Source organism: Oratosquilla oratoria, chromosome 24 (assembly GCF_046742065.1).
Source record: "Oratosquilla oratoria isolate Oo_2021 chromosome 24, ASM4674206v1, whole genome shotgun sequence".
Taxonomy (NCBI): Eukaryota; Metazoa; Arthropoda; class Malacostraca; order Stomatopoda; family Squillidae; genus Oratosquilla; species Oratosquilla oratoria.
Window position 1 is genome coordinate 32,549,095 of NC_134800.1, and position 275,000 is coordinate 32,824,094.

At 40.1% G+C, this 275,000-nt stretch overlaps 2 protein-coding genes across 6 annotated transcripts; both read right to left on the reverse strand.

The window, feature by feature from the left end:
• Nucleotides 1-6,430: 6,430 nt before the first annotated feature.
• On the reverse strand, nt 6,431-238,685 carry LOC143038544 (dnaJ homolog subfamily C member 21). 5 transcript variants are annotated; one of them, XR_012967578.1, is made up of 14 exons: nt 238,614-238,685; nt 208,805-208,915; nt 208,471-208,602; nt 206,135-206,243; nt 205,691-205,790; nt 174,027-174,134; nt 118,740-118,856; nt 69,225-69,368; nt 68,401-68,558; nt 67,688-67,821; nt 64,420-64,680; nt 31,438-31,592; nt 26,391-26,511; nt 6,704-6,843 (listed from the first exon to the last, which is right to left on the reverse strand). XR_012967578.1 is itself a non-coding variant. In XM_076207872.1 (13 exons), exons 2-13 carry the CDS (start codon nt 208,905-208,907, stop codon nt 6,691-6,693), a joined length of 1,674 nt encoding a protein of 557 aa, XP_076063987.1. In that variant the 5' UTR covers nt 208,908-208,915; nt 238,614-238,685; the 3' UTR covers nt 6,431-6,690. The 5 variants fall into 5 exon arrangements, 4 of the variants coding, with proteins under 4 accessions (XP_076063987.1, XP_076063988.1, XP_076063989.1 ...); XM_076207872.1 differs by lacking the exon at nt 26,391-26,511 and having other exon boundaries at nt 6,431-6,843; XM_076207873.1 differs by lacking the exons at nt 26,391-26,511; nt 174,027-174,134 and having other exon boundaries at nt 6,431-6,843.
• A 17,391-nt stretch (nt 238,686-256,076) lies between these two features.
• Nucleotides 256,077-261,950, reverse strand: LOC143038314 (uncharacterized). The gene is made up of 6 exons (XM_076207337.1): nt 261,824-261,950; nt 259,079-260,988; nt 258,443-258,955; nt 257,450-258,007; nt 256,385-256,523; nt 256,077-256,303 (listed from the first exon to the last, which is right to left on the reverse strand). The coding sequence occupies exons 1-6, from the start codon at nt 261,948-261,950 to the stop codon at nt 256,077-256,079; spliced, it is 3,474 nt and encodes a 1,157-aa protein (XP_076063452.1).
• Nucleotides 261,951-275,000: the final 13,050 nt, after the last annotated feature.

Sequence of the window (275,000 nt, forward strand, 5' to 3'; positions counted from 1 at the left end):
TGTCAAGAAATTAGTAAGATATCAGGTAAAATGTAACCCAACGAATTGACCTAATGTCGCCCTATGTCATTAGTAGAAACTGTGACCTGATGTCGCCCCACCATCTTAAGATAATTGACAATGACCTTCCGCTCTCCAGGCGGTAATTGGTCGCTACGCTTATTCAAACTGTCCTTGTTCCTTTGTATCATGTATATATTTTCTATGTATTCCTATCACTATGTACTTGTTGCACTGAAGATGTAATATACGAAAGCGCTCTGCTTCGTTAGTTTCTTTTTTCCAAGTGGTCTACTTTGCATAAGTGAACACACGTACCCGTGTTCTTATTAGCATATATATATATATATATATATATATATATATATATATATAATACATATATATATATATAAAACATATATATATATATATATATACATATATATATATATATATATATATATATATATATTTATACATATATATATATATACACACACACACACACACATATATATATATAATACACACATATATATATATAATACATATATATATATACACACATATATATATATATATATATATATATATATATAATAAATATATACAGTGGCCGTGAAAAGTTTGGGCACAAAATTATAGGCGCCCCAACTTTCCCCTAAACTCAAAACATGCGAAAAATACAACTTTCGAGACGAAGGAAGTGACATCATTCGTACTCCAAAGCATTGCTCTGCTCGGCCAAGGAAGATATCAAATCGTACTTCTACGGTTCTAACTGCCTCCTACGGTTATTAGGAGGCAGTTAGAACCGTAGAAGTACGATTTGATATCTTCCTTGGCCGACCAGAGCGATGCTTTGGAGTACGAATGATGTCACTTCCTTCGTCTCGAAATTTCTTGGTCCACTTTTGCACTTGACGCACTCCAATTCCCACACGAGTAGCAATATCTTTACACTTATAACCCTCCTTATAGAGGGTTATGATTGTAACAACTGTGTCTCTTTCCAGCTCTTTACCACTTCCCACTACGGAGATATCAAGGCACAAAAACAGAGACCACCGCAAAAAAAAGACTACTCTCCGTGAGAGATGTTTAGAAACTGACTCCATGTGACATCGAGTGCGCCTAAACAGAGTTGCCAAATAGTGTGTATTGTCTCGGGTAAATACAGGTACAAATGCTAGCATTGAAAAATAGCGAAAAGTTTGGGTGGAAAGTTGTATTTTTCGCATGTTTTGAGCTCATTTAGGGGAAAGTTGGGACGCCTATAATTTTGCGCCCAAACTTTTTGCGGCTACTGTATATATGTATATATACACATATATATATATATATAATATATATACAGGTAAACGTCGACTTACGATGGCATTAGGTTTCGATAGAGCCATCGTAAGACGATATCATCGTAAGTCGACCCCCCCTCTGTTCCGTGGTCACTGTACCTAGCCTACCTGTATATTAACCACCAGAGATACTGAATATAGCCTATTAAACATGTACAGTAGTTTATTTAATTATTTTTATCCTTTTTACCATATTCAAACACTATAATATGTATTTTCAGTACGGAACTTAAATCTCGCGGGCAGCAGCCAATGCCAGCCGTACGACGTGACGTAATAATACTCGCATCATAAAATATAGTCACCGCTTTTATCGATCGTTCTCTCTTTCACCCGCGAATTTTGAAAACCACAGAGAATGGGATTTAGGGCACATTTGAGAGAATGTAAAAACACAGGGGCGACTACAATAAATATAATCAAGACGCCGATATGGCAGCGTCGCGAATCCACTTGCTCCTCATGACGCCTACGTGTGCGGCACCGTATGGAAGGGGTTAAATTATCATATCGTCGTCGTCGTCGTCGTCATCGTAAAGTCGAACAATCGTAAGTCGACGTTTACCTGTATATATATATGTGTATATATATATATAAGTATATATATATATATATATACATATATATATATATATATTATACATATATATATATATACACATATATATACATACATATACCAAGGCTTTTTTCCACCTTACCAGGGGGGTAGCCAAAAAGGACAAGGCGCAAAAACATTCCCACCCATTTCATCCCCGAAAACACTGCACACCCCTCCACCCTCCCTCCCATCTTAGCACCTCCTAGATGACGGGTCATCCCTGCACCCTGTCCACTGCCCTGGGTTAGAAGCAGTGTCGCAGGACACAGCACATCCACAGCAAGGCCGCTTCATTAAATCGGCGACCCCCCCTATAAAGGAGAGGACGGGGAGAAGTCCCTTCGGGCTGCGTCAAAAATATTTGCTCACACACACTACCTCACCCCCATTCCCCCCGTCCAATCCACCTCATGCATCACAACATTTTCCATATACAACCATTCTCCATTCACCCCTGTCTTCTGTCCTCTCCCGTCCTTCCTCAACCGACATTCCCCTCTTCCCCCTTCACCCCATCCATCCATCTCATCCTAGGACGTCCCCTCATGTTCACTCCCTCCACATCTGCCTTCCATACCTCTTTTACTAGTCTTTCTTCACTCATTCTTTCCATGTGTCCAAACCATCCTAATACTCTTTCATCAACCATATCTCCCAGCTCCCTTTCCACCCCTGTTCTCCTCCTCACTTCCTCATTTCTCACTCTATCTAGCCTAGTAACCCCCATCATACTTCTGAGACACCTCATCTCAAACACATTCAAGTTCCTTCTCTCTTCCTCTCTCATGTTCCATGTTTCTGCTCCATACAGTGCTGTTGGCACAATCACTCCTTCATACAGTCTCCTCTTAGCATCCATTCCCAGATTCCTATTCCTCATTACACTCTTTAAACCACCAAGGCATTTACTCGCTTCTCTCAATCTACATTCTACCTCCACCTTCACTCCACCCTTTCCTGCCACATTTGCACCCAAATATCTAAAACTATCCACTTCCTCCAGTTGCTCTCCCTTAATGCTCACTTCCAGATTACTGCCACTTTCACTCCTTGTACATCTCATCACCTTACTTTTACCCACATTTATCTTCAGCTTTCTTCTATCACACACTCTCCCAAACTCTGTCACCAGCTTCCTCAATCTCTCCTCCGATCCTGCCACAAGCGCAGTGTCGTCCGCAAACAACAGCTGGCTCACCTCCCACTTTTCTCCATTTTCCTTAACCATCTCCAATCCCTGACCCACTACCCTTGCATTCACCTCTCGCACCACCCCATCCATGTATAAGTTGAACAGCCAGGGTGACATAACGCATCCCTGACGAAGTCCCACCTTTACCTCAAACCACTCATTCTCTCCATTTCTAATCCTGACACAAGCTCTTCTACTCTCATAAAAACTCTTGACAGCTCCCAGAAGCTTTCCTCCTATCCCGTATATCCGCATAACCTCCCACAGTGCCATTCTGTCTACCCTGTCGTAAGCCTTTTCCAGATCCATAAAGGCCCAGAAAACATCCTTCCCCTTACCTATAGCTTTCTCACATATCTGTCTTACCACAAAAATCTGATCTACACCTCTACATGTCCTAAACCCACACTGTTCATCACCAATTACTCCCTCTGTTCCTCTCCTAATCCTCTCAATCAAGATCCTCCCATAAGCCTTCCCAACTACACTTAACAAGCTAATCCCTCTGAAACTACTACATTCACACTTGTCCTCCTTTCCCTTGTAAAATGGAACTATACAAGCACTCCTCCAGTCCTCTGGCACTCTACCTTCTCTCCAGCAAACATTAAATAACCTCACCAACCAGTCCACCATCACTATACCTCCTTTTTTAAGACATTCTGCATGGCATCCATCCAGACCAGATGCCTTACCTGCTTTCATCATCTTAACTGCTGCCTTCACTTCATCCTTCCTTATTTCTCCTCCATTCTCCTCACTCATCACGGTCATTTTCTTAGCATTTCCCACTGCAGCTATCTTTCCCTCCCTATCCTCCTTCACATTAAGCAACTCCCTAAAATATTCTGCCCATCTTCCCCTTACTGCCTTCTCCTCCATTATCATCTCTCCATCTGCACCTATTACCTTTTCTTCTCTACTTGATCCGCCTCCTCTTCCTCTCTTAATTTCTTTCCAAAACATGTTTTTATTACTTTCAAAATTTTCTGTCATACTCTTCCCCCATTTTACATCTGCTCTCCTCTTTGCCTCCTTTACCTTTTTCTTTACTTCTCTTTTCTTTTCTTTGTAAGTCTCATATGACTCCCTCGTCCTACATTGTAACCAATCTGTGAAAGCTCGCTTCTTCTCTTCTACAACCTTCTTCATTTCCTCATCCCACCATTCACTACCCTTCCTTCTATTTCTTCCTGACCTTCTTGTTCCACACACCATCCTTGCACACTTTGTGACTCCCTCCTTGAACCATCCCCATTCCTCCTCCACACCTACCTCCACTCTATCCTTCACTCCCTCCCACTCCTTCAGCTTCCTCTTGTACTCTTTCTCCTTTTCCTCTTCGTTTAGAGAGTTCACTCTAAGCACCTCCCTACCTTTTGTCCCTTTCCTCTTCCTCTATCTGTCCTCCACTCTCAACTTACCTTCCACCAGAAAATTATCTGATATTCCCCCCACCCTCTCCCCTTAGCACATGTACATCCCTAACTCTTCCTATCATAATCCTATTTACCACTACATAGTCCATTAAAGCTCTATCTACCACCTTTCCCTCCACCACCCTCTCCCATGTGTACTTATGCTTGACTTTCTTCCGAAACACTGTATTTGCTATCATCAACTCTCTAGACACATTTCCACCATCAACTCTCCACTACGATTCTTTCCTGGAACTCCACATTTCCCAACCACTCCATCAATTGGCTCCTTTCCTACCCTAGCATTAAGGTCTCCCAGTACTATTACATTTACACTTCTCCCTAAACCTTCTATGCACTCATTTAAATCTATCCAAAAGGCCTCCCTTTCTTCTACATTCTTCTCACTGCCAGGCCCATATGCACTTACAAAAACCCACATCTCCTTTCCCAGTTTCACCTTCATTCACATTATCCTTGAGGAAACCTCCTTCCACACCACTACACATTTACTTATCTCTTCACTTACTAGTATAGCCACCCCTTCCCTCCCTCGCCCTCTCTTCACTCCTGATAACCTCCCACTTACACTCCCAAACTTACAATCGCCTTTCCCTTTCAGCTTAGTTTCATTCAAAGCCAACACATCCATCTTTCTTCTCACAAACATACTACCTATCTCTTCCCTTTTACTCTCATCTGTACCACATCCACGCACATTAAAAGACCCAAACCTTAGGGTGCTGGACCGAGGCCCTCCAGCCCCTCTTATGCCTCTGCCTTTTTTTCTAGGAATGTGCCCTGTAGGGCTACAAGGAGAGGGATGCCTAGTCCCAATCCCCATCCCTTTCTTCTCGCCTCTTACGATCCAAGTGGGAATACTTGGTGGCAGTATTCTTTTCCCCCACCATAGAAAAAGAAATACTCAGAGAAATGGTACAGTATAGCAACAAGGGTTGGGGGACAGCATAACGGAGGGACAGTCGTAGTATGTGTATATACATATATATATATATATATATATATATATATATATATACATATGTATATATATATATATACACATATATAAATATGTATATATATATATATATATACATATATATATGTATATATATATTATATATATATATATTATATATACATATATATATATACACACACATACATATACCCTTACAAGGGAGGTAGCCAAAAGAGAAAAGGCATAAAATCATTCCCACCCATTCCATCCCTGAATACATTCCATACCCCACCTTGTCCACTGCCCAAATGGAGAGGTGGATGTCTGGAACAAATTAGACAAAACAATAATGTGTGCAAAAAACGATACACAACACAATAATGTGTGCAAAAAACTATACACAAATTTAAGAGCAAACTAGACACTGTGAGATGCAAAGACCATGAGCAGAACTCCCTTTTCCATAAGATACAACTAAGTAAATACAGTTGTCACCTCCCTTGCTGTCTCACCCCCCTTTCTACATTCCATCCTGGTTAGACCAGTGGCCTATGAACAGACCTTGTTGCTCCCATGATGACCAAGAATACCTACATCTTGGCTGGCTATGTCGGGATGGACAATTGTTCTTTGACAAACACAAATGCAATATCAGCCACACATATCATCCTAGTTAGATCAGCAGCTTGAGAACATATTGCATCTGTCTTCCTAGGCATTGACAATTAAGAGCATGGGTACTGACCTGGCCCGGGTATATATGCTGGATGGAATCACATTTCTACTTATTTTGAGTTTGAGTAACTCACAAAGCTGACAGCTTTGTGAGTTACTCAAACTCAAAATAAGTAGAAATGTAATAAATATATGGACCAGTAAAAATTTCATAAAGCACATGTAAAAAAAACACAAAAAAACTCAATGACAAATAAACTGACACTGTATTTGCTATAGCATTCCAAGACTGACAAAAATCCCCTTCACTTTAAACTACAATTTTACAAGATTAACAATAACCTTCCAATTTTAAGTATTATATAGTAATGATTTATTATTTAGCATATATTCAAGTCTACCAGTGAGGCAAATTCATATCACAATTTTAGTCATCCACAAGTTCTATCCAAAGAATAAAACAATAACCTTTCACACATTTTCAAATATAAAATACAGGCTGATTATTTTTTACCCCCTTTTTTTGCCTTCTTGCCACCTGTTACATCAGATGTGATGTTTGTCTTCAATGCTGCATGTCCTGAAGATTTTATGTGGTTAAACAACTTGTTCTTTGAAGGAAAGGCCTGGCTACATATCTTGCACGTCAAAACAGCCTGAAGAACAACAAATGATTACCCATAAACTTAATAGGGTAAAAAGAAATTCTACACTATAATGATATAGCAGGCTAAAATTTCTGTAAAAAAAATTAAACTAAAATTATTTCCATAGCTTGAAATGTTACACCTTATGAGGGATCAAGACTTTTGTATATATATATCAAGGGAGGTGGCCAAGTCAAAGGCATGCAACAACTCCCATCCACCACCCTTGTTTCCCTTTCATCATAGCTCCTTACGGATGAAGGGTCATCCCTGTTTCCTGCCCACTACCTGGGTAAGAGGCAATGTGGTAAGACAGAGTACATCCACAGCAGGGCCATGTCACTATGTCACTACATAACAACACCCCTCCCCATCCCCTCATTTGGGAATTAGAGATTAGGAGACATCACTTTGGGCTGCATTAAAATACATCCATACACAACCATCCTCTACTCACCCCTATCTCTTGCCTTCTCCCTTCTTTGCTCAACAGACATTCCTCTCTTTCTCAAAGCCCCTTTCACCCCATCCATCCATCTCATCCTCAGTACTATAAGTTCCCTCCAGGGTTGGGTCCAAGTACAGGCAACTGTACTTAACCTTTTCAGTACGGGCCAAAATCTCGCGGGCAGCATTAGCTGCCAGACGTACGATGTGTCGTAATAATACTCGCATCATAAAATATAGTCACCGCTTATATCAATCATTCTCTCTTTCACCCATGAATTTTGATAAACATAGAAAATGTGATGAAGACAGTTTAGAGAGTATGTCATTATGCAGGGGCAACTACAATAAATATAATCAAGATGCCGATATGGCAGCCTCGCGTATCCACTTGCTCCTCATGCTGCCTACGTATGTGGCACGGTATGGAAGGGGTTAAGTCCAAGTCAAGGTATTTGGATATTTTTCAAGTTCATTAATTTTGCTATGTACTTAACCTCTTCACTCCGGGGCACATTGCACATCTGGCAGCATTAGCTGCCAGACGTGCTATGTTGCGTCATAATAATCGCATTATAAAAAATAAAGTCAGTGCTCAATCGTTCGTTCTCTTTCACCCGTGAATTTTGATAACCATAGAAAATATGATGAAGCCAGTTTAGAGAGAATGGAGGTTACGTAGGTACGACTACAATAAATATAATCAAGACGCTGATGTCGGCATCATCGCGTACCCACTTGCTCCTCATGACGCCTACGTAGGCGTCACCGTATGGAAGTGGTTAAGTCCAAGTCATTGTAATTAAGTACAAGTGCTTTATGTGATCAAAATAATCCTGTCACAGATAAGGCACAAAAGTTGGTAGTATTTGTATATACACATTGATAAAATATCACACAAAAAACTAATAAGAAAAATAGAATCAATTGGTGACATCAAAGGAAAATTATTGGAATGAATGGAAGACTTCTTGACTGGGAGAAAAATGAGGGTAGTAATTAACCCCTTCCATACCGTGCCTACGTAGGTGTCATGAGGAGCAAGTGGGTATGCGAGGATGCCGACGTCGGCGTCTTGATTATATTTATTGTAGTCGTACCTGCGTGACCCCCATACTCTGTAAACTGGTTTCATCATATTTTCTATGGTTATCAAAATTCACGGGTGAAAGAGAACGACCAATAGAGCAGTGACTTTATTTTTTTTAATGCGAGTATTATGACGCAACATCGCACGTCTGGCAGCTAATGCTGCCAGACATGCGATGTGGCCCGTATTGAAGGGGTTAAAAGACAAATACTCAAATTGGGAAGAAATGATAAGTGGGGTCCCGCAAGGTTTGGTATTGGCTCCAATCATGTTTGCCATATATATAAATGACATGGATGAAGGAATGGATTGCTATATGAATTTCTTTGTAGATGACACAAAAATACTAAAGAAAGTAAGAGCAGAGGAGGATTGTGAATTATTACTATTAGATCCAGACAAATTCTTGAAATGGACTCAACAGTGGGAAGTAAACTTCAATACCAAGAAGTGTACTGTAGTATAATGGAATTTGGAAAAAGTAAAAATGGAATATCAAAAAATCATAAAATTGGCAAAGAAGAAGTAAAAAAAGTGAACTAGGAAAGAGACCTTGGAGTAATAATCAGCAAAGACATGACACCAGACAAACAGGAGTACTATATGAATTTCTTCGCAGATGACGCAAAAATACTAAAGACAGTAAGAGCGGAGGAGGATTTTGAATCATTACAGAGACCTAGACAAAATCTGGAAATGGACTCAAAAGTGGGAAGTAAACTTCAATATCAAGAAGTGTAGTATAATGGAGTTTGGAAAAATTAAAAAAGTGAACTCGGAAAGAGACCTTGGAGTAATAATCAACAAAGACATGACATCAGACAAACATATAAATAAAATAGTTGGAGAAACCTTCAACCTATCAAGGTCAATGAAAGTTGCATATGACTACTTGGATGAGGAAATTAATAAAAAAATATTAGTTACACTAATAAGACACTAGAGTACGCAGCAACACAATGGACACCCAGTACTAAAAAGAATATAAAGAAATTAGAAAGAATACAAAGTGCAATGACAAAGTTGGCACCAACTCTCTCCAAATCAACACACGAACAAAGATTGTCCAAATTGGAACTACCAACTCTGGAACAAAGAAGAGAAAGAGGAGATCTACTGACTATTTATAGAATCATGAAAGGAATGGAAAGCCTAGATAGAGATGGTCTTGAGGTGCTTATTTTATGATCTGCATGTGAACATGTTTTTGTATGAATGTGTTTTATGTGGTGAAGATGGTAGATTGTTGTTGTCATTCCTAAAACTGTCTAGCTGAGGAGTCCTGTTTCCCTGAGGAACACCCACAGCTGGTATGTAGCTTTCCCAATAATCCCTTATAGGGTGTATATAGTGTTGTTGGCATGTATGATTGTGTACAATGTAGTCTTCCATAATGTGTTGTATAGTATGAGGTAAAATGTTGCATCCTGGACAGTTATCTGCAATGTGGTCACCCAGCCTCCTCTGGGAGCTTAGAAAATCTGGATGGTGGCCACACTGCAGTCTGGCCAGGTGGACTCTGTCCTTTCAGGGGAGGGAGGATTCAGAGGGATGTATATTAGGGGGTCTGCATGCATGCAGCAATGTAGTCTTTCAGTTTGTTGATGAAGCAGTGAATTATATGATTTCTGGAGGCTGGTGTGTGGTGATTGTGGAGGAAGAAAAGAGAGTATGGGTGTGTGATATAGGTATTTGGGTATTTTTTATGTTTCTTGGCATGTGTGGGTGTTCTACTATGAAGTGTAGTGAGTGTGCTGTGCTTGTGGAGGCTGCGGCACATATTTATGTGCCTCTCATGTCAAGGTGATCCTTGACTTTGAGTGGTCTGTATATGTTGCATTTGTGCAGCCTGTAATTGTCTTTAGGGCTTTAAGTAGTATGCTGTCAGTGTATTATTACTACCCTCTCTGGGTATTGGCTACATGTTATTGTGGGGATAAAAGCTGCTTAATAGAATGTAGCTGATACTTTAGAATTTATATGAGGTGCCCCTATTGACCAAAGCCATACATAATTTTTGTCTGTGATTGAGGCAATCTTTATTCATATAAAAATTATGACACTTTATTATACTGCGACTGTCCCTTCACCCTTAATACTGTCCTGTACCACTTCTCTGAATGTTCATTTCCTTTTTATCACTGAACCCTGTGGTGGAGGAGAATACTGCCACCGAGTACTCCCATTTGAGCTGTAAAAGGCAACAATAAATGGTACTAGGCATCCTACTCTCTGTAGCCCCTAAAAAAAAGCAATGGCATAAGAGGGTCTGGGAGGAGCTTTACCTAAAAAAAAGCAATGGCATAAGAGGGTCTGGGAGGAGCTTTCCAACCAAAACCCTTAGGTTTGGGTCTTTAAATGTTTGTGGATGTGTTACAAATGAGAGTAAAAAGGAAGACATAGGCAGTATGTTTGTGAAAAGAAAGATGTGTTGGCATTAAGTAAAACTAAGTTGAGAGGGAGGGGCGAGTTTAAATTTGGGAGTTTAGTTGGAAGGTTCTCAGGAGTGAAGAGAAGATGAGGGGGATATTAGTAAGTAAAGAGATAGGTAAATGTGTGGAGTGAAAGATTTCTTCAAGGTTAATGTGGATGAAAGTGAAATTAGGAAGGGAGATGTGGGTTTTGTAAGTGCATGTAGGCCTTTACTTTACTTTTTTTAGGAATGTCCCCTGCGTGGATGTGGTACAGATGAGAGTAAAAGGGAAGAAATAGGTAGTATGTTTGTGAAAAGAAATATGGATGTGTTGGCTTTGTGTGAAACTAAGTTGAAAGGGAAGGGTGAGTGTAAGTTTGGGAGTGTAAGTGGGAGGTTATCAGGAGTGAAGAGAGGGGGAGGGAGGGAAGGGGTGGCTATACTAGTAAGTGAAGAGATAGGTAAACGTGTAGTGGAGTGGAAGGAGATTTCCTCAAGGATAATGTGGATGAAGGTGAAACTGGGAAAGGAGGTGTGGGTTTTTGTAAGTGCATATGGGACTGGCAGTGAGAAGAGTGTAGAAGAAAGGGAGGCTTTTTGGATAGATTTAAATGAGTGCATAGAGGATTTAGGGAGAAATGTCAATGAAATAGTAATGGGAGACCTTAATGCTAGGGTAGGAAATGATCCAAATGATGGAGTGGTTGGGAAATGTGGAGTTCCAGGAAAGAATCGTAGTGGAGAGTTGATGGTGGAAATGTGTCTAGAGAGTTGATGATAGCAAATACAGTGTTTCGGATGAAAGTCAAGCATAAGTACACATGGGAGAGGGTGGTGGAGGGAAGGGTGGTAGAGCATTGATGGATTATGTAGTGGTAAATAGGACTATGATAGGAAGAGTTAAGGATGTACATGTGCTAAGGGGAGAGGGTGGGGGAATATCAGATCATTTTTTGGTGGAAGGTAAGTTGAGAGTGGAGGACAGATGGAGAAAGAGGAAAGGGATAAAAGGTAGAGAGGTTCTTAGAGTGAACTCTTTAAATGAAAAGGAAAAGGAGAAGGAGTACAAGAAGAAGCTGAAGGAGGAGTGGGAGGGAGTGAAGGATAGAGTAGAGGTAGGTGTGGAGGAGGAATGGGGATGGTTCAAGGAGGGAGTCACAAAGTGTGCAAAGATGGTGTGTGGAACAAAAAGGACAGGAGGAAATAGAAGGAATGGTAGTGAATGGTGGGATGAGGAAACAAAGAAGGTTGTAGAAGAGAAGAAGTGAGCTTTCACAGATTGGTTACAAAATAGGACGAGGGAGTCATATGAGAGGTACAAAGAAAAGAAAAGAGAAGTAAAGCAAAAGGGGAGGAAAAATTAAACGAAAGGCCTGTAGATCAGATGTGGGAAATATTTCAAAATACGCTCACTAAGATGATTCAAACTTACATTCCTTTTAAGGACAGACGTCCCCCAAATCAGGCTCGCCCAAAGTGGCTCGACAAAGAAACTGAAAAAAGTATTGCTAAAAAGAGACAGGCTTATAAGAAATATAAGTGCTCGGGTGCATCTAATGACTATGAAAGTTATGTATCAATACAGAGAGATTTAAAAAAGACAATAAGAAAAAGAAAACGACAATACGAAATGAACATCGCTGAGAAATCCAAAGAGAATCCCAAAGAATTCTATAGTTACATTAGAGATAAAAAGGTTGTTAGGAATCACATTGGTCCACTATTATCTGCTGACGGTCAACTTGAATATTCAAATGAAGGAATGTGTAATCTCTTAAACAATTATTTTAGCTCGGTATTCGTAAACGAAACACCTCAAAGTGAATTCCAAACTGAAACCTGTGAAAAGTCTGGGGTAAACTTACTCACTACGGTAAATATAACAAAAGAAACAATTAAAAGGTGTATAGACAAACTCAAAGTTAATAAAACACCAGGGCCTGACGGTTGGCATCCAAGAATCTTAAAGGAAATGAAAAATGAGATTGTTGTTCCATTAGAAATTATTTTCAAGAAATCCATCATATCCGGAGATGTCCCAAGAGAATGGAAGCTAGCTAACGTTACTCCCATATTCAAAAAAGGTGACAAAAAGAAACCAAATAACTATAGGCCTATTAGTTTGACTTCGATCGTAGGAAAAATAATGGAAACTATCATCAGAGATGCTATCGAATATCATTTAGAAAGTAACCGTTTGATAAATGATAGCCAACATGGTTTCAGACGGAAACGTTCTTGCGTGACTAACTTACTCGAATTCTACAACACAGTTGTCTCGAATTATGACAAAAGAAACAATATAGATTTAATATATCTAGACTTTGCAAAAGCTTTTGATACCGTCCCACACGAAAGACTACTTACTAAATTAGCTTTGCATGGAATAAGTGGTAGCCTATTAGGTTGGACTAGTAATTGGTTGAAAGGTCGAAAACAGAGAGTTGTTTTAAATGGACAAACTTCTGGATGGAAAAGTGTTGCAAGTGGAGTTCCTCAGGGTTCCGTTCTTGGGCCACTTCTATTCATAGTATATATAAATGATATAGACCATGGACTAAAATCTACTGTTTCCAAATTTGCTGATGATACAAAACTGTGCGGAGTGGCAAATGATCACTCAAACCAATTAGATATTCAAGAAGATTTAGATCAATTACAGCAATGGTCTGAAAAGTGGCTAATGAAATTTAACACAAGTAAATGCAAGGTAATGCACATAGGTAAAAATAACAGCAAGTACGATTACAAGTTATTTGGAAATTCGCTAACAAAAGTGGATAGTGAAAAAGATCTCGGCGTAATTATCAGTAACAACCTCAAATCATCCAAGCAGTGTATTTCAGCCTCTGAGAAAGCAAATAAGATTCTGGGATTGATTGCGCGATCTTTTGATTTCAAAAGTCCATCACTCATTAACAAGCTATATAAATCGTTAGTTCGTCCACATTTGGAATATGCTGTTTCCGTATGGTCACCGAATCTCATTAAAGACATTGACAGACTGGAAAAAGTACAACGGAGAGCCACAAAACTGATTCCAAATATCAAAAATAAATCATACGAAAATCGACTTAAGCACATGAATCTGTTTTCCCTAAAAAAGCGTAGACTCAGAGGTGACTTGATACAGGTCTTTAAGATTTTAAAGGGAATTGACAACATCAAAAGTGACCAAATTTTCACATTGAATGAGAATCAGACAAGAAACAATGGTCTCAAACTGTCCGGAAATAGATTCAATTTGGAAGTAGGTAGAAACAACTTTGCCAACCGTGTAGTTAATGAATGGAATAAACTTCCTGCACAGGTAGTGCAATGTAGTTCAGTTCGAAGCTTTAAGAATCATTTAGATAAATACCTAAGTAAGATGCTGTAATTATTATAATTTGTTATATTATTTGTTTTTGTTTTGTTATAATTTGTCTGTCTGATTTTCATTTATTATTAGTTATATGTCAATTTATTATCATTTACTATTTACCTGTTTGTTTGTTATTCAACTATACCAATGCATTTATTTATGTATTTTAATTGTTATTTACATTGTTATAGTTTTAATTTATTATTAATTTTATTTTTTTTTTTTTTTTTTTTTTTTTTTTTTTTTTTTTTGCATCCGACCTAGATATGGATCAAAAGGTCTCCTGTTGGCATGCTTTGCCTTTGTAATCCTTTGTAAAAAGGTAAAGGAGGCAAAGAGGAGAGGAGATGTGAAATGGGGTAAGAGTATGACAGAAAATTTTGAAAGTAATAATAAGATATTTTGGAAAGAAATTAAGAGAGGAAGAGGAGGCAAATAAAGTAGAGAAGAAAAGGTAAAAGGTGCAGATGGAGAGATGATAATGGAGGAGAAGGCAGTAAGGGGAAGATGGGCAGAATATTTTAGGGAGTTGCTAAATGTGAAGGAGGATAGGGAGGGAAAGATAGCTGCAGTGGGAAATGCTAAGAAAATGACCGTGATGAGTGAGGAAAATGGAGGAGAAATAAGGAAGGATGAAGTGAAGGCAGTTGTTAAGATGATGAAAGCAGGTAAGGCACCTGGTCTGGATGGATGCCATGCAGAATGTCTAAAAAAGGAGGTACAGTGATGGTGGACTGGCTGGTGAGGTTATTTAATGTTTGCTGGAGAGAGGGTAGAGTGCCAGAGGACTGGAGGAGTGCCTGTATAGTTCCACTTTACAAGGGAAAAGGGAACAAGTGTGAATGTAGTAGTTTCAGAGGGATTAGCTTGTTAAGTGTAGTTGGGAAGGCTTATGGGAGGATCTTGATTGAGAGGATTAGGAGAGGAACAGAGGGAGTAATTGGTGAGGAACAGTGTGGATTTAGGATGGGTAGAGGTTGTGTAGATCAGATCTTTGTGGTAAGACAGATATGTGAGAAAGCTATAGGAAAGGGGAATGATGTTTTTTGGGCTTTTATGGATCTGGAAAAGGCTTACGATAGGGTAGACAGAAAGGCACTGTGGGAGGTTTTGCGGATATACGGGATAGGAGGAAAGCGGTCAAGTTTTTATGAGAGTAGTAGAGCTTGTGTTAGGATTAGAAATGGAGAGAGTGAGTGTCAAGAGGTAAAAGTGGAACTTCGTCAGGAATGCGTTATGTCGCCCTGGCTGTTCAACTTATACATGGATGGGTTAGTGCGAGAGGTAAATGCAAGGGTAGTGGGTCAGGGATTGGAGATGGTTAAGGAAAATGGAGAAAAGTGGGAGGTGAGCCAGCTGTTGTTTGCGGATGACACTGTGCTTGTGGCAGGATCGGAGGAGGGATTGAGGAAGTTGGTGACAGAGTTTGGGAGAGTGTGTGATAGAAGAAAGCTGAAGATAAATGTGGGTAAAAGTAAGGTGATGAGATGTACAAGGGGTGAAAGTGGCAGTAATCTGGAAGTGAGCATTAAGGGAGAGCAACTGAAGGAAGGGTGCAAATGTGGCAGGAAAAGGTGGAGTGAAGGTGGAGGTAGAATGTAGATTGAGAGAAGCGAGTAAATGCCTTGGTGGATTAAAAAGTGTAATGAGGAATAGACATTTGGGAATGGATGCTAAAAGGAGACTGTATGAAGGAGTGATTGTGCCAACAGCACTGTATGGGGCAGAAACATGGAACATAAGAGAGGAAGAGAGAAGGAGTTTGAATGTGTTTGAGATGAGGTGTCTGAGAAGTATGATGGGGGTTACTAGGCTAGATAGGGTGAGAAATGAGGAGGTGAGGAGGAGAACAGGGGTGGAAAGGGAGCTGGGAGATAGGGTTGATGAAAGAGTATTAGGATGGTTTGGACACATGGAAAGAATGAGTGAAGAAAGACTAGTAAAAGAGGAATGGAAGGCAGATGTGGAGGGAGTGAACATGAGGGGACGTCCTAGAATGAGGTGGATGGATGGGGTGAAGAGGGCTTTGGGGAAGAGGGGAATGTCTGTTGAGGAAGGACGGGAGAGGACAGAAGACAGGGGTGAATGGAGAATGGTTGTATATGGATGATGTTGTGATGCATGTGGAATGGGCGGGGGGATGGGGGGTGAGGTAGTATGTGTGAGCAAAATTTGACGCAGCCTGAAGGGATTTCTCCCAGTCTTCTCCTTTTATGCATGGGGGGACGGAGAGGGGGGGGTCCCTGTTTTAATGAAGCAGCCTTGCTGTGGATGTGCTGTGTCTGGCGACACTGCCTCTGACGCAGGGCAGTGGACAAGGTGCAGGGATGACCCGTCATCCAGGAGGTGCTAAGATAAGAGGGAGGGTGGAGGGGTGTGGAGTGTGTTCAGGGATGGAATGGGTGGGAATGATTTTATGCCTTTTCCTTTTTGGCTACCTCCCTTGTAAGGGAAAAAAAGCCTTGGTATATGTATCTATGTATGTATGTGGTAGTGAGAACAGTGTAGAGGAAAGGGAGGCTTTTTGGTTAGTGCATAGAGGGTTTAGGGAGAAATGTCAGTGTAGTGGTATTGGGAGATCTTAATGTTAGGGTAGCAATTGAACCAATAGACAGTGTGGTTGGGAAGTGTGGAGTTCCAGGAAAAAATTATAATAGAGAGTTGATGGTGGAGATGTGTCTAGAGAGTTGATGATGGTAAATACAGTGTTTGGGAAAAAAGTCAAGCATAAGTACACATGGAAGAGGAAGGTGGATGGAAGGATGGTACATAGGGCTTTAATGGACTATAATGGACTATATGGTGGTAACCAGAAGAGTAGGAACAGTTTTGGATGTACATGTTCTAAGGGGGGAGAATGGGGGAATATCAGATAATTTTTTGGTGGAAGGTAAGTTGAGAGTGGAGGATAGATGGAGAATAAGGAAAAATACAAAAGGTAGGGAGGTGTTTAGAGTAAACTGCTTATACGAGAAAGAAAAGTACAAGAAGCTGGGGAGTGGGAGAGAATGAAGGATACAGTAGAACTAGGAATGGAGGAATGGAGATGGTTCAAAGAAGGAGTCACAAGGTGTGCAAAGTTGGTGTGTAGAACAAGGAGGATGGGAAGAAATAGAAGGAAGGGTACTGAGTGGTGGGATGATGAAGCAGAATGTGTAGAAGAGAAGAAGCAAGCATTCACAGATTGGTTCCAAAATAGGCCAAGAGAATATGAGAGGTACAAAGAAAAGACATAGAGCATAAAATAAAGGAGGCAAAGAGGAGAGCAGATATGAAATGGTGTAAGAGTTAGAAAATTTTGAAAGTAAATGATGTTTTGGAAGTAAATTAAGAGAGGAAGAGGATGTGAATCAAGTTGAGAAGAAAAGGTAAAAGGTGCAGATGAAGAGATGATAATGGAAGAGACAGCAGTAAGAGGAAGATGGGAAGAGTACTTTAGGAAGTTGCTAAATGTGAAGGACAGGGAGGGAAAGGTAGTTGCAGTGGGAAGCACTAAGAAAATAGTGATTAATGAGGAAAATGGAGGAGAAATAAGGAAAGATGGGGTGAAAGCAGTTATCAAAATGATGAGAGCAGGTAAGGCAACTGGGTTGGATGGGTGTCATGTAGAACATCTTAAAAAGGGAGATACAGTGGTGGAATGGCTGATGAGGTTGTTCAACTTTTGTCTAAAAGAGGGTAGAGTGCTGGAGGACTGGAGGAGTGACTGTATAATTCTGTTTTACAAGGGAAAAGGGGACAAGTGTGAGTGTAGTAGTTTCAGAGGGATCTTTGTTGTGTAGTTGGGAAGGCTTACGGGATTGTTTTGATTGAGAGGATTAGGAGAGGAACAGAGGGAGTAATTGGTGAGGAACAGTGTGGGTTTAGGACAGGTAGGGGTTGTGAGGATCAGATTTTTGTGGTAAAGCAGATATATGAGAAAGCGTTAGGAAAAGGAAAGGATACTTTTTGGGCATTTATGGACTTGGAAAAGGTTGATGACAGAATCATCCATTTTTCTTCCACTTGTGTTTCATCTTTGTAGAATTTTTCCCAGTTTGCTTCGAGAAAAAATTTCTTAAGTTTCTCAAAGTCCACTTTGCCATACTTCAATCCGCCCTTTCTGTGCTTCTCATTTCTCTCTCTACATATTTCCTCTTTTAATTCTAACTCAAGTAGTATATGGTCACTCTTTGCAATTGGTGTCTTGTAATAAATTTTGTCAACTATTTCGGGTTCTGATGTAAATATTAGATCTAGTATTGATGGTTTTTCATTATTTCTAAATCTAGTGCTCTCCTTTACCCATTGGGTCATTGTATGTTCCATGGTCATGTTGAGTAATACTCCCCCACTGATCTTCTCCACCTTTCACTGTCATCTCTTCCCAACATATTTCTTTGCAGTTAAAGTCACCCATGAATACTGCATTACTTCCATCCAGTAGCATCTCATTTAATGAAGATTTAGTATCATTTAACATTTTGAAGTGATCTTTCTCTGCCCAAGACCCTGTTTTTGGGGGCACACAAATCACTGCAAATTTTCTGATGGTATATATGATTATGATCAAATTAAGAATGAAATATTAAAGGCATATGAGATTTCCCCAGAGTATTTCTGAAAGAAAGTCAGAGAAGTTAGGAAGGATATTGGTCATGGATATATGGACCTAGCCTGGAATGTGAGGAGTGACCTAGACAAATGGATACATGCAGAAAGTGACTGCTGAAAAATCCTGGAGGTGGTAGTGATTGAACAATTCCTTGATTTGTTGAACAATGAGGCTAGGCTACATGTAACCATGCAGAAATGTGAGACATTATTACAGGCAGTGAGCTTTGCGGAAAACTTTGCATTAAGGACAAGCGATAATAGAAGAAAAGGTATGACACAAGCTCAGAGGGGTGAGAACTGAGGTGCATATATGATTCTGAGTCAGAGATACTTGAGGTTACAAGTAGGGGAAAGCTGAAGGAGACCAATCCAATGTTTTAGCTGTGGGAGATTCGGACACAGAACTCAGGATTGTTATGTTACGCAGAGTGAACAAAGGTACAGGGAGGAAATGGGAAACAAGCAAACTAAGCAGGAAATAATGTGTGTAGAAGGAAACAAGAGGAATGTGAATCAGAGTAGATGTTACACCTGCAGAGCCAACAATCATGGGATGGAAAACTGCCCCAAGGGAAATGGAAACAAAGGGGACACACAAGACTGGAGACAAGGAAAGGATTATAAAAAGACAAAGGAGAGGGAAGCAGCAGGCAAGAAGGATGATAGCAATTGCTGTGTAGGTGAAAATAGGTTAGACAAAATGGAAAATACAGGAGTCAGCCAAGAGTGGTTACCTTATGTGAAAGATGCCAAGATAGGAATAGAGGGGAGTAAAAGGAAGTATGCGGTCAAGCCTTTGCAAGACACTGGGGCATCCCGCACCATTGTGAGGCCAGATGTGATACCAGGATAAGAAAAAAAAGTACATAGGTCAGTTCACCATGGGATTGGCCAGAGTTTTGACATTAGTACCCATAGTTAAGGTACTACTTGAAATAGATGGTCAAACAGCGAGCATTGAAGTAGCAGCAGAACTTCCAGTGAAAGGAATAGACATCCTCCTTGGGAATGATGTAGGTGAGATAGTCCAGGTTAGACTCAAGATGGTAGATGACCCCATGATCAGACAAACGATGAACCTGACATGGCAGACCCAGTGGCAATCATCACCAGGGCCCAGACCAAGAAAGCACGAGAGGAAGATGAACAAGATGATGAAAACCTGGGTCCCCTATTTGAAGCCAATATTGCAGATGAGGTCCTAAAGGGGTCATAAAATGAACTCAGCAAGGAAGAGAAGCAGTTAGGAGCAAAAGGTGTAGGTGAAGACCAAAGAGGCAATGTCTTGGCAGAGGTGATCTGTGAGAATGCCAAAGACAGGGAAAGACTCATCCAATTACAGTAGGAAGACCTGAATCTGGAGGTGTGCCAAGCAGCTGAGGAGGAGGAGCAGGAAGAAGAGAAACACAGCAAGACCAGGTTCGTCATGAAAGATGGTGTACAAAAGACAGAAAAAAAGATGGAGAAAGAAGAAAATTTAAAGTGGCCTATACCAACATTGACGGATTAATTTCAGGACTGAATGAACTTAATGATTACCTGCTAGAAGAAAAACCAGACATAATGGGAATTGTGGAGACTAAACTAAGGGGTGAAATACCATCCATCAATGTTGGACATGGACTATACAATTACTGAATTAAAATCAGAGACAAGAAACAGGGAGGAGGAATCATGTTCTTGGCCAAGAAAAACTTGAATGTGGCAAAAATTGCGGAGGGCAAAGGTAATGTAGAACTGATCATGATAAAAGTCGAAGACAAGAACATGAAAAGTAGAAAGTTTGTGGTGACTTATGTGCCCCCAAAAACAAACGCCTGGAAAGGGAACGAGCATACAAAAATGCTAGAAGGTACAAGGCAATCATTAAATGAGATACTAATGGGTGGGGGTAATCTGGTAATTATGGGGGACTTCAATTGCAAAGAAATTTGTTGGGAGAACATGGCAGTGTGAGGATACAACTTGTGAGGTAATGTATTACTGGATATGACCATGGAATATACAATGACTCAGTGGGTCAGTGAAAACACCAGATACAGAAATAATGAGCTGTCAAAACTAGATTTAATATTTACAACAGAACCTGAAATTGTGGATAAAATCCAATACAAGACACCAATTGGAAAGAGTGACCATATACTCACTGAGACTGAACTAAAGGAAGAAATATACATGGAGAGAAATGAAAAGCATAGGAAAGGAAGACTGATGTAAAACAAAACGAACTTTGCAAAATTAAAGAAATTCTACCAGAATGGAAACTGGGAAAAATTTTACATGGAAGAGACAAAAGTGGAAGAGAAATTGGATATCTTGATGGATAATTACAATGAAAGGGTGAATAGGTATGTACCAAGACAGAAGTTACAGAGAGTGTACATTAAATGCTGGTTCAACAAAAGATGCAGTGAGGCAAAAGACAGAAGGGACAGAGCTTGGAAAAGATGGAGAAAAGATAAAAAAAATTGAAAATGGCAAGTTTATATAAACTATAGAAATATGTTAAAGTGAGAAGAGAGGAAAAAAGGAACCATGAAAAGGATATTATAGACAAATGCAAAGAGCAACCCAAGCTATTCTATTGATATGTGAATGGGGAACTTAAAAACAAACAGGAAATGGTGAAACTATGCCAAGGGAATATAGAATACACAGAAGAATTAGAAATGGCCGAAGTCATGAATAATCACTTCAAATCTGTCTTCACTAGAAAGTACAATATTGGGACGAAAGTAATGAAAGGCAATCTCCCCCCATGAGCGAGATAACAATAACACAAAAAGAAATTTTACATCTATCAAATCTTGATGTCAGGAAATCACATGGCCTGGATGGAATTGCAAATTGGATTCTAAAAGAATACAAAGAAGAACTAACAGACACAATATATAAAAAGTTGCTCACTTAAAGAAGGAAAAATACCAAAAGACTGGAAAAATGCTAACATTGTACCAATACATAAAGGAAGAAACAAGGAAGAACCAACTAACTATAGGCTAGTCTCACTAACAAGCAATATAGCCAAAATTTGTGAGAAAATCATCAAGAATAGATGGAAGACAACAATATAATAAACCCAAGACAATTTGGGTTCAAACAAGGAAGATCATGTACCACAAACTTAATATTTTTCTACTCAAGATTAATAGACGTAGTGCAAGAAAGGAATAGATGGGTTGATTAAGCCTTCCTGGACTTACAAAAAGCTTTTGACAAAGTACCACACAAAAAATTATTAAAAAAACTGGAACAAACAGGAGGGATACAAAGGAACCTACTAAAATGGATGGAGGAATTCCTGATTGGTAGAAAGATGAGAGTAGTGCTCAGAGAAAATTATTCAGATAGGAAAGAGGTGATCAGTGGAGTACTGCAAGGATCTGTATTGGCTCCAATAATGTTTGCTATTTATGTGAATGATATGGATGATGATGTGAAATGTTACATGAGTTTTTTGCAGACGATGCCAAACTGATAAGGGGATTGTCCATTAGAAAATCGAACTTTTTTAGTTTGGGGTGAAAGTGGCTGAGATTTTTCCTAGAAACTGTCTTGTCTCAGAGAAGATACCACCGAATTTTCAAGTCATTTATGCTTATACTTTTTTTTTTTTTTTATTGTGATTTTTTTTTTTTTTTCGAGGGGTAATTTTTGAAAATTTTGAAATTGATTCAGAGGATAGATCTTTGACTGGATATTGATTATTTTTTGTCTTTATAATGGGCTAAGATAGATGAAGAAACAGAGGCAGAATTATGATGTTCTGATCAGTCTGTTACGAGAAAAAAAAATCCAAAGTTGATGAAAAAAGCAAAAAAAAACAAAACAAAATGTATATATGAAAAAATTCTACTAGTCCATGACAGGACATAAATCTGCCTCCAAATGTTCTCCCAATTATGCTGAATCTGAAAAGGATTTGCAGTTAAAAATCAGTGAAGGCGTTTTGGATATGAATCAAGTTAAATGCGCAAAAACCAAGTTTTTCAGGAATGAGTTTTTTTGTTCATAGTTACTGGTCCCCTTTCATCATTTAGGATGTTATGGTGTTGAAAGGGTATCATAGGTACAACCCTACTCTTTGTTGCCAGCTTTTGATTAATTACAGGTTTATATGATGAATCCAGTTAGTATCCACCAGGGTTATATTGTACTTTTCCTTTTCTTGGCGCGATGCATCTTTGGCAACAGACGATCTTTATCTGCCATCCTAAGCTGTTTTATGGTATCACTGGTTGTTGTCCCTCTTGCTGATGGCATATATGCAAGTTCATAACTAAAGATGTGGTTCAGAAGTGCAACTTGAGCACAGAATTGAACTCTAGCTGCTCATGCAAACTTCCTCTTTGAACTCAAAGCCCAGATCTTTGCATGGAAGCTTTCATTTTGGTTTTGTGTTCTTCCCTTGAGGCATTTCTCTAAAAGCTCTGTAGAGGTGGGAATCTTCGCCAAGAACGGCTTCTTGACTCTGTGAGACTCGGGTTCCTCTTGCCTGGCTAGTGCTCTCTGGAAAAAAAACACCACGAGTCTTCTCCCTTAGGACAGTAAGAATGCAATGGCTTCTCATCTGTGCTGACAGAATGCAGGTAGGAGGCCATGATAGCTTTACGCATTGTCTGAACATCAGTATTCACACAATCACGTATTGCCTTCCCATAATACTGTGTCAACTGTCACAGCATCTGTCAACATATTAGCTCGTATGCTATTATTTATCATACAAAAGCATAAATATTGTGCAAAATACACAGCTTCTTTTGTTAGCAAATATATGTAACAACAGAAAACGTAATATGCAGTACGCAGCGCACACGACCCAGCCACAGTAGGGTGGGGGGTACTGTATTATATTTTTTTAGATAGTAAAATCAAGATACAGCTTCCATACTCAGCCACGAGATAGCTTATGAGCAACACTTTTAGAGGAAATATTTTCAGATTTTTTTTTATTTTATTTTTTTTTTTCTGATGAACGATCCCCTTAAAGAAAGTAAAAACTGAAAAGGATTGCGAATCACTGCAGGAAGACCTGAATAAGGTATGGAACTGGAGTCAGAAATGGGAAGTAGACTTCAATATTAACAAGTGTACCATGATGGAGTTTGGAAAAAACAAAAACAGAATATCAGGACAATATAAAATTGGAACCAAGGAGGTAAAGAAGGAGAGATCCGAAAAAGATTTGGATGTAATTATCTCAAATGACTTGTCCTATGATAAACAGATAAACAAAATTGTTAGAGAATCCTACAACTTGCTAAGATCAATAAAAGTGACATTTATATATTTGGACGAAGAAACTGTTAAAAAAATATTGGTAACACTGATAAAGCCTAGACTTGAATATGAGGCGACATTGTGGTCACCCAGTACCAAAAAGAATATAAAGAAAATAGAAAGAATCCAGTGAGCAGCAACAAAAATGGCACCTGCAATTGGAAACTTGTCATATGAGGAGAGACTGGCTAAACTGGAATTACTGACTTTGGAGCAAAGGAGAGAGAGAGGTGACCTACTGACCATCTACAGAATCATGAAGGGCACAGGAATACTCGATAGAGAGGACTTAACTAGGACAAGAGAAGCACAAGAGGACATGGAAAGAAAATAAAAAAAACATAGCTACAGAAGAGATCTGAAGAAAAACAGTTTTCCACATAGAGAGGTGGACACTTGGAACAAACTGGACAATGAAATAGTGTGTGTAAAAACCATTCATCAGTTTAAGAGCAAACTAGACACTGCGAGATACAAAGGCGGGACACCATGAGCGTAGCTCCCCTTCCCACAAAATACAACTGGGTAAACATATGAGAAGTTATAAGGCACTAGAAAAAGTAGGATGTGATACTATATCCCAAATCGTGATTCCACGGAAAATTAGGAAGAAGATTGTGAGGCTAGCTCACTCAACTATGTGTGCCCACCTTGGAATCACCAAAACTACACAATTAATCTTGACGCATTTCTTCTGGCCTCAGTTGTCAGATGTCAAGAACTTCATCAAGAAGTGTGTCTTGTGTCAAGTGACTGGGAAGCCAAGTGACACACCCAATAAGGCATACATGTGCCAAGTTCCTGTCACTAAGGATCCTTTCATTAGAGTAGTAATTGATTGTGTAGGACCTCTCACAAAAACTAAGTCTGGGAGGTCATTTCTTCTCACTGTACTATGCAATTCCACACAGTATGCTGAAGCAATACCCCTCTCGAACATAAAGACCAGGACAATTACCAAGGCCTTAATATCATATTTTAGTAAGATGGGTATGCCTTGGGATGTACAAAGTGACAGAAGTACTAACTTTTTAAGTGGGATATTCAAAAGGGCCCTGGGAGCATGTGATCACATTAGCATATCACACCCAAAGTCAAGGGACCCTTGAAAAGTTCCAAAGAACTTTAAAACACATGATCAGAGCATTTGTGTTTGAATTTGAGAAGGATTGGGATGAACTGTACACAAGGGCCTAGGATTTTCTTCTTTTTACTTGATGTTCAGTAAAACTCCACAAGAACCCCTTGCATCCTTATAAGAATTGGTTATTGAAGAGTTCAGAAGGAAATACCCCTTACACAAAGGTAGTTGGTACTAACTTCGAGAAGTTGAAGAAGATTAGGCAGATATCAAAAAGAAATCTTGAAAAGTCGCAAAACTCCTAAAGGATTAATATGATAAGAAGGCAATTAGAAGGGAGCTAAATATTGGGGATTATGTTCTTGTTTTGTCTCATGAGAAAACTTCATTGCACCCAAAATATGAAGGACTGTTCAAAGTGCTGGAAAGAAAGGGTGGAAATAACTATTTGATCCAAAACCTGATGAGGAGATCAGGCATGCAACAAGCACATAAAAATCTCTTGAAGAACTTTGATGGGATTGTGGAGGAGAAGGCAGTTGGTATGATGGAACAGGACAAGCTGATGGGAACTTTGATTCAGATATTGGGGATCTAAACTTATTCTATGATTTGGACAGGTCACAGGGAGAGATGCATGAAGAAGTCCGAGCTCTCCTCTGCAAGAATGCCATGATTTTTTCCTGATGCCCCACCATTACTCAAGCAATATTACATGTCATCTTAGAAGATGGAGCCAAACCGGTGAGGCAAACTCCCTACAGATTGTTGCCCCAGAAGAAGAGTGTCATGGAGAAGGAAGTGAAGCAGCTTGTGGATCAAGGATTAGTGGAATCTAGTACTAGTCCTTGGGCTTCACCAGCTGTGCTGGTACCTAAGCCCGGAGGTGAGTGGAGACTATGTATTGATTACAGGAAGGTGAATGCAGTCACAAAAGCAAACCTTTACCCTCTCCCCAGAATAGATGATCTCATTGAAGAAGTTGCTGTTACAAAATTCTTGTCAAAACTTGACTTTATGAAGGGATATTATCAGGTCCCTCTTACAAGCAGAGCTACTGAGATATCTGCTTTTGTTACTCCACACATACACTTTCAATATAAAGTGACCCATTTGGTATAAAACATTAGTGAAGCATCCTTTCAGCAATTGTAAACTGGCTAGTTGATGGATTGCCAGGTGTTACAGCATACTTGGATGACATAGTTGTGTTCTCTGATACATGGAGTGATCACATGCACAGATTGAGGAGTTTACTTGACAGACTAGAACAAGCCCAGCTTACTGTGAACCTGAAGGAGAGTGCCGTTGGGAGGAGCACCAATGACTATCTAGGACATCAGGTCGGCCAGAATTGCATCACACTGTTAGAAGCCAGAGTGAAGGACATTGTGGAATTCCAGGTCCTGAAGACAAAGTGAGGTATCAGATGATTCATGGGCATGCTTGAATTCTATTGGAGGTACTGTCCAAATTTTGCAGAAGTAGCTGCTCCTTTAACCCACATGCTCTCTTATAGTCATTTTAGGTGGGATGAAGGTGCTGATGCAACCATTGAGGAATTAAAAAGTTCCTATCAGATCGTCCTGTCTTGATAGCTCCTTATTATAGTAAGTCTATATTTTTTGTGATGCCAGTCATGTAGCAGTAGGTACTATGTTTGCTCAGGAAAAGGATGGTGTCATGAGGCCCATCTCATTTATGTCTCAAATCCTCAAGGATTACCAAAGATGGTATTCTACCACTGAGAAGGAGGCCCTCTGTCTCATATTAGCTTTGTAGAAATTCCAAATTTTTCTCAACAAAAAAATTATCATCCTGAGTGAACATAACCCCTTGAAAAATATCATAGGTGGGGAAACACTGAATGACAGACTGGCCAGGTGGGCATTAGCACTCCAGGGATATGATTTAGGTGTTCAACACATCCTGGGAAAACAAAATATAGTAATCGACACCTTGTCATGTCCTGATACAAAATGTTTAAGCTTTGCTTCACAGGCTTAAACATTTTCATTTGAGGAAGGGGGATATGTCATGTTCCATGATGTGTCACTGACACAAGAAGACACAGATATGGTGCCATAAGCTGCAGCCTAGGAAGGGCCATAGCACTCGCCATCCTTAGTAAAATGCCTATAGATGTTAAATTCAACCAATTAGTAGGTTATCTTAAATTGGATAATAAGATGGAGGATTATAAACTTAGGTATAACATGAGTTTTGCTGCGCAGACAGTGGAGGAACACATAATTGAGGCCTTCTCCCCATGAGGTCAGAGGGCATATGAACACTATGACACGAAGTAGCATCCTCACATATATATTTATGTTCTCACATTAGTCTAGATAGGAAATGATTGTTGTAAGGCTTATTCACACAAAAATAAAGAAGTGGAAGGATTGTGTGAAGCCATATAGGGATAGACTAGGCTTATAGAGGCACACATTGGCACCAGTGTTGTGTGGCTCTGTTTAAGAGTAGAGGATGTGAGTGACCTTTCAGACTTCCCTTACTCACAATCTGTAAATAGCCCTGTCTAGAGTAAGATATTCCTTATATTTTTATATTATGTAAATTAAATTAATTTGTTTGCACCTCACCATTTTATTTACATCCTGTTGAAGTAAGAAAATCCTATAGTAAGGGCAAGCATGCTTAAGTTGTGACAGGAGTAAATGTGAATGATATTTTGACACAATCTGAAGATATTTCTCCCAGTCTTCTCTTTTTCTGCATGAGGGGACGGAGGGGGGGTCACCAATTAAATGAAGCAGACTTGCTGTGGATGTGCTGTGTCTTCCTACATTGCTTCTGACCTAGGGCAATGGGTGAGATGCAGGGATAACCCGTCATCCAGGAGGAGCCAATCTAAGAGGGGGGGATGGAGGTGAATGGGTGTGGAGTATGTGGGGATGGAATGGGTGGGAGTAGATTTTATGCCTTTTTCTTTTGGCTACCTCCCTTGTATGGGGGAAAAAGCCATTGGTATATGTATACATGTATCTATTTTATTTATTTAACCCCTTACCCGGCAAGGACAAGTAAATTCGTCTTCACTTCTTTTTTTTTTTCAGAGTGCAACAAGTAAATTTGTCTAAACAGAAGGTTTCAAAAACAGACACAGATGAGTATAATAACAGAATTAGGGCCCTTCTCAGCTGTCAATGAGCATACTCAGTGACTCGTACATCTGGTAGCTGTGTCTCTTCCGCCTCAGGATGCATTTGTTAGTAATATGGCATCAGTCAAATGAAGCAGACTCATTGCTTTAGAGCACATACACTTTATTTTTTCTTTTTTCTAAGTTATGACCAGATGTCGAGCTCAGAAGATGAGAATATGAAGCTTCAATTAGAAGCTTGGATACATCAGATGAGAGTGCAAGTTCATCTGATGGCTATTCTCTCTTATGTGAGGAGGTAGAGGAGGATTTACAACATTGGTGTCGACATGATGTCAGAAAAAAACATGCTTCCTCCACCACCACCCTTCCAATTCACTGGAAACCTGGATTATTAATTGTAAAATAAGATATAAAAGAGTAAAATAAGTGTGTAATTTCCCTTTACTTTTGATTCTAAAGTTGGGAAAAGGACAATAAAATAAAGGGATGACAAGTTATCTCTTTTTGCCAGAAATGGTACATACATACATATACCAAAGGCTTCATCACCCTTACAAGGGAGGTAGCCAAAAAACAAAGGCATAAAAACCATTCCCACCCATTCCATCCCTAATACACTCCACTCCCCTCTTATCTTGGCACTTCCTGGATGACAGGTCATCCCTGCATCTTATCCACTGCCCTGGGTCAGAAGCAGTGTCACAAGACAGCACATCCACAGCAAGACCACTTCATTAAATCGGCAACCTCCCCTCTCCGTCCCCTCATGCAGAAAAGGAGAAGATGGGGAGAAATCTCTTTGGGCTGCGTCAAATTTTTCTCACACATACTACCTCACCCCCCATCCCCCCACCCATTCCACCTCATGCATCACAACTTCATCCATATACAACATTTTCCATTCACCCATCTTTTGTCCTCTCCTGTCCTTCCTCAACAGATATTCCCCTCTTCCCCAAAGCCCCTTTCACCCCATCTATCCATCTCATCCTAGGTCGCCCCTCATGTTCACTTCCTCCACATCTACCTTCCATACCTCTTTTGTCTTCACTCATTTTTTCCATGTGTCCAAACCATCCCAATACTCTTTCATTAACTCTATCTTCCAACTCCCTTACCACCCGTTCTCCTCCTCACCTCATTTCTCACTTTATCTAGCCTAGTAGCCCCCATCATACTTTTCAGACACCTAATCTCAAACACATTCAAACTCCTCTCTTCCTTTCTTATATTCCATGTTTCTGCCCCATACAGTACTGTTGGCACAATCACTCCTTCATACAATCTCCTCTTAGCATCCATTCCCAAATGTGTATTTCTCATTACACTTTTCAATCCCTCAAGGCATTTACTTGCTTCTCTCAATCTACCATCTACCTCCACCTCCATTCCTCCCTTTCCTGCCACATTCGCACCCAAGTATCTAAAACTATACACTTCCTCCAGTCTCTCTCCCTTAATACTCACTTGTAGTCTGCTGCCACTTTCTCACCTTGTACATCTCATCACCTTACTTTTACCCATATTTATCTTCTTTATTTCACACACCTTCCTAAACTCTGTCACTAACTTCCTCAATCCCTCCTCTGATCCTTCTACAAGCACAGTGTCGTCAGCAAACAACAACTGACTCACCTCCCACTTTTCTCCATTTTATTTAACCATCTCCAATCCCTCACCCACTACCCTTGCATTTACCTCTTGAACCACCCCATCCAACTATAAGTTGAACAGTCAGGACGACATAACACATCCCTGATAAAGTCCCACCTTTATCTCAAACCACTTATTCTCTCCATTTCCAATCCTAACACAAGCTCTACTACTCTCGTTAAAAACTTGATTGCTCTTAACAGCTTTCCTCCTATCCCATATATTTGCAATACCTCCCATAGTGCCTTCAGGTCTACCCTGTCATAAGCCTTTTCCAGATCCATAAAAGCCCAAAATACATCCTTACCTTTTCCTATAGCTTTCTCACATATCTGTCTTACCACAAAAATCTGATTTACACAACTATCTGTCCTAAAGCCACACTGTTCCTAACCAATTACTCCCTCTCTTCCTCTCCTAATCCTCTCAATCAAAACCCTCCCATAAGCTTTCCCAACTACACTTAACAAGCTTTAAAACTACTACACTCACACTTGTCCCCTTTCCCCTTGTAAAGTGGAACTATATAGGCACTCCTCCAGTCGTCCAGCACTCTACCCTCTCTTAAACAAACATTAAATAACATCACCAGCCAGTCCACCATCATTATACCTCTTTTTTCAGACATTCTACATGGTATCCATCCAGACCAGGTGCCTTACCTGCTCTCATCATCTTAACAGCTGCTTTCACTTCATCTTTCCTTATTTCTCCTCCATTTTCCTCACTCATCATGGTCATTTTCTTGGCACTTCCCACTGCAACTATCTTTCCCTCCCTATCTTTCTTCACATTTAGCAACTCCCTAAAATAATCTCCCCACCTTCCTCCTACTGCCCTCTCCTCCATTATCATCTCTCCATCTGCACCTTTTACCTTTTCTTCTCTACTTGATTTGCCTCCTCTTCCTCTTTTAATTTCTTTCGAAAACATTTTTTCTATTACTTTCAAAATTTTCTGTCATACTCTTACCCCATTTCACATCTGCTCTCTTCTTTGTCTCCTTTATCTTATGCTTTACTTCTCTTCTCTTTACTTTGTACCTCTCATATGATTCCCTTGTCCTAATTTGTAATGAATCTATGAAAGCCTGCTTTTTCTCTTTTACACCCCTTTGCTTCCTCATCCCACCACTCACTACCCTTCCTTCTATTTCCTCCTGTCCTCCTTGTTCTATACACCATCTTTGCACAACTTATGATTCCTTCCTTGAATCATCCCCATTCCTCCTCCACTCCTAGTTCTACTCTATCCTTCACTCCCTCCCACTCCTCTCTCAGTTTCTTGTTATACTCCTTCTCCTTTTCTTTCTCATTTAAGCAGTTCACTCTAAGTACCTCCATACCTGTATTGCTTGTTTGACAATATTCCAACCTGTACAACCAATACCAAAAATTATAAGTTGGTTCTTGGATAAATTTTCACACAGCAACACCAAGGTCTCTTTACTCTTAACACAGAAAACAACACATTAGTTCTTCCTTAAAAACTATAGGCCCACCTGGAGACCATTTTATATTTATAGAGACTAAAAGAAGTGATAATCACAAACCTCTTGCTCTCCATTGTCTGCTGTATTTTTCCCATGCTTCTTCTTATTGCTCTTGTTGTTGTTAATATATTTTTTTTCTAAGTAATCCTGTGGTTTTAATTCTCCAGTAACAGCTGATGTGTCATCAACTTGTGACTCTGCTACTTGCTCTATATCTAGGAGCAATTAGTTGGAAAAGAAAATTGTGAGTGAATATATGATGATAGAGATGAGTAATGAAAGGGAAATAATGATAACACAGTATTTAAAATAAAAGATGAGCATAAACATACATGGGCCAGAGTGACTAGTGAGAGGATAGTCAAGAAGTAGTACATGGACAATGAAGTAGTTACCAAAAGGACTGGAAGAATTCTGGATGTAAAGGTGTTCAGGAGAGAGAGCAACAGATTGTCAGGCATATGTCTGGAGAGGAAATTGTGAAAGGAGGCTACAAGAAGATAAAACAGAGGGAGACAAGAGAGGTGCTGAAGGTGAGTAAATTGAATAAGGAAAAAGAGAAAGAATACCAGGTGAAGCACACCAGAAACTTTAGGTACAGAGTACCACAGGGTTCAGTTCTATTTCCCACACTCTTTAATCTATACATACACAATATACCCATACATCACACCATAAAAATAATATTTTCTTATGCATATGACATAACACAAAGCCCCAGTAATACAACCATACCTTGACACATTTAATATCTGGTTCACTACAGACTCAAAATAGCCCCTACCAAATCTACAGCCACATTTCTCACCAATTGGAGAGGAGACACAAAATACATACCCAAACCTCTTTACCAAAAACACATATACCCAAGATTCTTGGTGTAACATATGATACATCAATGTCATTCCAACAACACATCACATATGTATGGCCAAAATGCACACCTAGATTTAAAGTGTTAAATCAATTGCTGGAACAACATTTGGACAAAACAAAGAAACTAATACTACAGTATACAATGCATTTGCCCAGTGATGGATTATGCAAACCCCACATGGGCCCCTAATCTCACTAAGACACACCACAACACCCTTCAGACCATGCAAAACAAAACCCTAGACAATTACAGGCTGCACAAATGCAACACCTACAAAATATTTACACCATAAAACTAGTCCTCAAAGTCAAGGATCACCTTGACATGAGAGGCACACAAACACTTGCCACAGCCTCCACATAGCATACCAACTACATTACATAGCAGAACACCCACACACACAGCAGTCAGTCAGATATCTGGAAAGAGCTCCTCTGTGCTGAGCAGTGCTTCATTGCTAGGATATTTTGGAACAACACTAGTTGTATTTACATACAAAGGATTACAAAGGCGGAGCATGCCGACAGGAGACCTTTTGGTCCATATCTAGGTAGGATGCGAAAAAAAAAATCATAATAAAATAATAAATAAAAACTATAATAATGTAAATAACAAATAAAATACATAAATAAATGCATAGGTATAGTTAAATAATAAACAAACAGGTAAATAGTAAATAATAATAAATTGACATATAACTAATAATAAATCAGAATCAGACAAATGATAACAAAACAAAAACAAATAGTATGAAATAAATTATAATCATTACAGCATCTTCCGCAGGGTCAGAGCAGGGATTGAGGAAGCTGGTGGCAGAGTTTGGGAGAGTATGTGATAGAAGAAAGCTAAAGATAAATGTGGGTAAAAGTAAGGTGATGAGATGTACAAGGGGTGAAAGTGGCAGTAGACTGGAAGTGAACATTAAGGGAGAGCGACTGGAGGAATTGGATAGTTTTAGATACTTGGGTGCAAGTGTAGCAGGAAAAGGTGGAGTGAAGGTGGAGGTAGAATGTAGATTGAGAGAAGCGAGTAAATGCCTTGGTGGTTTAAAGAGTGTAATGAGAAATAGACATTTGGGAATGGATGCGAAGAGGAGACTGTATGAAGGAGTGATTGTGCCAACAGCACTGTATGGGGCAGAAACGTGGAACATAAGAGAAGAAGAGAGAAGGAGTTTGAATGTGTTTGAGATGAGGTGTCTGAGAAGTATGGTGGGGGTTACTAGGCTAGATAGAGTGAGAAATGAGGAGGTGAGGAGGAGAACAGGGGTGAAAAAGGATTTGGGAGAGAGGGTTGATGAAAGAATATTAGGATGGTTTGGACACATGGAAAGAATGAGTGAAGAAAGACTAGTAAAAGAGGTATGGAAGGCAGATGTGGAGGGAGTGAACATGAGGGGACGTCCTAGGATGAGGTGGATGGATGGGGTGAAGGGGGCTTTGGGGAAGAGGGGAATGTCTGTTGAGGAAGGAAGGGAGAGGACGGAAGAGAGAGGTGAGTGGAGAATGGTTGTATATGGATGATGTTGTGACTGCATGAGGAGGAATGGGCGGGGGGGTGGGGGGGTAGTATGTGTGAGTACATTTTGACGCAGCCCGAAGGGATTTCTCCCCGTCCTCCCTTTATATGCAAAGGGGGACGGAGAGGGGGGGTCGCCGATTAAATGAAGCGGCCTTGCTGTGGATGTACTGTGTCTTGCGACACTGCTTCTGACCCAGGGCGGTGGGCAGGGTTCAGGGATGACCCGTCATCCAGGAGGTGCTCAGATGAGAGGAAGGGTGGGAGGGGTGTGGAGTGTATTTAGGGATGAAATGGGTGGGAGTGTTTTTATGCCTTTCCCTTTGTGGCTACCTCCCTTGGAAGGGGGAAAAAGCCTTGGTATATGTATGTATGTATGTACAGCATCTTGCTTAGGTGTTCATCTAAATGATTTGTAAAGCTTCGAACTGAACTACATTGCACCACCTGTGCAGGAAGTTTATTCCATTGATTAACTACACGGTTGGCAAAGTTGTTTCTACCTACTTCCAAATTTAATCTATTTTCGGACAGTTTGAGACCATTGTTTCTTGTCTGATTCTCATTCAATGTGAAAATTTTGTCACTTTTGATGCTGTCAATTTCCTTTAGAATTTTAAAGACCTGTATCAAGTCACCTCTGAGTCTACGTTTTTTTAGGGAAAAAAGATTCATATGTTTTAGTCGATTTTTGTATGATTTATTTTTTATATTTGGAATCAGTTTTGTGGCTTGCCGTTGTACTTTTTCCAGTCTGTCAATGTCTTTAATGAGATTCGGTGATCATACGGAAACAGAATATTCCAAATGTGGACGAACTAACAATTTATATAGCTTGTTAATGGGTGATGGACTTTTGAAATCAAAAGATCGCGGAATCAGTCCTAGAATCTTATTTGGTTTCTCAGAGGCTGAAATACACTGCTTAGATGATTTGAGGTCATTACTTCATTACTGATAATTACGCCGAGATCTTTTTCACTATTCACTTTTGTTAACAACTTTCCAAATAACTTGTAATCGTACTTACTGTTATTTTTACCTATGTGCATTACCTTGCATTTACTTGTGTTAAATTTCATTAGCCACTTTTCAGACCATTGCTGTAATTCATCTAATTCTTCTTGAATATCTGATTGGTTTAAGTGATCATTTGCCATTCCGCACAGTTTTGTATCATCAGCAAATTTGGAAACAGTAGATTTTAGTCCATGGTCTATATCATTTATATATACTATGAATAGAAGTGGCCCAAGAACGGAACCCTGAAGAACTCCAATTGTAACATTTTTTCATCTAGAAGTTTTTCCATTTAAAACAACTCTCTATTTTTGACCATTCAACCAATTACAGTCGAACCTCGAAAGCCCGGATTAATTGGGGGGAAGGGTGGTCCGGTCATGCCAAAAGTCCGGTCATCGAAAATATTGCCCTAACACCCGGAGATTTTCGTAGCGGTATACGTATAGAAACGCCTAAGAATAATACTCTAACACTGTAATAATAACAACACTATAATGCTAATAATTCAGTAATGATAACTGTAATACAGGCATGTAATTGTACTGTATATACAGTGTACTATACTGTATTTTTTATTACGTACACTGTGAATATCGGAGGTATGCACGCGGGACAGTGGTAGCGTCCAGGGTTGCCACGTTTTCTACACTGCCTTGTAGAATGGGAGTGTTGCCATACCGGGGCATACATTTTCTCGGGCGTGTGCAGACTTTCATAGCAAAATATACTTGTCAAACTATGACAAAATGTTGGTTCTAGTTTTTTCTATTCTTGAATGTATACAAGGCCCCCATGCCCTAATATATTCAGTAAGATATATATATATATATATATATTTTTTTTTAATATTATCACTAAAAGAAAGCTGAAACTTTAGCGTAGAAATTTTTTTACACGGTAAAAACGTATCTTTTGGGGTATAATATCTTATAAGTAACACAATTACCAATAGTTATATTTTGATGTACCATTTATTACTTGATAACTAGTTCTATGATTTTTAAACAAAAGTTTGAGTTTTTGAATGTTTTTAACAGCCCGCTTATATGTAGAAAAAATTTCCTCACGTCCTTGTGCAGTTGCCACATGCCGCTATTTTACTACGTTTTGGTACAAAATTCTACAGAACGGCAGCCCTGGTGGGGGCTTGACTGGGCCGGTTTGAGTACACATGTACGGCCGTCGCTGCCACCTACCTGACAAATAGGGAACTTTGCTTGAAAAGTCCGCACTTTGTTCATTTCGACCGGTCATACGAGGGTCCGGGCATTCGGGGTCCGGGCTTTCGAGGTTCGACTGTACTAGTCCAACTTAATAGGCTACCACTTATTCCGTGTAAAGCTAATTTAGTAAGTAGTCTTTCGTGTGGGACGGTATCAAAAGCTTTTGCAAAGTCTAGATATATTAAATCTATATTGTTTCTTTTGTCATAATTCAAGATAACTGTGTTGTAGAATTCGAGTAAATTAGTCACACAAGAACGTTTCCATCTGAAACCATGCTGGCTATCATTTATCAAACGGTTACTTTTTAAATGATGTTCGATAGCATCTCTGATGATAGTTTCCATTATTTTTTCTACGATTGAAGTCAAACTTATAGGCCTATAGTTATTTGGATTCTTTATGTCACATTTTTTTAATATGGGAGTAATGTTAGCTAGCTTCCATTCTCTTGGGACATCTCCGGATATGATGGATTTCTTGAAAATAATTTCTAATGGAACAACAATCTCATTTTTCATTTCCTTTAAGATTCTTGGATGCCAACCGTCATATGCGAAGTAAGTTGTAGAAATTGAGTGACCAAAATGGAGTAATTAATATACAAATTAGTGATAAATACTTAAATCAAAGATAAAAGTGAAAAAAGGAAAAATTAACCAGCAAAGAGATGTCTGGACGTGAGCAGGGTGGAATCACCACTAGTAATCCCCAAACGATCATGTATGAATAAAAACCCCAAATCATACCAAAGGTTGGATAATTATGCTTTTCTGGGTTTGCAAGAGAAGGTGGAATTTTAGGTAGGGGAGTAGATTTGGATAGAGAACCTAGGTAGAAAAATATTTTAAGAAATAGGGATATTACTGATTTGTTGTATGAAATAATAGAATTGAAAAGTGAGCACAGGGAAATGTACAGAGAAATAGCTCAACTAACAGAGTTAATGAAGAGACCAATAAGGAGCTTGACGATCTGAAAAAAGAATTAAATATGATCAGAAATGAGAATCTTGGAAGACGCACCCTAATATTTGAAAGAAATTTCTAAGAAAAAAAAAAAAAAAAAGTCATTTTCATACAAGAACACATTCACCATATACCCAACCACTGAACACAAAAACATAAAAAGCAAGGACGACACGTATTGGACGTATTGTTTACATTACAAAATCAATTGTCCGATTTTGTTTGTATGGTGATGATACTGGTTGGTGATTAGTAAATATACTATACATTTTTCATTGTCCAAGGGTGGTTTTATTTTCATAAAAATAAGATAAAAATTTAAAAAATATGGATGTAGATATATAAAACTCCACTGCCGAATAATTTTTTCGGTAGGCGGTGGTCCAAAGTGTCTTTCTGCTGCTCTTTTACAGTGTTCTTTGGCGTATCGTACAACTTGTAGCTTGTATGCGATAGTATAACTAAACCGTTTTGATGAACTAGTCATGGGTGATAATTTCCAGGACAAAAAATCTTATGACACGTGTGATAGCCTAGTGGTAAATGATAAAGGCACCTGGCATTTGCGTGCGTTCGTGTGTATGTGTGTGTGTGTGCTATGAGATGAGGGAATGGCCCATTTACTCCACACGTAGAGTAGGCTCCAGGAAGGATTATGGTATTGGAAATACTTGTAACAGCTAAGTACTGAGTTTACATAATATAAAAGGTTGAATTAAATAGTACTTAAGCTAACATCATAGTGTAATGACTCAACATACAAATCCAGGTCGCTATCGGTCAAGTGTCCAAGCTTACATGAGCCTGGGTGTTGCCTTGCAATACAACATTCGTCTTGGAAGACGCATTAGCAATTTTCAGGGTATTTGTTTAGGAAAAAAAGTGTGTCTTGTAAGCCGTAAAATACGGTAAACAAAAACAAGGCCTTAAAAAAAGTGAAAGAACAAATACTGGCAGTGACCAAGAAAGTGGGAGAAACAATCAAGGAGACTGATCTCCAAGAAATAAAAAAACAATAAAAGTGGAACAGGAAAATCAAAAGTTAACTTCCAAAGAAATAGTACAAGTGGAAGAAAATGCCAAAGAAATAGTAATCAAAGTAATTAAGAAGAAAGAAAATTGGGTCAGGGACTGTGTATAAAAAAAAATGTACCTAAATATCAAAGAGAAAAAGATGAGAAAGAAATTGCTAGAGCAATTCTGAAGGAGATACAAGAAGGACAGGATATGGACAAAGAAATTGAGGATGTGCATAGAATGGGAAAATACTCTAAAGAAAAACAATATAGAGCAATAAAAACAAAAATGAGGTCCCAAAACTACAAAGATAGAAAATAGTGAAAATTACAAAAATGTATATATATATATATATATATATATGAGGCCCCGCATGGAGAAGTGTCCCATGCGACACAATGGCCGTTTTTGAGTTACGCACATATAACACTATTTTGCGCCGGTCGAGCGTGAGGTTTTACCACTGTGTTTTAGGAGCGTTTCAACCATATTGTAGGTCACATTTTGTCCTGGACAGAGAGAGAGAGAGAGTGCTGGACCTGAGGCTGAGAAAATGGTTTATCAAAATAAAAGGAAATGTAATAAGACAGAAAAGGATGAGAAAGGAAAAAATTTAAAATAGCTTATACCAACATAGATGGCATGATTTTAGGACTGAATGAATTAAATGACTATCCAGCATTAGAAAACCAGATATAAAGGGAATTGTGGAGACAAAATTAAAAAGTCCTCTACCACCAAACATTGTGGGACAAGGTCTATACAGCCACTGGATGAAAAACAGAAAAGAGAAACATGGAGTAATATTTTTGACTAAGGCTTAAATGTGACCAAGATAACAGAAAGAAAAAATAATGTGGTATTATGATGAAAGTAAAAAACAGTGACATAAAAAGTAGAAAATTTGACATAATGTACCCCCTAAAACACAGTCTTGGACAGAGAGTGATCATTCCAAAATGTTGGTAAACACAAAGAATGTACCAACTGATTTACAGAAAGGAAGAAATATGTTGAGAAGAAATGACAGTGAAAGGTGGAGAAGACCTCTGGGGAAACATGCTACTGGATATGACCACTGAATACACAATGACTCAATTGGTAAAGGAAAATACCAGATATAGAAACAATGAGGAACCCTCGAGACTAGATTTAATACTTACATCAGAACCTGAAATTGTGGACAGAATAGAATACAAAACACCAAATGGGAAGAGTGACTACTTACTAATAGAGTTTGAACTAAAAGAACAATTTGATTTGAGAAGAAATGAGAAACATAGAAAAGGAAGACAAATGTACAACAAAACAGATTTTGAGAAACTCAGAAAATTCTTTCAAAATGCAAATTAAGAAAACTTAAATGAAGAAACAAAGATGAAAGAGAAATGGAAAATATTAAAAGAAATTTACACTGAGGGAATAAACAAATGCATACCAAAACAGAAGCAAAAATGGGTATACAATAAGTGCTAGTACAACAAAAATATAGTGAGGCTAAAGATAGAAGAGACAAAACTTCGAAAAGGTGGAAAAAAAAAAAAAAGAGTAAGTGGCAAACATATATTGAACTAAGAAATGATTATGCAAAAATAGACAGAGATAAAAAGAGAAAGATACCCCCCCCCCCCAATGAAAGAAATAAATGTGACACTGAAGGAAATTAGAGACAAAATAAAAAAAATGTGATGTCAGAAAATGACACGGTCTGGATGGAATTGCAAACTGGATATCAAAAGAATGCATAGATGAGTTGACAGACAAAATATACAAGATAATGGACTACTCACTCAAAGAAGGAAAGGTACCACAGTACTGGAAAATTGCAAATATTGTACCAATATATAAAGGAGGGGACAAGGAAAATAGAAAGTTGATGGGTTAAACATCTGGAAGAAAAAAAATATACTGAATCCCACACAATTTGGATTCAGACAAGGAAGATCATGTGCCACAAACTTGATTTCCTTCTACTCAATATTTCTCACCTTCTCACTCATCTCCTTGGTAGGCCGTTAGGTCTGTCGATGACCAACCTCTTCCAGTTTTCTCAGTCAAGGAACACCTCCCGAGCACAGACGTTGTCGAGCAATGTTCTCCACTTTCTGAGGGCTTCATCAACGTTTTGGTCCCATCTCTTCCTTGGTCTTCTCTGGGGATGTCTTGTGTTGGGCACCCAGTGATACCACCTCCTCGGCATCCTATGTTCCTCCATCCTCCATACCACCGCAACTGGGTCCTTTCAATGTAATTGATTATGCTTTCCACATCCAGCTCTTTCCTGATGGTCTCATGTCTTAGTCTGTCCCTTTTTATGACTCCACAGATAAAACACAGGACTCACATCTCTGCTGCCTGCACTTGGGATGTCGTTTTCGTCGTCAAAGTCCATACCTCACAACCATAGGTCATTATGGGCTGAAGGATGGTCTTATATATTGCATGTTCTTAGTCCTTCAACAGGGGTACAAGAAGTTGACATTTGCTGTGAACTTCTGAATTCTGTCTTGTATTGCTCCTCCATGGGTTCCTTTGTCATCGTACATAACTCCCAAATATTTGTGTGCTGCGGTCTGCTTCAAGGTGATTCTGTCAACTTCCACCTGGAGGGGTTTGTTTTGTTGGGAGACTACCAATACTTCCGTCTTCTGTAGATTGAGTTTAGGTCCATGGTCTTGCAGAACTTTGTTCCTTAGTTCAACCATTACTGCAAGCAACTCCGAAGCAACCTCTATGATTCCAACATCATCTGCATAGGCAAACTTATCTGCCTCTCCCAGTCCCTTGGTGGGTTCCATATTCTCCACACTCTTGATAACATGGTCCTTCAGGAGTATGAAGAGAAGGGGAGAGATGACTGATCCTTGTTTCACTCCTGATCCAGCGTTGAACCAGACAGTTTTATCTCCAATGGGTAGTACAGTTGTCTTGTTCGATTCATATAGGCTGCAAATTGCTCTTCTCGGTGTTCGCAGAATCCTATGATCAATGTGTCTGAGTGCCTTCCACAGCTCTTTCCTTGGCACTCGGTCGAAGGCATTCTCCAGGTCTAAGAAGGCTAGATATCTTGGATAGTTGAATTCCCACAACTTTTCCAGCAAGATCTTCAAGGCAAAACTAAAGTCTGTCATTCCTTGATTGGGGCAGACACCATGTTGTGCTTTGTGAAGTGTCTCCTCTACAAATGTTCTCAGTCTCCTCTCGTATATCTTGCCGACATGTGGTAGCAGAAAGATTGCTTGGTAGTTGTTGCAATTTGTATATCCTTTTTTATGAACTGGATATATCACTGCAGATCCCCATTCCATGGGTACCTTCTTTGTTTTCCATGCCATGTTGCAAATCCATGTCAGGTAGTAGATGGTATGTTGTCCTCCATATTTGTATATCTCAGCAGGAATCTCGTCAGTCCCGGCTACCTTGTTGTTTCTCATGTGCTTGAGTACTACTATAACTTCCTCCTCTGTAATATCTTCATCTCCAACCTGATTTTCCTCGTCATCATTGTCATCACTTGTGTTCATATCGAAGTCCTCCTCGGGTGTGTTCAACAGGTTCTCAAAATACTCATTCCATTGTCTATCGACGTCTTCTGATTCCACTAGTAGGTTGCCCAGGTCATCTTTCAGTGAATAGCTCTTCTCTTTGTTAACCTCTTCACTCTGGGCACATCGCACGTCTGGCAGCATTAGCTGCCCGACGTGCGATGTTGCGTCATAATAATTGCATTATAGAAAATAAAGTCAGTGTTCAATCGTTCATTCTCTTTCACCCGTGTATTTTGATAACCATAGAAAATTGATGAAGCCAGTTTAGAGAGAATGGAAATTACGTAGGTACGACTACAATAAATATAATCAAGATGGCGACGTTGGCATCATTGAGTACCCACTTGCTCCTCATGCCGCCTACATAGGCGTCACCATATGGAAGTGGTTAACCTTTCTATATCCCTTAGTCATTGAGTACAAGAGCTTTTTCATTCCATGGAAGTCCTTTTCCAGATCTCTGACAATTCTTTCCCATGTCTCTCCCACGACTTTTCTCTTCGTCCTTTTTGCTGCATTCCTATGTCTCACATAATTTCTTCTACTGTTTTCCGTCCTCTCTTTAAGCCATTTCCTAAAAGCATCATTCTTATCCTTGACTGCCGCATTTCTTCATTACAAAAAGGTGTTCGTTTCTTCTTGTCTCCAATGTACTTAAACCCAACTGTTGCTTCTATGGACTCCAGTATCACCTTTTTACTTGACTCCCAGGCCCTCTCAATGTCCTCTTCCTCCTCGTTGATCTCTACCTTTGCACATAGGTTCTTAGCCATCCTTTCTTTCACTTTGGGTTCCTTCAGCTTTTCCACAGTTACTCTTCTCCTCTTCACCAGTGGTCTTGCTAGAGTGAAGTAGAGGTTCATCAGAGCAACAACAACATGGTGATCAGAGTCAAGAGACTAATAGAAATAATACAAGAAAGGGATGGATGGCGGATTGTGCTTTTCTAGATCTACAAAAAGTAATTGATAAAGTACCACACAAAAAACTATTAAGAAAAATAGAATCAATAGGTGGTATTAAAGGAAAATTATTGAAACGGATGGAACACTTCTTGACTGGGAGAAAAATGAGGGTGGTAATTAGACAAATACTCGACTTGGAAAGATATGATAAGTGGAGTCCTGCAAGGTTCAGTATTGGCTCCAATCATGTTTCCCATATATATAAATGACATGGATAAAGGTGTGGAATCTTATATGAGCTTCTTCATAGATGAAGCAAAAATTCTAAAGAGAGTAAGTACAGAGGAAGATTGTGAATCACTACAGAGGGACCTAGAAAAAATCTAGAAATGGAGTCAAAAGTGGGAAGTGAACTTTATCAAGAAATGTAGTATAATGGAGTTTGGAAAAAGTAAAAATATAATATTGAGGTAATATAAAATTGGTGCATAGGAAGTCACAAAAGTGAGCTCGGAAATGGACCTGGGAGTAATCATTAGCAAAGACATGTCACCAGACAAGCATATCAATAAAATAGTCGGAGAAACCTTCAATTCACTAAGGTCAACAAAAGTGACTTTTGACTATTTGGATGAGGAAATGGTAAAGAAAATATTATTTACACTGATAAGCCCAAGATTGGAGTATACTGTGACACTATGGACACCCAGTATTAAAAAGAATATAAAGAAATTAGAAAAAATACAAAGAGCAACGACAAAGATGGCACGAACACTTTCCAAATTGACATACCAAGACTGTCCAAACTGGAACTACCAACACTGGAACAAAGAAGAGAAAGAGGAGATCTACTGACTACAGAATTATGAAAGGAATAGAAGTCCTTGATAGAGATGATTTATTAAAGTGGGACAAGAGAAAAACAGGAGGACATGAAAAGAAACTCAAAAAGGATAGTTATATATGAAATTTCAAAAATAATACCTTCCCACACGGCAGTGGATATCTGGAAAAAATTGGATGAGGCAACAGTGTGTGCAAATACTATTCAAGAATTTAAGGACAAACTTGATGTTGAAAGATACAAAAACGGGTCAATACGAGCATAGCTCCCTTCCTGTATAAAACTAGGTAAGTGCATATTTACCTAGTTGTATTTGTGAGAAAATTATCAAGAATAGATGGGTAAAACACCTGGAAGACAATATAATAAACCCAGGACAATATGGGTTCAGACAAGGAAGATCATGTACCACAAACTTAATATGTTTCTACTCAAGATTAATAGACATAGCACAAGAAAGGAATGGATGGGCTGATTGTGCCTTCCTGGACTTACAAAAAGCATTTGACAAAGTACCACACAAAAAATTATTAAAAAAAAAACAATTACATCATCAGTTACATGTCGGTACATAAAAACATAAGATAAACATGGCGGCTGGCATTCAGCAGTAAATCGAAAATTGGTTTATGTTTCAGTGTAAAAAATGAGCTAAATAAATTCAGTGTATTGGCAACTGACCAAAATAAACGAAAACTACTAGTCTCGCGGATTGTTCTAATACCAAAATAAAGGCAGCGTGTTACGGAAGAGCTGAGAAATCGGTGGTACTAGTTTTTTTTTTTTTTTTTCTATCGGGTCGGATTATCGGATAACAGCATCAACGTCCATCCCGCCATCTTATCTATGATCACTGGTGGTATGAATCAAACTTCACTCTATTAAGTTTCTTACTATTATGTTATTAGTGTAATAGACTTATAGTTGAATTATTTAATCTATTTTCTTTAAAATGTGTGATTTTCATGTAATATGATCAAAGAGAAGTTACGTTTTTATCCTCCGTAATATTACGGACCACAGCTAAATTCGTCCTGCCCGCTATTCTATGATCATTGATGGTATGGATCAAGCTACACTATTAAGTTTGTTACTGCTGTGTTATTAGTGTAATAGATTGCATATAGTTGAATTATTCAAACTATTTTTTTTAAATTGTGTGATTTTCAAGTAATATGACGGTATTCGTAGCTGTAGTGGGTAATTTTACAGAGGATAAAAACGTAATTCTTTGATTAAATTACATGGAAATCACACATTCTAAAGAAAATAGGTCAAACAATGCAACCATATGCTAAATTCTTATATAAAATTGTGCCTGTCAGTAAAAACCGACTTTGTTTACGTTTGATCGGCGATTAGTCAGACCGCACGTTTCGGCCCGATTTTCCCTTCAAAATGCAATATCTAGAGAACTAGGACAGCTAGATGGATAATTCAAATTGCATTGTACTCATAGCAACTTTCTGCATACCATGAGAACTACTTCAGCTCAAATATCAGGAATTCCATTTTCATGTTGACCTAGCTAACCTGGTCTCGTCATCGGATAATCATGCAAATGTGAGTGCATTCAGAACTGAACATTTTCGTTGTTGAATGAGAAAAATCGGTTGGGATTTAGCAAAATTACAAAAATAAATTATATCTTATTTTATTTTGGTCAGTGAAATCAGACCACCTCCATGGATGGTCTGCCCTGCCAATACCCCTATAAAACAACAAACATGTTACGGGAATTGTGGGGAATAAAACCAACAGTAGCAGTTTATTCCCGGAATTCTCTATTCACTTAAAAACACAAGATTACAAATGAAGGTAAATTTTTAGTTTCGACCATGGGCGCAATATAGCAATAGAAAAATAATTATTAATTTTGTAAATTATAATGTATCAACGTAATATGCAATTTTGTGAGCGGAATTTTTTTTTTTGCTGAAACGGATATCATAAGTAACGAAGTCGTGTCGGACGAATGGTACGCCATGTTTGTTATGATAGATGCCGACGTCGAAGAAATGAAAGGGTGATAAATTCGTCTAACCTATAACCTGTGTTTAATAAATCATTACCTGTAAATTAAATGTCATCGATGTCGTCGTCGTGAGAGACGTTGGCGTCCCGATCCTATGCTACCGACTTCTTTCATTAGCATATTACGTTGATACATTTTAATTTACAAAATTAATAATTAATCTTATATTGCTATATTGCGCCCATGATTGAAACTAAAAAAAATACCCAAATGACTAGTCTGAGTGGAGCGAGACTAGACCAATGCAAAATGGCTGTCTGTGTTGTGGACGCTATCATATCATAGCCATGATAGCGTGAATGAATGCGGTGGCATGGACCCGAAAACTGTCGAAGTTTTCGCAATTTTCTTGTCAAGATACATGCATCTTGGTTATAACTTGGTTGTAACTTTTGTTAAGCCTATGCACTGTCGCCGTCGGCAGGCTAGCTACGAAACGTGTCAAAATAGTACGTCACTATCCGAGGCATTTTTTTTTTTTTTTGCACTGAAGCCACACATAAGGCGCACCGCACGATAAGGCGCACCACCCGATTTTGGCCGATTTTAAGGATTTTGCCCGCGCCTTATGGTCCGAAAAATACGGTACTTTTGATAATTCTTTCACAAATTTTTGCTATTATACTTGTTAGAGAGACTGGTCTATAGTTGGTAGGTTCTTCTTTATTTCCTCCTTTATATATAGGTACTATATTTGCTTTTTTCCAATCTTCTGGAACTTTTCCTTCTTTCAAGGAACTATTTAGTATGCTATGTATTTTGTCTGCCAGTTCATTCCTGCATTCTTTCAGTATCCAGTTAGCTATTTCATCTGGTCCATGCGATTTTCTGACATCAAGATTACTCAAGTGTGTCAATATTTCATTCTTTGTTACTTCTATTTCTTCCATAGGGGGGACTTTCTCTTTCCATTCGTTCTCTTCAGGTTGTATGTTCTCCCTTGTAAACACCGATTTAAAATGTTTGTTCATAATTTCTGCCATTTCCATTTCCTCATTGTATTCAACTCCCTCCTGTCTTAATTTCTCCAAGTCTTGTTTGTTTTTCAGTTTGTTTACAAATCTGTAGAATAGTTTTGGTTGATCTTTACACTTTTCTATGATATCTTTTTCATATTTTCTCTTTTCCTCTCTGCACATTTGTACATATTCATTTCTATAACAGGTATATATTTTCCATTTTTCAGGTCTTCTGTCTTTTTTCCATCTGGTCCAGGCTTTGTCTCTTTTGTCTTTTAACTTCCTACAGCTTTTGTTGTACCAGCATTTTACATATTCTTTTTCTTGTTTTTGTCTTGGGACATACTTTTCCACTCCTTTTTTGTAAAATTTTGTCAAAATATTCCATTTCTCTTCTACTGTTGTTTCTTCTTTGTATATTTCTTCCCAGTTTTCCTTTTGAAAGAATTCTCTTATTTTATCAAAGTTTGTTTTTTCATACATCATTCTTCCTTTTCTATATTGTTCATTTCTTTTCATATATTTTTCTTCATTAAGTTCCAGTTCAATCAATATGTGGTCACTTTTACTTATTGGTGTTTTATATTCAATTTTGTCCACTATTCTAGGTTCGGATGTAATTACTAGGTCTAGTTTCGATGGCTCTTCTTCATTTCTATACCTAGTGTTCTCCTGTATCCATTGTGTCATTGTATGGTCAGTAACCATCTCGAGTAGAGCGTTTCCCCATGAGCCGTCTCCACCCTTTACTGTCATTTCTTCCCAGTAGATTTCTTTGCAATTAAAGTCGCCCATCATAACTATTTTTCCTCCCTCTTCCATTATCTTGTTTAATGTTATCTTTGTGTCCTCTAACATACTTTTATGTTCACTCTCTTCCCATGAGGCTGTTTTCGGGGGCACATAATTTATCACAAACTTTCTGTTCTTCTTATCTCTGTCTTCTACTTCCATCATTATCATCTCTACTGTATTCTTTCCATATGTGACACACTTCACGTTTATATCCTTCTTAGTCAGGAACATAACTCCACCCCCTTCCTTTTTCACTCTGTTTCTAATCCAATAATTATATGCATCATGTCCTACACTGTTGGGTGGTAGTGGACCTTTTAATTTTGTTTCTACAATTCCCATTATGTCTGGTTCTTTTTCTTTCAAATAATCATTCAGCTCATTCAATCCTGTTATTAATCCATCTATATTTGTGTAAGACACTCTTAGTTTTCTGCCACTTCCATTGTGTTCTCTGTTTCCCTTTTGTTTTTCTCTTGTATGTCGACTTTCTTTAGTTTCATATTCACTACTCTCCAATAGAATCTCTCTTTTTCTGACTCCGTTCTTATCTCGTTTTTTTTCCTTTGCTTCAAGTCTTTTCTGTTTTTCTTCCTCTCTTTCCTCTTTATTCATTTCCCTTTTTATCCATACTTTTTTATATTGTTCACTTGTTGCTAGTTTCCCTGTTTTGGATAAGATATTCTCAGCTGTAGTTTGTGACCTGAATTTAATCTTAATTAGTCTGGTCTTGTCTGTACTATATTTCCCAAATCTGAAATTCTCTTCGATTTGTTTCATTATTTCTGGTTCATCTTCCTGAACTAATTCTAGTAAATTTCTTACTTTTTCATTTTCCTCTTTGATTCTTGTGGTTCTATCTGGGTTATGTTTCTCTTCCATTCCTAATATAATTATACATTTCTTTCTGTCTGCTAAGTCTCTTACTATATTCTCCTTCTGTCTCATCACTATAATAACTGAGTTTTCAGTTTGTTCATTCATTTGCTGTCTGATTATGTCAGTGAATGCAACTTTGCTATTTTCTTGAATTTTTTTCCAACCCTCCTTGTTCTCCTTATTATTCTCTTTTAAGACTTTATTCTCATCTTTTACTTCTTTTAACTGTTTTTTTAATTCTTCAATTTCCTTAGTTAAGTTTTTGTTCGCCTTCTCTAGTTCTTCCAATTTTTCAACCCTCCGTATAATGTTGTTAACATGACCGAACCTACGCTCCAAGTCCTCGATCATCTTATCGACCTTCTCTTCTAGTCTTGTCAGTCGGGGGGGGGTTTGTGTCCCCCCCCACCCTCTTTAAATCCCTGGAAAAATTCTCATCACTTTCTACTGTATTGCTCTTATCTATACTTCTAATCTTTACATTTTTATTAGACATTTCATCGTCGCTCAGCTGGTTGGGGGGTCGTTTGTTTACCTTTCGCCTGTCTGCCTGGGCCAAGTCCTCTCCTTCCTCATTTCCTTCCATTTCCCTCAGCAATCCCTCCCCTTCTCCTCTTTACCTACTTTCCCACTACCCCACAAGCAATTTCCCCCCACCCTGTAAATACAATAGGCACTTCTCTTTGCGTTGGGATCCATGAAACTTCAATTATCTTCAGAACGTCTTCTAAGCCGTCAGAACGTCTTCTAAGCCGTCCGTTCGTTGAAGTGTGTGTGTGTGTATTCACTTGGTCTTTTGGATCACGTGTTCGACTCGTGATCGACAGCTATTTCCCTCCTGGAAGAGAGCTCAGAGCTCGTAGGTCCGATCTGTGTGTGTGTATTTACCTAGTTGTATTTACCTAGTTGTATTTTACGGGAAGGGGAGCTATGCTCGTGGGGTCCCGTCTTCATATCTCATTATATCTAAACTATTTTTAAATTCATGTATTGTTTTTGCACACACCACTTTCTCATCTAACTTGTTCCAACTGTCTATTGCTCTGTGAGGAAAGCTGTTCTTTTTAAAATCTCTTCTATAGCTGTCTTTTTTTATTTTCTTTCCGTGTCCTCTTGTATTTCTGTCATCCCATTTTATCAGATTCTCTCTATCAGTAATTTCTATGCCTTTCATGATTCTGTAAATAGCTATCAAATCTCCTCTCTCTCTTCTTTGCTCTAGTGTCTGTAGTTTAAGTTTTTGTAGTCTCTCTTCATATGATAGTTTTGAGAGTGTTGGTGCCAGTTTTGTAATTGCTCTTTGTATTCTTTCAAGTTTTTTTATACATTTTTTTGTACTTGGTGACCATATCGTTGCTGCATATTCCAATCTTGGTCTTATCAGGGTGATTAGGATTTTCCTCACCATTTCTTCATCCAGGTATGTAAATGCCACTTTGATTGTTCTTATTAAATTATAAGTTTCTCCAAAAATCTTATTTATATGTTTCTCAGGTGACATATTATTCATAACAATGACTCCCAGGTCCTTCTCATTTTCTAATTTTTTTATTCCTTCTTCTCCCAAATTATATGATCCTGCTATTCTGTTTTTGCTTTTTCCAAATTCCATTATACTACACTTTTTTGTATTGAACTCCATCTCCCACTTCCTACTCCATTCTTGTACTTTATTTAGATCCCTCTGTAGTGATTCACAATCTTCTTCAGTTTTCACTCTTTTCAGTAGTTTTGCATCATCTGCAAAGAAGCTCATATAGCTTTCAATTCCTTCATCCATATCATTAATATATATAGCAAACATTATTGGGGCCAGAACTGTTCCCTGCGGGACACCGCTTATTACTTCATTCCATTTTGAGTGCTGATCTCTTATCACTACTCTCATTTTTCTTTCTTGCAAAAAGTCTTCCATCCAATTTAGCAATTTACCTTGTATTCCTCCTTCATATTCTAATTTCTTAAGCAACTTCTTATGTGGTACTTTGTCAAAAGCTTTTTTTAGGTCTAGAAATGCACAATCAGCCCATCCATCTCTTTCTTGTATTATATCTATTAGCCTTGAATAGAAACATATTAAATTGGTGACGCATGACCGTCCTTGTCTGAATCCAAATTGCCTTGGATTTAGTACGTTGTTTTTTTCCAAGTATTTTACCCATCTACTTTTGATAATTCTTTCACAAATTTTTGCTATTGTACTTGTTAGAGAGACTGGTCTATAATTGGTAGGTTCTTCTTTATTTCCTCCTTTATATATAGGTACTATATTTGCTTTTTTCCAATCTTCTGGAACTTTTCCTTCTTTTAAGGAACTGCTTATTATGCTATGTATTTTGTCTGCCAGTTCATTCCTGCATTCTTTCAGAATCCAGTTTGCTATTTCATCTGGCCCATGCGATTTTCTGACATCAAAATTACCCAAGTGTGTCAATATTTCATTCTTTGTTACTTCTATTTCTTCCATAGGGGGGACTTTTTCTTTCCACTCAATCTCTTCAGGTTGTATATTTTCCCTTGTAAACACTGATTTAAAATGTTTGTTCATAATTTCTGCCATTTCCATTTCCTCAGTGTATTCAACTCCTCCTTGTCTCAATTTCTCCAAGTCTTGTTTGTTTTTCAGTTTATTGTTTACAAATCTGTAGAATAGTTTTGGTTGATCTTTACACTTTTCTATAACATCTTTTTCATATTTTCTTTTTTTCTCTCTGCACTTTTGTACATATTCATTTCTATAACCAGTATATATTTTCCATTTTTCAGGTCTTCTGTCTTTTTTCCATCTGGTCCAGGCTTTGTCTCTTTTGTCTTTTAACTCCCTACAACTTTTGTTGTACCAGCATTTTACATATTCTTTTTCTTGTTTTTGTCTTGGGACATACTTTTCCACTCCTTTTTTGTAAATTTTTGTCAAAATATTCCATTTCTCTTCCACTGATGTTTCTTCTTTGTATATTTCTTCCCAGTTTTCTTGTTGGAAGAATTCTCTTATTTTATCAAAGTTTGTTTTTTCATACATCATTCTTCCTTTTCTATATTGTTCATTTCTTTTCATATATTTTTCTTCATTAAGTTCCAGTTCAATCAATATGTGGTCACTTTTACCTATTGGTGTTTTATATTCAATCTTGTCCACTATTCTAGGTTCAGATGTAATTATTAAGTCTAGCCTCGATGGTTCTTCTTCATTTCTATACCTAGTGTTCTCTTGTATCCATTGTGTCATTGAATGGTCAGTAATCATCTCAAGTAGAGCATTTCCCCATGAGTCATCACCACTCTTTACTGTCATTTCTTCCCAGCAGATTTCTTTGCAATTAAAGTCGCCCATCATAACTATTCTTCCTCCATCTTCCATTATTTTAGTTAATGCTATCTTTGTGTCCTCTAACATACTTTTATATTCACTCTCCTCCCATGAGGCTGTTTTCGGAGGCACATAATTGATCACAAATTTTCTGCTCTTCTTATCTCTGTCTTCCACTTCTATCATAATCATCTCTACTGTATTCTTTCCATATATGACTCCTTTCACGTTTATATCCTTCTTAGTCAGGAACATAACTCCACCCCCTTGCTTTTTCTCTCTGTTTCTAATCCAATAATTGTATGCATCATGTCCTACACTGTTGGGTGGTAGTGGGCCTTTTAATTTTGTTTCTACAATTCCCATTATGTCCGGTTCTTTTTCTTTCAAATAATCATTCAGCTCATTCACTCCTGTTATTAATCCATCTATATTTGTGTAAGACACTCTTAGTTTTCTGCCACTTCCATTGTGTTCTCTGTTTCCCTTATGTTTTTCTTTTGTATGTCGAACTTCCTTAGTTTCATGTTCACTACTCTCCAATAGAATCTCTCTTTCTCTGACTCCGTTCTGTTCTCGTTTTTTGTCTTAGCTTCCAGTCTTTTCTGCTTTTCTTCCTCTCTTTCCTCTTTATTCATTTCTCTTTTTATCCATATCTTTTTGTGTTGTTCACTTGTTGCTAGTTTCCCTGTTTTGGATAAGATATTCTCTGCCGTTGTTTGTGACTTGAATTTAATCTTAATTGGTCTGGTCTTGTCTGTGCTATACTTTCCGAGTCTAAATTTCTCTTCGATTTGTTTCATAATTCCTGGTTCATCTTCCTGAACTGATTCTAGTAATTGGCTTACTTTTTCATTTTCCTCTTTGATTCTTGTGGTTCTATCTGTGTTGTGTTTCTCTTCCATTCCTAATATAATTATACATTTCTTCTTGTCTGCTAAATCCCTTACTATATTCTCCTTTTGTCTCATCACTTTAATAACTGAGTCTTCAGTATGTTCTTTCAATTGCTGTTTGACTATGTCAGTGAATGAAATCTTATTTCCTTCTTGGGTTTGCTTCCAATTTTTACTTTCTTTAGCTATTGTTTCTCTGTTTTCTTTACTATTCTTCTTCAATTCCTCATTCTCCCCCTTTACCTCTCTTAACTGTCTTTTTAGTTCTTCTATTTCATCAGTTAAGTTTTTATTCGCCTTTTCCAGTTCTTCCAATCTTTCAACCCTTTTTAAAATGGTGTTCATATGACCTAACCTACTCTCCAAGTCCTCGATCACCTTATCAACCTTCTTCTCTAGTCTTGTCAGTCGGGGGGGGTTTGTGTCCCCCCCACTCTCTTTAAATCCCTTGAAAATATTCTCATCACTTTCTGCTATATTGCTCCTATCTATACCTCTAATCTTCACATTCCTATTAGACATGTTATCATCCAACTCGTCTTGGGGTCTTTTGTCTACCCGGCGGCCCGTCAGGGCCATTTCCTCCACCTCCTCATTACCTTCCATTTCCCCAGCAATCCCTCCCCCTCTCCTCTTTCCTTACTTTCCCACTACCTCACGAGCAATTTCCCCCCCCCCCCTGCAAATACAAAAAGGCACTTCTCTTTGCGTTGGTATCCACAATCTGCACTTTTCTTCAGAGCGTTCTTCAAGCCGTCCGTTCGTTGAAAGTGTGTGTGTGCGTGTGTGTATTTACCTAGTTGTAAATACACACACACAGTGTGTGTGTATTTAACTAGTTGTATTTACCTAGTTGTATTTTATGGGAAGGGGAGCTATGCTCGTGGTGTCTTGTATTTTATGGGAAGGGGAGCTATGCTCGTGGTGTCCCGTCTTCATATCTCGTTTTATCTAAACTATTTTTAAATTCATGTATTGTTTTTGCACACACCACTTTCTCATCTAACTTGTTCCAACTGTCTATTACTCTGTGAGGAAAGCTGTTCTTTTTCAGATCTCTTCTATAGCCGTCTTTTTTTATTTTCTTTCCGTGTCCTTTCCATGACATCCCATTTTATCAGATTCTCTCTATCAGTAATTTCTATGCCTTTCATGATTCTGTAAATAGCTATCAAATCTCCTCTCTCTCTTCTTTGCTCTAGTGTCTGTAGTTCAAGTTTTGCTAGTCTCTCTTCATATGATAGTTTTGAGAGTGTTGGTGCCAATTTTGTAATTGCTCTTTGTATTCTTTCAAGTTTTTTTATACATTTTTTTTGTACTTGGTGACCATATCGTTGCTGCATATTCCAATCTTGGTCTTATCAGGGTGATTAGGATTTTCTTCATCCAGGTATGTAAATGCAACTTTGATTGTTCTTATTAAATTATAAGTTTCTCCAAAAATCTTATTTATATGTTTCTCAGGTGACATATTATTCATAACAATGACTCCCAGGTCCTTTTCGTTTTCTACTTTTTTTATTCCTTCTTCTCCCAATTTATATGCTCCTGTTATTCTGTTTTTGCTTTTTCCAAATTCCATTATACTACACTTTTTTGTATTGAACCCCATCTTCCACTTCCTACTCCATTCCTGTACTTTATTTAGATCACTCTGTAGTAATTCACAATCTTCTTCCGTTTTCACTCTTTTCAGTAGTTTTGCATCATCTGCAAAGAAGCTCATATAGCTTTCAATTCCTTCATCCATATCATTAATATATATAGCAAACATTATTGGGGCCAGAACTGTTCCTTGCGGAACACCGCTTGTTACTTCATCCCATTTTGAGTGTTTGTCTCTTATCACTACTCTCATTTACTTTTCTTGCAAAAAGTCTTCCATCCAATTAAGCAGTTTGCCCTGTATTCTTCCTTCAGATTCTGATTTCTTAACCTCTTCAGTACGGGCCTTAAATCTCGCGGGCAGCAGCCAATGCCAGCCGTACGACGTGTCGTAATAATACTCGCATCACAAAATATAGTCACCGCTTATATCGATCGTTCTCTCTTTCACCCGTGAATTTTGATAACCATAGAAAATGTGAATACATTCAGTTTAGAGAGTATGTCATTACGGAGGGGCAACTACAATAAATATAATCAAGAAGCTGATATGGCAGCCTCGCGTATCCAATTGCTCCTCATGACGCCTACATATGCGGCACCGTATGGAAGGGGTTAAGCAACTTCTTATGTGGTACTTTGTCAAAAGCTTTTTTTAGGTCTAGAAATGCACAATCAGCCCATCCATCTCTTTCTTGTATTATATCTATCAGCCTTGAATAGAAACATTAAATTGGTGACGCATGATCGTCCTTGTCTGAATCCAAATTGCCTTGGATTTAAAACATTGTTTTTTTCTAAATATTTTACCCACCTACTTTTGACAATTCTTTCACAAATTTTTGCTATTGTACTTGTTAGACTGGTCTATAGTTGGTAGGGTCTTCTTTATTACCTCCTTTATATATAGGTACTATATTTGCTTTTTTCCAATCTTCTGGAACTTTTCCTTCTTTCAAGGAACTGTTTATTATGCTATGTATTTTGTCTGCCAGTTCATTCCTGCATTCTTTCAAAATCCAGTTTGCTATTTCATCTGGTCCATGCGATTTTCTGACATCAAGATTACTCAAGTGTTTCAATATTTCGTTCTTTGTTACTTCTATTTCTTTCATGGGAGGGACTTTCTCTTTCCATTCGATCTCTTCAGGTTGTATGTTCTCCCTTGTAAACACTGATTTAATATGTTTGTTCATAATTTCCGCCATTTCAATTTCCTCTGTGTATTCAACTCCTCCTTGTCTTAATTTCTCCAAGTCTTGTTTGTTTTTCAATTTGTTGTTTACAAATCTATAAAATAGTTTTGGTTGATCTTTACACTTTTCTATGACATCTTTTTCATATTTTCTCTTTTCCTCTCTGCACGTTTGTACATATTCATTTCTATAACGGGTATATATTTTCCATTTTTCAGCCCTTCTGTCTTTTTTCCATCTGGTCCAAGCTTTGTCTCTTTTGACTTTTAACTCCCTACAACTTTTATTGTACCAGCATTTTACATATTCTTTTTCTTGTTTTTGTCTTGGGACATACTTTTCCACTCCTTTTTTTGTAAAATTTTGTCAAAATATTCCATTTCTCTTCTACTGTTGTTTCTTCTTTGTATATTTCTTCCCAGTTTTCTTTTTGAAAGAATTCTCTTATTTTATCAAAGTTTGTTTTTTCATACATCATTCTTCCTTTTCTGTATTGTTCATTTCTTTTCATATATTTTTCTTCATTTAGTTCCAGTTCAATCAATATGTGGTCACTTTTACTTATGGTGTTTTATATTCAAACTTGTCCACTATTCTAAGTTCAGATGTAATTGTTAGGTCTAGTCTCGATGGTTCTTCCTCATTTCTATACCTAGTGTTCTCCTGTATCCACTGTGTCATTGTGTTGTCAGTAATCATCTCAAGAAGAGCGTTTCCCCATGAGCCGTCTCTACCCTTTACTGTCATCTCTTCCCAGCAGATTTCTTTGCAATTAAAGTCGCCCATCATATCTATTCTTCCTCCATCTTCCATTATCTTATTTGATGTTATCTTTGTGTCCTCTAACATACTTTTATGTTCACTCTCTTCCCATGAGGCTGTTTTCGGAGGCACATAATTTATCACAAACTTTCTGCTCTTCTTATCTCTGTCTTCCACTTCGATCATAATCATCTCTACTGTATTCTTTCCATATGTGACACACCTCACGTTTATATCCTTCTTAGTCAGGAACATAACTCCACCCCCTTGCTTTGTCTCTCTGTTTCTAATCCAATAATTATATGCATCATGTCCTACACTGTTGGTGGTAGTGGACCTTTTAATTATGTTTCTACAATTCCCATTATGTCTGGTTCTTTTTCCTTCAAATAATCATTCAGCTCATTCAATCCTGTTATTAATCCATCTATAATTATGTAAGACACTCTTAGCTTTCTGCCACATCCATTGTGTTCTCTGTTTCCCTTTTGTTTTTCTCTTGTATGTCGAATTTCCTTAGTTTCATATTCATTACTCTCCAATAGAATCTCTCTTTTTCTCTGTTCTGTTCTCGTTTTTTTCCTTAGCTTCAAGTCTTTTCTCTTTTTCTTCCTTTCTTTCCTCTTTATTCATTTCCCTTTTTATCCATACCTTTTTATATTGTTCATTTGTTGCTAGTTTCCCTGTTTTGGATAAGATATTCTCTGCCGTCGTTTGTGACCTGAATTTAATCTTAATTGGTCTGGTCTTATCTGTACTATACTTTCCGAATCTGAACTTCTCTTCGATTTGTTTCATTATTTCTGGTTCATCTTCCTGAACTAATTGTAGTAAACTGTTTACTTTTTCATTTTCCTCTTTGATTCTTGAGGTTCTATCTGGGTTATGTTTCTCTTCCATTCATAATATAATTATACATTTCTTTTTGTCTGCTAAGTCTCTTACAATATTCTCCTTCTGTCTCATCATTTTGATAACTGAGTCTTCAGTTTGTTCTTTCATTTGCTGTTTAATTATATCAGTAAATGCAACTTTACTGTTTTCTTGGATTGTCTTCCAACCCTTAGCTTCTTTAGCTACGGCCTCTTTGTTTTCTTTACTATTCCTCTTTAATTCTTCATTCTCCTCTTTTACTTCTTTTAACTGTCTTTTTAGTTTTTCTATTTCCTTAATTAAGTTTTTGTTTGCCCTCTCTAGTGCTTCCAATCTTTCAACCCTTTCAGCCATTTTTGACATTCTACCGAACCTACTCTCCCAATGTTCAGTCATTTGTTCAAGTTTTTCTTCGAGTCTTGCCAGTCGGGGGAGGTTGGTATCCTCCCCCCCCCTCCTTAAATCCCTGGAAATTATTATCCTCACCTTCTATTGTGCTACTCATATCTATGTTTCTAATCTTTACATTTTTGTTAGACCCTTCATCGTCACTAAACTGGTCCGGGCCTCTTTTGTTTACATGGCATCTGCCTGCCTGGGCCAAGTCCTCTCCTTCCTCATTTCCTTCAATTTCCCTCAGTAATCCCTCCCCTTCTCCTTTTTCCTCATTTTCCCACTACACCACGAGCAATTCCGCCCCCCCTGTAAATACAATAGGTACTTCCTTTGCTTTGGGATCCACGAAAATTTCATTTTTTCTTCAGAACGTCCTCTACGCCGTCCGTTAGGTGGAGTGTGTATTTACCTAGTTGTATTTTACGGGAAGGGGAGCTATGCTCGTGGGGTCCCGTTTTCATATCTCATTTTATCTAAACTATTTTTAAATTCATGTATTGTTTTTGCACACACCACTTTCTCATCTAACTTGTTCCAACTGTCTATTACTCTGTGAGGAAAGCTGTTCTTTTTCAAATCTCTTCTATAGCTGTCTTTTTTTATTTTCTTTCCGTGTCCTCTAGTATTTCTGTCATCCCATTTTATCAGATTCTCTATCAGTAATTTCTATGCCTTTCATGATTCTGTAAATAGCTATCAAATCTCCTCTCTCTTCTTTGCTCTAGTGTCTGTAGTTCAAGTTTTTCTAGTCTCTCTTCATATGTTTTGTTTTGAGAGTGTTGGTGCCAATTTTGTAATTGCTCTTTGTATTCTTTCAAGTTTTTTTATACATTTTTTTGTACTTGGTGACCATATCGTTGCTGCATATTCCAATCTTGGTCTTATCAGGGTGATTAGGATTTTCTTCACCATTTCTTCATCCAGGTATGTAAATGCAACTTTGATTGTTCTTATTAGATTATAAGTTTCTCCAAAAATCTTATTTATATGTTTCTCAGGTGACATATTATTCATAACAATGACTCCCAGGTCCTTCTCATTTTCTACTTTTTTTATTCCTTCTTCTCCCAATTTATATGCTCCTGTTATTCTGTTTTTGCTTTTTCCAAATTCCATTATACTACACTTTTTTGTATTGAACTCCATCTCCCATTTCCTACTCCATTCTTGTACCTTATTTAGATCTCTCTGTAGTGATTCACAATCTTCTTCAGTTTTCACTCTTTTCAGTAGTTTTGCATCATCTGCAAAGAACCTCATATAGCTTTCTATTCCTTCATCCATATCATTAATATATATAGCAAACATTATTGGGGCCAGAACTGTTCCCTGCGGAACACCGGTCATTACTTCATCCCATTTTGAGTGTTGGTTTCTTATCACTACTCTCATTTTTCTTTCTTGCAAAAAGTCCTCCATCCAATTTAGTAGTTTGCCCTGTATTCCTCCTTCAGTTTCTAATTTCTTTAACAACTTCTTATGTGGTACTTTGTCAAAAGCTTTCTTTAGATCTAAAAATGCACAGTCCGCCCATCCATCTCTTTCTTGTATTATATCTATTAGCCTTGAATAGAAACATACTAAATTGGTGATGCATGATCGTCCTTGTCTGAATCCAAATTGCCTTGGATTTAACACTTTGTTTTTTTCTAAATATTTTACCCATCTACTTTTGATAATTCTTTCACAAATTTTTGCTATTGTACTTGTTAGAGAGACTGGTCTATAGTTGGTAGGTTCTTCTTTATTTCCTCCCTTGTATATAGGTACTATATTTGCTTTTTTCCGATCTTCTGGAACTTTTCCTTCTTTCAAGGAACTATTTAGTATGCTATGTATTTTGTCTGCCAGTTCATTCCTGCATTCTTTTAGTATCCAGTTTGCTATTTCATCTGGTCCATGCAATTTTCTGACATCAAAATTATTCAAGTGTGTTAATATTTCATTCTTTGTTACTTCTATTTCTTCCATAGGGTGGACTTTCTCTTTCCATTCGTTCTCTTCAGGTTGTATGTTCTCCCTTGTAAACACCGATTTAAAATGTTTGTTCATAATTTCCGCCATTTCCATTTCCTCAGTGTATTCAACTCCCTCCTGTCTTAATTTCTCCAAGTCTTGTTTGTTTTTCCGTTTATTGTTTACAAATCTGTAGAATAGTTTCGGTTGATCTTTACACTTTTCTATGATATCTTTTTCATAGTTTCTCTTTTCCTCTCTGCACATTTGTACATATTCATTTCTATAGCAGGTATATATTTTCCATTTTTCAGGTCTTCTGTCTTTTTTCCATCTGGTCCAGGCTTTGTCTCTTTTGTCTTTTAACTCCCTACAGCTTTTGTTGTACCAGCATTTTACATATTCTTTTTCTTGTTTTTGTCTTGGGACATACTTTTCCACTCCTTTTTTGTAAATTTTTGTCAAAATATTCCATTTCTCTTCTACTGTTGTTTCTTCTTTGTATATTTCTTCCCAGTTTTCCTTTTGAAAGAATTCTCTTATTTTATCAAAGTTTGTTTTTTCATACATCATTCTTCCTTTTCTGTATTGTTCATTTCTTTTCATATATTTTTCTTCATTAAGTTCCAGTTCAATCAATATGTGGTCACTTTTACTTATTGGTGTTTTATATTCAATTTTGTCCACTATTCTAGGTTCGGATGTAATTACTAGGTCTAGTTTCGATGGCTCTTCTTCATTTCTATACCTAGTGTTCTCCTGTATCCATTGTGTCATTGTATGGTCAGTAACCATCTCGAGTAGAGCGTTTCCCCATGAGCCGTCTCCACCCTTTACTGTCATTTCTTCCCAGCAGATTTCTTTGCAATTAAAGTCGCCCATCATAACTATTTTTCCTCCCTCTTCCATTATCTTGTTTAATGTTATCTTTGTGTCCTCTAACATACTTTTATGTTCACTCTCTTCCCATGAGGCTGTTTTTGGGGGCACATAATTTATCACAAACTTTCTGTTCTTCTTATCTCTGTCTTCTACTTCCATCATTATCATCTCTACTGTATTCTTTCCATATGTGACACACTTCACGTTTATATCCTTCTTAGTCAGGAACATAACTCCACCCCCTTCCTTTTTCACTCTGTTTCTAATCCAATAATTATATGCATCATGTCCTACACTGTTGGGTGGTAGTGGACCTTTTAATTTTGTTTCTACAATTCCCATTATGTCTGGTTCTTTTTCTTTCAAATAATCATTCAGCTCATTCAATCCTGTTATTAATCCATCTATATTTGTGTAAGACACTCTTAGTTTTCTGCCACTTCCATTGTGTTCTCTGTTTCCCTTTTGTTTTTCTCGTGTGTCGACTTTCTTTAGTTTCATATTCACTACTCTCCAATAGAATCTCTCTTTTTCTGACTCCGTTCTTATCTCGTTTTTTTCCTTTGCTTCAAGTCTTTTCTGTTTTTCTTCCTCTCTTTCCTCTTTATTCATTTCCCTTTTTATCCATACTTTTTTATATTGTTCACTTGTTGCTAGTTTCCCTGTTTTGGATAAGATATTCTCAGCCGTAGTTTGTAACCTGAATTTAATCTTGATTGGTCTGGTCTTGTCTGTACTATATTTCCCAAATCTGAAATTCTCTTCGATTTGTTTCATTATTTCTGGTTCATCTTCCTGAACTAATTCTAGTAAATTTCTTACTTTTTCATTTTCCTTTTTGATTCTTGTGGTTCTATCTGGGTTATGTTTCTCTTCCATTCCTAATATAATTATACATTTCTTTTTGTCTGCTAAGTCTCTTACTATATTCTCCTTCTGTCTCATCACTTTAATAACTGAGTTTTCAGTTTGTTCATTCATTTGCTGTCTGATTATGTCAGTGAATGCAACCTTGCTATTTTCATGAATTTATTTCCAACCCTCCTTGTTCTCCTTATTATTCTCCTTTAAGACTTTATTCTCATCTTTTACTTCTTTTAACTGTTTTTTTAATTCTTCAATTTCCTTAGTTAAGTTTTTGTTCGCCTTCTCTAGTTCTTCCAATTTTTCAACTCTTCGTATAATACTGTCAACATGACCGAACCTACGCTCCAAGTCCTCGATCATCTTATCGACCTTCTCTTCTAGTCTTGTCAGTCGGGGGGGGGGGGGGGGGGGGGGGGGGGGGGGGGGGTGTTGTGTTCCCCCCACCCTCTTTAAATCCCTGGAATATATTCTCATCACTTTCTACTGTATTGCTCTTGTCTATACTTCTAATCTTTACATTTTTATTAGACATTTCATCGTCATCGGGAGGCCTTTTGTTTACCTTTCGCCTGTCTGCCTGGGCCAAGTCTACTCCTTCCTCATTTCCTTCCATTTCCCTCAGTAATCCCTCCCCCTTTCCTCTTTCCCTACTTTCCTACTACTCCACGAGCAATTTCCCCCCCACCCTGTAAATACAATAGGCACTTCTCTTTGCGTTGGGATCCACAAACTTCAATTCTCTTCAGAACGTGTTCTAAGCCGTCCATTCGTTGAAGTGTGTGTGTGTGTGTGTGTGTGCACATGTATGTGGTGTATGTATGTGGCGTTTGTGGCATATGTTGTTTATGTGTATATACATGTGTGCATGTGGCGTATGTTGTTTATGCGTATATACATGTGTGCATGTGGTGTATATGTGTATGTGGCATATATACATATGTGTGTGTATGTATATGTGTGTGTATGTGGCGTATGTATGTGTGAGTGGCGTGTGTGTGTGTGTGCGTGCATGCGTGTATGTGTGTGTTCACATGTACAAGTAACCATGTACGTGCGTGTGTCTGTGTTCGTATTTGTGTGTACATGCACGCGCATTCACAACATACACTGGTTGTCTAACACGTGTCTACGTGTGCGTGTCTACACGTGTGTAAGCGTGTATATGTCTGTTTTTGATCTCCCAAACCACCATCGCCAGTAACAACAAGAACCTCATAAGAGAAATTAAGACACGACAAACGCAGTCATTATCAGACTTATTAGTTGTGTTCCAAACGAAAGAAACATTACACTTCAACAGGTTAGGGCGGTTAAATTTCATGATAGCACGGCGCATGTGGTGGAAGCGACAAGCTAAAGCTTGTTGGCTACCCCCCTACCACTCCCTACTTCCCCTCTCCTCCCCTCCCTCCCTCCTGCATCAGTACCCGGAAGTTGACACGTAACCGCAGGCAGCCACCCGCGGCTGTACATAATGACCGCGTTATATGAGGATCGACTGTATATGGTAAAATAGAAAGCAGTCACCACAAATGTTTGCGATGTTGCCGCGTGTGTGCGTATGCGTGCCCGACTCGGCACGAATTTTAAAACGGTTCTCTACATTTGAGATGGTTTTGAAATAAAATCCGCATATGATTGAATCCATGTTATTCGAATCCGCGTTATTTGAGGGACTCCTGTATCTTATTTAACCCCTTCCATACGGTGCCGCACACGTAGGCGTCATGGACTTAGATCTCGGTGGCAGCAGCCAATGCCAGCCGTACGACGTGTCGTAATAATACTCGCATCATAAAATATAGTCACCGCTTATATCGATCGTTCTCTCTTCACCCGTGAATTTTGATAACCATAGAAAATGCGATAACAAAAGAATTAGAAAGAATGTCATTATGGAGGGGCGACTACAATAAATATAATCAAGACGCCGATATGGCAGCCTCGCGAATACACTCGCTCCCCATGACGCCTACGTGTGCGGCACCGTATGGAAGGGGTTAAAGTTACGATAGGCGTGGTTCGAAGTTTCAGGGTAGGCTCCTGAATTGAAAGAAAATAACATCTCGAGGGAAAGTTCCCGAACCGAGGTAAGCCCTAATATTCCCAATAATAATTACCACACTATGGAGCAAAGAAGAGAGGTGACCTACTGACCATCTACAGAATTATTAAGGGCACATAAATACTCGATGGAGAGGACTTGTTAAATTGAGACAAGAGAAACAAAAGAGGAAATGGAAAGAAAATAAAAAACATACCTACAGAAGAGATCTGAAAAAAAAAAAAAAAAGTTTTCCACATAGTGGTGGACACTTAGAACAAACTGGACAAAAAAAATTGTGTGCACAAAAACCATTCATGAGTTTAAGAGCAAACTAGACACTACGAGATACAAAGGTTGGACACCACAAGCGTAGCTCCCCTTCCAGCAAAATACAACTAGGTAAATACATGCCAAGAAATATCAAAACAATACCCAAATACCTATACCACACACAAATACTCTCTTCTCTTCCTCCACAACCACCACACACCAGCCTCCAGAACCATATCCATAATCATATCACTCACTGCTCCATCAACATACTGAAAGACAATACAATACTGCATGCCAGATCCCCTGATATCCACCTCTCTGATTCCTCTCTCCCCTAAAAGGACAGAGTTCACCTGGCCAGACTGCAGTACAGCCACCATCCACCCCTTAAAAACTCCCAGAAGAGGCTGGATGACTGCATCGCAGATAACTGTCTAAGATGTAACACTTTACCCCATACAACACATTATGGATGACTGCATTGTACACAATCAAACACACCAACAACACAAGATACACTCTATAAGGGATTTGTGGGAAAACCCTGATCCAGCTGTGGTATTCCTCAGGGAGACATGACTGCTTGGCCAGACAGTCTAGGGAATGACAAGAACAACAAGGATAAAGATGAAACAGGAGTAGAGGAAGGATGAGTATGCTTCAGGGAGGAAAAGCTATCTATCTGTAAACCAAATTATTCTTCTCCATTACAAAGGAGGTAACCAAGTCAAGAGGCAAGTACCCACTCTCACCCATTCCACTCCCATCCACCACCCTTTCCTCCCTCTCATCTCAGCTCCTCATGGATGATGGGTGATCCCTGTATCCCATCCATTGCCCTGGGTCAGAACCAATGCAACAAGATACAGCACATCCACAGCAAGGTTGCTTCACTTAATCAGCAACCCCCCCCTTTTGTCCCCTCATGCAGATAAAAGAGAAGACGGGGAAGTGCTAAAGTGTACAAAAATTATATGTGGGATGAGGAGGATAGAAGGGATCAGGAGAGGTAACAAATGGTGGGATGAAAAGGTGAAACTGGTGGTGGCTGAAAAGAAGTGAGCATGTGAAGAACGATTGTAAAGAAGAAATAGGAAAGCATATGAGAAGTATAGAATAAAGTCAAAATGCAGTGTTTGAGGCAATGGAGAGAGTAGATGTAAGGAGGGATAGGTGTTTGACAGAGAATTCTGACAAGAATAAAAGATATTTTAGAAGAAAGTGAAGAGTGGCAGGGGGGTCAGGTAGAGAAGTGAAGGTAAAGGGTGCAGATGGACAGGTGCTACTGGAGAAGTGGGCAGTCAGGGAAAGATGGGTAGAGTTTTTCATGGAATTATTGAGCAGTACCTGCCAATATTATTATCATCATCTAATCATACACTTACCTCCAGTTTTCACATCATCACCTTCAGTAATATCATCTTCTGTTTTTACCTCACTACTGGTGGTCAAATTCTTAACTTCTTCACCATCCATAACTTCAAAGTCAAAGGTTTGTCTTTGTTTCTTTTTGGATCTTTTAGAGGCCTTCCCTCTATTTACCTCTGCAACAGGGGGGCTAACATTTTCTACTGGTTGAGAACTGTTATTTTTCTTCTTTTTCTTCTTTTTAGATGATTTTGTTGTAGTCACAGATTCCTCTTCACCTAAAAATTATGTGAAAAATGCATATCAAAATAATATAGGAATTCTAATCATTGGAGAACTTAGTAATAATAGGGTGCAAAGGAAGTAAAATTGGTTCTAAAAAGGACCTAGGAGTAATCATCACCAAAGACATGCCCCCAAACAAGCAGATAAACAAAATAGTTGGAGAAACCTACAATTTACTAAGATCAATAAAGTTGGCTTTTAATTACTTGGATGAGGTAATGGTAAAGAAAATACTAATCACACAGATAAGATCAAGATTGGAGTATGATGCAACGGACACCCACTACAAAAAAGAATATAAGGAAAATAGAAACAATCCAAAGAGCAACAACAAAGATGGTTCCAACATTTTCAAAATTGACATTCAAGCAAAGATTGTCTAAACTGGAACTACCAACACTGGAACAAAGAAGAGAAAGCGGCAATCTATTGGCTATTTACAGAATCATGAAAGGCATGGAAATCCTTGACAGAGAAGACTTATTAAAGTGGGATAGAGGAAAAACAAGGGGACATGAAAAGAAACTCAAAAAGGATAGTTATAGAAGAGATCTAGAAAAAAAAAAAAAAAATCCACAGAGTGGTGGATGTCTGGAACAAATTGGACAAAACAATAGTGCGTACAAACACCATACAAGAATTTAAGCACAAGCTAGATGTTGCGATACAAAGACGGGTCATCACAAGCATAGCTCCCATTCCTGTATAATACAACTAGGTATAAATACACATTAAACCCCATTTCATGAAAACATTCTAGTTTAATAATCACAGCAATTCTTTACATCTTCACAGTACCATGACAAATCATACCAGTACATCAAAAGAATCACTCCCCAAAAAATCTATAAACACACCTGTAAATGGGAACACATACATAGGAAATGAGTAATGGATGACGAAAAAGGGGGAAAAACAAGAAATGAGGAGAAAGCAGTTATTAAAATTATGAGAGCAGGTAAGGCACCTGGGTTTGATGGGTATCATACAGTGTCTGAAGAGGGGAGGTACAGCGATGGTGGACTGGCTGGTGATATTGTTTAATGTTTGTCTCAGGGAAGGTAGAGTGCCGCAGGAAGAGAGGAGTGCCTGTATAGTTCCGCTTTACAAGGATAAGAGGATAAATGTGAGTGTAGTAGTTTCAAAGGGATCAGTTTGTTGAATGCAGTTGGGATAGCTTATGGGAGGGTTTTGATTGAGAGGATTAGGAGAGGAACAGAGGGAGTAATTGGTGAGGAAGAGTGAGTTGTGTGAATCAAATTTTTGTGGTAAGACAGATATGTGAAAAAGCTTGAGCAAAGGGTAAGGATGTTTTTTGGCCTTTATGGATCTGGAAAAGGCAACAGGGTAGACAGGTAGGCATTGTGGGCAGTTTTACAGATAAATGGGATCAGAGGAAAGTTGTTAAAGGCAGTCAAGAGTTTTTACAAGAGTAGTAGAGCCTGTGTTAGAATTAGAAATGGAGAGAGGAAGTGGTTTGAGATAAAGGTAGGACTTTGCCAGGGATGTATCATGTTGCCATGGCTGTTCAATATGTGGGAGGTAAAAGCAATGGTAATGGGCAGGGGATTGGAGACGGTTAAAGAAAATGGAGAAAAGTGGCAGGTAAGCCAGTTGTTTGCTGATGACACTGCACTAGTGGCAGGATCAGAGGAGAGATTGAAGAAGTTAGTGACAGAGTTTGAGATGGTGTGCAAAAGGAAAAGGTTGAAGGTTAATGTGGGTACAAGTAAGGTGATGAGGGTAGAGACATGGAACATAAGAAAAAAAAATAAATAAATAAATAAATAAATAAATGTGTCTGAGATGAAATGTCTGAGAAGTATGATAGAGGTTACAAGGCTGGATACAGTGAAAAGCGAGAGCTAGGGTGGAAAAGATGGGAGACAGGGTTGATGAAAGAGAATTGGGATGGTTTGGACACTTGGAAAGAATGAGTGAAGAAAGTTTAGTAAGTGGAAGGCAGAGGTGGGTGGAGTGAAGATAAGGGGATGACCAAGGATGAGATGGATAGATGGGTTAAAAGGGGCATTGAGCAATAGGGAGATGTCTGTTGAGGAAGGGAGACGGCAGAAAATAGGGGTGAGTAGAGAATGGCTGTGTATGGATGATACTGTGATACATGGAAGGGAGTAGGTAGGGGATGGGGGGGGGTTAGGCAGTGGTTATGTATTTACCTAGTTGTATCTTATGGGAAGGGGAGCTATGCTCATGGTGTCCTGTCTTTGTATCTCACAGTGTCTAGTTTGCTCTTAAATTTGTGTATGGTTTTTTGCACACACTTATGTTTTTTCCAGTTTGTTCCAGACATCCACCACTCTGTGCAGATAGCCATTTTTTCAGGTTTCTTCTATAACTGTCTTTTATGAGTCTTTTCATGTCCCCTTGTATTTCTCTTATCTCAATTTAGTAAGTCCTCTCTATCAAGGACTTCCAAACCTTTCATGATTCTGTAGATGGTCAGCAGGTCTTCTTTCTCTTCTTTGTTCCAGAGTTGGTAAATTCAGTTCTGATAATCTCTCCTCATATGACAGGTTTGAAAGTGTTGGGGCCATCTTCGTAGTGAATGATATTTTGATTTTGACACAGCCCAAAGAGATTTCTCCCTGTCTTCAATGTTACTGCAAGAGGGGACGGAAAGGGGGGGTTGCCGATTAAATGAAGCAGCCTTGCTGTGGATGTGCTGTCTTCCTGCATTGCTTCTGACCCAGGGTGATGGGTGAGATGTAGGGATGACCTGTCACCAGGAGGAGCCAAGATGAGAGGAAGGGAAGGAGGGGTGGTGAATGGGGGGTGGAATGGGTGGAGATGAAATAGGTGGGAGTGGAATTATGCCTCTTGACGTTGGCTACCTCCCTTGGTATATGTCTGTATAAATGGGAACAGTCTTACAAAACATTAAATCATTGCACAGTGCATAGGTGTGGAAGACCCAGCTATGGATGCACAGGGCCAAAAGTAACCACCTCAGAGGCAAGAAAATAATTCTAAAAATCTTACTTTGTGATTCGAGTTGTTCATCTAATAGATCATGTTTCTCATCCTGTATATATAACTCATCTTCTAACTGCATCTCAGATTTGAGAATTTCCAGGTTTTCCTTGTGCTTCTTGGACCGTTCATGGTTGGCAAATCTTGAAATGATACAAAAAAAAAAAAAAAAAAAAAAAAAAAAAAAAAAAAAAAAAAAAAAAAAAAAAAAAAAAAAAAAAAAAAAAAAAAAAAAAAAAAAAAAAAAAAAAAAAAATCATATTCACATTTACAAATTCACTACATACAGTGTTCACTTCCAAAATTACAAGAGAATTTAAATACTTATTTTCAAATTTGAGGAAAAGATTATTGATAATCTCAGATAATTTATCACAGGTTTCCTTGAATATTTTCTTAACCACTTCAGTATAATAATGCCTATGTAGGCGTCATGAGGCACGAATGGGTACACAAGGATCCCGGCATTGGTGTCTTGACTATTTCTTGTAGTTGTACATGAGTTACCCCCAGATTATGTGAACTAGTTTGATCATGCTTTCTGTGTTTATTACTCAGAATAAAAGAGAACAAGTAAGACAGCAGTGACCTTATATTTTATAACACCAGTAGTGTGATGCAGTGTACATATGGCAGCCGATGCTGAGTGAAAGAATTTGACTCATACTAAAATGGTTAAAGGAATATCATCAAATGTTTTGAATAAAGATAACAATACTTACGCCTTGTCACTTTTAAAGAATTTATTACATGCTGCACAATACAGGTCATCCATAATTTCTCCATCAACTTCTTCTTCGCAAGACACTTCTCCATTCTCTTCGCCCTCACAAGCTTCACTACTTCCTATTACAGTATCCCTCATTCTAGCTTCTAATTCCTGAAAATATGATGGACTCCAAGCTGTTGTTATAGTTGCTGTTTTGCTTTTCATTCCTTTCCATCTAATCAACTGTTACCTACATAGCAAGATGGCTGGGCATTACAAAAAGCCTTTCCCCCTTATAATGGGGTGGCTGAGTCAAATCATATACCCATCCTACACCCACCCAAGGGCAAGGGAGAGTAAAAGCCTCACCCCTTTCACTGTATTTAAATATGTCCCTCTCTCACTCTCAATTAAATCAGATATCAATGAAATTAACTTGTAAAATCAAATCAAAAGTTATTCTCACCCTCTGTCCAATAAGTTATTACCTATAAAATATGGTGGCTAAGTACATGTGAGGGATGTCCTTTCACTCCTTCCTGCTCAAACCATGCAAAGATTGTACCTCATAAATTTCCAAATAATCCTCCCAATCCATCCCCATTGCATTCCTGTCATGAAACAGGCCATCACCTTAGTTTAGTCAAAGTTTCACTTTTCATTTTTATTTCATTAACCTTATGTACCATTGACATAACTTGCATCAATAGTGGAATCAATAGCAAAATTTACATGAAGAAAATAAAAAATATTAATAGATTTTATTAAATCTGTATAAAAACCCTGACACTACTGGCAATGTCAATATTAACCTATTTCATAAACAAGCATGCCTACCTCTAACAAGCTTTCGTATTCAGCCATATTTTCCTTTTCCCTCTCCATAGTTTCCTCCAGCATCTTCTTCCTTTCTTCCCTATGCTTTTTTTGGAGAGCTTCTTGTTTCCGTGCATTTTCAGCTACTTTCTCTTCTAACATTTTCTGAAATATGCAAGTAAATATAAAATACTTTAAGGGACTTGAGAATATATCCACCCTGTACAGCCAAATATATAATACCTGCATTACAGCTGAAGAATAATGAAAGATATTCAGGATATGAATGAAAGGAAGTTCCCCAGCTAAATGAAACTACCTGTCAGCAGCCAGAAAAAATGTATAGTTGATTGCTATGTCAGGGCTGTGTAATGTTACCAAGGCTGTTCAATGTGTACATGGATCAGATGGTATAGGAGGTAAAAACAAGGGTAATGGGCAAGGGATTGGAGATGATTAGAGATAGTGGAGAGAAGTGGGAGGTGAGCCAATTGTTGTTTGCTAAGAACACTTGTGGCAGGGTCATGAGGGATTAAGGTAGTTTGTGGCAGAGATTGGGAAGGAATCCAATAGGAGAAACTTGAAGGTAAATGTGGGTAAAAGTAAGGTGATGAGATCTACAAGGGGAAATGATGGCAGTGAGTTGGAAGTAAATCTTAAAGGAGAGAGGCTGGAGGCAGGAAAAGGAAGAGTGGGGGTGGAGGTAAACTGTAAAGTGAGAAAAGCAAGTAAATGTCTTGGGGGATTGAAGTGTTGTGAGAAATAGGCATCTGGGAATGGATGCAAAGAGAAGATTATAGGATGGGGTGATCATGCCTGATACTGTACAGGGGTGGAGACTTGGAATTTAAAAGAGGCTGAATAGAGAAGTTTAAACGTGTTTGAGATAAAGTGTATGAGAAGTATGATTGGGGTTACAAGGTTGCACAGAGTATTCTTGTGAGTCCCCCCTCTCCATCCCCTCATGCAGAAATGGAGAAGATTGGGAGAAATCCCTTAGGGCTGTGTCAATTAATTTTTCACACATATTCACCCCCCATCCCCCCTCATGCATCATAGCATCATCCATACACAACCATTCTCCATTAAACCCTATCTTCTGTCCTCTTTTTTGTGTTATCCTCAGCATTTGTAATTATTAATTTTGAACTTTAAGTTCTTTTCATTATCTGCACTTCATGTATACTGATTCAATGCCAAATAAAATTATTATTATTATTATTACCTCCCATTCTTCCTCAATAGACATTCCGCTCTTTCCCAATGCCCCTTTTACCCCATCCATCCATCTCATCCTTGGTCGCCCCATTATGTTCACTCCTTCTACCTCTACCTTCCACACCTCTTTTACTAATCTTTCTTCACTCATTCTTTCCATGTGTCCAAACAATCCCAACACTCACCAACCCTACCTCCCAACTCCCTTTCCACCCCTGTTCTCCTCATCTCCTAATTTCTCACTCTATCCAGCCTAGTAACCCCTATCATACTTCTCAGACACCTCACCTCAAACACAAATTCCTCCTCTCTTATGTTCCATGTTTCTGCCCCATACAGTGCTGTCGGCACAATCACTCCTTCTTCTTTGCACTCTTTTAGAATCCAATCTGCAATTCCATCCGGGCCATGTGATTTCTTGACATCAAGATTTGATAGATGTTCCAATATTTCTTTTTGTGTTATTGTTATCTCTCTCATGGGAGATCGCCTTACATTACCTTCGTCCCAATATTGGGCTTTCTCTCTAGTGAAGACAGATTTGAAGTGATTATTCATGACTTTGGCCATTTCTAATTCTTCTGTGTATTCAAGGGAATATAGAATACACAGAAGAACTAGAAATGGCTGAAGTCATGAATAATCACTTCAAATCTGTCTTCACTAGAGAGAAAGCACAATATTGGGACGAAGGTAATGAGAGGTGATCTCCCCCCATGAGCGAGATAACAATAACACAAAAAGAAATATTGGAACATCTATCAAATCTTGACGTCAGGAAATCACATGGCCTGGATGGAATTGCAAATTAGATTCTAAAAGAATACAAAGAAGAACTAACAGACAAAATACATAACAAGTTGCTCACTTAAAGAAGGAAAAATACCAAAAGACTGGAAAAATGCTAACATTGTACCAATATATAAAGGAGGAAACATGGAAGAACCAACTAACTACAAGCCAGTCTCACTAACAAGCACTATAGCCAAAATTTGTGAGAAAATCATCAAGAATAGATGGGTAAAACACCTGGAAGACAATAATATAATAAACCCAAGACAATTTGGGTTCAGACAAGGAAGATCATGTACCACAAACTTAATATGTTTCTACTCAAGATTAAAGGACATAGTGCAAGAAAGGAATGAATGGGCTGATTGTGCCTTCCTGGACTTACAAAAAACTTTTGACAAAGTACCACACAAAAAATTATTAAAAAAAATTGGAACATATTGGAGGGATACAAGGGAACCTGCTAAAATGGATGTAAGACTTCCTGATTGGTAGAAAGATGAGAGTAGTGCTCAGAGAAAAATATTCAGGTTGGAAAGAGATGATCAGTGGAGTGCTGCAAGGATCTGTACTAGCTCCAATAATGTTTGCTATTTATGTGAATGACATGGATGATGATGTGAAATGTTACATGAGCTTCTTGGCAGACTATGCCAAACTGTTAAGGAAAGTACATACATACATATACCAAGGCTTTTTCCCCCTTCCAAGGGAGGTAGCCAAAAAGGGAAAGGCATAAAAACACTCCCACCCATTTCATCTCTAAATACACTCCACACCCCTCCCACCCTTCCTCTCATCTGAGCACCTCCTGGATGACGGGTCATCCCTGCACCCTGCCCACCGCCCTGGGTCAGAAGCAGTGTCGCAAGACACAGTACATCCACAGCGAGGCCGCTTCATTTAATCGGCGACCCCCCCTCTCCGTCCCCCTTTGCATATAAGGCGAGGACGGGGAGAAATCCCTTCGGGCTGCGTCAAAATTTACTCACACATACTACCCCACCCCCCACTTCCCCGCCCATTCCTCCTCATGCAGTCACAACATCATCCATATACAACCATTCTCCACTCACCTCTGTCTTCCGTCCTCTCCCTTCCTTCCTCAACAGACATTCCCCTCTTCCCCAAAGCCCCCTTCACCCCATCCATCCACCTCATCCTAGGACGTCCCCTCATGTTCACTCCCTCCACATCTGCCTTCCATACCTCTTTTACTAGTCTTTCTTCACTCATTCTTTCCATGTGTCCAAACCATCCTAATATTCTTTCATCAACCCTATCTCCCAAATCCTTTTTCACCCCTGTTCTCCTCCTCACCTCCTCATTTCTCACTCTATCTAGCCTAGTAACCCCCACCATACTTCTCAGACACCTCATCTCAAACACATTCAAACTCCTTCTCTCTTCTTCTCTTATGTTCCACATTTCTGCCCCATACAGTGCTGTTGGCACAATCACTCCTTCATACAGTCTCCTCTTTGCATCCATTCCCAAATGTCTATTCCTCATTACACTCTTTAAACCACCAAGGCATTTACTCGCTTCTCTCAATCTACATTCTACCTCCACCTTCACTCCACCTTTTCCTGCTACACTTGCACCCAAGTATCTAAAACTATCCACTTCCTCCAGTCGCTCTCCCTTAATGTTCACTTCCAGTCTACTGCCACTTTCACCCCTTGTACATCTCATCACCTTACTTTTACCCACATTTATCTTTAGCTTTCTTCTATCACATACTCTCCCAAACTCTGCCACCAGCTTCCTCAAACCCTCCTCTGACCCTGAGTAAAAACTGAAAAGGATTGCAAATCACTGCAGGAAGACCTGAATAAGGTATGGAAATGGAGTCAGAAATGGTAAGTGGACTTCAATATTAACAAGTGTACCATAATGGAGTTTGGAAAAAGCAAAAACAGAATATCAGGAAAATATAAAATATTTTTATGAAGGAGAGATCCAAAAAAGATTTGGGTGTAATTATCTCAAACGACTTGTCCTATGATAAATAGGTAAACAAAATTGTCGAAGAATCCTACAACTTGCTAAGATCAATAGAAGTGGCATTTACATATTTGGATGAAGAAATTATTAAAAAAAATATTGGTCACACTGATAAGGCCTAGACTAGAATATGCGGTAACATTGTGGTCACCCAATACCAAAAGGAATACATAGAAAATAGAAAGAATCCAGAGAGCAGCAACAAAAATGGCACCTGCACTTGCAAATTTGTCTTATGAGGAGAGATTGGCTAAACTGGAGTTACTGACTTTGGAGAAAAGAAGAGAGGTGACCTACTGACAATCTACAGAATCATGAAGGGCACAGAAATACTCGATAGAGAGGACTTGTTAAACTGGGACAAGAGAAGCACAAGAGGACATGGAAAGAAAATAAAAAACATAGCTACAGAAGAGATTTAAAGAAAAACAGTTTTCCACATAGAGTGGTGGACAATGAAATAGTGTGCGCAAAAACCATTCATGAGTTTAAGAGCAAACTAGACACTGCAAGATACAAAGGCGGGACACCATGAGCGTAGCTACCCTTCCTGCAAAATACAACTAGGTAAATACAATCTCCTCTTAGTATCCATTCCCAAATGTCTACTTCTCATTACACTTTTTAACAATCCCCCCAAAGCATTTACTTGTTTCTCTCAATCTACATTCTACCTCCACGACTCCTCCCTTTCCCACCACATTCACACACAAGTATCTAAAACTATCCACTTCCTCCAGTCTTTCTCTCTAATATAGTAAGTCCTCATTAAACAGTACATAGCGTTCCTGAAAACCATAACACAAATTGAAATTACCGTATACTGAACCCATTATAACATGTAATAATAGGATATGTGTTCCAGCACGTCGAAAGTCACCCCTACAGACATGAAAATACACGAAAATAGTCACATAAGAAAATGTAAAGTACTGCGCAAAAGAAATAAACAGAATTTTTTTTTATTTACCTTTCACTCACCACGTATTTTATCAGATGATGTCCCTCCTGAGGCTAAGGGACAGTAGGGATCTCAGCCCTTACTCATCTTTTGCTGAGTGGGCTGACAAAGATGAGGGTGATGCAGGAGGCTGAAAACCCTCAAACACTTTGTCGTCTGCACTGTCGGAAGCCATATTTTGATGATTCTGGTCGTCAATCCATATTTTGAGCAACCTTTCCATTGTATCCATTATTGGCTCACAGTGTTTTGTTAGGGATTTGCTCTGCTGATGCGTTGCATTCTCCCCAGCTTTTTTTATAGCCTCACGATTCTTCAACACTGTCCAGACTGTCAACTGGTCTAGGTCCAAGTTTCGACTTATGGCAGACGTACCTTCTCCCTGCCATTTCCTCTTCAAAATATCTAATCTTACCTCCAATGTCAGACTTCTCCTCTTTCGCTTTGCCTTTTCAACTCCAGCAGTGTCTACAGAACATTTTGTGGCCATTATGGGTACATCACTGTGCGTCGTGATAATATCCACAAAACAACACCATAAGGATTTAACTTGTGTTCAAAGGGAAATGTGGGAAGAGACTGATTGTTGTGGTGGCTGCATGGCGTGGTGGCACTATGGTACGGTGTAAACAAAACACGAGCAGATACATATCTGTGAATTTTTCTTACCATAAATAGAATCGAGGGTAGTAATTACCAAATACTGTAACTGTGAATTTACCGGATAAAGAAATACTGTACAGGTACTCCTCGTTTAAACGACGACAATTGGGACCAGCGCGCCGTCGTTAACTGAGTTGGTCGTTAAGCGAAAGTGTATACATATACGTACATGTACTGTATGTACAACGTCCAGCAATACATGTATCTTTATTTTCGTGTATTTTCCCTCTTTTATACAGTACATTAAAGCTTTATTTACTGTTTATTTACAGTGGTTAGGTTCCTAAAATTACTGTATATGACCAAATCCACGTATGCTGACATTCCATATTGAATACCGGGGTATTTTTTTAGTTTCGACCATGGATGCAATATAGCAATAGAAATTTAATTATTAATTTTGTAAATTAAAATGTATCAACGTAATATGCAATTTTGTGGGTGGAAATGAAAGTAAAAAATACCATGCTACAAGAAAATATGCTAATGAACGAAGTCGGTAGCATAGGATCGGGACGCCATCTTGTCGTCTGCCAACGTCTCTCACGAGGACGAGCCGGATGACATTTAATTTGCAGGTAATGATTTATCAAACACAGGTTAGGTTAGTTTAGTTTAGGTTAGACGGATTTATCATCCTTTCATTTCTTCGACATCGGCATCTATCATAACAAACATGGTGTACCATTCGTCCGACATGACTTCGTTACTTATGAAATTTGTTTTAGCACCTTTTATTTCCGCTCACAAAATTGCATATTACGTTGATACATTATAATTTACAAAATTAATAATTAATTTTCTATTGCTATATTGCGCCCTTGGTCGAAACTAAAAATGGTAATGTAGACCTAAGCTTCAGAACACTTTACCTCACAGGTAATATCCACCGTACAAGTTCATTTATAACATCATACAAATTTGCCTCAGCCAACTTAATTATCATACATGACGTCGTAACTTCGGGAGATTTACGTTAAACGAATGTCATAAAGCCCATCGTTACTCCGAGTTGTCGTTAAACGAGGAGTACCTGTATAAGGAGGACTCACTGTACTCACTTCCAGTCTGCTGCCACTTTCTCCCCTTGTAAATCTCATCACCTTACTTTTACCCACATTATCTTCAACTTCCTCCTTTCACACACCCTATCATACTCTGTCACTAACTTCTTCAATCTCTCCTCTGATCCTGCTACAAGTGCAGTGTCATCAGCAAACAACAACTGGCTTATCTGGAATGTAGATTGATAGAAGCAAGTAAATGTCTTGTGGAATTAAAAAGTGTAATGAGAAATAGACATTTGGGAATGGATGCTAAGAGGAGATTGTATGAAGGACTGATTGTACTGACATCACTATTTGGGACAGAAACATAGAACATAAGAAAGGAAGAGTTCTAAATTTGTTTCAGATGAAATGCCTGAGAAGTATAGTAGGGGTTACTAGGCTGGATTGAGTGAGAAATGAGGAGATGAGGAGGAGAGTGGGGTTGGAAAGGGAGTTGGGAGATCAGGTTGATGAAAGAGTATTGGGATGGATTGGACACATGGAAAAAATGAGTGAAGAAAGATTTGTAAAAGAAGTGTGGAAGGCAGAGGTGGAGGGAGTAAACATGAGGGGGCGACCAAGGATGACATGGATGGATGGGGTAAAGGGAGCATTGGGAAATAGGGAGATGTCTGCTGAGGAAGGGAGAAGACAGAAAATAGGGATGAGTGGCAAATGGTTGTGTATGGATGAGGCTGTGATGCATCAGAGTGGGTGGGGGATAGAGGAGGGAGTATGTGTGAATAATATTTTGACACAGCCTGAAGGGATTTCTCCCTATCTTCTCTTTTTCTGGAGATGGGGGTCGCTGATTAAATGAAGCAGCCTAGCTGTGGATGTGCAATATCTTGGCTGCATTGGTTCTAACCAGGGGCAGTGGGTGAGATACAGGGATGACCCGTCATCCTGGAGCCAAGAAAAGATGGAAGGAGAGGTGATGAATGGGAGAGAAGAATGTGGGGATGAAATGGATGGGACTGGATTTATTCCTTTGTTTTTGGCTACCTCCCTTGTAATAGGAAAAAAGCCCTTGGTATATGTATGTCTGTATGCATTGTGATGCACTTATATTACTATGCTGTTATGCTTGTAAAAACATCTAAAATTATTTTGATTCTACCAAGACAAACTGCACATGAGCATTTCAGCTTGCCAGCCTAGGATATTTTATTACACTTTTTCTATATATTTTAGTAATAAGGTAATTTAAGGATATATATCTTTTTTTTGTAATTTAAGGTTAGTGTGTATGGCACATTGGGTCGATAGGTATGTAAGAGGTCACAAGCCTTTCCAGGCACTCTCTATCTTCACTCTCATTTGGTGCCCATCAGGTATATAAGTGCAAGGGTTTTTATAGGCATGATGAGATACATCCCATTTTTTTCCCCTCACCTTTAGCATACTGGGAGCATTTTTGTGGTGGCCATTCATTTCCTCCACCATTTATTGTTTGCCAACCAAAAAGCATTTTTTGTTAGGCAAATTTTTATTAAAATTTTTTCACATGATTGTCCTTTGTAAATGCATATACTAAAGCTTCCCCTTTACAAAGGAGGTAGCCAAAAAATAAAGGCATAAAATCCCCACATACTCAACTTCCATCCAGCCCCCTCCCTCCCTCTTATCTTGGTTCCTCCTGGATGACGGGTCATCCCTGCATCTTGCCCACTGCCCTGGGTCAGAAGCAGTGTTGCAAGATACAGCACATCCACAGCAAGGCACTTCATTAAATTGACAACCCCCCTTCTCTGTCCCCTCAACCAGAAATGAAGACAGGGAGAAATCCTTTCAGGCTGTGTCAATTAATTTTTCATACTCTCTCACGCCCCATCCCCCACCCACTCCTTTTCATGCATCACAGCATCATCCATACACAACCATTCTCCATTCAACCCTATCTTTTGTCTTCTCCTGTCCTTCCTAAATAGACATCCCCCTCTTTCCCAATGCCCCTTTTACCCCATCCATCCATCTCATCTTTGGTCACCCCTTCATGTTCACTTCTACCTCTGCCTTCTACACCTCTTTTACTCCTCTCTCTTCCCTCATTCTTTCCATGTATCCAAACCATCCCAATACTCTTTCATCAATCCTACCTCCCAACTCCCTTTCCACCCCTGTTTTCCTCCTCACTTTGTTTCTCACTCTATCCAGCCTAGTAACCCATATCATACTTCTCAGGCACCTCATTTCAAACACAAATGCCACCTCTCTTCCCTACTTATGTTTCATGTTTCTACCCCATACAGTGCTGTTGGCACAATCACTCCTTCATAAGATCTATCATCAATTCCCAAATGTCTATTTCTCAGTACACTTTTTAATTCCCCAAGGCATTTACTTGCTTCTCTCAATCTATATTCTACCTCCACCTCCACTCCTCCCTTTCCTTTGAAAATACATGTACAATATATACTTGTGCATAGGTCCACCAGTGGATAGGTTGCACCACTAGTTTGTGGTTGTCAAAGCGGTTATTTGCAAATAACCGCAAATAGGTCGCACTATAATCTGGCAATTTACAAAGCCCATTCAAACAAAAATTATCAGATATTTACCTTATTTCAAAACTTTACTCACAAAATTTTAATACCAAAACACATGTAGATTGTCTGACTGTCACACGTGCACATAATCCAAACTTACATAAACAACAGTTTCGTTTCTAAAACTATAATCGTAAACAAATGCACTTGCGTAAAAAATGTTATAGTCAACTTGACAAAAAAAATCAATAGAGTTTAACTGTCAACTGGACACTATACAACAGTATAGAAGAAAATGTTACTGTACTTTAGTAAAAGTGTTTATTCATTTAGCCTATACCCTGGTACTTCATCAGGACTGTATCCCTCTAGTTATTTTTCACTGTCATCATCACTGATTCAATTCCGGAAAATTCTTTTTCACTGTAATCATCACTTTCAAACAACCTTATCATTTCTTCATCAATTAACACATCATCATTGGTCATTTCATAGTAGTCATTCAGCTCATCATCATTTGTGTTAGGTTCATCTTCCTCATTTGTGCTTGTAGTTGAAGCTACCAAACCTCACTTAATATCTCATCTGTGCTTGAAGTTGAAGCAATCAAATCCTCATATAACATGCTGTCTTCACTTCCATCCATGGCATTTGAGATGCAGCATTTTTTGAAGGACTTGATAATTGGTTCTTCGGGGTTCTTTCACCCATTCTACAATTAAACTCAATCCAGGTCTTTTCAGTACACGACCTTTTGTAAATTCCTTTTCACCAGATATCATCCAAGATGTCCACAATTTCTGAATGTAAGTCTTGAAAGGTTTATTTACTGAATCATCAAGTGGCTGCAGAACAAAGTGTAACCATGTAGTAAGCGCTGAAACTATCAGTTGTTCTAAAAAACGATTAGACAACTTTATGGATGGGGACGACAGGTGGTGATGGATACGGAGCTGCCTAGTGTAGGCCTTATGGTCTCTTGCAGTCTCCTTTATTCTTATGTTCTTATGAAAGAATGCTTACCTTGTGTGGCATTCCTTCAGCTTAACTTTGACAGACTCACAGTAATGTGACTTTAACATGTCCCAGACTTGAAGACCTCTGGGTTTGAGCAAGGCGAACTTTTCATCCACACTTCATCCAACCAAACTTTTGTTAGGTTTTCATCCATCCATCCCTTAGGATGTACTTTCACAATTACATCTGGTGGAAAAGATTCCTTTGGCATATTCTTCCTTTTGAAAAATAAGCATTGGATGATGCTTTTTTCCATCATCTTGGCAGGTTAGCACAACAGTAAAATGCTGCTTTTCATGTCCTGTAGTTTTTGCTGTAACAGATTTACTTCCCAGCATATCAAAATACATGGGAGTTTCATCCATATTCCCAATATTTCCTAGGAAAAAATCAAACATTTTATGCTCCTTTAGAACAAATTTGGCAAAATTATGAATTTTTTGCTCAATGTCTTTTGGCAGTTTTTGAGCAATATGAGTTTTTTGCCATAGTGTCAATCCAAATATATTCATGAACCTTGTACACTACCCTGCCAAAGATTTAAATTGTGTAAAATTATATTTTGGTGCTAGCTGAAGGGCTTTGGTTCTTATTGAAAGTCTATTCACAATAAGGCCATTATATCTAAGAACTACAACCCAATCAAACCATTCTTTTTCAAGACTTTGGTATAGAGATACTGAAAACCTTGCTGCTCTCTTGGATTTTCTGAAACCCTTAACTTCCTTTCTGCAGATCTGTTTCCATGTTCTTCTGTGTAATCCACCACTTTCAGCTTAAAACCTACTTCACAGTTCTTTCTCTTACCAGTACTCACGATTAGGGTTTGCAGTTATTAGGTCTAAAACTCCATGCAATCTACTGGAGATCTAACAGTACAGTAGTACAGTATGCCTTAAAATCTGCAAGTGATCTTAACCCCTGCTGTCCTGTTCCTCCTCTATCATTACCAGGCACTCTCCCAGCTGCTTGTTGCAGTAGTGCTGCTTGGTGGCCTCAATCACACCCTGGTCCATGGGTTGAATTAGGGAAAGGGTGTTAGGTGGTATAAAAAGCACCTTGATTCTACCCCCCATGGCCTTCCAGCTCATCTTCACTCAGATGTGCTGGAACATTGTCAAGGAGGAGAAGGGCCTTCACATCTTCCCTAGGGATGCCCAGCTCAGTAACCTGAAAGTGGATGACAGCAGGCACAAAATACTTGTGGAACCACTCTAGGAACAGTTACCTGGTAAACTAAGCAGTCTTGTTGGCCCTGTAGATAACTGGTAGCTTCTCCATGATGTTTTTGAGTGCCTTGGGTTTTTGTGACTTGCCAATCACCATGGGTTTGAGCCTGCGTGTCCCATTGGCATTGGCACAGCACAAGATGGAAAGTCTGTCTTTGGCAAGCTTCCTCCCAGGGATGTGGCTCTCCTCCCTGCCAGCCTGGGTGTTACTGGGCATGGACTTCCAAAACAGCCCTATTTCATCAGCATTTACCTGTGAGAGTAATATGCCTGATGTGGTGATTATTCTCTCCAGTTTCTTCCTGAATGGCTCCACACCATCATGGTCAACAGCGTCTACATCGTGGGACCACCCCCCAACCCCAAGAGTTGGGGGCCAAACAGCGGCAACCAGCCCTGGCCATCGGCTCTACACAGGTGGCACCGATCCCCAAGAGGAGCTACGCCTGCCTTGGGGAATACCACAATCCTTTTTCTCAACATGCAATGTTACATTTTTTCTGCACCAAGGGGTGTTTTTCTGGCGATCACCCCTCTTCTTCTACTTTTAGCCGGAGATGTAGAGAGCAATCCTGGGCCCGCCACAAAATACACATGCCCAACATGCTCTAAGCCCATTACCTCGAGCAGACAGACAAAGGGCTCCGTTCAGTGCAATATGTGCAAAATCTGGGCCCACCTCACTTGTACAACACTTGCTGACACAAACCAATACACAAACATTTGGACATGTTCTACCTCCCCTCCAGTAACCCCACTCCCACCTCCCCAACCACAGCCAGCACCCTTACCCACTCCCAATTTCCCTTTGCCCTTATCCCCAATCAGTTCTCCCCTTCCTTCGTCCCCAATCTCTCCTTTCCCCACCTCTAACCCAGATCCTATACCTTCCCCATTAACACCCCAACCTCAACCCCAAATGGCAACATACAACACATACAGAACACACAACATCAACATATTACAACACAACATTGACTGTATTAACACGAAAAAACATGAACTCGAACACTTTCTTAAACAACACAACATACACATAGCAATTATACAAGAAACAAAACTAAGACACTCACACAAAACACCATCATTTCATAATTACACCACCATCAGACAAGACCGGACTGACGGCAATGGCGGTGGACTCATCACCCTGATCCACCACTCCATCTGTTTTGTGGACACAAGTGCCACAACCAAAATTCTCCTCCCTACCACAGATAACACAACAGAAATCCAATCCATTCGAATCCGCACAGGCAACAAATCAACACTGACAATAGTTAACATGTACATTCCCCCCCAATCATCCCCCACAGTTCCAAACACCTTCAGGCCTCAATTTAGCCAACTAGCCTCAATCCCCAACCTGATCATGGGTGGTGACTTCAACGCCAAGTCGTCTGCCTGGTATGTTGACAACCCTGACACAGACATAGGGCTTGATATACAGACTCAGTTTGACTCATTGACTATCATGAACAACACACATAATCATACACATATCCCATACCAAGCCCTCTACACTCCCTCCTCTCCTCATATCACCTTCTGCTCCCCCTGCCTAACCCCAACAACATCATGGAGAGTGGTCGGAACCCTTGGTTCTGACCACCTTCCAATCATCATCACCACCATAACAAGATACACCCCAGTTGGCCACAGACACACATACACCAATTACAGGAGAGCTAACTGGGAAGCTTTTACTGAAGAGACAGAACAACATTTTGAAACACTTAACAGTACACCAATCACAAACATAAACAATGCTGTGCACACTTTTAATACAATCATACAAAATGCAGACAAGAGATACATACCTAGAGGCAAAAGAAAATCACACAACCCCAACTTCACACCAGAAATCCAAGGCCTTATCAGACAACGAGACGCACTTAAACACAATACCCCCACACCTATCCCTCAAAACATAGCAGACCAAATACAAACACTAAACATTGTGATTGCTAATAAAATACACGAACAAAAAACACAAAATTGGCAAAACTTTATCATTACACTTGATCACAAAACAAACACCAGCAAATTGTACAAAACACTCAACAGCATTACACTATCCAACAGTAACACAACACGCTCTCACGCAGCAATAATCACAACAACAGACAATCTACCCTCAAACAGACAACAAGCAAACACACTCATAAATCATTTTGCACAGACAAGCCATCTCACTTCTCACCCTGACGACCGACACACTATTCGACGTAAGAAAGACTTTCCCACAGACTCAGACTATACACTCTTCATAGACAGTCAGACAAAACACATAATACATAGTCTCAAGTACTCACCTGCCTGTGGCCCTGATAACATAAGCAACATCCACCTAAAACACATTGGACCACAAGGTATACACACACTCACAAACATTGCAAACTACAGCTATTCACACAACACTATACCCGACATCTGGAAGCATGGTAAAATAATCACCATTCCAAAACCGAACAAAGACCCAACAATCCCAACATCGCAACGCCCAATCACACTTATCTGCACCCCCTCTAAAGTCATTGAACGCCTAATACTTCAACTTGTCACACCACATATTCCCCTTGCTGACTCACAACACAGTTTTAGGCCACTACACTCCACAAACACTCTTCTGATAAACCTCACACAAAGAATTTTAGATGGCATCAATTCAGATAGGCCCCACCAAAGAACACTTCTTATAACATTAGACATTAGTAAAGCTTTTGATGCACAGACATGCACAATAACACCAAAAGATGGCTGGCCAATTATCTGGCAGGTAGGAATGCTTACGTGTCATATAATGGCCAATCATCGCACATCAGAAACATTAAAAATGGAGTACCACAGGGCTCAGTTCTATCCCCCACGCTCTTTAATCTATACATGCATGACTTACCCACACCAGACACCTCAGAAATACAAATCTCTTCCTACGCAGACGACATAACAATCACATGCACACATCGTAACACAGACAAGGCTGCAGAAATAATCCAGCCATACCTTGACACACTCAACACATGGTTCATCACAAACAGACTCAAAATAGCTCCAACCAAATCTACAGCAACACTTCTCACCAACTGGACAAAAGAACACAAATACATACCTCATCTCTACATCAACAACACTCTAATACCACACACAAACACACCGAAAATTCTTGGTGTAACATACGATACATCCATGTCTTTCAAACAACACATCACAAACATAAAAAACAAATGCACACCTAAACTTAACGCACTTAAGTCAATCGCTGGAACAACATTTGGACAAAACAAAGAAAATAATATAACAATATACAAACAATGCATACGCTCAGTGATGAATTAAGCGAGTCCTGCATGGGCTCCTAATCTCAGTGAGACACACCACAACACCCTTCAAATCATACAAAACAAAGCCCTAAAAACAATTACAGGTTGCACAAAAGTCCTCAAAGTCAAGGACCACCTCAACATGAAAGGCACACAAACACTTGCCGCAGCCACCACAAACACATCACACCCGCTACACTACATAGCAGAACACCCACACACACCAAGAAACATTAAAACAACACCCAAAGACCTGTATCACACACAGATACTCTCTTTTCTTTCTCCACAACCACCAAATACCAGCCTCTGGAAACATGTTCATAATCATATCACTCACCGCTCCATTAACCACTTCAGTACGGGACTTAAATCTCGCGGGCAGCAGCCAATGCCAGCCGTATGACGTGTCGTAATAATACTCGCATCATAAAATATAGTCACCGCTTATATCGATCGTTCTCTCTTTCACCCGCGAATTTTGAAAACCACAGAGAATGGGATTCAGGGCGCATTTGGGAGAATGTAAAAACACAGGGGCGACTACAATAAATATAATCAAGACGCCGATATGGCAGCGTCGCGAATCCACTTGCTCCTCATGACACCTACGTGTGCGGCACCGTATGGAAGGGGTTAACACACTGAAAGACAACACACTGCTACATGCCAGACCCCCTGATATCCACCCTTCTGAATCCTCTATCCCACGAAAGGACAGAGTCCACCTGGCCAGACTGCAGTGTGGCCACCACCCAGCACTTCTAAGCTACCAGAAGAGGATGGATGACCGCATTGTGAATAGACTGCATTATACACAATCATGCATGCAAACAACACAACATACACTCTATAAAGGATATGTGGGAAAACCCAGTTTCGGCTGTGGCATTCCTTGGGGAGACAGTACTGCTCGGACAGACAGTCTAGGGAATGACAACAACAACAACAGAAACACTTTCTCCCACAACTCTTCGGTCAACCAGGCAGTGTCAGCTCCTAAACTTATAAAGCCAACCATCACTTGCTTTAAAATCATCAATTTTCATATGTTTGGCCAACCTCCCACCAGCATTTTGTATATCTACACCTCTAACAGGAGCACCAGCATAATGCTTGTACCACTTTAAAACAGCAAAGTCCAGTGCAATGTGCTTGGCTGACCTGATTCTTTTCAGTTTTGATTTGGCAGCTTTAGGACCCTCCAAGGTTACGACATGAGCACGAATCTTTTCTTTGTTCTTCTTGATGTTGTAGAATGTGCTGGGCTTGACATCAAATTCTGCACATATCGCGTGCATGGAGGCACCAGACAACAATTTCAACTTATCTTCCAAGGTCAGAGTCTTTAGTTTCATCCCCTTCCGTCCTGTAAGAATCTTGCCTCCACGAGCAGCCATACTTCTCACTTGTTATTCACTTAACAATGTCTATAAAGTCGCTACACTATCACAAAACATGAGCACGTGAGACATTGAGAGTGTGGCAGTGACAATAACAACACTGAGAGCTTCAAGGAGCGGAGTGGTGGGAACAAGACTGCCCGCCAAAACATGATGCAACGCTTCCATGCCGACTAGATATGACAATAAGTCGGAATGCTGCCGACTTAGGGTAATTTTTTCCGACTTATTTCAAATTGATTTTTCGAACTGAAATTTTGATTTATTATTATTATTATTATTATTATTATTATTATTTTTTTTTTTACCATTACGACTTATAGGAGTTAACGACTAAGAGTTCTGACTTAATTGGATTTTACTGTAATTGATATATGATTTTCTAGCAGCAGTAGTTCAATTTAAAGCAGTGAGTCACTAGGAACCTTTGATATATTTTATGCATACAAAAGGCTTGAAAAGCTTACCGATACATATTGTGTGAACACCACTGAAATTCCATGTTATTGTCAATTGAAATCACCAATTGTTGCAACTTCGCTGACAGAGTAGTGCTGTCCGTCATTAATGTTGAGTGGATAGGTCGCATCCCTGATTTTGGCAAAATATTTAGTTAAAAAAAAAAAGTGCAACCTATACATGAGTATATACAGTAAATAATCAAATGTGTCTAATAAAAAGAAAAAATTACACAAACGTTTTTCCATTCCTGAAGAGAAAATATATATTAATAAAAAAATAAAAAAATCAAGACTACCAATTTCACTTTTATATATTTTTCCCTAAAGTGTAACACTGCCCAACACCCATACACTGTCCTTCCACCTCATGTATGATCACCTCTGTCCTCAGCCACATTGCTCAGCTCAAAAACAATGCAGCAAGATACAGCACTGCCACAGCAAGGCCACAGCTGTTACCCCCACTGCTTTATTACATGGCAAACCCCCTCTCCTATTGTGGAGACAAAATTAAGGGGTCCACTACCACCTAATAGTATGGGACATGGGTTATATTATTATTGGAACAGAAACAAGAAACAGGGTGGAGGAATCATGTTCTTGGCCAAGAAAAATTTAAATGTGACATAGGTTTCAGAGGGTAAAAACAGTGAAGTGATCTTGATAAAAGTTGAAGACAGCGACATGAAAAGTAGAGAGTTTGTGATTTATGTGCCCCCAAAAACAGGCTCTTGGAAAGAGGGTGAGCATTCAAAAATGTTAGATGACACTAGGCATTCATTAAATGAGATACTGAAGGATGGAGGTAACCTGGTACTTATAGGAGATTTTAACTGCAAAGAAATCTGTTGGGAAAAGATGACAGTGAGAGGCAGAGAGGATCTATGGGGAAATGTATTGCTTGACCTGACCACAGAATATACAATGACACAATGGGTCAATGAAAATACCAAATACAGAAGTACCAAAGAACCATTGAGACTGGATTTAATTTCTACAACAGAACCTGCAATTGTGGATAAAATTGAATACAAGACACCATTTGGAAAGAGTGACCACATACTAATATAGGTTGAACTAAAGGAAGAAGTATATATGGAGAGAAATGAGAAATACAGAAAAGGAAGATTGATGTACAACAAAACAGACTTTGGGAAACTTAAGAAATTCTTTTAAAATGAGAATTGGGAAAAATTTACATTGAAGAGACAAGTGGAAGAGAACTGGGTGCTCGATGGAAATCTATATTGAAGAAGTGAATAAATATGTACCAACACATAAAAAAAGAGGTGTGCATTAAATTCTGGTTCAACAGAAGATGCAGCGAGGCAAAAGATAGAAGATATAAAGCTTGAAAAAGATGGAAAAAAAGATAGAAAAAAAAAATAATGGTAAATACAGGTAAACGTCGACTTACGATGGCATTAGGTTTCGATAGAGCCATCGTAAGACGATTTCATCGTAAGTCGATCTCCAATTTGTGTATCACTCTGTTCCGTGGTCACTGTACCTAGCCTACCTGTATATTAACCACCAGAGATACTGAATATAGCCTATTAAACATGTACAGTAGTTTATTTAATTATTTTTATCCTTTTTACCATATTCAAACACTATAATATGTATTTTCAGTACGGAACTTAAATCTCGCGGGCAGCAGCCAATGCCAGCCGTACGACGTGACGTAATAATACTCGCATCATAAAATATAGTCACCGCTTATATCGATCGTTCTCTCTTTCACCCGCAAATTTTGAAAACCACAGAGAATGGGATTCAGGGCACATTTGAGAGAATGTAAAAACACAGGGGCGACTACAATAAATATAATCAAGACGCCGATATGGCAGCGTCGCGAATCCACTTGCTCCTCATGACGCCTACGTGTGCGGGTTAAATTATCATGTCGTCGTCGTCGTCGTCATCGTAAAGTCGAACAATCGTAAGTCGCGGCCATCGTAAGTTGACGTTTACCTGTTTATCAACCTTATTTACCTTATTTACCTGTTTATCAACCATAAAAATGAATATGCAAAAGTGTGCAAAGAGGAAAAACAACACAAATGACATAATAGAAAAATGTAAAGATCAACTGAAACTATTCTATATGTGAATGGTAAATTTAAAGATAAACAGGAAATGGTGAAACTATGCCAAGGAAATACAGAATACACAGAAGATCTAGAAATCATGAACAATCACTTCAAGTCAGTTTTTTCTTGAGAAAAAGTACAGTATTGGGATGAAGGAAGTGAAGTGCAATCTCCCCCCATGAGGGAAATAACAATAAAAAAATATAATAATAATAATTGTAATAATAATGGATCAATTAATGAACCTTGACATTAGGAAATCACATGGCCCAGAGAATTGCATATTGGACAAAATATATAACTTAATAAGTTGCTCAAAGAAGGAAAAATACCAAAAGACTGGAAAAATTCCAACATTGAACCAATATATAAAGGAGGAAACAAAGAAGAAATAATTACAGACCAGTCTCCCTTACAAGCACTGTAGCCAAAATTTGTGAAAAAATTATCAATAATAGATGGATAAAACACCTGGAAGAAAACAATATAATAAACTCAAGACAATTTGTATTTAGACAGGGAAGATCATGTGCTAATAGATATACAAGAAAGGGATGAATAGGCTGATTGTGCTTTCCTAGACCTACAAAAAGCCTTCAACAAAGTACCACACAAAAAATTATTAAAAAATTGGAAAACATAGGAGGGATACAAGGTATTCTATTAAACTGGATGGAAAATTTCCTGCATGGCAGAAAAATGAGAGTAGTGCTTAGAGAAAATTGTTCACGTTGGGAAGAGGTCATTAGTTCCACAGGGATCAGTATTGGCTCCAATAATGTTCACTATTTATGTGAATGACATGGATGAAGATGTGAAATGTTACACGAGCTTCTCTGCAGACGATGCTAAACTGTTGAGGAAAGTGAAAACCGAAATGGATTATGAATCATTACAGAAAGACCAAAAAGGTTTGGAAATGGAGTCAGAAGTGGGAAGTTGACTTCAACATTAAGAAATGTAGCATAATGGAGTTCGGAAAAAAAAAAAAAATATATACAATTGGAACAAACGAAGTGAAGAAAGTGGGATATGAAAAAGACCTGGGACTAATTATCTCAAATGACTTATCCCCTGATAAATAAACAAAATTGTCAGAGAATCCTATAACTTGCTAAGATCAATAAGGGTGGCTTTTACTTATTTAGATGAAAAAATGATTAAAAAAATACTAAGTCACACTGATAAGGCCTAGACTGAAGTATGCTGCAACACTATGGTCACCCAGTACCAAAAAGAATATAAAGAAAATTGAAAGAATCCAGAGAGCAACCATGAAAATGGCCCCAGCACTTTCAACCCTGTCATATGAGGAGATATTTTGAAACAAAGAGAAAGAAGTGACCTACTGACCATCTACTGAATCATGAAAGGCATGGAAGTCCTTGACAGAGAGGGCTTACTAAATTGGGACAAGAGAAACATAAGAGGACGCGAAAATATAAAAAAGGATAATTATAGAAGAGAATTGAAAAGAAAAAAATCCACAAAGAGTGGTGGACATCTGGAACAAACTGGACAAAACAATAGTGTGGGCAAAAACCATACACAAATTTAAGAGCAAACTTGACACTGTGAGATACAAAGACGGGACACCAGCATAGCCCCTTCCCATAAGATACAACTAGGTAAATACATGAAAGATTTATGGAGCAAACAAGAATATCACTTCAGGTTGTCATTTCCTCCTCCATTTACAGTCTCTATTCACTCCTATCTTTTGCACTCATTGTTCCTCTCTCAAGACATTCCTCTTGCATCCAGTACCACTTTAACCTTCTCCATCTACCTTATTCTAGGTCTTCCCCTTAAGTTCACTTCATCCACTTTTGCTTTCCACATTCTTTTTGCTAGTCTTTCCTCACTCATACTTTCCATATGCCTAAACCATCTAAGCATTCTTTGATTCACACTATCTTTATTCCTATTCTCTGCTTCATCTTCACATTTCTCACTCTATCCATCCTTGTAACACCTACCATATTCAAAACTTCCATCTCAAAACATATTTTGGCTTGGCCAAATGCAGAGTATGGGATCTTTTATTCATAAAAGAGTAGGAAAAATAAAAGAAGGATGTACAGAGAGGATCCTATTACCTAATACCTCAGTTGCAGACAATATTTCCCCATTATTAAACAAGGCTGGTGTTAATGTTGTTAAAACCAGCTCAGTAACAGTTGCCAATCTTATTAAAAGCCAAAATAAGAGCAGGGAAAATATTCGTCAAGCAGGTATTTACTGTGTACCATGTCTAGGTTGTGAAAAGGTTTACATTGGTGAAAGTTTCTGTGGTATTGATAAGAGAATATTAGAACATATATATGATATGAAAATATACAATATGAATAATGCCATTGTTAAACATAGATTCGATTCAGGCCACAATGCTGACTGGAATAATTCCAAGATTATAAAATATGAAAACCATACAATGAAACGTAGATGTTTTGAATCTGCGTTTATATCCCTCATTGATAATATAAATCAGAACAGTGGATTTTTTTGTAATAAATAAACCATTGGCAATTTTAATAACCAAATAACTAGCAATTTGCACAAATTGTGTGTACACCCCTTTTTATGTTTGTTTCTCCCCACAAGCTCGGGCTATATGAGGAGCAAAATGTTTCTCAACTGTGTTATTTCTGAAGAAGCCCTGCTGGGCAAAACGTCAAATATATTGGATCCCATACTCTGCGTTTGGCCTCTCTCCTACAGTGCTGTTGCAGTTGTTGCTGCTTTTACTCATATTTTGGCTTCTCTCATCTGTTTCCTTCAAATTCTAAATCTCAGCTTCATACAGCACCATGGGCACAATCACTCCCTATTACAACTTGGGCCGGTCCTGGAGCTGCAGCGTCTATGTCGTGGGACCACCCCCCAACCCCGAGAGTTGGGGGCCAAACGGCAGCAACCACCCCTGGCCATCAGCTCTACGCAGGTGGCACCGATCCCCAAGAGGAGCTACGCCTACCTTGGGGAGTACCACAATCCTTTTTCCCAACATGCAATATTACGTTTTTTCTGCACCGAGGGGTGATTTTCCGGCGATCACCCCTCTTCTTCTACTTTTAACCGGAGATGTAGAGAACAATCCTGGGCCCACCACAAAATACACATCCCCAACATGCTCTAAACCCATTACTTCGAGTAGACAGACAAAGGGCTCAGTTCAGTGCAATATGTGCAAAAACTGGGCCCACCTCACTTGTACAACACCTGCTGACACAAACCAATACACAAACACTTGGACATGTTCTACCTCCCCTCCAGTAACCCCACTCCCACCTCCCCAACCACAGCCAGCACCCTTACCCACTCCCAATTTCCCTTTGCCCTTACCCCCGATTAGTACTCCCCTTCCTTTGTCCCCGATCTCTCCTTTCCCCCCCTCTGACCCAGATCCTACACCTTCCCCACTACCACCCCAACCTCAACCCCAAACGGCAACATACAACACATACAAAACACACAACATCAACATATTACAACACAACATTGACGGTATTAACACGAAAAAACATGAACTTGAACACTTTCTTAAACAACACAAATTACACATTGCGATTTTACAAGAAACAATACTAAGACACTCACACAAAACACCATCATTTCATAGTTACACCACCATCAGACAAGACCGGACTGACAGCAATGGCGGTGGACTCATCACCCTGATCCACCACTCCATCTGTTTTGTGGACACAAGTGCCACAACCAAAATTCTCCTCCCTACCACAGATAACACAACAGAAATCCAATCCATTCGAATCCGCACAGGCAACAAATCAACACTGACAATATCTAACATGTACATTCCCCCCCAATCATCCCCCACAGTTCCAGACACCTTCAGGCCTCATTTTAGCCAACTAGCCTCAATCCTCAACCTGATCATGGGTGGAGACTTCAACGCCAAGTCGTCTGCCTGGTATGTTGACAACCCTGACACAGACAGAGGGCTTGATATACAGACTCACTTTGACTCATTGACTATCATGAATAACACACATAATCATACACATATCCCACACCAAGCCCTCTACACTCCCTCCTCTCCTCATATCACCTTTTGCTCCCCCTGCCTAACCCCAACAACATCATGGAGAGTGGTCAGAACCCTTGGCTCTGACCACCTTCCAATCATCATCACCACCATAACAAGATGAACCCCAGTTGGCCACAGACACACTTACACCAATTACAAGAGAGCTAACTGGGAAGCTTTTACTGAAGAGACAGAACAACATTTTGAAACACTTAACAGTACACCAATCACAAACATAAACAATGCTGTGCACACTTTTAATACAATCATACAAAATGCAGACAAGAGATACATACCTAGAGGCAACAGAAAATCACACAACCCCAACTTCACACCAGAAATCCAAGGCCTCATCAGACAACGTGACACACTTAAACACGATACCCCCACACCTATCCCTCAAAACATAGCAGACCAAATACAAACACTAAACACTGTGATTGCCAATAAAATACATGAACAAAAAACACAAAATTGGCAAAACTTTATCAATACACTTGATCACAAAACAAACACCAGCAAATTGAACAAAACACTCAACAGCATTACACTATCCAACAGTAACACTACACGCTCTCACGCAGCAATAATCACAACAACAGACAATCTACCCTCAAACAGACAACAAGCAAACGCACTCATACGTCATTTTGCACAGACAAGCCATCTCACTTCTTACCCTGACGACCGACGCACCATTCGACGTAAGAAAGACTTTCCCACAGACTCAGACTATACACCCTTCATAGACAGACAAAACACATAATACATAGTCTCAAGCACTCATCTGCCTGTGGCCCTGATAACATAAGCAACATCCACCTAAAACACATTGGACCACAAGGTATACACGCACTCACAAACATTGCAAACTACAGCTATTCACACAACACTATACCCGACATCTGGAAGCATGGTAAAATAATCACCATTCCAAAACCGAACAAAGACCCAACAATCCCAACATCGCACCGCCCAATCACACTTCTCTGCACCCCCTCTAAAGTCATTGAACGCCTAATACTTCAACTTGTCACACCACATATTCCCCTTGCTGACTCACAACACGGTTTTAGCACACTTCACTCCACAAACACTCTTCTGACAAACCTCACACAAAGAATTTTAGATGGCATCAATTCAGATAGGCCCCACCAAAGAACACTTCTTATAACATTAGACATTAGTAAAGCTTTTGATGCTATCCCCCGCCACAACCTGACAAATAAAATATATAACACAGACATGCACAATAACACCAAAAGATGGCTGGCCAATTATCTGGCATGTAGGAATGCTTATGTGTCATATAATGGCCAATCATAGCACATCAGAAACATTAAGAACGGAGTACCACAGGGCTCAGTTCTATCCCCCACACTATTTAATCTATACATGCATGATTTACCCACGCCAGACACCTCAGAAATACAAATCTCTTCCTACGCAGACGACATAACAATCACATGCACACATCGTAACACAGACAAAGCCGCAGAAATAATCCAGCCATACCTTGACACACTCAACACATGGTTCATCGCAAACAGACTCAAAATAGCTCCAACCAAATCTACAGCAACACTTCTCACCAACTGGACAAAAGAACACAAATACATACCTCATCTCTACATCAACAACACTCTAATACCACACACAAACACACCGAAAATTCTTGGTGTAACATACGATACATCCATGTCTTTCAAACAACACATCACAAACATAAAAAACAAATGCACACCCAGACTTAACGCACTTAAATCAATCACTGGAACAACATTTGGACAAAACAAAGAAACTAATATAACAATATACAAACAATGCATACGCTCAGTGTTGAATTATGCGAGTCCTGCATGGGCTCCTAATCTCAGTGAGACACACCACAACACCCTTCAAATCATACAAAACAAAGCCCTAAAAACAATTACAGGCTGCACAAATACAACACCTACAGACCATTTACACCATGAAACAAAAGTCCTCAAAGTCAAGGACCACCTCGACATGAGAGGCACACAAACACTTGCCGCAGCCACTACAAACACATCACACCCGCTACACTACATAGCAGAACACCCACACATACCAAGAAACATTAAAACAACACCCAAAAACCTTTATCATGCACAGATACTCTCTTCTCTTCCTCCACAACCACCAAATACCAGCCTCCGGAAACATATTCATAATCATATCACTCACCGCTCCATTAACACACTGAAAGACAACACACTGCTGCATGCCAGACCCCCTGATATCCACCCTTCTGAATCCTCTCTCCCACGAAAGGACAGAGTCCACTTGGCCAGACTGCGGTGCGGTCACCACCCAGCACTTCTAAGCTACCAGAAGGGGCTGGATGACCGCGTTGTGAACAGCTGCCCAGGATGTAACACTTCACCCCATACCATACAACACATAATGGAAGACTGCATTATACACAATCATGCACGCAAACAACACAACATACGCTCTATAAAGGATTTGTGGGAAAACCCAGTTTCGGCTATGGTATTTCTTGGGGAGATGGGACTGCTCGGACAGACAGTCTAGGGAACAACAACAACAACAACAACAACTTGGGCCCACCAAAAAATACTTATGTCCAACATGCTCCAAACACATCACCGCGAGCTAACACACAAAGGGCTACGTTCAGTGCAACTCATGCAAAAACTGGGCCCACCTCACTTGGACAACACTTGCTGACATAAAACAATACACAAACACCAGGATCTATTCTCTTTGTCCACCCAAAATTTACTCCCACCTTCCTAACCCCAGCCCTTACCCACACCCACACCCGTCATCCCCTTTACCCCGCCCTCATCCCCAAGCTCTTCCTCCTTCTGACCAAGATCCTAATCCTTCCCCAACAGTACCCCAACCCCATAAAGCAATGTACAACACATGAACACACAATATCAACATCTTACATCAGTGACGGCATCAACACAAAAAACCTGAACTCATACATGAAACAAAACTATGACATTCCCAAAATCACCCACATTTCATAATTTCATCATCAAACACAACGAGACCGACCTCATGACCTTGATCCACCAGTCCATCTGCTTCATGGACACAAGTGATACTACCAAAACCCTCCTCCCTACTACAGACAACACCGCTGAAACACAATCAATCCAAATCCAAACAGGTAACAAATCCACAATCACAATAGTTAACATGTACACCCCCAATCATCTCCCATACTTCCGAACACCTTTAGGCCTAACCTTAACCAAATTACCACCATCCCTAACCTTATCCTGGGTGGTGACTTAAGGGAGTGTTGCATCACTTTATAGAGTAGGTAAAATTAAAATTTCTAATATACATTTAATGACCCTAGGTATAATTACCCCTTACATTAGTGTATAATTCCTCAGGGTATTGTGTTCCTCCCATGTATACTGTATATAAGGCATAGTGAAGATTTAGTGAAGATATAGTGAGCTCTAGTGAAGCTCTAATTACTTAATGGAAAATCCTTCCACATCATTCAGCTTGGTGTAAATTGAAAGCTTAGAGTCTGGGGAACAAAAACTATTGAATACATTTTATCAAACTAATACATATACCAAAGGCTATTTTCCCCTTACACGGGGGGTAGCCAAAAAGAAAAAGGCATAACAACCACTCCCACCCATGTATATATAAGGCAGAGTGAAGATATAGTGAGCTCTAGTGAAGCTCTAATTACTTAATGGAAAATCCTTCCACATCATTCAGCTTGGTATGAAATGAAAGCTTAGAGTCTGGGGAACAAAAACTACTGAATACATTTTATCAAACTAATACATATACCAAAGGCTTTTTCCCCCTTACATGGGGGTAGCCAAGAAGAAAAAGGCATAGAAACCACTCCCACCCATTCCATTCCCTACATATTCCACTCCCCTCCACCTTCCTCCCTCCCTCTCATCTTGGCACCTCCTGGATGGTCATCCCTGCATCCTGTCCACTGCCCTGGGTCAGAAGCAGTGTTGCAAGACACAGCACATCCACAACAAGGCTGATTCATTAAATTGGCGACCCTCCCTCTCCATCTCCTCATGCAGAAAAGAAGATGGGGAGAAATCCCTTCATGCTGTGTCAAATTTTTTTCTCATACATACTTCCTCACCCCCCATCCCCCACCCACTCCCCTCATGCATCAGAGCATCATCCATACACAACCCTTCTCTTTTCACCCCTATCTTCTGTCCTCTCCTGTCCTTCATCAACAGACATTCCTCTCTTTTGTAATGTCCCTTTCACCCCATCCATCCATCTCATCCTCGGACGCCCCCTCATATTCACTCCTTCCACCTCTGCCTTCCACACTTCTTTTACTAATCTTTCTTCACTCATTCTTTCCATGTGTCCAAACCATCCTAATACTCTTTCATCAACCCTATCTCCCAACTCCCTTTCCACCCCTGTTCTCCTCCTCACCTCCTCATTTCTCACTCTATCCAACCTAGTAACCCCTATCATACTTCTCAGACATTTCATCTCAAACACATTCAAACTCCTTATCTCTTCCTCTCTTATATTCCATGTTTCTGCCCCATACAGTGCTGTTGGTACAATCACTCCTTCATATAACCTCCTCTTAGCATCCATTCCTAGATGTCTATTTCTCATTACACTTTATAATCCACCATGGCATTTACTTGCTTCTCTCAATCTACATTCTACCTCCACTACCACTCCTCCCTTTCCTGCCACATTCACACCCAAGTATCTAAAACTATCCATTTCCTCCAGTCTCTCACCCTTAATGCTCACTTCCAGCCTGCTGTCACTCTCTCCCCTTGTACATCTCATCACCTAACTTTTTCACACATTTATCTTCAGCTTCCTTCTTTCACACACCTTCTCAAACTCTGTCACTAACTTCCTCAATCCCTCCTCTGATCCTGCTACAAGCACAGTGTCATCAGCAAACAACAACTGGCTTATTTCCCACTTTCTCCATTTTCTTTAACCATCTCCAATCCCTCACCCACTACCCTTGCATTCACCTCTCGCACCACCCCGTCCATGTATAGATTGAACAGCCAGGGCGACATAACACATCCCTGACAAAGTCCCACCTTTACCTCAAACCATTCACTCTCTCCATTTCTAATCCTAATACAAGTTCTACTACTCTCATAAAAACTCTTGACTGCTCTTAACAGCTTTCCTCTTATCCCATATATCTGCAATACCTCCCACAGTGCCTTCCTGTCTACCCTGCCATAAGCCTTTTCCAAATCCATAAAGGCCCAAAAAATATCCTTTTTTCTTCCTATAGCTTTCTCACATATCTGTCTTACCACAAAAATCTGATCTACACGAACCCTACCTGTCCTAAAACCACACTGTTCCTCACCAATTACTCCCTCTGTTCCTCTCCTAATCCTCTCAATCAAGACACTCCCATGAGCCTTCCCAACTACACTCAACAAGCTGATCCCTCTGAGACGACTACACTCACACTTGTCCCACTTTCCCTTGTAAAGTGGAACTATACAGGCACTCCTCCAGTCCTCCAGCACTCTACCCTTTCCTATACAAACATTAAATAACCTCACCAGCCAGTCCACCATAACTGTACCTCCTTTCTTCAGACATTCTGCATGGCATCCATCCAACCCAGGTGCCTTACCTGCTCTCATAATTTTAACAGCTGCTTTCACTTCATCTTTCCCTATTTCTCTTCCATTTTCCTCACTCATCACTCTCATTTTCTTAGTGCTTCCCACTGCAACTATCTTTCCCTCCCTATCCTCCTTCACATTTAGCAACTCCCTAACATACTCTGCCCACCTTCCTCTCACTGCCCTCTCTTCTATTATCATCTCTCCATCTGCACCTTTTACCTTTTCTTCTCTACTTGATTTGCCTCTTCTTCCTCTTTTAATTTCTTTCCTAAACATCTTTTTATTACTTTCAAAATTTTCTGTCATACTCTTACCCCATTTCACATCTGCTCTCCTCTTTGCTTCCTTTATCTTATGCTTAACTTCCCTTCTCTTTACTTTGTACCTCTCATACGATTCCCTCGTCCTAATTTGTAGCCAATCTATTAATGCCTGCTTCTCTTCTACACCCTTCTTTTTTTCTCATCCCACCATTCACTACCCTTCCTTCTATTTCCTCCTGCCCTCCTTGTTCCACACGTCATCTTTGCATACCTTATGACTCCCTCGTTGAACCATCCCCATTCCTCTTCCACTCCTAGTTCTACTCTATCCTTCACTCCCTCCCACTCCTCTCTCAGCTTCTTCTTATAATCATTCTCCTTTTCCTTCTCATTTAAGCAGTTCACTCTAAGTACCTCCCTACCTTCTGCCCTTTTCCTCTTTCTCCACCTATTCTCCACTCTCAATTTATCTTCCACCAGAAAATGATCTGATATTCCCCCACTCTCTCCCCTTAAAACATGTACATCCTTAACTCTTCCTACCATACTCCTGGTCACCACTATGTAGTCCATTAATGCTCTATTTGCCACCCTTCCATCCACCACCCTCTCTCATGTGTACTTATGCTTGACTTTCTTCTTAAACACTGTATTTGCTATCACCAATTCTCAAGACACATCTCCACCATCATTTCTCCACTACAATTTTTACCTGAAACTCCATACTTTCCAATCACTCTGTCTATTGGTTCATTTCCTACCCTAGCATTAAGGTCTCCCAATACAACTACATTGACATCTCTCCCTAATCCCTCTATGCACTCATTTATATCTACCCAAAAAGCCTCCATTTCCTCTACGCTCTTCTCACTACTTACAAAAACCCACATCTCCCTTCCCAGCTTCACCTTCATCCACATCAACCTTGATGAAACCTCCTTCCACTCCACTACATGCTTACTTATCTCTTCACTTACTAGTATAGCCACCCCTTCTCTCCCTCGTCCACACTTCACTCCTGAGTACCTCCCAGCTACACTCCCACACTCACACTCATCCTTCCCTTTCATTTTAGTTTCATTCAAAGCCAGCACATCCATCTTTCTTCTCGCAAACATACTGCCTATCTCTTCCCTTTCATTCTCATCTGTACCACATCCATGCACATTAAAAGACCCAAACCTAAGGGTACTGGTTGGAAAGCTCCCAGACCCTCTTATGCATTTACTTTTTTTAGGAATGTCCCCTTTGGGGCTACAGGTAGTAGGACTCCTAATCCCATCCCCCGTCCCATTTTTTGTTGCCTCTTAAGACTCAAGTGGAAAGACTTGGTGGTAGCATTCTCTTCCCCCACCACAGGGTCGGCGAAAAAAGGAAATGAATATTCAGAGAAATGGTACAGGACAGTAACAAGGGTTGGGGAACAGCATAATGGAGGGACAGTCGTAGTATAAAAATGTCATCATTTCTCTATGAACAGAATTTTCCTCTATCACAGTCAAAGTGATGTGTGGCTCTGGTCCATAGGGGCACCCCATATAGACCCTAAAGTATTAACAGCATGCTGTTCTGCCACAATAACATGCAGCCAATACCCTAGACAGTACCAATACCCCAGACAGTACTATTACCTCTGATTTATTTTTATTAATTTGTTTCTTTGAATGATTCAAAAATGCTGCAAAATTCAGATTTCATAAAGAAAAAAAAAATCAAAATCAAAATTCTTTTATCTTTTACAGTAGAAAATAAAGAGCATGATGTTTTCTTTCAAATGAAACAAAAATTGCAAAAATCCATAAAGAACCAAAAATATTACAACACAAAGAACAACAACATAAACTTTACATGAAGGAGGATTTAAATTTTCTCAACCATTTTTGCGACAATTTGTTTGATGGCTGTGATGTATAGCAAATCTCCGATTTCCTCTTCTTTACTGATAAGGTGTGAGGTGAAGATGAGTGGTGTGGCATGGGTGGAAGTGTAAAGTGGGCATGGCTAGTAGATGCTTGTGGAGTGCTGAGTGAAGCTGTGCTGCTTTTCTCCCCTTTCTTTTTCCTTCTTCTTATTTCTATTTCAGGCACTCACGGGCCCTCTCTATATTCTGCTGCTTCACTCTCGTTTCTTGTTCATTTTTCCATGGTCACAGCAACAATACAGGGCAAGGAATCAAAGTTGTTGCGTACAGTGAGAGCACCAGGAGCGACGTCACCTTACTTTGACCTTTTCAAGAGTACTGGTGCCCTGTCCACTGTCTTTGTGGGGTATGCTGGTGGGAGGAGTTGCTAAGTATCTCCATAAACACAATTCTGTAGCAAAAAATGAAATAGCTATAGAACTGTTGACGCTATTTCAATATACAGAATGTTTTTTATGCAGTGGGGTTGCCAGAGGTTGCCAATATTTTATTTTATGCTGTTTGATAAAATAGAAATGAAATACAGTTGTATAACTTTGTATGAGTGTTGCCATCATAGAGATTCTTTTGAAATGTTTACCTTAAATTCGCTCATGTACCAGAATTTTTCGAATGATCACTGGCGATGCTTCCTTAACACCAACTCATTGGCATGGTATGTAAACAATTCCAACACAGACATTGGGTTTGATATATAAACACAACATGACTCACTGACCATCATGAACAATACACATAATTAATCACACATATATTCCCCATCAAGCTTTCTACAACCCCTCCTCTCCTGACATCACCTTCTCTTCCCCCTGCCTAACCCCATCAACTTCATGGAAAGTGGTCAGAGCCCTCGGATCCAACCACCTTCCAATCATCATTGCCAAAACATGATGCACCCCAGTTGGCCACAGACAGACATTCACCAATTACAAGAGAGCAAACTGGGAAACTTTCACTAAGACAGAACAACAATTTTGAGACACAAAAAAGTACAACAATCACTGACACAGACACTGGTGTGCACACCTTCAATACAATCATACAAAATACAGTCAAGAAACCCATCTCCAGAGGCAACAGAAAATCACACAACCCCAACTCCAACCCAGTAATCCAAGACCTCATCAGACAACACATATATACATATACCAAGGTTTTTTTTTCCCTTTCAAGGGAGGTAGCCAGAGTCAAAGGCATAAATGCATTCCCACCCATTTCATCTCCACATACTCTACTCATAATCACCACACCTCCTGTATGACAAGTCATTCCTACATCTTGCCCACTGCCCTGTGTCAGAACTAATGTAGAAAGACACAGCACATCCACAGCAAGGCTGCTTCATCTAATCAGCAACACTCCCTCTGTCCCCTCATGCAGAAATGTAGATGTCATTGACAAATCCCTTCAGGTTGTGTCAAAATTTCATTCACACATACTCCCTCATACCCCATCCCCCACATATTCTCATGCATCACAGCATCATCCATACACAACCATTCTCCACTCAACCCTGTCTTCTCCCATCCTTCAACAGACATTCCCCTCTTTCCCAATGCCCCTTTTATCCCATCCATTCATCTAATCCTTGGACGCCCCCTCATGTTCACCCCTTCCACCTCTGCCTTCCATACCTCTGTTAATAATCTTTCTTCACTCATTTTTTCCATGTGTCCAAATTACCCCAATACTCTTTCATCAACCCTATCTCCCAACTCTCTTTCCATCCCTGCTCTCCTCCTCACCTCCTCATTTCTCACCCTATCCAACCTAGTAACCCCTATCATGCTTCTCAAGCATTTCATCTCAAACACCTTTAAACTCTTTCTTCGTTATGTTCCATGTTTCTGCCCCATACAGTGCTGTCAGCTTAATTATTCCTTCATGAACTTAATGATTATCTATTAGAAGCTAAACCAGACATAATGGGAATTGTGGAGACAATATTAAGAGGTCCACTAGTACCAAAATAGGGAAAAGAAACAGAGTGGAGGAGTCATGTTCCTGGTTAAGAAAAACTTAAATGTGACAAAAATTACATATGGAGTAAACAGGGTAGAGATGATCACGATAAAAGTGGAAGACAATGACATGAAAATCAGAAAATTTGCAGTGATCTATGTGCCCCCAAAGCAGGGTCTTGGACAGAGAGAGATCACTTCAAAATGTTAAAAGATACTAAATCTTCATTAAACAAGATGCTGATGGATGGAAATAATGCAGTACTCATGGGTGACTTTAACTGCAAAGAAATATGTTGGGAAGAGATGACAATGGAAGGTGAAGATCAATGGAGAAATGTATTAATTGACATGACTATGGAACATACAATTATACAATGGGTGAAGAAGAGCACTAGATTTAGAAATAATGCAGAATCAAGACTAGATCTAATATTTAGGTCAAAACCTGAAATAGTAGACAAAATTCATTAAAAGACACCAATTGCAAAGAGTGACTATATACTACTCCAGTTAGAATTAAAATAGGAAATATATATATACAGAGAAATGAGAAATACAGAAAGGGCAGACTGATATATGGCAAAGCGGACTTTGAGAAACTTAAAAAAAAAAATCTTGAAGCAAGCTGGGAAAAATTCTACAAAGATGAAACACAAGTGGAAGAAAAATGGACGATTCTGATGAAGATATATAAAGAAGGGTGGGAAAATATGACCAAAGCAAAAACAAGAAAAGGTGTACATAAAGTGTTGGTTTAATAGAAAGTGCAGTAAAGCGAAAGAAGAGACAAAGCTTGGAAGGGATGGAGAAAAGACAAGAAACCTAGAAAGTGGCAATCGTATGTTAACCAAAGGAACAAATACGTAAAAATACATAGGGAAGAAAAGTGTAAATATGAGAAAGACATAATAGATCAATGTAAAGATCAGCCAAAACTATTCTATAGATATATAAACAGGAAACTAAAAACAAACAGGAAATAGTGAAACTACGCCAAGGGAACATCGAATACACAGAAGGTACCGTAATGGCAGATGTTATGTGCAAATATTTTAAGTCTGTTTTCATACATACATACATATACCAAGGTTTTTTCCCCCTTTCAAGGGAGGTAGCCAAAAAGGGAAAGGCATAAAAACACTCCCACCCATTTCCTCCCTAAATACACTCCACACTCCTCCCACCCTACCTCTCATCTGAGCACCTCCTGGATGACGGGTCATCCCTGCACCTTGCCCACCGCCCTGGGTCAGAAGCAGTGTCGCAAGACACAGCACATCCACAGCAAGGCCGCTTCATTTAATCGGCGACCCCCCCTCTCCGTCCCCCCTTGCATATAAGGAGAGGACGGGGAGAAATCCCTTCGGGCTGCGTCAAACTTTGCTCACACATACTACCTCACCCCCCACCCCCCGCCCATTCCTCCTCATGCAATCACAACATCATCCATATACAACCATTCTCCACTCACCTCTGTCTTCCGTCCTCTCCCTTCCTTCCTCAACAGACATTCCCCTCTTCCCCAAAGCCCCCTTCACCCCATCCATCCACCTCATCCTAGGACGTCCCCTCATGTTCACTCCCTCCACATCTGCCTTCCATACCTCTTTTAATAGTCTTTCTTCACTCATTCTTTCCATGTGTCCAAACCATCCTAATATTCTTTCATCAACCCTATCTCCCAGCTCCTTTTTCACCCCTGTTCTCCTACTCACCTCCTCATTTCTCACTCTATCTAGCCTATTAACCCCCACCATACTTCTCAGACACCTCATCTCAAACACATTCAAACTCCTTCTCTCTTCTTCTCTTATGTTCCACGTTTCTGCCCCATACAGTGCTGTTGGCACAATCACTCCTTCATACAGTCTCCTCTTCGCATCCATTCCTAAATATCTATTCCTCATTACACTCTTTAATCCACCAAGGCATTTACTCGCTTCTCTCGATCTACATTCTACCTCTACCTTCACTCCACCTTTTCCTGCTACACTTGCACCCAAGTATCTAAAACTATCCACTTCCTCCAGTCGCTCCCCCTTAATGTCCACTTCCAGTCTACTGCCACTTTCACCCCTTGTACATCTCATCACCTTACTTTTACCCACATTTATCTTTAGCTTTCTTCTATCACATACTCTCCCAAACTCTGTCACCAGCTTCCTCAATCCCTCCTCCGATCCTGCTACAAGCGCAGTGTCGTCCGCAAACAACAGCTGGCTCACCTCCCACTTTTCTCCATTTTCTTTAACCATCTCCAATCCCTGACCCACTACCCTTGCATTCACCTCTCGCACCACCCCATCCATGTATAAGTTGAACAGCCAGGGCGACATAACGCATCCTTGACTAAGTCCCACCTTTACCTCAAACCACTCACTCTCTCCATTTCCAATCCTGACACAAGCTCTACTACTCTCATAAAAATCTTGACAGCTCCCAAAAGCTTTCCTCCTATCCCATAAATCTGCATAACCTCCCACAGTGCCTTTCTGTCTACCCTATCATAAGCCTTTTCCAGATCCATAAAAGACCAAAAAACATCCTTACCCTTTCCTATAGCTTTCTCACATATCTGTCTTACCACAAAAATCTGATCTACACAACCTCTACCCGTCCTAAATCCACACTGTTCCTCACCAATTACTCCCTCTGTTCCTCTCCTAATCCTCTCAATCAAGATCCTCCCATAAGCCTTCCCAACTACACTTAACAAGCTAATCCCTCTGAAACTACTACATTCACACTTGTCCCCTTTTCCCTTGTAAAGAGGAACTATACAGGCACTCCTCCAGTCCTCCGGTACTCTACCCTCTCTCCAGCAAACATTAAATAACCTCACCAACCAGTCCACCATCAATTGACCTCCCTTTTTCAGACATTCTGCATGGCATCCATCCAGACCAGGTGCCTTACCTGCTTTCATCATCTTAACAACTGCCTTCACCTCATCCTTCCTTATTTCTCCTCCATTCTCCTCACTCATCACTCTCATTTTCTTAGCATTTCCCACTGCAGCTATCTTTCCTTCCCTATCCTCCTTCACATTTAGCAACTCCCTAAAATATTCTGCCCATCTTCCCCTTACTGCCTTCTCTTCCATTATCATCTCTCCATCTGCACCTTTTACCTTTTCTTCCCTACTTGATTCGCCTCCTCTTCCTCTCTTAATTTCTTTCCAAAACATCTTTTTATTACTTTCAAAATTTTCTGTCATACTCTTACCCCATTTCACATCTGCTCTCCTCTTTGCAACCTTTACCTTTTGCTTTACTTCTCTTTTCTTTTCTTTGTACCTCTCATATGACTCCCTCGTCCTCTTTTGTAACCAATCTGTGAATGCTCGCTTCTTCTCTTCTACAACCTTCTTTGTTTCCTCATCCCACCATTCACTACCCTTTCTTCTATTTCCCCCTGTCCTTCTTGTTCCACACACCATCCTTGCACACTTTATGACTCCCTCCTTGAACCATCCCCATTCCTCCTCCACACCCATATCTACTCCATCCTTTACTCCCTCCCACTCCTCCTTCAGCTTCTTTCCGTACTCCTTCTCCTTTTCCTTTTCATTCAAGGAGTTCACTCTAAGAACCTCCCTACCTTTTGTCCCTTTCCTCTTTCTCCATCTATCCTCCACTCTCAACTTACCTTCCACCAAAAAATGATCTGATATTCCCCCACCCTCTCCCCTTAGCACATGTACATCCTTAACTCTTCCTATCATAATCCTATTTACCACTACATAATCCATTAGCGCTCTATCTACCACCCTTCCCTCCACCACCCTCTCCCATGTGTACTTTTGCTTGACTTTCTTCCGAAACACTGTATTTGCTATCATCAACTCTCTTTCTAGACACATTTCCACCATCAACTCTCCACTAAGATTCTTTCCTGGAACTCCACACTTCCCAACCACTCCATCGATTGGAACATTTCCCACCCTAGCATTAAGGTCTCCCAGTACTATTACATTGACATTTCTTCCTAAACCCTCTATGCACTCATCTAAATCTATCCAAAAGGCCTCCCTTTCTTCTACGCTCCTCTCACTGCCAGGCCCATATGCACTTACAAAGACCCACATCTCCTTTCCCAGTTTCACCTTGATCCACATTATCCTTGAGAAAACCTCCTTCCACTCCACTACCTGTTTACCTATCTCCTCACTTACTAGAGAAAAAATACAACAGGTTGAAAGAAGAGAAGGGAAATCCCAACCCCCATGAAGTAAATAATAATAACACGGAAAGAAATAATGGATCAAATAACGAACCTCGATGTCAGAAAATCACATGGCCCAGATGGAATAGCAAATTGGATATAAAAAGAATGTAAAGAACTAGTAGCCAAAATATACAACATAATATGTTGCTTGCTCAGAAGGAAACATCCCACAATACTGGAAAAAATGCTGATATTTTACCAATCTATAAAAGAGAAAATAATGAAGACCCAACAAATTACAGACCAGTTTCCCTCACATGCACAGTGGCAAAAATCTACAAAAAAGTTATAAAAAGTTGATGGATATAACATCTGGAGAACAATATTCTAAATCTGAGACAATTTAGATTCAAACAGGGAAGATCATGCACCACAAACTTTATCTGCTTTTACTCAAGGCTACTAGACATAATACAGGAAAGGGATAGATGGGCCGAATGCGCTTTCCTAGATCTACAAAAACATTTTGATAAAGTCCCTCACAAATTTTTTTAAAGAAAAATGGAAACAATAGGAGGGATACAAGGTAAACTACTGAAGTGGATGGAGAACTTTTTGCATGGAAGAAAAATGAGGGTAGTGTTCAGAGAGAAGACTTCTACTTGGAAAGAGGTAATTAGTGGAGTCTCACAAGGATCAGTGCTAGCTCCAATAATGTTTGCTATTTATGTGAATGACATGGACGAGGAAGTGGAATATTATATGAGCTTCTTTGCAGATGATGCAAAACTGTTAAAGAAATTGAGTACTGAAATGGACTGCAAATCATTACAGATCTAAACAGGATTTGGGAATGGAGTCAGAGGCGGGAAGTGGAATTCAACACTAAAAAATGTAACATAATGGAGTTCGAAAAAAAGTAAAAAAAAAAGGATATCTGGAAGATATAAAATTGGTGAAAAAGAAGTTAAGAAAGAGGGATCTGAAAAAGACATGGGGGTGATCATCACAAAAGATATGTCCCCTGACAAACATATAAACAAGATTGCCGTCAAAACCTACAACTTACATCCAAGTGGCTTTTACCTACTTGGATGTAGAAATGGTGAAGAAAATACTTGTCACATTGATAAGGCTTAAATTGGAGTATGCAGCAACACTGTGGTCACCCAATACAAAAAAGAATATGAAGAAGATTGACAGAATCCAGAGAGCAACTACAAGGATGATCCCAGAACTATCAAAACTCCTACATGAAGAGTGTTGAAATTGGAGTTGCCAACTCTGGAACGAAGGAGAGAAATAAGTGACTTGTTGACCATCTATAGAATTATGAAGGGCATGGAAGTCCTTGACGGAGACCGACTTACTAAATTGGGATAAAAGAAACACAAGAGGACATGGAAAGAAGCTTAAAAAGGACAATAATAGAAAGGACCTGAAAAAGAACAGCTTTCCCCACAGAGTGGTGGATGTATGGAACACATTGGATAAACAACAATGTGTGCAAAAACAATACAAGAATTTAAGAGCAAAATGGATATGGAGAGATACAAAGATGGGACACCACAAGCTTAGCTTCCCTTTCCTATAAGATACAACTAGGTAAAAAACTAGGTAAATACAATCTCCTCTTAGCATCCATTCCCAAATGTCTATTTATCATTACACTTTTAATCCCCCAAGACATTTACTTGTTTCTCTCAATCTACATTCTACCTTCACCTCCACTCCTTTTCCTGCCACATTCACAACCAAGTGTCTAAAGCTATCTACTTCCTCCAGTCTCTCTCCATTAATATTCTCTTCCAATTTGCTACCATCCTCTTCCATTGTACATTTCATCACCTTACTTTTACCCAGATTTATCTTCAACTTCTTTCTTTTGCACTCCTTCCAAAACTCTCTCCCTAACTTCCTCAATACCTCCTCTAATCCTGCTACAAGCAGTGTTATCAGCAAACAACAACTGGCTTATTTTCCATTTTTCTCCATTTTCTTTAATCATCTCCAATCCATGGCCCAATACCCTTGTATTCCTTCTCACACCACCCCATGTATAAATTGAACCAAGGCAACATAACACACCCCTGGTGAAGTCCTACCTTTACCTCAAACCATTATCTCATTTTCTAATTCTAACACAGGCTCTACTACTCTCATAAAAACTTTTGACTGCTCTTAAAAGCATTCCTCCTGTCCCATATATCTGCAATACCTCCCACAATGCCTTCCTATGTTGTCATAAGCCTTTTCCAAATCCATAAAGGCCAAAAAAAAACATCCTTACCTTTTCCTATAGCTTTCTCACATATCTCCTTACCACAAAAATTTGGTCCATGCAACCCCCTAATTGTCCTTAACTCACTCTGTTCTTCACTAATTACTCTTTGTTCCTCTACTCCTCTCAATCAAAACCCTCCCATAAGCCTTCCCTATTACACTCAACAAACTGATCCCTCTGAAACTACTATACTCACATTTGTCCCCTTTTCCCTTGTAAAGTGGAACTATACAGGCACTCCTCCAGTCCTCCAATATCTTACACTATTTTAGATAAACAATAAACAACCTCACCAGCCAGTCCACCATCACTGTACCTCCCTTTTTTAGACACTCCGCATGACACCCATCTAACCCAGGTGCCTTACCCACTTTCATCAATTTAATAACTGCTTTCACCTCATCTTTCCTTATTTCTCCTCCATTTTCTTCATTCATCACTGTCATTTTCTTAGCACTTCCCATTGCAATTAACTTTCCCTCCCCGTCCTCCTTCAGACAACACAATACACTTAACCACTTCCATATGGTGACGCCTACGTAGGCGGCATGAGGAGCAAGTGGGTACTCGATGATGCCAATGTCGCCATCTTGATTATATTTATTGTAGTCGTACCTACGTAATTTCCATTCTCTCTAAACTGGCTTCATCAATTTTCTATGGTTATCAAAATACACGGGTGAAAGAGTACAAACGATTGAGCACTGACCTTATTTTTTATAATGCGATTATTATGACGCAACATCGCACGTCGGGCAGCTAATGCTGCCAGATGTGCGGTGCCCCGGAGTGAAGAGGTTAAACACAACACCCCCACACCTATCCCTAAGAACATAGCAGACCAAATACAAACACTAAACACGAAAGCCATGACAAAATACATATAAAAAAACATAAAATTGGCAAACATTTGCCAACACAATTACAAAATAAATACCAGAAAACTACAAGACACTCAAAAGCATTACACTACCCAACAGTAACACAACACACTCTCACACAGGAATAACCACAAAAACAGTCAACTTGCCCACAAACAGATAACAAGCACTCATAAATTATTATGCACTGACAAGCAATCTCACCATCATTTGACATAAGAAAGACTTCCCCACAGACCCAGACTACACACCCTTCATAGACAGTGAGACAGAACATATAATCCATAACCTTAAGCACTCATCTGTCTGTGGACCACACAATATAAGTAACATCCACCAAAACACATTGGACCACAAAGCATACATGCACTCACCAACATTGCAAACTACAGCTATTCACATAACATTATACCCGACATCTGGAAGCATGGGAAAATCATCACCATCCCCAAATTCAACAAGGACCCAGGAGTTTGAGCAACACACTGCCCAATCACACTTCTCTGCACCCCCTCCAAAGTCACAGAACACTTCATACTACAACTCGTCACACCACATATCCCCCTTGCTAAATCAAAACATGGTTTTAGATCACTCTTCTGATTAACCTTACACAAAGTTTTCAATGGGATCAATGCAGATAAGCCTTGTGATAAACATGAAATAGGAAGACTAATGTACAACAACAACAAAATTGAGAAACTCAAACAATTCTTTTGCAACGCGAACTGGGAAAAATTCCTAAATGAAGAAACAGGGATGGAAGAGAAATGGAATATACTAAAAGAAATTTATAATGAGGGAGTGAATAAATACGTACCACAACAAAAAATTGAAAGAACATACATAAAAAGCTGGTACAACAAAAGGTGTAGTGAGGCTAAGGATAAAAGAGACAAAGTTTGGAAGAAATGGAAAAGAGAGAAGACAACAAGCAAATGGCTAATGTACATCAAACTAAGAAATCATTAAGTAAAAATATGCAGAGATGAAAAGAGAAACTATGAAAAAAAAAAAAAAAAATGCAAGAAAGAACCCAAACTATTTTACAGGTATGTAAATGGCAAACTGAAGAACAAACAAGAAATAGAAAAGCTGCACCAAGGTAAATATGAATATACAGAAGAACTGGAAATGGCTGAAATTATGAACCACTTCAAATCAGTATTCACTATAGATAACTCACCTAACTGTGAGGAAACAGAGAGGTATCCCCCTCAATGAAAGAAATAATTGTAACACAGAAGGAAATCAGCGACCAAATCAAAACCCTTGACATCAGAAAATCACATGGTCCAGATGGAATTGCAAATTGGATACTGAAAGAATGCATGGAAGAATTAACAGACAAAATATACAATATAATTAAAATCTCACTTAAAGAAGGAAAAGTGCCACAGGACTGGAAGAATGCAAACACTGTACCAATTTATAAGGGAGGAAACAAGGAAGACCCATCAAATTACAGACCAGTCTCCCTGACAAGCAAGGTAGCAAAACTTTGCAAAAAGGTCGTCAAAAAATAATGGGGTAAAACATTTGGAAGAAAAAACTATACTGAATCCAAATCAATTTGGATTCAGACAAGGAAAATCATGTACAACAAACTTGATCTGCTTCTACTCAAGATTAATAGACATAATACAAGAGAGAGATGGTTGGGCAGACTGTGCCTTTCTGGACCTACAAAAGGCATTTGATAAGGTACCACACAATAAACTAATAAGGAAGATGGAGTCAATAGGTGGCATCAGAGGAAAATTATTGGGATGGATGAAAGCTTTCCTGACTGGGAGGAAAATGAGAGTAGTAATTAGAGATAAATTCTCATATTGGGAAGAAATGAAAAGTGGTGTCCCTGATCATGTTTGCCATATACATAAATGACATGGATGAAGGAGTAGAGTGTTATATGAATTTCTTTGCAGACGACGCAAAAATACTAAATAAAAACTGAGGAGGACTGCTACTCATTACAAGACTTGGACAAGATCTGGAAATGGACTCAAAGTGGGAAGTGAAATTCAATATCAAGAAATGTAGTACAATGGAATTTGGAAAAAGTAAAAACAGAATATCGAGATTTATAAAATTGGTGAAAAAGAGGTAAAAAAAAAAGTAAACTCGGAAAAAGACCTTGGAGTGATGATCAGCGAAGACTTGACACCAGATTAATAAAATAGTCAAGAGAAACCTACTATTTATTGAGGTCAATAAAAGTGGCATTTGCCTATTTGGACGAGGAAATGATAAAAAAAAATTAACTACACTATTAAGACCAAAACTCAAGTACGAAGCAACACTATGGACACCCAGTACCAAAAAGAATATAAAAAAATTATAAAGAATACAAAGAGCAACAACAAAACTGGCACCAACTCTTTCCAAAATGACATATGAACAAAGACTGTCCAAATTAGAATTACCAACTCTGGAACAAAGAAGGGAAAGAGGAGACCTATTATCTATAGAATTATGAAGGGATAGATAAGAATGATTTATTGAAATGGGACAATGGAAAAACAAAAGGACACTAAGAGAAACTAAAAAAAGATAATTGCAGAAGAGATCTGAAAAAAATAGCTTCCCACACAGATACTTGGAACAAATTAAACAACGAAACTGTGTGCAAACACTATTCAAGATTTTCAGAAAAAACTTGATGATGAGAGATACAAAGACCACCACGAGCATAGCTCCCTTTCTGTATACAGGTAGTCGTCGACTTACGACCTATGCGACTTACGACTGATCGACTTTACGACCACGAGATAGTGCAATAATATTTAACATTTAATAGAGTAATAGAATTGTAATGTTATGCCTGGCAGTGCAGTACAATTACTTTGCACGCCACGAGACGCAAGTACAATAGTACTGGCAGGCTGCCGGCAGCGTCACCATCTCAGCCAGCTAAATATTCTTTCATTTTGTTTGTTTGAAGTAAAATGGTTCCTAATTTTGCATTGCATTTTGTATTTTCATATTTTGCAATTAATAAAATGTAACAGCAAAACTTTTTTTTTATACATACATACATATACCAAGGCTTTTTCCCCCTTCCAAGGGAGGTAGCCAAAAAGGGAAAGGCACAAAAACACTCCCACCCATTACATCCCCAAATACACTCCACACCCCTCCCACCCTTCCTCTCATCTGAGCACCTCCTGGATGACGGGTCATCCCTGCACCCTGCCCACCGCCCTGGGCTAATTTGCCTAGGCTAATTTGTTGCTGATAATAATATGTTCGGTACAGTACGTAAACGAAAACAATGTGTTTTTAAATAAAATTTTACCTTACATTTTGTATTTTTTATATGTTTTGCAATTAATAAAATGTAACAGTAAAACTTTTTTATGCTTAGTCTGTTGTCGATAATAATATGTTCGGTACAGCATTTTGTATTTTTATGTGTTGCGATTATAAAATGTAACAGTAAACTTTGTTTATGCCTAGTCTATTGTCGATAACGATATTTTCGGTATACTACGTAAACGAAAAGAATGTGTTTTGAAATAGAAATTTTCCTAATTGTGCCTTGCAATGATTTTAATTTAACAAACAAAAAAGTATTTGTAGGTCAAAGATGACAGGACTTTATTCAGTATGCGTTGGCCTAGGCTACGTTTCCTAACGAAAATTATAAAAAAGTTAAGGAATATTAAAGAACGTAGCTCAAAGATAATACGATTTTATTCAGTATGCATACGTTTCCTAAAGAAAGTCTGGTGGTAAAATAATAAAAATGTTAAAAAATACAGTATCTAGTATCATAGGTCAAAGATGATAGGATTTTATTCAGTATGCTTAGGCCTAAGCTATGTTTCCCAAAGAAAATCAGATAAAATTATGAAAAGGTTAAAAATACTATACAACATAGTTCAAAGATGCTAAGATTATTTCAGTATGCAAAATATACAATATATATACAGTAACAAAAATAATATATAAAGGGTATATACTATATATATATAAAGTCCGACTTGAGTCCAGATCGACTTACGACCTGTCTGTCGGAACCGAACTCGGTCGTAAGTTGACGACAACCTGTAATACAACTAGGTAAATACAGAACACTTCTCATAACACTAGATATCAGTAAAGCTTTCCATGTCATCCCCCATCACAATCTCATAAACAAAATATATAACACAGACATGCACAATAATACCAAAAGATGGCTGATAGGTTGAAATGCCTATGTATCCTATAATGACCAATCATTGCACACCAGAAACTTTAAAACCATAATACCACAAGGTTCAGTTCTATTCCCCACACTCTTTAATCTTTACATGCATGATAACCCACACCCGACATCTTAGAAATGCAAATCTCTTCTTATGCAGACAACATAACAAGTATGTATTTACCTAGTTGTATTTTACAGGACGGGAGCTCTGCTTGTTGTGACCTGTTTTCATATCTCTCCACATCCAGTTTATTTTTGAACTCGTGTATAGTTCTGACATTCACTGTTTCATTTGTTCAAGACATCGATCACTCTGTGCGGGAAACTGTTCTTTTTCAGGTCTCTTCTGTAACTGTCCTTCTTTAGCTTCTTATCATGTCCTCTTGTTTCTCTCTTGTCCCATTTCAATAAGTCATCTCTATCGAGAACTTCCATCCCTTTCATAATTTTGAAGATGGTCAACAAGTCGCTTCTTTCCCTTCTCTACTCCAATGTTGACAGCTGTAATTTCTCCAATCTTTGTTCATATGTCAAATTTGATAGTGTGGGTGCCATCTTTGTCACCGCTCTTTGGATTCTTTCTAATTTCTTTGTGCTTTTCTTTGTGCTTAGTGCCCACATTGATGTAGCATATTCTAGTTTCGGTCTTATCAATGTAGTAATTATTTTCTTAACCATCTCTTCACCCATGCAGTCGAAGGCCACTTTCATTGATCTTAATAAGTTGTAAGTCTCTCCGAATAATTTATTTACATGTTTGTCAGGTGTCAAGTCACTTGAGATGATTACTCCTAGGTCCCTCTCTGAGTTTACTTTCTTTACTACTTTGTTTCCAATTGTATATTTTCCCGAAAATCTATTTTTGCCTCTTCCAAATTCCATTATGCTACATTTCTTGATGTTCAAGTTCATCTCGTATTTCTGGCTCCATTCCAGTTCGTCTTGTAGCAATTTACAATCTTCTGTTTTCACTCTCTTGAGTACATTGGCATTGTCAGCAAAAACAAAATCATATAACAATAATGCAAAGCTGCAGAAATAATACAACCATACCTTGACACACTCAATACCTGGTTCACTACATATACTCAAAATAGCCCCTACCAAATCTACAGCCACACTTCTCACAAACTGGACAACAGAACAAATATATACCACACCTTTATATCAACAACATTCTCATACTACACACATACACACACCCAAGATTCTTGGCGTAACATACAACACATCCATGTCATTGTCACAGACTAGCCTCTGTATTTGAATTGATGTATCAAATCTTGGCTATGACTTGAACAATTCCTCAATCCAGTATGACTATTTTTTTTTTTTTTTCCACTTCACAAGGACAATGAAATGGTGAAATGCAAAACTATTTAATTCACATGATATAAACATGTACAATTTAACTTAGCATGGTGTATATGGGATATGCATGGGGCACAAGTGAGGGGGTCAGAGGGAGGACAATGCCCACATCTCTTAGATTTATACCAAGACCACACAACCAACAGCAAGTGCCAGTTTTTTTATAAATATAAACCTAACTTACCTCTATTTGCCTGGCTTCACACAATCTATTCATTTCTTTATTTTTGTGTGAAGAAGGCTTACAATTTATCAATTTCTAGTTATCCAACAAAATGGAGAACACCTATATTAATGCAGACACTACTTCTTCACATCATCATTCACAGCAACCTCCAACCTACCCAAGTCATGTACTCCTCAACCGCTGGTTTGTAAGTTGGAGTGGAGCTGGGAAATTTGCATGAGAAAAAGCCTAATTTACATTTTAATCGTATTATCTAAGATAACCTACTAATTGGTGCAGACAGAGAGATGATAATGGAAGAGAAGGTAGCAAGAGGAAGATGGACAGAGTATTTTAGGGAGTTGGTAAATGTGAAGGAGGATAGGGAGGGAAAGGTAGTTGCAGTGGGAAGCGCTAAGAAAATGACCGTGATGAGTGAGGAAAATGGAGGAGAAATAAGGAAAGATGAGGTGAAGGCAATTGTTAAAATGATGAGAGCAGGTAAGGCACCTGGGTTGGATGGGCATCATGCAGAATGTCTAACAAAAAAAAAAAGGAGATACAGTGATGGTGGACTGGCTGGTGAGGTTATTTAATGTTTGTTTAAGAGAGGGTAGAGTGCCAGAGGACTGGGGGAGCACCTGTATAGTTCCACTTTACAAGGGAAAGGGGGACAAGTGTGAGTGTAACAGTTTCAGAGGGATCAGTTTTTTAAGTGTAGTTGGGAAGGCTTATAGGAGGGTTTTGATTGAGAGGATTAGGAGAGGAACAGTGGTTTTAGGACAGATAGGGTTGCATGGATCAGATTTTTGTGTTACGACAGATATGAAAGTGTTTGGAAAAGGTAAGATGTTTTTTGGGGCTTTTATGGATTTGGAAAAGGGTTATGACAGGGTAGACAGGAAAGCACTATGGGAGGTATTGCAGATATATGGGATAGGAGGAAAGTTTTTAAGATCAGTCAAGAGCTTTTACAAGAGTAGGAGAGCTTATGTTAGAATCAGAAATAGAGAGAATGAGTGGTTTGAGGTAAAGGTTGGACTTCATCAGGGATGTGTTATGTCTCCCTGGCTGTTCAATTTATACATGGATGGGGTGGTGTGAGAGGTAAATGCAAGGGTAGTGGGTGAGGGATTGGAGATAGTTAAAGAAAATGGAGAAAAGTGGGAGATAAGTCACTTGTTATTTGCTGACAACACTGCACTTATATCAGAATCAGAGGAGGGATTGAGGAAGTTAGTGACAGAGTTTGGGAGGGTGTGTGAAACAAGGAAGTTGAAGATAAATGTGGGTAAAAGTAAGGTGATGAGATGTACAAGAGGAGAAAGTGGCAGCACAATGGAATTCAGTATTAAGGGGGAGAGACTGGAGGAAGTGGATAGTTTTAGATACTTGGATGCGAATGTGGCAGGAAAGGGAGGAGTGGTGGAGGTAGAATGTAGATTGAGAGATGCAAGAAAATGCCTTGGAAGGTTAAAGAGTGTAATGGGAAATAGGCATTTGGGAGTGGATGCTAAGAGGAGATTTTATTTTACCTGGTTGTATTATAAAGAAAGTGAGCTATGCTCGTTGAGACCCGTCTTTGTATCTTTCAGCATCTAGTTTGTTCTTAAATTCTTGTATAATTTTTGCACACACTGTTGCCTCATCCAATCTGTTCTAGATATCTTCCACTCTATGTGGAAAACTATTCTTTTTCAGATCTTTTCTATAACTATCCTTTTTGAGTTTTTTTCATGTCCTCTTGTTTTTCTCTTATCCCACTTTGTATGAAGGAGTGATTGTGCTGACAGCACTGTATGGGGCAGAAACATGGAACATGAAAGAGGAAGAGAGGAGGCGTTCGTGTTTGAGATGAGGTGCCTGAGAAGTATGACAAGGGTTACTTGGCTGGATAGAGTGAGAAATGAGGAGGTGAGGATGAAAATGGGGGTGGAAAGGGAGTTGGGAGATAGGGTTGATGAAAAAGTATTGGGATGGTTTGGACACATGGAAAGAGTGAAGAAAGATGATTAAAAGAGGCATGGAAGGCTGAGGTGGAAGGAGTGAACATGAGGGGGCAACCAAGGATGAGATGGATGGATGGGGTAAAAGGGGCATTGGGAAAGAGGGGAATGTCTGCTGAGGAAGGACAGGAGGGGACAGAAGATAGGGGTGAATGGAGAATGGTTGTGTATGGATGATGTTGTGATGCATGAGGGGGAGATGGGTGGGGGAGTATGTATGAAAAATAAATTGACAATGCCCAAAGGGATTTCTCTCCATCTCCATTTCTGCATGAGGGGACAGAGAGGAGGGGTTGCCAATTTAATGAAGTGGCCTTGCTGTGGATGTGCTGTGTCTTGCAACACTACTTCTGACCCAGGGCAGTTGATGAGATGTAGGGATGACCAGTCATCCAGGAGCCTTGAAAAGGGGGAGGGAAGGGGGTGGATGGAGGTGGAGTGTGTGGGGATTAAATGGGTGGGAGTGGGTTTTATGCCTTTGTTTTTTGGCTACCTCCCTTGTAAGGGGGAAAAAGCCTCTGGTGTATGTATATGTATGTACTAATTGTTTGAATTTAACATCAACAGACATTTTCATTAACCTCTTCACTCTGGGGCACATCGCACATCTGGCAGCATTAGCTGCCCAACGTGCGATGTTGCGTCATAATAATCGCATTATAAAAAATAAAGACTGTGCTCAATCGTTCGTTCTCTTTCACCCGTGAATTTTGATAACCATAGAAAATATGATGAGGCCAGTTTAGAGAGAATGGAGGTTACGTAGGTACGACTACAATAAATATAATCAAGACGCCGATGTCAGCATCATCATGTACCCACTTGCTCCTCATGAAGCCTACGTAGCCGTCACCGTATGGAAGTGGTTAAGGATGGTGAGCCAATATGGCTCATGCTAGAATGTGGCTTATTGCACCACATTCACATCTCTTTGTGTCAGTGACACACCATAGAACATGACATCATTCAAATAACATATTACAAACATAAGGACTAAATCCACACCTAGACTTAACATGTTAAATCAATTGCAGGAATAACATTTGAACAAAACAAATAAACTAATACTACAGTATACAAACAATGCATATGCCCAGTGATGAATTATGTGATCCCTGCATGAGCCTCTAATCTCACTAATACATCTCAATACCCTTCAGACCACACAAAGCAAAGCCCTAAAGACAAATACAGACTACACAAATACAACACCTACAGACCATTTACACCATAAAACTAAAGTCCTCAAAGTCAAGGAACAACTTGACATGCAATGCACACAAACACTTGCCACAGCCTCCACAAGTACAGCACACCCACTACGTTATATTGTAGAACACCCACACATATTAACATCAAAACACCAAAATACACACACAAATACCAAAGGTGGGCAAGTGCATTCCTGCTTTTTTACATACATGAGCACAGCCTTTTTAGGAACACAAGAATGCTGGAATGCAAATTTTTTCAAAAGAACACAAGCCATGCTCCACTCACCCCTATCCCCTACCTTCTCCCTTCTTTCCTCAACAGACATTTCCCTCTACTTCAAAGGCCCTTTCACCCCATCTCATCCTCAGTCACCCACTCAAATTCCACCACTAACTACCTTAATCCCTCCTCTGACCCTACCACAGGCACACTCATCCACAAACAACAACTGGCTCACCTCCCACTTCTCTCCATTATCTTTAACCATCTCCAATCCCATTCCCATTATCCACACATTTACCTTATGTACCTCATCCATGTGCACATTGAACAGCCACGGTAACATGACAGCCCTGATGCAGCCCCCACCTTTACCTCAAACCACTCATTCTCTCCATTCCCAATTCTAACACAGGCTCTATACTCTCATAAGGTCTTGACTGTCCTATATAACATAAAAATAATTAAAGAATTTTCACTTACCTTTCGTAATTTCCATCTCTTATCACGTTTTCTAACAAAGGCAACCAAAGTCCGAACTTGCTCATTGTATTCCTTGCGGGCTTTATCTCTTATTTTTTTATTTTCTTTATCTATTTTCTGTGAAATAAGAAAAAAATTTGAATAAAAAAAAAAAAAAAAAAAAAAACATTGAAAGTCAAGTAATATGTAACACAATATATGTTTACAAATATATCTTTGATGCATGTTGTTGTAGGGTCAAAAGCTGCACAGTAGCACAGAGCTGATACTTTAGGGTCTACAGTATATGGGGAGCCCCTACAGACCAGAGTCACACATAATTTTGTCTGTGATGGAGGAAATTTCTATTCGTTAGATAAATTATACTTTATTATAATGTGACTGTCCTCCCATTATGCTGTCCCCCATTCTTAATACTGTCCTGTACGACTTCTCTCAATACTAATTTCCATTTTTTTGCCAAACCCTGTGGTAGGGGCGAAGAATACTATGTGTTCCCACTTAAGTCTTATAAGGCAACAAAAATTGGATGGAAAGAACTAGGCATCCTACTCTCTGTGACCCCAAAGGGGACATTCATTCATTCATTCATTCAATCATAAAAAAAAAAAAAAAAAAGGGGGGGGGGGAGGGAGGGCATAAGAGGGTCTGGGATTTTTCCAACCAGAACCCTAAGGTTTGGGTCTTTTAATGTGTGTGGATGTGGTACATATGAGAGTAAATGGGAAGAGATTGGCATTATGTTTGTGAGAAGATGGATGTGTTGGCATCAAGTGAAACTAAGGGAGGGGTGAGATTGAGTTTGGAAGTGTAATTGGGAGGGTGTCAGGGGTGAACAGAGGATGAGGGCGAGAAGAGGTGAAGAGACAGGGAAATGTGTGGTAGAGGTTAATGTGAATGGTGAAACTAGGAAGGGAGACATGGATTTTTGTTAAGTGCATATGGGCCTGGTGGTGAGAAGACTGCAGAGGAAAGGGAGCTTTTTTTTAATAGATTTAAATGACTGCATCAAGGATTTATGGAGAAATGTTAATGTAGTGGTATTGAGAGATCTTAATGCTAGGGTAGGAAAAGAACCAATAGACAGAGTGGTTGGGAAGTGTGGAGTTCCAGGAAAAAACTGTAGTAGAGAGTTGATGGTGGTCATGTGTCTAGAGAGTTGCATGTACATGTTTTGGAAGAAAATCAAGCATAAGTACACATGGGAGAGGCTGATGGATAGAAGAGTGGTAGATAGGGCTTTATTGGACTATATAGTGGTAACCTGGAGAAATGTAGAAAGAGTTTTGGATGCACATGTTCTAAGGGAACAGAGTGGGGGAATATCAGATAATTTTTTGTTTGAAGGTTAGTTGAGAGTGGATAATAGATGGAGATTAAGAAAACTGCTTAAATGAGAAAGAAAAGGAGAAGGGGTACAAGAAGAAGCTGAGACAGGAGTGGGAGGGAGTGAAGGATAGAGTAGAACTAACTGTGGAGGAGGAATGGGGATGGTTCAAGGAGGGAGTCACAAGGTATGCAAAGTCAGTGTCTGGAACATGGACAACCAGAGGAAATAGAAAGAAGGGTAGTGAGTGGTGAAATGATGAAGCAAAGATGGTTGTAGAAGAGAAGAAACAAGCATACACAGATTGGTTACAAAACAGGACAAGAGAATATTAGAGGTACAAAGAAAAGAGAAGAGAAGTAAAGCATAAGATAAAGGAGGCAATGAGGAGAGCAGATGTGAAATGGGGTAAGAATATGACAGAAAATTTTGAAAGTAATAAAAAGATGTTTTGGAAAGAAATTAAGTGAGGAAGAGGAGGTCAAGTAGTGAAAAAAGGTAAAAGGTGCAGATGGAGAGTTCATAATGAAAGAGACAGCAGTAAGAGGAAGATGGGCAGAGTACTCTAGGGAAGGAAATGTAGTTGCAGTGGGAAACGCCAAGAAAATGACATTGATGATTGAGGAAAATGGAGGAGAAATGAGAAAAGATGAGGTAAAAGCAGTTATTAAAATGATGAGAGCAGGTAAGGCAACTGGGTTGAATAGATGTCATGCAGAGTGCCTAAAAGAGGGAGGTATAATGATGGTGCATTGGCTGGTGAGGTTATTTAATGTTTGTGTAATATTGGGTAGAGTTCCTGGGGACTGGAGGAGTGCCTATATAGTTCTGCTTTACAAGGGAAAAGGGGACAAGTGTGAGTGTAGTAGTTTCAGATGGATAAATTTTTTAGTGTAATTGGGAAATCTTATGGGAGGGTTTTGATTGAGAGGATTAGGAAAGGAACAGAGGGAGTAATTGGTGAGGAACAGTGTGAGTTTAGTAGGTTGGGGATGCATGGGTCAGATTTTTGTGATTAGGCAGATCTGTGAGAAAGCTTTAGGCAAAGGGAAGGATGTTTTTTTGGGCCTTTATGGATTTGACAAAGGCTTATGGCAGGGTAGACAGGAAGACACTGTGAGAGGTATTGCAAATATATGAGATAGGAGGAAAACTGTTAAGAGCAGTCAAGAGTTTTTATGAGAGTAGTAGAGCCTGTGTTAGAATAAGAAATGGAGAGAATGGTTTGAGGTAAAGGTGGGACTTCAACAGGGATGTGTTATGTTGCCTTGGTTGTTCAATTTATACATGGATGGGGTGGTGTGAGAGGTACAAGAGCAATGAGCCAGGGACTGGAGATGGTTAAAGAAACTGGAGAAATATGGGAAATAAGCCAGTTGTCGTTTACCTAGTTTTATTTTATGGGAAGGGAGCAATGCTCGTAGTGACCCATCTTTGCATCTTTCATCATCAAGTTTGTTCTTAAATTTTTATGTTTTTTGCACATACTACTGTTTTGTCCAGTTTGTTCCAGATGTTCACCACTCTGTGAGAAACTACTTTTTTCAGATCTCTTCTATAACTATCCTTTTTTAGTTTCTTTTCATGTCCTCTTGTTTTCCATTTATCCCACTTTAATAAATCTCCTCTGTAAATGGCCAGTAGAACTCCTCTTTCTCTTCTTTGTTCCAGGGTTGGTAGTTCCAGTTTGGGCAATGTATGTCAACTTTGAAAGTGTTGGTGCTGTCTTTGTCATTGCTCTTTGGATTCTAATTTCTTTATATTCTTTTTTGTACTGGGGGTCCATAGTGTTGCAGCATACTCCGATCTTGGTGTTATCAGTGTGACTAATATTTTCTATAACATTACCTTATCCAAGTAGTTAAAGGCCACCTTTATTGATATAATTAAATTGTAAGTTTCTCTGACTATTTTGTTTATATGTTTGGTGTCATACTCTTTATAATAATTACTCCTAAGTCCTTTACTGAGCTAACTTCTTTTACTTCCTTTGCACCAATTTTATATTGCCCTGATATTCTATTTTTACCTTTTACAAACTCCATTATACTACATTTCTTGATGTTGAAGTTCACTTCCCATTTTTGACTCCATTCCCAGACTTTATCCAAGTCTCTCTGTAGTGATTCACAGTCTTTTTCTGTACTTTCTTTAGTAATCTTGTATCATCTGCAAAGAAGTTCATATAACATTCTACACCTTTATCCATGTCATTTACCAGTATATATATGGTAAGCATTATCAGACCTAATACATAACCTTGTGGGACTCCACTTATCATTTCTTCCCAGGTTGAGGTTTTGTCTCTAAGTACCTAATTTTTCTCCCCTTCAAGAAATCTTCTATCCATCTCGATCACTTTCCTTATACACCTGTTATTTCAAGTTTTCTTAGTAGCTTTTTGTGTGGTACTTTATCAAATGCCTTTTGTAAATCTAAGAAAGCACAATCAGCCATCCATGCCTTTATTGCATTATGTCTATTAGCCTCAAGTAAAAACAAATCAAGTTAGTGGCACATGATATTCCTTGTCTAAAGTCAAATTGTTTTGGATTCAGTATATTATTTTCTTCTAGATCTATAATCCATCTACTTTTGAAAAAAAAAAATCACATATTTTAGCTATTGTGCTTGAAAGGGAGTTTGGTCTATAGTTTGTTGGGTCTTCCTCATCTCCCCCTTTATATACTAGTAATTTGCATTTTTCCAGTCTTGTGGTACCTTTCCTTCTTTGAGTGAGCAAGCTAATATCTTGTATATTTTATCCATTAGTTCATCTATACATTGTTTTAATATCCAATTTGCAATTCCATCTGGACTGTGTGATTTTCTGACATCAAGGTTTATTATTTGGTCCCTTATTTCTGAGATGTGTTATGTTGCCCTGGCTGTTCAATTTATACATGGATGGGGTGGTGTGAGAGGTAAATGCAAGGGTGGTGGGTCAGGGATTGGAGATGTTTAACCAGTTCCATATGGTGATGCCTAAGTAGGCGGCATGGGGAGCAAGTGGGTACTCGATGATGCCGACATCGACATCTTGATTATATTTATTGTAGTCGTACCTATGTAATCTCCATTCTCTCTAAACTGGCTTCATCAATTTTCTATGGTTATCAAAATACACGGGTGAAAGAGAACGAATGATTGAGCACCGACTTTATTTTTTATAATGCGATTATTATGACACAACATCGCACATCGGGCAGCTAATGCTGCCAGACGTACGATGTGCCCCGGAGTGAAGAGGTTAAAGAAAATGGAGAAAAGTGGGAGGTGAGCCAGCTGTTGTATCCGGACGACACTGCACTTGTAGCGGGATCGGAGGAGGGATTGAGGAAGTTGGTGACAGAGTTTGGGAGAGTGTGTGATAGAAGAAAATTAAAGATAAATGTGGGTAAAAGTAAGATGATGAGATGTACAAGGGGTGAAAGTGGCAGTAGTCTGGAAGTGAGCATTAAGGGAAAGCGACTGAAGGAAGTGGATAGTTTTAGATACTTGGGTACAAATGTGGCAGGAAAAGGTGGAGTGAAGGTGGAGGTAGAATGTAGATTGAGAGAAGTGAATAAATGCCTTGGTGGAATAAAAAGTGTAATGAGAAATAGACATTTGGGAATGGAGGCTAAGAGGAGACTGTATGAAGGAGTGATTGTGCCAACAGCACTGTATGGGGCAGAAACATGGAACATAAGAGAGGAAGAGAGAAGGAGTTTAAATGTGTTTGAGATGAGGTGTTTAAGAAGTATGATGGGGGTTACTAGGCTAGATAGAGTGAGAAATGAGGAAGTAAGGTGGAGAACAGGGGTGGTAAGGGAGTTGGGAGATAGGGTTGATGAAAGAATATTAGGATGGTTTGGACACATGGAAAGAATGAGTGAAAAAAGACTAGTAAAGGAGGTATGGAAGGCAGATGTGCAGGGAGTGAACATGAGGGGATGTCCTAGGATGAGATGGATGGATGGGGTGAAGGGGGCTTTGGGGAAGAGGGGAATGTCTGTTGAGGAAGGACAGGAGGACAGAAGACGGGTGAATGGAGAGTGGTTGTATATGGATGATGTTGTGATGCAGGAGGTGGAATGGGTGGGGGGATGGGGGGTGAGGTAGTATGTGTGAGAAAAGTTTGACGCAGCCCAAAGGGATTTCTCCCCGTCTTCTCCTTTTCTGCATGGGGGGACAGAGAGGGGGGGGTTGCCGATTTAATGAAGCGGCCTTGCTGTGGATGTGCTGTGTCTTGCGACACTGCCTCTGACTCAGGGCAGTGGACAAGGTGCAAGGATGACCCGTCATCCAGGAGGTGCCAAGATGGGAGGGAGGATGGAGGGGAGTGGAGTGTATTTAGGGATGGAATGAGTGGGAATGGTTTTTATGCCTTTTACTTTTTGGCTACCTCCCTTGTAAGGGAGATATATGTATATGTAGATATATGTATTTATGTTATCTTTCTGTGTCACAGTAATTTATTTCATTGGGGGGCATCTTTCTCTCTGTCCTTCATCCCAATTTTGTGTATTTTCATTTGTGAATACATATCTAAAATATTTGTTCATAATTTCAGCCATTTCTGAATTTTCTATATATTCCTCATTCCCTTGACACAGTTTTACTATTTCTTGTTATATTTTTTTTATTTACCATTTACATCTGTTGAATAATTTAGGTTGATCCTTACATTTGTCTGTTATGTTTGCTCACATTTTCTTTTTTGTTTCCTGCATATTTTTACATATTCATTTCTTATTTTGATATATGTTTGCCACTTACCCATTTTATTTTTTTTTTTTTTTTTTTTTTTATATCTTTTCCAAGCTTTGTCTCTTCTATCTTTTGCCTCACTACATTTTTTGTTGCACCAGCACTTAATGTACACCCTTTCCTGTTTCTGCTTTGGTACATATTCATCTATTCCTTCTTTATAAATTTCTTTTCAAATATTCCATTTCTCTTCCATCTTTGTTTCATTTAAGTTATCCAAATATACTTTTTGAAAGAATTTTCCGAGTTTCTCAAAAAAAATTTTTTTTGTACATTAGTCTTCCTTTTCTGTGTTTTTCATTTCTTCTCAAATAAGTTTCTTCTTTTAGTTTGAACTCTATTAGTATGTGGTCACTCTTCCCAATTGGTGTCTTGTACTCCATTTTATCCACAATTTCAGTTTCTGACATAAATATTAAGTCTAGTCTTGATGGTTCTTCATCGTTTCTATATCTGGTATTTTCCTTTACCAATTGAATCATTGTGTATTCAATGATCATATCCAGAAGTATATTTCCCCAAAGGTCCTCTCCACGTTTCACTGTCATCTCTTCCCAACATATTTCTTTAGAGTTAAAGTCACCCATAAATACTATGTTTCCTCCTTCTTTTAGTAGTTCCTTTAATGCATCATTTGTATCTTCCAACATTTTGGAATGGTCACTCTCTGTCCAAGAATATGATTTGGGGGCACATATATTATTACAAATTTTCTATTTTTCATGTCGCTGTTCTCATCATAATCATTTCCACATTATTTTTTCCTCCTTTTATTATTGTCACATTTAAGCCTTTCTTATTAAAAAACATGACTACTTCACCCTGTTTCTCCTTTCTATTTTTTATCCAATTGTTGTATAAATGGAAATAAGCTCCACCGCAAGGACTCAAACCTTTGCCTTAGTGACTGCTTATTATGGGGCAAAGATGCCTTGTCCCACAGTATTTGGTGGTAGTGCAGCTAACAACATCTGGCTTATTTCCCACTTTCTCCATTTTCTTTAATCATCTCCAACCCCTGACCCACTACTCTTGCATTCACCTCTTGCACCACCCCATCCATGTATAGATTGAACAGCCAGGGTGACATAACATATCCCTGACAAAGTCCCACCTTTACCTCAAACCATTCACTCTCTCCATTTCTAATCCTAACACAAGTTCTACTACTCTCATAAAAACTCTTAACTACTCTTAACAGCTTTCCTCCTATCCCATATATCTGCAGTACCTCCCACAGTGCCTTCCTGTCTAACCTGTCATAAGCCTTTTCCAGATCCATAAAAGCCCAAAAAACTTCCTTACCTTTTCCTATAGCTTTCTCACATATTTGTCTTACCACAAAAATCTGATTTACACAACCCTTACCTGTCCTAAAGCCACACTGTTCCTCACCAATTACTCCCTCTGTTCCTCTCCTAATCCTCTCAATCAAGACCCTCCCATAAGCCTTCCCAACTACACTCAACAAGCTGATCCCTCTGAAACTACTACACTCGCACTTGTCCCCTTTTACCTTGTAAAGTGAAATGATACAGGCACTCCTCCAGTCCTCCAGCACTCTACCCTCTCTTGAACAAACATTAAATAACCTCACCAGCCAGTCCACCATAACTGTACCTCCTTTCTTCAGACATTCTGCATGGCATCCATCCAACCCAGGTGCCTTACCTGCTCTCATCATCTTAACAGCTGCTTTCAATTCATCTTTCCCTATTTCTCCTCCATTTTCCTCACTCATCACTCTCATTTTCTTAGTACTTCCCACTACAACTACCTTTCCCTTCCTATTCTCCTTCACATTTAGTAACTCCCTAAAATACTCTGCCCACCTTCCTCTCACTGCCTTCTCTTCCATTATCATCTCCCCATCTGCACTTTTTACCTTTTCGTCTCTACTTGATTCGCCTCCCCTTCCTCTTTTAATTTCCTTCCAAAACATCTTTTTATTACTTTCAAAATTTTCTGTCATACTCTTACCCCATTCCACATCTGCTCTCTTCTTTGCTTCCTTTATCTTATGCTCAACTTCCCTTCTCTTTACTTTGTACCTCTCATACGATTACCTTGTCCTAATTTGTAGCCAATCTATGAAAGCCTGCTTCTTCTCTTCTACACCCTTCTTTGCTTCCTCATCCCACCACTCACTACCCTTCCTTCTATTTCCTCCTGCCCTCCTTGTTCCACACACCATTCTTGCACACCTTATGACTACCTCCTTGAACCATCCCCATTCCTCCTCCACTCCTAGTTCTACTCTATCCTTCACTCCCTCCCACTCCTCTCTCTACTTCTTCTTATACTCCCTCTCCTTTTCTTTCTCATTTAACCCTTAACAGGTAAAGGTCTTTTTGTCAAACGATTCAGGTAAAGCGGGGTCTGATAGACCCCAAACACAAAAAATAAAAATAAAATACTTCTACTCCATTTATTGACATAGAAATCAAAACATATGTACTTCAACTTATATTCTTCCATATACATGCTTAAAAGTGACTATAATTGTTAGACATATGTTTTAATGAAAATTACAAAAAAAAATTATGAAAAATAAGATATTGCTGACTTCAGAGGGTGCTTGACTGAAAACATAAAACATGAAGCGGTTGGTCATCATCATTTTGTAGAGACCAATGTCCCAACTATCTTTAAGGAAAAGCAGAGCTACAACAAATGAATAATAAATGTGTTTCATAAACCATGAAATCTGAAGAAAAAAAAACGAGGTAATTATTTTGACTTTGACCAATTTTACGCAAAAATTATGGACTGGTTTTACTGAAATTTTCAGGGAAGGTTGATACTAGGTCCAGCAAACAATCTATAAGTTTTTAATGGTATCTAAGTTCATTATTTATAATTTTCTATGGCTCTAAGCACTCCTACCCTGACCCAGCAAAACCCCGCCCTTCGTTGACGGAAGTGTGTGGTCTCAGAGGGTTTTGAGTTTTCTTGATAGGACATGAGTCGAGCAATTCATACATAATGCTAGTGATAATGAAGAACATATTTTATTGGATATACTGAAAGTGGAATTTGTGATACCGAAGAATCTAATTGCAGTCATCGCAGATGGGGGTTGAATGGTCACATTTTATGATAATATGAGAATAGTGTGATCTTGTTGTGAGAAGAAACATATTAACAGAACAGAAAATATTAAGCATTTATATGTGATACAAAATATGTGATACAAATTAAATTTGAACAAAAGAGGGGAAGGATAAATCAATAAAATAAAATGTGGCATAGTGTCATGTTTTATGCTAATATGAGTATAGCGTGACCATGATATGAAAAGAAATTAAACATCGTGATAAAAATTAATGTGATCAAAAGAGGGAAAATGGAATAAAATAAATTGAATAAATTAAATCAAACTCGGATGCATGTGTGGGAATAGAGTGGCTGAGGTGTCCTAAAATGTGGCAAGATGTCACATCTTATGATGATATGAGAATAGTGTGAGAAGAAACATATTAACAGAACAGAAAATATCAAACATTTATATGTGATACAAAATATGTGATACAAATTAAATTTCAACAAAAAGAGGGGAAGGATGGAATAAATTACATCTGTATGTGTGGAAATAGAGTGACTGAGGTGTCCTAAAATGTGGCGAGATGTCACACTTTATGATGATATGAGAATAGTGTGATCTTGTTGCAAGAAGAAACATATTAACAGAACAGAAAATATTAAGCATTTATATGTGATACAAAATATGTGATACAAATTAAATTTGAACAAAAGAGGGGAAGGATAAATCAATCAAATAAAATGTGGCGGAATGTTTTATGATAATATGAGTATAGTGTGACCATGATATGAAAAGAAACTCACATTACCAGAACAGAAATTAAACATTGTGATAAAAATTAATGTGATCAAAAGAGGGAAAATGGAATAAATTAAATAAATTAAATAAATAAATTAAATCAAACTCGGATGTATGTTTTTCTGTTGATAAAAAAGAAATTATTATTTACCCATAAGTATAAATGATAAAACATTTATATGACATGAACAAACCTCAGGTAAAGTGGGGTCTAACAAACCCCACGCTACTCACACCTCAGGTAAAGTGGGGTCTGACAGACCCCACGCTACTCACACCTCAGGTAAAGTGGGGTCAGACGGGCTCAAAAGCTCTATAAAGCTTATATAGAGCAAGATTCAGGAATGACCCTATCACCCCATTAAACTACTCCACTGATCAAGAAGGTATATGGGAGTACATATCTATATGTAATATATTAGTATATTAAAAGTAAAAAACAAAAAAGTATGGGGTCTGTCTGACCCCACTTTACCTAAGAGGGGTTAAACAGTTCACTCTAAGTGCCTCCCTATCTTCTGCCCTTTTCCTCTTTCTCCACCCATTCTCCACTCTCAATTTACCTTCCACCAGGAAATGATCTGATATTCCCCCACTCTTTCCCCTTTGAACATGTACATCCTTAACTCTTCCTACCATACTCCTGGTCACCACTATATTGTCCATTAACGCTCTATCTCCCACCCTTCCATCCACCACCCTCTCCCATGTGTACATATGCTTGACTTTCTTCCTAAACACTGTATTTGCTATCAACTCTTTTTCAAGACACATCTCCACCATCATTTCTCCACTACGATTTTTACCTGGAACCCCATACTTCCCAATCACTCCGTCAATTGGTTTGTTTCCTACCCAGGCATTAAGGTCTCCAAATACAACTACATTCTCCCTAATCCCTTTATGCACTCATTTAAATCGATCCGAAAAGCACCCCCTTTCCACTACGCTCTTCTCACTACCAGGCCCATACACACTTACAAAAACCCACATCTCCCTTCCCAGCTTCACCTTTATCCACATCAACCTTGAAGAAACCTCCTTCCACTCCACTAAACACTTACCTATCTCTTCACTTACTAGTATAGCCACCCCTTCTCTCCCTCATCCCCTCCTTACTCCTGAGAACCTCACAACTACACTCCCAAACTCACACTTGCCCCTCCCTTTCATTTTAGTTTCACTCAAAGCCAGCACATCCATCTATCTCCTCACAAATATACTGCCTATCTCTTCCCTTTTACTCTCATCTGTACCACATCTGTACCACATCTATGCACATTAAAAGACCCAAACCTTAGGGTACTGGTTGGAAAACTCCCAGACCCTCTTATGCATTTACTTTTTTTAGGAGTGTCTCCTTTGGGGCTACAGGTAGCAGCACTCCTAATCCCATCCCCCATCCCGTTTTTTGTCGCCTCTTACGACTCAAGTGGGAAGACTTGCTGGTAGCATTCTTTTCCCTCACCCACCACAGGGTAGGCAAAAAAAAAAGGAAATGAATATTCAGAGAAATGGTACAGGACAGTAACAAGGGGTTGGGGGACAGCAAAACGGAGGGGCAGTCATAGTATAAAAGTGTCATAATTTCTATATGAACAGAGTTTTCCTCTATCACAGACAAAATGATGCGTGGCTCTGGTCTATAGGGGCACCCCATATAGACCCTAAAGCAGGGGTGTGCAACCTTTTTTCCCAAAGGGCCACTAGTCACGACTCTGTTGGTATGGAGGGCCACATAACCTAACTATTTCATGTTATTTACTACGATCAAAGATGTATTATGTGAGATTATATTGATAAAGATAGATAAATAGTTTAACTCTGCCATAGGAATGGTGTTAACCAGTACTATGCCAGTCCCAAGCCCGGACAAAAGAGGAGGGTTGCTGTGACAGGTCTAGCAAACCGGCAGTGTAAAACATTTTATGCTCGAGAAACACATAGGCAGCCTCGGAACAGACGGATACACAAGTTGATGACCCAGAAAGAAATTGGACAAAGGACACGGAATACTCTCAAAATCGCAACAATCAACGTTTCTACACTACACGGGAAAGAAGAATTAGTAACTTTAATGGAGGAAAGGCAAATAACAATACTTGGACTTTGTGAAACCTGTTGGAGTGGATCTGGAAGAAGAGTGCTCCATCATGATTTTCAATTAATTCATAGTGGAGGTAATGTAAATAAACATGGTGTGGCAATCCTCATCTCACCAAACATCGTAGATAGAATAAAAGGCACAAATCAAATCAATGAACGCATTGTAAGTGTCTCCTTGAAAATGGACAAAGGAGTTCTGAAAATAATACAAGTAAACGCACCCCAACAAGGAAGGACAGCTCTGGAGAAAGAGGAGTTCTACCAGGCATTACAAGATGAGATGGACTTAACAAATGGAGACACCGTTATCATGGGTGACTTAAATGGCCACGTCGGGGTGGACAGAGGCGGATATAACAATGTTGTGGGCATTTTTGGGATTGGAGATAGAAACAGAGAAGGGGAAAGACTACTTTATTTCTGTGTTTTGAACAATCTCGCTATAATGAACACATATTTTAAGCACAAAGACGAGCACAAAAGGACATGGTATCGTTGGAATTATGAGAGACAGGAATATACCAATAGATCAATGATTGATATGATAATAACCAATAATAAAACTATCTTCAACGATGTCAAGTCGATACCTTCACTTTCATGTGACTCCGATCACAGAATGGTAATAGGAAAAATAAACTTCATACAACCTAAAAGTGCCAAAGGACCAATACGAAACGTTTTGCAACTGAAAAGTTAAGCGACCCAGAAGTAGTATTACAACTTGCCCAAAAAGTGGAAGAGAATTACATAGATCCTGATACATGGGATATAAAAGTTGAATGGAATAAGTTTAGAGATGGCATAAAGAAAGCATGTGAAGATGTTTTACAAACGAAAACAACAGGAAGAAGAAAGAAAAAGAATACCCCTTGGTGGAATGAAGAAGTAAAAGAGGCGGTAAGACGGAAAAATAAAGCCTTTAGAATTTGGATGAAGACAAGAAGGCCTCAGGATAGGCAAGAATATGTCTTCAGGAGAAATGAAGCAGAGACTATAAAAAGAAAAGCAAAGGAAAACATCTGGTTAAAGATTGGAGAAGATCTTGAAAGAGATATGAATGGGATAAGGAAACTAATATTTAGTCTTGTAAAGCCGTATAGGAAAGGAAATACGGTACCAACCCATTCTATAAGAGACAAGGATGGTAATCTATTAACAGAATCACAAGAAATTAGTCAAAGATGGACAGAGTATTTTGAGGATCTGTTGAACTTCACAGGACAAGATGAAGATGAAAGAGAGTACAACCCAGAATATATGAGGGAAAGAGAAGTGGAAAGCGAAGTGGAAGACACAGGAAGAAATGAATGGAAAATAACAAAAGCAGAATTGAGAGTAGCCATGGAAAGGATGAAAAATGGGAAAGCACCAGGAGAGGATGAAATTTCAACAGAAATTATAAAGAAAATGGGAAACACCGGACTAGAGTGGATGTTAGAAGTGATAAATATAGCATGGAGAAATAAACAAGTCCCAGATGATTGGACAAAGGCGGTGATTTGTCCAATACACAAAAAAGGTGACAAAACAGATTGTGGAAACTATAGAGGCATCTCTCTACTATCACACACAGGAAAGATCTATGAAAGAATTTTGGAAAAACGATTAAGAAGCATAGTTGAACATAAAATAAAAGAATCTCAGAGTGGTTTTAGACCAGGACAAGGAACAATCGACAATATCTTTACTCTAAAAATCTTAATGGAAAAATGTTGGGAGTGGGACAGACATAAATGCCTTGGGTTTATTGACCTTCAAAAGGCTTTCGATAGAGTACCAAGAGATCAGTTATGGCAAGCTATTGAACACGATGAATACGAGGTACCAGTGAGTCAAATAAAAGCTATCAAGAGTTTATATGAAAATAGTGAAAGTAGAGTAAAGACTGAGAAAAGAGACGGTAAGTGGTTTAGGGTCAAGTGTGGAGTTAGACAAGGCAGAGTGCTATCTCCATTATTGTTTATAATGTACATGGATAGGATAATTAAGGATACTGAAGGAGAGAGAAATATTAACCCACTGGTGCTTGGGTATGCTGACGATATGGCTATAGCTGCAAACAGTTGGGAAGATCTACAAACTGAAATGGACAAATGGAATGATGTGCTAAAACAATCACGAAGGGTGCATGAGCTTGTGTACGTGAGTCACCAGCCTGTTGCTAAGCCACTTGTCACCAAGAAGCAGAAAGCCAGAAGGACTGAATTTGCCAAGAAATACTCTCACTGGACTGAGGACGACTGGCTTGAAGGTGTGTGGTCTGACGAGGCCACCTTCAGTGTCACCTGTAACCGTGGTGCAAAGGTGTACCAGCGACATGGAAGTGACCCGCTTAACCCTCGGTACGTCAAGGGTACTGTCAAATTCCCTGATACTTTAATGGTGTGGGGCTGTTTCAGCGGCAAGGGCTTGGGGTCATTAGTAGTGTTACCCAAGAACTTAAAAGTGAACCAAAACGTGTACTTGGAGCTTCTGTGTGAAAATTTACCTGAATCATTTGAAAAAACAGGTGCCACAGTTTTTCAGCAGGACGGTGCCCCCTGCCACACTGCTAAATCCATCACTACTTGGCTCAACGACTGTGAAGTGAACTTTATAAAGGACTGGCCAGGTAATAGCCCTGATTTGAACCCAATTGAAAATTTGTGGCACATTATAAAGAAGAGGTTACAAGGCAAAGACGTCAGCTCTATACCCAAGCTCGAGGCAGCCATTCAGGAAATCTGGGATAATTTTGAGCCTACAACCCTCCACAACCTAGCTGCTTCACTTCCACGTCGTCTTGAGGCTGTGTTAAAGCGCAAAGGACTCCCAACCAAGTATTAGGTGAGTAAAAATCCAATAAATATAATGATTAATTACATTTTTGTGCATTTTTGTTTAGATTCGCTGAGGCGCCGCGAACTTTTGTCGAGCACTGTATATATATATATATATATATATATACATTTTGAAACAGCAAAGTTTCTACAACAGAAATTAAGCGAGAGTAATATGGGAGTAAATCCTCTGGGCATCTTTGGACTCCATTGATTTTACCCACTTATACAGTAGAAGCTATAACGAACCTTATTCAGCCAAGGTCCAGTCCGCTAAATTGAATTTTCCGTTAAATTAAGCGAGTGAGTATTGGTGTAACAGTGTTGCCAGAGCGGATTATAAAAATTATACGTATCTAAAAATTCCCTAGTGAACACACACACACATACAGTATATATATTATTGTAAGTGAATTATAGGCAGCACAATCGTGAATTGCAAACAAACAGCAACGTGCAGTAATTTGTTGCAACATGTATTTACCTAGTTGTACCTAGTTGTATTTTACGGGAAGGGGAGCTATGCTCGTGGTGTCCCGTCTTCATATCTCATTTTATCTACACTATTTTTAAATTCATGTATTGTTTTTGCACACACCACTTTCTCATCTAACTTGTTCCAACTGTCTATTACTCTGTGAGGAAAGCTGTTCTTTTTCACATCTCTTCTATAGCTGTCTTTCTTGATTTTCTTTCCGTGCCCTCTTGTATTTCTATCATCCCATTTTATCAGATTCTCTCTATCAATAATTTCTATGCCTTTCATGATTCTGTAAATAGCTATCAAATCTCCTCTCTTCTTTGCTCTAGTGCCTGTAGTTCAAGTTTTGCTAGTCTCTCTTCATATGATAGTTTTGAGAGTGTTGGTGCCAATTTTGTAATTGCTTTTTGTATTCTTTCAATTTTTTTTTATACATTTTTTTGTACTTGGTGACCACATCGTTCCAGCATATAATCTTGGTCTTATCAGAGTGATTAGAATTTTCTTCAACATTTCTTCATCCAGGTATGTAAATGCAACTTTAATTGTTCTTATTAAATTATAAGTTTCTCCAAAAATCTTATTTACATGTTTCTCAGGTGACATATTACACTGGGTAACAGCCAAAAAATCGTTAGGGGTTTCTCAGCTGATTTAAACTAATTTTGGTGTTCTGAGTCCGAATATCACATTGGTTTTGCTCAATCAGGTCAACTTTTTGAGATACAGCCATAGGCCTACCTGACGAGCTATACATATGATAATTTGAAGGGTTTTGAGTTCAATCCTATTTTTCTTGAAGAATATAGCGAATTATTCATATATAAATGGTTGCTTCTGGTGTGTTTCTGTTTGAAATTGACTAATTGACTTATTTCTTTCTTTTCAGGGTATTGATATGGCTTCGGCGCGACGGTCATGCAGGAATAATCCTGACATTTTCTGCTACATTTGCGGAGAATACACGCTGTCAATGCACAGGAAGAGCATCACAAGCTTTGTGAAGCGCGCATACCAGGCTTACTTTCAAGTCAAGCTGGGTGACCAAGATAAGTCCTGGGCACCGCACACGGTGTGCATGACGTGCGTGGAATACCTCCGGCGGTGGACGAAGGGCACGAAAACTTCACTGAAGTTTGGGATTCCGATGGTTTGGAGGGAGCCGTCTGACCATGAATCGGATTGTTACTTCTGCGCCATCAATACTACTGGCATCAACTGGAAGAATCGGAGCAGCCTCCAGTACCCCGACCTTCCATCTGCCCGCCGTCCAGTTGCTCACTGCGAAGAACTTCCTGTACCAGCGTGCAGAGAGCTTCCTGACAGCGACGATGAGGCCACCACTGCATATGAGGGAGGAGATACAGAAGAAGAGTATGAAACACAAGATGGTCCGCAGCCCTTTTCACAATGTGAGCTTAATGATCTGGTTCGGGATCTCAGCTTGTCGAAGACTTCCGCCGAGCTGTTGGCCTCCAGACTCAAAGAGAAAAATCTACTCGGCAAGGAGGCGCGTATCACATTCTTTCGTAGAAGGCATCAGGACTACATGGGCTACTTCTGCCAGGAGGAAGACCTCGTGTACTGCCGAGATGTCGCCGGTCTTCTTGTTAAACTCGGCGCTCCTCAATATGATCCGAGAGATTGGCAACTCTTCATAGACAGTAGCAAGCGCTCTTTGAAGTGTGTGCTCATCCACAACGGGAACGAGTTCGCCTCAATTCCTCTTGCGCACTCCACAACTCTCAAAGAGAAATATGAAGCAGTCAAGTACGTGCTCGACAAAATCCAATATGAGCAGCACCAATGGCTCATCTACGTCGACCTTAAGATGGTGAACTTTCTACTTGGTCAGCAGTCCGGGTACACAAAGTACCCATGCTTTATATGTAAGTGGGACAGTCGAGACAGAGCCCAGCACTATGTGAAGAAAGAGTGGCCGGCGCGAGAGCAGTTAGTACCTGGGGCGAGCAACATCATAAACGAACCTCTTGTTGACCGGGAAAAGATTTTGTTCCCACCGCTTCACATTAAGCAAGCTTGGGTTAATGAAACAGTTCACGCGCGCTCTGGACAAGGATGGGAGGTGCTTCAACTACCTGTGGCGAGCCTTCCCTGGAGTGACCATTGAGAAGCTGAAGGCCGGCATTTTCAATGGCCCACAGATACGGCAGCTCATCAAGGACACAGAGTTCGAAAACTCCATGAACACGCTAGAGTGCGCCGCCTGGAGGTCGTTTGTGCAGGTGGTGAACAACTTCCTGGGGAACAAGAAGGCAGCAAACCAAGCCACACTCATCAACAGCATGATAAAGAACTTCCAAAACCTCGGGTGTTTGATGAGTATAAAGATGCATTTCCTGTTCTCACTCATGGAGAAGTTTCCTGAAAACCTTGGTGCGGTCAGCGAAGAGCAGGGAGAAAGGTTCCATCAGGACATGCGTCAAATGGAGGAGAGGTACCAGGGGAGGTGGGACGCAGTCATGCTCGCGGACTACTGCTGGTCGCTGAAGAGAGACAACCCAGCAGCTGCTCACACACGGAATTCGAGGAAACGGCGATTTACGCCGTGAACTCCGAACTTTTGTGTCACGTAACGCTCATGTACATGTATTAAGCTTATCAAATGTAATCGAGTATATATAAAATGAATGAATTTGGATACGTTGACTTTTATTTCCCCAGGAAAACGGAAAAACCGAATTTTTATGATCCGCAGAAATTGGGTTTTTGGACGAAAAATCTTTTTTTCTTAAATGTCTGTAGCGAACAATTCTGACCTGATTGAGAAAAACCAAGGGCATTTTCGGACTCAGAGCATCACAATTAGTCTAATTCCGCTGGAAAACCCTGGACGATTTAAAAAAAAAAAAAAAAAAAAAAAAAAAAAAAAATTTACCCAGTGTTATTAATAGCAATGACTCCCAGGTCCTTCTCATTTTCTACTTTTTTTATTCCTTCTCCCAATTTATATGATCCTATTATTCTGTTTTTGCTTTTTCCAAATTCCATTATACTACACTTTTTAGTGTTGAACTCCATCTCCCACTTCCTACTCTATTCCCATACTTTATTTAGATCACTCTGTAGTGACTCACAATCTTCTTCCGTGTTCACTTTTTTTTAATAGTTTTGCATCATCTGCAAAGAAGCTCATATAACTTTCAATTTCTTCATCCATATCATTAATATATATAGCAAACATTATTGGGGCCAGAACTGTTCCTTGTGGAACACCGCTTATTACGTCATCCCATCTTGAGTGTTTGTTTCTTATCACTACTCTCATTTTTCTTCCTTGCAAAAAGTCTTTCATCCATTTAAGCAGTGTGCCCTGTATTCCTCCTTCAGTTTCTAATTTCTTAAGCAACTTCTTATGTGGTACTTTGTCAAAAAAAAAATTTAGGTCTAGAAATGCACAATCAGCCCATCCATCTCTTTCTTGTATTATATCTATTAGCCTTGAATAGAAACATATTAAATTAGTGACGCATGATCGTCCTTGTCTGAATCCAAATTGCCTTGGATTTAGCACATTGTTTTTTTCTAAATATTTTACCCATTTACTTTTGATAATTCTTTCACAAATTTTTGCTATTGTACTTGTTAGACTGGTCTATAGTTGGTAGGGTCTTCTTTATTACCTCCTTTATATATAGGTACTATATTTGCTTTTTTCCAATCTTCTGGAACTTTTCCTTCTTTCAAGGAACTATTTATTATGCTATGTATTTTGTCTGCCAGTTCATTTCTGCATTCTTTCAAAATCCAGTTAGCTATTTCATCTGGTCCATGCAATTTTCTAACATCAAGATTACACAAGTGTTTCATTTCTTCATTCTTTGTTACTTCTATATCTTTCATAGGGGGGACTTTCTCTTTCCATTCGATCTCTTCCGGTTGTATATTCTCCCTTGTAAACACTGATTTATAATACTTGTTCATAATTTCCGCCATTTCTATTTCCTCTGTGTATTCAACTCCTTGTCATAATTTCTCCAAATCTTGTTTGTTTTTCAGTTTGTTGTTTACAAATCTGTAGAATAGTTTTGGTTGACCTTTACATTTTTCTATGACATCTTTTTCATATTTTCTCTTTTCCTCTCTGCACGCTTGTACATATTCATTTCTATAACAAATATATATTTTCCATTTTTCTGGTCTTCTGCTTTTCTTCCATTTGGCCCAGGCTTTGTCTCTTTTGTCTTTTATCTCCCTACAACTTTTATTGTACCAGCACTTTACATATTCTTTTTCTTGTTTTTGTCTTGGAACATACTTTTCTACTCCTTTTTTATAGATTCTTGTCAAAATATTCCATTTCTCTTCTACTGTTGTATCTTCTTTGTGTATTCTTTCCCAGTTTTCATTTTGGAAGAATACTTTTATTTTATCAAAATTTGCTTTTTCATACATCAATCTTCCTTTTTCTATATTGTTCATTTCTTTTCATGTATTTTTTCTCATTTAGTTCTAGTTCTATCAATATGTGGTCACTTTTGCTAATTGGTGCCTGGTATTCTATCTTTTCCACTATTTCAGGTTCTGATGTGATTATTAGGTCTAGTCTCGATGGTTCTTCTTCATTTCTATACCTAGTGTTCTCTTGGATCCATTGTGTCATTGTCCCCATGAGTCTTCTCCACCCTTTACGGTCATCTCTTCCCAGCATATTTCTTTGCAATTATAGTCGCCCATCATAACTATTCTTCCTCCATCTTCCATTATCTTGTTTAGTGTTATTCTTGTGTCTTCTAACATGCTTTTATGTTCATTCTCTTCCCACGAGGCTGTTTTTGGGGGCACATAGTTTATTACAAACTTTCTGCTCTTCTTATCTCTGTCTTCTACTTCTATCATGATCATCTCTACTCTATTGTTCCCATATGTGACACTCTTCACGCTTATATCCTTCTTAGTCAGGAACATAACTCCACCCCCTTGTTTTTTCTCTCTGTTTCTAATCCAATAATTATATGCATTGTGTCCTATGCTGTAGGGTGGTAGTGGATCTTTTAATTTTGTCTCGACAATTCCCATTATGTCCGGAACTTTTTCTTTCAGATATTTGTTCAGTTCATTCAGTCCTGTTATTAATCCATCTATATTTGTGTAGGATACTTTTAACTTTCTGTTATTTCCATTGTATTCTCTGTTTCTTTTTTGTTTCTCTCTGTTATGGTCCATTTCTTCAATTTCATATTCACTACTCTCCAGTAGAATTCTTGTTTTTCTGTCTCCGTTCTGGTCTCGTTTTTTTCTTAGCTTCATGTCTTTTCCTTATTTCCTCCTCTCTTTCCTCTTTATTCATTTCCCTTTTTATCCATACCTTTTTATATTGTTCACTTGTTGTTAGTTTCCCTGTTTTGGACAAGATATTCTCTGCCGTCGTTTGTGACCTGAATTTAATCTTAATTGGTCTGGTCTTGTCTATACTATATTTCCCGAGTCTGAATTTCTCTTCGATTTGTTTCATTATCTCTGGCTCATCTTCCTGAACTAATTCTAGTAAGTTTCTTACTTTTTCATTTTCCTCTTTGATTCTTGTGGTTCTATCTGTGTTATGTTTCTCTTCCATTCCTAATATAATTATACATTTCTTTTTTTCTGCTAAGTCTCCTACAATATTCTCCTTCTGTCTCATCACTTTGATAACTGAGTCTTCAGTTTGTTCTTTCATTTGCTGTTTAATTATATCAGAAAATGCAACTTTACTATTTTCTTGTATCTTCCTCCACCCCTCTGCCTCTTTTGCTATTGTTTCTTTATTGTCTCTATTGTTCTTTTTTAATTCTTCATTCTCCACTTTTACTTCTCTTAACTGTCTTTTTAGGTCTTCTATTTCATCAGTTAAGTTTTTGTTCGCCTTCAATAGTTCTTCCAATTTTTCAAACCTCTCGGCAATTTTTGACATCTTGCCAAACCTAATCTCCCAATGCTCAGTCATTTGTTCAAGTTTTTCCTCCAGTTTTGCCAGTAGGGGGAGGTTGGTATCCGCCGCCCCCTCATTAAATCCTTGAAAATTATTATCCTCACCTTCCATTGAACTGCTCTTATCTATGTTTCTGATCTTTACAATTTTGTTAGTCCCATCATCGAGATCCAAGTCATCCGTTCGGCGTTTGTTTACAAGCCGTCTGGACTCTTGGACCAAATCCTCCCCTTCCTCATTTCCTTCCATTTCCCTCAATATCCCTTACCTTCTCCTTCCCTATCACTTCCCCACTATTCCACGAGCACTCCCCTTCCCTATAAATACAAAAGGCACTTCTCGGGATGTTGAGATCCACGTAGTTTTTCCTTTTTCTTTGGAACACCAGTTCTCACCGTCCATTCGGTGAAAGGGTGTGTGTGTATGTGTGTATTTACCTAGTTGTATTTTACGGGAAGGGGAGCTATGCTCGTGGGGTCCCGTCTTCATATCTCATTTTATCTAAACTATTTTTAAATTCATGTATTGTTTTTGCACACACCACTTTCTCATCTAACTTGTTCCAACTGTTTATTACTCTGTGAGGAAAGCTGTACTTTTTCAAGTCTCTTCTATAGCTGTCTTTTTATATTTTCTTTCTGTGTCCTCTTGTGTTTCTGTCATCCCATTTTATCAGATTCTCTCTATCAGTAATTTCTATGCCTTTCATGATTCTGTAAATAGCTATCAAATCTCCTCTCTCTCTTCTTTGCTCTAGTGTCTGTAGTTCAAGCTTTTCTTGTCTCTCTTCATATGATAGTTTTGAGAGTGTTGGTGCCAGTTTTGTAATTGCTCTTTGTATTCTTTCAAGTTTTTTTATACATTTTTTTGTACTTGGTGACCATATCGTTGCTGCATATTCCAAGCTTGGTCTTATCAGGGTGATTAGGATTTTCTTCACCATTTCTTCATCCAGATATGTAAATGCAACTTTGATTGTTCTTATCAAATTATAAGTTTCTCCAAAAATCTTATTTATATGTTTCTCAGGTGACATATTATTCATAACAATGACTCCCAGGTCCTTCTCATTTTCTACTTTTTTATTCCTTCTTCTCCCAATTTATATGCTCCTGTTATTCTGTTTTTGCTTTTTCCAAATTCCATTATACTACACTTTTTTGTATTGAACTCCATCTCCCGCTTCCTACTCCATTCCTGTACTATATTTAGGTCTGTAGTGATTCACAATCTTCTTCAGTTTTCACTCTTTTCAGTAGTTTTGCATGATCTGCAAAGAAGCTCATATAGCTTTCAATTCCTTCATCCATATCATTAATATATATAGCAAACATTATTGGGGCCAGAACTGTTCCCTGCGGAACACCGCTTATTACTTCATCCCATTTTGAGTGCTGGTTTCTTATCATTACTCTCATTTTTCTTTCTTGCAAAAAGTCTTCCATCCAATTTAGTAGTTTTCCCTGTATTCCTCCTTCAGTTTCTAATTTCTTAAGCAACTTCTTATGTGGTACTTTGTCAAAAGCTTTCTTTAGGTCTAGAAATGCACAGTCCGCCCCACCCTCTTTAAATCCCTGGAAAATATTCTCATCACTTTCTACTGTATTGCTCTTATCTATACTTCTAATCTTTACATTTTTATTAGACATTTCATCGTCGTCGGGGGTTTGTTTACCTTTCGCCTGTCTGCCTGGGCCAAGTCTACTCCTTCCTCATTTAGTTCCATTTCTCTCAGTAATCCCTCCCCTTCTCCTCTTTCCCTACTTTCCTACTACCACATGAGCAATTTCCCCCCCACCCTGTAAATACAATAGGCACTTCTCTGTGTTGGGATCCACAAAACTTCAATTTTCTTCAGAACGTCTTCTAAGCCGTCCGTTCGTTGAAGTGTGTGTGTGTGTATTTACCTAGTTGTATTTACCTAGTTGTATTTTACGGGAAGGGGAGCTATGCTCGTGGGGTCCCGTCTTCATATCTCATTTTATCTAAACTATTTTTAAATTCATGTATTGTTTTTGCACACACCACTTTCTCATCTAACTTGTTCCAACTGTCTATTACTCTGTGAGGAAAGCTGTTCTTTTTCAAATCTCTTCTATAGCTGTCTTTTTTTATTTTCTTTCCGTGTCCTCTTGTATTTCTGTCATCCCATTTTATCAGCTTCTCTCTATCAGTAATTTCCATGCCTTTCATGATTCTGTAAATAGTTATCAAATCTCCTCTCTCTCTTCTTTTCTCTAGTGTCTGTAGTTCAAGTTTTTGTAGTCTCTCTTCATATGATAGTTTTGAGAGTGTAGGTGCCAGTTTTGTAATTGCTCTTTGTATTCTTTCAAGTTTTTTTATACATTTTTTTTGTACTTGGTGACCATATCGTTGCTGCATATTCCAATCTTGGTCTTATCAGGGTGATTAGGATTTCTTCACCATTTCTTCATCCAGGTATGTAAATGCAACTTTGATTGTTCTTATCAAATTATAAGTTTCTCCAAAAATATTATTTATATGTTTCTCAGGTGACATATTATTCATAACAATGACTCCCAGGTCCTTCTCATTTTCTACTTTTTTTATTCCTTCCTCTCCCAAATTATACGATCCTGTTACTCTGCTTTTGCTTTTTCCAAATTCCATTATACTACACTTTTTTGTATTGAACTCCATCTCCCACTTCCTACTCCATTCCTGTACTTTATATAGATCTCTCTGTAGTGATTCACAATCTTCTTCTGTTTTCACTCTTTTTAGTAGTTTTGCATCATCTGCAAAGAAGCTCATATAGCTTTCAATTCCTTCATCCATATCATTAATATATATAGCAAACATTATTGGGGCCAGTACTGTTCCCTGCGGAACACCGCTTATTATTTCATCCTATTCTGAGTGCTGGTCTCTTATCACTACTCTCATTCTTCTTTCTTGCAAAAAGTCTTCCATCCAATTTAGTAGTTTTCCTTGTATTCCTCCTTCAGTTTCTAATTTCTTAAGCAACTTCTTATGTGGTACTTTGTCAAAAGCTTTCTTTAGGTCTAGAAATGCACAGTCCGCCCATCCATCTCTTTCTTGTATTATATCTATTAGCCTTGAATAGAAACATATTAAATTGGTGACGCATGATCGTCCTTGTCTGAATCCAAATTGCCTTGGGTTTAACACTTTATTTTTTTCTAAATATTTTACCCATCTACTTTTGATAATTCTTTCACAAATTTTTGCTATTGTACTTGTTAGAGAGACTGGTCTATAGTTTGTAGGTTCTTCTTTATTTCCTCCTTTATATATAGGTACTATATTTGCTTTTTTCCAATCTTCTGGAACTTTTCCTTCTTTCAAGGAACTGTTTAGTATGCTGTGTATTTTGTCTGCCAGTTCATTCTTGCATTCTTTCAGAATCCAGTTTGCTATTTCATCTGGCCCATGCGATTTTCTGACATCAAGATTACTCAAGTGTGTCAATATTTCATTCTTTGTTACTTCTATTTCTTGCATAGGGGGGACTTTCTCTTTCCACTCAATCTCTTCAGGTTGTATATTTTCCCTTGTAAACACTGATTTAAAATGTTTGTTCATAATTTCTGCCATTTCCATTTCCTCAGTGTATTCAACTCCCTCTTGTCTTAATTTCTCCAAGTCTTGTTTGTTTTTCAGTTTATTGTTTACAAATCTGTAAAATAATTTTGGTTGATCTTTACACTTTTCTATAACATCTTTTTCATATTTTCTCTTTTCCTCCCTGCACTTTTGTACATATTCATTTCTATAACCAGTATATATTTTCCATTTTTCAGGTCTGTCTTTTTTCCATCTGGTCCAGGCTTTGTCTCTTTTGTCTTTTAACTCCCTACAACTTTTGTTGTACCAGCATTTTACATATTCTTTTTCTTGTTTTTGTCTTGGGACATACTTTTCCACTCCTTTTTTGTAAATTTTTGTCAAAATATTCCATTTCTCTTCCACTGATGTTTCTTCTTTGTATATTTCTTCCCAGTTTTCTTGTTGGAAGAATTCTCTTATTTTATCAAAGTTTGTTTTTTCATACATCATTCTTCCTTTTCTATATTGTTCATTTCTTTTCATATATTTTTCTTCATTAAGTTCCAGTTCAATCAATATGTGGTCACTTTTACCTATTGGTGTTTTATATTCAATCTTGTCCACTATTCTAGGTTCAGATGTAATTATTAAGTCTAGTCTCGATGGTTCTTCTTCATTTCTATACCTAGTGTTCTCCTGTATCCATTGTGTCATTGAATGGTCAGTAATCATCTCAAGTAGAGCATTTCCCCATGAGTCATCACCACCCTTTACTGTCATTTCTTCCCAGCAGATTTCTTTGCAATTAAAGTCGCCCATCATAACTATTCTTCCTCCGTCTTCCATTATTTTATTTAATGCTATCTTTGTGTCCTCTAACATACTTTTATGTTCACTCTCTTCCCATGAGGCTGTTTTCGGATGCACATAATTGATCACAAATTTTCTGCTCTTCTTATCTCGGTCTTCCACTTCTATCATAATCATCTCTACTGTATTCTTTCCATATATGACACCTTTCACGTTTATATCCTTCTTAGTCAGGAACATAACTCCATCCCCTTGTTTTTTCTCTCTGTTTCTAATCCAATAATTGTATGCATCATGTCCTACACTGTTGGGTGGTAGTGGGCCTTTTAATTTTGTTTCTACAATTCCCATTATGTCCAGTTCTTTTTCCTTCAAATAATCATTCAGCTCATTCAATCCTGTTATTAATCCATCTATATTTGTGTAAGAAGCTCTTAGTTTTCTGCCACTTCCATTGTGTTCTCTGTTTCCCTTATGTTTTTCTTTTGTATGTCGAACTGCTTTATTTTCATGTTCACTACTCTCCAATAGAATCTCTCTTTCTCTGACTCCGTTCTTTCCTCGTTTTTTGCCTTAGCTTCAAGTCTTTTCTGCTTTTCTGCCTCTCTTTCCTCCTTATTCATTTCTCTTTTTATCCATACCTTTTTATATTGTTCACTTGTTGCTAGTTTCCCTGTTTTGGATAAGATATTCTCTGCCGTAGTTTGTGACCTGAATTTAATCTTAATTGGTCTGGTCTTGCCTGTACTATATTTCCCCCACCCTCTTTAAATCCCTGGAAAATATTCTCATCACTTTCTACTGTATTGCTCTTATCTATACTTCTAATCTTTACATTTTTATTAGACATTTCATCGTCGTCGGGGGTTTGTTTACCTTTCGCCTGTCTGCCTGGGCCAAGTCTACTCCTTCCTCATTTAGTTCCATTTCTCTCAGTAATCCCTCCCCTTCTCCTCTTTCCCTACTTTCCTACTACCACATGAGCAATTTCCCCCCCACCCTGTAAATACAATAGGCACTTCTCTGTGTTGGGATCCACAAAACTTCAATTTTCTTCAGAACGTCTTCTAAGCCGTCCGTTCGTTGAAGTGTGTGTGTGTGTATTTACCTAGTTGTATTTACCTAGTTGTATTTTACGGGAAGGGGAGCTATGCTCGTGGGGTCCCGTCTTCATATCTCATTTTATCTAAACTATTTTTAAATTCATGTATTGTTTTTGCACACACCACTTTCTCATCTAACTTGTTCCAACTGTCTATTACTCTGTGAGGAAAGCTGTTCTTTTTCAAATCTCTTCTATAGCTGTCTTTTTTTATTTTCTTTCCGTGTCCTCTTGTATTTCTGTCATCCCATTTTATCAGCTTCTCTCTATCAGTAATTTCCATGCCTTTCATGATTCTGTAAATAGTTATCAAATCTCCTCTCTCTCTTCTTTTCTCTAGTGTCTGTAGTTCAAGTTTTTGTAGTCTCTCTTCATATGATAGTTTTGAGAGTGTAGGTGCCAGTTTTGTAATTGCTCTTTGTATTCTTTCAAGTTTTTTTATACATTTTTTTTGTACTTGGTGACCATATCGTTGCTGCATATTCCAATCTTGGTCTTATCAGGGTGATTAGGATTTCTTCACCATTTCTTCATCCAGGTATGTAAATGCAACTTTGATTGTTCTTATCAAATTATAAGTTTCTCCAAAAATATTATTTATATGTTTCTCAGGTGACATATTATTCATAACAATGACTCCCAGGTCCTTCTCATTTTCTACTTTTTTTATTCCTTCCTCTCCCAAATTATACGATCCTGTTACTCTGCTTTTGCTTTTTCCAAATTCCATTATACTACACTTTTTGTATTGAACTCCATCTCCCACTTCCTACTCCATTCCTGTACTTTATATAGATCTCTCTGTAGTGATTCACAATCTTCTTCTGTTTTCACTCTTTTTAGTAGTTTTGCATCATCTGCAAAGAAGCTCATATAGCTTTCAATTACTTCATCCATATCATTAATATATATAGCAAACATTATTGGGGCCAGAACTGTTCCCTGCGGAACACCGCTTATTATTTCATCCTATTCTGAGTGCTGGTCTCTTATCACTACTCTCATTCTTCTTTCTTGCAAAAAGTCTTCCATCCAATTTAGTAGTTTTCCTTGTATTCCTCCTTCAGTTTCTAATTTCTTAAGCAACTTCTTATGTGGTACTTTGTCAAAAGCTTTCTTTAGGTCTAGAAATGCACAGTCCGCCCATCCATCTCTTTCTTGTATTATATCTATTAGCCTTGAATAGAAACATATTAAATTGGTGACGCATGATCGTCCTTGTCTGAATCCAAATTGCCTTGGGTTTAACACTTTATTTTTTTCTAAATATTTTACCCATCTACTTTTGATAATTCTTTCACAAATTTTTGCTATTGTACTTGTTAGAGAGACTGGTCTATAGTTTGTAGGTTCTTCTTTATTTCCTCCTTTATATATAGGTACTATATTTGCTTTTTTCCAATCTTCTGGAACTTTTCCTTCTTTCAAGGAACTGTTTAGTATGCTGTGTATTTTGTCTGCCAGTTCATTCTTGCATTCTTTCAGAATCCAGTTTGCTATTTCATCTGGCCCATGCGATTTTCTGACATCAAGATTACTCAAGTGTGTCAATATTTCATTCTTTGTTACTTCTATTTCTTGCATAGGGGGGACTTTCTCTTTCCACTCAATCTCTTCAGGTTGTATATTTTCCCTTGTAAACACTGATTTAAAATGTTTGTTCATAATTTCTGCCATTTCCATTTCCTCAGTGTATTCAACTCCCTCTTGTCTTAATTTCTCCAAGTCTTGTTTGTTTTTCAGTTTATTGTTTACAAATCTGTAAAATAATTTTGGTTGATCTTTACACTTTTCTATAACATCTTTTTCATATTTTCTCTTTTCCTCCCTGCACTTTTGTACATATTCATTTCTATAACCAGTATATATTTTCCATTTTTCAGGTCTGTCTTTTTTCCATCTGGTCCAGGCTTTGTCTCTTTTGTCTTTTAACTCCCTACAACTTTTGTTGTACCAGCATTTTACATATTCTTTTTCTTGTTTTTGTCTTGGGACATACTTTTCCACTCCTTTTTTGTAAATTTTTGTCAAAATATTCCATTTCTCTTCCACTGATGTTTCTTCTTTGTATATTTCTTCCCAGTTTTCTTGTTGGAAGAATTCTCTTATTTTATCAAAGTTTGTTTTTTCATACATCATTCTTCCTTTTCTATATTGTTCATTTCTTTTCATATATTTTTCTTCATTAAGTTCCAGTTCAATCAATATGTGGTCACTTTTACCTATTGGTGTTTTATATTCAATCTTGTCCACTATTCTAGGTTCAGATGTAATTATTAAGTCTAGTCTCGATGGTTCTTCTTCATTTCTATACCTAGTGTTCTCCTGTATCCATTGTGTCATTGAATGGTCAGTAATCATCTCAAGTAGAGCATTTCCCCATGAGTCATCACCACCCTTTACTGTCATTTCTTCCCAGCAGATTTCTTTGCAATTAAAGTCGCCCATCATAACTATTCTTCCTCCGTCTTCCATTATTTTATTTAATGCTATCTTTGTGTCCTCTAACATACTTTTATGTTCACTCTCTTCCCATGAGGCTGTTTTCGGATGCACATAATTGATCACAAATTTTCTGCTCTTCTTATCTCGGTCTTCCACTTCTATCATAATCATCTCTACTGTATTCTTTCCATATATGACACCTTTCACGTTTATATCCTTCTTAGTCAGGAACATAACTCCATCCCCTTGTTTTTTCTCTCTGTTTCTAATCCAATAATTGTATGCATCATGTCCTACACTGTTGGGTGGTAGTGGGCCTTTTAATTTTGTTTCTACAATTCCCATTATGTCCAGTTCTTTTTCCTTCAAATAATCATTCAGCTCATTCAATCCTGTTATTAATCCATCTATATTTGTGTAAGAAGCTCTTAGTTTTCTGCCACTTCCATTGTGTTCTCTGTTTCCCTTATGTTTTTCTTTTGTATGTCGAACTGCTTTATTTTCATGTTCACTACTCTCCAATAGAATCTCTCTTTCTCTGACTCCGTTCTTTCCTCGTTTTTTGCCTTAGCTTCAAGTCTTTTCTGCTTTTCTGCCTCTCTTTCCTCCTTATTCATTTCTCTTTTTATCCATACCTTTTTATATTGATCACTTGTTGCTAGTTTCCCTGTTTTGGATAGAATTTTCTCTGCCGTTGTTTGTGACCTGAATTTAATCTTAATTGGTCTGGTCTTATCTGTACTATATTTTCCGAGTCTGAATTTTTCCTCAATTTCCTTCATAATTTCTGGTTCATCTTCCTGGACTAATTTTAATAAACTGCTTACTCTTTCATTTTCCTCCTTGATTCTTGAGGTTCTATCTGGGTTATGTTTCTCTTCCATTCCTAATATAATTATACATTTCTTTTTGTCAGCTAATTCTCTTACTATATTCTCCTTCTGTCTCATCACTTTAATAACTGAGTCTTCATTATGTTCTTTCAATTGCTGTTTGACTATGTCAGTGAATGAAACCTTATTCCCTTCTTGGGTTGTTCTCCAATTTTTAGCTTCTTTAGCTGTTGTCTCTCTGTTTTCATTACTATTCTTCTTCAATTTCTCATTCTCCTCCTTTACATTTCTTAACTGTCTTTTTAGGCCCTCTATTTCATCAGTTAAGTTTCTATTCGCCTTCTCTAGTTCTTCCAACCTTTCAACTCTCTGGAAAATGGAGTCAACATTACCTAACCTACGTTCCAAGTCCTCGATCACCTTATCAACTCACTCCTCTAGTCTTATCAGGTGTTCCCCCCACCCTCTTTAAATCCCTGGAACATATTCTCATCACTTTCTACTGTATTGCTCCTCTCTATACTTCTAATCTTTACATTTTTATTAGCCATTTCGTCGTCACTGAGTTGGTCCGGTGGTCGTTTCATGTTGACCTTACGCTTGTGTGCTTGGGCCAAGTCCTCCACTTCCTCATTTCCTTCCATTTCCCCAGCAATCCCTCCCCTTCTCCTCTTTTCCTACTTACCCACTGCCCCACGAGCAATTTCCCCCCCACCCTGTAAATACAAAAAGGCACTTCTCTTTGCGTTGGGATCCACAATCGGCACTTTTCTTCAGAACGTCCTTCAAGCCGTCCGTTCGTTGAAAGTGTGTGTGTGTATTTACCTAGTTGTATTTACCTAGTTGTATTTTACGGGAAGGGGAGCTATGCTCGTGGGGTCCCGTCTTCATTTCTCATTTTATCTAAACTATTTTTAAATTCATGTATTGTTTTTGCACACACCACTTTCTCATCTAACTTGTTCCAACTGTCTATTACTCTGTGAGGAAAGCTGTTCTTTTTCAAATCTCTTCTATAGCTGTCTTTTTTTATTTTCTTTCCGTGTCCTCTTGTATTTCTGTCATCCCATTTTATCAGATTCTCTCAGTAATTTCTATGCCTTTCATGATTCTGTAAATAGCTATCAAATCTCCTCTCTCTCTTCTTTGCTCTAGTGTCTGTAATTTAAGTTTTTGTAGTCTCTCTTCATATGATAGTTTTGAGAGTGTTGGTGCCAATTTTGTAATTGCTCTTTGTATTCTTTCAAGTTTTTTTATACATTTTTTTGTACTTGGTGACCATATCGTTGCTGCATATTCTAATCTTGGTCTTATCAGGGTGATTAGGATTTTCCTCACCATTTCTTCATCCAGGTATGTAAATGCCACTTTGATTGTTCTTATTAAATTATAAGTTTCTCCAAAAATCTTATTTATATGTTTCTCAGGTGACATATTATTCATAACAATGACTCCCAGGTCCTTCTCATTTTCTACATTTTTTATTCCTTCTTCTCCCAAATTATATGATCCTGTTATTCTGTTTTTGCTTTTTCCAAATTCCATTATACTACACTTTTTGTATTGAACTCCATCTCCCACTTCCTACTCCATTCTTGTACTTTATTTAGATCTCTCTGTAGTGATTCACAATCTTCTTCAGTTTTCACTCTTTTCAGTAGTTTTGCATCATCTGCAAAGAAGCTCATATAGCTTTCAATTCCTTCATCCATATCATTAATATATATAGCAAACATTATTGGGGCCAGAACTGTTCCCTGCGGGACACCGCTTATTACTTCATTCCATTTTGAGTGCTGGTCTCTTATCACTACTCTCATTTGTCTTTCTTGCAAAAAGTCTTCCATCCAATTTAGCAATTTACCTTGTATTCCTCCTTCATATTCTAATTTCTTAAGCAACTTCTTATGTGGTACTTTGTCAAAAGCTTTTTTTAGGTCTAGAAATGCACAATCAGCCCATCCATCTCTTTCTTGTATTATATCTATTAGCCTTGAATAGAAACATATTAAATTGGTGACGCATGATCGTCCTTGTCTGAATCCAAATTGCCTTGGATTTAACACTTTGTTTTTTTCCAAGTATTTTACCCATCTACTTTTGATAATTCTTTCACAAATTTTTGCTATTGTACTTGTTAGAGAGACTGGTCTATAGTTGGTAGGTTCTTCTTTATTTCCTCCTTTATATATAGGTACTATATTTGCTTTTTTCCAATCTTCTGGAACTTTTCCTTCTTTTAAGGAACTGCTTATTATGCTATGTATTTTGTCTGCCAGTTCATTCCTGCATTCTTTCAGAATCCAGTTTGCTATTTCATCTGGCCCATGTGATTTTCTGACATCAAAATTACCCAAGTGTGTCAATATTTCATTCTTTGTTACTTCTATTTCTTCCATAGGGGGGACTTTTTCTTTCCACTCAATCTCTTCAGGTTGTATATTTTCCCTTGTAAACACCGATTTAAAATGTTTGTTCATAATTTCTGCCATTTCCATTTCCTCAGTGTATTCAACTCCTCCTTGTCTTAATTTCTCCAAGTCTTGTTTGTTTTTCAGTTTATTGTTTACAAATCTGTAGAATAGTTTTGGTTGATCTTTACACTTTTCTATAACATCTTTTTCATATTTTCTTTTTTCCTCTCTGCACTTTTGTACATATTCATTTCTATAACCAGTATATATTTTCCATTTTTCAGGTTTTCTGTCTTTTTTCCATCTGGTCCAGGCTTTGTCTCTTTTGTCTTTTAACTCCCTACAACTTTTGTTGTACCAGCATTTTACATATTCTTTTTCTTGTTTTTGTCTTGGGACATACTTTTCCACTCCTTTTTTGTAAATTTTTGTCAAAATATTCCATTTCTCTTCCACTGATGTTTCTTCTTTGTATATTTCTTCCCAGTTTTCTTGTTGGAAGAATTCTCTTATTTTATCAAAGTTTGTTTTTTCATACATCATTCTTCCTTTTCTATATTGTTCATTTCTTTTCATATATTTTTCTTCATTAAGTTCCAGTTCAATCAATATGTGGTCACTTTTACCTATTGGTGTTTTATATTCAATCTTGTCCACTATTCTAGGTTCAGATGTAATTATTAAGTCTAGCCTCGATGGTTCTTCTTCATTTCTATACCTAGTGTTCTCTTGTATCCATTGTGTCATTGAATGGTCAGTAATCATCTCAAGTAGAGCATTTCCCCATGAGTCATCACCACTCTTTACTGTCATTTCTTCCCAGCAGATTTCCTTGCAATTAAAGTCGCCCATCATAACTATTCTTCCTCCGTCTTCCATTATTTTAGTTAATGCTATCTTTGTGTCCTCTAACATACTTTTATGTTCACTCTCCTCCCATGAGGCTGTTTTCGGAGGCACATAATTGATCACAAATTTTCTGCTCTTCTTATCTCGGTCTTCCACTTCTATCATAATCATCTCTACTGTATTCTTTCCATATATGACACCTTTCACGTTTATATCCTTCTTAGTCAGGAACATAACTCCACCCCCTTGTTTTTTCTCTCTGTTTCTAATCCAATAATTGTATGCATCATGTCCTACACTGTTGGGTGGTAGTAGGCCTTTTAATTTTGTTTCTACAATTCCCATTATGTCCGGTTCTTTTTCTTTCAAATAATCATTCAGTTCATTCAATCCTGTTATCAATCCATCTATATTTGTGTAAGACGCTCTTAGTTTTCTGCCACTTCCATTGTGTTCTCTGTTTCCCTTATGTTTTTCTTTAGTATGTCGAACTGCTTTATTTTCATGTTCACTACTCTCCAATAGACTCTCTCTTTCTCTGACTCCGTTCTTTCCTCGTTTTTTGCCTTAGCTTCAAGTCTTTTCTGCTTTTCTGCCTCTCTTTCCTCCTTATTCATTTCTCTTTTTATCCATACCTTTTTATATTGATCATTTGTTGCTAGTTTCCCTGTTTTGGATAGAATTTTCTCTGCCGTTGTTTGTGACCTGAATTTAATCTTAATTGGTCTGGTCTTATCTGTACTATATTTTCCGAGTCTGAATTTTTCCTCAATTTCCTTTATAATTTCTGGTTCATCTTCCTGGACTATTTTTAATAAACTGCTTACTCTTTCATTTTCCTCCTTGATTCTTGCGGTTCTATCTGGGTTATGTTTCTCTTCCATTCCTAATATAATTATACATTTCTTTTTGTCAGCTAATTCTCTTACTATATTCTCCTTCTGTCTCATCACTTTAATAACTGAGTCTTCATTATGTTCTTTCAATTGCTGTTTGACTATGTCAGTGAATGAAACCTTATTCCCTTCTTGGGTTGTTCTCCAATTTTTAGCTTCTTTAGCTATTTTCTCTCTGTTTTCATTACTATTCTTCTTCAATTTCTCATTCTCCTCCTTTACATTTCCTAACTGTCTTTTTAGGTCCTCTATTTCTTCAGTTAAGTTTCTGTTAGCCTTCTCTAGTTGTTCCAACCTTTCAATTCTATGGAAAATGGAGTCAACATTACCTAACTTACGTTCCAAGTCCTCGATCACCTTATCAACTCTCTCCTCTAGTCTTATCAGTCGGGGGGGGGGTTGTGTCCCCCCCACCCTCTTTAAATCCCTGGAACATATTCTCGTCACTTTCTACTGTATTGCTCCTCTCTATACTTCTAATCTTTACATTTTTATTAGACATTTCATCCTCACTCAATCTTTTGTTTACCTTTCGCTTGTCTGTCTGGGCCAAGTCTACTCCCTCCTCATTTCCTTCCATTTCCCTCAGTAATCCCTCCCCTTTTCCTCTTTCCCTACTTTCCCACTACTCCACGAGCAATTCCCCCCCCACCCTGTAAAAACACTAGGCACTTCTCTTTGCGTTGGGATCCACAGACTTCAGTTTTCTTCAGAACGTCATCCAAGCCGTCCATTCGCTGAAGTGTGTGTGTGTGTGTGTGTGTGTCATGTAACAATGATATGAGCTGTCTGTGAATTTCGCGGAATATTAGTCATAGCTTCGTGTTTGGTTTGATGTACATAATTCTAGAGATTAATAGGACTGGGCAGTTGGTTTTTGGATAGTGAGTGTTATTGTTGTGTTGTTGCAGAAAACGTAGTTCGTTGTTATAGAAGTGTTTTTCGTGGTGATTAGTCTCGCGTACTGATTTTGAATTTTCCCATCAACTTACTGTTTCATTATTTTGTTTTCCTATTATACCGTCTATTTCTACTTGAATATATTTCTGCTGCAATTATACTTTATACATATACTGAATTATATATTATTGTATATATATATATATATATATATATATATATATATTTATATACCTCCAAAGTACTAAATTATAAATTTTTCCTTGACTCCACCACCACAATCTGGTAACATCTGGTAACTTTGGACTCTGAGACACACATGTGGACAGTTGACGGAAAATGCTCAACTTAGCTTACCGTTCCCGCTAAATTGAGCTATTTCTGTAGACGCGCGTCTGGCCAGCTAGCAGAAAATGGTCAACTTAGCGGACCATTTCCGCTAAGTTGAGCATTTTCGTTATTGCTATTAGCAGTTTGGTAATTTGAGCTTCCGCTAAATTGAGATTCGTTAAATCGGGCTTGTACTGTATGTGCAAAAAATTGGCAGATTTACTCCCACTTCGCAGCAAATGATGGCCAAATGAATAGTTTGTAAAGAATTTTTTTTTATGTATTTGGACAAGTAAATATATAACAATATATCTTTATGCATTTTAACTTAATACCGTAGTTCACCATTATTCAAAAATACAATTTTTGTAAGTAGACTTTAGGGGCTTAAACATTGCAAAATTATAAACATCTGGCATCTTTATAAATAATATCACATGTATTTTATTATAATTTTCTAAGTTTATATTAAGGTTTGTTCTGTCTAATAAGAAATTGTTCTTCATAACAACATAATAAGTTTTATTTAATTTCTTTTTGTCTTATGCATTTATGTATTGTTTTAGTGATTATCTACTACTGGCTTACAGAATAAAACCGCTAATCAATTATGCTTAGTGATGCTGGTTTAAAAATATATGTAAACAAGAATTTTTTATAGAAACAAGTACATAATAAAAAGTAGATACATAATAAAATAGTTAAAAAGTAGCCCAATCTGTCATGTATAAATCTACATAGTTTATAAAACAAGTAAAAAATCATAGTTCAATTGCTTTAAATTAAAACTGATATACTATAATTATATAAAATGGAATGGGCATAGGTATCAGCAAGTAATGGTAAGTAGGAATCGGCACTGGCATTGGCATTGGCAAAAAAATGGAATTGCCACACCCCTATTGATGATAGCAAATACTGTTTTTAGAAGTGGGTGGTGGATGAAAGGGAGCTAGAGTGTTAATGGACTATATAATGGTGAACAGAATAGTAGGAAGAGTTAAGGATGTACATGTTATAAGGAGAGAGAGTAGGGCAATATCAGATAATTTTTTGGTGGAAGGTAAGGTGAGAGTGGAGGATTGATGGAGAAAGAGGAAAAGGACAGAAAATAGGAAGGTGATTAAACTGAACTGCTTAAATGAGGAAGATAAGGAGTACAGATTGACCTCTCATTAACGGATGTTAATTAGCTGTGCTTGTGGTGTTTTCACTGTGTTTTCGGTGTTTTTCGTACTGTTGTTTAGTGCTGTGCAATCACTATGCCACCCAAAAACCACTCCAAATCAATGGATTTTTCACATCAACGGACACCATTACCGCCCTTTTAGTCCGTTAATGAGAGGATCTGTACAAGAAGAAGCTGAGAGAGGAATGGGAGAGAGTGAAGGATAGAGTAGAACTAGGAGTGGAGGAGCAGGGATGGTTCAAGGAGGGAATCACAAAGTGTGCAAAGATGGTATGTGCAACAAGGAGGATGGGAGGAAGTAGGAAAGAAGGATAGTGAAAGGTGGGATGAGAAAGCAAAGGTTGCAGAAGAGAAGAAGTGAGCCTTCACAGACTGGTTACAAAATAGGACTAGGGTATATGAGAGGTACAAAGAAAAGAAAAGTAAAGCATGAGATAAAGGAGGCAAAGAGGAGAGTAGATGTGAAATGGGGTAAGAGTATGACAGAAAATTTTGAAAGTAATAAAAAGATGTTTTGGAAAGAAGTTAAGAGAGGAAGAGGAGGCAAATCAAGTAAAGAAGAAAAGGTAAAAGGTGCAGATGGAGAGATGATAATAGTAGAGACGGCAGTAAGAGGAAGATGGAAAAAATATATTAGACAGTTACTAAATATGGAAGTGGATAGGGAAGGAAAGGTAGTTGCAGTGAGAAGCACTAAGAAAATTATGAAGAAAATTGAGGAGAAATGAGAAAAGATGAGATGAAAGCAGTTATTAAAATGATGAGAGCAGGTAAGGCACCTGGGTTAGATGGGTGTCATGCAGAGTGTCTAAAAAGGGAAGGTACAATGATGGTGGACTGACTGGTGGGGTTGTTTAATGTTTGTTTAAAAGAGGGTAGAGTGTCAGAGGACAGGAGGAGTGGCTGTATAGTCCCATTTTACAAGGGAAAAGGGGACAAGTGTGAGTGTAGTAGTTTCAGAGGGATCACTTTCTTGAGTGTAGTTGGGAGGGCTTATGGAAGGGTTTTGATCGAGAGGATTAACCGAGGAACAGAGGGAGTAATTGGTGAGGAACAGTGTGGTTTTTAGACATGTAGGGTTTGCATGGCTCAGATTTTTGTGATAAGCAGATATGTGAAAAAGCTTTGGGTAAAGGTAAGGATCTTTTTTAGCCCTTTATGGATTTGGCGGTGAGGGGATACTGCCACCAGGTCTTCCCACCTCAATCGTAAGAGGCGATTAAAACGGGACGGGGATTAGGACAAAGCATCCGTGACCTCAGCTAGAGAGTTCGTTTTTCTGCACAGACACCAGCTAGCAAATACCTGTGAAATTTATATCTACGAATGGTGTTCGTTTTTCTGCACAGACACCAGCTAACAAATACCTGTGAAATTTATATCTACGAATAGAGTTAAGTGATTGTGTTGTATTTTTGTAATTGTATACGTATAGCACTATACAGTTACAGATATAAGATAAAGTGTAGTGTTCTATATTCAAAACAGTATTCTGTTACTGTGCTCCAAAGGTAGGAGAAATAGTATAAGGTAAGCAGACTAAGCTTCGTGTATTTAGTTTGTTAGAGACCGCTTTGGTTTCTTTTGTTGATTTGTATTTTCTCTTTGCCGTTTGTATTGCTAAAGGAGTGAAATGGCTTGTGAAGGTTGTGTGAACCTGGAGGACCGTCTCAGGATGTGTGAGGAGGAAATTCATCTTCTCAGGAGTGTGCTCTGTGAGAAGAGTGAAACCTCCCCACAACCCAAAGAGCATTCCACTTCTTCACCTTCTGTCACTGCCATGAGCGCATGGCACTCTGCGGGGTCCCGTTTGTCAAGCCCGCATTCGGTAGGCATATGCCCTGTGGAGCAACCGCTGGCTCTAGCCAATCGTTTTGCTCTGCTGGAGAATGAAGTGGCTGAAGATCAGGAGTTCTTGGTGGTGGGGGACTCCATGGTGTGAGGCTATGACGACATCCTGTAGCGGAAGACTAAACGAAGTTGCAAGCTTGTATGTCAACCGGGCCGTGGGATCGCCGATTGTACCCAGTCCATCAGGGAGCAAGGACAGATGAACACGGTTACGGTTGTTCATACGGGGTGTAACGATGTAGGTAGGGTGAGATCAGAGGAACTTGTTCGGAATTACAAGGTCCTCCTTCAGGAGATGAAGGAACGTGGGAGCCGTCACGTACATACATACATATACCAAAGGCTTTTTCCCCCTACAGGGTCTAACAGATAAATCCGTACAAACTTTGAAGAGGTTTTAAGCACTGAAAAAGTAACATATGGCAATTCTGATTGTTTCCAGATACTTCCATTTGTCTAATAATTTAGCCAGTTGTATACTAGCACCGGTGCAATAAACATTAAGCAATGGAACAAGCCAAACGTTCAGCCATATGCGAACTTCGTCGCGCGGGTCACACTCCTAGCGCCATAATAAGGATGCTAAAATACTCCAGACAAACTGTTTACGATGTTTGTAAACATTTTGATGAGACCGGCGAAGACCAACGAGCTGCTCACAAGCCCAGAAGGGGCAGAATTCTAACACCTCGCTTTTTAGCTGGTCTCAAGAGAAGTGTCAATGCAAATCCAGCCTTACCATTATCGACATTGGCAAAGAAGAGAGGTGTCAGCACAATGACAATTCACAGAGCATTAAAGAAATTGGGATTAACCTCATTCTCACAAGGAAAAAGACATCTTTTGACACGAAAAATGAAAGAAATCCGCTTGACCAGGTGCCAAAAGCTGTTGAACTGGATGAAGTCGAATGGCTCAGTCATCAAGTTTTTTTCCGACGAGAAGATTTTCACGGTTGATGCAACTTTCAATAAGCGGAATGATCGCTGGATAGCCTCCTCATCCTCCGAGGTTCAACACAAGACAATGACGAAGAAACCAGCAAGTGTCATGGTGCTCTGTGTGGTGTCAACTGAGGGGGACGTCTTCACTCACTTCTTCAACAACAAGGAGAAAGTCAATGCCGTTGTCTATTGCAAAGTTCTAGAAGAGAAAATAATACCCTGGATGAAAGATAAGGCTAGTGGCAACCAGTTTGTCTTCCAACAAGACTCGGCTCCAGCCCACACAGCGAAGAGGACCACCAACCTTCTCGAAGGGTCAAATGTGCAGTTCTGGAACAAAGAGTTGTGGCCCTCAAATTCGCCAGACCTAAACCCTTTAGATTATCATTTTTGGGCGCGAATTGAGGCCAAGGCATGTGACAAGCCACACAGAAGTATAACAACCCTGAAGACAGACATCAAGAAGGCTGTGGGTTCATTATCAAAGTCTGAGATCATCAACGCTGTATCCAAGTTTTGTAAACGCGTTGAAAGCGTCATAACAGCTGAAGGTGGTTACATTGAATGAAATCATTGTTCTTATTGCCTTTTCTAAATATACTGAAAATTTCATAACTATCTGTTTATTATAACCCGAGATATTAATCTTAAAACATGTGATAAGAAGTTGTACGGATTTATCTGTTAGACCCTGTATATGGGGGGTAGCCAAAAAGAAAAAGGCATAGAAATCACTCCCGCCCATTCCATTTCCTATATATTCCACTCCCCTCCACCCTCCTCCCTCCCTCTTATCTTGGCACCTCCTGGATGATGGGTCATCCCTGCATCCTGTCCACTGCCCTGGGTCAGAAGCAGTGTCACAAGACACAGTACATCCACAGCAAGGCCGCTTCATAAATTCGGTGACCCCCCTCTCTGTCCCCTCATGCAAAAAAGGAGAAGACAGGGAGAAATCCCTTCGAGCTGCGTCAATTATTTTTTCTCATACATACTTCCTCACCCCCCATCTCCCACCCACTCCCCCTCATGCATCACAGCATCATCTATACACAACCCCTCTCCATTCACCCCTATCTTCTGTCCTCTCCCGTCCTTCCTCCACAGACATTCCTCTCTTTTGTAATGCCACGTAGTCTGTGGGATCCTCCCGAGGATCTACGCAGGCTCGAGTTAGAACAGTAGAGCCATAGGGATCAATAATAGGATATCGCAGTTGTGCACACAATTGAGATACCACTTTCTTGATCCTTGGTATCTCTTTTCTAGGTGCCATGACCTTTATGCTTCTGATGGGATCCACCTTACCCGCAGAGGCAAAGATGTTCTTACAAACCTCATTGTGGGAGTTTGTAATGAACTAGTTCCTTTTTTGAAATAGAAGCCCAAAGGGAAGGGGAAATAGAGTGTACTTGGGAAAACAGAGTAGAGTATAGCATTAATGTAGAACAATATGCCAGTATAGGATAAAATATAATTTTAGGATATAATGTCGGTAGAGGAAGAAAAGTTACATTAGGATGTAATGTCAAAGGACAAAATATCACGATGGGATGTAATGACAGTGGAGGACAAAAGATCACGATAAGATGTAATGATAGTGGAGGGCAAAATATCACAATGGGATGTAATGATACTGGAGAAAATATCATGGTAGGGTTTAATGTCAGTGGAGGACAAAATATGATTTTAGAAAGGGATGCCGGACAGAATGTCAACGAAGGCCAAAATATCACGATGGGATGTAATGACAGTGGAAGACAAAAGATCACGATGGGATGTAATTATAGTGGAGGAAAAAATATCATGGTAGGATATAAAGTTACTGGAGGACAAAATATAATTTTAGGAAAGGATGCCGGACAGAATGTCAATGAACAACGGGAGGCCGGTGTGAATCACGGTGACGTAGGGGGACAAAGTGTACAAAATAGATCGGATGACTGTGAGCGACCAGATGGGGGAAATGTTAATTTTGATGGGAGAAATGTTAATGAGGCATTGAATGTCAATGAAGTACCAAATAATAATATAGAGCAAGGTGTTAATAAAAACATACATACATATACCATACATATACCATGGCTTTTTCCTACTTACCAGGGAGGTAGCCAAAAAGGACAAGGCATAAAATCATTCCCACCCATTTCATCCCCGAAAACACTCCACACCCCTCCACCCTCCCTCTTATCTTAGCACCTCCTAGATGACGGGTCATCCCTGCACCCTGTCCACTGCCCTGGGTCATAAGCAGTGTCGCAGGACACAGCACATCCACAGCAAGGCCGCTTCATTAAATCGGCGACCCCCCTCTCCATCCCCCCATATAAAGGAGAGGACGGGGAGAAATCCCTTTGGGCTGTGTCAAAATTTTTGCTCACACACACTACCTCACCCCCCATTCCCCCGTCCATTCCACCTCATGCATCACAACATTTTCCATATACAACCATTCTCCATTCACCCATCTTCTGTCCTCTCCCGTCCTTCCTCAACAGACATTCCCCTCTTCCCCAAAGCCCCCTTCACCCCATCCATCCATCTCATCCTAGGACGTCCCCTCATGTTCACTCCCTCCACATCTGCCTTCCATACCTCTTTTACTAGTCTTTCTTCACTCATTCTTTCCATGTGTGCAAACCATCCTAATACTCTTTCATCAACCCTATCTCCCAGCTCCCTTTCCACCCGTTCTACTCCTCACCTCCTCATTTCTCACTCTATCAAGCCTAGTAACCCCCATCATACTTCTAAGACACTTCATCTCAAACACATTCAAGTTCCTTCTCTCTTCCTCTCTTATGTTCCATGTTTCTGCTCCATTCAGTGCTGTTGGCACAATCACTCCTTCATACAGTCTCCTCTTAGCATCCATTCCCAAATTTCTATTCCTCATTACACTTTTTAAACCACCAAGGCATTTACTCACTTCTCTCAATCTACATTCTACCTCCACATTCACTCCACCTTTTCCTGCCACATTTGCACCCAAATATCTAAAACTATCCACTTCCTCCAGTTGCTCTCCCTTAATGCTCACTTCCAGATTACTGCCACTTTCACCCCTTGTACATCTCATCACCTTACTTTTACCCACATTTATCTTCAGCTTTCTTCTATCACATACTCTCCCAAACTCTGTCACCAACTTCCTCAATCCCTCCTCCGATCCTGCCACAAGCGCAGTGTCGTCCGCAAACAACAGCTGGCTCACCTACCACTTTTCTCCATTTTCCTTAACCATCTCCAATCCCTGACCCACTACCCTTGCATTCACCTCTCGCACCACCCCATCCATGTATAAGTTGAACAGCCAGGGTGACATAACGCATCCCTGACGAAGTCCCACCTTTACCTCAAACCACTCACTCTCTCCATTTCTAATCCTGACACAAGCTCTACTACTCTCATAAAAAGTCATGACAACTCCGAGAAGCTTTCCTCCTATCCCGTATATCCGCATAACCTCCCACAGTGCCTTTCTGTCTACCCTGTCATAAGCCTTTTCCAGATCCATAAAGGCCCAAAAAACATCCTTCCCCTTTCCTATAGCTTTCTCACATATCTGTCTTACCACAAAAATCTGATCTACACAAACTCTACCTGTCCTAAACCCACACTGTTCCTCACCAATTACTCCCTCTGTTCCTCTCCTAATCCTCTCAATCAAGATCCTCCCATAAGCCTTCCCAACTACACTTAACAAGCTAATCCCTCTGAAACTACTACATTCACACTTGTCCCCCTTTCCCTTGTAAAGTGGAACTATACAAGCACTCCTCCAGTCCTCTGGCACTCTACCTTCTCTCCAGCAAACATTAAATAACCTCACCAACAAGTCCACCATCACTATACCTCCTTTTTTAAGACATTTTGCATGGCATCCATCCAGATCAGGTGCCTTACCTGCTTTCATCATCTTAACTGCTGCCTTCACTTCATCCTTCCTTATTTCTCCTCCATTGTCCTCACTCATCACTCTCATTTTCTTAGCATTTCCCACTGCAGCTATCTTTCCCTCCCTATCCTCCTTCACATTAAGCAACTCCCTAAAATATTCTGCCCATCTTCCCCTTACTGCCTTCTCCTCCATTATCATCTCTCCATCTGCACCTTTTACCTTTTCTTCTCTACTTGATTCGCCTCCTCTTCCTCTCTTAATTTCTTTCCAAAACATCTTTTTATTACTTTCAAAATTTTCTGTCATACTCTTACCCCATTTTACATCTACTCTCCTCTTTGCCTCCTTTACCTTTTTCTTTACTTCTCTTTTCTTTTCCCTGTACATCTTATATGACTCCTTCGTCCTATTTTGTAACCAATCTGTGTAAGCTTGCTTCTTCTCTTCTACAACCTTCTTCATTTCCTCATCCCACCATTCACTACCCTTCCTTCTATTTCCTCCTGACCTTCTTGTTTCACACACCATCTTTGCACACTTTGTGACTCCCTCCTTGAACCATCCCCATTCCTCCTCCACACCTACCTCTACTCTATCCTTCACTCCCTCCCACTCCTCCTTCAGCTTCCTCTTGTACTCCTCCTCCTTTTCCTCTTCGTTTAAAGAGTTCACTCTAAGCACCTCCCTACCTTTTGTCCCTTTCCTCTTCCTCCATCTGTCCTCCACTCTCAACTTACCTTCCACCAGAAAATGATCTGATATTCCCCCACCCTCTCCCCTTAGCACATGTACATCCCTAACTCTTCCTATCATAGTCCTATTTACCACTACATAGTCCATTAAAGCTCTATCTACCACCTTTCCCTCCACCACCCTGTCCCATGTGTACTTATGCTTGACTTTCTTCCGAAACACTGTATTTGCTATCATCAACTCTCTTTCTAGACACATTTCCACCATCAACTCTCCACTACGATTCCTTCCTGGAACTCCACATTTCCCAACCACTCCATCAATTGGCTCCTTTCCTACCCTAGCATTAAGGTCTCCCAGTATTATTACATTTAAACTTCTCCCTAAACCCTCTATGCACTCATTTAAATCTATCCAAAAGGCCTCTCTTTCTTCTACATTCTTCTCACTGCCAGGCCCATATGCACTTACAAAAACCCACATCTCCTTTCCCAGTTTCACCTTCATCCACATTATCCTTGAGGAAACCTCCTTCCACTCCACTACACGTTTACCTATCTCTTCACTTACTAGTATAGCCACCCCCTTCCCTCCCTCGCCCTCTCTTCACTCCTGATAACCTCCCACTTACAAAATTATAATGGAAGACATGATATTGAAACTCAAAATGTGTCCAAAAGAAATAATCACGAGTTTCTTAAATCCATGTACTTTAATGCTCGTAGTAATAGGAACAAATTTCAAGAAATATAGGCGTATGTCAAAAGCAAAAATCCCGATATGATAGGAATAACCGATACATGGTTAACCCCTTCCATACGGTGCCGCACACGTAGGCGTCATGAGGAGCAAGTGGATTCGCGACGCTGCCATATAGGCGTCTTGATTATATTTATTGTAGTCGCCCCTGTGTTTTTACATTCTCTCAAATGTGCCCTGAATCCCATTCTCTGTGGTTTTCAAAATTCGTGGGTGAAAGAGAAAACGATCGATATAAGTGGTGACTATAATTTATGATGCGAGTATTATTACGACACGTCGTACGGCTGGCATTGGCTGCTGCCCGCGAGATTTAAGTCCGTACTGAAGTGGTTAAATGGTAAAGAGTTCGAAGCTGAATTTAATATTCAGGATTTAAACACTTTCATCAGGATAGAAACCACAACAATGGTGGGGGTGTTCTGTTGTATGTTAAAAACAATGTCCATGCTTGTGTTTTAGAGAAAGTGAAACAGGATGCATATGATAGTTTGTGGGTTGAGTTAACCCAAACAAATGGACAAAAAATGAATGTAGGTGTAATATATAGGCCAAAAACATTATCATTAGCAGACAACAAACTGTTATTTCAAGAACTGTCTAGTTTCTGCAACCGGGATTTATTGATAATGGGTGATTTCAATTTTACTGACATTGATTGGATGACCCTTGAACATGGCCATATAGGTAGTCGCTTGATTGATTTTCTTGGTGACAATTACTTAGTTCAGCATATAAAAGAGCCCACAAGATATGGAAACTTACTCGATCTATTGATCACTAGCCACGAAAGCATGGTAACTGATGTAGAAGGCGGTGAAACTGTTGTAAATAGTGATCACAACTTAGATTCAAACTCCTAAAAACTTTTAGAATAGATACTTGTGTTTCTAAAATACCTTATTTCAGTAAAGCTCAGTTCATAGGACTACGTCAGGAGCTTCAGCTTACAGATTGGGAGGCAAAATTAAGTGAAAGACCTGTAGATCAGATGTGGGAAATATTTCAAAATACACTAAGATGATTCATACTTACATTCCTTTAAGACAGTTTAGAGAGTATGTCATTATGCAGGGGCAGCTACAATAAATATAATCAAGACGCCGATATGGCAGCCTCGTGTATCCACTTGCTCCTCATGCCGTCTATGTATGCGGCACCGTATGGAAGGGGTTAAGGGAGAGCAACTGGAGGAAGTGGATAGTTTTAGATACTTGGGTGCAAATGTGGCAGGAAAAGGTGGAGTGGAGGTGGAGGTAGAATGTAGATTGAGAGAAGTAAATGCCTTGGTGGATTAAAAAGTGTAATGAGGAATAGACATTTGGGAATGGATGCTAAGAGGAAATTATCTGAAGGAGTGATTGTGCCAACAACACTGTATGGGGCAGAAACATGGAACATAAGAGAGGAAGGGAGAAGGAGTTTGAATGTGTTTGAGATGAGGTATCTGAGAAGTATGATGGGGGTTACTAGGCTAGATAGAGTGAGAAATGAGGAGGTGAGGAGGAGAACAGGGGTGGAAAGGGGGTTGGGAGATAGGGTTGATGAAAGAGTATTAGGATGGTTTGGACACATGGAAAGAATGAGTGAAGAGAGACTAGTAAAAGAGGTATGGAAGGCAGATGTGGAGGAAGAGAACATGAGGGGACGTCCTAGGATGAGATGGATGGATGGGGTGAAGGGGGCTTTGGGGAAGAGGGGAATGTCTGTTGAGGAAGGGTCGGGAGAGGGCAGAAGACAGGGGGTGAATGGAGAATGATTGTATATGGATGATGTGATGCATGAGGTGGAATGGATGGGGGGTGGGGGGTGAGGTAGTATGTGTGAGCAAAATTTGACGCAGCCCGAAGGGATTTCTCCCCGTCTTCTCTTTTTATGCATGGGGGATGGAGAGGGGGGTTGCTGATTTAATGAAGTGGCCTTGCTGTGGATGTACTGTGACTTGTGACATTGCCTATGACCCAAGTCAGTGGACAAGGTGCAGGGATGACCTGTCATCCAGGGGGTGCTAAGATGGGAGGGAGGGTGGAGGGGAGTGGAGTGCATTAAGGGATGAAATGGGTGGGAATGATTTTATGCCCTTTTCTTTTTGGCTACCTCCCTTGAAAGGGGGAAAAAGCCTTGGTATATGTATGTACTTTAGGTATATATTCTAATTTCACACATCCTGTCTAACCCACACTATAGGATTCACATTACATACTGGAACGGAGCTCTAGATCGAGCTCTGGAGTCCAGCGCTTTTTGAATAAGCTAGAGGAAATGCCTCGTTGGTATTGTATTGGGACAGGGGAGCTTTGTTTATCAAGTGACCAAAATTATATAATAGAGTAAATTTACTTCATGATAAAAATAATGGAGGGTGAAGATAGACACAAATATAGTGAACCAATGAAGAGAAGATTAGATGTAAGCAGGGTTGAATCACCGTTGTCATCCCAAAAGTTGCAACATGGAAACACCAAAGAGGAATCAAAGGTATGAAAATAATGCATTTTCAGGGTTTCCAAAAGAAAGTGGAATACTAGGCAGAGGTATAGATTTGGAAAGGGAAACAAAGTATATAAATATTCTAAGAATCAAGAGATTACAGAATTAATCAATGAAATTATGGATCTGAAAGCTGAATACAGGTAGTCATCGACTTACGACCGAGTTCGGTTCCGACAGACAGGTCGTAAGCCGATCTGGACGCAAGTCGGATTTTATATATACACAGTATATATTACCCTTTATATATATATATATATATATATTATCCTTTAAATATTATTTTTGTTACTGTATATATATATTGTATATTATATTTAGCATACTGAAATAATCTTAGCATCTTTGAACTATGTTGTACAGCATTTTTTAACCTTTTTATAATTTCATCTGACTTTCTTTGGGAAACGTAGCCTAGGCCTAAGCAAAGGATTACAAAGGCGGAGCATGCCGACAGGAGACCTTTTGGTCCATATCTAGGTCGGATGCAAAAAAAAAAAAAATCCTATCATTTTTTACCTATATTTAATACTGTATTTTTTAACCTTTTAATTATTTCGCCATCAGACTTTCTTTAGGAAACATATGCATACTGAATAAAATCTTGTTATCTTTGAGCTATGTTGTTTAATATTCATTAACTTTTTTATAATTTGCATTATGAAACATTGCCTAGGCCTACGCATACTGAATAAAGTCCTGTTATCTTTGACCTACAAATACTTTTTTTGTTGGTTACATAAAAATTCTTTTTAGAATGATGACCCGTCATCTAGGAGGTGCTAAGATGGGAGGGAGGGTGGAGGGGTGTGGAGTGTTTTCAGGGATGGAGTGGGTGGGAATGATTTTATGCCTTTTCCTTTTTGGCTACCTCCCTAGTAAGGGGGGAAAAGCCTTGGTATATGTATGTATGTATGTACATTAAAATCATTGCAAGGCAAAATTAGGAAAAAAAGTATGTACATTAAAATCATTGCAAGGCAAAATTAGGAAAAATTTTTATTTCAAAACACATTCTTTTCGTTTACGTACTGTACCGAAAATATTGTTATCGACAACTGACTAGGCATAAACAAAGTTTACTGTTACATTTTATCAATCGCAAAACATAAAAATACAAAATGCTGTACCGAACATATTGTTATCAACAACAGACTAGGCATAAAAAAAAAGTTTGTTACATTTTATTAATTGCAAAAACATATCAAAATAAAAAATGCAAGGCAAAATTAGTAATTTTTTTATTTCAAAACACATTCTTTTCGTTTACGTATTGTACCGAACATATTGTTATCGACAACAAACTAGCCTAGGCATAAAAAAGTTTCTGTTACATTTTATCAATTGCAAAACACATAAAAATACAAAAATACAAAATGCAATGCAAAATTAGGAAACATTTTACTTCAAACAAACAAAATGAAAGAATATTTAGCTGGCTGGGATGCTGATGCTGCCGGCAGCCTGTCAAAACTATCGTACTCGCATCTCACGGTGTGCAGAGTTAACTGGCCTGTACTGCCAGGCATAACATTGCAATTCTATTACTCTATTAAATATTATTGCACTATCTCATGGTCGTAAAATCGATCAGTCGTAAATCGCATAGGTTGTAAGTCAACGACTACCTGTACAGGGCAATGTATAGAGAAGTGAACGAGTTGAAAAAACAAAATGCTGAAACAAACAGGGTGCTTAATGATCTAAAATAGGAATTAAACATAGTCAAAAGTGAGAACAAAAGTATGAATAATGAAGACACAAACATGAGGCTTTGAAAAAAGAAAAGAACAAATACAAGCAGTGACCAGAAAGTTGGAGAAACCATAAATGAGACAGATCTTCAAGAAATCAATCAATGGAAAGTAGAACAAGAAAACCAAAAATTAACTTTTAAAAGAATTTGTACAAGTGGAAGAAAATGCAAAAGAAACAGTCATTAAAGTAATTAACCCCTTCCATACGGTGCCGCACACGTAGGCGTCATGAGGAGCAAGTGGATTCGCGACGCTGCCATATCGGCGTCTTGATTATATTTATTGTAGTCCTCCCTGTGTTTTTACATTCTCTCTAATCTGCTCTTAATCCCATTCTCTGTGGTTTTCAAAATTCACGGGTGAAAGAGAGAACGATCGATATAAGCCGTGACTATATTTTATGATGCGAGTATTATTACGACACGTCGTACGGCTGGCATTGGCTGCTGCCCGCGAGATTTAAGTTCCGTACCGAAGTGGTTAAAGAGAAAGAAAACTGGGTCAGAGACACATACATACATATACCAAAGCCTTTTTCCCCCCTTACAAGGGAGGTAGCCAAAAAGAAAAAGGCATAAAAACCATTCCCACCCATTCCATCCCTAATGCACTCCACTCCCCTCCACTCTCTACCCTCCCTCCTATCTTGACACCTCCTGGGTGATGGGTCATCCTTGCATCTTGTCCACTGCCCTGGGTCAGAAGCAGTGTCGCAAGACACAGCACATCCACAGCAAGGTCCCTTCATTAAATCAGCAACCCCCTCTCTCCGTCCCCTCATGCAGAAAAGGAGAAGACGGGGAGAAATCCCTTCGGGCTGCATCAAATTTTTCTCACACATACATCCCCCCACCCATTCCACCTCATGCATCACATCATCCATATACAACCATTCTCCATTCACCTGTCTTCTGTCCTCTCCCATCCTTCCTCAACAGACATTCCACTCTTCCCCAAGGCCCCTTTCACCCCATCCATCCATCTCATCCTAGGTCGCCCCCTCATGCTCACTTCCTCCACACCTACCTTCCATACTTCTTTTACTATTCTTTCTTCACTCATTCTTTCCATGTGTCCAAATCATCCCAATACTTTTTCATCCACCCTATCTCCCAACTCCCTTACCACCACTGTTCTCCTCCTCATTTCTCACTCTATCCAGCCTAGTAACCCCCATCATACTTCTCAGACACCTCATTTCAAACACATTCAATCTCCTTCTCTTATGTTCCATGTTTCAGCCCCATATAGTGCTGTTGGCACAATCACACTTTCATACAATCTCCTCTTAGCATTCCTTCCCAAATGTCTATTTCTCATTACATTTCTTAATCCACCAAGGCATTTACTCACTTCTATTAATCTATATTCTACCTCCACCTCCAATCCTCCCTTTCCTGTCACATTTGCACCCAAGTATCCAAAACTATCCACTTCCTCCAGTTGCTCTCCCTTAACCCCTTCCATACGGTGCCGCACACGTAGGCGTCATGAGGAGCAAGTGGATTCGCGACGCTGCCATATCGGCGTCTTGATTATATTTATTGTAGTCGCCCCTGTGTTTTTACATTCTCCCTAATCTGCTCTTAATCCCATTCTCTGTAGTTTTCAAAATTCACGGGTGAAAGAGAGAACAATCGATATAAGCCGTGACTATATTTTATGATGCGAGTATTATTACGACACGTCGTACGGCTGGCATTGGCTGCTGCCCGCGAGATTTAAGTCCCGTAGTGAAGTGGTTAATGTTCACTTCATGTCTGCTGCCACTTCCACCCCTTGTACATCTCATCACCTTACTTTTAACCCATATTTATCTTCAACTTTCTTCTTTCACATACTCTCCCAAACTCTGTCACCAACTTCCTCAATCCCTCCTCTGATCCTGCTACAAGCGCAGCGTCGTCAGCAAACAACAGCTGGCTCACCTCCCACATTCCTCCATTTTCTTTAACCATCTCCAATCCCTGACCCACCACCCTATCCATGTATAAGTTGAACAGCCAGGGCAACATAACACATCCCTGACTAAGTCCCACCTTTACCTCAAACCATTCACTCTCTCCATTTCTAATCCTGACACATGCTCTGCTACTCTCGTAAAAACGCTTGACAGTTTCTAGAAGCTTTCCTCCTATCCTGTATATCTGCAAAACCTCCCACAGTGCCTTCCTGTATACCCTGTCATAAGCCTTTTCCAGATCCATAAAAGCCCAATAAACATCCTTACCCTTTCCTATAGCTTTCTCACATATCTAGTCTTACCACAAAAATCTGATCTACACAACCTTTACCTGTCCTAAAACCACACTGTTCCTCACTAATTACTCCTTCTCTTCCTCTCATAATCCTCTCAATCAAGATCCTCCCATAAGCCTTCCCAACTACACTTGACAAGCTAATCCCTCTAAAACTACTACACTCACACTTGTCCCTTTTTCCCTTGTAAAGTGGAACTATACAGGCACTCCTCCAGTCCTCCGGCACTCTACCCTCTCTCCAACAAACATTAAATAGCCTCACCAACCAGTCCATCATCACTGTACCTCCTTTTTTTTAGTTATCCTGCATGGCATCCATCCAGACCAGGTGCCTTACCTGCTCTCATCACCTTAACAGCTGCTTTCACTTCATCCTTCCCTATTTCTCTTCCATTTTCCTCATTCATCATGATCATTTTCTTAGCATTTCCCACTGCAACTAACTTTCCCTCTCTATCCTCCTTAATATTTAGCATCTCCTCAAAATACTCTGTCCATCTTCCCCTTACTGGCTTCTCTTCCATTATCATCTCTCCATCTGCACCTTTTACCTTTTCTTCTCTACTTGATTCACCTCCTCTTCCTCTCTTAATTTCTTTCCAAAACATCTTTTTATTACTTTCAAAATTGTCTGTCATACTCTTACCCCATTTCACATCTGCTCTCCTCTTTGCCTCCTTTACCTTGTGCTTTACTTCTCTTCTTTGTACCTCTCATATGACTCCCTCATCCTATTTTGTAACTAATCTGTGAAAGCTCGCTTCTTCTCTTCTACAACCTTCTTTGTTTCCTCATTCCACCATTCACTACCCTTCCTTCTATTTCCTCCTGTCCTTCTTGTTCCACACACCATCTTTGCACACTTTGTGTCTCCCTCCTTGAACCATCCCCATTCCTCCTCCACTCCTAGCTCTACTCTATCCTTCACTCCCTCCCACTCCTCTCTCAGCTTCTTGTAATATCCCTACCTTTTGTCCTTTTCCTCTTTCTCCATCTATCCTCCACTCTCAACTTATCTTCCACCAAAAAATTATCTGCTATTCCCCCACTCTCTCCCCTTAGAACATGTACATCCTTAACTCTTCCTATTATACTCCTAATTACCACTACATAGTCCATTAACGCTCTATCTACCACCCTTCCATCCACCGCCCTCTCCGATGTGTACTTTTGCTCGACTTTCTTCCAAAACACTGTATTTGCTATCATCAATTCTCTAGACACATCTCCATCATCAATTCTCCTGGAGCTCCACATTTCCCAAGCATTCTGTCATTTGGTTCATTTCCTACCTTAGCATTAAGGTCTCCCAATACTACTACATTGATGTTCCTCCCTAATCCCTCTATGCACTCTATCCAAAAAGCCTCCCTTTCTTCTACACTCTTCTCACTACCAGGCCCATTTGCACTTACAAAAACCCACATCTCTTTTCCCAGTTTCACCTTCATCCACATTAACCTTGAAGAAACCTTCCACTCCACTACATGTTTACCTATCTCTTCACTTACTAGTATAGCCACCCCTTCTCTCCCTCTCTTCATTCCTGAGAATCTCCCAACAACTCTCCCAAACTCACACTCACCCCTCCCTCTCAACTTGGTTTCACTCAAAGCCAATACATCCATCTTTCTTTTCACAAACATACTGCCTGTCTCTTCCCTTTTACTCTCATCTGTACTACATCCACGCACATTAAAGGACCCAAACCTTAGGGTACTGGTGGGAAAACATTTTTTAAGAATGTCCCCTTTGGGGCTACAGGTAGAAGGATGCCTAGTCCTAATCCCAGTCCCATTTTTCTCGCCTCTTACAATTCAAGTGGGAAGACTTGGTGGCAGCATTCTATCCCCCACCACAGGGTAGGCGAAAAAAGGAAATGAATATTCAGAGAAATGGTACATGACAGTAACAAGGGGTTGGGGGACAGCATAACAGAGGGACAATCACAGTATAATAAAAGTATCATCATTTCTCTGTGAATAGAGTCCTCCTCCATCACAGACAAAATGATGTGTGGCTCTGGTCCATAGGGGCACTCCATATAGACCCTAAAGTATCAAGTGCATGCTACTTTGCCACAATAACATGCAGCCAATACCCCAGACCGGATAATATACTGAATCCTAAACAATTTGGTTATAGACAAGGAAGATCATGTGCCACAAATTGTATTTGTTTTTATTCAAAGAGGTGTGGAAGGCAGATGTGGAGGGAGTGAACATGAGGGGGCGTCCTAGGATGAGGTGGATGGATGGGGTGAAGGGGGCTTTGGGGAAGAGGGGAATGTCCGTTGAGGAAGGACAGGAGAGGACAGAAGACAGGGGTGAATGGAGAGTGGTTGTATATGGATGATGTTGTGATAGCATGAGGTGGAATGGGCGGGTGGATGGGGGGTGAGGTAGTATGTGTGAGCAATATTTGACGCAGCCCGAAGGGATTTCTCCCCGTCCTCTCCTTTTATGCAATGGGGGGACGGAGAGGGGGGGTCGCCGATTTAATGAAGCGGCCTTGCTGTGGATGTGCTGTGTCTTGCGACACTGCCTCTGACCCAGGGCAGTGGACAAGGTGCAGGGATGACCCGTCATTCAGGAGGTGCTAAGATAAGAGGGAGGGTGTAGGGGTGTGGAGTGTATTCAGGGATGGAATGGGTGGGAATGATTTTATGCCTTTTTCTTTTTGGCTACCCCCCTTGTAAGGGGGAAAAAGCCTTGGTATATGTATGTATGTAATAGATATAATGCAAGAAAGGGACAGATGGACAGATTGTACTTTCCTAGATTTACAAAAGGCTTTAATTAAGCACCACACAAAAAGCTATTAAGGAAACTCAAAACAACAGGTGTACAAGGAAAATTATTGAAATAGATGGAAGATTTCTTGCATGGGAGAAAAATGAGGGTGGTACTTAGAGATAAAAACTCAACCTGGGAAGAAATGATAAGTGGAGTCCCACAAAATTCAGTATTAGCTCCGATCATATTTGCCATATATATAAATGACATGGATGAAGGTGCAGAATGTTATATGAACTTCTTTGCAGAACACGCAAAACTACTAAAGAAAGTAAGTATAGAAAAAGACTGTACATCACTACAGAGAGACCTGGACAAAGTCTGGGAATGAAGCCAAAAGTGCTAAGTGAATTTCAACGTCAAGAAATGTAGAATAATAAAGTTTGAACAAAATAAAAAAAGAATATCAGGACAGTATAAAATTGGTACAAAGGAAGTAAAAATAAGTCTGCTCAGAAAAGGACCTAGGAGTAATTATTAACAAAGACATGTCACCAGACAAGCGTATAAACAAAATAGTTGGAGAAACCTACAATTGACTAAGATCAATAAAGGTGGCTTTTAATTACTTAGATGAAGTGATGGTAAAAAAATATATATATATATATTAGTCAAATGATAAGACCAAGATTGGAGTATTCTGTGACACTATGGACACCCAGCACAAAAAATAATATAAAGAAATTTGAAAGAATCCAAAGAGCAACGACAAAGATGGCACCAACACTTTCAAAATTGACATATAAAGACTCTCTAAACTGGAACTACCAACCCTGGAACAAAGAAGATAAAGAGGATATCTATTGGCTATTTACAGAATCATGGACAGCATGGAAGTCCTTGACAGAGAAAACTTATTAATGTGGGATAAAAGAAAAACAAGAGGACATGAAAAGGAACTCAAAAAGGATAGTTATAGAAGAGATCTGAAAAAAAAAAGTTTTCCACACAGAATGGTGGATATCTTGAACAAAGTGGAGGAAATAATAGTATGTGCAAAAACCATACAAGAATTTAAGAACAAACTAGATGCTGAGAGATACAAAGACAGGTCACTATGAGCATAGCTCCCCTTCCCATATAATACATATCACCTGGAATGACTAGTATTTCCAGGTTACCCCTCTCACTCACATTCTCAACCTCAACATTATCCTCTGCAAGTACCAAGTACACTAACAAACCTATATTCAGATCACTACCCCATATTAAAATGGTAAACATAGAAGGGTATAGATTGTATGCATGTCATTTACAATAACATGACCTCATTTACCTTTTCAACATAACGGTTAGGTGCAATGCGAATGTCGTACTCATCTGCCCAGGCAAATGACATAGCTGTGCAGTAGGAGGACCAGAAACCATAGAATGCCACAACATCCTGTATAAAAGAAGATCTATTAATACTGTGGTAGAAAATACAAATACTTGACAAAATATATAGAGCCAATTATCATAGTCTAACAAATACATATACCAAATGCTTCTTCCCACTCACAAGGGAGGTAGCCAAAAAACAAATGCATAAATCCATTCCCACCTATTCCATCTCCACATACTCTACTCCCATTCATCCCCCTCCCTCCCTCCCATCTTGGCTCCTCCTGGATGATGGGTCACCCTGCATCCTGCCCACTGCCCTGGGTCAGAAACAGTGCCACAAGACACAGCACATCCACAGCAAGGCTGCCTCACTAAATTGGCGACCCCCCTTTCCATCCCCTCATGCAAGAAAAGAGAAGACAGGGAGAAATCCCCCACTCCCCACCCACTCTCATGCATCACAGTATCATCCATGCACAACCACTCTCTACTCACCCCCATCCTCTGCCCCCTCATGTTCACTCCTTCCACCTTCCATACCTCCCTTACCAATCCCTCCTCACTCACTCCTTCCATGTGTCCAAACCATACCAACACTCTTTATCAGCCCTATCTCCCAACTCCCCTTCCATCCTTGCTCACCCCACCTCCCACTCCATTTAGCCCAGCAACCCCCATCATACTTCTCAGGCACTTCATCTCAAACACATTCAAACTCCTCCTCTCATATGTTCCATGTTTCTGCCCCATACAATGCTTTTGGCACAATCACTCCTCCATACAATCTTCTCTCAGCATCCATTCCCAAATGTCTACCTCTCATTACATTTTTTAATCCACCAAGTCATCCACTTGCTCCTCTCAATCTACATTCTACCTCCACTCCTCCCTTTCCTGCCACATTCACACCCAAGTATCTAAAACTATCCACTTCCTCCAGCCTCTTTCCCTCAATACTCACCTCCAGTCTGCTGCCACTTTCTCCCCCTGAACATCTCATCACCAAACTCCTGCCCACATCCATCTTCAACTTCTTTCCCTCACACACAATCCCAAACTCAATCACCAACCTCCTCAATCCCACCTCTGACCCCATCACAAGCACAGTGTCATCAACAAACAAGAATTGACTTGTCTTCCACTCCTCTTCATCTCCAATGCCCAACCCACCACCCTTGCACCACCCCATCCATGTATAAATTGAAAAGCCAAGGCAATATAACACATCCCTGGCAAAGTCCCACCTTTACTTCAAACCAATCACACTCTCCACCCCTGACTCCAACACAAGCCCCATCATTCTCACAAAAACTCTCAACTGCTCTTAATAGCTCTCCTCTTATCCCATATATTCACAACACTTTCCACAGTGTCCCTCTGTCCACCCCATCGCACACTTTTCCAAATCCATAAAAAAAAAAAAAAAAAAAAAAATCAAGGAAAAAAAAAAAAAAAAAAAAATCCCCATCCTTTCCCAAAGCCCCCAAACACATCTGCCCCACCACAAAAATCTGATTAACACAACCCCTACCTGTCCTAAACCCACGCTGTTCCTTACCAATTACTCCCTCTGTTCCTCTCCTAATCCTCTCAATTAAAACCCTCCCATAAGCCTTCCCAACAATTAACAAACTGATCCCTCTGACACTATTACATTCACACCTGTCTCCTTTTCCCTTGTAAAATGGAACTATACAGGCATTCCTCCAGTCCTCTGGCACTCTACCCTCTCTTAAACAAATATTAAATAACCTCACCAGCCAGTCCACTATCACCCAACATCCTTTTTAGACATTCTGCACAACACCCATCCAACCCAAGTGCCTTACCTGCTATCATTATCTTAACAACAGCCTTATTTCTCCTCCATTTTCCTCAATCACCACTGTCATTTTCTTAGCACTTCCCAATGCAACTATCTTTCCCTCCCTCTCCTCCTTCACATTTAGCAACTCTCTAAAATAATCTGTCCATGTTCCTCTTATTGCCTTCTCTTCCACTATCATCTCTCCATCTGCACCTTTTACCTTTTCTTCTCTATTTGATTTGCCTCCTTTTCTCTTAATTTCTTTCCAAAGCATCTTTTTATTACTTTCAATTTTTTTTACATACTCTTAACCCATTTCACATCTCTCCTCTTTGTCTCCTTTATCTTGTGCTTTACTTCTCTTTCTTTTCTTTGTACCTCTCACATGATTCCCTCATCCTATCTTGTAACCAATCAGTGAATGCTTGCTTCTTCTCTTCTACAGACTTCTTTGCTTTAGCATCCCACCACTCACTACCCTTCCTTCTATTTCCTCCTGTCCTCCTTGTTCCACATACCATCTTTGCATGCCTTGTGACTCCCTCCTTGAACCATCCCCATTCCTCCTCTACTCCTAGTTCTGCTCTATCCTTCACTTCCACTCCTCTCTCAGCTTCTTGTACTCCTCCTTTTGTTTCTCATTTAAGCAGTTTACTCTAAGCACCTCCCTACCTTCTGTCCTTTTCCTCTTTCTCCATTTATCCTCCACTCTCAACTTACCTTCCACCAAAAAATTATCTGATATTGCCCCACTCTTTTCCCTTAGAAAATGTTCATCCAAAACTCTTCCTAATATTCTCCTGGTTACAACTATGTAATCCATCAATGCCCTCTCTACCACCCTTCCATCCACCACACTCTCTCATGTGTACTTATGCTTGACTTTCTTCCTAAACACTGTATTTACTATCATCAACTCTCTAGACACATCTCCACCATCAACTTCCCAATACCATTTTTCCTGGAACTCCACAATTACCAACCACTCCATCTATTGGTTCATCTCCTACCTTAGCATTAAGATTTCCCAATACCACTACATTGACATTTCTTCCTAATCCCTCTATGCACTCATTTAAATCTATCCAAAATGCCTCCCTTTCCTCTCCACTCCTCTCACTACCAGGCCCATATGCACTTACAAAAACCCACATCTCCTTTCCCAGTTTCACCTTCATCCACATTAATCTTGAAGAAACCTCCTTCCACTCCACCACATGCTTACCTATCTCTTCACTTACTAGTATAGCCACCCCTTCTCTCCCTCATCCTCTCTTCACTCCTGAAATCCTCCCAACTACACTACTATACTCAAACTTGCCCCTCCCTTTCAACTTTGGTTCACTCAGTGCCAACACATCCATCTTTCTTCTCACAAACATACTGCATATCTGTTCCCTTTTCCATTCATCTGTACCACATCCATGCACATTAAAAGACCAATACCTTAGGGTTCTGGTTGGAAAACTCCTCCCAGACCCTCTTACACATCTGATTTTTTTTAGGAATGTCCCATTGGAAATTATTTTCAAGAAGTCCATCATATCCGGAGATGTCCCAAGAGAATGGAAGCTAGCTAACGTTACTCCCATATTAAAAAAAAAGTGACAAAAAGAAGCCAAATAACTATAGGCCTAAAAGTTTGACTTCAATCGTAGGAAAAATAATGGAAACTATCATCAGAGATGCTATCGAACATCATTTAGAAAGTAACCGTTTGATAAATGATAGCCAGCATGGTTTCGTTCTTGCGTGACTTACTCGAGTTCTACAACACAGTTATCTCGAATTATGACAAAAGAAACAATATAGATTTAATATATCTAGACTTTGCAAAAGCTTTTGATACCGTCCCACACGAAAGACTACTTACTAAATTAGCTTTACACAGAATAAGTGGTAGCCTATTAGGTTGGACTAGTAATTGGTTGAATGGTCGAAAACAGAGAGTTGTTTTAAATGGAAAAATTTCTAGATGGAAAAATGTTACATGTGGAGTTCCTCAGGGTTCCGTTCTTGGGTCACTTCTATTCATAGTATATATAAATGATATAGACCATGGACTAAAATCTACTGTTTCCAAATTTGCTGATGATACAAAACTGTGCGGAATGGCAAATGTTCACTTAAACCAATTAGATATTCAAGAAGATTTAGATAAATTACAGCAATGGTCTGAAAAGTGGCTAATGAAATTTAACACAAGTAAATGCAAGGTAATGCACATAGGTAAAAATAACAGTAAGTACGATTACAAGTTATTTGGAAATTCGTTAACAAAAGTGGATAGTGAAAAAGATCTCGGCGTAATTATCAGTAACGACCTCAAATCATCCAAGCAGTGTATTTCAGCCTCTGAGAAAGCTAAGATTCTAGGACTGATTGTGCGATCTTTTGATTTCAAAAGTCCATCACTCATTAACAAGCTATATAAATCATTAGTTCGTCCACATTTGGAATATGCTGTTTCCGTATGGTCATCGAATCTCATTAAAGACATGGACAGACTGGAAAAAGTACAATGGCGAGCCACAAAACTGATTCCAAATATCAAAAATAAATCATACGAAAATCGACTAAAACATATGAATCTGTTTTCCCTAAAAAAGCGTAGACTCAGAGGTGACTTGATACAGGTCTTTAAAATTCTAAAGGGAATTGACAACATCAAAAGTGACAAAATTTTCACATTGAATGAGAATCAGACAAGAAACAATGGTCTCAAACTGTCCAGAAATAGATTCAATTTGGAAGTCAGTAGAAACAACTTTGCCAACCGTGTAGTTAATGAATGGAATAAACTTCCTGCACAAGTAGTGCAATGTAGTTCAGTTCGAAGCTTTAAGAATCATTTAGATAAACACCTAAGCAAGATGCTGTAATGATTATAATAAATTTTATATTATTTGTTTTGTTATCATTTGTCTGTTTGATTTTCATTTATTATTAGTTATATGTCAATTTATTATTATTTACTATTTACCTGTTTGTTTATTACAGTCACTATCCGAGTTATGAAGTACGCGAGCTACGACCACCCGTACTTACGACCACATCTAGCAGATGCCTATTATGAGTTTACTGTACATGTCTGGCAGCACAGCGCGTAAGATATTTGTGGCAACCGGCATCGCGTACGACAGTTATGGCAGAGATGGAAAAGTTGCTATATACGTGGTTGGAAGATAATAGGCAAAGAAATGTGAGAGTGACGTTGCAAGCAGTGCAAAGTAAGGCTACAAGTTAATTTCACATGTTGAAAGAACGTGCAGGTGAAGAATACACTTCACATGAGTTCATAGTGAGTGCTGGGTGGTTTCATTGCTTTCGAGAGCATTACCAGGTTCACCACGTGTTGTCGAAAGGTGAGGCTGCTAGCAGTGATGTGTCTGCAGCTAAGGCATTTGTGGAAAAGTTTGATAAATTATGGATGAAGGATATTTATGTACTTACGACCACGTCTAGCTGATGCCTATTGTGAGTTTACTAATACGAATACAGTATAATAAGTATTTTCTTTCTTTAACTTACCATATAATATTAACAACTAAGCAACTGAAAACAATACTGTATACAACTGTAGGAGAGAAGCCAAACGCAGAGTATGGGATCCAATGTATTTAACGTTTCACCCACCAGGGCTTCTTCAGAAATAACATAGTGGACAAACATCTGACTCCTTATATAACCCAAGCTTGCGGGGAGAAACGAACATGAAACTGGTGTTAAAAAAAAAAAAGGTAGAGACTGAACAACTTCACACCAGGCTTAATGACCCCCTTATGGGTCGATAGCCTTAAAAAAGTCCACTATGTTATTTTGGGAGAAGCCCTGCTGGGCGCAACGTTAAATATATTGGATCCCATACTCTGCGTTTGGCTTCTCTCCTACAGTGCTGTTGCAGTCGTTGCTGTTTTTAATCAATGCTGTATACAAATATAAATGTACTGTACCTATATCTCACACTTAGAATGGATTGAAATGGATGGGAAAAATAGATCTTAACCTCTTCACTCCGGTTCAAAATCTCGCGGGCAGCATTAGCTGCCAGACGTACGATGTGACGTAATAATACTCGCATCATAAAATATAGTCACCGCTTATATCGATCGTTCTCTCTTTCACCCGTGAATTTTGATAACCATAGAAAATGTGATGAAGACAGTTTAGAGAGTATGTCATTACGCAGGGGCAACTACAATAAATATAATCAGCAGCCTCGCATATCCACTTGCTCCTCATGCCGCCTACGTATGTGGCACCGTACGGAAGGGGTTAAGGCACTTACTTTCTTCTCTCAATCTACAGTCTACCTCCACTTCTCCCTTTCCTGCCACATGCAACCCAAAATACCTAAAGTTATCCATTTCCTCCAGCCTCTCTCCTTTAACCCCTTCCATACGGTGCCACATACGTAGGCGGCATGAGGAGCAAGTGGATACGCGAGGCTGCCATATCGGCGTCTTGATTATATTTATTGTAGTTGCCCCTGCGTAATGACATACTCTCTAAACTGTCTTCATCACATTTTCTATGGTTATCAAAATTCACAGGTGAAAGAGAGAATGATCGATATAAGTGGTGACTATATTTTAAGATGCGAGTATCATTATGACACATCGTACGTCTGGCAGCTAATGCTGCCCGCGAGATTTTGGCCCGTACTGAAGAGGTTAAGACTTACTTCCAACTTGTTCCCATCCCCTTCCATTATACATCTCATCACCTAACTTTTATCCACATCTACCTTCAACTTTCTCTTTTCACATACCTTTGCAAAATCCATCACTAACTCCCTTAACCCCTTCCATACGGTGCCGCATACGTAGGCGGCATGAGGAGCAAGTGGATACGCGAGGCTGCCATATCGGCGTCTTGATTATATTTATTGTAGTTGCCCCTGCTTAATGACATACTCTCTAAACTGTCTTCATCACATTTTCTGTGGTTATCAAAATTCACGGGAGAAAGAGAGAATGATCGATATAAGCGGTGACTATATTTTATGATGCCAGTATTATTACGACACATCGTACGTCTGGCAGATAATGCTGCCCGCGAGATTTTGGCCCAGAGTGAAGAGGTTAATCCCTCCTCTGACCCTGCCACAAGTAGAGTGTCATCAGCAAACAACAACTGGCTCACCTCCCACTTCTCTCCATTTTCTTTCACCATCTCCAGCTCCCTGTCCATTATCCTCACATTTATCTCCTGCACCACCTCATCCACACACACATTGAACAGCCATGGTGACATAACAAATTCCTGCTGCAGTCCTACCTTCACCTCAAACCACTCGCTCTCTCCATTTCCAATTCTAACACAGGCTGTACATCTGCTCTCCTCTTTGACTCCCTTATCTTATGCTTTACTTTTCTTCTCTTTACTTTGTACCTTTCATATGATTCCCTCGTCCTAATTTGTAACCAATCTATGAAAGCCTGCTTCTTCTCTTCTACACCCTTCTTTGCTTTCTCATCCCACCACTCACTACCTTTCCTTCTATTTCCTCCCCTCCTTCATGTTCCACACACCATCTTTGCACACCCTATGACTCCCTCCTTGAACCGTCCCCATTCCTCCTCCACTGTTAGTTCTACTCTATCCTTCACTTCCTCGCACTCCTCTCTCAGCTTTTTCTTATACTCCTCCTTTTCTCTCTCATTTAAGTTGTTCACTCTAAATGCCTCCCTACCTTCTGCCCTTTTCCTCCCTCACCTATTCTCCACTCTCTACTTACCTTCCAGCAAAAAATTATCTGATATTTCCCCATTCTCTCCCCTTAGAATATGTACATCCTTAATTCTTCCCACTATACTCCTGGTTACCAATATACCCCGCTTCCATCCACCACCCTCTCCCATGTGTACTTATGCTTCACTTTCTTCCTAAACACTGTATTTGCTATCATCAACTCTCTTTTGAGACCCATCTCCACCATCAACTCTCAACTATGATTTTTTCCTGGAACTCCATACTTCCTAATCACTCTATTGGTTCCTTTCCTACCCTAGCATTAAGGTCTCCTAACACCACTACATTAACATTTATCCCTAATCCCTCTATGCACTTATTCAAGTCCATCCAAAACCCTCCCTTTCCTCTACTGCCTTCTCACAACCAGGCCAATACACTTACAAAAACCCACATCTCCCTTTCCGGCTTCACCTTCATCCACATTAACCTTGATAGAGAATTAATAGACTATACAGTGGTAATCAGGAGTATAGTAGGAAGAGCTAAGGATGTACATGTTCTTCTAAGGGAGAGAGTGGGGGAATATCAAATAATTTTTTGGTGGAAGGTAAGTTGAAAGTGGAGGATAGAGAAAGAGGAAAAGGACAGAAGGTAGGGAGGTGCTTAGAGTAAACTGCTTAAAAAATAAATAAAAGTACAAGAAGAAGCTGAGAGAGGAGTGGGAAGGAGTGAAGGATAGAGTAGAACTAGGAGTGGAGGAATGGGGATAATTCAAGGAGGGAGTCATAGGGTGTGCAAAGATGGTGTGTGGAACAAGGAGGATGAGAGTGGTGGGATGAGGAAGCAAAGAAGGTTGTAGAAGAGAAAAGCGAGCTTTCACAGACTGGTTACAAAATAGGAAAAAAAAATCAAATTAGAGGTACAAAGAAAAGAGAAGTAAAGCATAATATATAGGAGGCAAAAGAGGAGAATAGACGTGAAATGTGGTCAGGGGAGTATAACAAAAAATTTAAAAGTAATACAAAGATGCTTTGGAAGGAAATTAAGAGAGAAAGAGGAGGCAAATCAAATAGAGAAGAAAAGGTAAAAGGTGCAGATGGAGAGATTATAATGGAAGAAAAGGCAGTGAGAGGAAGGTGGGCAGAGTATTTTGAGGAGTTGCTAAATGTGAAGGAGGATAGGGAGGGAAAGGTAGTTGCAGCAGGAAGTGCTGAGAAAATGACAGTGATAAGTGAGGAAGAGGAGAAATAAGGAAAGATGAGGTGAAGGCAGTTGTTAAGATGGTACATACATACATACATATACCAAAGGCTTTTTCCCTATGAGGGGGCATAGAAACCACTCCCACCCATTCCATTTCCTATATATTCCACTCCCCTCCACCCTCCTCCCTCCCTCTTATCTTGGCACCTCCTGGATGACGGGTCATCCCTGCATCTTGTCCACTGCCCTGGGTCAGAAGCAGTGTTGCAAGACACAGCACATCCACAGCAAGGCCACTTCATAAATTCAGTGACCCCCCCTCTCCATCCCCCCATGCAGAAAAGGAGAAGACGGGGAGAAATCCCTTCGGGCTGCGTCAAATTTTTTCTCATACATACTTCCTCACCCCCCATCCCCCACCCACTCCCCCTCATGCATGACAGCATCATCTATACACAACCCCTCTCCATTCATCCATATCTTCTGTCCTCTCCCATCCTTCCTCCACAGACATTCCTCTCTTTTGTAATGCCCCTTTCACCTTATCCATCCATCTCATCCTTGGACGCCCCCTCATATTCACTCCTTCCACACTTCTTTTACTAATTTTTCTTCACTCATTCTTTCCATATGTCCAAACCATCCTGGGTTATATGGGTGTCAAAGGATTTACAAAGGCGGAGCATGCCGATTGGAGACCTTTTGATCCATATCTAGGTCGGATGCGAAAAAAAAAATCATATTAATAATAAAACAATAAATAAAAACTATAATAATGTAAATAACAAATAAAATACATAAATTAAATGCATAGGTATAGTTAAATAATAAACAAACAGGTAAATAGTAAATAATAATAAATTGACATATAACTAATAATAAATGAAAATCAGACAGACAAATGATAACAAAATAAAAACAAATAATATAAGATGGATGGGGTGGTGCGAGAGGTGAATGCTAGGGTAGTAGGTCAGGGATTGGAGATGGTTAAAGAAAATGGAGAAAAGTGGGAGGTGAGCCAGCTGTTGTTTGCAGACGACACTGCGCTTGTGGCAGGGTCAGAGGAGGGATTGAGGAAGCTGGTGGCAGAGTTTGGGAGAGTATGTGATAGAAGAAAGCTAAAGATAAATGTGGGTAAAAGTAAGGTGATGAGATGTACAAGGGGTGAAAGTGGCAGTAGACTGGAAGTGAACATTAAGGGAGAGCGACTGGAGGAAGTGGATAGTTTTAGATACTTGGGTGCAAGTGTAGCAGGAAAAGGTGGAGTGAAGGTGGAGGTAGAATGTAGATTGAGAGAAGCGAGTAAATGCCTTGGTGGATTAAAGAGTGTAATGAGGAATAGACATTTGGGAATGGATGCGAAGAGGAGACTGTATGAAGGAGTGATTGTGCCAACTGCACTGTATGGGGCAGAAACGTGGAACATAAGAGAAGAAGAGAGAAGGAGTTTGAATGTGTTTGAGATGAGGTGTCTGAGAAGTATGGTGGGGGTTACTAGGCTGGATAGAGTGAGAAATGAGGAGGTGAGGAGGAGAACAGGGGTGGAAAAGGATTTGGGACATAGGGTTGATGAAAGAATATTAGGATGGTTTGGACACATGGAAAGAATGAGTGAAGAAAGACTAGTAAAAGAGGTATGGAAGGCAGATGTGGAGGGAGTGAACATGAGGGGACGTCCTAGGATGAGGTGGATGGATGGGGTGAAGGGGGCTTTGGGGAAGAGGGGAATGTCTGTTGAGGAAGGAAGGGAGAGGACGGAAGACAGAGGTGAGTGGAGAATGGTTGTATATGGATGATGTTGTGATTGCATGAGGAGGAATGGGCGGGGGTGGGTGGGGGGGGGGTATTATGTGTGAGTAAATTTTGACGCAGCCCGAAGGGATTTCTCCCCGTCCTCTCCTTATATGCAAGGGGGGACGGAGAGGGGGGGTCGCCAATTAAATGAAGCGGCCTTGCTGTGGATGTGCTGTGTCTTGCGACACTGCTTCTGACCCAGGGCGGTGGGCAGGGTGCAGGGATGACCCGTCATCCAGGAGGTGCTCAGATGAGAGGGAGGGTGGGAGGGGTGTGGAGTGTATTTAGGGATGAAATGGGTGGGAGTGTTTTTATGCCTTCCCCTTTTTGGCTACCTCCCTTGGAAGGGGGAAAAAGCCTTGGTATATGTATGTATGTAAATTATAATCCTTACAGCATCTTACTTAGGTATTTATCTAACTGATTCTTAAAGCTTCGAACTGAACTACATTGCACTACTTGTGCAGGAAGTTTATTCCATTCATTTACTACACGGTTGGCAAAGTTGTTTCTACCTACTTCCAAATTGAATCTATTTCCGGACAGTTTGAGACCATTGTTTCTTGTCTGATTCTCATTCAATGTGAAAATTTTGTCACTTTTGATGTTGTCAATTCCCTTTAAAATCTTAAAGACCTGTATCAAGTCACCTCTGAGTCTACGCTTTTTTAGGGAAAACAGATTCATGTGTTTTAGTCGATTTTCGTATGATTTATTTTTGATATTTGGAATCAGTTTTGTGGCTCGCCGTTGTACTTTTTCCAATCTGTCAATGTCTTTACTGAGATTCGGTGACCATACAGAAACAGCATATTCCAAATGTGTCATGCAGAATGTCTAAAAGAAGGAGGTACAGTGATGGTGGACTGGCTGGTGAGATTATTTAAGGTTTGTTTAAGAGAGGGTTGAGTGCTGAAGGACAGGAGTATAGTTCCACTTTACAAGGGAAAAGGGGACAAGTGTGAGTGTATTAGTTTCAGAGGGATCAGTTTGTTGAGTGTTGTTGGGAAAGCTTATGGGAGGGTCTTAATTGAGAGGATTAGGAGAGGAACAGAGGGAGTAATTGGTGAGGAACAGTGTGGGTTTAGGACAGGTAGGGGTTGTGTGGATAAGATTTTTGTGGTAAGACAGATATGTGAGGAAGCTTTAGGTAAGGATGTTCTTGGGCCTTTATGGGTAAAGGCTTATGAAAGGGTAGACAGGAAGGTATTGTGGGAGGTATTGCGGATATATGGAATAGGAGGAAAGTTTTTAAGAGCACTCAAGAGTTTTTATGAGAGTAGTAGAGCTTGAGTTAGAATCAGAAATGGAAAGAGTGGTTTGAGGTAAAGGTCGGACTTCATCTGGGATATGTTATGTCACCTTGGCTGTTCAATTTATACATGGATGGGGTGGTGTGAGAGGTAAATGCAAGGGTAATGGGTCGGGGATTGGAGATGGTTAAAGAAAGTGGAGAAAAGTGGGAGATATGCCAGTTGTTGTTTGCTGATGACACAGTGCTTGTAGCAGGATCAGAGGAAGGATTGAGGAAGTTAGTGTCAGAGTTTGGGAAGGTGTACGAAAGAAGCAAGTTGAAGATAAATGTGGGTAAAAGTGTGGTGAAGGTCAAGGGGATGGCAGTTCGAATCCTGCCACCAGCTAAGTTGAACCATGGGCATGGTTCATTAAATTCCATGCTACAAAGTCCTCTGTGAGGGGCACTGCCCTAGCCTACCGATAGGGGGAGTTTATGACATTAAACCATATCATATCATATTAAACCACATCAAAAGTGAAGTGATGAGATGTACTAGGGGAGAAAGTGGTAGCTCAATGAAAGTGAGTATTAAGGAAGAGAAACTGGAGGAAGTGGATAGTTTTAGATACTTGAATGCGAATGTGACAGGAAAGGGACAAGTGGGGTTGGAGGTAGAATGTAGATTGAGAGAAGCAAGTGGATGCCTTGGGGGATTAATAAGTGTAATGAGAGCAGACATTTGGGAATGGATGGTAAGAGGAGACTGTATGAAGAAGTGATTGTGCCAACAGCACTGTATGGAGCAGAAACATGGAACATAAGAGAGGAAGAGAGAAGGAGTTTGAATATGTTTTTAAGATGAGGTGCCTGAGAAGTATGACAGGGGTTACTAGGCTGGATAAGGTGAGAAATGAGGAGGTGACGAGGACAGCGGGGGTGGAAAGGGAGTTGGGAGATAGGGTTTATGAAAGAGTATTGGAATGGTTTGGACACATGGAAAGTATGAGTGAAGAGAGATTATTAAAAGAGGTGTGGAGGGCAGAGATGGAAGGAGTGAACATGAGGGGGCAACCATGGATGAGATGGATGGATGGGGTAAAAGGGGCATTGGGAAAGAGGGGAATGTCTGTTGAGGAAGGACAGGGGTGAATGGAGAATGGTTATGTATGGATGATGCTGTGATGCATGAGGGGGAGTGGGTGGGGGATGGGGGGGGAGAACGTGTGAAAAATAAATTGACGCAGCCGAAAGGGATTTCTCCATCTTCATTTCTGCATAAGGGGACGGAGATGAGGAGTTGCAAATTTAATGAAGCAGCCTTGCTGTGAATGTGCTGTGTCTCGCGACACTGCTTCTGACCCAGGGCAGGGGGCAAGATGCAGGGATGACCCATCATCCAGAAAGAGCCAAGATAAGAGGGAGGGAAGGGGGTGAATGGGAGTGGCGTATGCAGGGAGGGAATGGGTGGGAGTGGATTTTATGCCTTTGTTTTTTGGTTACCTCCCTTGTAAGTGGGAAAAAGTCTTTGGTATCTGGGCGAGTTGAACTAAGGGCATAGTTCATTAAGTTCCACGCTACAAAGTCCACAGTAAGGGGCACCGTCCTAGCCTCCCAATAGGGGGGAGTTTGTGACATTAAATGAAATTAATAATATGTAAATAAATTCTATGACACATGGCAGTGTTTTTTCCCCATGTTGCTACACTGTGGTGTCACATGTTAGACAAGTAGGATGGGGTGGGTAATTGCTATTGTAATCCTAAAAAGGGATACTCATTGTATTATATAGCTTCCTTAACTATATACATACATATACCAAGGCTTTTTCCCCCTTACAAGGGAGGTAGCCAAAAAAGGAAAAGGCATAAAATCATTCCCACCCATTCCATCCCTGAAGACACTCAACACCCCTCCATCCTCCGTTTTATCTTGGCACCTCCTGGATGACGGGTCATCCCTGCACCTTGTCCACTGCCCTGGGTCAGAAGCAGTGTCGATATAGAATAAAAAAAATAAATAAATAAAAAAAAATCAAATTGCACATAGATGGGAGTTGGGAGATGGGAAATGAGAGAGAGAGAGAGAGAGAGAGAGAGAGAGAGAGAGAGAGAGAGAGAGAGAGAGAGAGAGAGAGAGAGAGAGAGAGAGAGAGAGAGAGAGAGAGAGAGAGAGAGTGTGTGTGTGTGTGAGGGGGGGGGGGATGTACTAATGTTGATTTGGCAGAATGGCTAGTGGTAAACCGTGACATATGCCACACCCTCAACAGACTCCTTAGAGCACACAGACTATAACCCATATAGATGAACTACAGCTATTCACACAACACTATACCCGACATCTGGAAGCATGGTAAAATAATCACCATTCCAAAACCGAACAAAGACCTAACAATCCCAACATCGCACCGCCCAATCACACTTCTCTGCACCCCCTCTAAAGTCATTGAACGCCTAATACTTCAACTTGTCACACCACATATTCCCCTTGCTGACTCACAACACGGTTTTAGGCCACTACACTCCACAAACACTCTTCTGACAAACCTCACACAAAGAATTTTAGATGGCATCAATTCAGATAGGCCCCACCAAAGAACACTTCTTATAACATTAGACATTAGTAAAGCTTTTGATGCTATCCCCCGCCACAACCTAACAAATAAAATATATAACACAGACATGCACAATAACACCAATAGATGGCTGGCCAGTTATCTGGCAGGTAGGAATGCTTACGTGTCATATAATGGCCAATCATCGCACATCAGAAACATTAAGAACGGAGTACCACAGGGCTCAGTTCTATCCCCCACACTATTTAATCTATACATTCATGACTTACCCACGCCAGACACCTCAGAAATACAAATCTCTTCCTACGCAGACGACATAACAATCACATGCACACATCGTAACACAAAGCTGAAAAAATAATCCAGCCATACCTTGACACACTCAACACATGGTTCATCACAAACAGACTCAAAATAGCTCCAACCAAATTTACAGCAACACTTCTCACCAACTGGACAAAAGAACACAAATACATACCTCATCTCTACATCAACAACACTCTAATACCACACACAAACACACCGAAAATTCTTGGTGTAACATAAGATACATCCATGTCTTTCAAACAACACATCACAAACATAAAAAACAAATGCACACCCAGACTTAACGCACTTAGTCAATCACTGGAACAACATTTGGACAACACAAAGAAACTAATATAACAATATACAAACAATGCATACGCTCAGTGTTGAATTATGCGAGTCCTGCATGGGCTCCTAATCTCAGTGAGACACACCACAACACCCTTCAAATCATACAAAACAAAGCCCTAAAAACAATTACAGGCTGCACAAATACAACACCTACAGACCATTTACACCATGAAACATAAGTCCTCAAAGTCAAGGACCACCTCGACATGAGAGGCACACAAACACTTGCCGCAGCCACCACAAACACATTACACCCGCTACACTACATAGCAGAACACCCACACACACCAAGAAACATTAAAACAACACCCAAAGACCTTTATCACGCACAGATACTCTCTTCTCTTCCTCCACAACCACCAAATACCAGCCTCCAGAAACATATTCATAATCATATCACTCACCGCTCCATTAACACACTGAAAGACAACACACTGCTGCATGCCAGACCCCCTGATATCCACCCTTCTGAATCCTCTCTCCCACGAAAGGACAGAGTCCACTTGGCCAGACTGCGGTGCGGTCACCACCCAGCACTTCTAAGCTACCAGAAGAGGCTGGATGACCGCATTGTGAACAGCTGCCCAGGATGTAACACTTCACCCCATACCATACAACACATAATGGAAGACTGCATTATACACAATCATGCACGCAAACAACACAACATACGCTCTATAAAGGATTTGTGGGAAAACCCAGTTTCGGCTATGGCATTCCTTGGGGAGACGGGACTGCTCGGACAGACAGTCTAGGGAACGACAACAACAACTGGAAAACCTCTATGTATTTACTATGTGTACCTTAGAGTTACCCTATGGTTGACTGTTTACTGTCTTCACTAGTACATAATGAAAGAGTTGATTGAAAGAGTTGATAAACGTTGATGAAAGAGTATTAGGTGGGTTTGGACACATAGAAAGAATGAGAGAAAGAAAGACTAGTAAAAGAGTAATGGAAGGCAGATGTGGAGGGAGTGAACATGAGGGGACGTCCTAGGAAAAGATGGATGGATGGGGTGAAGGGGCCTTTGGGGAAGAGGGAAATGTCTGTTGAGGAAGGACGGAAGAGGACAGAAGACGGGTGAATGGAGAATGGTTGTATATGGATGATGCTGTGATACATGAGGTGGAATGGGTGGGGGGATGGGGGTAAGGTAGTATGTGTGAGCAAAATTTGATGCAGCCTGAAGGGATTTCTCCCTGTCTTCTCCTTTTCTGCATGGGGGGACGGAGAGGGGGGGTCGCCGTTTTAATGAAGCGGCCTTGCTGTGGATGTGCTGTGTCTTGCGACACTGCCTCTGACCCAGGGCAGTGGACAAGGTGTAGGGATGACCCGTCATCCAGGAGGTGCTAAGATAAGAGGGAGGGTGGAGGGGGGTGGAGTGTATTTAGGGATGGAATGGGTGGGAGTGGTTTTATGCCTTTTTCTTTTTGGCTACCTCCCTTGTAAGGGGGAAAAAGCCTTGGTATATGTATGTATTAGTACATGATCTCAATTATATTACTATATTGTTTAATCTATTATTCCCTGTGGTGGGGGAAAAGAATACTGCCACCAAGTATTTCCACTTGGATCGTAAGAGGCGAGAAGAAAGGGACGGGGATTGGGACTAGGCATCCTTCTACTTCTAGCCCCACAGGGGGCATTCCTAAAAGAAAAAGTAAAGGCATAAGAGGGTCTGGGAGTTTTCCGACCAGCACCCTAAGGTTTGGGTTTTTTAATGAGCGTGGATGTGGTACAGATGAGAGTAAAAGGGAAGAGATAGGTAGTATGTTTGTGAGAAGAATGATGGATGTGTTGGCTTTGGGTGAAACTAAGTTGAAAAGGAAGGGTGAGTGTAAGTGGGAGGTTATCAGGAGTGAAGAGAGGGAGAGGGAGGGAAGGGGTGGCTATTCTAGTAAGTGAAGCGATACATAAATGTGTAGTGAAGTGGAAGGAGGTTTCCTCAAGGATAATGTAGATGAAGGTGAAACTGGGAAAGGAGATGTGGGTCTTTGTAAGTGCATATGGGCCTGGCAGTGAGAAGAGTGTGGAAGAGAGGGAGGCCTTTTGGATAGATTTGAATGAGTGCATATAGGATTTAGGGAGAAATGTCAATGTAATAGTACTGGGAGACCTTAATGCTAGGGTAGGAAATGGTCCAATTGATGGAGTGGTTGGGAAATGTGGGGTTCCAGGAAAGAATCGTAGTGGAGAGTTGATGGTGGAAATGTGTCTAGAGAGAGAGTTGATGATAGCAAATACAGTGTTTGTTTCAAAAGAAAGTCAAGCATAAGTACACATGGGAGAGGGTGGTGGATGGAAGGAGAAAGAGGAAAGGGACAAAAGGAAGGGAGGTGCTTAGAGTGAACTCTTTAAATGAAACGGAAAAGGAGGAGGAGTACAAGAAGATGCTGAAGGAGTGGGAGGGAGTGAAGGATAGAGTAGAGCTAGGTGTGGAGTAGGAGTGGGGATGGTTCAAGGAGGGAGTCACAAAGTGTGCAAAGATGGTGTGTGGAACAAGAAGGTCAGGAGGAAATAGAAGGAAGGGTAGTGAATGGTGGGATGAGGAAACAAAGAAGGTTGTAGAAGAGAAGATGCGAGCTTTCACAGATTGGTTACAAAATAGGACGAGGGAGTCATATGAGAGGTACAAAGAAAAGAGAAGTAAAGCAAAAGGTAAAGGAGGCAAAGAGGAGAGCAGATGTGAAATGGGGTAAAAGTATGACAGAAAATTTTGAAAGTAATAAAAAGATGTTTTGGAAAGAAATTAAGAGAGGAAGAGGAGGCGAATCAAGTAGAGAAGAAAAGGTAAAAGGTGCAGATGGAGAGATGATAATAGAAGAGAAGGCAGTAAGGGGAAGATGGGCAGAATATTTTAGGGAGTTGCTAAATGTGAAGGAGGATAGGGAGGGAAAGGTAGTTGCTGTGGGAAATGCTAAGAAAATGACCATGATGAGTGAGGAAAATGGAGGAGAAATAAGGAAGGATGAACTGAAGGCAGTTGTTAAGATGATGAAAGCAGGTAAGGCACCTGGTCTAGATGGATGCCATGCAGAATGTCTAAAAAAAGGAGGTACAGTGATAGTGGACTGGTTGGTGAGGTTATTTAATGTTTGCTGGAGAGAGGGTAGAGTGCCAGAGGACTGGAGGAGTGCCTGTATAGTTCCACTTTACAAGGGAAAAGGGGACAAGTGTGAATATAGTAGTTTCAGAGAGATTAGCTTGTTAACCCCTTCCATACGGTGCCGAACACGTAGGCGTCATGAGGAGCAAGTGGATTCGCGACGCTGCCATATCGGCGTCTTGATTATATTTATTGTAGTCGCCCCTGTGTTTTTACATTCTCCCAAATGCGCCCTGAATCCCATTCTCTGTGGTTTTCAAAATTTGCGGGTGAAAGAGAGAACGATCGATATAAGCGGTGACTATATTTTATGATGCGAGTATTATTACGACATGTCATATGGCTGGCATTGGCTGCTGCCCGCGAGATTTAAGTCCCGTACTGAAGTGGTTAAGTGTAGTTGGGAAGGCTTATGGGAGGATCTTGATTGAGAGGATTAGGAGAGGAACAGAGGAAATAATTGGTGAGGAACAGTGTGGATTTAGGATGGGTAGAGGTTGTGTAGATCAGATCTTTGTGGTAAGACAGATATGTGAGAAAACTATAGGAAAGGGGAAGGATGTTTTTTGGTTTTTATGGATTTGGAAAAGGCTTATGATAGGGTAGACAGAAAGGCACTGTGGGAGGTTATGCAGATATACGGGATAGGAGGAAAGCTTGTAGGAGCTGTCATGACTTTTTATGAGAGTAGTAGAGCTTGTGTCAGGATTAGAAATGGGGAGAGTGAGTGGTTCGAGATAAAAGTGGGACTTCCTCAAGGATGCATTATGTCGCCCTGGCTGTTCAATTTATACATGGATGGGGTAGTGCGAGAGGTAAATGCAAGGGTAGTGGGTTAGGGATTGGAGATGGTTAAAGAAAATGGAGAAAAGTGGGAGGTGAGCCAGCTGTTGTTTTCAGACGGCACTGCACTTGTGGCAGGATCAGAGGAGGGATTGAGGAAGTTGGTGACAGAGTTTGGGAGAGTATGTGATAGAAGAAAGCTAAAGATAAATGTGGGTAAAAGTAAGGTGATGAGATGTACAAGGGGTGAAAGTGGCAACAAACTGGAAGTGAACATTAAGGGAGAACGACTGGAGGAAGTGGATAGTTTTAGATACTTGGGTGCAAATGTGGCAGGAAAAGGTGGAGTGAAGGTGGAGGTAGAATGTAGATTGAGAGAAGCGAGTAAATGCCTTGGTGGATTAAAGAGTGTAATTAGGAATAGACATTTGGGAATGGATGCTAAGAGGAGACTGTATGAAGGAGTGATTGTGCCAACAGCACTGTATGGAGCAGAAACATGGAACATAAGAGAGGAAGAGAGAAGGAGTTTAAATGTGTTTGAGATGCGGTGTCTGAGAAGTATGATGGGGGTTACTAGGCTAGATAGAGTGAGAAATGAGGAGGTGAGGAGGAGAACAGGGGTGGAAAGGGAGTTGGGAGATAGGGTTGATGAAAGAGTATTGGGATGGTTTGGACACATGGAAAGAATGAGTGAAGAAAGACTAGTAAAAGAGGTATGGAAGGCAGATGTGGAGGGAGTGAACATGAGGGAACATCCTAGGATGAGGTGGATGGATGGGGTGAAGGGGGCTTTGGGGAATAGGGGAATGTCTGTTGAGGAAGGACGGGAGAGGACAGAAGACGGGTGAATGGAGAATGGTTGTATATGGATGATGTTGTGATGCATGAGGTGGAATGGGCGGGGGGGATGAGGGGTGAGGTAGTATGTGTGACCAAAATTTGACGCAGCCTGAAGGGATTTCTCCCCGTCTTCTCCTTTATGCATGGGGGGATGTAGAGGGGGGGTCGCCGATTTAATGAAGCGGCCTTGCTGTGGATGTGCTGTGTCTTGTGACACTGCTTCTGACCCAGGGCAGTGGACAAGGTGTAGGGATGACCCGTCATCCAGGAGGTGCTAAAATAAGAGGGAGGATGGAGGGGTGTGGAGTGTATTCGGGGATGGAATGGGTGGGAATGATTTTATGCCTTTTCCTTTTTGGCTACCTCCCTTGTAAGGTGAAAAAGCCTTGGTATATGTATGTATCTCTCAGTGTTTTGGAAGAAAGTCAAGCATAAGTACACATGGGAGAGGGTGGTGGAGGGAAAGGTGGTAGACAGAGCTTTAATGGACTATGTAGTGGTAAATAGGATTATGATAGGAAGAGTTAGGGATGTACATGTGCTAAGGGGAGAGGGTGGGGGAATATCAGATCATTTTCTGGTGGAAGGTAAGTTGAGAGTGGAGGACAGTTGGAGGAAGAGGAAAGGGACAAAAGGTAGGGAGGTTGGGTCTCACTAATTGCCGAACAAACCGAACAAACCGAGAAAAGCCGAACAAAACAACAAAACCCAAACAAGGACGGGTTTTTTCTCAAATGCACACTTCTATGTATGTATGGTTGCATTATTTGAACTATTTTTTTAAGATGTGTGATTTCCATGTAATATGATCAAAGAGAACTTACGTTTTTGTCCTCTGCAATTTTACCGACCCCGGCTACGACTCGTCCAGCCCGCCGTCTATGATTACTGGTGGTATGGATCAAACTACACTCTTTTAAGTTTCTTACTGTTGTGTTATTAGTGTAGTAGACTGCATATAGTTGAATTATTTAAACTCTTTTCTTTAAAATGTGATTTTCATGTAATTTGACCAAAGAGAAGTTATGTTTTAGCCTCTGCAGTATGACCGACCACAGCTACAAATACCGTAACAAATTAGCATATGGTTGCATTATATGAACTATTTTCTTTAAAAGGTGTAATTTTCATGTAATTTGATCAAAGAGAAGTAACGTTTTTATCCTCTGCAAAATTACCGACCCCAGCTACGATTCGTGGTTACAAATTTACCGCTAGCCTGCCATCTATGTTCTGCGAATGCAGATCATCACTGAGCGTCAGGGTTGCCAGATTGGCGTTTTTAATGCCAAATTTTGTATTTTTGGAATGTTTTTACTGTGTTTGGCAGGAAAATTTGTTGGGTAGCATTTTTGAGAATTTGGCATTTTTGGGGGGGCGTTTTTAAATACCCGGTCGTGATTAGAGATCATTCTTTTACTTGTATCAAGAATTAAATGATGATGTATATGAATGATATAAATTTATCTTGGTTATATCATGTGGGAAATGTAAAGATTTTGTGCCTAGCCAGAGGATGTTTCAGCTCTTCTTTAGTGAAAATATGTATGAACGGAGTAGTGCACCAAACATTTCTAAATCTGATGATGCTTTTGATTATATTTAGACACAATAGAAAAGTCACAAATGTATTTTTTATTTATATATGTCAGAGTCTCTAGGAGGTTGTTTAATAAACTGGTTTAATTTATTGTAGAGGATACCAAAAAGTTTACTTAGGAACTTAAACGTAATGTATGGAGTAATACATTTTATTTTAGTTATTAATATTTTTTCTTTCTAACATAATACGGAGTATAATATATTTTATTTTGGAAGTTCATATCTTTCTTTCCTTTTCACACACAGTCTTGAAAGTAGATTTATTTCAGAGGATGGTGGTTTATTACAGTACCACTAGAATTAAATGATGATGTACATGAATGAAATAAATTGATCTTGGTCATATCATGTGACATTGTTTTATATTGGCTAGTCGACAGTAAAAAAAATATCTTTATATTGTAATTGTAGTTATACACCTTGATTTTGGTTATATCATGTGGTATTGTATTATATTGGCTAGTCAACAGTAAAAAATATTTTTCATATTGTAATTGTAGTTATATACATTATTTTTAACTACACATGTAAAACCAAAATACAAGAAAAAATCTTAGAAAATGTAATGGTTGGCATTTTTGGGGCATGTTTTAAAAACATTTTGGCAGCATTTTGGCAGAATTTGGCATTTTTCCTGGTAGAAATCCTGGCAACCCTGCTGAGCGTGGTTGATGAAGTTGGCCAAAAACATAATACTTGTAGAATTTCTTGTGAGGTTCGAACATGTGGGGTATATTTTCATATTAACTTGAATAAAGGTAGAGTGAACATTTTTATTTTAAAAACTATTGTTGTTTATTTCTTTATAATACAAAGATTACATAAATATTGCATACAATTAAATACAAAATTTTCATTAAATTTTATAAAAAATACGCTATACAAAATTAATAGGCTATGAAATATGATATTGCGTACATTGTATTACGCAAAGTAGACCACTTGAAAAAAGAAACTAACGAAGCAGAGCGCTTTCGTATATTACATATTCAATGCAAAAAGTACATAGTTGAATAGAAATACATATTTTATATATACATAAAAAAGGAATACAAAAACTCCATTAAATATTGACGTCAACTTCGCCGTGTTCCATCATGCCAACCAAGAAGACCACAGAATGGACTGGGATAACGCACCAATTATATTCAAATTCCATTGTAGCTTTCAAAGTGGTACCATCGCAAATGCCAAAATATTCCGCAAACTACATTCCAAGAACTCGGTGAGATGTCCCTTGGGTACTGGTGCAACTCTTGCGTAACAAACTGGTGCTTCGAGGATAGACTGTTGCTTTTTTGTATAACCATAGTAGTTTGTTGCAGGAAGCGCAAAAAGGGAACAAATATTTTTGCGTAATACACCAAGTACATCAACACCTATCACCTTAGGCAAATTTGAAGCTCATCTGGAACCTGATACGAATGCCGTTGCGGTCCTTGACAAGTGTGGTGGTGTGAAGAACCGAACGATTCATGTAACCGGGGATGGGAATTGCCAGTTCAACTCTTTTTCGGGAGCACTGTGCGGGAATTAGCACCTAGCCACGAATTTACGAGTGCGGACAACAATCTATAAAGGCAAGAACAACGATCCTACGTGGGATGTTCTGTGCCCTCTATACTTTATTTACTTTTATTTATTTATTTATGAATGAATGGATGAATCAATATCATAAAAAAATCTTTTTGGTGCCAAATAAGTCGCTTAATGCACGAAACCTGTTTACTATCTAACTATACATTTGCATTTATTTATGTATTCTAATTGTTATTTACATTATTATAGTTTTTATTTATTAATTCTTTATTATTATGATTTTTTCTTGTATCCGACCTAGATATGGGCCAAAAGGTCTCCTGTCGGCATGCTTCGCCTTTGTAATCCTTTGTAATCTCGCAACAATAAATTATCAAACACGAGGCCCGAGTGCGCCTAGACGCGTGAGACCGGGACATAATCCTGCCAGAGCGAGATTCCTCAAGAAGGGGGAATTGTCTCGGGTAGCAGTACTTTCGGTAATTTCGGTGTGGTGTAGCACGTCAATCAGAGATAGAGACTACGGTAAATGACAGGGCGTAATCGATGTGATGAGCAATTGAGCGTGAATGTTCTCCATTCAGAATCTATCGTATCTCTCCGGATAAAAACGTAACTTCTCTTTGATCATATTATATGGAAATTACACCTTTTAAAGAAAATAATTCAACTATATGCAGTCTATTACACTGAAAACACAATAGTGTTTCTAAATACAGGTAAACGTCGACTTACGATTGTTCGACTTTACGATGACGACGACGATATGATATATTTAACCCCTTCCATACGGTGCCGCACACGTAGGCGTCATGAAGAGCAAGTGGATTCGCGAGGCTGCCATATCGGCGTCTTGATTATATTTATTGTAGTCGCCCCTGTGTTTTTACATTCTCTCAAATGTGCCCTGAATCCCATTCTCTGTGGTTTTCAAAATTCGCGGGTGAAAGAGAGAACGATCGATATAAGCGGTGACTATATTTTATGATGCGAGTATTATTACGTCACGTCGTACGGCTGGCATTGGCTGCTGCCCGCGAGATTTAAGATCCGTACTGAAAATACATATTATAGTGTTTGAATATGGTAAAAAGGATAAAAATAATTAAATAAACTACTGTACATGTTTAATAGGCTATATTCAGTATCTCTGGTGGTTAATATACAGGTAGGCTAGGTACAGTGACCACGGAACAGAGTGATACACAAATTGGGGATCGACTTACGATGAAATCGTCTTACGATGGCTCTATCGAAACCTAATGCCATCGTAAGTCGACGTTTACCTGTAGAATGAAATTTGATCCATACCACCCAGGCATGGATTCAGGATTGTTATTGGGGGGGGGGGGGCGATAAGAGATAACCGATACTTGAAACACGCCGAGAAACACCCCCATGTATATAACCAATCTTAAATTCAAACTTGCCCAAGGTTATAGGTGTTGATGTACTTGGTGTATTGCGCAAAAATATTTCCTGCAACAAACTACTATGGTTATACAAAAAAGCAACAGTTTATCCTCGAAGCACCAGTTCGTTACGCAAGAGATGCACCCGTACCCAAGGGACATCTCACCGAGTTCTTGGAATGTAGTTTGCGGAATATCTTGGCATTTGCGATGGTACCATTTTGAAAGCTACAATGGAATTTGAAAATAATTGGTGCGTTATCCCAGTCCATTCTGTGGTCTTCTTGGTTGGCATGATGGAACACGGCGAAGTTGACGTCAATATTTAATAGAGTTTTTGTATTCCTTTTTTATGTATATACAAAATATGTATTTCTATTCAACTATGTACTTTTTGCATTGAATATGTAATATACGAAAGTGCTCTGCTTCGTTAGTTTCTTTTTTCAAGTGGTCTACTTTGCATAATACAATGTATGCAATGTCATATTTCATAGCCTGTAAATTTTGTATAGCGCATTTTAAATAAAATTTAATTAAAATTTTGTATTTAATTGTATGCAATATTTATGTAATCTTTATATTATAAAGAAGTAAACAACAATAGTTTTTAAAATAAAAGTTTTCACTCTACATTTATTCAAGTTAGTATGCAAATATGCCCCACATGTTTGAACCTCACAAGAAATTCTACAAGTATTATGTTTTTGGCCAACTTCATCAACCACGCTCAGCAGGGTTGCCAGGATTTCTACCAGGAAAAAAGCCAAATTCTGACAAAATGCTGCCAAAAACTGGCAAATTGTTTTTAAAATATGCCCCAAAAATGCCAACCATTACAAAGGATTACAAAGGCGGAGCATGCCGATTGGAGACCTTTTGATCCATATCTAGGTCGGATGCGAAAAAAAAAAATCATATTAATAATAAAACAATAAATAAAAACTATAATAATGTAAATAACAAATAAAATACATAAATAAATGCATAGGTATAGTTAAATAATAAACAAACAGGTAAATAGTAAATAATAATAAATTGACTTATAACTAATAATAAATGAAAATCAGACAGACATGATAACAAAACAAAAGCAAATAATATAAGATAAATTATAATCATTACAGCATCTTACTTAGGTATTTATCTAACTGATTCTTAAAGCTTCGAACTGAACTACATTGCACTACCTGTGTAGGAAGTTTATTCCATTCATTTACTACACGGTTGGCAAAGTTGTTTCTACCTACTTCCAAATTGAATCTATTTCCGGATAGTTTGAGACCATTGTTTCTTGTCTGATTCTCATTCAATGTGTAAATTTTGTCACTTTTGATGTTGTCAATTCCCTTTAAAATCTTAAAGACCTGTATCAAGTCACCTCTGAGTCTACGCTTTTTTAGGGAAAACAGATTCATGTGTTTTAGTCGATTTTTGTATGATTTATTTTTGATATTTGGAATCAGTTTTGTGGCTCGCCGTTGTACTTTTTCCAGTCTGTCAATGTCTTTAATGAGATTCGGTGACCATACAGAAACAGCATATTCCAAATGTGGACGAACTAATGATTTATATAGCTTGTTAATGAGTGATGGACTTTTGAAATCAAAAGATCGCGCAATCAGTCCCAGAATCTTATTTGCTTTCTCAGAGGCTGAAATACACTGCTTGGATGATTTGAGGTCGTTACTGATAATTACGCCGAGATCTTTTTCACTATCCACTTTTGTTAACGAATTACCAAATAACTTGTAATCGTACTTACTGTTATTTTTACATTTTCTAAGATTTTTTTTTTGCATTTGGTTTTACATGTGTACATACATACATACATATACCAAGGCTTTTTCCCCCTTCCAAGGGAGGTAGCCAAAAAGGGAAAGGCATAAAAACACTCCCACCCATTTCATCCCTAAATACACTCCACACCCCTCCCACCCTTCCTCTCATCTGAGCACCTCCTGGATGACGGGTCATCCCTGCACCCTGCCCACCGCCCTGGGTCAGAAGCAGTGTCGCAAGACACAGTACATCCACAGCGAGGCCGCTTCATTTAATCGGCGACCCCCCCTCTCCGTCCCCCTTTGCATATAAGGCGAGGACGGGGAGAAATCCCTTCGGGCTGCGTCAAAATTTACTCACACATACTACCCCACCCCCCACTTCCCCGCCCATTCCTCCTCATGCAGTCACAACATCATCCATATACAACCATTCTCCACTCACCTCTGTCTTCCGTCCTCTCCCTTCCTTCCTCAACAGACATTCCCCTCTTCCCCAAAGCCCCCTTCACCCCATCCATCCACCTCATCCTAGGACGTCCCCTCATGTTCACTCCCTCCACATCTGCCTTCCATACCTCTTTTACTAGTCTTTCTTCACTCATTCTTTCCATGTGTCCAAACCATCCTAATATTCTTTCATCAACCCTATCTCCCAAATCCTTTTTCACCCCTGTTCTCCTCCTCACCTCCTCATTTCTCACTCTATCTAGCCTAGTAACCCCCACCATACTTCTCAGACACCTCATCTCAAACACATTCAAACTCCTTCTCTCTCTTCTTCTCTTATGTTCCACGTTTCTGCCCCATACAGTGCTGTTGGCACAATCACTCCTTCATACAGTCTCCTCTTCGCATCCATTCCCAAATGTCTATTCCTCATTACACTCTTTAAACCACCAAGGCATTTACTCGCTTCTCTCAATCTACATTCTACCTCCACCTTCACTCCACCTTTTCCTGCTACACTTGTACCCAAGTATCTAAAACTATCCACTTCCTCCAGTCGCTCGCCCTTAATGTTCACTTCCAGTCTACTGCCACTTTCACCCCTTGTACATCTCATCACCTTACTTTTACCCACATTTATCTTTAGCTTTCTATCACATACTCTCCCAAACTCTGCCACCAGCTTCCTCAATCCCTCCTCTGACCCTGCCACAAGCGCAGTGTCGTCCGCCAACAACAGCTGGCTCACCTCCCACTTTTCTCCATTTTCTTTAACCATCTCCAATCCCTGACTCACTACCCTAGCATTCACCTCTCGCACCACCCCATCCATGTATAAGTTGAACAGCCAGGGTGACATAACGCATCCTTGACGAAGTCCCACCTTTACTTCAAACCACTCACTCTCTCCATTTCTAATCCTAACACATGCTCTACTACTCTCATAAAAACTCTTGACAGCTCCCAAAAGCTTTCCTCCTATCCCATAAATCTGCATAACCTCCCACAGTGCCTTTCTGTCTACCCTATCATAAGCCTTTTCCAGATCCATGAAAGCCCAAAAAACATCCTTCCCCTTTCCTATAGCTTTCTCACATATCTGTCTTACCACAAAGATCTGATCTACACAACCTCTACCCATCCTAAATCCACACTGTTCCTCACCAATTACTCCCTCTGTTCCTCTCCTAATCCTCTCAATTAAGATCCTCCCATAAGCCTTCCCTACTACACTCAACAGGCTAATCCCTCTGAAACTACTACATTCACACTTGTCCCCTTTTCCCTTGTAAAGAGGAACTATACAGGCACTACTCCAGTCCTCCGGTACTCTACCCTCTCTCCAGCAAACATTAAATAACCTCACCAACCAGTCCACCATCACTGCACCTCCCTTTTTCAGACATTCTGCATGACATCCATCCAGACCAGGTGCCTTACCTGCTTTCATCATCTTTACAGCTGCCTTCACCTCATCCTTCCTTATTTCTCCTCCATTCTCCTCACTCATCACTCTCATTTTCTTCGCATTTCCCACTGCAGCTATCTTTCCTTCCCTATCCTCCTTCACATTCAGCAACTCCCTAAAGTATTCTGCCCATCTTCCCCTCACTGCCATCTCTTCCATTATCAACTCTCCATCTGTACCTTTTAACTTTTCTTCCCTACTTGATTCGCCTCCTCTTCCTCTCTTAATTTCTTTCCAAAACATCTTTTTATTACTTTCAAAATTTTCTGTCATACTCCTACCCCATTAATCTGCTCTCCTCTTTGCCTCCTTTACCTTTTGCTTTACTTCTCTTTTCTTTTCTTTGTACGTCTCATATGACTCCCCTGTCCTCTTTTGTAACCAATCTGTGAATGCTCGCTTCTTCTCTTCTACAGCCTTCTTTGTTTCCTCATCCCACCATTCACTACCCTTTCTTCTATTTCCCCCTGTCCTTCTTGTTCCACACACCATCCTTGCACACTTTAAGACTCCCTCCTTGAACCATCCCCATTCCTCCTCCACACCCATCTCTGCTCTATCCTTTACTCCCTCCCACTCCTCCTTCAGCTTCTTTTCGTACTCCTTCTCCTTTTCCTTTTCATTCAAGGAGTTCACTCTAAGAACCTCCCTACCTTTTGTCCCTTTCCTCCTTCTCCATCTATCCTCCACTCTCAGCTTACCTTCCACCATGTGTAGTTAAAAATAATGTGTATAACTACAATTACAATATGAAAAATATTTTTTACTGTTGACTAGCCAATATAAAACAATACCACATGATATAACCAAGATCAAGTAGTTAAAAATAATGTGTATAACTACAATTACAATATAATTTTTTTTTACTGTTGACTAGCCAATATAAAACAATGTGACTTTTCTATTGTGTCTAAATATAATCAAAAGCATCATCAGATTAAGAAATGTTTGATGCACTACTCCGTTCATACATATTTTCACTAAAGAAGAGCTGAAACATCCTTTGGCTAGGCACAAAATCTTTGCAACATTTCCCACATGATATAACCAAGATAAATTTATATAATTCACATACATCATCATTTAATTCTTGATACAAGTAAAAGAATGATCTCTAATCACGACCGGGCATTTAAAAACGCCCCCCAAAAATGCCAAATTCCCAAAAATGCCACCCAACAAATTTTCCTGCCAAACACAGTAAAAACATTCCAAAAATACAAAATTTGGCATTAAAAACGCCAATCTGGCAACCCTGACGCTCAGTGATGATCTGCATTCGCAGAACATAGATGGCAGGCTAGCGGTAAATTTGTAACCACGAATCGTAGCTGGGGTCGGTAATTTTGCAGAGGATAAAAACGTTACTTCTCTTTGATCAAATTACATAAAAATCACACCTTTTAAAGAAAATAGTTCAAATAATGAAACCATATGCTAATTTGTTACGGTATTTGTAGCTGTGGTCGGTCATACTGCAGAGGCTAAAACATAACTTCTCTTTGGTCAAATTACATGAAAATCACACATTTTAAAGAAAAGAGCTTAAATAATTCAACTATATGCAGTCTATTACACTAATAACACAACAGTAAGAAACTTAAAAGTGTGGTTTGATCCATACCACCAGTGATCATAGACGGCGGGCTGGACGAGTCGTAGCCGGGGTCGGTAAAATTGCAGAGGATAAAAACGTAAGTTCTCTTTGATCATATTACATGGAAATCACACATCTTAAAGAAAATAGTTCAAATAATGCAACCATATATATATATAGAAGTGTGCATTTGAGCAAAACCCGTCCTTGTTTGGGTTTTGTTGTTTTGTTCGGCTTTTCTCGGTTTATTCGGCAATTAGTGAGACCGGGGAGGTTCTTAGAGTGAACTCTTTAAACGAAGAGGAAAAGGAGAAGGAGTACAAGAGGAAGCTGAAGGAGGAGTGGGAGGGAGTGAAGGATAGAGTACAGGTAGGTATGGAGGAGGAATGGGGATGGTTCAAGAAGGGAGTCACAAAGTGTGCAAAGATGGTGTGTGGAACAAGAAGGTCAGGAGGAAATAGAAGGAAGGGTAGTGAATGGTGGGATGAGGAAATGAAGAAGGTTGTAGAAGAGAAGAAGCAAGCTTACACAGATTGGTTACAAAATTGGACGAGGGAGTCATATGAGACGTACAGGGAAAAGAAAAGAGAAGTAAAGAAAAAGGTAAAGGAGGCAAAGAGGAGAGCAGATGTGAAATGGGGTAAAAGTATGACAGAAAATTTTGAAAGTAATAAATAGATGTTTTGGAAAGAAAGTAAGAGAGGAAGAGGAGGCGAATCAAGTAGAGAAGAAAAGGTAAAAGGTCCAGATGGAGAGATGATAATGGAGGAGAAGGTAGTAAGGGGAAGATAGGCAGAATATTTTAGGGAGTTGCTTAATGTGAAGGAGGAAGGGGAGGAAAAGATAGCTGCAGTGGGAAATGCTAAGAAAATGAGAGTGATGAGTGAGGAAAATGGAGGAGAAATAAGGAAGGATGAAGTGAAGGCAGCAGTTAAGATGATGAAAGCAGGTAAGGCACCTGGTATGGATGGATGCCATGCAGAATATGGAGAATAGGGAGGGGGTACAAGGGGTGAAAGTGGCAGTAATCTGGAAGTGAGCATTAATGGAGAGCAACTGGAGGAAGTGGATAGTTTTAGATATTTGGGTGCAAATGTGGCAGGAAAAGGTGGAGTGAAGGTGGAGGTAGAATGTAGATTGAGAGAAGCGAGTAAATGCCTTGGTGGTTTAAAAAGTGTAATGAGGAATAGAAATTTGGGAATGGATGCTAAGAGGAGACTGTATGAATGAGTGATTGTGCCAACAGCACTGTATGGAGCAGAAACATGGAACATATGAGAGGAAGAGAGAGGGAACTTGAATGTGTTTGAGATGAAGTGTCTGAGAAGTATGATGGGGGTTACTAGGCTTGATAGAGTGAGAAATGAGGAGGTGAGGAGGAGAACAAGGGTGGAAAGGGAGCTGGGAGATAGGGTTGATGAAAGAGTATTAAGATGGTTTGGACACATGGAAAGAATGAGTGAAGAAAGACTAGTAAAGGAGGTATGGAAGGCAGATGTGGAGGAAGTGAACATGAGGGGACGTCCTAGGATGAGATGGATGGATGGGGTGAAGGGGGCTTTGGGGAAGAGGGGAATGTCTGTTGAGGAAGGACGGGAGAGGACAGAAGACAGGGGTGAATGGAGAATGGTTGTATATGGATGATGTTGTGATGCATGAGGTGAAATGGACAGGGGAATGGGGGGTGAGGTAGTGTGTGTGAGCATAAATTTTGACACAGCCCGAAGGGATTTCTCCCCGTCCTCTCCTTTGTATGGGGGGACAGAGAGTGGGGGTCGCCGATTTAATGAAGCGGCCTTGCTGTGGATGTGCTGTGTCCTGCGACACTGCTTCTGACCCAGGGCAGTGGACAGGGTGCAGGGATGACCCGTCATCTAGGAGGTGCTAAGATGGGAGGGAGGGTGGAGGGGTGTGGAGTGTTTTTGGGGATGGAATGGGTGGGAATGATTTTATGCCTTGTCCTTTTTGGCTACCTCCCTGGTAAGGGGGAAAGAGCCTTGGTATATGTATGTATGTATGTATATGTATGTATGTTAATCTATTACTCATAACTTTACCTCCATTTCTGAAGTGCTGTTACCAAAGGAGGGAATGATATGATCTTCCTCATCATCAATGTACTTCAAGTCCTGAGCAGTCAGCTCATCAAACAGATGTCTGAAATTTAAAATCATATTTATTAGAAAGATTGTGTGCTGTTGTGACTTGTTGAGTTCCAATCTCATCCTACAGTTAGTTATAAGATCCTGGGTTTAATCCCCAATTATTATCAATGACTGACAATTGACCTAGATATCCACAAACACAGGGCAATGGTCATAATTTCAGCCACACATAAGCATTTCCTGGCATAATTTCCTCCTCAACTTTATGGGGAATATTCTTAAGGAGGGTTCTACACTTGAGAAGACTGCAATGACCCATTAATATGACAATTTTATCATGCAATTTAAATATCCTAAAACAATGATTAAACAAGTCTGAGATATGCATTGACCAACCTATACACAGTGTAAAACCCTTTCTCTGAGTCATCATATCCTGAATAACACGAGGAGCTGAAATAATGAAACAGATCGCGAACTTCACTGCATTCATTGTTGTTGGACCCTGAAATAATGAAAAGTTCTAAGATTAACTGCAAATTATGTAACAATGATTGCCTACCAAACAAAAAGTGAGAGAAATGAAAGTACACCTTCCACGTTCTGAGCAATGTTTGGGAAATTAAATCAATACATCCAGATAGGATAAATAAGCACACAAATAAATGAATAAATAAAAACAGGAGTAAATCTGATCACTTGAGACAAACCAATGAAAGGCTGCTGAGGGGTTGGTCACTCAAGAGAGAAATTATTAAATGCAATATTACATGAGAGCCTTTACTGATCACCAAACCAAGTTTTGCTCTTTTCCCATACTGGAAACTAATGATGCCACAGCACCCAACAACTGTCTTCACCCATCCATTCTACTCCAATATGGACAGTAGATCTGTCCAGTTTCAAAACCTGGAACCCCTTCACCTCCATCAGGAGAGGCAGCCCTGAGGGGCTGAAATTTGATATCCAAACTAGAACTAGGATCTCTATAAATTCATCTGTATTTCTTACATTTTTCACAAATAGAGAGTTAACAATTTGTGACTACTCCCCTCCTCCTGCTTTCAGCCAGTGACATATAAACAGTCCCAAACTGATACAACACAAGCAACAGTTCACTGTTTCTTCCTGGAGAGATCTGTGGGAGGGCCTGAAGACTTTTACCAGACAATGTGGGGCTGTAGGTTTCCAGTCAGTGAAACCTGATGCAACAATTAATATCATCAATACTGTACTTCAACCACTTCAGTATGAGTCAAGTTCTCATGTGCAGCATTGGCTGCCATATGTACAATGTATTACACTACTTGCATTATAAAATATAAAGTTATTGCTGTATTACTCATTCTCTTTTATTTCGAGTAATAATAAACACAGAAAACGTGATCAAACCAGTTCATAGAATCCAGGGGTAACTCATGTACAACTAAAAATAATATACAGTCAAACCTTGAAAGCCCGGACTAATTGGGGGGGAAGGGTGGTCCAGTCATGCCAAACGTCCGGTCATCGAAAATATCGCCCTAACACCCGTAGATTTTCATAGCAGTATACGTATAGGCAATGTATGATATGGCATAGAAACACATAAGAATAATACTCTAACACTGTAATAATAACAATACTGTAATAATAATGCTATAATACTAATAATTCTGTAATAATAACTGTAATACAGGCATGTAAATGTACTGTATATAAAGTGTACTGTACTGTTTTTTTTATTACGCACACTGTAAATATCGGAAGGTATGCACGCGGGACAGTGGTGGCGGGCAGGGTTGCCGCGTTTTCTACACTGCCGTGTAGAATGGGAGTGTTGCCATACCGGGGCATACATTTTTCTCGGGCGTGTGCAGACTTTCATAGCAAAATATACTTGTCAAACTTTGACAAAATATTGGTTCTAGTTTTTTTATTCTTGAATGTATATAAGGCCCCCATGCCCTAACATATTCAGTAAGATATAATTTTTTTTTTTTTTTATATTATCATTGCTAAAAGAAAGCTGAAACTTTAGCGTAGAATTTTTTTCTACACGGTAAAAATGTATCTTTTGGGGTATAATATTTTATAAGTAACACAATTACCAATAAAAGTAATATTTTGATGTACCATTTATTATTTGATAACTAGTTCTATGATTTTTAAACAAAAGTTTGAGTTTTTGAATGTTTTTAACAGCCCGCTGATATGTAGAAAACATTTCCTCATGTCCTTGTGCAGTTGCCACATGCCGCTATTTTACTACGTTTTGGTACAAAATTCTACGAAACGGCAGCCCTGGTGGCGGCTTGACTGGGCCGGGTATGAGTACACGTGTACGGCCGTCGCTGCCACCTACCGGACAAATAGGGAACTTTGCTTGAAAAGACCGCCCTTTGTTCATTTCGACCGGTCATACGAGGGTCCGGGCTTTCAAGGTTCGACTGTGTATATATATATATATATATATATATATATATATATATATATATATATATATATATATATAATATATATATATATATATATTTCAATTTCTGCATGTCGGCCTTTGATGGCTTAGAATTAAAGTACATTGTAGTTGTTAATATATATATATATATATATATATTCATATATATATACACTGTATATATAATCAAGATGCCAATGCCAGTATCCTCGTGTCCCTACCCACACCTCATGATACCTGCATAGGTGTCACTGTACCAAAGAGGTTAACACAACATCATAAAAATTTCATTTACCTTTTCCTCTTAAAATGCTCTCTCTGTTGCGGTCATAAAAGGCCCTTTCCTGAGGATCACTAAGCACTTCATAGGCTTGTTGTATCAGCTGAAACTTCTTTTTAGCCTCATCTAAGTTTTCCATATTCTTGTCTGTGTAGAAAAATAAATGCACTCATAATCTATAATTTGCCAAATTAATCTAAAGCTACAAAGTTATCTTTATTTCTAACTCAATTATTCTAAATGAATCTAGATTAATCAATTAAGAAAAAATCAATCTTAAGTTTTCATACAGGCAATACATTCCAGCAAGATAAAAATCATAATAAGTCACTAAACAAGCTCATCATACCTGGATGCCATTTGAGTGCCAGCTTCCTGTAGGCCTTCTTGAGTTCTTCTTCACTAGCATTCTGGCTGACATCAAGTATTTCATAGTGACACTGCATGACCATATCTTATTCTTAAGAAAAAAAAAAAATACATACAATAAATCAACTGGAAAAACTAAATAAATACATACATATACCAAAGGCTTTTTCCCCCTACACGGGGGCTAGCCAAAAAGAAAAAGGCACAGAAACCACTCCCACCCATTCCACTTCCCACAAAATCCACTCCCCTCCACCCTCCTCCCCCTCTCTTATCTTGGCACCTCCTGGATGATGGGTCATCCCTGCATCCTGTCCACTGCCCTGGGTCCGAAGCAGTGTCGCAAGATGCAGCACACCCAGAGCAAGGCCACTTCATAAATTCGGCGACCCCCTCTCTCCGTCCCCCATGCAGAAAAGGAGAAGACGGGGAGAAATCCCTTTGGGCTGCGTCACGTTTTTTCTCATACATACTTCCTCACCCCCCCATCCCCCACCCACTCCCCCTCATGCATCACAGCATGTGGGATAACGGTAAAACGAGAGGACATGGAAAAAACTGAAAAAGGATAGTTATAGAAAAAACTTGAAAAGGAACAGTTTCCCACAGCGAGTGATAAATACATGGAACAAATTAGACAACAAAACAGTATGTGCAAACACTATACAAGATTTTAAGATAAAGCTTTTACTCGCTTCTCTCAATCTACATTCTACCTCCACTCCTCCCTTTCCTGCCACATTCGCACCCAAGTATCTAAAACTATCCACTTCCTCCAGTCTTTCACCCTTAATGCTCACTTCCAGCATGCTGTCACTCTCTCCCCTTGTACATCTCATCACCTTACTTTTGCCCACATTTATCTTCAGCTTCCTTCTTTAACACATTTTCTCAAAATCTGTCACTGACTTTCTCAATCCCTCCTCTGATCCCGCTACAAGCGCTGTGTCATCAACAAACAACAACTAGCTCACCTCCCACTTTTCTCCATTTTCTTTAATCATCTCCAACCCATGACCCACTACCCTTGCATTCACCTCTCGCACCACCCCATCCATGTATAGATTGAACAGCCATGGCGACAACACATCCCTGATGAAGTCCCACCTTTACCTCAAATCATTCACTCTCTCCATTTCTAATCCTAACACAAGCTCTTCTACTCTCGTAAAAAGTCTTGACTGCTCTTAACAGCTTTCTGCCTATCCCATATATCTGCATTACCTCCCACAGTGCCTTCCTGTCTACCTGTCGTAAGACTTTTCCAGATCCATAAAAGCCCAAAAAACATCCTTACCTTTTCCTATAGCTTTCTCATATATCTGTCTTACCACAAAAATCTGATCTACACAACCCCTACCTGTCCTAAAACCACACTGTTCCTCACCAATTACTCCCTCTGTTCCTCTCATAATCCTCTCAATCAAGACCCTCCATAAGCCTTACCAACTACACTCAACAAGCTGATCCCTCTGAAACTACTACACTCACACTTGTTCCTCTTTCCCTTGTAAAGTGGAACTATACAGGCACTCCTCCAGTCCCCCGGCACTCTACCCTCTCTTAAACATTAAATAACCTTACCAGCCAGTCCACCATAACTGTACCTCTTTTCTTCAGACATTCTGCATGGCATCCATCCAGACAAGGTACCTTACCTGCTTTCATCATCTTAACAGCTGCTTTCATTTCATCCTTCCCTATTTCTCCTCCATTTTCCTCACTCATCACTCTCATTTTCTTAGCGCTTCCCACTGCAACTACCTTTTCCTCCCTATCCTCCCTCACATTTAGCAACTCCCTAAAATACTCTGCCCACCTTCCTCTCACTACCTTCTCTTCCATTATCATCTCTCCATCTGCACCTTTTACCCTTCCTTCTCTACTTGATTCGCCTCCTCTTCCTCTTTGAATTTCCTTCCAAAACATCTTTTTATTGCTTTCAAAATTTTCTGTCATACTCTTACCCCACTTCACATCTGCTCTCCTCTTTGCTTCCTTTATCTTATGCTGAACTTCCTTTCTCTTTACTTTGTACCTCTCATACGATTCTCTCGTCCTAATTTGTAGCTAATCTATGAATGCCTGCTTCTTCTCTTCTACACATTTCTTTGCTTCCTCATCCCACCACTCACTACCCTTCCTTCTATTTCCTCCCGCCCTCCTTGTTCCACACACCATCTTTTCACACCTTACGACTCCCTCCTTGAACCATCCCCATTCTTCCTCCACTCCTAGTTCTACTCTATCCTTTACTCCCTCCCATTCCTCTTTCGGCTTCTTCTTATACTCATTCTCCTTTTTTTCTCATTTAAGCAGTTCACTCTAAGTACCTCCCTACCTTCTGCCCTTTTCCTCTTTCTCCACCTATTCTCCACTTTCAATTTACCTTCCACCAGAAAATAATCTGATATTCCCCCACTCTCTCCCCTTAAAACATGTGCATCCTTAACTCCTCCTACCATACTCCTGATCACCACTATATAGTCCATTAACGCTCTATCTACCACCCTTCCATCCACCACACTCTCCCATGTGTACTTATGCTTGACTTTCTTCCTAAACACTGTACTTGCTACCATCAACTCTCTTTCAAGACACATCTCCACCCTCATTTCTCCACTACAATTTTTACCTGGAACTCCATACTTCCCAATCACTCAGTCTATTGGTTCATTTCCTACCCTAGCATTAAGGTCTCCCAATACAACTACATTGACATTTCTCCCTAATTCCTCTATGCACTCATTTATATCTATCCAAAAAGCCCCCCTTTCCTCTACGCTCTTCTCACTACTAGGTCTATACGCACTTACAAAAACCCACATCTCCCCAGCTTCACCTTTATCCACTTCAACCTTGAAGAAACCTCCTTCCCCTCCACTACCCGCACACTTATCTCTTCACTTACTAGTATACCCACCCCTTCTCTCCCTCATCCCCTCTTCACTCCCGAGTACCTCCCAGCTACACTCCCAAACTCACAGTTGCCCTTCCCTTTCATTTTAGTTTCATTCAAAGCCAGCACATCCATCTTTCTTCTCACAAACATACTGCCTATCTCTTCCCTTTTACTCTCATCTGTTCCACATCCACGCACATTAAAAGACCCAAACCTTAGGGTACTGGTTGGAAAACTCCCAGACCCTCTTATGCCTTTTCTTCTTTTTTTAGGAATGTCCCCTTTTGGGGGTACAGGTAGTACGACTCCTAATCCCATCCCCCATCCCGTTTTTTTGTCACCTTTTACGACTCAAGTGGAAAGACTTGGTGGTAGCATTCTCTTCCCCCACCACAGGGTCGGCAAAAAAAGGAAATGAATATTCAGAGAAATGGTACAGGACAGTAACAAGGTGTTGGGGGACAGCATAGTGGAGGGATAGTCATAGTATAAAAGTGTCATCATTTCTCTATGAACAGAGTTTTCCTCTATCACAGACAAAATTACGTGTGGCTCTGGTCCATAGGGCCGACCCATATAGACCCTAAAGTATCAACTGCATGCTACTTTGCCACAATAACATGCAGCCAATACCCCAGACAGGGTAATTTCTGAAAAATCTACTTAGTGATCCTAATCATGTCCAAGTTTCTTGACTTTCAAACTGGTCTGAAGCTTAATAATTGGTAGTAGTAAGCCACAATATAACACTACCCATACTATACTAAGGTGAATGATCTAATCCTATAGCAAAGATCAATCCTGGTAACAGCCCCTTCAATATTCAGATAGCAACCTACTTAACAGTTTCAACTGTATCCTGTTAAGGGCAACTACCCAAACAGAGGGTTGAACACATCTATTAAAGTGATAAGAGGCTTGATTTTCCTTTAAACTGAATGCAGAACAGTAGTGAATGGTATAAATTCTGTCCAAGCACAAGTGATAAGTGGTGTACTCAGGAGGTTGTGCTAAGCCCCTTGACCATGTGTACATCAACTACAGATATAATCATCATTTCTAATTACAAAATATTTGCCAAAAACCATAATTTTTTACCTTCCCATGAACAGGAAACGGGAAACCATACATACATATACACACATCCAAATGCAGTCATTAAGGTAATTAAGGAAAAAGAAAATCTAGTAAGAGATACAGTAGACAAAAATGTATAGTAATATATGGTCTAAAGGTAAAACATAACCCAAATTTGTTCCTGAGAGATAAAGATGACAAAGAATTGGCAATAACTTTTCTAATAATAGTACAAGATACAGAACAAGAAACAAAAAAGGAAATGGAGGAAGTGCACAGAATGGGTAAATATACAGAAGGAAGAAGTTGCCACTAAAGATCAAATTAAGGTCACAAATGGCAGGGGAAGAAATCTTAGCATGAACAGGAAAATTAGCAAGAAATGAATACTACAAAAATATATAGATAAAAAAGAGACTTGAATGATGAGGAAAGAGAAAGAATTAAGACATTAAGAAATGAAGCTACAGAAAAAAAAAAAAGAAAAAAAATGGAGACCGAGAAAACACCGTTCTATTGGAGAGCCTTAAATATGACTGAAAAAATTATATATTCAAGAAATAAAAATAATAATAAAAAAAATGAATAAATAAAAATGAAAGGTTCAGAGAAAGAGATGGAGGGAATAGAAAATTAATGTTAGCTTATACCAACATAGATGCATTAATCTCAGGATTAAATTAACTAAATGATTACCTGTCAGAAGCAAAACCAGATGTAATGGGAGTTGTGGAGACAAAATTTAGGGGTCCACTAATACCATACAGTGTTGGACATGGACTATATAATCACTGGCTCAGAAATAGGGAGGAGAAACAAGGTGGAGTCATGTTCCTGGTTAAGAAAAACTTAAATGTGACAAAAGTTACATATGGAAAGAACAGTGATGATCACAATAAGAGTTGAAGATAGCGACATGAACAGCAGAAAATCTGCAGTGATTTATGTGCCCCCAAAAATGGGATCTTAGAGAGAGATTATTCCAAAATGTTAGATGATACGAGATCTTCGTTAAACGAGATGCTGAGGGATGGAAGTAACATGGTATTCATGGTAGATTTTAATTGCAAAGAAATATGTTTGGAAGAGATGACATTGAAAGGTGGAGAGGATCAATGGGGAAATGTATTACTCAACATGACTATAGAACATACAATCATACAATGGGTAAAAGCAAACACTAGATTTAGAAAAGAATGAAGAACCATTGAGACTAGATTTATTATTTACATCAGAACCTGAAATAGTTAACAAAATTGAATACATGACATCAACTGCGAAGTGACCACATACTACTTGAGTTAGAACTAAAGGAGGAAATATATATAAAGAGAAATGAGAAACACAGAAAAGGAAGAATGATGTATAGTATAGTAAAATGGACTTTGTGAAACTTAGGAAATTCTACAAGAAACACAAGTGGAAGAAAAATGGATGATTCTGATGAAAATCTGTAAAGGAGTGGATAAATATGACCCAAAGCAAAAACAGGACAAGGTGTATATTAAGAGCTTAGTTCAATAGAAGGTGCAGCAAGGCAATAGATGAGATAAAGCTTGGAAAAGATGGAGAAAAGACAAAAAACCTAGAAAGTGGCAAATATATATCAACCAAAGGAATGAATATGTAAAAATACGAAGGGAGGAAAAAAGAAACCATGAAAAAGACATAATAGAAAAATGTAAGGATAAGACAAAACTATTCTATAGATATGTAAATGGGAAACCAAAAAATAAACAGGAAATAGTGAAATTATGCCAAGGGAATATGGAATACAAAGAAGATATAGGAATAGCTGAAGTCATGAGCAAACATTTCAAGTCAGTTTTCACTAGAGAAAAAATACAGTGGGATGAAGGGAGAGAAGGGAAATCCCCCCCCCCTTAAGGGAAATAATAGTAACACAGAAATAATGGATCAAATAATGAACCTTGATGTCAGGAAATTGGACGGCCTGGATGGAATAGCATAATGGATATTAAAAGAATGTAAAGAAGAACTAAAAGACAAAATATATAACATAATAGGTTACTTGCTCCAAGAAGGAAAAATATCAGAAGACTGGAAAAATGCTGATATCGTACTAATTTATAAAGGAGGATATAAGGATGACTCAACAAACTACAGACCAGTTTCCCATACAAGCATGGTAGTTAAAATTTGTGAAAAATTTATAAAAAGTAGATGGATAAAACACCTGGAGGATAACAATATACTAAATCCAAGATAATTTGAATTTAGACAGGGAAGATCATGCTCCATAAATTTGATCTGTTTTTACTCAAGACTACTAGATATAATACAAGAAAGGGATGGATGGGCTGATTGTGAGTTCCTAGAACTATAAGCTTTTGATTAAGTCCCTCACAAAAAACTATTAAGAAAAATGGAAACCATAGGAGGGATACAAGGTAAACTATTGAAATAGATGGAGGACTTCTTGCATGGAAGAAAAATAAGAGTAATGCTCAGAGATAAGAGTTCTACTTGGGAAGAGGTAATTTGTGGAGCTCCACAAGGATCAGTATTGGCTCCAATAATGTTTGCTATTTATGTGAATGACATGGATGAGGGTGTGGATTCTTACATGAGCTTCTCTGCAGATGATGCAAAATTGTTAGAGACTGAAATGGACTATGACTCACTAAAGAGAGATCTCAACAGGGTTTGGGAATGAAGTCAGAAATGGGAATTGGACTTCACCATTCAGCATAATGGAATTTGGAAAAAATTAAAAAAGGATATCTGGACAATATAAAATTGGTGAAACTGAAGTAAAGAAAGTGGGATCTGCAAAAGACCTGGGGGTGATTATCACAAAAGATGTGTCTCCTGACAAACATGTCAACAAAATTGTCGACGAAACCTATAACTTGCTAAGATCAATAAAAGTGGCTTTTACCTACTTGGATGAAGAAATGGTCAAGAAAATACTAGTCATACTGATAAGGCCTGAAATGGAGTATGCAGACACTATGTTCACTCAGTATTAAAAAATATAAGGAAGATTGAGAGAATACAGAGAGCAACTATGAAGGTGACCCCAACACTATCAAAACTGTCATATGAAGAAAGACTGTCAAAACTAGAATTACTGACTCTAGAACAAAGAAGAGAAAGAGGTGACTTGTCGACCATCTACAGAATTATGAGAGGTATGGAAATCCTTGATGGAGAAGACTTACTAAATTGGGATAAGAGAAACATAAGAGGACATGGAAGGAAGCTCAAAAAGAGCAGTTATAGAATAGACCTGGGAAAAAAAAAAAAAAAAAAAAAAAAAAAAAAAATCCCCACACAATGATGGATATATGGAACATACTAGGCAAAACAATAATGTGTGCAAAAACAATACAAGAATTTAAGATATAGCAAGATACTGAGATGGAACACCACATGCATAGCTCCACTTCCCATAACATATAACTAGGTAAATAGAACTAGGTAAATACACACACAATGGGTAAAAGAAAATACCAGATATAGAAATAATGCAGAACCAGAGACTAGATTTAATATTCATATAAGAACCTGAAATTGTGGATAAAATTAAATACAAGACACCACTTGGGAAGAGTGATCACAGATTAATAGAGTTTGAACTAAAGGAGGAAATATGGAGAGAAATGAGAAATACAGAAAAGGAAGACAGATGTATAATAAAATGGACTTTAGGAAACTTAGAATTTTTTTTCAAAATGAGAGTTGGAAAATATTCTACAATGAAGAGACACAAGTGGAAGAAAATCGGATGATTTTGATGGAAATCTATAATGGAGTGGATAACCAAGACAGAAACAGGAAAAGGTGTATATCAAGTGCTGGTTTAACAGAAGGTGCAGTGAGGCAAAAGATAAACCTTGGAAAAGATAAAAAAAAAAGATAAGAAAAAAAAAATTGATAATAGCAAATATATATCAATGAAAGGAATGAATAGGTAAAAGTATGCAGAGAGGAAAAAAGAAACTATGAAAAAGACACACAGAAAAATGTAAAGCTCAACTTAAGCTATTCTATAGATATGTGAATGGCAAACTCAAAAACAAACAGGAAATGGTGAAACTACATTATGGAAATACAGAATACACAGAAGCTTTATAAAAGGCTTAAGTCATGAACAATCATTTCAAATCTGTTTTCACTGGAGAAAATGTACAGCATTGGGATGAAGTGGGATCCCCCCCATGTGGGAAATAATAATAACACAAAAAGAAATAATGTTTCATTTAACAAACCTTGATGCCGGGAAATCACACACCCTAGACAGAATTGCAAATTGGATACTAAAAGAATGTAAAGAACTAATGGAAAAAATATATAACAAGTTGCTTATTCAAAGAAGGAAAATTACTAAAGGACTAGAAAAATGCCAATATTGTACCAATATATAAAGGGGGAAACAAGGAAGATCCAACAAAATACAAACTGGTTTCCCTTACTAGCACTGTAACCAAAATATGTGAAAAAGTTATTAAGAACAGATGGATAAAACATCTGGAAGAAAACAATACACTAAATCTGAGACAATTTGGATTTAGATAAGGAAGATTTTATTTTTTTCTACTCAAGACTAATAAATATAATACAAGAAAGGGACAGATGGCCAAGGAAGATTCTATTTTTTCTACTCAAGACTAATAGATATAATACAAGAAAGGGACAGATGGGCAAGGAAGATTCTATTTTTTCTACTCAAGACTAATAGATATAATACAAGAAAGGGACAGATGGGCTGATTGTGCTTACTTACAAAAATCCTTCAGCAAAGTATAGTATCCCCTTAACATTCACAAGAGTTAGGGGATTGAGAACCTAGCAAAAGTTGAAAATTCGTGAATGTTTGGTGCGCATATTACATGTACACATATGTAACAATAATGTTTAACATAACAATAGGGTTTCCTTTACCTAACAATAATGTTTCCTTCATCAAATAAACCTAATAACTCATAAACCCCAAAAACAGTATGAAATATTGCACATTATGGTTTAATAACATAATAAATACATGTAGAAAAAACAAGACACTCACCACTCCCAAAGGTTTCAACACAGTCCTAGATAGAAAATGATCATGCCAAACTGTTGGAAGATACTAAGTATGAACTGACTCATATACTGAAGGAAAGAGAAAATATAGTAATTATGGGTGATTTTAATTCAAAAGAAATATGTTGGGAAGAAATGACAGTAAAGGGTAGAGAAGACATCTGGGGCAACATGCTGCTCAACATGACCACTGAATACACAATGACTCAGTGGATAAAGGAAAATAACAGCTACAGAAACAATGAAGAACCATCGAGACTGGATCTAATACGTCAGAACCTGAAATTGTGGACAGAATAGATTACAAAACATCAATAGGAAAGAGTGACCATGTACTAATAGAATTCGAACTAAAAGAACAAACAGACCTAAGAAATGAGAAATATAGAATAGAAAGACCAATATACAACAAAATGAATTTTGAGAAACTTAGAAAGTTCTTTCGTAACACAAACTTGGAAAAATTCCTAAAGGAAGAAACAAGGATGGAAGAGAAATGGACTATACTAAAGAAATTTATGAGGGAGTGAACAAAAATGTATCACAACAAAAGTAAGAAAGAGTATACATAAAGAACTGATACAACAAAAAATGTAGTGAAGCTAATGATAAAAGAGAGAAAGCCTGGAAAAAAAGAGCAAATGGCAAACATACATCAAACTAAGAAACGATTATGTAAAAATACGCAGAGATGAAAAGAGAAACTATGAAAAGGAAATATTAGAAAAATGCAAGGAACAACCTATTTTACAGATATGTGAATGGTAAACTAAAAAACAAACAAGAAATAGAAAAGCTGCGCCAGGAAAATTATGAATATACAGAACAAGAAATGGCAGAAATTATGAACAATCATTTAAAATCGGTATTCACAATTGAGAACTCACCTAACTGTGAGTGAATAGAGAGACAGAAATCCCCCAATGAAGAAAATAACTGCAACACAGAAGGAAATCAGCGACCAATTAAAAAACCTTGATGTCAGAAAATCACATGGTCTGGATGGAATTGCAAATTAGATACTGAAAGAATGCATAGAGGAGTTAACGAATAAAATATACAATATAATAAAAAGCTCACTCAAAGAAGGAAAGGTACCACAAGATTGGCAACATGCAAATATTGTACCAATATATAAAGGAGGAAACAAGGAAAATCCAACTAACTACAGACTGGTCTCCCTTACAAGCACGGTAGCAAAAATATGTGAAAAAGTGATAAAAAATAGATGGGTTAAACATCTGGAAGAAAAAACTATACTGAATCCAAATCAATTTGGATTTAGACAAGGAAGATCATGTACAACTTGATCTGCTTCTATTTGAGACTAATAGAAATAATATAAGAGAGGGATGGGTGGGCAGATTGTGCCTATCTAGACCTACAAAAAGCATTTGATAAGGTACCACACAAGAAATTAATAAGAAAAATAGAGGTTTAGACATTAGAGGTAAATTATTGAAATGGATGGAAGACTTCCTGACTGGGAGAAAAATGAGGGTAATTAGAGACAAATACTCGAAATGGAAAGAACTGATAAGTGGTGTCCCACAAGGGTCGGTGCTAGCTCCAATCATGTTTGCCATATATATACATGTAAATGACATGGATGAAGGAGTGGAGTGTTATATGAATTTCTTCGCAGATGACACAAAAATACTAAAGAAAGTAAGAACAGAGGAGGATTGTGAATCATTACAATCAGACCTGATCAAAATCTGGAAATGGACTAAAAAATGGGAAGTGAACTTCAATATCAAGAAATGTAGTATAATGGAGTTTGGAAAAAGTAAAAACAGAATATAAAAAAATTATAAAATTGGTGAAGAAGAAATAAAAAAAGTGAACTTGGAAAGAGATCCTGGAGTAATAATCAGCAAAGACATGACAGCGGACAAACATATCAACAAAATAGTTGGAGAAACCTTCAACCTATTAAGGTTAGTGAAAGTGGCATTTGACTATTTGGATGAAGAAATGATAAAAAAAATATTAGTTACATTAACCCCTTCCATACGGTGCCGCATACGTAGGCGGCATGAGGAGCAAGTGGATATGCGAGGCTGCCATATCGGCGTCTTGATTATATTTATTGTAGTTGCCCCTGCGTAATGACATACTCTCTAAACTGTCTTCATCACATTTTCTATGGTTATCAAAATTCACGGGTGAAAGAGAGAACGATCGATATAAGCGGTGACTATATTTTATGATGCGAGTATTATTACGACACATCGTACGTCTGACAGCTAATGCTGCCCGCGAGATTTTGAACCGTACTGAAGAGGTTAACCCCTTCCATACGGTGCCGCACAAGTAGGCGTCATGGGGAGCGAGTGTATTCGCGAGGCTGCCATATCGGCGTCTTGATTATATTTATTGTAGTTGCCCCTCCATAATGACATTCTTTCTAATTCTTTTGTAATCGCATTTTCTATGGTTATCAAAATTCACGGGTGAAGAGAGAACGATCGATATAAGCGGTGACTATATTTTATGATGCGAGTATTATTACGACACGTCGTACGGCTGGCATTGGCTGCTGCCACCGAGATCTAAGTCCATGACGCCTACGTGTGCGGCACCGTATGGAAGGGGTTAATAAGACCAAAACTGGAATACGCAGTGATACTATGGACACCCAGTACTAAAAAGAATATAAAGAAATTAGAAAGAATACAGAGAGCAATGACACAGTTGGCACCAGCTCTTTCCAAATTAACATACGAACAAAGATTATCCAAATTGGAACTACCAACACTGGAGCAGAGAAGAGAAAGAGGTGACCTACTGACTATCTATAGAATCATGAAAAGAATGGAAATCCTTGATAGGAAAGATTTACTAAAAAGTGACAAGAGGACATGAAAAGAAACTCAAAAAGGATAACTATAGAAGAGATCTGAAAAAAAAAAGCTTCCCACACAGAGTGCTGGATATCTGGAATAATCTTGATAAGGAAACAGCATGTGCAAACACAATTCAAGATTTTAAGAAAGAACTTGATGCTTAAAGATACAAAGACGGGTCACCATGAGCATAGCTCCCTTCCTGTAAAATACAACTAGGTAAATACTAGATAAATACACTATTACTTGTGATGATGATGATGATAGTTAGCCATGCAGATACTAATGATAACTGGATGAGATGATGTGGAGTGTAACTGCATGACATGAGAGGTCAGCTTGGGTTGAGGTTCAGGTGGAACAATAGGGGTAGCAGCATGCTTCCTTGTGAAATACATTGTGATTGGCAACTGAGAACATTTCCTCTTCATGTCATCAAAAAGAGTCTTGTATGGAACAATGCTTTTATCAATATCGCTCATCACCTTCAATGTTCTCACCCTTGATGGATCTATGTCATCCAATAATTGTTTGAGTTGTGCTGTCATCCTCACTGCTTCCCCCAGCTTTTCAAGAGTGAGAGCTTAAGGGTGATCAGCCTCAGCAACACTATCTTCCTCTTCAACCTCACTGTCTGACTGCACAATCTCTAACAGTTGATCATCATTTAAGGCCATGGCATGTTTTTCAAACAGTTCCCTCACCTCATACTCCTGCTTGTCCTTGAACCCTTCACCACCAACTAGTAGCTAGCTACACCATCTTCACAGCATCATTAACCTCCTCCTGAGGACCAAAGCCTGTGAAATCGCACACACACTCCAGCCACAGTGCCCTCCAACAACCATTGACTGTCTGAGGGCACAAATCCTTAAGGCACTCCTGCACAATTGAGAGGCAGTCAGCAATAGTGAATTTTTTTCCAATACTGAATGACACTCAAGTCAGGGTTTGCATCCAATGCAGAGTGAAACCTCTGCATGCATCTGTGTGTGTAATAGGCTTTGAAGCCAGCTATCACACCCCAATCAAGAGGCTGTATGGAGGAGGTTGTGTTTGGCGGCATAAACACAACCTTAACGTCATTGCACATTCCATCAAGTGACACTGGGTGATCTGGAGCATTATCTAGGAGCAGGAGGATTTTGTTTGGGAGGCCTTCTCTTGTAGGTATGACCGTACCTCCATCAGGAAACAATGGTGGAACCAGTCAATAGCGATGGTGTTGGTTGTCCATGCTTTTACATTATGCATCCAGAACACTGGCAGTAAGTTCTTGTATACCTTAAATGCTCTGGGGTTAGCAGACTTATAAATAAAGCCTGGCTTGATGGTGTGGCCAGCAGTGTTAGCATAAAGCATTAATGTGCATCAGTCCTTAGCAGCTTTGAACCCTGGTGACAAAGGTCCTGGCAGGCATCTTCTTCCAAAAGAGGCCTGTTTCATCCATATTCCATACCTGCTCAGGCCTGTATCCCTTATCTACAATAATTTTCTTCAGTGCTAGGGAATGCAGCTGCTGAAATGTGATCTGCCAAACCTGATTTCCCACACATTTTCAAATTTTGCAAGGAAAACTGCCTCTTGAATCTGTCAAACCATCCTTTACTTGCTAAAAATTTGGACTGGGTAGTGGCAGGATGGTCTGGTTCTGCATTGGTGGTGATAGCATCCGCATATGTACTAGCCTTATCACACATGTGCTAGCCTTCTCAATCGTTACTCTGTTATACAATACTTTTCCCTTTGCACGAATCACATTACTATCAATTGGATTGCTTTTTTTGTTCTGGTCTATTTTCCACATATATAAAGCAGATTCCATCTTAGATATAGCACTGCTTCATACTTGTGACACTTGCTTAGTGGAAGGAGCAGTAGATGCCAGTGCTGCCCTAATGTTAGCGCCATTTTTTTTTTTTTTTTTTTGTATGCACTGTGCTCTCATTTACATTAAATAGCTTTCCAACAGCAGAATTGCTCATATTACCTGCCCTACACTTGTCTAGCAACTTCACCTTCTCCATCTATTGGTTGTTTCATACACACCCCATCCATTGGTCATTTCACACCCCATGTGTCAGTTGATTCATCCCCTTATGTTGACCGTTTTGCCCCCAACATCACAGGGTGGCCTATGCTTGATTTACAATGGTTTAGGGTCCCTCTTGCTTTAATGGTCATGATGGTCAAATCATACTTCTCTGTGAGTTTCCTATGTTTATCATGTTTCTGCATGTTATTGTGGCAGAGTAGCATGCTGTTGATACTTTAGGGTCTATATGGGGCACCCCTAAGGACCAGAGCCACACATAATTTTGTCTGTGATAGAGGAAAACTCTCTTCATAGAGAAATGATGACACTTTTATACTACGACTGTCCCTCTGTTATGCTGTCCCCAAACCCTTTGTTACTGTCCTGTACCATTTCTCTGAATATTCATTTCCTTTTTTTGCCTATCCTGTGGTGGGGGAAAAGAATGCTATCAGCAAGTCTTTCAGCTTGAGTCATAAAAGGAGACAACAAATGGGACAGGGGATGGGATTTGAAGTCCTACTACCTGTAGCCCCAAAAGGGGACATTCCTAAAAAAGTAAAGGCATAAGAGGGTCTGGGAGTTTTCCAACCAGTACCCTAAGGTTTGGGTCTTTTAACCACTTCCATACGGTGACGCCTACGTAGGCGGCATGAGGAGCAAGTGGGTATTCGATGATGCCGAGGTTGGCATCTTGATTATATTTATTGTAGTCTTACCTACGTAACCTCCCTTCTATCTAAACTGGCTTCATCATATTTTCTATGGTTATCAAAATACACGGGTGAAAGAGAACGAACGATTGAGCACTGACTTTATTTTTTTTAATGCGATTATTATGATGCAACATCGGGCAACTAATGCTGCCAGACATGCGATGTGCCCCGGAGTTTAGAGGTTAATGTGTATGGATGTGGTACAGATGAGAGTAAAAGGGAAGAGATAGGCAGTATGTTTGTGAGAAGAACGATGGATGTGCTGGCTTTGAGTGAAACTAAAATGAAAGGGAAGGGCAAGTGTGAGTTTGGGAGTATAGCTGGGAGATACTCAGGAGTGAAGAGGGGACAAGGGAGAGAAGGGGTGGCTATACTAGTAAGTGAAGAGATAAGTAAGCATGTAGTGGAGTGGAAGGAGGTTTCATCAAGGTTGATGTGGATGAAGGTGAAGCTGGGTAGGGAGATGTGGGTTTTTGTAAGTGCGTATGGGCATGGTAGTGAGAGGAGCATTGAGGAAAGGGAGGCTTTTTGGGTACATATGAGTGCATAGAGGGATTAGGGAGAAATGTCAATGTAGTTGAATTGGGAGATCTTAATGCTAGGGTAGGAAATGAACCAATAGACAGTGATTGGGAAGTATGGAGTTCCAGGTAAAAATTGTAGTGGAAAGTTAATGGTGATGTGTCTTGAGAGTTGATGATGGCAAATACAGTGTTTAGGAAGAAAGTCAAGCTTAAGTACACATGGGAGAGGGTGGTGGATGGAAGGGTGGCATATACAGCATTAATGGACTATATAGTGGTGACCAGGAGTATGGTGGGGAGAGTATGGATGTACATGTTCTAAGGGGAGAGAGTGGGGAAATATCAGATCATTTTCTGGTGGGAGGTAAATTGAGAGTGGAGAATAGGTGGAGAAAGAGGAAAAGGGCAGAAGGTAGGGAGGTACTTAGAGCAAACTGCTTAAATGAGAAAAAGGAAAATGAGCATAAGAAGAAGCTGAGAGAGGAGTGGGAGGGGAGTGAAGAATAGAGTAGAAATAGGAGTGGAGGAGGAATGGGGATGGTTCAAGGAGGGAGTCATAAGGTGTGCAAAGATGGTGTGTGGAACAAGGAGGGCGGGAGGAAATAGAAGGAAGGGTAGTGAATGGTGGGATGAGGAAGCAAAGAAGGGTGTAGAAGAGAAGATGCAGGTATTCAGAGAATGGCTACAAATTAGGATGAGGGAATCGTATGAGAGGTAAAGAGAAGGGAAGTTAAGCATAAGATAAAGGAAGCAAAGAGGAGAGCAGATGTGAAATGGGGAAAGAGTATGACAGAAAATTTTGAAAGTAATAAAAAGATGTTTTGGAAAGAAATTAAGAGAGGAAGAGGAGGCGAATCAAGTAGAGAGAAGGGGGTAAAAGGTGCAGATGGAGAGTTGATAATGGAAGAGAAGGCAGTGAGAGGAAGGTGGGCAAAGTGTTTTTGGGAGTTGCTAAATGTGAAGGAGGATAGGGAGGGAAAGGTTGTTGCAGTGAGAAGCACCAAGAAAATGAGAGTGATGAGTGAGGAAAATGGAGGAGAAATAGGGAAGGATGAAGTGAAAGCAGCTGTTAAGATGATGAGAGCAGGTAAGGCACCTGGGTTGGATGGATGCCATGTAGAATGTCTGAAGAAAGGAGGTACAGTTATGGTGGACTGGCTGGTGAGGTTAATGTTTGTTTAAGAGAGGGTAGAGTGCCGGGGGACTGCAGGAGTGCCTGTATAGTTCTGCTTTACAAGGGAAAGGGGGACAAGTGTGAGTGTAGTAGTTTCAGAGGGATCAGCTTGAAGTAAAAATTACTATGGATGGTTCATGGAGTAAGAGAGGATTCACTTCCAAATATGGCTTTGTAAGTGCAATAGAATTCCATACAGGGATGGTAGTGGACCATGTAACACTAAGCAAGTACTGTAAAGTTTGTGCATTAAACGAAGAAAAGGGGCTGGATTACAAGGAGTGGTGGCCTGAACATGAATGTATGTGTGAGAAGAATTTTGATGGAAGCAGTCCTGCTATGGAAGTGGAAGGGTGGAAGATATTGTTTGGCAGGTCAATTGAAAAATGCAAGATGATATATACACATGTGGTGTCTGATGGTGATGGGAATGGCTTTAAAGCAGTGCAAGGCATATATGGAGATACAAAGATAGAGAAGGAGGAGTGTATGAATCATGTCTCAAAAAGAATTGGAAAAAGATTGCCCCAATTAAAACTAGGGGGAAGAAAGAAAGGTTCACTTACTACTGCAACTGTGAAGAAATTGCAAAACTACTTCACCAAAGCCATCAAGGATAATGCTAGCAGCAAAGAGATGAAGAAGGCTATATATGCCACACTACGGCACTGCTCGAGCATGGATGAGAAACCTCAGCACAGCTGTTGTCCACCAGGGAAAGACTCTTTTTGTTTTGTGCAAAGAGCTATAGCTAATGACATGCCCATACCTTCACACAAAGATAACATCCACACACCACTATGTCCTGATGTTGTGAGACAGATGATACCCATTTACCAGCGTATCATTACCCAAAAGTCACTAGAAAGTTGTGGAGGAGACATTCAAAATTACAACAAAAGCTTGCATAGTGTCATCTGGAGTGAACTGCCCAAGATTAAATTCTATGGTCTACAACAAATGCTGTATGGTGTGCATTGCGGTGTAACAAAGTTCAACCTTGGCCATACAGCAGCTGAGGTGGAGAACCTTGGTGAAATTACAGCAAAAGTGACAAAGGTAAAGGACAACATTAGACTACACAATTCAAAGAGGAAGATTGAATGCAAACAAGAAAGCAAGAGGAAAAAGATCAAGGCTATACAGGAAGAAGAAAGAAAGAAGAGAGAAGAGGGGACATCATATGATGCTGGAGGGGGTGCCCTACCAACATAGATTGACAGGTGAAGGAAATCTGATGAGGAAAGAGAAGGCACCAAAGCCATCAAGGATAATGCTAGCAGCAAAGAGATGAAGAAGGCTATATATGCCACAATACGGCACTGCTCGAGCATGGATGAGAAACCTCAGCACAGCTGTTGTCCACCAGGGAAAGACTCTTTTTGTTTTGTGCAAAGAGCTATAGCTAATGACATGCCCATACCTTCACACAAAGATAACATCCACACACCACTATGTCCTGATGTTGTGAGACAGATGATACCCATTTACCAGCGTATCATTACCCAAAAGTCACTAGAAAGTTGTGGAGGAGACATTCAAAATTACAACAAAAGCTTGCATAGTGTCATCTGGAGTGAACTGCCCAAGATTAAATTCTATGGTCTACAACAAATGCTGTATGGTGTGCATTGCGGTGTAACAAAGTTCAACCTTGGCCATACAGCAGCTGAGGTGGAGAACCTTGGTGAAATTACAGCAAAAGTGACAAAGGTAAAGGACAACATTAGACTACACAATTCAAAGAGGAAGATTGAATGCAAACAAGAAAGCAAGAGGAAAAAGATCAAGGCTATACAGGAAGAAGAAAGAAAGAAGAGAGAAGAGGGGACATCATATGATGCTGGAGGGGGTGCCCTACCAACATAGATTGACAGGTGAAGGAAATCTGATGAGGAAAGAGAAGGCACCCACTGCTGGTTAAAATAAACCTCTTTCCAATGATTTAGATACCCTGAAGACCCCCAGCAGTGAGGTTTCAAATGAAGAAACCAACAAAAGTGCAAAAAAGCAGATATGATGGTGTCGTCTGTGCGTCGCCACTACTGTGATATACTTATACAACCACTCCTCGTTTAACGACGACAATTGGGACCAGCGCGCCGTCGTTAACTGAATTGGTCGTTAAGCGAAAGTGTATACATATACGTACATGTACATGTACTGTATGTACAATGTCCAGCAATACATGTATCTTTATTTTCGTGTATTTTCCCTCTTTTATACAGTACATTAAAGCTTTATTTACTGTTTATTTACGGTGGTTAGGTTCCTAAAATTACCGTATATGACCAAATCCGCGTATGCTGACATTCCATATTGAATACCGGGGTATTTTTTTAGTTTCGACCATGGGCGCAAAATAGCAATAGAAAATTAATTATTAATTTTGTAAATTAAAATGTATCAACGTAATATGCAATTTTGTGGGCGGAAATGAAAGTAAAAAATACCTTGCTACAAGAAAATATGCTAATGAACGAAGTCGGTAGCATAGGCTCGGGACGCCATCTTGTCGTCTGCCAACGTCTCTCACGACGACGACAACAAGGACGAGCCGGATGACATTTAATTTGCAGGTAATGATTTATTAAACACAGGTTAGGTTAGTTTAGCTTAGGTTAGACGAATTAATTTATCATCCTTTCATTTCTTCGACATCGGCATCTATCATAACAAACATGGTGTACCATTCGTCCGACATGACTTCGTTACTTACGAAATCTGTTTTAGCATTTTTTTTTATTTCCGCTCACAAAATTGCATATTACGTTGATACATTATAATTTACAAAATTAATAATTAATTTTCTACTGCTATATTGCACCCATGGTCGAAACTAAAAATTTACCACTACCGGTATATACTGTACCCCAGGTAGTTTTTGCAGCTTGCAGGATGGTAATGTAGACCTAAGCTTCAGAACACTTTACCTCACAGCTAATATCCACCGTACAAGTTCATTTATAACATCATACAAATTTGCCTCAGCCAACTTAATTGTCGTACACGACATCGTAACTTCGGGAGATTTACGTTAAACGACGTCATAAAGCCCGTCGTTACTCCGAGTTGTCATTAACCGAGTAGGTCGTTAAACGAGGAGTGGGTGTACTTTAGTTTTTCAGTATTTGAAGTACTTATAATTGAAATATGTTGATGATTTTTACTGTAATTACATATTATATAATAAGAATTAAGCCATGAAAAAATCAGTCAAATTGGTGAAACTATAACCAAGATACAGATATATTTATATTTCAAGTCGCCATATCTCCGTTCAATATATATTTTTTTTACATTTTTTTAATCATAAAAAATCTAAAATACATCAGATTTAGATGAAACTTACAGGGAATATTACTTTCAGTAACTGCTAGGGCCAGTCATTCAAATATTTTGAATAGGATGAAAGAGTTAGGAGTAATAATGGGAACAAGACCAAATATTTTTTATTTTCCACGATTTTTGCCGGAAATTAAAATTGAAATGCCTGTATGCAAAAGTATAAAGGAAATTGTTCAATTACTCAATGACAGGCCCTAGGTGTGCCTACTGACTAATCATAGCCAAAATATAAAACAAATTGGTCCACGTATTATGATGCTGTGCACTTTTAAATGTCGCTACTGGTATAGGTACATGCGTACACGTATACATACATCATTCTGTTTCACCTAAAATGTAGGCTATATGGATACCTATTCACCTGAGAAGTTTCAGCTCTTTACTCTAGTTTAGAAAATGACCCCCAGGTGTCATGTACCCCCTTAACCACTTCCATACGGTGACGCCTACATAGGTGTCATGAGGAGCAAGTGGGTACGCGATGATGCCGACATCGGCGTCTTGATTATATTTATTGTAGTCGTACCTACGTAACCTCCATTCTCTCTAAACTGGCTTCATCATATTTTCTATGGTTATCAAAATTCACGGGTGCAAGAGAACGAACCATTGAGCACTGACTTTATTTTTTATAATGCGATTATTATGACGCAACATCGCACGTCGGGCAGCTAATGCTGCCAGACATGTGATGTGCCCCGGAGTGAAGAGGTTAAGAGCAGTCAAGAGTTTTTACCCCATCTGGGGTATTGGCTGCATGTTATTGTGGCAAAATAGCAGGCAGTTGATACTTTAGGGTCTATATGGAGCGCCCCTACGGACCAGAGCCACACATCATTTTGTCTGTGATAGAGGCTCTCTTCTTAGAAAAATTATGACACTTTTATACTACGACAGTCCCTCCGTTATGCTGTCCCCCAACAGCATAACTGTACTGTCCTGTACCATTTCTATGAATATTCATTTCCTTTTTCGCCTACCTACCCTGTGGTGGGGGAAAAAATACTGCCACCAAATCTTTCCACTTGAGTCTTAAAAGGCAACAAAAAAGGGATGGGGGATGGGATTAGGAGTCCTACTACCTGTACCCCCAAAAGGGGACATACCTAAAAAAGAAAGAAAAGGCATAAGAGGGTCTGGGAGCTTTCCAACTAGTACCCTAAGGTTTGGGTCTTTTAATGTGTGTGGATGTGGTACAGATGAGAGTAAAAGGGAAGAGATAGGCAGTATGTTTGTGAGAAGAAAGATGGATGTGCTGGCTTTGAGTGAAACTAAAATGAAAGGAAAGGGCAACTGTGAGTTTGGGAGTGTAGCTGGGAGGTACTCAGGAGTGAAGAGGGGATGAGGGAGAGAAGGGGTGGCTATACTAGTAATTGAAGAGATAAATAAGCGGGTAGTGGAGTCGAAGGTGTTATCAAGGTTGATGTGGATGAAGGTGAAGCTGGGAAAGGAGATGTGGGCTTTTGTAAGTGCACATGGGCATGGTAGTGAGAAGAACGTAGAGGAAAGGGAGGCATTCTGGGTAGATATAAATGAATACATAGAGGGATTAGGGAGAAATGTCAATGTAGTTGTATTGGGAGACCTTAATGCTAGGGTAGGAAATGAGCCAATTGACGGAGTGATTGGGAAGTATGGAGTTCGAGGCAAAAATCGTAGTGGAGAGTTGATGGAGGAGATGTGTCTTGAAAGAGAGTTGATGATAGCAAATACAGTGTTTAAGAAGAAAGTCAAGCATAAATACACATGGGAGAGGGTGGTGGATGGAAGGGTGGCAGATAGAGCATTAATGGACTATATAGTGGTGACCAGGAGTATGGTAGGAAGAGTTAACCACTTCAGTACGGGACTTAAATCTCGCGGGCAGCAGCCAATGCCAGCCGTATGACGTGTCGTAATAATATTCGCATCATAAAATATAGTCACCGCTTATATCGATCGTTCTCTCTTTCACCCGCGAATTTTGAAAACCACAGAGAATGGGATTCAGGGCGCATTTGGGAGAATGTAAAAACACAGGGGCGACTACAATAAATATAATCAAGACGCCGATATGGCAGCGTCGCGAATCCACTTGCTCCTCATGACGCCTACGTGTGCGGCACCGTATGGAAGGGGTTAAGGATGTACATGTTCTAAGGGGAGAGAGTGGGGGAATATCAGATCATTTTCTGGTGGAAGGTAAATTGAGAGTGGAGAATAGGTGGAGAAAGAGGAAAAGGGCAGAAGGTAGGGAGGTACTTAGAGTGAACTGCTTAAATGAAGAAAAAAAAAGGAGAATGAGTATAAGAAGAAGCTGAGAGAGGAGTGAGAGAGAGTAAAGGATAGAGTAGAACTAGGAGTGGAGGAGGAATGGGGATGGTTCAAGGAGGGAGTCATAAGGTGTGCAAAGATGGTGTGTGGAACAAGGAGGGCGGGAGGAAATAGAAGAGTAGTGAGTGGTGGGATGAGGAAGCAAAGAAGGGTGTAGAAGAGAAGATGCAGGTATTCATAGATTGGCTACAAATTAGGATGAGGGAATCGTATGAGAGATACAAAGTAAAGAGAAAGGAAGTTAAGCATAAGATAAAATAAGCAAGGAGGAGAGCAGATGTGAAATGGGGAAAGAGTATGACAGAAAATTTTGAAAGTAATAAAAAGATGTTTTGGAAGGAAGTTAAAAGAGGAAGATGCAGGTATTCATAGATTGGCTACAAATTAGGATGAGGGAATCGTATGAGAGGTACAAAGTAAAGAGAAAGGAAGTTAAGCATAAGATAAAGGAAGCAAAGAGGAGAGCAGATGTGAAATGGGGAAAGAGTATGACAGAAATTTTTTAAAGTAATAAAAAGATGTTTAGGAAGGAAGTTAATAGAGGAAGAGGAGGCGAATCAAGTAGAGAAGAAAAGGTAAAAGGTGCAGATAATGGAAGAGAAGGCAGTGAGAGGAATGTGGGCAGAGTATTTTTGGGAGTTGCTAAATGTGAAGGAGGATAGGGAGGGAAAGGCAGTTGCAGTGGGAAGTGCTAAGAAATGAGAGTGATGAGTGAGGAAAATGGAGGAGAAATAGGGAAGGATGAAGTGAAAGCAGATGTTAAGATGAGAGCAGGTAAGGCACCTGGGTTGGATGGATGCCATGTAGAATGTCTGAAGAAAGGAGGTACAATTATGGTGGACTGGCTGGTGAGGTTATTTAATGTTTGTTTAAGAGATGGTAGAGTGCCAGAAGACTGGAGGAGTGCCTGTATAGTTCTGCTATACAAAGGAAAGGGGGACAAGTGTGAGTGTAGTAGTTTCAGAGGGATCTGCTTGTTGAGTGTAGTTGGGAAGGCTTATGGGAGGGTCTTGATTGAGAGGATTGGGAGAGGAACAGAGGGAGTAATTGGTGAGGAACAGTGTGGTTTTGGGACAGGTAGGGGATGTGTACATCAGATTTTTGTGGTAAGACAGATATGTGAGAAAGCTATAGGAAAAGGTAAGGATGTTTTTTGGGCTTTTATGGATCTGGAAAAGGCTTACAACAGGGTAGACAGGAAGGCACTGTGGGAGGTACTGCAGATATATGGGATAGGAGGAAAGCTGTTAAGAGCAGTCAAGAGTTTTTATAAGAGTAGTAGAGCTTGCGTTAGGATTAGAAATGGAGAGAGTGAATGGTTTGAGGTAAAGGTGGGACTTCGTCAGGGATGTGTTATGTCGCCCTGGCTGTTCAATCTATACATGGATGGGGTGGTGCAAGAGGTGAATGCAAGGGTAGTGGGTCAGGGATTGGAGATGATTAAAGAAAATGGAGAAAAGTGGAAGGTGAGCCAGTTGTTGTTTGCTGATGACACTGCACTTGTAGCAGGATCAGAGGAGGGATTGAGGAAGTTAGTGACAGACTTTGAGAAGGTGTGTGAAAGAAGGAAGCTGAAAATAAATGTGGGTAAAAGTAAGGTGATGAGATGTACAAGGGGAGAGAGTGACAGTAGGCTGGAAGTGAGCATTAAGGGTGAGAGACTGGAGGAAGTGGATAGTTTCAGATACTTGGGTGTGAATGTGACAGGAAAGGGAGAAGTGGGGGTGGAGGTAGAATGTAGATTGAGAGAAGCAAGTAAATGCCTTGGTGGATTAAAAAGTGTAATGAGAAATAGACATCTGGGAATGGATGCTAAGAGGTTACATGAAGGAGTGATTGTGCCAACAGCAATGTATGGGGCAGAAACATGGAACATGAAAGAGGAAGAGAGAAGGAGTTTGAATGTGTTTGAGATGAAATGTCTGAGAAGTATGATAGGGGTTACTAGGCTAGATAGAGTGAGAAATGAGGAGGTGAGGAGGAGAACAGGGGTGGAAAGGGAGCTGGGAGATAGGGTTGATGAAAGAGTATTAGGATGGTTTGGATACATGGAAAGAATGAGTGAAGAAAGATTAGTAAAAGAAGTGTGGAAGGCAGAGGTGGAAGGAAGGAATATGAGGGGACGTCCTAGGATGAGATGGATGGATGGGGTGAAAGAGGCTTTACAAAAGAAAGGAATGTCTGTAAAGGAAGGACGGGAGAGGACAGAAGATAGGGGTGAATGGAGAAGGGTTGTGTATAGATGAGGCTGTGATGCATGAAGGGGAGTGGGTGGGGGATGGGGGGTGAGGAAGTATGAGTAAATTATGACGCAGCCCGAAGGGATTTCTCCCCGTCTTCTCCTTTCCAGCATGAAGGGACGGAGAGGGGGGGTCAACGAATTTATGAAGCGGCCTTGCTGTGGATGTGCTGTGTCTTGCGACACTGCTTCTGACCCAGGGAAGTGGACAGGATGCAGGGATGACCCGTCATCCAAGAGGTGCCAAGACAGGAGGGAGGGAGGAGGGTGGAGGGGAGTGGAATATATAGGAAATGACATGGGTGGGAGTATTTTCTATGCCTTTTTCTTTTTGGCTACCCCCCCCCATGTAAGGGGGAAAAAGCCTTTGGTATATGTATGTATGTATTTAGTAGAGCTTGTGTTAGGATTAGAAATGGAGAGAGTGAATGGTCTGAGGTAAAGGTGGGACTATGTCAGGGATGTGTTATGTTGCCCTGGCTGTTCAATCTATACATGGATGGGGTGGTGCAAGAGGTGAATGTAAGGGTAGTGGGTCAGGGGTTGGAGATAGTTAAAGAAAATGGAGAAAAGTGGGAAATAAGCCAGTTGTTGTTTGCTGACGACACTGCACTTGAAGCAGGATCAGAGGAGGGATTGAGGAAGTTAGTGACAGACTTTGAGAAGGTGTGTGAAAGAAGGAAGCTGAAGATAAATGTGGGCAAAAGTAAGGTGATGAGATGTACAAGGCGAGAGAGTGACAGCAGGCTGGAAGTGAGCATTAACCCCTTCAATATGGGCCACATTGCACGTCTGGCAGCATTAGCTGCCAGACGTGCGATGTTGCATCATAATACTTGCATTATAAAAAATAAAGTCACTGCTCTATCGCTCGTTCTCTTTCACCCGTGAATTTTTATAACCATAGAAAATATGATGAAGCCAGTTTACAGAGTATGTGGGTCATGCAGGTACGACTACAATAAATATAATCAAGACGCCAATGTCGACATCCTCGTGTACCCACTTGCTCCTCATGACGCCTACGTAGGCGTCACCGTATGGAAGGGGTTAAGGGTGAGAGACTGGAGGAAGTGGATAGTTTTAGATACTTGGGTTCAAATGTGGCAGGAAAGGAAGGAGTGGGGGTGGAGGCAGAATGTAGATCGAGAGAAACGATGCCTTGGTGGATTAAAAAGTGTTATGAGAAATAGACATCTGGGAATGGATGCTAAGAAGAGGTTATATGAAGGTGTGATTGTGCCAACAGCACTGTATGGGGCAGAAACATGGAACATATGAGAGGAAGAGAGAAGGAGTTTGAATGTGTTTGAGATGAAATGTCTGAGAAGTATGACAGGGATTACTAGGCTGGATAAAGTGAGAAATGAGGTGAGGAGGAGAACAAGGGTGGAGAGGGAACTGGAAGATAGGGTTGTCGAAAGAGTATTAGGATGGTTTGGATACATGGAAAGAATGAGTGAAGAAAGATTAGTAAAAGAGGTGTGGAAGGCAGAGGTGGAAGGAGTGAATATGAGGTATTATCCTAAGATGAGATGGATGGATGGGGTGAGAGGGGCATTACAAAAGAGAGGAATGTCTGTTGAGGAAGGACAGGTAAACTTTGGGTAAATGTTCAGTTGTGCAAAAGTTTGCAATATAGCAATAGAAAATTAATAATTTTGTAAATTATAATATATCAATGTAATATGCAATTTTCTATGAAAAACAAAAAAGTTGCTAAAACAGATTTCATAAGTAACGAATTCGGACCGGACGAATGGTACACAATGTTTGTTACGATAGATGCAGACATCGAATAAATGAAAGGATGATGAATTCATCTACTCTAACCTAACATAATGTGTATTTAGTAAATTGCTACCTGTAATTTAAGGTCATCCAGATCATTGTCATCGTCATCACGGATGCTGGCGGCCAGTTCAATCACTCTTTCTGATTGCAGGGTATATAGGTTTCTCATAACTTGAAGCAATGCAAGGATTTCAGCACCATAGCATTCCTTCAAGAATATACACCTCGTAAGGTACTGGCAGAAGTACCAAGGGTGTACACTAGGCCTCAACTGGACCAGGCAGACAACAAACACTTGACAAATGAAAAGATGGCGTCCTGATCCTATGCTAGCGACTTCGTTCGTTGGTATATTTGCTTGTAGCAAGGTACTTTTTATTTTTATTTCTGCCAAGAAAACCGCATACTATGCTCATGTATTATAATTTACAATATTAATATTCAATTTTCTATTGCTATATCGTGTAGTTGTGCACAACTGAACATACACCCAACTTTGTCATATAACCCCTCTCCCTTTCATCTATTGAAATTTTATGGAGCAATAAGAACATCAAGCGTATCATTTCATCATCCATTTACAAACCCTCTCCATTCATTCCAACCTTTTGCACTCTCTCTTCCTAAGACAAGAGATATGTTAGCTACGTCAAACACTGTTAGAGGCGCCACCATCGATTACACCCGCCAATAGTGCCTCATTTTAAGCACACGCCATTCAAATGGCCAAATTTACATATCGCGGGAAATTGAAGTCATAAAAATGTCACTTGAGTGTATTAACTACAATCATAGTAAATTTCAACCAATCACATCATCAGTTACATGTCAGTACATAAAAACGTAAGATAAACATGGCGGCCTGCATTCAGCAGTAAATCGAAAATTTGTTTATCTTTCAATGTGAAAAATTAGTTTAAAAATTCCATTAAAAGGCAACATATCCAAAATAAACGAAAACTACAGTCTCACGGATTATTCTAATACCAAAACCAGGGCAGGGTATTACATTAGAGCTGAGAAATCAAAGTACAAATTAGTTTTTTTCCTATCAGGTCGGATTATCAGATTATCGTAGCTGTGGTCCGTAATTTAGCAGAGGATAAAAACATAAATTCTCTTCGATCAAATTACATGAAAATCACACATTTTAAAGAAAATAGGTCGAATAATGGAACCATATGCTGGCTAGGTCAACATGAAAATGGAATTCCTGATATTTGAGCTGAAGTAGTTCTCATGGGATGCAAAAAGTCGCTATGAGTACAATGCAATTTGAATTATCCACCTAGCTGTCCTAGTTCTCGAGATACAGTATTGCATTTTGAATGGAATTAAATCGGGCCGAAACGTGCGGTCTGACTAATCGCCGATCAAACGTAAACAATGACGGTTTTTACTGACAGGCACAATTTTATATAAAACATTTAGCTTATGGTTGCATTACTTGACCTATTTTCTTTAAGATGTGTGATTTCCATGTAATTTGATCAAAGAATTACATTTTTATCCTCTGCAAAATTACCCACCACAGCTACAAATACCGTCAAATTACATGAAAATCACACACTTTAAAGAAAATAGTTTGAATAATTCAACTATATGCAATCTATTACATTAATAACACAATAGTAACAAACTTAATAGTGCAGTTTGATCCATACCACCAGTGATCATAGATAGCGGGCAGGGTGAATCGTAGCTGTGGTCTGTAATATTACGGAGGATAAAAACGTATCTTCTCTTTGATCAAATTACATGAAAATCACACATTTTAAAGGAAATAGTTCAAAAAATTCAACTATAAGTCTATTTCACTAATAACATAATAGTAAGAAACTTAATAGAGTGAAGTTTGATCCATACCACCAGGGATAGATAAGATAGCGGGATGGATGTTGATGTTGTTGTTATCCGATAATCCGACCCGACAGAAAAAAACTAATTAGTACCACCGATTTCTCAGCTCTACCGTAACACGCTGCCTTTATTTTGGTATTAGAATAATCCGCGAGACTAGTAGTTTTCATTTATTTTGGTCAGTTGCCAAAACACTGAATTTATTTAGCTCATTTTTTACGCTGAAACATAAACCAATTTTCGATTTACTGCTGAATGCAAGCCGCCATGTTTATCTTATGTTTTTATGTACCGACATGTAACTGATGATGTAATTGTTTGAAATTTACTACGATCATAGTAAATACACTCGCATAACATTTGTATGAATGAAATTTCCCGCGGTATGTAAATTTGGCCGTTTGCATGGCGTGCATATAAAATGACGCACTATTGTGCTCGTCATCAATGGTGGCGCCTCTGGTGGCGTTTGACCTACCTACATATGCTAATTCTTTATATAAAATCATGCATTTGAGCACAAACCCTCCTTGTTCGGGTTTGGTCAGCTATTAATGAGTCGGATGGTATTCGTAGCTGTGGTCGGTAATTTTGCAGAGGATAAAAACGTAACTTCTCTTTGATCAAATTACATGGAAATCACACATTTTAAAGAAAATAGGTCAAATAATGCAACCATATGCTAACTTTTTATATAAAATTGTGCATTTGAGCTAAAACCGTCATTGTTTGGGTTTGGTCGGCGGTTAGTGAGACTGCACAGTTTGGCCTGCTTTTCTGGGACAAAATAGGCCTGATTTTGTACCCTTCAAAATGCAATATCTCAGGAACTAGGACAGCTAGATGGATAATTCAAATTGCATTGTACTCATAGCATCTTTCTGCATCCCATGAGAACTACTTCAGCTCAAATATAAGGAATTCCATTTTTATGTTGACCTAGCTAGATATGTTCATGGCAGATACAGTTGTATGCACTGCCACTGGGGATCCCAGATGAAATCTGTTTTATTCCAATACCACACAAACACATTTTTCACTTCTTCCTATTTTAGTATTTGAAAGATCTATTTGGTTCTATTCCATTTTTATCATGATTCATGTACACAAATTTTCCATTTTTTTTTTTTTTTTTTTTTTTTCAACTGGAATATCTATTTTTTTATGGAATATATTATTGTTACTTTAGGTAGGTACAACGCAAGTTTCATGTTAAATAGCTGTGCTTGCATAATTCTGGAATTTAACCTAAATCTCGTCATTTGTAAGAAGAATTCAAGTGTTGATTAATTCTGGAGTAGAACAGAATCCATTAGTAACATAAACATGTTAAAATCCAATATCACCTTGAAAAGTATAAAACTATATAAGTAATAATATAAATATGTTATATGGATATGGTATAATAATAATGGTTAGGTAGGTATAAAATAATAAACTATAATCCTACAACCAAACAAAATTAAGTGTATAAAATTTATACACTTAATTTTGTTTGGTTGTAGGATTATAGTTTATTATTTTATACCTACCTAAATAAGTTTATTTTCATTGATGTTCACTTTAGGAGTATTGTTCTTAGTTCAAACCCAAGCATTTATAATAAATGCTTGGGTTTGAACTAAGATCAATACTCCTAAAGTGAACATCAATGAAAATAAACTTATTATGATTATGAATCTCACAGAATATTATTTAATTATATCAAATTATCAATTAATAGCAATATTATAATATAATTAAAATATTCAATGACTGACTCCAAATCCGTCATTCGATATAAAGCCTTTAATACATTTTTTCAAATCCGTCTTACATGAATAATACTAATTCCCACCCAATCTTGATAACCATATAAAACATGAATTCATGGTTTTCTACCATTTTTTTAGGTAAATTTTCACTATACCTCGTGTTTTGTTCATGCAGTTTTGTTTACTTTTCTTACAGCGAGTAAGGGATCAAGTATGCAATATTTCACTGATATTCAACCCCTTCAGAATAAAATAATTTGGAATTACATACATAAATATATATATATTTACATACATAAATATATATAGATCAGCTGTGTTCCAACATGTTAAGCAATTTAAACATTGTTTAGATTGGGACAGAGCTGAGCTTATTTATAAATCCAGATGTGAGTTCAGGAGAAAAATGGTAGAATCTACGATCATTGAATTTCAGCCCAACATGAATATTTCAAAGGGCCAATGGTCCCCGGACATAATGTCCGGACTCTTCATCTCCAACCTAGTGAAAGCTCATTTGCCTCCTGACCTCACATACGGAGTGAGAATAGGGTAGAGATATCTTCCCATGTTCCCCTTTCTTTTGTTAAGGGTGCTACTTAAACAGTACGCCCTCTCTCTTATTTGTATCTACTGAAGAGGATTGCAGTTTGCAATCGAAATATATAGATTCCCCGTTTCCAGTCTTTTCTACTCCAACAGTGGTTTCTACGTTATTGACAAATGTGTGATTACATTTTTCACCTGTAATATATATATATATATATATATATGTATATATATATATATATATATATATATATATATATATATGTGTGTGTGTATATATATATATATATGTATATATATATATATATATATATATATATATATATATATATATATATATATATATATATGTATATATATATGCTAATAAGAACACGGGTACGTGTGTTCACTTATGCAAAGTAGACCACTTGGAAAAAGAAACTAACGAAGCAGAGCGCTTTCGTATATTACATCTTCAGTGCAACAAGTACATATATATACTTGTTGCACTGAAGATGTAATATACGAAAGCGCTCTGCTTCGTTAGTTTCTTTTTCCAAGTGGTCTACTTTGCATATATATATATATATATATATATATATATATATATATAAATATATATATATATATATATATATATACATATATATATATATATATATATATATACCAAAGTTTTTCCACCTTACAACGGAGGTAGCCAAAACACAAAGGTTTAAAAACCACTCCCACCCATTCCATCCCTAATACAATCCACTTGGTGCTACTATAGCGTGAGGTCTACCACACTATAGAGATCTACCTCCCGTTAACATAATAATAGTAAATAGCGTGAGGTCTACCATTTCCATACATTTATTTTTAGCGATAAACACATATTTTGTACATATCCTAGGAATGTCTTAAATAGATAATTGGATTTCTAATTAAATTCATGTTAAAGGAAGAAATGTAAAAATAGACATGTTATCATATATTTCCATGCATTTATTCTAGCGATACACACTTCGTACATCTTCTGAGAATGACACAAATAGGTTAAGTTAGGTTAGGTTAGGTCAGATCACGTGGATAGGTCACGTTTTAGATGTATTTGGGCAGGACACATGTTTGATTGGACAGGTTCGGGGAGCGTCCCGGAGGAATGCGAATCACGCAGTAGACCTCACCTGGGTAGGCGACATGTGGCGGTAGACCTCACGCTATAATAGCATCCTCCACTTCCCTCCACCCTCTACCCTCACTCCTATCTTGGCACCTTCTGGATGACGGGTCATCCCTGCATCTTGTCCACTGCCCTGGGTCAGAAGCAGTTTCGCAAGACACATCACATCCACAGCAAGGCCGCTTCATTACATTGGAGACCCCCTCTCCGCCCCCCCCCTACGCAGAAAAGGAGAAGACGAAGGGAAATCCCTTCAGGCTGCGTCAGATTTTTCTCACACATACTACCTCACCCCCATTCCACCTCATGCATCACAACATCATCCATATACAACCGTACGCCATTCACCCCTGTCTTCTGTCCTCTCCCGTCCTTCCTTTACAGACATTCCCCTCTTCCCCAAAGCCCCTTTTACCCCATCCATCCATCTCATACTAGGTCGCCCCCTCATGTTCACTCCTTCCACCTCTGCCTTCCACACCTCTTTTACTAGTCTTTCGTCACTCATTCTTTCCATGTATCCAAACCATCCTAATACTCTTTCATAAACCTATCTCCCAACTCCCTTACCACCCCCGTCCTCCTCTTCACCTCCTCATTTCTCACTCTTCCCAGCCTAGTAACCCCTATCATACTTCTCAGACACCTCATCTCAAACACATTCAAACTCCTTCTCTCTTCCTCTTTTATGTTCCATGTTTCTGCCCCATACAGTGCTGTCAGCACAATCATTCCTTCATACAATCTCCTCTTAGCACCTATTCCCAAATATCTATTTCTCATTACATTTTTTAATTCATAAAGACATTTACTCGCTTCTCTCAATCTACATTCTACCTCCACTCCTCCCTTTCCTGCCACATTTGCACCCAAGTATCTAAAACTATCCATTTCCTCCAGTCTATTTCCGTTAATACTCACTTCCAGTCTGCTGCCACTTTCGCCCCTTGTACATCTCATCACCTTACTTTTACCCACATTTATCTCCAACTTCCTTCTTTCACACACTCTCCCAAACTCTGTCACCAACTTCTTCAATCCCTCCTCTGATCCTGCTACAAGCGCAGTGTCATTTGCAAACAACAGTTGGCTCACCTCCCACGTTCTTGCGTGACTAACTTACTCGAATTCTACAACACAGTTATCTCGAATTATGACAAAAGAAACAATATAGATTTAATATATCTAGACTTTGCAAAAGCTTTTGATACCGTCCCACACGAAAGACTACTTACTAAATTAGCTTTGCATGGAATAAGTGGTAGCCAATTAGGTTGGACTAGTAATTGGTTGAATGGTCGAAAACAGAGAGTTGTTTTAAATGGAAAAACTTCTGGATGGAAAAGTGTTGCAAGTGGAGTTCCTCAGGGTTCCGTTCTTGGGCCACTTCTATTCATAGTATATACAGATGATATAGACCATGGACTAAAATCTACTGTTTCCAAATTTGCTGATGATACAAAACTGTGCGGAGTGGCAAATGATCACTCAAACCAATTAGATATTCAAGTAGATTTAGATAAATTACAGCAATGGTCTGATAAGTGGCTAATGAAATTTAACACAAGTAAATGCAAGGTAATGCACATAGGTAAAAATAACAGTAAGTACGATTACAAATTATTTGGTAATTCGTTAACAAAAGTGGATAGTGAAAAAGATCTCGGCGTAATTATCAGTAACGACCTCAAATCATCCAAGCAGTGTATTTCAGCCTCTGAGAAAACAAATAAGATTCTGGGACTGATTGCGCGATCTTTTGATTTCAAAAGTCCATCACTCATTAACAAGCTATATAAATCGTTAGTTAGTCCACATTTGGAATATGCTGTTTCTGTATGGTCACCGAATCTCATTAAAGACATTGACAGACTTGAAAAAGTACAACGGCGAGCCACAAAACTGATTCCAAATGTCAAAAATAAATCATACGAAAATCGACTAAACACATGAATCTGTTTTCCCTAAAAAAGCGTAGACTCAGAGGTGACTTGATACAGGTCTTTAAGATTTTAAAGGGAATTGACAACATCAAAAGTGACAAAATTTTCACATTGAATGAGAATCAGACAAGAAACAATGGTCTCAAACTGTCCGGAAATAGATTCAATTTGGAAGTAGGTAGAAACAACTTTGCCAACCGTGTAGTTAATGAATGGAATATACTTCCTGCACAGGTAGTGCAATGTAATTCAGTTCGAAGCTTTAAGAATTATTTAGATAAATACCTAAGTAATATGCTGTAATGATTATAATTTATCTTATATTATTTGTTTTTGTTTTGTTATAATTTGTCTGTCTGATTTTCATTTATTATTAGTTATATGTCACTTTATTATTATTTACTATTTACCTGTTTGTTTATTATTTAACTATACCTATGCATTTATTTATGTATTTAATTTGTTATTTACATTATTATAGTTTTTATTTATTGTTTCATTATTAATATGATTTTTTTTCGCATCCGACCTAGATATGGATCAAAAGGTCTCCTGTCGGCATGCTCCGCCTTTGTAATCCTTTGTAATCTCCAATCCCTCACCCACTACTCTTGCATTTACTTCTCACACCACCCCATCCATGTAAAGATTGAACAGCCAGGGCGAAATAACACATCCCTGACGAAGTCCCACCTTTACCTCGAACCACCCACTCTCTCCATTTCTAATCCTGACACACGCTCTATTACTCTCGTGAAAACTCTTGACAGCTCCTAAAGGCTTTCCTCCTATCCCGTATATCTGCAAAACCTCCCACAGTGCCTTCCTATCTACTCGGTCAGAAACCTTTTCCAAATTCATAGAAGAAAAAAAAAAAATCCTTACCTTTTCCTATAGCTTCTCACATATCTGTCTTACCACCAAAATCTGGTCTATACAACCTCTACCGGTCCTAAATCCACACTGTTCCTCATCAATTACTTACTCTGTTCCTCTCCTAATCCTCTCAATCAAGATCCTTCCATAAGCCTTCCTAGCTACAGTTAAGCTAATTCCTCTGAAACTACTACAATCACACTTGTCCCCTTTTCCCTTGTAGAGTGGAACTATACAGACACTCCTCCAGTCCTCCGGCACGCTACCCTCTCTCAAACAAACATAAAATAACCTCACCAGCCAGTCCACCATCACTGTACCTCCTTTTTTCAGACATTCTACATGGTATCCATCCGGACCAGGTGCCTTACCTGTTCTCATCATCTTAACAACTGCCTTCAATTCATCCTTCTTTATTTCTCCTCCATTTTCCTCACTCATCACGGTCATTTCTTAGCACTTCCCACTGCAACTACCTTTCCCTCCCTATCCTCCTTCACATTTAGCAACTCCCTAATATATTCTGCCCATCTTCCTCTTACTGCCTTCTCTTCCAGTACACTGGCCTGCGTTTAATTTTTTTTTTTTTTTTCAAAGGTCGAAGGTTTTTCAAGTGATTTATAGGTTTTTTGGTGCGCTGAATCCAAAAAATGCCATCCGTTTCCTTGGATCAGGTCTAGTTTTTGAGATATGAGAAGTGCGACTTTTGGGCCTTGTATAGTACTAAGTATAAGGAAAACGAGGCTGCAGGTATAGCCTATTCTTATTTTTTTTTTTTTTTTTTTGCATAAAAATTATACTGTAGCACCCCGAAACTGATACTGAAACCTAATGATGTTTTTGTTTACTTTCAGGAAACTGAAACCGAAACTGAAACTGAAACTGCATTGACTACATTGACAAACTGCATTGACAACACTGAAACTGAAAATGGTTTAGCAAAGTGTGATCTCCAATCAATGTGACTGATTTTATAAGAATCTGTGCTTTTTACAAGAATCTGTGCTTCTTGTGTTTCTATTTTGGACACGTATCTTAGATTGACAGAAAATGGAACGCAAATGCACAAATCATCCTGATAGGTTCTGCTACATATGTGGTAATGTGATTCTTCCTCGTCGACTAACAAATATAACTGATTTTGTGAAGAAGGCATATCATGCTTACTTTGGAGTTAAGCTTGGGGACCAGGACAAGCCATTTGCACCCCATGTTAGCTGCAAAACATGTGTCGAGAACTTGCGTGATTGGAGAAATAAAAAAAGGAAGAGTATGCCATTCGCTGTTCCAATGGTTTGGAGAGAGGGTAAAGATCATGTGTCAGACTGCTATTTCTGCATGACTAATCTGAAAGGAGTCAACCGCAAGAACAAGCATTGTATTCAGTATCCTAATGTTCCGTCTGCCATACGACCAGTCCCTCATGGTCCAGGCCTGCCCGTTTGATGGGCCTGTGGTAAGTGCACACGCAGTATTTTGGTAGAAGTTTATTGCGGAGATCTACACACAAGTAAGACAGGAAGTGATCTCTCTCAAGCGAATGCTTGGGGGGCCTAGCTGGGCATTAAGACGCGCCCGTGGCCTACTTTCTGTTACATTGTTGCTAGGCGGGAAAAAGATTGGGCAAAACAATACATACTAACATATCTAGGTATATACATAGAAATATACAGCAACAAGAGAACAATTACATATAATGATGAGTATGCATGCAAAATGGTTAAGGGTAACATATATTTAGTTCCTTAATTCTACGACGTGTACAATTGGCATAGACGCATACGCGTTTAGCGTACGCCTAATGACGTATATATGTTCGGTTATATAATTATGTATAGGCACTTATATGATGTAATGACTACATAGGTTTACTTATACAAAACATTTACAATAGATATATGTTGATATTAAGTACTCATGTATAATAAAGAAGTATGACATATACATTAAAGGAGATATATATACAATAAATATATACAATAATTAAGTAAGGAAGGGCTCAGATAAGGGAACTTATGAAGGACTCAATGTTTGACGATGCACTGAATGCAGCTGAGCTGTCCGTTTGGTGGTCGCTTAAGTCAATGATAAGAAACTTTCTAGGAAATAACCGAAGTGCAGAATACGAGAAAGAAGTCGATGAGCTCTTGAACAGCTATCAAAAATTAGGGGCTCGCATGTCAGTCAAAATGCACTTTCTACGGTCCCACTTAGACTATTTCCCTCAGAACTGTGGTGACTTCAGTGAGGAACAGGGAGAACATTTCCACCAGGATATTCGTGTCATGGAAGAACGCTACCTAGGCCGGTGGGATGTGAACTTTCTTGCGGACTACTGTTGGTGTTTGAAACGAGACGTGGTGGCTGCCCAACACAGGAGAAAGTCACTGAAAAGGCCCTTCATCCATGATTAGATTTTCTGTAATATATCCTCTTTATCTTCTTAACTATGCAAGAAAAAAATATTTCTTTTGTCAAGAATTTTTTTCCAAAATTAAAGGGAATAAATAGCACTAAATGGAGTTTTTAATTATTTTTACCGCCTCGTATCTCACAAACGTGACCTGATTGAACAAAATGAGTGTGATTTTTAGATTCTGCATAGCAAATTACCCTAGAATCAGTTATCAGATGCTTTACCTTTGAAACTTCGCAGGCCAGTGTTATCATCTCTCCATCTACAATTTTTACATTTTCTTCTCTACTAGGTTCGCCTCCTCTTCCTCCTTTAATTTCTCTCCAAAACATCTTTTTATTACTTTCAAAATTTTCTGTCATACTCTTACCCCATTTCACATCTGCTCTCCTCTTTGCCTCCTTTATCTTGTGCTTTATTTTCTTTTCTTTGTACCTCTCGTATGACTCCCTTGTCCTATTTTGTAATTAATCTATGAAAGCTCGCTTCTTCTCTTCTACAACCGTCTTGGTTTCCTCATCCCACCATTCACTAGCCTTCCTTCTATTTCCTTCCTTCCTCCTTGTTCCACACACCATCTTTGCACACCTTGTGACTCCTTCATTGAACCATCCACATTCCTCCTACCCTCCTAGTTCTACTCTGTCCTTCACTCCCTCCCACTCCTCTCTCATCTTCTTCTTGTACTCCTTCTCCTTTTCTTTCTCATTTAAGCAGTTCACTCTAAGCACCTCCCTACCTTTTGTCCTTTTCCCCTTCTCTATCTATCCTCCACTCTCAACTTACCTTCCACCAAAAAATGATCTGATATTCCCCCACTCTCTCCCATTAGAACATATACATCCTCAACTCTTCCTATTATACTCCTATCTACCATTACATAGTCCATTAACGCTCTGTCTACCACCCTTCCATCCACCACCCTCTCCCATGTGTACTTATGCTTGACTTTTTTCCTAAACACTGTATTTGCTATCATCAACTCTCTTTCTAGACACATCTCCACCATCAACTCTCCATCACGATTCTTTCCTGGAACTTCATATTTCCCAACCACTCCGTATATTGGTTCATTTCCTACCTTAGCATTAAGGTCTCCCAATACTACTGCATTGACGTTCCTCCCTAATCCCTCTATGCACTCATTTAAATCTATCCAAAAAGCCTCTCTTTCTTCTACACTCTTTTCACTACCAGGTCCAAATGCACTTGCAAAAACCCACATCTCCTTTCCCAGTTTCACCTTCATCTACATTATCCTTGAGGGAACCTCCTTCCACTCCACTACACGTTTACCTATCTCTTCACTTACTAGTAAAGCCACCCTTTCTCTCCCTCACCCTCTCTTCACTCCTGGGAACCTCCCTACTACACTCCCAAACTCACACTCGCCCCTCCCTCTCAACTTAGTTTCACTCAACGCCAACACATATCTTTCTTATCACAAACATACTACCCATCTCATCCCTTTTACTCTCATCTGTACCACATCTACGCACATTAAAAGACCCAAACCTTAGGGTACTGGTTGGAAAACTCCTAGACCCTCTTATGCCTTTACTTTTTTTAGGAATGTCCTCTTTGGGGCTACAGGGAGAAGGATGCCTAGTCCCAATCCCCATCCCGTTTTTCTTGCCTCTTACGATCCAAGTGGGAATACTTGGTGGCACCATTCTATTACCCACCACGGGGTAGGCGAAAAAAAGGAAATGAACATTCAGAGAAATGGTACATGACAGCAACAAGGGGTTGGGGGACAGACAAAATGATGTGTGGCTCTGGTCCGTAGGGGCACTCCATATAGACCCTAAAGTATCAACTGCATGCTACTTTGCCACAACAACATGGAGCCACTAACCCAGACGGGGAATTAGAATTTGCTAGATTTTGGAATTTGGAATTAGCTAGAACAAAACTTTTCGACCTAACAACAGTGCGTTGAGATAAAGTAGTTTTCAACCACTCCAGAACCACGCTTGTAAATGAAATTTGGAGTGAGGTGAGTGAATCTAACTTATCACGAAAATGACCCTGTGCTTATATGGGATATAGTAAATTGTGAAAACTTTGAGGATATCTTGCAGGTATTTCTGAAGACAGTAAATATAGCCCAGGTATAAAAACTGAACCCTCTCCGAGTGATGAAAAGCTAGCGACTGTGTAACCCAAAGTTATAGGCAAATTAAAATCAGCGTTTAAACTTTTATAGACTTATATCAATCTTAACATTTCTTGCTAAAATAATCGAAAGTGAGATTCTAGATCAGTTGATGGAACATTTAAACAAAGTGAATGTTTTACAGGATAATCGGTCTGCGTATAAACGGTTTTATTCCACTAAAACTGATTTATGTACATTGACAAATTATTTACTTTTATTGGTGAATGAAGGGAAATGTTGTCTCTTAATTCTATCTGACCTAAGTGCTGCTTTTAACACTGGTGTACGTAGCTCATTACTTGAAAATTGTAAGATTATTGCCTTTGAATGCGAAGCATCAACCTATTAAAAATTAGTCTTGAAAATAGATACTTTAGGGTCTATATGGGGCGCCCCTACGGACCAGAGTCACACATCATTTTGTCTATGATAGAAGAATTTCTGTTCATAGAGAAATGATGACACTTTTATACTACGACTGTCCCTCCGTTATGCTGTTCCCCAACCCCTTGTTGCTGTCCTGTACCATTTCTCTGAGTATTCTCTTTCTGTGATGGGGGAATTCCCTGTGGTGGGGGAAAAGAATACTGCCACCAAGTTTCCCACTTGGATCGTAAGAGGCGAGAAGAAAGGGACGGGGAGAGGGACTAGGCATCCTTCTCCCTGTAGCCCCAAGGGGCAGATTCCTAAAAAGAAAAGGAAAGGCATAAGGGGTGCTGGAGGGCCTCGGGCCAGCACCCTAAGGTTTGGGTCTTTTAATGTGCGTGGATGTGGTACAGATGAGAGTAAAAGGGAAGAGATAGGTAGTATGTTTGTGAGAAGAAAGATGGATGTGTTGGCTTTGAGTGAAACTAAGTTGAAAGGGAAGGGTGAGTGTAAGTTTGGGAGTGTAAGTGGGAGGTTATCAGGAGTGAAGAGAGGGCGAGGGAGGGAAGGGGTGGCTATTCTAGTAAGTGAGGAGATAGGTAAACGTGTAGTGGAGTGGAAGGAGGTTTCCTCAAGGATAATGTGGATGAAGGTGAAACTGGGAAAGGAGATGTGGGTCTTTGTAAGTGCATATGGGCCGGGCAGTGAGAAGAGCATGGAAGAAAGGGAGGCCTTTTGGATAGATTTAAATGAGTGCATAGAGGGTTTAGGAAGAAATGTTAATGTAATAGTACTGGGAGACCTTAATGCTAGGGTGGGAAATGATCCAATCGATGGAGTGGTTGGGAAGTGTGGAGTTCCAGGAAAGAATCGTAGTGGAGAGTTGATGGTGGAAATGTGTCTAGAAAGAGAGTTGATGATAGCAAATACAGTGTTTAGGAAGAAAGTCAAGCATAAGTACACATGGGAGAGGGTGGTGGAGGGAAGGGTGGTAGATAGAGCGCTAATGGATTATGTAGTGGTAAATAGGATTATGATAGGAAGAGTTAAGGATGTACATGTGCTAAGGGGAGAGGGTGGGGGAATATCAGATCATTTTTTGGTGGAAGGTAAGCTGAGAGTGGAGGATAGATGGAGAAGGAGGAAAGGGACAAAAGGTAGGGAGGTTCTTAGAGTGAACTCCTTGAATGAAAAGGAAAAGGAGAAGGAGTTCGAAAAGAAGCTGAAGGAGGAGTGGGAGGGAGTAAAGGATAGAGCAGAGATGGGTGTGGAGGAGGAATGGGGATGGTTCAAGGAGGGAGTCATAAAGTGTGCAAGGATGGTGTGTGTGGAACAAGAAGGACAGGGGGAAATAGAAGAAAGGGTAGTGAATGGTGGGATGAGGAAACAAAGAAGGTTGTAGAAGAGAAGAAGCGAGCATTCACAGATTGGTTACAAAAGAGGACAGGGGAGTCATATGAGACGTACAAAGAAAAGAAAAGAGAAGTAAAGCAAAAGGTAAAGGAGGCAAAGAGGAGAGCAGATGTGAAATGGGGTAGGAGTATGACAGAAAATTTTGAAAGTAATAAAAAGATGTTTTGGAAAGAAATTAAGAGAGGAAGAGGAGGCGAATCAAGTAGGGAAGAAAAGGTAAAAGGTACAGATGGAGAGATGATAATGGAAGAGATGGCAGTGAGGGGAAGATGGGCAGAATATTTTAGGGAGTTGCTGAATGTGAAGGAGGATAGGGAAGGAAAGATAGCTGCAGTGGGAAATGCGAAGAAAATGAGAGTGATGAGTGAGGAGAATGGAGGAGAAATAAGGAAGGATGAGGTGAAGGCAGTTGTAAAGATGATGAAAGCAGGTAAGGCACCTGGTCTAGATGGATGCCATGCAGAATGTCTGAAAAAGGGAGGTTCAGTGATGGTGGACTGGTTGGTGAGGTTATTTAATGTTTGCTGGAGAGAGGGTAGAGTACCGGAGGCCTGGAGTAGTGCCTGTATAGTTCCTCTTTACAAGGGAAAAGGGGACAAGTGTGAATGTAGTAATTTCAGAGGGATTAGCCTGTTGAGTGTAGTAGGGAAGGCTTATGGGAGGATCTTAATTGAGAGGATTAGGAGAGGAACAGAAGGAGTAATTGGTGAGGAACAGTGTGGATTTAGGACGGGTAGAGGTTGTGTAGATCAGATCTTTGTGGTAAGACAGATATGTGAGAAAGCTATAGGAAAGGGGAAGGATGTTTTTTGGGCTTTTATGGATCTGGAAAAGGCTTATGATAGGGTAGACAGAAAGGCACTGTGGGAGGTTATGCAGATTTATGGGATAGGAGGAAAGCTTTTGGGAGCTGTCAAGAGTTTTTATGAGAGTAGTAGAGCATGTGTTAGGATTAGAAATGGAGAGAGTGAGTGGTTTGAAGTAAAGGTGGGACTTCGTCAAGGATGCATTATGTCGCCCTGGCTGTTCAACTTATACATGGATGGGGTGGTGCGAGAGGTGAATGCTAGGGTAGTGAGTCAGGGATTGGAGATGGTTAAAGAAAATGGAGAAAAGTGGGAGGTGAGCCAGCTGTTGTTTGCGGACGACACTGCGCTTGTGGCAGGGTTAGAGGAGGGATTGAGGAAGCTGGTGGCAGAGTTTGGGAGAGTATGTGATAGAAGAAAGCTAAAGATAAATGTGGGTAAAAGTAAGGTGATGAGATGTACAAGGGGTGAAAGTGGCAGTAGACTGGAAGTGAACATTAAGGGAGAGCGACTGGAGGAAGTGGATAGTTTTAGATACTTGGGTGCAAGTGTAGCAGGAAAAGGTGGAGTGAAGGTGGAGGTAGAATGTAGATTGAGAGAAGCGAGTAAATGCCTTGGTGGATTAAAGAGTGTAATGAGGAATAGACATTTGGGAATGGATGCGAAGAGGAGACTGTATGAAGGAGTGATTGTGCCAACAGCACTGTATGGGGCAGAAACGTGGAACATAAGAGAAGAAGAGAGAAGGAGTTTGAATGTGTTTGAGATGAGGTGTCTGAGAAGTATGGTGGGGGTTACTAGGCTGGATAGTGTGAGAAATGAGGAGGTGAGGAGGAGAACAGGGGTGAAAAAGGATTTGGGAGATAGGGTTGATGAAAGAATATTAGGATGGTTTGGACACATGGAAAGAATGAGTGAAGAAAGACTAGTAAAAGAGGTATGGAAGGCAGATGTGGAGGGAGTGAACATGAGGGGACGTCCTAGGATGAGGTGGATGGATGGGGTGAAGGGGGCTTTGGGGAAGAGGGGAATGTCTGTTGAGGAAGGAAGGGAGAGGACGGAAGACAGAGGTGAGTGGAGAATGGTTGTATATGGATGATGTTGTGACTGCATGAGGAGGAATGGGCGGGGGGGGTGGGGGTGGGGTAGTATGTGTGAGTAAATTTTGACGCAGCCCAAAGGGATTTCTCCCCGTCCTCGCCTTATATGCAAAGGGGGACGGAGAGGGGGGGTCGCCGATTAAATGAAGCGGCCTTGCTGTGGATGTGCTGTGTCTTGCGACACTGCTTCTGACCCAGGGCGGTGGGCAGGGTGCAGGGATGACCCGTCATCCAGGAGGTGCTCAGATGAGAGGAAGGGTGGGAGGGGTGTGGAGTGTATTTAGGGATGAAATGGGTGGGAGTGTTTTTATGCCTTTCCCTTTTTGGCTACCTCCCTTGGAAGGGGGAAAAATCCTTGGTATATGTATGTATGTATTATTATTATTATTTTTTTTATTTAGTAGTCCCAGCGGCTCCAGCCAATTTAGACTTTTATCATTTTCCTGTATAGAAGGAATATTCATTGTATAGGAGGGAAGTTAATTATATGAGGTGGGAGATTGCATTGGTGAGAAGTTATTAATGAATTTGAGCTTGTCTGAGAAAGTGCGTGTGTGTGTGTGAGTGTGTGTGAGCTGCCTTACAGCAGGGGACCTACAGGGGAGGAGCAAATGATGTGGGCTGCAAGAACTAAGTGCCTTCGTCTGACGTCTACCTATGGTTGAGCTTGCTCTGAGGCGATCTAATATGCTATGTCAGGGTTACCAAGGAGGTTTCTGAGCTCGTTGAAGTAATGTTTCAGGTCTGGATAGAGAAAAATGCAGTGGCTAAAGGACACCAGCTCCATGCCGCAGGAACAGATGTCCTGTGAGCAGTAGTCGTCACTCAGGTCAGGTCAACTGGGTAGTTGCTTCATATAGTGATATGGCGAGTGGTTGTGTTAAAGTATTCAGCGCCTATGAGGTACAACTCAGTTGAATTGAAGCCTTGGAGGATGCTGTAAGATGCCTTAAAGAGAAGAATCGAGTTCTCCGCTTGAAGGCCCAAAATACGGAAGACAAACCCAGTTTGGAGCCTGGATGGATAACGGTGAAAAATAAGACGCGGAAAGATGGAAAAAAGTCCTCACCAGGCCCGTTCGATTGCAAGAACTCGTTTCAAGCTCTCGAGGGTCTACAGGAAAAGGAAACTAAGGAGATTCAAGAAAATAAGGGAAGGGCAGATGCTGGATCCCTGCCCACAGGTAAGATTTTAGTTGTAAGAGACAGTCAAGTGAGGTACTTAGACAGGGCTTTGTGTGATAAAGATAGGAAACATAGGACGCAGGTGTGTTTCCCCGGCGCGGGGATAGGTGATGTTAGAGATGGGATTGAAGAGTGTTTAGTAGGGGAAGATAAGGCCCCCTTCGTTTGCTTAAGTGTCGGAGGCAATAATATAGGTAAGTTAGGGAGTGAGGAATTGTTTGCGCGGTTCCGGGATGCGCTAGACAAGATTAGGAATAAGGAAGGTGTTCCTGTTGTAAGTGAAATCCTTCCGAGGCGTAGAGTTGGAGGCATGTGGCATTCCAGGGCTATTGCAATGAATTGCAGGCAGGCAAATTATTATAAAGCCAATGGATGGGCATTTGTCGACAACTGGGTTAGCTTTTACGGTAGGAATCATCTATATACAAGGGATGGGGTGCACTTGTCGCCCAGAGGATTTCGGTTCTTTGCTGAATCCCTTGAGCGAGAAGTAGGCATCCTACATTTTTTTTTGGGGGGGGGGTTACGTGGGAGTAGGGTGGGGTATAGGAATATAGTTTAAGTAATAGAAACAGCTCAGACAGGGACTGTAATAAGAATAACCAAAACAGGTGGAGGGGGGGTAAAATTAAAGTTATTACGCTGCTGCTATTTGTATAATAGCAGCAGCGTAATATATAAAATTGATTTGCTGCAAGGTAAAGCATGCATAGAGAAATTTGATATTATAGGTATTACTGAATCCTGGATCAACATGGCTGATAAACAATTCCTTCCGGAAATCGAAATAGAAGGATATAAGTTTTATCACAAGGACAGGTTTGGCAGGAGTGGGGTAGGATTAGGACTTTTCATCATAAATACAATCAACTGTATTATCAACAATTCGAATGAGGAAGAGGACAGTACAGAATCTATTTGGATGGAGATTATAGGCAAGAAAAAGAAAGTTATTATTGGCGTCCTGTATAGCCTAGACCTCCTAATCTCAGTATTGAGCAGACTGATCCCCTGATTCATGAAATTCGCAGAGCGTTCCAGTACAAAAACGTTGTGATCATGGAAGATTCTAATTACAGAAACATTGACAGGGAAATTTTAGTAGGAGACCAGGAAGCGAAAAAATACTTAGATGTGGTGCAGGATAATTTCCTAAACCAAATGATTACTGATTCTACGAGGGGAGAAAATGCTCTGGACTTACTTTTAACTAATAATGAGCACCTATTGAGTAACGTAAAAGTGGGAGATAGTCTAGGCTCTAGCGATCATCAAGAAATAAGATCTAATATTATTTGGGAAGAATTAAAAAGTACGAATAACGTCCAAGTACCAGACTTCAGGAGAGCAAATTTTTATAAGATAAAAACCTATTTGAAATCGAATATGAAATGTCATACGGATGATTCGTTCATCACCTTTGCGGTCAAAAGTAGGGACATGACCAGGGGTCGGGTCACGGAGAGTAATATGCAAACCTTGGGTCAGGTCACTTGAGGGCGGGGGGGTAAACAGCCAGGTCAGCGATTTGGATGAAATGTACAGCAATCTAACTGACCTAATTATTAATGCACAAAATACATTTATCCCCCTGAAGTCAATACGGAAAAATAGTAATACTCCCAAATGGATGACGGACAGACTGAAACATGAGATCGGAATGAAAAGAGGACTTTACGTTAAAAAAGAAAAAAAAAAAAAAAAAAAAAAAAACGGGGAAAACACCTTAGATAAAGATATAACGAAATGGCAAAGCTGGTTAAATAGAATACACGTACAGCGATACGTAACTATGAAATTAAGGTTGCCAGTCAAGCAAGATCCAACCCTAAGGGTTTCTTTCAAACACAAAATAAAGAAAGAATAGGACCAATTAAAGACGATGAAAATGTCATGATAGAATTGGAGGAAAAAATGAGTGAGGAGTTTAACAAATATTTTCTCTCGGTGTTTACTAATGAGAGATTAGATGAGGTACCTGACTGAAGTAGTCAAGCAGATAGAAAGACTTAAAGCTACAAAATCCCCAGGTCCAAACAATTTTTTTTCCGAGAATGCTTCAGGAGTGTAAATTTGAAATCTGGGACCAGTTAACTGAAATGTGTAATAAATCGGTAGACACTGGTTTTGTGCCTACTGCTTGGGGGCAGGCAAACGTTGTTCCTCTTTTTAAGAAGGGAGACAAATTGTCTATATGCAACTACAGGCCAATCAGTCTGACATAGGTTATAGGAAAAATGCTTGAATCAATAATAGTAAATAGACTTGGAGAACACATCGAGAGACATGATTTAATTCGTGGCACACAGCATGGTTTCTCCAAGGGTAAATCATGTGTGACGAATCTTCTATCCTTTTACACTAAAGTATATAAGGCGTCAGATAACAATGATAATTACGATGTTATTTACTTTGACTTTAGCAAAGCATTCGACAAGGTGCCACATCAGAGACTACTAAATAAAATCAAAGCCCATGGTATGGGAGGAAAAGTGTTAGAATGGATTAGAGCTTGGATCAGTAACAGAAAACAGTGGGTCACCATAAATGGAGTAAAATCTAGGTGGGGCAATGTTGCTAGTTGGGTTCCCCAGGGCTCGGTTTTGGGTCCCTTGTAATTGTTCATCATGCACATAAACGACTTAGACGATGGGATAAATAGTGATGTTAGTAAGTTCGCCGATGACACTAAAATAGGACGCCTAATTAGGTCAGGAGACAACGCAGAGATTCTGCAGGATGATCTTAACATATTGTTCACATGGTCAGTGAAATGGCAAATGAACTTCAATATCTCTAAGTGTAGCGTGTTAAACGTAGGGCTACACAATCCCGAAAATAGATACAGCTTAGATAACACGCTTTTAGAGAAAACTGAGTGCGAGAGAGACTTGGGAGTTCTAGTGAGTCCGGACCTTAAAACCAGGAAACAGTGCATTAGCGCCAGGAATAAAGCTAACAGAGCATTAGGTTTCATTGCTATGACGGTAACAAATAGAAGTGCAGAGGTAACTATCAAACTCTATCTACCGATAGTTAGACCCACCCTTGACTATGCGGTACAGTTTTGGTCTCCGTCCTATAGAATGGACATAAATTTACTAGAATCAGTACAGAGAAGAATGACCAAAATGATACGTGGACTCAGAAATTTGCCTTACGAGGGAGGCTTGGGCACCTTAACTTACACTTTCTGGAAAGACGCAGAGTACGGGGTGATCTAATAGAGGTGTTCAAGTGGATCAAAGATTTTAACAAGGGTGATGAAAACAAGGTTATCATATTAAAACAACAGGGCAGGACTCGCAGCAATGGATTATTTTAGATTTAAAAAGGAAATAGGCAAGAGTTAGTTTACTAATAGGGTGGTCAACAATGGGAATAGACTTAGTAACCATGTAGTGAGCTCTGAAACTATCAGTTGTTTTAAGAAACGGCTAGACAACTTTAGGGATGGGGATGACAGGTGGTGATGGATATGGAGCTGCCTTGTGTAGGCCTTATGGTCTCTTACAGTCTCCTTCATTCTTATGTTCTTATGTTCTGTGTGAATCGGGTCCGCCAGTGGTTCGCTCCCACCCGGGATACTATGGCCAAGATGTGAGAGGGAACTGAAGGGAGGCTGGAGTCACTGCCCTCGAGGCAGGTCTTGATGGGTCATCCCCGGGAGGCGGCAGTGGTGGTGTATTCGGATTTCCACGAGTACCAGGCAGCCTGATCTATTTTACAGTAAGCATCGCTTAATGAGGGCTGGAGGGGCATCATATCCTCTTCGGGGGACAACGCCCCGTGTCTGGCAGTACTTTCGGCCCTTTCATTGCCATGATGTCCCACATGAGAGGAGACCCACTGGTATTGGAGGTGGACACCCAGGTGGGCTGCCTCTGCCGGGAGATGAAAGATATCGTTTAACACATCGGGCCTTGAGGTGCAGTAGGCGTTCTGTAGGGCAATCAGGTTCTAACGGGAGTCCGATAGTATTGTGACTCGTGGTGGTTTCCGAGGAAGGGTGAGGATTTTGCCCAGGGCCTCCCGGATGGCAACAAGTTCGGCCGTGAGGATGGTGGTGGGGGAGACTCTTACGGAGAAGGCCTCCCCCGTGGCCTGGAAAAAGAAGCCCACTCCTGTGGGGCCATCTTTGAGTACAGACCCGTCTGTATAGACCAAGAATTCCCATCATATTGCTTTGTTAGGAGTTCCTGAGTACGTGCAGATAACATGTGGTGATTTTCCTGGCGACCTAGTCCACATACTTCCGTCCTCACCTCAGATGGCGCGAGGTCCTAGTGTAAAGGACCAATTAGGTCCTTTAGTTCTGAAACTAGGTGCGGACCACCACTGCCTGCTTCAGAACTCTCGGGTCGTGTATAGACTCGTAGGACAAGTAAGAAAACACAGGATTGCACTGGAAGTTTATAATTCTGGTCCTTCCACAATGCACTATCAAATCAATTTCAGGAAAAGGGAAAAACAACAACAACTGTTTCACCTTAGGTCAGTTCGGTCGTAGCTCACTCGAATTGACTCCACAGTAAACACTTAAATTACTCGTAGAAAGCTTCGGTAGAAGATCAGGCTTTTGGAGCTGAGCGATGACGACTCTGGCAGAGCGGAAGGCGAAGTTGGAGACAAACGACGTCCAGTCGATGTATCACGCCAGTTTTAGAGTGGAGAGAGGGGAGGAATAGTGGACTAGGTGCAGTCACCAAATTCTCTCTGATAAAACCATGTCTGTCCGGGACGCACGTAACCTCGGTCGTCATACGTGGCAGCTCGTTTCAAGTAAGACTTCGAAGCGCACTCGAATTGTGCGTAATTTAAGAGGGCTGGTTGTTTAGAAGATTAAGTGGCGATTTTCCCTTACACAACTCCCCCCTTAAGGATGGGGAAACGCCACCTGAAATTGAGAAGAAAAGTTTATGCTCGACTAAGCAGGTCAGCCCCAATATTGTCAACTCCGGCCACATGTATGATCCTGAACTTGTAAGCTTGCAGACTCAGAGCCCATCGTAACAGTCTGTCATTCTTACCCTTGAACGTGTGAAGGAAGGTGAGGGGTTTGTGATCGACTTCGAGACAAATTCACGCCCTCTGAGATAGTAATAAAACCTTTGGATCCCAAACACAACCACCAAATATTCTCGTTCAATAGTGGAATACCTGCTCTCTCGGTCGAGAAGTTTCCGGCTGGCGAAGGCAACTGGGTGGGGGTAGTCAAGATGGTATAGTAGTAGGACGGCGCCGAGACCATGATTAGAAGCGTCCGTACGGAGGACGAACGTTAGACTAGTGTCAGGGAGTCTGATGACAGGGTTAGAAGATAATACAAGCCTAAGGTGATTAAACAGGAACAGGAGCTCTTCCGTCCATGGTAGAGGTTCTCTGACGGTCTTCCTAAGCAGATTAGATAGAGGCCCAGTGTAGTCAGCGGCCTGGGGGATAAACATCTTGTAGAAACCTACCATACCCAAGAATGAGCGTAGAAGCTTTTTGGTGGAAGAGGGGTGGTACGCGACACAGAGCTTCCACCTTGTCTGGTTGAAGCTGTAGACAATCCCCACCCAATATGAAGCCAAGATACTGGATGGCTGGGAATCCAAAACGACACTTTGAAATCTTCAGAGTGAGGTGATGGCTCCTGATTCTATCCAAAACAGCCCTAAGTGCCGTACAGTGTTGAGACCAATCTGAAGAATAAACAAATATGTTATCAAAATAGAAAGAGACATTAGGTAAGCCGGCAAGGACAATACGCATTAGGCGGATGTACGTTGCGCATGCAGTGGCAAGACCAAATGGTAAGCGACAGAATTCCATGAGGCCGAGATGAGTTGGGAAAGCGGTCAGGGGTTTGGCTCTTTCAGAAAGAGGCACTTGGTAATAGGCCTTGCACAAGTCCAGTTCAGAGAAATATTTCGAGCCGGAAAACTTGTACAAATCCTCTTCAATGTTACATACATTCGGCGTGGAAGACAGTTACAGCGTTACATGCGATACGAGCCGTCAGACTTTCGAACCATTACGACTGGTGAACAATGTGGTGACGACGATCTCTGGATGATACCTTGTTGGAACAGGCGCTCTACCTCTGATTCAAAGTGCGGTTTAAGGTGGACAGGCACAGGGTAGACCTTCATATGAATCCTATCGGTAGTGGTAAGGATTATATCATGTTCGACAGACGAGGTACAACCTGGATTATCCGAGAAAACTTCTTTGAATTCACTTACCAATTCTTCCAAGGAAGTCTGTTGATACCCCTCCAATTTAGGGTTAACGTTTGGCCTCGAATCTGTTTCGTCGGTTTGACCATCAGGGGTCACGGGTAGTCGGGAATCTTCTGGTTCACTAAAGCAGATCTCTTTGTGTAAAGGGCTATCATCTATAGTGGAGGGTTCATCCAAAAGCTCGGCAAATGAAACTGAAGGACGTCGATAATACTTTTTTAGCAAGTTGGCGTGGTACAACTTGGGGCCTGTGGGGCTATCAATGACATAGTCCACCTTACCTCTCTTTTCCAGTACTTCGTAGGGGCCCTTCCAGGCGACCAGAAGTTTACTTTTATCGCTGGGTAACAAAATTAGTACTTCATCACCGGGTTGAAATTTGCGATCTTGGGACCTGACGTCGAAATAAGCTTTGTATCAGGCATTACTAACGTCGGCGTTTTGGGCAGCAATCTTAGCCGATTCTGCCAGTTTGTCTTTGAGTTCGATGACGTAGCTGAAGGTGGAGCGGTCGTCATCCTTAATGCTGCGGTCCTCCCACAAGTCCCGAAGTACCGAGAGGGGCCCTCTTACAGTTCTTCCATACAGAAGTTCAAAAGCAGATAATCCGGTCCGATCGCTGGGGATCTCTCTGAGGGCAAACAAAGTAGGGAAAAGATACCGATGCCAATCTCGGTGTTTTTCACTACACATTTTGCGTAGTGCAGCTTTCAAGGGACCGTGGAGTCTCTCGACGCGGCCGTTCCCACTCGGATGGAAAGGCGTGGTAAATGATGGCTTGACACCCAGGAGCTTATGCAATTCTGCCATTAGTTGTGAAGTAAACTGTGTTCCCTGGTCAGACAATGTTTCTCGGGGAATGCCAACTCTGGAGAAGATGGTGAGGAGTGATTCGGCTACAGAGATGGAATCGACCTCCTTCAATGGAACTGCCTCTGGGAAGTCCGTGGCGAAGTCAATGAGGGTAAGAATGTAACGATGTCCCTCTGCAAAAGGTGGGGATAGTGGACCGACCAAGTCGATGGGTACCCTGGAGAAAGGTTCAGTAATAATAGGTAGAGGGTGTAGAGGTACAGGTCTGACTCTGCCCTTACTCGACATTCGTTGGCAGATGTCACACGAGCGGCAGAAATCACAAATATCTACTGCCATCCCAGGCCAGAAAAACTTGTCTGCTATCTTCAAAGCAGTTTTTCTTTGAGAAAAGTGTCCCGCTAATGGATTTTCATGGCCAACAGACAAAATGATAGGTCGGCACTCTTTCGGGACAACAAGGGCGAGTTTATCCACCTTTTCAACATGTGTAGATAATACGCATTTTCGGTACAGCAAACCATCTATCTTGAGATACTGGAAGGAGGAACCATTCTTCGTCTGATCCATCTTCTCAGATTTTGTTTGATCCCACAATCCAGCCAGAGTGGGACAGGATTCCTTTTGACTACAGAACTCTTCAGGGGTAACGGACAGGGGTTGAAGGGCAGGCATCTGAAGAGGATGAACTCTCTTCATCTTGGACCTGCGAGTCTCGACAGCGTTGATCTGGAAAGTGGACTCTTGAGTTAATGTAGGAGGTGGGACCATCTTCGTGATAGGGGCAGCGGCGGCAATGGATGTTTGCATGCCTATAGGAAGAGTTGAATGTGTAGTAGTGTCTAAAGAGCTAGCATGGGGTTTGAAAGGAAAGGGGTCAGGTTTACTAGGATCCCGTGCCCCAGGAACGTTGCCGATCAAGACGCTTGCGCACTTCATAGGGGCTCTGACTGCGTCAACCCATACCTCGTAGTATGGAGAGCGTATATAACAGCGGACAACAGGAAACTCGTTAACTCGTCCCAAAAAGTCTGCTACAGATACCTTTGGGCACAGGGACACATCTGCGTCTAGGACAGCTTCTTCGGAGACCAGGACATAGTTGCACCCAGTGTCCCTGACTATGGTAGAAGTCCAAGAGCCATTGATAGTTCCTGCAACGGTGAAATATGGGGTGGTCCTGTTACTCATGTAAAATCCTACCTTGAATTGAGATTGGGCTTCTTTGTCTTTGAATGCACGGGGATTCTTTGGACAACGAGATCGATGATGTCCTTCTTCACCACAGTTGAAACACCTCATGGGTGTACGGAAGGCACCGCCTTTTGTATCTTGATGGGTTGAGCCATGGCTAGGGGGAGGTAAAGATTCGACCACATTAGATTTCCTACGAGGAAAAGAAGTTTTACCGGAAGCATAGTTAGTATTCGGCTTTGGATAGGCCTTATGGGCGGAGGCCCAATCATCCGCCTTTACCACCGCCGATTCTAGGGAAGTTACACTCTGTTCCTTGATGAAGAGGCGTATATCTGGAATTAGAGAAGCAAGGAACTGATCTAAGATCGAATAGCTGTCGTAGACGGATAGCAAATTGTCGGTAATTTTCCCCTACGCGAATCTTGTCGTTTCTGAAGTCCAATCTATAGCGTTCGGGAGTCTTGTCAAATCCTGTGAGCAATGCCTGCTTAAGGAGGGAAAAATTGCTTATCGTTGCCAAATCAAACGTAGAATACAATTCAGCAGCCTTACCTGTTAATGTGCTGCCCAACCTGGCGGCAAGCGAATCTTCCTCAACTTGGAGCAGGTTTGCCACCTTTTCGAACCTGGAGAGTTACGAGGCTATGTCTTCTCCTTCTTGGTACGTGGGGAGGTCGGGCCGCTTGACGAAGATGTCCTGGCTAGAAGGCTGGTTACGGGAGTCGGGTGCAAGTTTGGCAAGCTCAATTTCTTTTTCATGTCGTAATTTAGCCATCTTTTCTTCGTGTTCTCGCTGTTCCCTCTTTTCTTTCTCTTCGTGTTCTCGCTGTTCCCTCTTTTCTTTCTCTTCGTGTTCTCGCTGTTCCCTCTTTTCTTTCTCTTCGTGTTCTCGCTGTTCCCTCTTTTCTTTCTCTTCGTGTTCTCGCTGTTCCCTCTTTTCTTTCTCTTCGTGTTCTCGCTGTTCCCTCTTTTCTTTCTCTTCGTGTTCTCGCTGTTCCCTCTTTTCTTTCTCTTCGTGTTCTCGCTTCCCTTTTTCTTTCTCTTCGTGTTCTCGCTGTTCCCTCTTTTCTTTCTCTTCGTGTTCTCGCTGTTCCCTCTTTTCTTTCTCTTCGTGTTCTCGCTGTTCCCTTTCGTGTTCTCGCTGTTCCTTATCCCGTTCTCGCTCACGTTCTTTGGTTCTTTCATCCCTTTCAAATGCCTGTTGATTTAAAACAAAGCGGCCAACATCGTCACCCTTTAAACCGATGGATTCGGCCTGGGCCCTGAGTTCTTCGATAGAAGTAAAATTAGACATTCTTGGGAGTATGGCTACGATTAACAAAATACTAAGACAATAAATAAATAAACAGCACAAATTAAGGTCAAGTACAGAGGAAAAGTTGTGTAACTAAAGCTAACGAAAAATATAAATACACCAAAATTTCAATACGGAACAAACTATGGTCGTCCAGCTGACGAAAGGACTAGTTGTCCTAAACAACACCCTACTGACTAAACAAAAAATGACGTAGTAACCGGAGCTTTTTGCTTGCGTTGCTACAGTACTACGTAGTCTGACCAAGTGGGGGGGGGGGGGTACCGCACCTAACCCACTTCGGCTGGTTGTTTAGAAGATTAAGTGGCGATTTTCCCTTACACCTAGGGGGGAAGAGGTACACTTGACATTGGTCTACAGGGTGGCGGTCACTGGGTTGAAGTCATCCCTCAGAGAGCTCTTCGTCTGTAGAGTTTGGTACTCCGCGGTAGGCCGCGTCCCACTCGAAGTGCCTGGCATTCAATATCTATCATCCTGCGTATTGCATCTCTTGGCAGGTCGTGCAGGACAGGAGCACCAAATAGGAGCCTTGAACGTACTAAACTCTGTACGATGGGGACTAAAGTTTTTCGGTGCTGGCCCCAGGGCTCGTGCCAAATTGCTCTGACGAGATTTAGTGTTCGTTGCGCGTTGAGTGTGACCTGCTGTAAATGCTCGGACCATCTGCCGTCCCGTTGGAAGACAACCCCTAGGTACCGGACGGACTTTGCTGGTTTTACCGGTGTTCCACATACTTTTATATGGTTCCAGTCCGGGTATGTGCCACTGTTATAGCCTATCTGGTGCACTAGCATGTACGTCGTTTTGGCTGCAGAGAGCTAGAAACCAAGGCATGGGAATTGGGTCACGACCAGGTCGACCTAACACTGGAAGCGACGAAACTCCGCCCTGGGCTGGGCCGAATCCTTCTTGGACCACCGGTGCCTAGACTTCCTCCAGAGAGCTATGTCATCGGCATATACGCTGACGACCGTATCCTCTCGCACACCATTCACTACATCTGTTAGTGGTGTGAAGAAGAGGGGAGCCACGACTGAGCCTTGAGGGACCCCCATGTCAATGAGTGCTTTAGCACTAAGGGCACCGTTTCTTCTTATTGAGATGGAACGGCCAGAGAGGAACGAGCGGACGAACTTGTACATTACCAGGGAGACCCCTAGCGATTTCAATCCCCATAGGAGCTTGGCATGCAGACTGTGTCCAGACTGTGTCCAAGGCCTCTGGGCCCTGCGGGTGTGCTCAGAGAGCTGGATGACGTGATCCGTGACACTCCTCCTTTTCCTGAATCCAGCCTGGCGTGTCGGCAGCACCCCTCTGGATTCAATAAAGTCTTTTAGGCGATTGAGCACCACTCTCTCATACATCTTATTAATGTGCGATGTTAGGGCTATTGGCCTGTGGTTTGCAATCTTACCACTATCTTTCCCTGCCTTAGGAATGGGGACCACGACGGCGTGTTTCCATGCTTCAGGGATATATCCCTCCTTCCAGCATTTGTTGAAAAGGAAAAGGAGGGCTTCCTTCATGGAAGGGGGAAGGTGTCACAGAAGCGGGTAGGTTACCCTGTCTACACCTGGAGTCTTCTTGGTGGCCTCAGTTGCCCTCAGGGCCCAGTGGAGTTCATGACGGGTGAGGTCTGTGCCTACCCCAGGTGGGGTGGAGAGGTCCATACGTTCTTCTTCTTCCTGGCGGGCTCGACGTTGGGCATCAGGGAGGTTTTCAGAGGAGCTTGCGCCGGCAAAGTGGCGAAGAAAGCCCTCTGCCTTTTCCTCTGGAGTGCGTAGTAATCCTGCATCGGAGGCAGTGAGATCTCTACTTGGTGGGTTGTAGCGCCGTTTGATTACCTTGAACTTCTTCACCCACCACTATCCAGTTTTAGGGGAGGTCTTCAAGCCAGGCGAAATCTTGGGAGATCTTGGGTTGTATACACTGAGGATGTGAATAGTTTGATCTCCTTCCACCGAGACGGAAATGGTCGCCCCATACCCTCTTCCAGGGAGGGCCCCGGCAGTTTCCCTAGTTGGGCGGCCAGTCCCAGCGCAACATATGTGGCCACCCGCGCCTCTTCTGTTTCGTCAGTCTTGTAGAAGGGAGGGTAGTAGTAGCCGAACAGTCGGGAAATGACATTTTTTCGATTGGATTGGAGTACAATGACCTCGTAGGAGTTCCCTGAGAGGTGCTGCACCAGGAGATTCCAGGCGGTGTTAATTGCCCAGCAGTTCAATTGCATGATGTAACGTAATATTAGATATTACGTCATATGTGTAATTATGTTATAGAATTGTGTTCCTTTGTATTACATAACTATGTTCATGTATGTATTGTAACAATGTTAAGCAGTAACGCCCGTCCACTATATGTAATCTTGCCTACGTGCGGAGAGAGGTGCGCACTCTTGTAGAACAAACAGACAAGCGAAACCCTGAATAGTTCGGAGCGCACAGATTTGACAGTTACTAAATAAATAGATTGTTCAAGCGAGTCGAGGGTCCTAAAACTACCCATGTTGACGTGTTAACTTACCCTCCTCCTCACCCGCACCCTTAACCGGAAGTATCCCGCTTCCGGTCCAATGGTATATAAGCGGTGGAACTCGCTGACTCCTTGTCATTTCTCGCTCTATTGATCTCTTGATAAAAATACAAGTTTGGACTCATGAGACGATTGGTGTGAAGTGATCACCCTTTTTGCCTACATTACGTGTCTGATATACATTGCATTACTTTACTTATATTTGTACTTATTACTTATTCTGATGCATGTTCCTGATATCTTTGTACTTAGATAGTACCATATTGTATACTTATCTTGTGTTTTTTATTTGAACGAGAATTTCCATATTCTTATAATCATGTAACGGTCCCATTGACCCTACTGCCCATTCTCTTTTGTGTTGATTGCCTGTAAATATTTTCCATTAATAATTTCGTTTACTAGTTTTATCGCTAGTTTAATATTCCTTTCCTGGAATCTTCTTTGTTACCTTTACTTCTAGTCTTACGAATTATCTAGCCCCTGACCAGACAGTTCAGTCCTACAGTGGCTTCTAGAAGTGAGCTGGTTCTTAAGCACATATCCGTTATACGTAACGTATCTTCACATACCAGCCAGCCCGTAACAATGATTTTAAGCGCAGCCATGGTTTGCGATCTCAGCAATGGTTTGAAAAATCAATAAGATCCCATCCAATAGGCGAGCCGCTTGAGGGTTTGATTTGGCCAGTTCCTGTTCAAATCCTTTTAAATTTTCTTGGATATGGCTGATGAAATTTCTTAGGAGTGGCTTCGTGGGTGGTGGTGAGGGGGTGGTAGGGGCCGTATGGAGAGAATCTGTCTTCTGTGGTTCTCTATCTCTTGGTGGGTCAGGGGAAGAAAGTGAGGAGGCTACCTGGATGGTAACTGGGGTAGAGATTCTCTTTTGGTTTTTCCTCTTTCTTTGTTTCTTCCCTCCTCCCTCTTCGTCTGCGTTGGTTGATGCTGAAGTGGCAGGGGTGTGTGGTACTTGGCCAGCGACGTCAGTGTTCTTGTTGAGTTTGGTCGGGTTGGGAGCTGTGCCGGGGGGTGTGCCGTCCGAAGTGCCGGCGGCTGGGGTTGTTGTGCACAGGCTCTCAATCCTCGTTGGGGTCTTTGTGTCTGAGCCCTCGGTCCTCGTCGGGGTCCTATGGCTTTTTGGTGCAGTTTCGAAGTCCTTGCCACGGATCCGTTCGTCCTTGAGATGGGTGTCATCATTCCCTGGCGACGGTTAGGGCTTCGGTAAAAGCGACGTACTGCTGGTCTTTCAGTTCATGAATAATCTTCCTGACAGCGAACTCGGGGCAGTTAGGGTACACAGCAGAATGGTTTCCACAGCAGTTTGCGCAGAAAATTTGCCTTTCCTGACATTCCTGTGTGAGGTGACTCTTCCCACATCGAGTATATCGGGGGACTTTCCGGCTACACTCTCCTTTTAAGTGACCCAGAAACTGACAATGTGTGCATCTCCGCACGGAGCGATGTTGGGGACTACCTGGCGGAGGGTGTAACCCAGTTTAACCGGGAAGGGGAGGGAGGCCACGAGGAAAGCCACGCGTACTGACTTGGTCAGAGCCCCGTCCCGGGACTGAAGTCGTTTGATCGAGTCGACAGGATGGTCCTGAGCCTCCATGTCGGCTTTAAGGAGTTGCTCAGCATTGTCATCGAAGGGTACTCCTTTTATTACTCCAACGACGATAGTCTTGGGTATTCTTGTTTGAACCTTTAGTGGTGTTTGACGATCGGTTGCTAGCGTTGATGTGCGTAGCAACATTCCTTGTTGCTTCTCTGTAAAACAGCTAACCAGCCATTCACCGTTTGTGATTAAGCTAATACCCTCTACTGGCCCAACTGCGTCTTTAATAAGTTGGGCCTGTCTCCAGGAGCCCATCTTTGTGAAGCGGGAGGGGTCATCAGCGGGTTTGTAGATGACCGGGCGGGGTTTCCTTGGTCGTGTGCAACGATTTGAGACGACTTGCCACTCGCTCCCGGTCGGGCCACGGAAAGAAGTTACGGCAGCAGCGTATGATAAACGTACTAGAGCGTCTCCCCATCCTCCTCATGAACGATGGCGGAGGCTTCCTCAAGTGGGGGAGGCGGGTGGGATTTGTCGGCGACGAGCTCGGCGGGTGGGAGGCAATTTTCCTTTAGTGGAGCGGGGTCAGCACCCTTTTGTTTTTGCGGTAGGTCCCAAGGTCCAGGAGTATCCGGGAGACGTGTAGTTGCCTCGGAATTGGCGCCACGGAGACGCTTACGGCAGTGAAGGTTAGATTGGGAAAAAATATAATCATCATCTTTCTCTTCACTGCAGAAGATGCTTATTGGATGAGAGGGTTCTTCCATAGAGACGAAATGAATGGGTCTCTTCAATCGGTGGCCGTTGGTGGTTGCCTGGGGGCCAAAGGTCACCTTCCAAGTGAAACCCTTGGTACCGGAATAATGTTCTGCTCTACCGCTAATTTTCAACTGTCACAAGTATTTTCCACAACCGCGTGCAACGTATACCAAGAACCGTATTTAATTCACTATTCAGTATCTTAATTTCTTGTGCAACGTAGTTTATAATGCAAACAAATGCTTCTTCAACAATGTACACTGCTTCGAAAAGTGTCAAATGACGTCGGAAATACCTTGCTTTTTATGTTTTGATTTTAAATTCTGCTTCGCTTCTGGCTGCCAACAGTAACGATCAGCAGCCGATGTTATTCATAGTCATGTTATTCAGTCATGTTATTCATAGGCCTACGTCAATCTATTTCTGTTCTTAGTTATTCTTGTTGATTTCTCAACTAGCTTTCATATAACTCTTATTTTGTCAAAACTATGCAACAGGGTATAAATGTTTACCTATATAAAAATCTGAAAAATATCCACCAATATCGGGGACAATCTGTGCACGTCCTCTCTCGCTAGTCTCTCTCAATAAACTCGTATTGGGTCCTATTTTGTTTTGTATTTATATTAATGAGCTGCCACATTACACACACACACACACACACACACACACACACACACACACACACACACACACACACACACACACACACACACACACACACACGCACACACACGCACACACACGCACACACACACGCACACACACACGCACACACACACACACACGCACACGCACACGCACACGCACACACACACGCACACACACACGCACACACACACGCACACACACACGCACACACACACACACACGCACACGCACACGCACACACACACGCACACACACACGCACACACACACGCACACACACACACACACACACAATATGTCACCTGAGAAACATATAAATAAGATTTTTAGAGAAACTTATGATTTAATAAGAACAATTAAAGTGCCATTTACATACCTGGATGAAGAAATGGTGAAGAAAATTCTAATCACTCTGATAAGACCAAGATTGGAATATGCTGCAAGGATGTGGTCACCAAGTACAAAAAAAATGTATAAAAAAAAACTTGAAAGAATACAAAGAGCAATTACAAAATTGGCCCCAACACTTTCAAAACTATCATATGAAGAGAGACTAGCAAAACTTGAACTACAGACACTAGAGCAAAGAAGAGAGGAGATTTGATAGCTATTTACAGAATCATGAAAGGCATAGAAATTATTGATAGAGAGAATCTGATAAAATGGGATGATAGAAATACAAGAGGACACGGAAAGAAAATCAAGAAAGACAGCTACAGAAGAGATCTGAAAAAGAACAACTTTCCTCACAGAGTAATAGACAGTTGGAACAAGTTAGATGAGAAAGTGGTGTGTGCAAAAACAATACATGAATTTAAAAATAGTTTAGATAAAATGAGATATGAGGACGGGACACCACTAGCATAGCTCCCCTTCCCGTAAAATACAACTAGGTAAATACAACTAGGTAAACACACACACACACACACACACACACACACACACACACACACACACACACACACACACACACACACACACACACACACACACACACACACACACACACACACACACACACACACACACACACACACACACACACACACACACACACACACACTCCACCGAACGGACGGCGTAGAGGACGTTCTGAAGAAAAAGTGAAATTTTCGTGGATCCCAAAGCAAAGGAAATACCTATTGTATTGACAGGAGGGGGGGGGATTGCTCGTGGTGTAGTGGGAAAGTGAGGAAAAAGGAGAAGGGGAGGGATTACTGAGGGAAATGGAAGGAAATGAGGAAGGAGAGGACTTGGCTCAGGCAGGCAGACGCCATGTAAACAAAAGAGGGCCGGACCAGTTTAATGACGATGAAGGGTCTAACAAAAATGTAAAGATTAGAAACATAGATATGAGTAGCACAATAGAAGGTGAGGACAATAATTTCCAGGGATTTAAGGAGGGGGGGAGGATACCAACCTCCCCCGACTGGCAAGACTCGAAGAAAAACTTGAACAAATGACTGAACATTGGGAGAGTAGGTTCGGTAGAATGTCAAAAATGGCTGAAAGGGTTGAAATATTGGAAGCACTAGAGAGGGCAAACAAAAACTTAATTAAGGAAATAGAAGAACTAAAGAGACAGTTAAAAGAAGTAAAAGAGGAGAATGAAGAATTACAGAGGAATAACAAAGAAAACAAAGAGGCCATAGCTAAAGAAGCTAAGGGTTGGAAGACAATCCAAGAAAACAGTTAAGTTGCATTTACTGATATAATTAAACAGCAAATGAAAGAACAAACTGAAGACTCAGTTATTAAAGTGATGAGACAGAAGGAGAATATTATAAGAGACTTAGCAGACAAAAATAAATGTATAATTATATTAGGAATGGAAGAGAAACATAACCCAGATAAAACCTCAAGAATCAAAGAGGAAAATGTTTTTGTCAGCCTACACACTCACGCTCGGCCCCGCTCGGCCAAACATACCATAGTGGTGGCGACGGTGTGTTGCAGTTGGCATTATTACACGCACCCATTCCTCTACTCAGTGAACATATTTCCACATACCATTTCACACTGTTAGGACTACTCAGTGAACACAAAGGAGTGCTAGATAGGGCTAGGGTTGATAGGTATTCTAACTATGTCTCGCCGTAATACCAGCACCCACGTGGTGGGACCTGTGAGTTAGCAGGCCAGGGTGCTGCAGGCGACTGCGGATGTCCCAATTTTTCTTTCCTCCGGCATTAACCACCACCCCATGAGTGGCCTCCCTGCCTGTACTGACGCGACCTCTTGGCTTTCCTTATTAGAGGAAAGGTGGTCTCCAGAGGTCCCTGACGCAGACAAAATTGCTGTTACTCAGCAGAAAACAGCCGGTGATGCCGCGATAGCTGCTCGCCTGGCAAAGGGTAGGCATCCCAGTGATTGGGAAGCATTTAAACTCGCGTTCCGCGACTTTTTTTTATGCACCCGCGTCGGCAGATGCTTTGACCGACCGCCTCGCTGAGGCAGTCATGAAACCTTCTGAGACGCTCACATTTTTCGCCCTCCGATTGGCTGATATGGTCTCGTCCTATGCGGTGTACCACCCAGAGCGGGAGGATTGGGCCACATTTTCGGCTGTGACCCGTATTAACCGGGCTATGCCGCCGCAGTTCGCGGGCACCCTCACTCGCAAACAGCAATCTTCTATTATTGGTGTCCTCCATGCGGCCATTGACTATGCCCAGAGGCATAGTTGCGTTGTGAAGACGGTGTATGCGGGCGGTGCAGACTCGCCCATGGCTTTATATCCAGCCACAGCCGCTGTGTCACACCAATACCCGGCCGCGGACGCAATTTCCCAACCACACTCACAATCATATCCCATATCCACATTACACAGAGTCCCAGACTTTTCCTCACCTCGCACTTCGCGGGAGAAAGAGACCAATCCTCGCAATATGCGAGCGATCGAGGCGCGCCCTCGCCATGAGCGAGAGACCGGGGCGCGGCCTCGAGAGGAACACATATACTCTTCTCACAGGGCAGGGGGACACAGAAACACGTGGAAGCGTACCCGGGGCCGTGGTGGTCACAAGCGTCCATATTGCACCCATTGTAAGAAGGTGGGCCACGAGACCGATGCGTGCTATTTTAGAGCACGCGGTCGGGAAAGCACGGGTTGCCACACTTGCGGATCTGGAAGGCTGAGACGGCTCATACGAGTGTCGGTCAGGAGGCCCAGATGGGTCTCGTGGAGAGTGGCTCGTCAAAAAACGGCCAGCGCAGGGGAAAGCATACCCCAAGGTGACGGTCGAGCGGCAGTCGAGAGTGGAAATTGTTCACGTCGACTTGGCCAGCTCCCATAGCGCTAGTGGCGGTTTGGCTATGGTGGCGGTTACTTTGTTAGAGCCCCACGCTACTCGATCCGTTTGTGCTCTCCTTATTCATAAGATCATTTTGCCTGCCACCATGGAAGGCTCCCAGGTTGGTACCACTAGAATCATAGTGGCCGACGGTTTAGAGATGCTAAATCTTGGCAAAGTCGATGTTCGGTTTGATCTCGCTGGGTTTCCGTTCCGCCATTCTTTCTTCATCATCCCTGCTGAAGGTCTTCCTTCCAAACTCATCCTCGGGTATGATTTCCTCGCAGCGCATAAGGTGTCTTTGACATGCCGTCCTTTAACGTTCAAGGCGAACGACAAGGATGTTCCAGTAATCCTTGCCAGGACGGTCCAGCATTCCCCACCGCTCATCGCCGTGTGCGAGGAGCGCCACAGTTATCAGGGGGTAAGTGAAGCAGCCACGTTTCCGGTTAAGACCAGTGAGGCTCATTGGGTACCGGGTTTCTCAGGCGGAACCATAACGTTAACACTTGAGAGAGCAGACAAGCTCGCTCCCGCAGGTCAGGCCGTCTCGGCGCTGTTTACAGCACGCCCATACGCCGAGGGTGCCAGCTTGCTTGGCCAGGGAGTAGTAGAGCTGCTCAGGATGGAAAATGGAAAGGCTTGGTGCAAAATTCCATTCCTTAATTTGAGCCCGGATACCCGTGAGATCCACAAAGACCAAGTGGTTGGGGAACTTACCCTCTTAGGGGAGATTGCGCTAGTAGATGGTGGAACTAACGTCTCGGTGGGAACGGTGCAGGCGTCTAACGTAGTGGATAGCTCTCGTGGTGATAAGTTACGATTGGAAGTAGGGAAAATTTTCCCTAATAGGCATAGCAAGGAAAATATGGCTCTGGCCTCTTTAGTGGTCAAATATGGCGATGTTTTTGCCTTACCAGGGGATCCACTTACCGTGACGCCTCACTTCCTACACGAGATTCGGACCATTGGACCGCCGGTCCACCGCAAATCTTATCCCATTCCTGAGAAGTACAGAGGGGAGATTAGAGAACTCATTGGAGATATGCTCCGTAAGGGGATCATTCGCCCATCTCGTTCTCCCTACAATGCTCCTGTTGTTCCAGTTGTTAAGGAGGATAAAACCCTTCGTCTTTGTCTTGACTTTCGTGCTCTAAATCGACACGTAGTTGATGATAGGCTCCCTCTTCCTCATATTGACTCGATGCTGCGCAGTCTCGGCTCCAGTGTCATATTCTCACTGCTAGATCTTAAGCAAGAGTATCTCTAAATCCCGCTGATGGAGAGCAGCTGCGAGAAAACGGCGTTCTCGACGCCCGAAGGGCATTACGAGTTCACGTCTCTTCCCTTTGGGTTAAAAGAGGCTCCATCCTGTTTTCAAAGGGTGATGAATCAGGTGTTAACGGGGCTGTTAGGGGTTAGTGCGATGGTGTACATGGACGATATCATTGTTCTAGGAACATCTTGGGTCGATCACCTCAAGAATCTTGAGGATGTCCTTCGGAGGTTGCAAGAGGCAAACCTCTCATTGAGGCTGGAGAAATGTCATTTCTTCCAGAAGGGAGTCGCTTACCTAGGTCATGTTATATCCCAGGACGGGATAAAGCCTCAGCATGATAAAGTCCGAGCCATCAAAACTTTCCCCCGGCCAGCGCGTCAGAAAGAGCTACTTTCATTTCTGGGATTAGCGGCATACTACAGGAAGTTTATTCCTAACTTTGCTGAGATTTCGTTGCCTTTGGTCGATATGACGAAGGGTGACGTAGCGGGAAAGCACAAGAATCGTGAGCTTGGTCCATGGACACCTCCTCAATTACATGCGTTTGAGTCCCTCAAATCCCATTTGTCCTCCATGGTGGTCCTCCCTTACCCAAATTTTTCGAAACCTTTCTTGCTCACCACTGACGCCAGTGATTCGGCGATTGGGGGCGTGCTTCAGCAAGAGGATGACGAAGGCAGGAGACGCCCACTCTCCTATTTCAGTCGCACTCTTAACGAGCACAAGAGACGATATAGTACCGTTGAGAGAGAAGCGTTGGCGGCGGTGTACGGTCTCACGATTAATCGCCCGCTAATGGGATATCCGGTGAGACTTTTGAGCGATCACAGGCCTTTGGTCTGGCTCTTCACTGTTAAGGGCACGAACACTCGGATTCTTCGGTGGCAAATGGCGATCGCCGACTTTGATATTGAAGTCAATTATATCATAGGGAGACTGAATGTTGTCGCGGACGCACTCTCTCGGATACGGGGGGCTGACCACCCTATAGATGATTTCATAGTTTCCCACATATCCACGGGTGGCAGGGGTAACTCAAAATCAAATTCTGAGGAGGATATCATCACGTGGAACCAGTTAGAGATCCGCAAGGAGCAAGATGCTCACCCTGATTGGGGTCGACTTAAAGAATACCTCCGAGGGGCAACGTCAGGAGCGCTTAAGATTCCGCGCCTACGAGTGCCGATCGGGGAGTTTCGACTCCTCCCCGACGGACTCCTATATCATGCGCGTAGAAATGCGAACCAGTTGGAGGAACTTCGCCTGGTATGCCCTGAAGGAGCAAAGGCAGCAGCCTTACGTATTGCCCATTGCCTTCCTATGGCGGGCCATGGCGGAGTCCAAGTTACTCTGGAACGGCTACAAAAATTTGCATTCTGGCCGAAAATGTCGGAGGATGTGAAGGATTTTGTAAAAAGATACAAAATCTGCATCATTTGCAAACCTTCCTATGACCTCCCAACTCCACTTAGACAGTTTCCTGACGTAAAAACTCCATTTGAGAGGGTACATGTTGATCTCATTGGCCCGTTAACCACCTCCCTAAATGGTGCGAAGTACATCCTGACAGTAGTCGATGTCCTAAGCCGCTTCTTGGTCGCCGTGCCCATTAATTCCAAAGAAGCGCGGACTGTAGCCCGAGCTTTCCTAAACCACGTCCTGGCCATACACGGTGCTCCGAGGCAGGTGATCTCTGACGGGGGTGGAGAATTCATGAACGAGACGTTCAAAGAGGTGATGGCGATGGCGAACATCAGCCATCACCAGATCACTCCTTTTCATCCCTCGAGCAACGGGATCGTTGAGAGGGTAAATGGGACCATTATAAAAATCTTACGGTCCCTCGTCCAGGATAATCAAACAGGCTGGGATCAGATGCTCCCTTTGGCGGTCTTAGCTTACAATTCTGCGTATCATAGAGTCCTGCGGGATTCCCCGCATTTCCTCCTGTTCCACAGAGACCCTGTCCTCCCTATAGCTGAGTTCACCAGGCCCAACGCCCCGTGGTATACTACGGATAACTTAGCAGCCGAAACAATGGCTTTAGCTAACTCATGTTTTGGCAGGTGCCAAAAGTTCATCGAGGCTGCCACAATTCAGAGGCACGCAAAACGGCAGAGGGCACGGATAAAGCAGCTCGCCCTTGGTGACAGAGTTTATGTCACCGCCAAACATAGGCAAGGGGTGACAAAGAAGCTCCAGCCATTGTTCCAAGGCCCCTATAGGGTCCTCAAAAAGGTGAGTGATGTAATCTATTGCATAAAACATATCCGGTCAAGACGTGAGTTCTGTGTTCACACAGACAGGATAAAGCAGGAGGGCAACCTCTCTGTGTGCGAGAATAAGAACGTCAGGAGGGCGTTCCCCACACATGAGAAGGAACCCCTGGGCCTCCAGGAGGATAGTACCGGCTCCCATTCGTAAGCCGATTCCAAAGCCATGTAACTTCTCTGTGTGCGAAAAAAGAACGTCAGGAGGGCGTTCCCCACACATGAGAAGGAACCCCTGGACCTCCAGGAGGATAGTACCGGCTCACATTCGTAAGCCGATTCCAAGGTCGTGTAACCGCTCCGTGTGCGACACACAAACGCCAGACGAGCGTTCACCACACATGAGACGAAATTTGAACCTTGTCTTTTCTTCTTTTTTTCAGACCTTTTTGTCACATTTGTCTGTTATTGAAAAAAAAACTTCCTTTTGTATGTCGGCGACCCCACCCCCACCACCACCCACCCACCCACCCCTCTTGGACAAAGATTCTGCCGCTTTGGGTTTCCACAGATTTCCCCATTCGGCCTAGACAGCGCAGCGCTTTCCGGCCGGTTGTGAGGACTACCGCGGGTCGTCCTACCAGCTGCAGGGTCCCTGGCGAGGGCGTGGAGCAGCTCCCCTATGACGAGGGAGCCAGTCGCCGCGGAGAGCAGGGCAGCAGCCCCTCTTATTTTCTCCGCCCCTATATTTT

Coding starts and splice junctions, on each gene's coding strand:
- LOC143038544 (XM_076207872.1), bottom strand. CDS start 208,907: ATGGTCATGCAGTGTCACTATGAAATACTTGATGTCAGCCAGAATGCT. Junction 68,559..69,224: donor AATACGAAAGCTTGTTAGAG/GTAGGCATGCTT, acceptor TCATATTTTCAG/GAATTAGAAGCTAGAATGAG. Junction 67,822..68,400: donor TTCTTTAAAAGTGACAAGGC/GTAAGTATTGTT, acceptor TATCATTTCAAG/ATTTGCCAACCATGAACGGT.
- LOC143038314 (XM_076207337.1), bottom strand. CDS start 261,950: ATGTCTAATTTTACTTCTATCGAAGAACTCAGGGCCCAGGCCGAATCC. Junction 260,989..261,823: donor GGATGAAAGAACCAAAGAAC/GTGAGCGAGAAC, acceptor CTCTAATTCCAG/ATATACGCCTCTTCATCAAG. Junction 258,008..258,442: donor CACCACATTGTTCACCAGTC/GTAATGGTTCGA, acceptor TTGGATTCCCAG/CCATCCAGTATCTTGGCTTC.